At 42.4% G+C, this 288,358-nt stretch overlaps 4 protein-coding genes across 5 annotated transcripts in view; 1 reads left to right on the forward strand and 3 right to left on the reverse strand.

The window, feature by feature from the left end:
* LOC310859926 (uncharacterized protein) overlaps positions 1–29,064 on the reverse strand; it is a gene marked incomplete at both ends in the record, with an annotated part of 42,927 nt that extends 13,863 nt beyond the window's left edge. Inside the window, 16 exons of the mRNA XM_083766691.1 lie at positions 2,021–2,074; positions 2,746–2,853; positions 10,011–10,025; positions 10,245–10,298; positions 10,570–10,623; positions 11,151–11,258; positions 11,507–11,560; positions 12,890–12,934; positions 14,762–14,815; positions 16,186–16,239; positions 16,410–16,463; positions 18,266–18,335; positions 18,815–18,925; positions 25,633–25,763; positions 26,408–26,461; positions 28,957–29,064. Coding sequence (XP_083622817.1) covers positions 2,021–2,074; positions 2,746–2,853; positions 10,011–10,025; positions 10,245–10,298; positions 10,570–10,623; positions 11,151–11,258; positions 11,507–11,560; positions 12,890–12,934; positions 14,762–14,815; positions 16,186–16,239; positions 16,410–16,463; positions 18,266–18,335; positions 18,815–18,925; positions 25,633–25,763; positions 26,408–26,461; positions 28,957–29,064 — 1,128 coding nt within the window. The remainder of the gene's footprint in view (positions 1–2,020; positions 2,075–2,745; positions 2,854–10,010; positions 10,026–10,244; positions 10,299–10,569; positions 10,624–11,150; positions 11,259–11,506; positions 11,561–12,889; positions 12,935–14,761; positions 14,816–16,185; positions 16,240–16,409; positions 16,464–18,265; positions 18,336–18,814; positions 18,926–25,632; positions 25,764–26,407; positions 26,462–28,956) is intronic.
* A 23,021-nt stretch (positions 29,065–52,085) lies between these two features.
* cacna1ea (calcium channel, voltage-dependent, R type, alpha 1E subunit a) lies at positions 52,086–198,410 on the reverse strand (the record flags this gene model as incomplete). Its single annotated transcript, XM_083766471.1, has 47 exons — positions 52,086–53,193; positions 53,435–53,595; positions 54,646–54,799; positions 55,606–55,737; positions 57,037–57,190; positions 58,502–58,608; positions 58,917–59,017; positions 59,477–59,584; positions 60,501–60,606; positions 63,228–63,324; positions 64,633–64,760; positions 65,386–65,575; positions 67,392–67,483; positions 67,759–67,944; positions 68,238–68,321; positions 68,417–68,527; positions 69,562–69,726; positions 70,960–71,161; positions 74,198–74,335; positions 74,782–74,942; positions 78,743–78,839; positions 79,632–79,738; positions 80,271–80,330; positions 82,132–82,261; positions 83,265–83,376; positions 83,608–83,879; positions 85,452–86,318; positions 89,334–89,425; positions 89,868–89,935; positions 93,555–93,672; positions 94,998–95,067; positions 96,297–96,428; positions 97,934–98,046; positions 99,763–99,875; positions 108,372–108,581; positions 110,716–110,811; positions 112,762–112,803; positions 113,243–113,296; positions 113,775–113,890; positions 115,364–115,467; positions 116,979–117,169; positions 118,243–118,401; positions 119,915–120,018; positions 143,679–143,818; positions 144,230–144,327; positions 158,650–158,927; positions 197,902–198,410. 47 exons carry the CDS (start codon positions 198,408–198,410, stop codon positions 52,633–52,635), a joined length of 7,590 nt encoding a protein of 2,529 aa, XP_083622597.1. The 3' UTR covers positions 52,086–52,632.
* Positions 198,411–220,948: 22,538 nt separating this feature from the next.
* Positions 220,949–233,327, reverse strand: sass6 (SAS-6 centriolar assembly protein). The gene is made up of 16 exons (XM_083767814.1): positions 233,213–233,327; positions 231,654–231,714; positions 230,932–231,011; positions 230,706–230,810; positions 229,749–229,914; positions 228,819–228,884; positions 228,490–228,609; positions 227,480–227,671; positions 226,258–226,452; positions 225,805–225,873; positions 223,969–224,148; positions 223,350–223,431; positions 222,823–222,932; positions 222,197–222,300; positions 221,816–221,907; positions 220,949–221,469 (listed from the first exon to the last, which is right to left on the reverse strand). Exons 1-16 carry the CDS (start codon positions 233,272–233,274, stop codon positions 221,417–221,419), a joined length of 1,737 nt encoding a protein of 578 aa, XP_083623940.1. The 5' UTR covers positions 233,275–233,327; the 3' UTR covers positions 220,949–221,416.
* Positions 233,328–268,496: 35,169 nt separating this feature from the next.
* Positions 268,497–288,358, forward strand: part of LOC310859763 (uncharacterized protein) — a 137,952-nt gene continuing 118,090 nt past the window's right edge. For both annotated transcript variants that reach the window (XR_014569337.1, XM_083766472.1), the window contains exons 1-2: positions 268,497–269,058; positions 287,494–287,564. Coding sequence is in view for 1 of the 2 variants with exons in the window: in XM_083766472.1 (XP_083622598.1) it covers positions 269,003–269,058; positions 287,494–287,564 (127 nt within the window). In the remaining variant the exon portion in view is untranslated. The remainder of the gene's footprint in view (positions 269,059–287,493; positions 287,565–288,358) is intronic.

The raw sequence follows: 288,358 nt of genomic DNA on the forward strand, positions 1-288,358 counted from the left end.
CTCTTATCGGCTCTTTTCATCATACATCACCATGCATCATCCCATACTGGCCAATCAGAAGGCCTGTTGCCTGTGATTGGTTAATTCTGGCCAATCAGAATGCCTGTTGCCTGTGATTGGTTAATTCTGGCCAATCAGAATGCCTGTTGCCTGTGATTGGTTAGCTGATTTGCTCGTTTACATATGTCATACATTTTCCCTTCAATGTCAAATGGCGTTTAATGTTTTGATGTTTAATTGATCATAAAAAGACATCTGACGTCATTTCTCCGTTCACCGTCAATGGCAAAACTTGAGCAATTGAGACATTTAGCGGACATTTGACCGGAATTCTCTTACCGTGGTCAATGGCAAATCTTGAGACGTATGGGGACAAAAGCTGTTTATAGAAGGGGCTAGCACCGCTCAAAACACACACTTGTGTGAAGTGAGGGGCGCCCACTGAGGCTGACACATTCATTGCAGATTCACTGCCACTACATGGACGATGCACAGCCATAGATAGCTAACTTAAGCTATTAAGTTTTAAACCTCAGCATTGATTAGCTACAGTACACCTGGCCTTCTCCATGGATTTGTCTATACATTACGAGACATGAATGCAGTTATTATTGTATAAAACTAAATCAGTCACAAGAAGTATTTATATTGCCACATGACCTATGCCCAGCTTTGAGGGTCTGTGTGAACACAAACATTGGCTGATGGTTGGCTGATCACCCTATAGCGATGATTTCTTTATATATATATGTTTGTTTTCCATTTTAAAATACAAAACGAACACAAAGCGATGATTTGATTGGCTGAGCCAAGTTCATATTGAAGATAAAAGTGAGGGCAGAAAAGTGAAGACGCCAAAAGTGATTGGCCGGAATGACATTTGTGATGATTTGATTGGCTGAGCACGGAATGTGATGTATGATGATAAGACGCCCCTCACTTCAAACACGTTTGATTTCTCCTTCTTCCTTTTAAGTAGTCACAGAATATTTATCTCCAGTTCGATCGATCCCGCAGTCGTCGAGGCTTTCTCTGTGCTTCCGTGATTTTTTCCATTAAAAAAAGCATGTCTCGTCTCGCTAAAAATGCTGAGGAAATCCAGGACGGAAGCTTTTTTCCAATTGGAATAAACAGGAATGAACAGTAACTGAGATTTTGTGTGTGTGTTTAAGAACTAGGCAACATTAACCTCTTTTCCTGGTCGCAACACTGGACCTTGCAGACCTCGGTTGCCTCTATCTCCCAGAATTCCCTTTGCACCCTTTTCACCATAAGGTCCCATTTTCCCTTTGTCTCCCTGAAACACAGGCAATAATGTTGTGAAGTTTAGTTGAAAAGCTCTTTTCCTAATGGAATACATCGTCGCTGTCGGGAGGAAACCACCTAACTCCATTTTTGAAGTTTTAGATTTTTATTTCCACAAATCAATGTTATTGTTTAAAAATATAAGGTTTTCTTCATTTCCTGAAAATGTTACATTTTGGAGTTAGGTGGTTTCTTCCCGACAGCAGAGATATAATAGGGTGGAATTAAATTATATTCTGTGTGCTTCATCTGCAATGAGTCTCACATCAATCTCTGATATCTGTGCAAATCTAATTGTATCAACAGTGGAATGAGTAGAAAATATGTGTTTCATATGAAGCTACTCACAGATAGACCTTTTAGTCCAGGGGGTCCCTCAGGTCCCCTCAATCCAGGTAGGCCCTAAAGCAAAGCAACACCATGTGTGTGTGTTTCTGTTTGTGTTTTTTCTTTTTCAATGACAACACTACATTCAAATCTTTAGTCAATACATTCTAATCAATCTACCTCCTCACCATCGACACCAGCAACTCCCTCTTGCCCAAAGGGTCCCATGGATCCCTTCAAAGTAGAAAAGCAGATAGCAATTAGAGTCACATTATGTCACATACTTCTAGGGTATAGTAGTATGCCATCTTATCCATAAACAATACAGAATCATTGCCGTGTCATTTAGCTTCAGAGCATATTCAGATTAGGTCAACAGAAAATATACCTTGTCCACTTTGTCTCCAACTGCACCAATTGGTCCAGAAGGTCCATCTTTACCCTTGAAGAAGAGGGAAAGATTAAGTACAACATTACGTTTTACCATTCCTAATATCTGAAGGCAGATTCAGAGCAAAGTTTCTTTCCTTTTTTTGCTGGGCATAAAAGGGACACAGACAGATGGGTGGAACGGGTTCTCTGACACGGCTATAACAGGTATTGCATAGCCGGGTGGGGCATGGATTTCCAACTTCCATTGTTACCGACTAGTCTCTGGTCTAGTTCTAGTTCCAATAAAGGTTAATCATGCACAAACTGTAGGGCTTATAGTCCTGAGTCCTACTCTACTCACTCATGAACCACTTTGAATGGAATGGAGTGTAGTACCATTCCCCAAAAATCTACATTTACAGACACTTTCTAGGTGTTATTCAAATACCTTCGCTCACAAATATCTTCGAAGGTTTCGAAGAGGTTAACTATACATGCATCACTTGAACTACTGAACTAAAGAATAAACGTAAGTGGCCCGGACTTCTGCCGTGGCTGTCTGGGCACCTACTGTAGGCTGCTAATGCTGCCTGACAGCGTATTGCAGGTTCAACTCCCGATCCCGACGACCTTTGCTGCGTGTCACACACACTCCCCATCTCTCTCTCCCCCATTTCCTGTCAGTCTACTATCCCTAACAATAAAGGCAAATAATATAAAGAATAAACGTAAGTGACTTACTGGGTAGCCTGTGACCCCATGAAGGCCAACTGGTCCTCGGGGCCCCTGATCACCTGGAGGGCCTCGGAGCCCAATCTCACCCCATGAGCCAATGTTACCCTGATTACCCTGGAACATAACCCCCCACCAAAACCATGTAACATATTTTTACTTTAGTAGTAATAACATGCAGTGGTTACTGTAATAACTGAGCTTGGATTAGTACATTACTGCTAGTAAATGAACAAATAAAACATAAAATTACCACATGGAGGAAAGTATGGAATGAATGAATTTAATGAATGAATGAATGAATGAATGAACAAAGTAACATACAGGAGTTCCTTTGTATCCTCTTGTTCCAGGCATACCCATCTCGCCCTGGTTGAAAAACAAAGTTAGTTTGTTTTCCATTAATGCTGCTGAATAACTTGTACAAATATTCCAATATGTTAGTGTAGGGATGGAGCAATACAGCTAGAGCAAAGCAACTGCTTGAAAATGATGAACTTACTGCAGGGCCATGTTTTGCACTGGGTCCAACATCTCCCCTTTTCCCCTTCACAAGTACAAGCATAACAAAATACAGTATTAGTAACACTATACACAATATAATGTACATCCTGTGCAAGTGATGATAACTGTGCTCACTGAAGTCAAACATGATTAAAAAAATCACACCTGTGTGAACCGAGTGGTGCAACTCCCCTCTCTCCCCCCCTCCCCTCTCTCTCTCTCTCTCTCTCTCTCTCTGTCTCTCTCTCTCTCTCTCTCTCTCTCTCTCTCTCTCTGCTCCGTCAGATTAGCTTTATTATGGATATCAATCCGCGTCGCTGAGAACTATTTTTTCATTATTATTTTGGGTCGGCCTTTCCTTCTTTAGCATACCTAGACCGGATCGCGCATGCGAGCTGCCGTTCACGGGGGTCGGCCTTTCCTTCTTTAGCGTACCTAGACCGGATCGCGCATGCGAGCTGCCGTCCACCTCCCATTATACAGGCAGACTAAAAGCTTCAATAACTCCTAATCTACGGAGCTCTCCATGGTTTGGTCAATTAGCGCGATGTTCGGAGGTCTTTGCTGATTATCCGGTGGTCTAGATGGAAACATTGGTGCTTTCTAGAGCAAGGATGGCTATATTTTAGCTCGCTAGCATTGACGCTATTTATTTAGCACAAGATGTGAGGCACGCATTGTGCAGGCACGCGCATTGTACACACACGCGCGGATATTGCTGGCCATTGCTGGTTTCACGCATGCGCACACCACTCGTGCTCATGACTGATACATGATACATGATACATACGGACATTCCTGGTTGTAGGAGTGGTTGCACCACTCAAAAAAGAGTCACCATTTACTGTAAGTAGACACTGAATTGATCTACATACACAATGCATTTCTCAGTGTTCGCAGAATGTTTGCCAATTTATGCCAAAATGTTCACCTATAACACTAGGGTTGGAGGATCATACTGTGAATCAACATTTTGTGTGACAGAAAGTTTGATACCTTCAGGCCAATGTTCCCAGGCAGTCCCTTTGGGCCTTGTTTTTCCTTAACCCCCTGAAAGAAACGAACAAATGAGCAAACCTTTATTCTCAGCATGAGACTCAGTTATACTCAAAGATTCCAAAATGTGTTCTTCTCTTATAACCTCTTTTCTATTATCCCAACTTGTATGCCAACACACCGACCATAAGCATTTTAAGGAAACACTGTACAAACAACTGTAGCCTATACTAAAGGGTAAAAAGGTTTTTGACGAAAATGTTGCGACAGCGTTACTGACCATGGTGCTTCATGTAACACTTATTGCCACAGGTGTGGGTGGAGGTGGGGATTTTGAGCACCCACCAGCAGATGTCAACGATGAACCTATGCCCCAAATTTTCCAGAACGGCCAGTTATAGCACCACCAGGAGGAAGACTTTTGAAAAACACTCCCCCAGATTCTGTCCAAAAATCCCGCAAATTGTTACACACTATCTTTATAGTATGTGTTCAAGCTGGATCTGTCCGATATTTCATATTCCAGCCTAATTGGCTAACATTGGCTTTCAGTTTGCAGGATTGGCCCGCTTTGAACAAAAAGCCTCAAATCATGAACGCAACGTGCAATTTACGTGAAATATTACACATACTTTCCTACTAGGCTGAGGAATATATCCCACCCTTTCCACATTGGCCTGTTATAGCTCCACCAACAGGTGGATTTTAGCAAAACACATATTTGGAACAAAATGCCTCAAATCATCCATTGCAATCAATTGCAATCCAAGGTGTAAGAAGAAATAGCACCCTTTTCACATTGGCCTATTATAGCACCACCAGGAGGCCACAACCTGACCTGCCCTGGTGGAGACCTGTGCCCCGAGGAGCACTTTATCTAGTTTTCTCTTTTTGTCTCCACCAGGCCGAAGGCATGGGGGGAGAGTATGTTTTGCACTCCGTCCGTCCGTCCGTCTGTCCGTGTGTCCGTGTGTCCGTGAGCAGCTAATCTCCGGCACCGTTAACCCGGTCGATGCCAAATTTTGCACACACACTCCCTGGATGCCAACGATGAACCTCTGCCCCAAAATTTCCAGAACGGCCTGTTATAGCGCCACCAGGAGGCCGCTTTGTGCAAAACAAGTTTTTGCATGCCAAATTTTGCACACACACTCCCTGGATGCCAACGATGAACCTCTGCCCCAAAATTTCCAGAACGGCCTGTTATAGCGCCACCAGGAGGCCGCTTTGTGCAAAACAAGTTTTTGCATGCCAAATTTTGCACACACACTCCCTGGATGCCAACGATGAACATCTGCCCCAAAATTTCCAGAACGGCCTGTTATAGCGCCACCAGGAGGCCGCTTTGTGCAAAACAAGTTTTTGCATGCCAAATTTTGCACACACACTCCCTGGATGCCAACGATGAACCTCTGCCCCAAAATTTCCAGAACGGCCTGTTATAGCGCCACCAGGAGGCCGCTTTGTGCAAAACAAGTTTTTGTACAGTACACCTACAGATTTTGTCCAAACATCGCGCAAATTGGTACACAGTCTCTCTAGCCATTCAACGAAACAGGTCTTTCAGATTTCTGATTGGTTAAGATTGGCTTCCAAAGTTCACAGGAGTGCTCAGTTTCAAACAAAATGCTGCAAATCATGAACACATCGCGTAATTTCCGTGAAATTGTGCACGCACATTCCCACTAGGCCGAGGAAGAAATGCCACATGAACAATTTCAACTCAGCCTCAAGGTGGCGCTATAACTGGCCGAAAAGTGTTTTTACCTCTAATTTACTTTTGTTGCCCTTTTATCCAACCACCAGATGAAGGCAAGCTGCAATGTCCTACATTCCTATCCTGGTGGAGACCTGTGCCCAGAAGGGCACTTTTTCTAGTTCTATCTATGGTACTCTCACTTTAGTGTATGCGTGGACACAACTGCTCCTTTATGACGAGTGACATTAAGTAAAGTGTTGATGTTATAACCTACCCTGACTCCTGGCTGTCCTGGTTTCCCTGTCATTCCTCTTTCACCAGCATCTCCCTGTTAAATGTAAACAATAAACAGTCGAATTTGATTGCATTGTCAGTCATTTTATACTTAGACTGAACTGAACTGAACTGAACTGAACCAATCAAATGTAACTGAATTAATTTCATTTAACTCAGTTGAATTCACTGAATACAATTCTGTAATCTTTATTTGCATGGCAAGATCACTCTTGTACGGACTCGGAATCCCAGAATACTTGTGGGAACAACATTATACAGTATGTTGAGTGCCCAGCAGTTACTAATGTGTGGAAACAAGATTTATTGCGACTGCAGGTCACATTTACTATGAAATCGTGTATTTCCCGTCAGTCAGTCACCAGGGTTCATGTTGGCCCTTGGTTCACGTATACTGTAGGTGCGCTTTCAGAATAACATTTGACAGACTAATGGGAGTTCTTGACCAACTGGACTAATGGGCAGCCCCCTAAGTGAGTTTCTTTCATAATATTTATATATGATATGATATATTTCACTATATTATATGCATCAATCATTTCCAGAGCATGAATAAAAATCTTGTGGCCAGTACATACAGATCTTGTTACCACAAGTAATTAATTTGAGTGCAAATCGTATGGATATCGTGCCCACATCCTCAAGTCATGGCTGCAACATACAGATCTCATTTCCACACATTAGGTTGTGGGCACAAGATACATGATGTTCTCACAACAAAGCAGTAGTATAAAATACAAAACCAATACATCTGACCTTACAACAAAGAAGCAAATACTTGAATGCAAATAGTAAATGTACATGAAAATAAAACTCACACTCTTTCCAACTGGTCCTTGGATTCCTGGCGCTCCTGTCTTTCCAGGTATTCCCTTTGAAATATATTGATGCATCAACACATGAGTATGTATTTTTAAAAAACATCCAGGGAGTTGAAGATATAATAGGAGGGACCACTTAATTACCCTTTGCCCTGTAGGGCCAGAGTCCGCACCAATTCCATTTGGTCCAACTGGTCCCTGAGGAAACAATGTCATTGTACTTACACATGTATGGTAATTCACTTGACCATTGGTCATTAAAAAAATAAACATCACTCTTTTATACATAAATTATATATTTTTGAACATTGCTATGAATCAGTACACATGCACTGTACTGGGAAGTTGGTTTATTTGGAATAGTTAATGAAGTTAATGTAAATCAAATGTTGATAAATTGATTGTTTGTAGTTTAGATACATGTATTACCGGGGCACCATGGGAACCATCCTGTCCCCTATTTCCAATAAGACCTTGGGAACCCTAAGATAAGAAAGACATGCTATTAGACTAACATGGTTTTGTCCCCCCCCCCCTACTGTTATGTTGAGTGATGATAATATAAGAGAATAAATGTGTCAGGTGTGGTCACCTTCTGGCCTTTAGGTCCTGTAACTCCTGGCATACCAGCTCTTCCCTGTACAATAAACAAGAAAAAACTAAAACACATTGTTGCATGATCAAACTATGTATAAACAAGTCTTAAAGATACTATAGAGGGGCGCTGAGACCGGGAAAATAATTCCCAGTTAATTTTCCCCATAGGCTTCACTCACACCTACACAACAATGTTGCATGGAAGATGTGAGCAAGTTGCAAGTGTCATGGCCGTCCCCTCCCTAGATGCCTCCCTAGACGCCTCCGCTAGAGAGGAATGCGGAAACAACAGACCTATGTTTCTCTGCGTGTAGTCTTTTTGTGGAGTTGTGCTCAATGTAGGGCTGGGGCGGTATGGGATTTTTATTACCGCGGTTATTGCCGGCCCCCATACCGCCGGTATGGCGGTTATTACCGGTATGGCGGGGAATAATAAGAGGGCTAATAAAAGTTACAGGTATGGTGTGTGCGATATTAATTGTGAGATTACATAATGACGGTAATCATTAAAGGACCACTTTTGAACCTATCTTCATGATAAAATGGCACGTTTCTTTCTACTCGGTCTGTGTCACATAGGAGGCCTAATCTAATTGAATACCCCTGCCATAAAGCATTACACTTGTTTACAAGAGGGTCCACCATTTTCAATTCATCATATCATTTTGTACACTATGCACTTCTATAAAGCCAAAAACAGGAAATCATCATAAAGGAGGTAAAAAGGGGGGAAACGTATACAGTGAGGGGGGAAAGGGGTTGGTGGAGTCAAGGGATTTACATCTTAATGACAGTTGGTAGGGCGTTCCACATTTTTGTGGCATAGGAGTGAAATGAATTTAGGTGGACCCTCTTGTAAACAAGTGTCCACTCACAGTTAACAGTCTTTGTATTAATTTGAGTTGTGCTTGAAATGTAGTGTAATTCTGCAAACTGTTAATAAATATTTTAATCAATCAATCAATCAATCAATCAATCAATCCTTGTTTGTGCCGAATCTGGGTTGCACATGGTTTTTTCTCCCTCTGGTGTTGTTGTGTTGCTGGCATGATTAGACTGACTGAGCGTCACTGTTTATTATGATACACTTTTCATTAAAAAAAAAAATTAACCACGGTAATGAACCCGATACCGCGGTATGCGTTACATACCGGCGGTATGGCGGTATTGCGGTTATTGCACCCAGCCCTAGCTCAATGTGCTGGTAGACTCAGTCAGGAGACTACATGAAACTCCGCCCATTGGGATAAAAAACATCTCTTCTCTCCTATTGGTTGGTGGTTAAATCCATGTTGTGTGGATGTTGCGCCTACAAGCTGTTGTACGGCTTTCGGCTGTGTTTCGACTCCCCCTCATACAACACGTTTGTCTCCCATTGGAAATGAATTGCGAGCTTGCAACACGCACAAGACTCATGCATCAGCTATACAACATTCTGTTGTGTAGGTGTGAGTGAAGCCATAGACTTTTCAAAAAGTATTTATTTAAAGATGTTTACGCCGCGGACAAAGCCAACTCTTGTTGTGACAAATCATGACAATAAACACAATGTTTTGGGCCGAACAAATAATTAGAAAGAAGAAAAAAACACTTTTTTTGTAATTATTTGTTTGGCCCAAAATATTGTGTTTGTTGGCTTCGTACGACACTTAAAAGGTCTTTAAATAAATACTTTTTTAAATGTCTATGGGGAAAATGCATTGGGAATTATTTATTGGGCCTGGTGTCGTCATGAAAGGGGGCGGGAATTCCGCATGGCATTATAATTACTATCTCCACCAGGTCGGAACGGGTGGGAGCTATGTTATGTTATGTTTTTACCCCTGTCCGTCTGTGTGTGTGTCTGTTTGTAACATTTTATACTTCATATTCCATTCCGATTGGATGGCTTATATATTTTGCATGAGGGCCCTGTTTGGCAAACAATGCCATAAACCATGAACGCAGCACCACAAGCACTTTCAGTTCCATGCATGCTTATTTATTCTTCAATCTTACAGTAGCCTACTCTTAGCTGTATCTGTCCCATGTTTCATGTCTACTGCTGTGCTGCTATGACATCTGAAGTTCAAGTTTCCCACAGGATCAATGAAGATGTATCATTATTTTTGAAAACTGCCTGTAAATGAATAGCCTACATGTGGAACTGTTCCGAGTAGAGTAACCATGCATGACAGATTGGGAACATAGGAACCTTAATACCGGGTTCTCCTTCAAGCCCTCTTTCTCCAGATTTCCCCATTTCTCCCTGCAAGAATAGAACACACCTCAGTGCCATTACATGATTCTAAAAAAGGGTTGTATAGAATCTAGAATAAATCTCATGTACTTACAAGATGACCAGAAAATCCAGAAAAACCGACTTGACCTTCTCGACCCTTTGAGAGACAGATACATAAGCCATAAAATTATACATATCAAATCTATTTGAAGAGTCCACAATGTTTTTATAGTGCAGTTTCGACAAATTCATTTGGAATTAATTACATGGGCATCTTGTGGCAACATAGTTGCTTACTCTATATTTTCATTATTTTCCTTTGTTTGGACAAAATCTGGCAAGGCCAATAACTCAGTATTTACAGTATTTCTCCTACCTTGTCACCTCTAGGCCCAGGAACTCCATTTATACCAGTTGGCCCTCGGTCTCCCTACAAATAGCAAGCATGCACGCACGCACGCACGCACACACGCACACACACACACACACACACACACACACACACACACACACACACACACACACACACACACACACACACACACACACACACACACACACACACACACACACACACACACACACACACACACACACACACACACACACACACACACACACACACACACACACACAAATTCACTCCTGAATCTGAACTTTAAAAAGACAGCCATGATTTTAACAACTTTATTATGTCTCACTTTTGGTCCGTCTTGTCCTTGCTTCCCTTGTTCTCCAATGATTCCGTCAATACCCTACAGAGATAGAGATAAACAACATACCTACTGTAACATAGGTTGTACCTACAGAGATGAACATTATCATATGTTGTATTGTATCCTACAGTGACACAGATTAACATACAAAGACACATATTAAACATGATCATATGTTGTAGGTTGTACCAGTTTACAGTTCAGGCATTTAGCAGATGCTCTTATCTAGAGCCATTTACATGTGCCAATCAGAGTAAGAATGAACCCTAGTCAACAAATGACAGGATGAATAGTCACATACCATGTACAGTACAGGTACAGTACCATACAGAGACACAGATTAACGACATTACCTCATGTTGTATAGTCACATACCATGTACAGTACAGGTACAGTACCATACAGAGACACAGATTAACAACATTACCTCATGTTGTATCCTACAAAGATGCTGATTAACAACATTATCACAGGTTGTATACCCTACAGATACACAGATGAATAACTTTATCATATGTTTGTTTACAGAACTTTTCAATGAACACATTAAGGTTTATTTCACTCACATTAGGACCAGCAGGTCCCGGTGGTCCTATTGGTCCTGGAAGTCCCTCCAGTCCAGATGGCCCACTGTGACCTTTGAACCCCCGTTTACCTGGAGGTCCTGGGAAACCCTGCATATGAACACACAGAGCCAAGTGATTTAATAAAATATTGATTTCAATCATACCACTCAGTAAATCATTTACTGAGTGGTATGATTGGTGGATCAATACATAATAGTGATATAGGATGGATCAAATACTGCAGATCTGACTGACGGATAGGTTGATTTTTTTATTTCATTTTTATTACTGTTCATTATCATTTACGAGTAGTGAAACTCTGGTTTCTGTTTCTGTTGAAACAGGTTGAAACTCACTGGGTCACCCGTAACCCCTGGATCACCCTTTCCACCCCGTGAGGCTTTGATGCCCTGATGGAAGAAGCAAACACGCACACAAAACACGCACGGATGCACGCACGCACGCGCACACACACACACACACACACACACACACACACACACACACACACACACACACACACACACACACACACACACACACACACACACACACACACACACACACACACACACACACACACACACACACACACACAGTCACACACACACACACACACACACACACACACACAGGTATTAGTAGAAATATTGCAGTTATGTTATGCGCTTCAGACGGTAATATTTGTCAAACAGTATAGGTGTCTTAATCGACACCGGGGTATACTTTTCAAAATGTATGTGTAGAGGGAGACCACCTCCTACCACTGCTGGTTGTGTTAGTTGTATTGTATTAAGATACTCAGCCATTAAAAATAACGTTTTATTCATTTTAATTGACTAATTAAAAGAAATTGCTTTAAGTAATCTTACGGGATCACCTGAGGGTCCAGTCTTTCCTGGTTTCCCATTTGCTCCCTAAAACGAGAGCAAGAAAAATCAATAAGTAAAGAATCATAAGATGTTAGATACAGCAAATGGCAAATAGTCTGTCAGACTCATCATGGTAGATAATGATGGTTTCAGTTACAGTAAATATTTTACATTAAGTCCAGGCGGTCCAGGTTCACCGATAGACCCTTCATCTCCTGCATCACCCTGATAGAACACAGAGAGACAGTTGAATCATGGAATGAATCATGGAATTTTTTATTTTCCTAATAAAGTTGTTTACTCCCCTCCCCTGGCCTCCACACATTGGTAAATGGTAATTGTGAGGGCCCTCTGATTGACTCCTGTGCTCTTTACTATTGAATTAATGACAATTATCTGGATGAATGATATATTATTATTGTTATATTACCCAAGGTCCCAACAAATGGAGTAAAATATATTTCCCCCTACCAATATAAAATATATGCCATGGAGGGTTAACTTTAAGGTTGAGATAAAAAATCAAGGTCAAGTTGAAATAATCAGTCATTTCCCCTGTTTTCACTGTACTCACAGGATCCCCCTTTGCATGGCCTGGAGGTCCATCTGCTCCTGGCTTTCCCTGTAGGAAATAATATGTTCTGATAACATAAATTGAATGACATTAAAACAAACATTGTACAGTCCTGGTGTGTTCTTGACGTACCTGAGGTCCACGGACACCAGGAAAACCAACCACTCCATTAGGACCAGGCTCTCCCTTGAACATGAAATGTATCATACATTATAAGGTGAAACACTATGCAAATAATATAGGATATGCCACCATTATTTAGTTTCAATGAAGTATACTTTAAGCAATCATACACAAGGTCCTGGATGTCCTTTAAAGCCCAGTTCCCCTGGTTGACCCTGAAAGCATAAACATTGGTTATATGAAACAGCAAAAACATTGGCTGGATGATACGCATAAACATTGTGAAACAGCATAAACAGTGGTTGTATGATACTGCATACAGCATAACCAATGAAGCATGAAGCAAAAACATTGGTTGGATGATCATATAAACACCTATGATGATAAAAACGTGTATACGTGATTACGTGTATTTGTCTAATGTTATAGGCCCTCATTTATCAATTGAGTGTAAAATCTGCCCCACATTCGAGTGTAGGTTTCGTAGTACACCCACGTCGCCACAGCATTTATAAAGTGATCGCAAACAGCTGATCCTTCCTTAATTTCGTTCCGACATTAATAAATGTGACGGCTGAAATCTATCTGGCACGACCTATGAAATCAAACGTTCTGCAATACGATCGTGAAACCATGGTTACAGGGAAAAAAGTTTCGCTGGCTTGCCTTGCTGCCCCCTTTCTCATACACACACACAGACGCACGCACGCACACGCAACTTACAACTTGTTGTATCTTAAATAAATAAACCTGCATGAATTAAATAAAGCTGTCTGTTTCTCCTCTCGCTTCACTTCCCTTGCTGCCCGCCTCACCCCCCTGCACGCACGCACATATCGCAATTTGCAAGCAACTTTCACTGTGTGTTGTTAGTTGTAGGCTATATTAAATTATTAAAGTCTTTTTAATTTAATATACAACAAGATATATTAGTGAACGAAAACCTGAACCTGTGAACCATGAATTAAATAACAAATAGGCACACACACACTGCTGTTTTGCATAGGTGCTCCTCCTGTCTGTCTCTCTCTATCACTGTGGTCCATCCGTGACCAACTGACCATGCACGTTCGACAGTCTATTTAGATTGCCTCGCAGTCGCTATTCGCTGCAGTGGCTGGACTGTCAAGTTTCAACTGTCATTATATGAATGTGCAGCCGTATAGCCTCATGTGGCTGGCACTGGTGGGAGTGGTGGGCTGGCTGGGTAGCCTACCTATCTCCGATGCGGTTCCCACTTGCGCTGGCACGGTACATTTGGCATTCGAGCGACGCGTCGGGTTTATTAAACGAGGAGGAGGTTGCACATACCGTAACTCCAGAAAGACATCGGCCTGCTGTAGATTAGGCTACAGTAGGCTACCCACGTTGGGACTCTCCACAACTGCAGCACTGCACTATAGGCTACTCTCCAACGTCCCGTCATGGAAATATTTCAGCACAGACAGCCCAAATCCTCGCATGTATGCGCTCATGCAAAACACTGTTTAAATGGCTTAAGCATCTAACTTGCAACATTGTTTTTAATTGCGTGATTTTATCTCCTACTAATTTCATATGACACAAAGAAACATCGTTGATGTATTCCTTTACTTTTTTTTTTGTTTGTAGCCCATACATACCTATACAGTTTTATATAAACATTTTAGGAGTGAATACATATGTTTAGATGCCTGTGACAGCCTGTCAGCTGGTCAAACAATGCTGCTCCGCTGTTCTACGACAGAAAAACAAGTGAGGACAAAGCGTACGACAGCTCCCGACCAGACGTGACTTTTGAACTTTGTCAAGTTCAATTTCAAGCTTTGGCGGAAATGGTAAATGCCGAAAATGTCGGTAATTTCGGCGTGCACCCATATTTTGGCATACGCACGGTTGATAAATGAGGGCCATAGAGTGTAAATTTGTCAATAAGATAGAGAGAGAGTCCCAAAACTACAAAACAGTAATTTAGATTTGTTGTAGAAGTTTGAATCAGAATCCAGCAGGGAACCAAACCTCTCATTATGTGTAATTTCACCAAAATATCATAGTGTTCTTACTGGAGGGCCATTGACTCCTGGTACACCTTTTGCTCCTCTGGGTCCCATTTTACCCTGTGGAAAAGAAAACAAACAGACAGATGTGCTCGCAGGTCATTTAATGAGCTGATTATAATTGATATCGACTTCATGGGTGATGAGTGATGTCACTGACCGGTGGTCCTGGCGATCCAGTAAAACCTTGAGCGCCGATCTCACCCTGGAACATATAATCACATTTTATTTACTCCCCACACACATGTCTGTGTGTTGTCACCAGTAGTACCATACTGGCTCATATGCCAGTGAGGGCCTGAGACTGGGAGGTCGGGGTACAATCCCCGGCCGGGTCATACCAAAGACTCTAAAAATGGGACCCAGTGCCTCCCTGCTTGACACTCAGCATCAAGGTTTGGATTCGGGGTAAATCCCTGCGATATACTAGTGTCATGTCCAGGGGGTGTACTTGTACATCAAGCTGCCTCCCGCTACAGAAACAGGAGATAGGCTCCTGCCCTATGGGCCTCATGGCTCGGCAAGGCTACTTACTATGTGAAAAACATACTCTCAGAAGCTCCAATACTAAGGGGGGCACGATGGCACAGTTGGTAGTGCTGTCGCCTCACAGCTAGAAGGTCCTGGGTTCGATTCCCGCTCGGGACGCTGTGGGTGCTGGCGGCGTGTATCCTCCTCAGTGCCCATACCCGAAGGCGGGGTTGGCGAAAGGGCCTTTCTGTGTGGAGTTTGCATGTTCTCCCTGTGTCCCCTAGGGTAGGTAGGTACCCTCACAAAAAACATGCAGTAATCCTGGTCACTAAACTGCCTCCCTTACCTTAAATATATTTCTGGCTAATTACTGTACAGTATGTACATTTGTTACCAGGGAGCTATGTGGCACTAACCATAGGTCCTGATGTTCCTGGAATGCCAGTTGGACCCCTGGCTCCTGGTAAACCCTAGAAACAAATGAAAGATCTGTGTATTTCTTCTTGCTAGATAAAAAAGCTGAATATTATGAACTATGTATGCAATCCGTTCATGAACACAAGGTATAGCATATTGTATAATATATGTAACTTACAGTACATCACACCATCTTAGCTTTAAAGGAAAGGAAAACTTTATATCGATACGCTAGTTGAGTAAACCGAGTTTAGATGGCTCTTTACGGTCCTTGCGACATCCATACCATGTGATGATATCCAGTGCAGTGTTTTACTACTCACTCTGTAGCCAGTGATTCCAGTGAGGCCTCGGTTTCCTTTATTTCCCTAATAAAAGAAAAGATGGAAAAGTATGATACCAGTATTCATTCATGATGCTCATTCATGAGCAGATAGGTAACTCTGTGTGGGTGTGGGTGTGTGCATGTGCGAGTGTGTGCGACGTGTGCGTCCATGCATGTGTGCGCACTGCATACATGACAGTGTGTTTCAGATGCTGACCTTGTCACCTTTGTGTCCTCTGTTTCCCTGTGGCCCTGGCTCCCCGTGATAGCCCTGAGAGAACAGAGGACAGAATCAAAATATAGTACAAAGTAGAAACTTACAAATGGAGATTCTATTTATTACCATACAGTAGGCTATATTAATGTGCAATAGTACTTTGTAATTATGAAATTAAGGGACATGGAAAAGGTGATTTATGTGAAATTGCTAGTCATTCTTACCCATTCACCCAGCTCCCCTTTGCTGCCCTTATCTCCTATGTAGCCTTTAGGACCCTGGTAAGACAAACAGAAAGACATGCAGGTAAAATAAATTACTTATCATTATTGATAAATTACAGAGTTATTCTGCTCTACAATTTGTAGATATTATTTGGTCAACCCTGAATAAGAAATAGACATAACAGCAAATAAGAAATGGACATACGTAGGCCTACCACTTTGTTAGCAAATATTCAGTCAGTCGCCTTGACCTGTCTGCTAAGAAACTCACAGAATGGCTTTCGCCCTGAGTGTGCAATCGGACAAATAGTGGCTCCAAGGAGGATACTGGAAGGTGTCAGGGAGAGGAACCTGGCAGCAGTTATCACCTTTACACTTACCAGGGCCTGGTGTATGTAAATCATTAACATTCTCCGGGCCTATGGTATTCCTGAAAAGATGGCCTCAACTTAAGCTCAATGCCAAGCAAACTAAAGTAATGGCATTTAACAGAACCAGGACGGAACCATTGCTCCCGCCAGCGGGACGAAGCTCGAGATAGTCAACAGGCACAGGTCCTGGGCCTGGTGAGACGTAGGAGGGGCCCGGACAGGAGTCAACCCACAGAGCCTAGTCCTTCCACACGCCAGAATCTGCATGAGGGGCGAGCTCCAAAAGTGGTCTTTGGCATAACACTAAGTGGCATACCACTTTTAAAAGTTTTCAAAATGGTATGCCATTTTCCAAAGTGGTATGGCGCTTTTCAAAGCGGCGTTCCGCTTTGTAATTAACCGAATGGACCTGCAGCGTGCCGTTTTTTTTGTTTTTGTTTTACATTATTATCCCACGATTTTGTAACCCAGTTTTTCTTTTCACCCAGTGCCAATTATCTAATGTAATCCTGGGCGCTACACTTCCTCTGCCAACCTGGGGGGGCAGCGGACTGACCTCATGCCTCCTTCTATGCATGAGGAGTCCAAGCTGCTTCTTTTCACCTGACAGAGGGGAATTTCCCCGGCCGGACGTAGCGTGTGGAAGGGACACGTTATTCCGACCAGTTCCTTTCCCCTCCATCAGGCTTTTAAAGCATTATAATCCACCACTCCTGAATGAAGTGCCTGGTGCTGGGAGTCTGGTGCAACGCACAGGTCATGGGCCTGGTGAGAGCAGGAGTGGACCTGGTGAGACGTAGGAGGGGCCCGGACAGGAGTCAACCAACAGAGCCTAGTCCTTCCATGCGCCAGAATCTGGTTCTCCCAGTCCTGGCAGAGTAGTTCCGGAGCAACGGATTGTGTGGCCTTGGTCTTGCCCTAGTGGGACTGATCAAGGGTAACTACTGGGACATAAGTCGGGACTTGATCACCCCGGCTGGATTACCTGAGTGAGGGGTATGATGTTCGACAGACCCGAAACCCCGATGACCTCGGGATACATCACTGAGGATACCTCCCAGGTGTATCCATGCGATGTTTTTTAATAACAACTTCAATTTCAACAGAACAGGATCTGAAAGGGACTTTGGATTGTCTGGTATGGGATGAGGATAGTGTGGCAATCAGACATGGGAGATTACCTAAATGGATTTGTGGATAGGATCAGTACAAGATATGGAAACTCACAGTACAATGCTATGAATGGCACTTAATGTCCCATGGGTGGACTACATCAGAGGTCAAGAGGTGCATGACCATGCACCAATTGAAAATTGACGGCCATCGTACAGGACAGGTATCATACCTGACAAAGGCCGGTTAGGCCGAAACGTTGTATTTTTTGTCCGTTCTGTTGTCAATAAATTATTTTGGAAGGGAAAGATGCACACCACCTACTTAAACACAGTGTGACAGTGGAGCTAGCAACACTGCAGAGATCCGGACCCTGATGCTGGATAGGAGGGTGTACTGTGGAGGCCAGCGATCCAGGAATCTCTTGTTTGTGTCGGCTAGTCTGCACTCTCGCATAGCATCGATAGCATTAATTGTCTCCACCAGGCCGAAGGCATGGGGGGAGAGTATGTTTTGCACTCCGTCCGTCCGTGTGTCCGTCCGTCCGTGTGTGTGTGTGTCCGTGAGCAGCTCATCTCCGGCACCGTTAACCCGGTCGATGCCAAATTTTGCACACACACTCCCTGGATGCCAACGATGAACCTCTGCTCCAGAACTGTGCAAAACAAGTTTTTGCACAGTAGCCTACACCTACAGATTTTGTCCAAACATCGCGCAAATTGGTACACAGTCTCTCTAGAGCCATTCAACGAAACGGGTCTTTCAGATTTTTTACTTTTGTTGCCCTTTTATCCAACCACCAGATGAAGGCAAGCTGCAATGTCCTACATTCCTATCCTGGTGGAGACCTGTGCCCAGAAGGGCACTTTTTCTAGTTTAATATAGTTTCAACATCTGCATGTCTATTTTATATATCCACACCTGTTCCCCAGGAGGATAGCCCGGAGGTCCTGGGCCATCATCCATCCCAGGGGTTCCGTCTGCTCCGGGTCGGCCTTCAGGACCCGGGGTACCGCGTGGCCCAGGACTACCCTGGAACACAAGACAATTATGTTGATGTTATTGTGTTCCACTATCTTCAAATGTTGTGTTATGCTATTGATGTTGTCATGACAGCAGTGCAAGCCTCTCCTAATCATCTGGTTCCACTTTGTGTCAAACACATATCAGTTGTTGTGTGAGTACAGGCAGGCCGACGTTGTACTTTAGACATAATATCACTTCACTGCCTATAATGTTCCTGTGTCAATAAACATTTAATCTTGCAGCAGCTGTCCACCCAAATGCATCATATGTAGCTCAGTGGTTTTCAAACATTTGTCCCAAAGAATTTCAAGGCACACCTGTATTCATAGCGAAAATAGGTGCTGTGTTGAGCTTGAGGATTTAATTTAGACATTTTTGAAAACGGCATAATTAAATATAATGAATGACATTCCCAAAGTAGGGATGCAAAGTTGAAAGTAGCAATACATATATTTCAGTAAGGACATTAAAGACATTTTGATTGCTGCCCCCATGTTAAATTTGAACATCTTATCTAACTATAAATGCACCACGTCTGTGTGTGTGTGTGTGTGTGTGTGTGTGTGTGTGTGTGTGTGTGTGTGTGTGTGTGTGTGTGTGTGTGTGTATGTACACGTCTGTACGTCTGTAATCCACGTAAATCGAGAACCGTTCGCCCCACCGACTTCAAATTCGACACACACGTTCCACACCCCCAGGGAGTCCAGTGCCCGGTGTCGAGTTGGTCGGACCCACAGTTGTCAAGAACCGCCACAAAAGGCCTCTGCCCGGGCTCTGGACAGGGCCCCTGCCCAGTATCCATATATGGAGCTGGCCTGTTCTGACATCATTCTGATGTCTGCATAGAATCCATGTTTGGGCATGCCTGACAAATAACTCCATATATGGGCATAAAAGAGACACAGACATAATATCTGGGTGGGGCATGCATTTCCAACTTGCATCGTTCCAAGTAGGCCAGTGCCCAATGGGCACCGATGTAGAGGCTCCAACGGGCACCGCTCTAGTATCTATAAATGCACCAAGTCTCTGGGAACGTACGTCTGTAATCCACGAAACTCAAGAACTGTTTGTCCCACCGACTTCTAATTTGACACACGTGTTCCACATCCCCACAAGGAGTGCAGTTCCGAGTTCTTCAGATAGTTGGTTGTCCAGAACCAGCACAAAAGCCTCTGCCCGGGATCTGGAACTGATCACCCATTCACCCCTACTGTATATCTCCATACAAGGAGCTGGCCTGTTCTGACATCTGCATAGACTCCAAATTTGGGCATGCCTGACAAAGAACTCCATATATGGGCATAAAAGGGACACAGACATAATAACTGGGTGAGGCATGCATTTCCAACTTGCATTGTTCCATGTAGGCCTGCAGTGCCCAATGGGCACCACTCTAGTTAATTAAATAGAGTTGTAAAAAAGTATAGCCTATATTTTATGTAGAATTTGCCTCTGTATTGGGAAATGAACCAATAGTCCAATACACAAGCAATAGTAAATAAAAAATATGCATGTTGTAGTTTTTGCATTTATTACGTTTATACATCCACATAATGTGTGGTTGTCTCAAAGTCCCAATAATAGGAACACCTGGACTTGTCGCTACCTAGTGGTGAAGGCGCAACCACATATATGCTCTACTGCAGCTTGACAGCGTGTCACAGGTTTGATTCCCAAGCCCGATGACCTTTACTGCTCTCTCCCTGTTTCCTGTCACTCTCCACTATACTAGCCAAATAAAGACAGAAAACCCCCAAAAATAGTCTCAACAAATTATAATAATTAACCACTGATATATACAGTACTAATAGCTGAATGCTGGTTTCTTCTTAGTGTCAGTAAATTGAATACATCAGTAACATTTTGTCTTTGTCTGTGGTACAGGGTCAGAAGTCTGCTTGTGTCACTGTAGGCATGTGAAATCTGACGGTACTTTGCCAGTGCTGAGTTTAACATATATCTGATTATTTTGTATCCTACAGTGCTACAAATCTGTGTTAGGTTACGATATATTCACTTTGACAAATAAAAAAGTTGATTTTAAAATACAAAGGACGACATTCCTCTTTGCAGCATGGAGCCATGTGCATTGAATACTCATAATAGTCTCATAAAGTACAATGCAAGGTTGTGATGGAGGGTCTGGTGTCTAGTGGGTGTTAATTGCTATGATACTCTGCTCTTCAGAAAGGTACCGGTCAGTGGGAGTGAGGATGCTTGTGTAATACAGCATTGTCATCTTGTTTTTGCAAGCTGCTTGAAAAGCTGCTGTTCACCTGCGTACTGTATATCTATTCTACGTCTGAGCATAGACATGGTAACGCCCCGCCTGCCTCTGATTGGCCTACCGACACTGCTGGCCTTACCAGACTTTTCTCCGAGGTGGATAGCTATATGCTGGATAGTCTGCTGCGAGGTTACTCCATGGTGGGAAATAAATAAAGAATACAAGTACGATATAATACAAGAGAATGACAGCTTGGCACGCGCGACAGTAACTTTTATGTTTTGTAGAAGAGGCAAACTAATATATTGTTTATGCCTTTTATTTGACATGTGTACAGTGTAAACTTGAAACATTATTGTATTATCTTTTTTAGTATAATAGTATTAGTTTACTATTAATACACGATAATCAACACTAACACTTTAATTTAGATCACACCCAAATCAAATCATACAAATACATGTTCAATCAATCATTCAATCAAAGCAAACGGAATAAACAATATTAGTTTGCCTCTACTACAAAAATAAAAGTTACAATTTACTGTCGCGTGTGCAAAGTGCAAAGCGTATTATTTCCCACCATGGAGTAACCTTGCGTCTCGGAGGACAGTCTGGTGAGACCATTGGGGCAAGACGGGCAGTGTCGGTAGGCCAATCAGAGGCAGGTGTTACCATGTCTATACTGCATGTCACTCCCCCATCTCTCTCCCCCCTTTCCTGACAACCTACTGTCTATCCCTCTGTACAAAATAAAAAAATAAAGGCGAAAGCCGCAAAAAAAGAACATGGAAAAAAACATCTTTACTTTACTATAGACTTTACTATACTTTACTCTACTTGGTCTGCTCCTTTTTCCCCTCTATACCAAATCTCTCCACTGAAAATAGCAGATCTACATACACTGTGGGGCCTCGCTAGCGATCCCCTGACATGGTAAGTGCGTTGCCAGGGCAACCAGACAGAAGACGGCTTTGACAGCCAGGCCCGCCCTCGGCCTCGTAGCAGAGCACATCTACATCCCGAATCTCCTCCTCCGCCAGGCCGAAATGATGGAGCGACCGCACCCAAATCAACAATCAGCCGCAGCCGCGGCTACTCCGCTCTCAGTATAAAAGACGTGTCTGACAGCGGCTGGTTCACTTCACACAGGCTCACAGAGGCATGCATCGCTAATACCTGTCGGGGGTAAGAACACATACACCTCCTCCACACCTCCTCTACTACACTACAGTACAGTAAACAGCCAAATCTGGAGTGTTAATTTAACTGTGATAAGTATTGAGCTTGAAACATGTGCTGAACTTGAAATGCATAGTGGACAGTATCTGCATGTTCAATTTGCAGCCATATGTCCATCACTTCCTCTATAGGTGCAAATATTGAGTTATGTGCTTTTGTTTCATCATTTGCAAGCAAGAAGCTTCCAATCTCTTTAATTTGTACTCGATATACACAGTAAAATCCAGTGTTCATCTATCCAATGGTAAAGGTTTTGCACACTGTGTCCGTATTTTTCATCTGAAATAGTAATTTCACATAAAAAATAAAATAAACACAACCTCACGTTGTGTCAGTCACGTTAACACACCAACTCCGAAACTGTCATCCCACCTCGTCATCTTGTCTGTATGTTGCAGTATTTTGTACCCTGAAGAGTGTAGCCTACAGTATATGTGCATGGATTCAGGAAAGGTTTGTTGCCTAGCACCCCCCCATTTAACAGACATAATAGTATGCACATTCTGAAACAATGAACCTATAGCATCCATCTAAATAACATGCTATCTAAATCACATTTTTAACATTTGTGGTATGTATGAAACAAAAGACATGAGAACGAGGAACAAAGATAGTAGCCATATCTTGGTCACTATAGCTAGCAATGCATCAATTGGTGCATGGCAAGAACTTAAGAAGACAATTGTAGGTGAGCCTGCTGTTCTGAGTCTGACTGCAATGCAGAGTTTATTCCACAGTTCCACAGAGGGAGAAGATTCTAGGATGTGTGGTCCAAGGTGTTTTTTACTCCATCTTCATATTGGACCATTAGTGCAGGCATTTTTTGGCAAAAAAAGGGCTAAACCTAAAAGAAATTGCAACAGAAACTACTAGGTGATGGTACCATTAACAACCTATAAGAAAATGTTGCCTTAGCCACTTGTGATGACGGCAATGGTAGTTTTTAGCCCAAGGAGTGTATTTCGTGCAAAACAAATGCTTGCAATGGATTTAGAATCATACTGTAAAAAACCTTAGTTTGACACATCACATACTACTTAAAGCAGAATGAAATTTGGACTTATAGTAGGTTGTTAATGGTACCATCACCTATTTTAGCATTTTTCAATATGTTCCACCACTATGTTGTTACTAACATACAGTATTTATGAAACAAAAACTGTTGAAAGCATTTCTGTTGCAATTTGTTCGAGACCACCGCTACCGTAGTCAAGTTTGAAAAAAAGGATGAAGAAAGGTGAAACAGTTTTCTCAGTGCTTCAGCAATTTGTTTGAGGAAATGTATCAAAATGCCTGCACTACACTACCAACCAAACTACATTTGTTAGACTCACATTTGTACACTCTCCGAGTTACAAATGTGATAATGACCCATCGTGGTTCAACCTTCCCCTGCAGAAGAACGATAGACTTGGCCTGTCCTTCGTGCCAGTAAGTAGCCATGAGGTTCTACAAAGAAGCACGTGGTCACTCTGTTCAGCCCTTCTAATCTGATCTCACTCACTGACACCCATAAACTGTGGTGCTTTTTTGATCTTGTCTGTACTGTATTGTCTGTAGATAGATAGTACTGATTGGTTAGTTTTTGTCTGACAATTCTGTAATTATATTGATTGATAATGTTCCTTTTATTGCTGTACTGCCATTGGCAACTGAATTTTCCCCACAGGATCATTCTGTCATTCTGAGTGTAAACATGGACCCATGTATAGGAATACCTCAATGTAGACTCTGATCAGGTCTGAAACAGATACCTACGATTTTCCCGTGTTCTCCTTTTCGTCCTTGCTTGCCAGTAATTCCAGGTGGCCCCTGGAATACAAGATCAGCATTTGGAGTCAGTTCATAAAACACACAATACTCTTGTCTCCAAAATAGACTAAGGGAACAATGTTGTTGTTAAATACAAATCTTGATGTGCTTACAATCGGTCCAGGGTCCCCAGGGGGCCCAAGAGGTCCTGGCGGACCCTTCCGTTTCTGCAGATGAAAAATCCAATCAGTTGATCCTCAGACGCTACACTCCTGATAGTACAGTACAGAGGTACAGTAGGAAAACTGTGCTGTGCTAAATGACAGCAACATTTATTTTTAGTTAAAAATCAATAAAACATACCGGCCAAGATGAAACCAGCTTTTTGTAGATTTTGTTTGTCTGAAAAGAACAGAGTTCGTTAATACTAGGTTGTGTTTCTCTAACACATTTCTCTTTCATTTCGCCCTTGGTAGCAGGGGTACCATAGAATATTTTAAAGCAAAAGGCCGATGCACACCTCAAAAGGCTGGTGACAGGTGCGTAGGGAAATAGAGCATATAATGAAAAGGATATCTTTGAAACACAATGAAGAGGTCCCGCACACTGTGACGTTTCAGTCGCTTAGACCTTCCTCAGGACAGACAGTCTGTCAGACATTGTCTCTCCTGATGAAGGTCTAAGCGACCGAAACGTCGACCTAATAAAGAGCAACATTATTTTTTTGTTTGTCTGACAGTGTGCGGGACCACTTCTTTGTCTTTCAAAGATACCCTTTTCATACCATAGAATATTAAAATCACTTCAATCTGCTGTATCTATTGTACAGTTTCTATATATGCTTATAAATGCTACGTATGCTAGAATCGAACAGTGAACACATACGTCAAATGTATACAGGGAAATCTGTCTGCTCTAGAATATAGCACTGCACAGTATATTATGTTTTATTCTGTGAATATACATATTGCTATAAATGTCATTCATGTTGTGTCATCAAATGCATGTATAATTCAAGCCAGAATTAATTGTGTTGACTAAGATTTTGATATTTAGTTGACTAGACTAAGACTAAACAATTTCAGATGACTAAAACAGGACAAAAACTAAATGGTGTGTTATTCTAAAAACTAAGACCAAATCAGTATCAGACTAAGCCTAAAAGACTAAGATTTTGATATTTAGTCGACTAAGACTAGATTAAGACTAAACAATTTCAGATGACTAAAATAGGACAAAAAAACTAAATGGTGTAACACAGAATTTGCTGTCAAAATGTAATTAACACTGCTTCAAGGTTAAAAACAGCTGGCTTGCGCACATCCAGTCCCTCACTGGTGCTGGACACAAGGTTTGCATACAGGAAAAGAAGAAGTCCACACACAGCCTTAGCTCCAACAGTGTTTATTATATTAAAACACTTACGTTCTAGTCAATAGACGTTTCGGCTGTGAGTGGCCTTCACCAGGTGACAGTGAACGACAACCAACCAAGGTACCTTTACAAAAGTCTCCCACTCCTCCTCAGAATTCTTGAACACAACAATGGCAGGCATGCCTGGAGGACCAATGGGTCCACGATATCCTGTCCGCCCAGTTCTGCCCATAACACCTGCATAGCCCTAACAACGAAGATAATATAATGCAAAAAAAATGTGAAATCTGCAGCAATATAGGGGCAGTGATTTATATATAGAATCAGGTGAAAGAGGCTTAAAGAAGGAGTGCCATCCTTTTTTTCCACCCTAAAACATGATCATCAGGTATTATTACAATATAAGGGGGAAGAACTTTTTCCAAGAAGTGTACAGTAGTTAAAATCATGCTTTTATGTGGACCAGTTCATTAAGTATGCCTGGTTTGCCTGGTGAATGGTGATGGGTGGTGATCTGAACTGAAGCCGCACCCACAGCTGTAGTTGTATGATAAAGGGGGAGGGGTTAGGGGAGGGGCTGATAGTGTGGTGTCACTATACTGTTTACTTCATTGGCCCGTTTGACTGTCAAGGGTTCAGCCTCCAGGAAGAAACCCTAAATACAAAGTTAATACACCATTGCACATAAAAACAACTCCAGGGTGTCTAATGAAGTACTGTCACCTCATAGACACATGAAAAACTGGAAAAATAAAACAATTGTGGCACTCCATCTTTAAACACTGGAAGAACACTGGAATGAACTATAGCCTGGAACCTGAACATAGCAGGACCATAATGTACATTAACTAATTATGTATAATTGATTGTGGTTTAATATAGAACACAGACCTTATCTCCTTTAGGTCCAGGAGGCCCTGTTAAGCCAGGTGGACCCTGAAGCCCCTACAGAAAGAAAGACAGAGAAGACCTGTACCAAGATCGTCATATGATCCTCCTTGTCATAAGCTGTCTTCTGAAATCTATAGGGCTGCAATAGTTAATCCAACTAATCAATTTAATCAATACTAAAATCGATTGAATTAGCATTTTTGTCTTTTTAAATCACTCGTCACATCACTACACAAAAATAAAATGAAATGAAATGAAAATGCTTCTACATTATTTGATAAAACAATTAATGAATAGAATAATCGCTAAGATTGTGGAACCCACTTGAAACCTACAGTACAGGGTCTAGAGATCATACATACTGTAGGCATCTGACAGCCTCCACCTTCACTTAATGCGGCCCCCAGAATACTGATATATTATTGATTATTGGGCTGTTCCAATTCCAAACATGCAAACATGATCCACTTAATACAGTCTATATTGGTACTAGTTTAATGACTAGTATTAAAAAACTAATATTTGTATTTAAGTTCATAAAGTTAACATAAGTATATAACTGATCATATGCATTTGGAATTAAATAATTTTTTAACTTTCTGTGATTCCAATTTAAAAATAGCAAAACAATAGCAGATAAGCACAAAACATGTCACGATGCAACACATTTTGTGCTTATAGATCTGCTATTTTTGCTACTTTTGTGTGACATAATAGAATAATGAAGTAGAAGTTTTCTGCCTGACCAGCAATGCAATGTGGCCCTCTGGAGTGAGTGTGGAAATATAGTGGCCCACACCTGATCTATGATTGAATAGGTCAACGTTTTCAAACCTCTGGTCAGTTTCCATTGTTCATCAGAGAAATAAACTGCAAAATTAAAGCTGCACTATGTAACTTCTGTAACTTCATTTTATACCCTGGATTTGAAGCCTGAAATTCTGTGCTGAAATTCTTACCATCCTTCTACCCTAATAGAAAGGGGGTACACAAGCACATGGCCGTTTATCCGTGCTCCTTCTTCTACCAAACCACTCCGTTAGCACTCATCTCTCCATGCACAAAGAATCCTGCACGCCACCCGAATCCATATGCACTAGTACATCGCTTCCCCACAACTGCCAAATATTACTTTTGTCAGACACACTGTTATTGCGCAACATTTCGCTGTGATGCAAATTACATCACAACTTCCTCATTCCCGGCACCTCTCCTTTTCACTGCACACACATACACACACGCACGTGCGCACACACATACACAGGGCACAGCAGCATGATACAGCACAGTACAGTACAGTATGGAACAGTACAGTAGCATACAGAACGGTACAGTATGGGACAGTATTGTACAGTACAGTATTGTACACTACTGTATAGTACAGTATGGCACAGTTCAGTATGATACAGTACGGTCCAGTATGCTACAATACGGTACATTATGGTACTGAACCTTATTGTTTTTCTCCATGTAGTGCATAAGCAGTGGCAAACATGACAAAGAACAATCACATCAAACATAAATTAAAGAAGCAGAAAGACCTATGTTCAAGGTGAGATCCAGATCCAGTCCACAATACCACATTTGAACCAGAGGGGGGCGCAAGAGCATCTTATTACAAGACACGCTGCTCATTTTTATGCTTACATGACGCTTACTCCTACTGTCCTCATAATAATTCCTCTCCTACAGACACATGCATATTACAATATATATGAGTATGCATACACATACACATAATACATTCTCGCTCGCTCGCTCGCTCGCTCACACACACACACACACACACACACACACACACACACACACACACACACACAAACACACACACACACACACACACACACACACACACACACACACACACACACACACACACACACACACACACACACACACACAGGGTATATCACATTTATAATGTAATACCATACTACCATCTCTGCAATCAAATCACGTCCACAGTCCACACTGACTTAATCTCAGCTCAAGATCTTCACTTTCACTGGGATCAAAATAAAACAACGTGATGAAAATATCCTATTGCAGTATGTCTGCTTTTAGAAAACAATCAATTCTCTCAATTTGTCTGTAGAATGATAGAAAGGAAGACACATAACACACACGACACACCTTATTAAATCATTTAAGTAAGGTATTGTTATGATGATTTTATATTATGAAATATTACACTATATGAATGTACTGTAATATATCTGTCAGGAAGAAACCACCCAACTCCAAAATGTTCATTTTTCAGGAAATGAAAAATATATTTTTTTCAGAAATAGAAGAAAACCTTATATATTTTTTTAAACAAAGCAATACTGCTTCATCAAAGTTGGTATTCTGACTTTATATACTGTATTGTCAATTGCTTGCATGAGAGGGGGAGAGGTGGTGGAGGTCCAATGGAGTTATGAGGTTTGGTCCAAAAAAAGTGTTTTTTTTACTACTTTTCATCAAAAATCTCAAAAATGGAGTTGGAAGGTTTCCTCCCGACAGCAACGTACGTTATAATATATTTGAATATATAATCCATGTCTTACCCGTTGGCCTCTGGTCCCAGACCGTAGCCTTGCCACTTGATGTTCGGCTATGTGCATAAGAGGTGGTTTGTGCTTGGATCCGTTCTCTGTTTGGATGGCGGTGTCCATAGCTCCCCCAGGTTCTGTATAGTCCCCAGTGACATCAATTATTGACTGCATACTGTCTCTTTCCAAATCCTCCTCCTTCTCTATCTCCATTGCATGTTCAGCTCTCTCACCTGTGCCTGCGTCTGTCTCACTTTCTAGTTCTTCAACAGGAAGTTGCTGAGTGGGTGTTTCTTCCATAGGTGACACGCTATCTAAACTGTTCTCCATTTCCACCCCTGCTTCTACAGGTATCCTGGGGTCTGAGATCCTACCTGTTTCAGATACCTCGCCTTTCTGACCTTGAGGTCTTTCAGCTATTGACGTGGGAGTGATGTTTGTCATATTCGGCGACAGAACTCCTCTGTGAGGTGCAGTAGAGTTTTCTATTGCTGGCGTCTCTGCACCAGTAGAATCAGTCTGTACTAGTAAAGGACTCTGGATAACTGTAGCTGTGTAATTTACCTCCTGAACTGAAATGGAGATGTTCTCTGGTTGGGAAGATGGAGGCAGAGGAGTCGCCTGTAAAGCCTTGTGCTTTCTGACTCCCTGCACCTCCTCAGGCAAGGTGAGATTTATGGACTCTGATTCTGTGGTGGGGCCAGAGATGAGTGTGGGTCTAGCGGAGACCTGAAAGCCCTCTGGCCCAACAGATGAGGGATTTACTGGGCCTGAAGATTCAATATCTTCCCCACTCTTTCCATTAAGGAGGCCTGATGCTGTGGGATTGTCCACTTCAATGACTGGGCTCAAAATGGCTGTCTCAACATCTTCAAAGAGAGATACGTCTAGAATCGCAGACACATCCTTATCTGTGTTTGAGGAATTATTACTTTGGCTCATGTCATGAAACATCTCAGATATGTTTGGGGATATAGTCCTGTTTGTGATACCTTCCATACTCCATTGCTCAGCCTGTTTTACTGATTCAGGGTGCTCATTGGGGTCTGGAGAATGGTGCGACTCTGATGACTGGACCAAAAGGGAAGTGTTTTTTATTCCATCCTGACTGGTTACTGTGTGGTCTTTAGGTCCGGTACCGAGGGCTGTGCTCCCAGAGGGTCCAGATGAAGCTCCAGGCTTGACTGTCACTTCACCAAAGACCCCAATGTCCTGGAAAAAGTGGAGGAACAACATTAAACTAATATTCTCTAGGCTACTGTGTGCTGCATTGCAAAGTAGTCTGCAGAGTTTGTTATAATACATGCTTCTACATCCAAGCATAGACATGGTAACGCCCCACCTGCCTCTGATTGGCCTACCGACACTGCCCGTCTTGCCCCAATGGTCTTACCAGCTGTCCTCCGAGACACAAGGTTACTCCGGTTAAATAATACAAGTACAAGAGAATGACAGCTTGGCACGCGCGGCAGAAACTGTAAACTTTATTTATATATATATATATATATATATATATATATATATATATATATATATATATAGTATACTCATTTTGCAGAATTCGTCACTCCATTGTTTTCCCTCTGCTTTCTCTCTACTGCCTATCTGCCTCTATTCTATTCCTTTCTGGTCATTTACTGTTCATTTCCTGTTCTATAGTTTCTCTCTCTTTCTGTCACTGTCTATTTCATTCCTTTGTTCTCTCATTCTCCCGCTGCTCTGTTTCGTGAGTTTGTTGTTTGTTTTTACGTCGGGAAATTGCAAAACCAAGGGGGCCTACCCAACTTCTAGAGAATCTAGATTTTCTAGAGCGAGTGGAGCGAGTCTCGATGACCACCGTTTTGGTGAAACAGAGAGAAGGGGAAAGCAGTGGTCACCTTATCACCTAAACGGGAGTATGAATAGCCCTTAAGTATGCATAGGGCTGAAGTGGTTAAAGGACAACTTTAGCTTTTTTCAACCAAGGTTCATGTTTAGGTTGTTATTAGAGAAAGTAAAGATGAGTGATGAGAGTTTTTTTCATTTGCTGCTTTCTTTTGTTTTAGCGATGTTAGCTATTTTTGATAGGCGATTTATTTTTTTAATATTTACTATAGTCCTACTAGACCCCAAGAAATTACATCTGGCCACAAAAGAGCCCAGGATCTACTGAATGTGAAGGTAGCCTACTGGGGGGAAGCCACACTGTGTCAAAGGCTAAACATGTCAGTTTGACGCATTCAGTAGATCCCGTGATCTTTTGTGGTCAAATATAATTTCTTGGGGTCTAGTAGGACTATAGTAAATAACTAGAAAATTCGCAATTTTAAAAAATTGCAGAGTGTGGTTGCCGCAGTGGCTTACATATGCCCCTCCCACTAGTATTGCCAGCCAATTACAATTTCAAGTCACGCCTTAGATCATGCATAAGTAATTCGGAGGGGATTTAACCCCCGAAATTCATGTTTTTGCGACAAACGGTTACATTTCTCGCATTTGCGGCGCCCCCTATGGATGAAAATGGAATTGCTTTTAGAACTTGGTTGATTGAACCACCCCGGACATGTGATTGAAATTTGGGATGGATTGGACATTCCGTTCGTGATTTATGGCATTTTTTGTGATATAGGCCCCTCCTACTAACTTCGGAAGACGATTGCGGCCGAACGATACGCACTTTCAAAATTCTGCGGCTCAGTTTTAATTGGATGGGTCCAGAGATCACGTGTGCCGATTTCTGTGAGATTTGGACAAAATCTGTAGGAGGAAAAGCAAAAAGTGTGTTTTGGACAAAATTCAAAATGGCGGAAAATCTATCATGGCGGAAATGGGCGTGGCCTATATGGGGAGATGCGTCATGACCCAAGGAATCCAGGGAAAACATTTTTTTGATTTTACGACCTACGGTTCAAGAGTTATAAGCCAAAAGGTAAAGTGGGCTGTTATAGCGCCACCATGAGGCCGACCGATAAAAATTTATTGTTAAATAATTTTAGGGATAATGTTGAATTATCCCTAAAAGTTTTGTAACTGTAGTGATTACAGTCTCCGAGGAACAAATACTTGAATGTGAATTTTTGCCTTTTCCCATTCATGTCAATGGGGAAATTTTATTCACTAATAAATTCATATCAATTAAACTTTACAACATTTCTCTTAACAAAATACAAGCACACGATTCCCGATTTTTCCGGTCAATTTGACATATGGCTCAAGTGCGTACAGCGTACAGTGTGGGAGGTATAAAGCGTCAAAATAAAGACTACTAATAAAGACCACACTAACAAATAACACTAGAAAATTCGCAATTTAAAAAAATTGCAGAGTGTGGTTGCCGCAGTGGCTTACATATGCCCCTCCCACTAGTATTGCCAGCCAATTACAATTTCAAGTCACGCCTTAGATCATGCGTAAGTAATTCGGAGGGGATTTAACCCCCGAAATTCATGTTTTTGCGACAAACGGTTACATTTCTCGCATTTGCGGCGCCCCCTATGGATGAAAATGGAATTGCTTTTAGAACTTGGTTGATTGAACCACCCCGGACATGTGATTGAAATTTGGGATGGATTGGACATTCCGTTCGTGATTTATGGCATTTTTGTGATATAGGCCCCTCCTACTAACTTCGGAAGACGATTACGGCCGAACGATACGGACTACCAAAATTCTGCATTTGGTGTTTTAATCGGATATGTCCAGAGATCATGTGTGCCGATTTCTGTGAGATTTGGACAAAATATGTAGGAGGAAAAGCAAAAAGTTTGTTTTGGACAAAATTCAAAATGGCGGAAAATCCATCATGGCGGAAATGGGCGTGGCCTATATGGGGAGATGCGTCATGACCCAAGGAATCCAGGGAAAAAATAATTTTGATTTTACGACCTACGGTTCAAGAGTTATAAGCCAAAAGGTAAAGTGGGCTGTTATAGCGCCACCATGAGGCCGACCTATAAAATTATAATTTTAATTAATTTTAGTGATAAATAAGAAATATCCCTAAAAGTTTTGTAACTATAGTGATTACAGTCTCCGAGGAACAAATACTTGAATGTGAATTTTTGCCTTTTCCCATTCATGTCAATGGGGAAATTTAATTCACTAATAAATTCATATCAATTAAACTATACAACATTTCTCTTAACAAAATACAAGCACACGATTCCCGATTTTTCCGGTCAATTTGACATATGGCTCAAGTGCGTACAGCGAACAGTGTGGGAGGTATAAAGCGTCAAAATAAAGACTACTAATAAAGACCACACTAACAAATAACACTAGAAAATTCGCAATTTTAAAAAATTGCAGAGTGTGGTTGCCGCAGTGGCTTACATATGCCCCTCCCACTAATATTGCCAGCCAATTACAATTTCAAGTCACGCCTTAGATCATGCGTAAGTAATTCGGAGGGGATTTAACCCCCGAAATTCATGTTTTTGCGACAAACTGTTACATTTCTCGCATTTGCGGCGCCCCCTATGGATGAAAATGGAATTGCTTTTAGAACTTGGTTGATTGAACCACCCCGGACATGTGATTCAAATTTGGGATGGATTGGACATTCCGTTCGTGATTTATGGCATTTTTGTGATATAGGCCCCTCCTACTAACTTCGGAAGACGATTACGGCCGAACGATACGCACTACCAAAATTCTGCATCTGGTGTTTTAATCGGATATGTCCAGAGATCATGTGTGCCGATTTCTGTGAGATTTGGACAAAATATGTAGGAGGAAAAGCAAAAAGTTTGTTTTGGACAAAATTCAAAATGGCGGAAAATCCATCATGGCGGAAATGGGCGTGGCCTATATGGGGAGATGCGTCATGACCCAAGGAATCCAGGGAAAAAATAATTTTGATTTTACGACCTACGGTTCAAGAGTTATAAGCCAAAAGGTAAAGTGGGCTGTTATAGCGCCACCATGAGGCCGACCTATAAAATTATAATTTTAATTAATTTTAGTCATAATTAAGAAATATCCCTAAAAGTTTTGTAACTATAGTGATTACAGTCTCCGAGGAAAAAATACTTGAATGTGATTTTTTGCCTTTTCCCATTCATGTCAATGGGGAAATTTAATTCACTAATAAATTCATATCAATTAAACTTTACAACATTTCTCTTAACAAAATACAAGCACACGATTCCCGATTTTTCCGGTCAATTTGACATATGGCTCAAGTGCGTACAGCGTACAGTGTGGGAGGTATAAAGCGACAAAAAAAAGACTACTGTGAAATAATAATAAAAATAATAATAATAATAATAAAGTGTTACAATTACTAGAGTCTGGTTGCCCCTTTTGGGGCAACCACACTAACTAGAAAATTCGCAATTTTAAAAAATTGCAGAGTGTGGTTGCCACAGTGGCTTACATATGCCCCTCCCACTAGTATTGCCAGCCAATTGCAATTTCAAGTCACGCCTTAGATCATGCGTAAGTAATTCGGAGGGGATTTAACCCCCGAAATTCATGTTTTTGCGACAAACGGTTACATTTCTCGCATTTGCGGCGCCCCCTATGGATGAAAATGGAATTGCTTTTAGAACTTGGTTGATTGAACCACCCCGGACATGTGATTGAAATTTGGGATGGATTGGACATTCCGTTCGTGGTTTATGGCATTTTTTGTGATATAGGCCCCTCCTACTAACTTCGGAAGGCGATTACGGCCGAACGATACGCACTTTCAAAATTCTGCGGCTCAGTTTTAATTGGATGGGTCCAGAGATCACGTGTGCCGATTTCTGTGAGATTTGGACGAAATCTGTAGGAGGAAAAGCAAAAAGTGTGTTTTGGACAAAATTCTAAATGGCGGAAAATCTATCATGGCGGAAATGGGCGTGGCCTATATGGGGAGATGCGTCATGACCCAAGGAATACAGGGAAAAAATAATTTTGATTTTACGACCTACGGTTCAAGAGTTATAAGCCAAAAGGTAAAGTGGGCTGTTATAGCGCCACCATGAGGCCGACCGATAAAATTTTAGGGTTAAATAATTTTAGGGATAATGTTGAATTATCCCTAAAAGTTTTGTAACTATAGTGATTACAGTCTCCGAGGAACAAATACTTGAATGTGAATTTTTGCCTTTTCCCATTCATGTCAATGGGGAAATTTAATTCACTAATAAATTCATATCAATTAAACTATACAACATTTCTCTTAACAAAATACAAGCACACGATTCCCAATTTTTCCGGTCAATTTGACATATGGCTCAAGTGCGTACAGCGTACAGTGTGGGAGGTATAAAGCGTCAAAATAAAGACTACTAATAAAGACTACACTAACAAATAACACTAGAAAATTCGCAATTTTAAAAAATTGCAGAGTGTGGTTGCCGCAGTGGCTTACATATGCCCCTCCCACTAGTATTGCCAGCCAATTACAATTTCAAGTCACGCCTTAGATCATGCGTAAGTCATTCGGAGGGGATTTAACCCCCGAAATTCATGTTTTTGCGACAAACGGTTACATTTCTCGCTTCTGCGGTGCCCCCTATGGATGAAAATGGAATTGCTTTTAGAACTTGGTTGATTGAACCACCCCGGACATGTGATTGAAATTTGGGATGGATTGGACATTCCGTTCGTGATTTATGGCATTTTTTGTGATATAGGCCCCTCCTACTAACTTCGGAAGACGATTGCGGCCGAACGATACGCACTTTCAAAATTCTGCGGCTCAGTTTTAATTGGATGGGTCCAGAGATCACGTGTGCCGATTTCTGTGAGATTTGGACAAAATCTGTAGGAGGAAAAGCAAAAAGTGTGTTTTGGACAGAATTCAAAATGGCGGAAAATCTATCATGGCGGAAATGGGCGTGGCCTATATGGGGAGATGCGTCATGACCCAAGGAATCCAGGGAAAAAATAATTTTGATTTTACGACCTACGGTTCAAGAGTTATAAGCCAAAAGGTAAAGTGGGCTGTTATAGCGCCACCATGAGGCCGACCGATAAAATTTTAGGGTTAAATAATTTTAGTGATAATGTTGAAATATCCCTAAAAGTTTTGTAACTATAGTGATTACAGTCTCCGAGGAACAAATACTTTTATGTGAATTTTTGCCTTTTCCCATTCATGTCAATGGGGAAATTTAATTCACTAATAAATTCATATCAATTAAACTATACAACATTTCTCTTAACAAAATACAAGCACACGATTCCCGATTTTTCCGGTCAATTTGACATATGGCTCAAGTGCGTACAGCGTACAGTGTGGGAGGTATAAAGCGTCAAAATAAAGACTACTCCAGTGAGAAAATAATAATAAAGTGTCACAGTTACAAGAGTCTGGTTGCCCATTCGGGCAACCACACTAATAAAAAAAGAAATCGCTATAAAAATTTGCAAAAAAAATACATATTTAGCCCCATGTTCTAATGCTTCCGCCCCCTGTCAAAAACTCCATAAAACAAAAGAAAGCGGCAAATTAAAAATAATTAACACTCATCTTTTACTTTCTCTAATAACAAACTATAACATGAACCTTGGTTGAAAAAAACTAAAGTTGTCCTTTAATGTATGTTTTGCAACAAATCAAAATATATAAAACACCAATAACCAAAGCTGTCAAATAATTGTAATGCAGTAAAAAGTGCAATAGGAAACAAACAAATTGGAAACACTCCAGTAAAGTAACAATTCCTCAAAAGTGTACTTTAGTGCAGTCTTAAGTACAGTAAATGTACTTAGTTACGGTACAACAATGATAATTATATTACAAGTCAATATAATTACAAGTTAGATCATATAACAGTGTAAAAGTGGAGGGAATAGAATAAGTACTGTACATCATTGGCATAATATATTAATTAAAATTGGTATTGCAATGTTAAATAGTGTACTAAATATAAATGTAAACAATATAAACCACAGTGTGTTTACAAAAGGTGGTAATAAATTCGGAGTTGGAAACAGCTCCAGGAAAAGACTCCACAGTGTGCTCACACACAAACATGGCAGAGATGACCATGTGCTTTCCATGTCCAAAACAAATTTGATGATGTCAAACCAGGCGGTTTCAGACAGACACTGACTGTCGGCTCCACATGCGGTTCCCAGCAGACCGAAAGATCAACTTATGAACAGTGTTTTATTTGCTGTCCTTTCAGACACTAAAAGCCTGATTTATACTTTGTCGTATGATAGTGTTGCTCGGCAAAAATAGCCAAACTACAAGTTCACAAGTAGGCACTAAGCAGTGGTGGTAAGTAACATACAGTATATTAACCACTTATTTGATTTACAAGTTCGCGTGTCACGTCATGTGACGTGTTGTGAGCTTGTACTGTAGATGAGCTGATTCAAAATATGTTTATATATTTGGGACATTCTGCATAAAACATACTTTTTCTTTTTGTATTATAATATACTGGTGTACTTTGATGCCAATACTTTTACTCAAGTACATTTTGAATATCTGAAAATACTATTTCTACATTGCAGTATTGAATTGATACTTTTATTTAAGTAAAAAATGCAAGTAATTTTACCACCACTGCAAGTAACAGAGTGATGTAATTTTAATGCACTGTTTAATGTTGGGAAACCCATTCAATAAAGAAGAGAACTATAGTTGCTGACAGCACCTGAGTGTCTGTTTCAGATGCACATGTGGAGTTGTAGTCGTCACAGTGGCGTCTGGCGGCTGTGCGATCCCCAGAGACAAAGATCATGTGCTGGATGGTGCCCTGCATTGAGAAACCATACAGGAGAGACAGGAGACCATCAAGAACTAACCTCAAGTTTGAACAGTCCAAACATGGAATAATATAAACAATGTCAGAAACAAATTAAAAATGAAAAATTATAATAAATAATAATAATGCCATTATATGTTCAGAATTGGCATCATGCTGTATGTCACATTCAATAGCTCATAGAATATTCAAGAAGAGCGGGGATTCCATTTTTCAATTTCTTTGAATGGGAGAACGCTGTAGACTACTGTACTGTACCTCATCTTCCTACAAAACTTAATTTAGATAATTTAAACTTGTCCAAATTGTTATTACTATAAATGAGTTACCACCATTGCTATCACAGAGTCATAGCAATAATGTAAATGTTTTACTATTTTAAATCATTGTTATTATTTTGGATCATAATTACCCAAATAAAACAGAGACAGTTTGCTATATCAGAGAATGTGTGATATAGACTGTCATTGGTATTCATTGCAGCTATAACCAAACATTGTGCCTAAGTAAAACAACCTTACCATGATTAAATATATTTGTTCCAAGCGGACAAAATGCTATACGATAATATTATGCTATAAATCTACTGGGGCTACAACACCCCAGTAGAATGGGTGAATATATCTGGGAGAGAGCTTTATGATTCATGAGGCTTTAGTGCAGTCACGTCACAGAAATAATTAATTTCAATGACTGAAGCAACTGAACTGTAATAAACTGTAATAAATCTAGACAAAAATGAGGTGAGAATAGTTGACCATAAAATGCACACAAAAGAATGTCACAGAACTATATCTTGTTTCAGTGATCTCATACAATGAATCTAGTGTTTGTCCTGTGCCAAGTAGTGCAGAAGTGATCAAATGGTGGTACTTGCTGAAATAAAAAGGACTTCAGACTTTATTTATAGCTGTCTAAAATCAGACACTGCATTATTCCTCTCTGGGTAGACAACAATATCACATAATTTCTACAAAGAGTTAACAGTTAACAGATTTTCAGTTCCTGTGCAAATGATGTTTCATGGGGCTGGACCAGACCATGATGACAAGGTAATGCTGGCCTTCTTAGTTGGCACCAGATAATGGCCTTCTCTCTCAAAAATGTGACTGTGCAGTGAATGTCATATCTGCCTATAAAAACAGATAAAGCCTTAGAGAAAATCATGCCATACAATATCTCTGGTTAATTTACTCTAAAATGTCACCTTATAGTATTTAAGTGTCCGGTAGAATTTTAGAAACAAGAATCAATATCAGGTGAATCACAACAGAGCCCTAAGGCAAGAGATCAGAGACAGGGTATGCTTGTTATAATAATTTGTATCCCTATCAGGCATCCTAGTCACTCCCAGTTTGCCAGCTGAGGTGGAAATGTCATGGTCAAGGTCCCATATATCTAATGTTTACCACATGAGAGATAGAGAGAGAAGCATTTTTCCCCCGACAGTTTATGAGATTTGCCTCAGTGATGTGAAAATCTTTTACTGTCAACTCATCCACTCGCATCCGCTTGTAAAAAAAGGCCCACAGTCCTGATCCAGGTGCATTTGAGCCACTAGTGAGTAGTGAATGATGCAGATGCACTATGTCAAAATGACAGATGCTTAGGCACAGCTGTTACTACTAATACTTAGATTTACACAAAACCACTTAAAACCGCATGAAATATCTCTGTGCCCATATTGCATGAAGGTAGAAGACTGAAATGGCAAACGTGAAGGTTATCAGATTCTATTCTTGACATTATAGCAAGCAATGTATGTATTTCAAAGAGGACAAATGCTCCTGCATAGCATCCTTTACACAACACCAGATATATCACAAAACATTGACAAAGATAATGAACTCGAGTTATACTTACATCATGCAAAATAGAGGATTTAAACAGTCTTAAACAAGTTTGTACTTCATTCACATAAATGCTTACATTCAACTGTACAGACAGTCAGACACATCACACCTTCCTGCCCAAAATTATACTGCAAGCTATTAATTTTAGAAGCAAATGCATAAACAATACAGTTGAGCAGATGAAAAACAAAACTAAGACTTACGCAGCTGAGAAGCAGAAACACCACAATGGAGCCCTGCATGGCTTCAGGGAGAGCTGACTTCAGAACTCTCCTGACTGCTGATGGATAGTAATGGCAGTACAGTACAGTGCACACACAACACATACACACACTAGAAGAACACACCTCTCTTAGTCTGGACCGCTATAGACCCAGAGCTGGTCTGGCTGCCCAAGCGCTAACAGCTCATAGCAACGGGTGACGGAAAACTAGACACCCAAACTCACCGCTAGGCCGCTGTCTCATGCAAATGCATCGTTTTGCGGTGTGACAAAACAGACACACATTCATGCACACACACGCACAAATATTTATCCACTGGGTGATTCTGCCTCCTGTGTCCGCACAGTGCCAGGCAGTTTGGTCAGGTAGTATCCAACACTCTGCCTACCGCAGGCCATACAGTGCCTATCATCCAACAGCACTGTATTACCTAAATCCTCTAAAGATTGTCAGCTGTGTTGTCTAGTGGACTTTGCCCAAGACAAGTTTCCCCTCATGGGACAATAAAGTATATCTCATCTCATCTCATCTCTCTCTCATAATGGGTCTGATGTTAGTGTGAGTCCTACAGTCTTCCATACGCCAAGACACTCAGGGCAGAGTGGAGGGTGAAGGTGAGGCTTTATAGAGGAGCAGCCTCATCAGTTATGGGTCCTGTCATGACGTTGGTCTGACTCTGAGGTGAAGGACAACTTGTTCACTAGCCCTATAAGCTCCTTTCCTTTGCCCCCATTCCTCAGTCATCCATCACAGCCTCAGTACACATCAGTCATCCATCACGGCCTCAGTTCACATCAGTCATCCATCACGGTAAATCAGTTCACAGGTAAGTCAGTACTGACAGTACCAGTGCTACTGTAAGGGACACTGTACAAGTTATTGGTCCAGTGAGACCATTCTTAAACAGTTCCACCAGCACTAACATAAATCTATCAAGTACACAGAACACTTCACAGAGGGTTGGAAAAAACTATTTTGATATAATAAAGTAATTAAGGTTGCATTATACAATAAATTAAAAAAATGTTCACTTTAATTTAAGTTATCACATAATATGTGATAACTTAAATTAATGTGATAACTTAAAATATATCCAGATAATATTATTATCTGGATATATTTTTTATTTACCGAATTTGGGGTTGTTTTGCACAAACTATGACTATCCACGTGATTTACTGTTTAACTTCAAATTGATCGCTCCTTCCGCAGCGCGAGAAGGAGGCGGGGGTGCACTGGGGCCCGGGTGAGGAATGTGGCACCAGGGTCAGAAGAGCGAGACGCTGGTGCCTGGAGGAGGGGTGTGTGGAGAGGTGAGGCAGGCGGGGGTCTTACGGTAAAGGGGATGTGGTGGGGTCGCGATGTTCCTCCCAGCAGTGTCAGTCCCAAGGTGGTGACCTGCAGTCTTGGGCCCCGCCTCCAGGGGATGCTCTCCTGCAGGCAGCAGTCCACGTAGAGCTCCAGCGTCCACAGAGACACAGACAGCGACAGGCTGTGCCACGCCCCGTCCCACAGAGGACCAGAATGGAAACTGGACAGAGACGGTTCATAGTTAACAAAGACTAGAGGCACCAAGGTCCTTACACACCAGGGGTGTTTTTGCATGCGGTTAATTTGCCTGAAGATATATTTTATGGAACTGTTTGTGTTGTGAATACATTCAACCATAAAGCGTAACGATTATTATTCAGAATGAGAAGACCTTTGGTGAAATTGGTGTAAAGACATTCCTTTACTTTGTACTCACAACAATATACCTGTTATTGACTTCTGTGATTGCATGTAAAGTAGGCTATGTGTAATGTAACATGTATAGTATGTACCTAATGTATGTTTATGAATATTTCTGGCTGGAATGGTGAGCCAGCACGACAGTCGGTCATGTCTTTGAGTGAAGGACTGACTTATGAGTGATAAAGGCTGATTGGACTACTAGCCCATCACAGATCAATCATCCCTCTAGTCTAGGCTGTGGAATATAGTGAATGGATTACAAATCACCCTGCAGTGAACGTGCAGCGTGGTTGTCAACCTAGAGCACAGCATTGTATCCATTGGCTAAAGTTTTACATTGTCTAAATATTATCCTTTTCTGATGTTTTCACCCTATTATAGTTTCCACTTTATCTTCCCAAATCTTATGGTTGTGTATCTCTCTCCTGTTCAAATGGCCAAAATAAATGAAATCCCAGTGTATTTGTGTCTACTCTACTCTGTGTGTATGTAAAGTATATGTGAGCTATTGAGCATGTGTGTGTGTGTGTGTTTACTCACTCATAATATTGTTGCCAGGTGCTGATGACAGTGAAGAACCTTGGCCCCACCCTCAGCTGCAAAAGTTCCTCCCCCTCCTCCCCCAGGACAGCCAATAGTGTGCGGTCCTCTGACCAGGAGTCTCGCAGACGCAGGCGCATGAGAACACTCCACTCAGCTGGAAACCTGACAATAAATGGACACACACACATGTTCACACGTGTACATGCAGTCATCTACACATATGCATGCACGCATGCCAAATGTATACATGCATGACATATGTACACGTGGCTGTGGGTACCCCCACACACAATACGCGTGCGCACGCACACACACGCACACACACACACACACACACACACACACACACACACACACACACACACACACACACACACACACACACACACACACACACACGGGGGCGGATGACGAGTGAGGACAGTATACTGTATACACATAGAGTGTCAGACAGGCTGGCTTCATAGACAGCAGTTTCACGAGCCTATGTAAACTTTACCACAAAGCTGACAGATTCAGCAATTCTAACACCAAAGGTATATGGAAATCCCCACCTCATGGAAAGGCAATCCACCCTAGGCAAATACAACATGTACGGGAGCATGCAATTCGCAGGGCTTAATTTAAATGTGTGTCCTACAGTATATGATTGTCCAATACTACTACTCTGACCAGGGATGTTTCCCAAATTAATTATATATTGTATTAATCGCGACCGTAGGTTGCAGATTACTATGAAAAACCCGTCCGTCAGTCGGTCGATCACAGCTCCATATATGGTTATCAGAACATCACGCCCTCGTGACATCACGCCTCGTGACATCACAAGGTTCAAGGTTTATTTATTTTGTCTCCCAAAGGAGAAATTTGTCTTAGACCCCAAGGACCCGCCCTGCAGCATACAGATACAATACAATACACAATAATACACACAACAAAGGCACACAGTGACCCGTACAACATTGAAAAACCACACACCAACATACCTAGTGCAAAAGAGGAAAAACATCATCTAATAACACATGGACCTCGTACCTCCTACCTGATGGCATTAGCCGATACTCAGGGTATAGTACATGGGAGGGGTCAGACACAATTTTCTTAACCTGTCCAATGGTGGCCTGCTCAAAGATGACCTGGGGGGTGATCGGAGGTGTAGACATACCCATGATCTTGGCTAATCTAAGGATCTCAGATTTGTATTTTACAGTTAGGTTTCCAAATCAACTGGTGATACCATACCTTAGAATTGACTCTATACTATATAGAAGATCAGCATTATGTTTCTACTTACACCAAAGAGTCTGAACCGGAGAAAATGAAGGCGTTGGTGTACTTTTACACACATACTTGTCACATGGGAGTGCCAGCTTATATCACAATTCATGTGCACTCCTTAGGAGGCACTTATAGGAGGTGACCTGTTTGATGTCATGACCATGTATGGTGATCGTGGTGTGGTCACTTATAGAACTGGGATCCACTACAATCTCGTCAGTTTTCCTTACATTAACTTGTAAGTGATGTTCATCACACCAGGTTACAAACCTGTCCACTCCAGTTGTATGGCTACTGGTGTTACCTTCACTTGTGAGTAAACTAAGGATAACAGTGTCGTCAGAGAACTTGACTACACACTGATTGGGCAATGGGCTGTGAGCTGACACAGTCATTTGTGTATAGGGTAAATAAAAGATAAGAACTAACTGTCCCCTGGGGGGCCCCTGTACTGCTTACTGGCCTATCAGAGAGTGCCAAATTAAATATCACCTGTTGTGGCCTGTTAGATAGAAAGGAGAAATACCATCTAATCAGAACTGGATTCACCTTCATCTCAGATAACTGACTATGTGTGTATGTCTGTATGTCCCTATACGTCTGTCTGAGCAGGGACAGCTGCAATACCGCTGGGTGACCTAAAGTGGCACTGTTGAGCAGTGTGGCCGTGTGTGTCTCTATGTCTCTATGTATGTCCCTACATTGATGGCGGTGGCTCAGGGGTATAGTGGCCGGACAGTTCGAACCTGGGCTACCCCAGAGTTAGTGTCGAAGTGTCCTTGAGCAAGACTCTGAACCCCTAATTGCTCCTGATGAGCAGGTTGGTGCCTTGCATGGTTTCCGCCGCCATTGGTGTATGAATGTGTGCGTGAATGTAATGCACAATCTATGTAAAGCGCCTTGGATAAAGGCACTACAGTATATCATACTATAATTCAGTCAATGCCTGTCTGTCTGAATGTGTGTCTGTCTGTCAGAAACACCGCCGTATCTCCTCACCGCCTGCACCAATCGCTCCCACTTTTCACAAAGGCATTGACCATAATAATATGGAGGTCTTAACAAAGCCCTTTTTCCAATTTAACAAATTATAAATGAATAATGAATTTATTAGTGAATAAAAAATGCGAAAACGCACTCAGGGCACAGTACCCCCTGCGGCCACAAGGGGGGTAAGGGTTAGTACTGTAAATGCACCATTTACCCATGTATGTATGGCAGCACACACACACACACACACACACACACACACGCACGCACTCACGCGCGCACACTCTGCACGGCTCAGTTCACATGGTGTGGTATTTTCACACTCCTCCAGCTCCTCTGCAGTTTTCTCTACCAAGTCAAAGAGGGAAAGGGGGAGCATATAAGGCCACAAGACCACCTTGGTTCCAAGATAGATATCTTCTTCAGTCTTCTCCCATGCTGAGAGCTGGCAGAGATATTCGTCTTCTTTCGGCCAATCCCCATCAGGGTTGCCACAGCGGATCGTCTTTTCCTTTTTTGGTTCTGTTTTCTGTGTCTTCCTCGGTGACTCCTGCCACTTGCAGGTCCGCTCTCTTCATCAACCTTCCCTCACTGTACCCCCTCATCCACACCTGTCCAAACCATCTCAAGATAGACTTCTTCCGTATTGTATGAAGTATGAATATACCAAACTTGTCAAATTATGACAAACCTCTTAATCAATTCCTCAATTCCTTTATTGTCTCCACCAGGCCGAAGGCATGTGGGGAGAGTATGTTTTGCACTCCGTCCGTCCGTGTGTCCGTCCGTCCGTGTGTGTGTCCGTGTGTGTGTCCGTGTGTGTGTCCGTGAACAGCTAATCTCGGCCACCGTTAACCCGGTCGATGCCATATTTTGCACACACACTCCCTGGATGCCAACGATGAACCTCTGCCCCAAACTTTCCAGAACGGCCTGTTATAGCGCCACCAGGAGGCCGCTTTGTGCAAAACAAGTTTTTGCACAGTACACCTACAGATTTTGTCCAAACATCACGCAAATTGGTACACAGTCTCTCTAGAGCCATTCAACGAAACGGGTCTTTCAGATTTATCAGACTCCATCCTGATTGGTTAAGATTGGCTTCCAAAGTTCACAGGAGTGCTCAGTTTCAAACAAAATGCTGCAAATCATGAACACATCGCGTGATTTCCGTGAAATTGTGCACCCACATTCCCACTAGGCCGAGGACGAAATGCCACATGAACAATTTCAACTCAGCCTCAAGGTGGCGCTATAACTGGCCGAAAAGTGTTTTTACCTCTAACTGCACGGATCTGTGGATAACCTGGTGGAGACCTGTGCCCGGAAGGGCACTTTTTCTAGTTTTAATTGTGATTAATCGCATGATTTATCTAGTTAATCACACGATAAATCACACATAAGTCATCCGTTTTTATCTGTTCACAATGTACCCTAGAGGGATATTTTTCAGATCTTTTATACCCCTATTAACATGGGAGTGGAAGAAAATGCTGGCTTTAAGTGAAAGTATGTTCACTTTTGTATTGGAAATGTATTAAAAACCCAAAAGAAACCATAATGGTACTGCATGGCTGCAGCAGTTGGGTATAATTGTCACTTTATGTATACTGTATGTTGGTTTGTTTACTGTAGTGTAGAGAGGGAAAACCTGTACAAAGAGCTGAGATATTCTACTAGGCTACAATGGTAGAAGTTGAGAAGCAGCAGGCAGATGGAAGATGACCCTCATTTATTTGCACAGAGAGAGATAGCTCTGATCCATAGCTCTAATGCCGTCGGCAAGAGTAGTAAGGTTATGGACCAGAGCTAAGAGAGAGAGTACAATTCTCCATATGCAGGCCGCAGCCATGTTTCCATCAGAGTTTGGAAGCACTCGTTTTCAGAAAAGCAATGTCCTGCTGCCTGCCTCCTGCATTATGTGCTAATTCAAAACAGGTGGTACACAGGGGCCAGGGCAGACTGCAGTTGAGTGATATCTAACGAGCACTTCCAAACTCCAGCACTTAGAAAAAGAATCACCTGCAAGGACACAAAGTAGCTCATAACATGTCTACAGTGGATTTTTATGAAACAAAGAAAATAATTCAAGCTTTCCGTACAGCTGCAATGTTGGTGTGTTTGACGTTGTTTAATACAATCAGATAGGACTTTTCTGTTTGGATGAATGGGCTGCCATTGGAAGTTGCACCCAGGTAGCACCTTACCATTAACTTATGGTAAGATGGCCGCGGTCTGCATATGGAGAATGGCAGCCGCTCCCGCAGCCCTTTAGCCCACGGGAGCAACATGACAAGTACATTTACTTCAACATAAAGGTGAGTTAATCGCAATTAAATGAGTTAACTCGGACAGCACTAATACATAAAGTTTGGCCCAGTTAACCTTGACTTCGTCAGGTACTGTATATGCTCTGTATCCGCTCTGTTATTAAATTATTTTGGGAGCTTTTAAGATGGTGTTTGGATGTGCGTGCACCTCTAACCAACAGTATCCTGTGTAAATAAAGCATAATCTTTAATATAAAATAAGATTAATTTAATTATGTTAAATATGACTTATTTTATTCACATCATTATTTGTATTGTGAGAAACAATTGGACAATTTTACAATCAACAACACCAATTACTATTTGTGGCAATTAGAATTTCAGTAGTCAAAAAACAATCAGCTTTTTTCCTCTCATCTGCTATTATTCTAAGATCATTTTGGGGACTCCACCACTGATCTATACTTTTAATAGTGATCTATACACTTACTGAGGGCCAAAGGCTGTGACTGTAGGTAGGAACAGTGTAGCATACTGTCCTATCTCGTATGCTGGACAGCCACGCTCATCCTCCGTTATGGTGACATTGTAATGATTGACTGATTCCACACTCAACAGCTTCATCAGATCCACTTCTGGGGGGAAATGAAATAAAATAGCCATTAACAGCATGCATTTCATGAATTGAACATAAGTATTTTTTTGTCAATAATTAAAAAAAAAAAAATCATCTAATGTGATCCTGGGCTCTACACACCCTCCGCCAACCTGGGGAGAGCAACGGACTTAACTCATGCTTCCTTCATGCTTGAGTGTCCAAGTTGCTCCTTTACACCTGACAGGGGGGAGTTTCCCTGGTTGGACGTAGCGCGTGGAAGGAACACGTTATTCCAACCAGTTCCTTTCCCCTCCATCAGGCGCCCCAGCTGGCCAGGGGCAGGCAGTTTAGAGACCAGGATTACTGCATGTTTTTGTGAGGGTACCTACCCTAGGGGACACGGGGAGAACATGCAAACTCCACACAGAAAGGCCCTTTCACCAACCCCGCCTTCGGGTATGGGCACTGATGACGCGGAGTTGAAAACACGCCGCCAGCACCCACAGCGCCCCGAGCGGGAATCGAACCCAGGACCTTCTAGTTGTGAGGCGACAGCACTACCAACTGTGCCACCGTGCCTTTTGTCAATAATTTAGAAGCAATCTATAACCAGATTTGCAATATCAGAAGATTTAGGCTTCTATAGAGATACAGTACCATACATGAAGCAAACTTCATACAAGCTGTAATAATATGAACTGGATCAAAATAGGTATAATGCTGCAGGAATCAGGGCCTATAGATGAGGAAAAACAAGCTTCATGTTTTCATGTTCTCCCACATCTGTGTGGCCAGTGATGTGCTGCCAAAGCAAAACTGTTCCAGTTCTGGAACCTGACTTGTTGTTGGATCAGCTTAGTCCACCTATGGAGGGCAAGCTTGGCTGCTATCAGCTGGAGAAGATTAAAGGCGTGGAGCCGAGGCTTGTCCATTTACTTAACCTGTGGAATGTTGAACGGGAGTCATCCCAACAACGAGGATGTCAGCGTGTGCACAAGGCTTTTTCTACAAATCTACACTGGACATCTGGAAGCATGGCTGGTAATAATTGCATGCTGATTTAGCAGGTGGTAGACAATAAGAATTGTAAACCATATCAACCTGATTATGGTTGATTGGCAGAAGTTCACAATAGGCTATGCTTTGTAAGAAATATGCGATGAGAGTACATCCATACTACTGTACTACTACTAGGTTAAGTAAGCCAATATATTACAGTACATCCAAGCATTTCTAATTAATTTGTATACTATCCACACACTGTTGGAAAGAGTAGGCTACTTGTGTATGCTGCAGATGCGATTGAGATAATCATTACAAGATCAATCACGGTTCCAAATGCACTGAATTCAAAACTATTAATGGTTTCAATACCGAATCTGAATAGGAGTTCTGGAACTTCACCTAATGAGGAGGTTAAGAAAACTGGAGTGAAATACTCCAGTGACACTGACTGGATAGTGTTTTATAGAACAACTTTATTGTAGGCTATGCAGAAACATGTCTACAACTAGAAAAAGTGCCCTTCTGGGCACAGGTCTCCACCAGGTTATCCACAGATCCGTGCAGTTAGAGGTAAAAACACTTTTCGGCCAGTTATAGCGCCACCTTGAGGCTGAGTTGAAATTGTTCATGTGGCATTTTGTCCTCGGCCTAGTGGGAATGTGGGTGCACAATTTCACGGAAATCATGCGATGTGTTCATGATTTGCAGCATTTTGTTTGAAACTGAGCACTCCTGTGAACTTTGGAAGCCAATCTTAACCAATCAGTATGGAGTCTGAGAAATCTGAAAGACCGGTTTGGTTGAATGGCTCTAGAGAGACTGTGTACCAATTTGCGTGATGTTTGGACAAAATCTGTAGGTGTGCTGTGCAAAAACTTGTTTTGCACAAAGCGGCCTCCTGGTGGCGCTATAACAGGCCGTTCTGGAAAGTTTGGGGCAGAGGTTAATCGTTGGCATCCAGGGAGTGTGTGTGCAAAATTTGGCATCGACCGGGTTAACGGTGGCCGAGATTAGCTGCTCACGGACGGACGGACACACACACACACACACACACACGGACGGACGGACACACGGACGGACGGAGTGCAAAACATACTCTCCCCCCATGCCTTCGGCCTGGTGGAGACAATGAAGTTGTTTTCTACAACATGGAAGTGTTGTAGAGAACTGTAACTAGAGTGCTGGAATATTTAACCACTTCTGATAATTGCCAAAAATAGCTGATCTACAATAGCCGATCTAGAGGGTTTAAGTGGCTCAATTCAATGTAACATCTTTACCATACCATGCCATAAAATAAGGATGTGAAAGGTTCCTTACCTCTCACTCTTGGCCATTGAGCATTTCCTCTGTTCCTCCCTTCCTGCTCCTCTGCTTCAGGACGAACACCACATGACCACGGCATGATCGCTAGAGACAAGCAGGATTCCACCCACAGAACCAGCAGCAGCATGGCATATAATAGCATCACAGTCTTTGTTGAAGACATCACATGAAACAATACTGTGCAAGGCATGGAGCCTGTCCTGTCCAAACAGGGCACACTAGAAATGGTAGTGCCAAAAAAAGGGCTCCTCATCATGAGCTCCTCACCGGACCGGCAGAGATGGACTGATGCTGGCAAGACATTGTTGGAGACAAGATGCTGCTGAGGACCAGAGGGTTGGGCCTTACTGGCATCCTGGTCTTCCTTCCTCACATGTACCTCTCTCTCTCTCACACACACACACACACACACACACACACACACACACACACACACACACACACACACACACACACACACACACACACACACACACACACACACACACACACACACACACACACGCACGCACGCACGCACGCACACACACACACACACACACACACACACACACACACACACAATGCACGCTGCTCAGATACAGATCGTTCACAAACAACCTAGACATCTCACCTACTTCTCTGCTGGGTTTCTCGCCTGCTGAACCTTTCTCACCTGGTTATTTTGGGTCGGTACACATAGGTACGTAATCACTCTCTCTCTCACACTCGCATGCACGGATGGACGCTTGCACGCACACAAACACCTGGAGAGTGGATTCAGCCAAAACCATGACATTTCACAGTATCATAAAAGACATCTGAAGCAGTGCTCTGTGATTTATCTTACATAGGAACGTTGGCTATTCTTCTATTTTGTTCATAGCTGGCAACTGGATCAAAAATACCTAAATGGAGCTTATATTTAAAGTATTCAATTGTGACTGTATCAACTCACCAAAAAGGGGTGTGTGTTATTCAACAAAGACAAGTTAACTTTCTTTAATGGTCCTTTAACACATATGCAAACACTTTGTCAAAGTTAGGGACAAGATTGAAATACAATATAAACAGTGCAATAAATTAGACATGGATTTATCTATACAGAGTATCCTACATATTTACCAGAAAGCTTCTCTATCCAGGCTCAAAAGGGAACTCTTTGGGTAGGTTTCCCCAGGCACAGGTTAGGTACAAATTCAGATTAGGTTTAGTTTTAGGCCCTAGGCTGCACTGTACATGTTAAGCACAACCGTTGAGAGTGCAGGGTAAAGCCTAACCCTAACTTTTATGTTGTATGCATTAAGCACACTGTACAAGTGGGAACAACCCCCTGGCCTTTGAAACCATGGTCCTATATTCACATTTCAGAAACATGTCAAACTCAACATATTACAACACAGCAGCACATGATATGATATAAATATACATACATTGTCTTCTTTTCTCTAAGGGGGAACAATCTGTTTGAAACTAAGCTAGAATATCTAAACGTGTTGATGATAAACACTGGGATTGCAAAGCAAAAGTCTAGACGCTACTAGGATGAATAATTCCAATGCTGGTCTCTGTCAGTGCATGGCTCACATTCATCATCACTGAATATATAATGTAACACATAGAGGCAAAACAAGACAAAGTGAGGCATCCTTGAGATAGGCACGTCTTTCACCATCACCACCACCATCATCAATATCATCAGGGGAATGGCTAGGAATTTGGTCCCAAAATGTGACGTCTCCCATTAAAAACACATTAACTGATGACGCAGCTGATCAAAGTACTAACCCTTTTAAACTCACAAGTGGTTCCCCTGACCACTAACTTCAGCATCATCGTCGTCACCATGTTGGGATGTTTGCTACAGCTTGGAGCTGGAACAGCATCGCCAAATGTCCAAAAAGACCACCATGAGAGCAATATGGCTGTTAACATAAACAGTAGACATACCAGGCTGCGCCTGTGAGTTTTCTTCTTAAAAACATCCACATCATTGAAACAACTTACTGTACATCACATACAGGACAGTTCTTTTTTGTCATCGTCATCGTCAAGAAGGCAACACATCCTGAAGAAGACACATCCTCGGTTCTATATATACAGGGAGAAAAAAGAATCATGGCTTCAGTCGACTCTCTTAACGCGACACCCAGGTGGCACACAACATCGACAGTGGTTATCCAGCATGGGAACATTGTTAACAAATGCAGACGCACACGTCTAGTCCCATTGGCAGTCATACCTGATGCTAATAACTGATGTGTTACGTTTTCCACTGGGCGAGGCCTTCTGGCGCTCTAGTGGATGGATATCATGCTTATTGTAGTCCAGTGCAGAGCAACAAGTGCGAAGAGACTAATTTGGTCCTGTAGATTATCACAGATCTTTGTTTTCAATCCACGGGAGTCCATACTGTAGGATGCTGTGAAGAGACTGTAATCCTGCCTATATATTACTGCTGTCTATGTCAAGAGGAAATCATGCAGTAGTATCCACTACAAATCATTGTTCAGTGTCCTGGATAGTGCTGATCTGTACCTGTACTGTGCTACTTTAGATGAATCCTGTTCACATTGTCACGAGGGGTTTAGTTATAGTTTGGTTCATGTAGAAGTGATGTGAAAGTCCACACCCTCCATACTGTACTGTAATGCCCACAGACCTTGTGGATGCTTCCTTGTTTTAAACAGCGTCATTCATTAGAGATATCTAATGACAAGTCATATGCTTAGAATCAACCTTTGGTTCATTCATACTAGTCATATCATTATGCACAGTAACTTCTCAAGTGACCACAGCTTAGAATGCATTCTTCATATGACAGTTTTACATGGTACTTGTACGTTCACCGAAATGCAGTTAGGCCTACATCAGTTTCTCTGGTCCATGTGATCACCTATGACACCTTTGTTTTTGTCATATTTAGTTCAAGTAACTTGTGTGGGAACATTTGGCACTGTGTGTCTGCCTTGAGATACAATATTTGTTGGCTTTATTTGGCCAGCATTGAAAACACAGGCATAGAGTACATTATCTAAAGCCACACATGCACAAATGTACCCACGCAGAATTACAGTATATGTCCACACACACGCACACACAGACAAATATCTATGTTCCTTTTTACTTCAAGTGATGGAGTGTGTTTAATGTGATGGGGATTCTGTCACTTCACTTCCTTGGCCTGCTTTCTGTGTCCTAGCATCTGTCGTCCTCATCTGTGTCACTCAGCAGCTCGCCGGCACCTCCCGAGCTCGCCTGACCGAGCTGATTCCGGAAATGCCCGTTTGGAACCTGCCAGGAGTGTCTGAGCTGAGGTGCCGAGCTTATAGCGTTGGCCCGCCCCAAACTGGACGCCATGGCGGCCTCAAAAGTCAGCGTCTCCTGCTTGTCACCCGCCTCGCCACTCTGGAAGTCAGCATGGAAGGGGAGGTAGGGTTCTGATATGTAGCGGTGAGGAGACGGGTGGCTCACGACTGAACCTCCCTGACTGCCAGAGGATCCCTGAACTGCAGCCAACGGCCCGCCCTCCCTCTCAGACCTCCATGGGGTGGTATCTGTCAAGCCCCCAGGGCCGTCCTGAGGCTGGGTCTGGCCCACCGACGTGACTTCCTGTGGGGGAGAGGGGTGGGCGCGGCAGACGAGGGGGGAGTAAGTTATGTGTGGCCGTGGCCGAGAGGGGGTCTGGGGCAGCTGGCGCCGACCACGAGGTGTACTGGAATCTGAGGCAGAGTGGCCGGGGCTCCCTGATGTGTTACCCTGCAGGCACGACACGTGCACCAACACATACACACAGAAATCACACACAAAAAGTTAGAATGACAGAGAATGAAACTGTGCTGTCTACTACTCTAATTCCAAGTGACAGTACAGTAGCGTAAAGCCTAATTTAAACATTGAAATATGATGGTGTACCATGCCAAAAATAGCTGATCTACAAGCTCACACGTTTCGAGATGCGAGATTGGCGATGTGCAATTGTCTTCTACTGTAAACCTACCTGTCTCTGTAAGGCATGTGTACGGCTCTCGCTGGGCGATCGGGACTGTCTCCTTTCACATGATTGGTCCTGGCTGCGTTCCTCAGAATTGCAGCGCGACACATCCGGAGACAACAGGTGACGCCTCTCCTTAGAGCGACCCCTTTCATGAGCCCCCCCTGCTGAGATGCAGGGCACATTTCACTACACAGCAGGATCCATTCAATTAATTTAACTTTGAAGGTAATCTCAACTTTTGGCCTTGGCGTTCTGAAATTGATAGTCAAGGTCAACGTAACCTTTATTGCCACAATATTTGGCTTGTGCTTTCACCAATGCTACTACAGTAAAAGACAAACATCCCTATAGTAAGACGCCTAAGGGCGAGGTTGTGTGCATGCATTCGCCTCGTTGACTGCAGACTGCTGAGCGAGCGCTGGCGCTCCTTGTTAGATCAACAAGGAATGAATTCTATACTGGCCATATACTGTAAGGAGCATGTCTTGAGTGTACAGGGTTTGATGAGGTCAGATCAACATATGGAATGTCAGAACAGATCAGCTCCATAGTCCATACATGGAGATCTAAGGGTGGTAGCAGGGACATTCTCTTGAGTGTAAAGGGTTTGATGAGGGCTCAGGTAGGGCCCTTAATTTTCGGGCCTGTTGAGAACTCTAGTTTTCGCCGGCTGCTGGGCACGGCTGCACTAATTACTTTGGGGCAGGCCCGTCTAAAGTTTGAATGGACAGGTATCAGTCAAAAGGGAGACATCGAAGAGGAAGGATGGATGGGGAACGATCAACATCTGTAATGTCAGAACAGGTTCTGACATATATCCATATACAGTATGGAGATCTAAGGGTTTGAGGTCTCAGATCTAGAGTTGCTGGCCAATTTTGATGACATCAGGGATCTCCATATATGGGCTTAATTGAGACAGCAGGTCGCATTTACTATGACACCAGGGGTCTCCATCACTGATGATCACGTGATGTCACGAGACCTGGGTGTATATGGGGGCATCCCCATGTATGGGGATAATGAGTGACTGACGGGAAATTAACGATTTCATAGTAAGACAACATACAAAGATGTTAAAACATAAAAACATACAACAAGGTTCCAAAAGCAAATAAAACAACACACAACAACATCCACACAATCCTCTTAATAAAAACACTTTGAATAAAGCATGTATGTTTCAATTGAGTGGATGGAGTAGGTTAACTGACCCCTGTAGCTCCTCTGACGTGGTCGATACGTGTGGTGGTCAGGACTGATTTTCTCCAGGGAATGCTCCTCCTGCCACAGGCCGTTCACACACTGGTCTCCAATTGTGGAGAAAGAGCGCTTCATCAGCTTACTCTCTTCTGCCAATGTCCCTGACTACATACATACAGTACATTACTGTACTACATACATACATAAATTGCATACATTGTTCTGCCCTGGCAATTGCATAGTACAAGGCTTAGACAGACCGCTAACGAAATGAAGATCCAGTAAAACCGTTTTTCTCAGATTATGGCTTTAGGTTCATCAATTTAGTAAAACTGGAAAACAAACAGAGTATATTTATTTTACCAAACAGCCTAAGTCATGCCATTTTAACATTCATGGCACTTTTGGTTTTGGACATAGAAAAACTTCATTCACATAGCCCTAGACTGGTTGTGATACATTTTCAAGTAAATCCCATTGATCTGATCATATATACGGTAGGCCTACAGTGTGGGAAAAAGTACCCTAGTCTTCTGTGCATTTCTCTTGCGAAATGCACAAGTATACGGCAGTGACATAAAACATTGTTTTGTGTCGAGGAATACACAAAAGGCATAGGGTATTTTCCCCTATACATTATACTGTATTTCTCCTGTTGTTCTCCTTACATCACGATTTAGGTTAAAAATGTTCTCCCCGTGTCCCCTAGGGTAGGTACAAAAAACACACACATGCTACGTCCCGCCGGGGGAACAACCCCCTGTCAGGTGAAAAGAAGCAGCTTGGACTCCTCCTCATGAATAGAAGGAAGCATGAGGTCAGTCCGCTGCCCCCCCCCAGGTCGGCAGAGTTAGTGTAGCGCCCAGGATTACATTAGATAATTGACACTGGGTGAAAAAATGGTTTACAAAAGTTTTGTATGAGTGAAAAGATAAAGGACAAAGAGCTGGACTAATGTTGCTGTTCATTACCTGTGCATCAACAGCCAGCCTGGGCATGGAGGAGGCTCTGATAGACGCTGTCCTACCAGGCGATTTAACAGCCACTGCTTCCTGTCTGGCTGCTTGGCAAATCACCCTGTTATAGTCCACTACCTCTGGCACCTGCACACAAATGCAACAGAGATTATACTCCACTATTTCCGGTACTTGCACACAAATGCAACAGAGATTACTAAATTACTTATTTTCTATTGATCACACACATGTCACATTCCTAAGCCAATAATTTGATGACCAGCAGTGGTTCCGTTTCCGCCTCCCATGTAAAGCATCTTTGGGTAATCAGAAAAGAGTTGTATAAATTGGAGATATTATTATTCATTATTATCCAATTTACTGCCCGGTTGAGTTCTCTCCTTGCCACGTCTTTTCAAAGCAAGCTCGAATTTTGAAGACCTAAAACGTGAAGCGAAGTAAAAACGGCTATGTAAAGTGTGCCACGATCTTATTTTAATTCACCCCAAGCATACATTTCTTAACCACGACCAGCGATGCTTTAGTTATGAGCCGTGATTTCATGTAGTCATAGCACTTTATAGTACACATGTATATTGTATAATATATAATATAGTATAGTATGTATAGTTGACATAGATACTCCACTTTTACGTTCTTAGTTTATACATGATTCATGATAACTACTTTTGATATATGTGATGTATGCCATGCTTTTTGTTTTTGCTTAAATGTATGCCATGCTTTTGTTTTTGCTTAAATGTAAGTCGCTCTGGATCAAGAGCGTCTGCTAAATGCCTAAATTGTAAATTGCAGCAAATAAAGGAAATGAAGCAAAAAATGTGGCGGGTGAGGAGCTAAACACAGTTGGAGACCGGATGTCCCGTTACCGTGGATAGATAGACGTGGTCGAATGAGAAGACCGAAGCCCATGGTCGAAATGAGGACCATGGGAGAAACACATAAAAACACTGCAGTGTAGCCTCCAGAATATTCTGCCTGTCTGTCTGTGCGTGCCGTAAACATGGAGTGCTGTCACTGTGTGGGGACTAAGGCCAGGGACTTTTTTTGTCTGTGCTCTGTGCGTCTATGCCCAAAGGAACAGTGTGTGCGGAGGGGGGAGAGAGAGAGAGAGAGAGAGAGAGAGAGAGGTCCAGTCCCAGACGGCACGAAACATGCACGTTATAATTTACGAGTATAATTTTAACACCATAGATTTCACTGTGTAGACTATAGTTTATGAATTGAACACATTGATACAATTCCCTGCTGCGTTTCCTTGCTGCGCTTGACACAGCCAGTGTGAAGGCAAACCGCAGCAAATTAAATATGCAAGAATCCCAACTTCCCTGCCCATTCGCATCGAGTCTACCGAAGTATTAGGTGAGAATGTGACCTAAGTTAGGTGTGCAGATGCTCTGGTCTTTGGTCAGATTGGCTCCTTACCAATGTGTGTAGGTGGTGCTGGCGGTGGTGGAGTTGATAATGATGGTAAGGTAGATGGTAGTCCACCTCCTCCTCCTCCTTCTCCATTCTGTGAGCCAGGGGCTGCAGGAACATATCCTGAGGAGAGATGGGGCTCAACGCCATGAAGCCTCCTCTGGTGGATGAGCATGAAGAGAAATTCAGAGAAAGCATTGTGATCATGAGCGAGGCATACAGACACAGAGCCGCCATGCATTATATTTTCAGTGTGCGACACTGGCTATCAAACATATTTACAGTAGTATACTAAGTTCTACCAACACCGCAATTAAAGCTTCAATCCACAACTTATATGTCCTACAGCAGTGGTTCCCAAACCTTTTCATGTCAAGGACCCCCAAATTGACACTAAATAGCCCACGATATATATAAGTTATGCCATAAGAGAAGATTTTTACGGTTCTAGCAGTGATTCTCAACCCGTTTAATTTCAAGGACCCTCAGTTTGACATGCATGTTAGTCTACAGACCCCCAATTTAATATTGTAAAATCAATATTAATTTAACTCTGACTGTACAAATGGAAGAAAATGGACCCGTCCATTTGGTTCCATTTGTACACTCTGAAAACAGACCCATGTAACTCTGAGAACCAAATGGACCATGTACAGGTCCATTTGGTTGCAAACTATCATTTAGCTGGAACTCCCTCAAGGACCCCTGGGGGTCCCTGGACCCCACTTTGGGAACGACTGTCCTACAGTACCTGGTAGGTTTAAAACCTGGGTCGTTTACATTCATCCAAACAGAACTCACCAACATTGCAGCTGTACGAAAAGCTTGAATTATCGTCTTACTATCTGCAATGTGTTTGTTTAATAAAAATCCACCGTAGACATGTTATGAGCTACTTCCTGTCAAGAAATTCCTTGCAGGTGATTATTTATTATTATTATTTACGTATTTTATAAGTGTGAGAGTTTGGAAGTAAAGCAATCAGCAATCAGTAAAGCAACATCCTGCTGCCTCCTGCATTATGTGCAAATTATAAACAGGTGGTACACAAACTACACATGGACTGTTGAGTGATAGTCAACAAGCACTATCAAACTCCAGCACTTAGAAAAAAAATCATCTGCAAGGAATTTCTTGACAGGAAGTAGCTCATAACATGTCTACAGTGGATTTTTATTAAACAAACACATTGTAGATAGAAAGAGGATAATTCAAGCTTTCTGTACAGCTGCAATGTTCGTGAGTTTGACGTTATTTAATACAATTAGATAGGACTGTTCTGTTTAGATGAATGGGCTGTCTATGGGAAGCAGCAATCATCAATGGAAGACTACTGCAGAGTACCGCAGAGGTATTATGTATATTATATTAAAATAGTCTACAGATTGGTTAAAATAATTTAAAATGTATGAAAAAAACATGTTCTGGATTTCAGCTTGGAGAAATGAAATGAAAAGGTCTTGGGAGTTACAAAGCAGATCCAGCACTGTGCGTCAGGAAGGGAAGGGCTTTGGCGCTGCACAAGATGTCCTGAGGCAGAGAAGATGCATCCATACGCTGGAACATAGGAGCATGTTTCTAAAGAGAAGACATGACATACAACAGCTTAACAAGACATGTATTAGAACGTCAAGCATGTCACTTTATATGCAATGATGATATAGGACATCAGAGACCTCCACAGAGACCTCCACATCAAACCACATTTGACTGAATTTGACTGAATCCGATCCAATTCATAACATGCCAACAACAAATCTGTCACAATTTACACAAAAACAAAGGACATAACAAAATAAAATAATTTTATGCAAAATATAAATAAACACAATTGTCAGAGCAGAAATCAAAGGAAGAGTTGAATCCAGATGAGTGCAGTACAGTACCTGTTCTTCTAGCTGCTGTCGGAGCTTCTTGGCCTTGCTCTGTTTGTAGTAGTCCATGATCATCATGGCTGCATAGATCTTCCCTATGGTCATATCACTGGCTGGAAGAGAGAGAGAGAGAGAGAGAGAGAGAGAGAGAGAGAGAGATTAAAGAGAGAAAGAGACACTAAAACCCTGAGTGTAAATGTATGTAGGGCCTTATATGTTTCAATCGTTTCAATTGAAACGGGCCTTGAGCCTCCAGGAGCCTCACAATTGTAAATTATTATTTGTAGTACTAGTATTAGTAGTAGTAGTATTGAATTGCATCGCAGCCTTCCAATGAGCCTATTATTCAGCCTCATCCTGGATGTTCACTTACCACTAGTTGGCTCTGAGATGTAGTGGAGTAGAAGTAAAAGTACTGGAAATTTGAAATACTCAAGTAAAGTAAGTAAAAGTACTTACCGGTAGTTACTTTCCACCACTGGTTACAACACTGAGTATTATAATCTGAAGGAGTAAAACTATAGAGCAAAGTCTTGCTGTGAGTTTAAAAATGTATGTAATGCTAATGACACCTTTATGAATGGGTACCAGGAGGTCCAGAGTCTTCTGAGAGAGATGAGGCCAGATGATACTGATCTCCTTCTGCAGGTCAATGTCCATCTGACCTCGGTCCTCCCCTCCTGGATCACACACACACACACACACACACACACACACACACACACACACACACACACACACACACACACACCTGGTGAAAAGGGCATTCAGATGCACTCAAATCATAAAAAAAATCATTAATTATAATTTTTTGTTTTTCTTTTAGGTTTTATGACCTAAATTACACCCAAACAACCTGAACTTTGAACATTCAGTGGTTTTTATGTGGTCTGGGGTTTTCTCTGTGTGTTCTGAAGCCTTTTGAGCTGCAGTGAAAACAGGCAAAAGCCCTCAACAGTGACATCTGCTGGCAAATTGTCATATATGGGATTTGTAGACTGTTACATCCATAGACATATAAACGTAGACGCCCTTTCCGGCTCTGGAGCGTATGTGCTCAATTTTCCCGAGATTCGTTGTGAAGCACCGCGGAAGCATGAGCGTGCATCACAGAGCACATGTGCAGGTCTGATAAGTCCCGGAAAAGATCCGCTGTGATTGGCCAGTAATCACTTGAGTGGCAGCGTGACGTAGCGTGCTTTCCACACTTCCGGCATGCTTCCTCTCCCAGTGAAAATTCTTCTGCCCCTCCGTCAACACACATGGCTCCAACAAACTGCAGCGGCCAATGAGGCATCTATTTTTAATAGTATTTTTAATATCTATGGTTACATCACTGTCCACAGGCAAATCAGAGCACTTGTTTGAGTCTAATTATTCAGAAAACCCCAGACCACAGAAAATCTACTGAATGTTCATAGTTTTTTGGGTGCAATTGAGCTCGGAAAACCTAAAAAAATAAGAAAACTTACAAAAACTCACCAGACCTTTAATGTACATCAATTATTTTCAAATACTACGATTTAATCCCTTTATAAACACAATCCACACAAGCACAGTGCACTAGTATACATTTTTACAGCACATCTGTCTAACCTCTGGCGATCTTGACCTCCAGGGCGGTGCGGATGAGGGCCATGAGCGTGGAGGTAAAGTGAACTGACATCCCCTCGTCTACAGGCATGTTCATCAGCACCAACCTCTGATAGCATGAAGGACAGGAGATACCATCAGTCACCACTGCCACTGTACACCATGAAAATCTAACACTCCAGATTCTACTCTGTACAAGTAAAGATAATAGGGTACAAATTTGTATAGAGCGTTGCAGTCCCGCCCCCTTTCATGAAGACGACAGGCCCAGGAAATAATTCCCCATTAATTTTTCCCATAGACATTTTAAAAAGTATTTATTTAAAGAACTGTAAGCCTTGAACAAAGCCAACGTAGAGGTCGACAGTACTTGCGTGCTCTGCTTGCGCACTAGTAGGCCTACGGTGGAGATGGAGCGGTGGCACCGCTCAAAAAGGGCAAGTTACAACACTTTTTTGTTGTTTTTCTTCTTTGTAATTATTTCTTCTGCCCAAAATATTGTGTTTGTTGTGTTGTTGATTTGTCACGATCCGACTTGGCTTTGTTCGAGGCTTACAGATCTTTAAATAAATACTTTTAGAAAATACATGGGGAATTATTTCCCTGTCGTCGTCATGAAAGGGGGCGGGACTGTGACGCTCTATAATTCATTGATAAAGCTATTTGTTAAACAAAATAACATCAATACTGTTGATAATTTATCTCTATGAAGTGTTTAGTTCATTTGAGATACAATATGCTTTCTGAAGCTTTTATGCATTTATTTGTGTAAAAATAATGAAACAGCAATAAAGACTCACATTGCATGCAGACTGTTCATCTCTGTTATGAAACCAACTGCACATGCAACTGGGATTCATGCACTCAGACACACAAACACACATGCAGATGAACAAAATACTCTACATGCACACACACATAAGAAACATGGAGGCACATGCAGATGCAAAGGAAGAAACAAAAATGAAAGGCAATGTCAACATTAGACAGAAAACGTTCTCTAATGGCAAGTCTTAGCTTCCGCAATTTACTTCAGGTGTATACTGTCTGCTTTACAGTTACATAAGCCACCAACAGCCTCTTTTCCTTCAGCAAATAATATTAACCCATTCTGACCTGAGATCAGATTCATACGAGGTTTCCGCCGGACACACACTGGTCCTGATGAACCCATTCTGACCTGAGATCAGATTCTAAAAATGTCAGTCGTTCTTTGATTTTTCAAAAATGGCAGACCTACAAGCTCGTATCGCGCCACTCGGTGGCGCGATATGAGCTTGTAGATCTGCTATTTTTAAATAGCTAAAGCATAACATGATGCTGACACCAAAATGGGTGCCCGGTCAGAATGGGTTAATAACAACATAAACAACAACAACATACTGTACATGGACATCCGAGTTCTTTGCCAAAATGAAAAACCATACAAAAACTACCAAAACAATGGCTACAGCGCTCAACAGAAAATAATTGGAATATGCGACTATTTAAAAAGGCAATACTAATATCTATGTAATGTATAAACAATTACTAAAGAAAAGCCTTTGCGCATCCAATGTATGTCACACAAAATGATGTTTAGAGAGCTTATCGTCACTGACTGAATGAGGATGGCAGCGACTGCCTGTCTATCTCCACCATTTGATCTACCTTATAGGCCAACTTGGAAGGGCATTTCTTGCCAAGGCCAAGAGGTGGCGACATGTTGGTCAACATCTCATACATTTCAGTGTAATGGATACGGCCACTGGGGGCGCCAGGGAGCCATGAAAATGAGGACAAGGAAAGGAGGAAGGATGTGCAAGATGAGTAGAGGAGGGGGAGGAAGAACAGAGGGGCAGGGGGCAGGGGGTGGAGAAGGAGGATAAATTGAATAATATCATAAGTGTGTGTGTGTGTGTGTGTGTGTGTGTGTGTGTGTGTGTGTGTGTGTGTGTGTGTGTGTGTGTGTGTGTGTGTGTGTGTGTGTGTGTTTGGGAGGGTATGCGAAGGGGGGGGGGGGCGGACATGAGAGAAGGAAGACAGATGTAAATAGAGGGAGGAGATAAAAGAGAAAGGATTATTTTATGTCAGACAAAAGATGGGTAAGTATTCTTTCTATGCTGCCAGCAGGGCATAGAAATCTAGGAGGAGAAAAACCTGGGACATGATGATAAAAAGGAATGACAGTCTCACTGGATCTTGTACATTAACACTTACCTGCTAGTTGTGTGTGTGTGTGTGTGTGTGTGTGTGTGTGTGTGTGTGCGCGCGTGCATGTGCATGTGTGTGTGTGTTGGGGTGGGGCTTGGAGGGGGGCAGGGTGTGTATTTGTGTGTGTGAGTATGTGTGAGAGTATGTGCGTGTGAATATTAAATAACAGCCGCAAGCCAGATCCAACAGGTAGAAAGACACAGGCAAATTAGACAATTTCAAATTGTAACATCAATCCCATCAAAGAAACATTGCATATGGTTTTTGACTGCCTAGGGCGCTTTGACAAAACGTAACATTTGTTCATCCGTGAGGATGCATTTTTTGATTCCCTTGTGCCTTAGTACCACGAGACTGTAACACTGCCATTCTTTGAGGGTAGAGCTGAATACCACCGCCAAATTATCTAAAAGGGTGGTGATAGCTGGGGAGGAAGAGTGGGGGAGGAAGGAGAACGGATAGGAGGAAGACAGGAAGGAAGGGTCCCACAGGGAAATGGGCAGAAGAGGCATCTGGTGACATGAGAAGGGGGCAAACCTTGCATGCCACCCTGTGGGGGCAGTTCTTTCCAAATCCCAGGGGAGGTGAGATAGTGCGTACAACTTTGTACATCTCCTTATAGTGGATCCTACCACTGGGGAAGAACATACACGGCTTTAGTTTTCAATCAGAGTTTAACTTAGCTGTGTGCCGATGTCAGGGCGACATGGCATTCATGCAACCAAGCATAAATCAGCCGTTAGAATGAAATATGTGGCTGGATGAGCCCTGAATGGAGGCTGTGCTCCCTGTGAGAAACCTCAAAAAGTTCGTTTTAGTATGCATAACGGTTGCATTAAGATAAATAGAACTTAGATAAAACAATTAGTGGTGGGCACAGAAAAGACTGATATGTGTGTGCATAGGAATGATGGAAATGTTATTTCTAACTAGTGAATTTAAGTATAAGTCCTTGTTCACCAGGAGCATTTGTTAATTTCTTGTGATTAATTCACATTAATTTAAACTGCTATTTGGTGTCATGTGTATCTACATGAAATACGTAATTACAATATTTACAAATACAACAAGCATGAAGCATTTCAGCATGAATAAAATGATCAACCTGTATGAATGAGGCATCACCAAATTAATAGTTTACTCCCTCTGTAGATTGTAATAGTTAATTAACTATGCAAATATTCTTATAATTAGGGATAATAGATAAACGTATATTTCAAGGCGCTAAATGAGACCCTATGCTGACAGATAAAAAGTATGAAATATTATCTATTCTTTAATTGTCAGTTGTTTCATTCAAGATAAAATATACTATATGAACATTATATGAATCAAAAGAATGATCCACCTTCTACCTGGCATTTATTTTGTCTATATTATAACAACATGCCCAAAATCATCTCATTATAGGCAAAAGTCTAACAAACTTTTCAAGAATGTTTTTTCCTTTTCTTTTTTCAAAAATAGCACATCTACAGAATAAGTTCAGGGGCTAAGTGGGTAATTTATCATATCCAGCAGTTTAATTTGTGACCGAATGCAGCAATGAGATAATATATATTTTTTCATTTTATATGAAAGTAGTAGATCAGAGGAACAAAATGCTATACCACTTAGATTGCCCCAATGGTTTTGGAAGTACAACTTGTAGATAATGTGTTTCTGAAACAGTCATAAGCACACAGCACACAAACAAAAATATAAGATGGCCCTGAGCAATAGGATCTGTTTGGCTGGCTTTGTTGGATAATGCTGTGTGTTAAGGGTGCATCATTGTTCTACCTTACTGGGTCAATGCATGTGTTCCATTACCATTACACAATATTGGTATCCCAATTATCACTCCTCTCTAACACGATTTACGTACGTTACAGTATATTTGCATGACTCAATGCATGACCCGCTTTTGAAAAACAGTAAAGAGAGACTGAGAGACACTGACCAGGCGGCGCGGTCATACTCTCCCCAGATGCGGACAAACTCATCCAGGTGATGAGGGCCCAGGATGGAGGAGTCCCTCGTCAGGTACTCAAAGTTATCCATGATCACTGCCACAAACAGGTTCAACATCTACAGCACAGTGGGAACAGAGTTATCCATGATCACTGCCACAAGCAGGTTCAACATCTACAGCACAGTGGGAACAGAGTTATCCATGATCACTGCCACAAACAGGTTCAACATCTACAGCACAGTGGGAACAGAGTTATCCATGATCACTGCCACAAGCAGGTTCAACATCTACAGCACAGTGGGAACAGAGTGGACTCATAGGCCACCTGCTATACAGCAACTGTGATTCTGGGTGCAGATGAAGACTTTTAAAAACGGCATTCTTATTACCAGATTTGTGCATCAGTAGGCCTAACAAATAAAATAAATGTTACATCTTCGATAAGTTGTATATGTTTTACATATAACTATTACTTTTATTCGTTCTTGACACTTTTGAAAGCTTCCCCAGAAAACACTGACTGCATCTGCAGCCTTACATGGTTCTTCTTATAATCACATTTATACAGAATTATAAAAAAGAAAAAGAAAATAGACTAAAAATATCCGATTATGTTGCAAATACCGATTTTACAAAAATTGCATTTTTAAGATACTGATACGATGAACAATATGGTGCATCACTGTGTGCTGTAGTTATCTGTTCCATAAATGGGAGTTAATAGAGTTCTGTCTCTCTTACCAAGAAGGAACTGAAAAAGATGAAGGACACAAAGTAGAAATAGGCGAACTCTGACCCACAGCTCCCCTCGTGGTCAGAGGTCAGGGGGTCAGAGGTCCAAGGGGCAGGGGGAAGAGATGGGTCCCCCTCACACTGCTGTCCCCCCAGACACGACAGCATGATCTCCTGCCACGACTCTCCTGTCGCACTCCTGGACAGACAGACAGACAGACAGACAGACAGACGTGGAAGTCAATCGGTCATTATGTGCAGTTCATTTTCATCAATCCTGACTCCTCCTTGCCAAATAACCACTGGAAATTTAGGCTACAGTACATGATAGTTATATCAGGGTAATAGCTTGCACGACTCCAGTTGCTTTTAAACACCAGCACTCACGGTTTTCATGAGGAGGGGGGATTATCCCCCCAAATAAATACCGTGGCAGCATGTGTTTTACTGTGTTGGCAGTGTTTTGCCATGAAATCAGTAATTATGAGCAAAAGTGGCCCCCCCTCCTCATGAAATATTTCGCACGCACATTGTGCGCACAGATAGCCCCCAAATATGTCCCCCCCAGTTATGAAATGCTATCTGCGCCCCTGCGCAGAGCAGCAGTACAACGAACGCGTTTCGGCGTTCAAGCCTTCATCAGCGTTGTCTATCTGCTGGAGACACCGGAAGTGCCACATTGTATATAGTCTCCCTATAGGAGAGACAGTACCTCTGACCCATGCAGACATCAATGAGTTCACAGCCAACTTGTACCAAAAGTGCAAACATAACAATTCAGACAACAACTTTATAATAGACGTCAGAGTCCTTAAATACCTATATATACACATCTAAATTATGTTGACATATCAGAGTCCTTTTGTCCCATATGAAAGTCCCAGAAATAAGGTTCACAACATACAACATACACCAAGGCACATCTGACTGAGTCACATCTGACATTCTGGACGGGAACCCCTTTTGGTGTTTTAACTAAGCATTATGTTATACTTTAGCTATTGAAAAATAGCAGATCTACAAAATCTACAAAAATAGCAGACCTACAAGCTCATAGCTCGAGCTTGTAGGTCTGCTATTTTTGAAAAATCGTGAAAATGCGGCACAAATCTTTGAATATAATCTTTCAGAAGATTTTTTATTTTATTTCGAAGTCAGGCCTGATGTTTCAAGCATTATGTTATATAATATTGAGCACCACTGATATAGAAACACAGTTATTTCAGAAAACTGGATTTAGAAGAAACATTTTAAATTTCAATTAACGTCAGGTCGAAATGGGTTAAAGAGAAGGGTTGTTTTAGGGGACTTGATAATATAGAGCTAGATAATATAAGCACAATATGAAAAACATTTGAGTTAAGGGTTCCTTCGTGAGGTCTGAAAAAAATCATTAACATGGTGAATCTGGTGAATGGTGAATCATCTTGATGATGTCATCAAGATGTACTTCACAATGTTAATGATTTTTGTGTTTCCTAGAACCTCCGGTTCTAGGAAACACAGAATGGGGGGGGGACTTTTTTATTATTTCCACACAACAGCTCTAAGGTACATTAATGGAATAGTAAAATGTTGAAAATGAGTGGAATTCCTCCATTTTACTACAGCTCAACATTGCAACCAATGGTATCCAGGGCACATACTGTATCAGAATGGAACTTGGTTACTTTGAAATGCATGTGGTTCTGAAATGTTACCAAATCTGTCTGTTGGCAATCTGGATGTCTTTCATCTTTCACCTCGCTCCTGCTGGGTAGCTGGATGCTGTTGAGGCATGTGCCTAGTACATTTTAGCTGAAATCCGTCCTCTCTGCATTTACTCATCCTAAGTGACTACTTTAAGATGTTCAAGCTAAATCTGTATTCTATCCACCACCCTAACACTTACAAGGTGAGCGTTCAGCCTGAGAACAAGAGTAGAAATTGGTGTATGTGTTTGCCGGTGACACCACAAATTGGTTGGTCTGTTAGAAATGTGTTTCTAATAGCATTACATGGAAAGAACACCTTACCTGAAGAGCAGCATCAGAGCACCGAGGAAACTCTTGAAGTTGTTGTGTTTGTTGATATGAGTCTCTTCATCCAGCTTAATGTTCCCAAACACCTGATTCAAAGATAGAGGTGCAAAGACATTCACATAATATACACTGCACATACACAGCACATACAGTAATACTAATAACCAAAAACAATGGGTAGCCAAACATTTTATTCAGGCCAAACATACTGTACAGTACGGAGAGAGACTGGATTTATTTAAGGAGAAATCACATTACGTTTTAAAATAAAGTTTTAAAAACAGGCAGCAGTGCAATTCAAAAGCAGGGAAGAGGGAAACAACACAATGAATCACACGCGTCAGCCAATGCGCCTCCTGACCTGCATGCCTATGATGGCATAGATGAAGAACAGCATGGCAATGAGCAGGCAGACATAAGGCAGGGCTTTGAAGGATTGTACGAAGGTCCACAGAAGGATGCGGATGGTGTAACCCTGTCTCAGCAGCTTGATCAGACGGGCTGCTCGGAACAACTTCAGGAAACTCATGTTGAACGTGTCAACAGACTGGGAGCAGGATGGACATACAGTAGATCACAGAAAATAGAGCATAGGACATAGAGCATCGCACTTATTATTTCTTGAGCAGCAACCGTGTTTTGCATGGATGCTGCTTGGACTTTTATCATACATAATATTTAACGTGTATGTAATATGTATGAGAGAAAGTAGAGTAGAGATCAAAAAGTAGAGAGAATGAAAAGAAAAGAAAAAACAAGAGCATATATTTCATATTAGAGACCTGTCTATTGTAAAAAAAAGAATACTGTCAAAGTTTAACTTAGTAATCCTATAATTACCTGCAAATCCACCACCACGATTTCAGTAATGCTGCCCAACACAGTGATGAAGTCAAAAATGTTCCATGTGTCTCGAAAGTAGTTCTGCAGAAAGAGGGGAGGTGTGATTGATGACCACACAAGGTCACGCTAGGAAATAGATTTTGGCTGAAGATTGAGTCTGAGCCCGTTCCTCTCACCAGAAAGCCAAAGGCCGCGATCTTGAGGACACACTCGACCGAGAAGAGAACAGTGAAGGCTGTGTTCAAGTGCTTCAGTACAGCCTCATAAGCTGGTGGGGCAGAGTAATACTGGAAACATAACGGGAAGAAGAGATTAAACTGCAAACAACAGACACTATTAGGAGTGAAGAACTTTCCTGATTTTTTCATAATGTTTTGTTAATGATTAAAATGCCACTTAGAAATCACTCCATCCTTCTCCTTAGCTCCTGTAGATGCTATTTCTTGTTCAGGCATTGATATGATGAATCTACCACCACTGAAGCACAATGCTAGCCTGGTTGAAACTCCCTCTTGAAAACATCCCATTCCATGGAATGGAATGAAATGTTTTCAAGGTTAACCAGGCTAACAAAATGCTACCTGCCTGTGTCGTCTTGCGACCAGAGCGCCCTGATCACAAAGTCAGCACTCAGGTTGATGGAAGATTCCTTTAGGTCCATAAATAGCCTCAGACCGTCTAATCTGTGTCACTATAAAGGGAGCCATTCCTCTGGGGGGTTGGGGGCAGCAGTCATAGTTAATGAGGTCAATGCTAAATAGCTGGCCCCTGGATATTATATTTCAATATTTAATACAGGCTGAGTCACCCTGTGTCCGTCTGTCTGCCTGTCCATCTGTAGGTCTGGCTGTATAACTAGCAGAGGTGAGAAAACGGCTATGTCCACGAATAAACATGAGTAAAAGAGCAATGGAGAAAAAAGATGTGCCCAACGGAAAACACATATGCACACATCATAGCTCATGGGAGGTGGTCCCACAGGCACAGAGATGAAAGTGTGAAGTAATTAGTGGCAACATCTTAACTTAGTGTACTAGACCAGATGCTATATTTTGAGTGCTTTATAAGCACATTTTGTAGGTTAAGCACAAACTTTTTGGTTCAAAGAGTAACTACTCAAGTTTTCCAGACACCTTGAAGGGATTTTACTACTGATATATATCTTCCTTCAATAAGCAATATGTTAAAACGCAAAGGGTAACTACTCAAGTACTAGAGCATACTGGACGCAGTGGGCGGGTTCCGTCTTCCCAGTCTGAGAGTTAGATAGATATAGAGAAAGTATCTGCAGGTTTTATCAACAATTGTACAGCATACTCACCTTCATCATTAGAACAATAGTGTTGAGAGCAATCATTGCCAGGACAGTGTACTCAAATGAGGGCGACACCACAAAGTGCCACAGACGATACTGGAAAGTGTGTCGGTTCTGGGGCATGTAACGGGTCAGAGGCTTGGCACTGATGGCAAAGTCTATGCAAGCCCTCTGCAAGTAGAGAGAGAACAGGACAGAAAGAATAACACACGTAAAGCCCGAGTTATACTTTCAGTCGCAGCACAATGTGTTGTAAGTTTGTACATCGCCTATTTTCTATGCGTGACACAGCATGCAACCCAGGATAAATCAAGCCGAGCAGTCAATGCCATTGTGGATTTAGGAGAAAAATAGAAAAACGCATACACTATGGCAGTGTCAGTATCTCTTCTATTGTAGTGTTTGTCCTGATAAGGTTATTTTTTTCTATTTGAGCTTGCAAACAGATCCGGGGTACAAGTCATCTGTTCTGCCTGCACAATACTTGTAGACAGCGATTTCAGCTGCAAAAAAAAGATAAATAAAGGACAGACAGCGATAGAAGAGAGAAATGTTGTATGAAGTAACTCATTAGTAATTATAGACACAAGAATGTGCTTCATCCTTGAAGTGGGGTGAAGTAGGTCTGATCCTACCGCATTACCGTCAGCATTATTAGAGGAATCTCACAGTGTGCTATGTTTCTTTTACAAGGATTTCTGTCTGTATGTTACATGTGATTTTCTTTCTGCCTGTTAAACTGAAGTTTCCATAAGACTCATTACAGAAACTGCCGTCAGCAGTTGTCAGTCCTGGGAGAGCAGAGTTAGCCATGATTCAGACAGTCAGGGTCACTGTGATGTGTGTGTTACATTCCACCTAGGTGACATGATGATAGCTAACACATATACTATAACTACTACTATCGGTCTGTTGTGGCTTACCGCCCAAGTGTTTGAAGTTTTGAAATGAGAAAGAAAACGTTAGCATTTCTTTTTAAAGAACCACAACAAGCCTACTGTATGCTAGAAACATCATCATCATCATACAAATATTCTGTGTGGTCGGTACTCTGTCTACACATTTGTCCACCAGAGGGTGCTAAGAATTGGGCAAAGTTGGTCTGAAGCCCAGCGATATGACTCAACTGGGCAATGTTCTGCAGACAATCCGCCGCTGGGTCTTTGCTTTGTGAACACGTGAGGTGACATGACATAGAGATACAGCAAGAGCAGTGCAATGACTACTCTCATAGGAGCCAACCAATTATATCGACACTCAAGGAAGACTTTGTCAGTCCTTCAAAACGCCACTGAGCAACTTCCATTGAAATGAATAGCGGGGGCGGGGCTGTCGCTTCTCGTCCACTCTCTAGATATGCTAGAACTCTGGGTTGACCTCCTCTGCTCTATCCCCATGCATCACCTCATTCTTCTCCAGGCTGCACTCCTCCATCATCTTATCCCCCTGCTCCTGGAACGTGATGATGATGAGGGCCACAAAGATGTTGACGAAGAAGAACGGGAAGACAACAAAGTAGATGACATAGAAGATAGACATCTCCATCCTGTTGCCACGGCTGGGACCTCTGTCCTCCTCGGTCACGTCCACAGAGTGCTGCAGGACCCTGGACAAGCAAAGGAACAGAAGGCTAAGAATAATAACATAGAATGACAAAGAGGTTTGAGCAGATTTTACATCACAAAAGTTAAAAAAAACAATGCTGTAACATGGAGGAAAACAATCAAAAGAAACATCTCGCACAGCTGGGGGCTAACAGAAGACCAAGCGCTGTGACAGCAAACAGAAAAATACAGTATGTATGTGTAAAGAAGTAGTGCTGCTTGGCTTGAAGGTCCGCTCTACACCTTGGGAGTCTCTAAGCTAGAGGTTCTCAAACGTTTTTGGCTCAGGTCACTCCTGTAAATAACTTTTTCATCCACGGCACCAATGAAATTACATTGATTCTAGCATCTTACATTCATATTACAATATGTAAATAATATGTAAATCTTTCCCCCTGATTTACAGTATGTAACAACAAGGAAAACTTGAGAGAGTATCACAGATTGAATATAACTTTATACTTTAAAAAACCACTTGAACCCCATTATCCCTACTCTGGGGGGGAAATTCACCAAAGAAAGCAGATGTACAAGGTCACAACGCATCATGTTGTGAGCTTGTAGATCGGCTATTTTTGGCGTAGAAATTTAGTGTACATTTAAAAAAAGAACACTCCAAAGAAAGTGCAACTTGATGTATTCCCATGCTTTTTTGTTCTTGCTTAATGTAAATCGCTCTGGATTAAGAGTGTCTGCTAAATGCCTAAATTGTAAATTGTAATCTCATGGGTTGACCAGATGGCAGGCAGATATCTGAGTAGATAGACAATGTCACATTGGGCCAATTTCAAACATGACGCAGCAGATCTCATCAACAAGCCAGTGTTGCTTTTGTCGACTACTCTTTTTCACTGACGAAAACGAAATGGAAACTAAATGAAAACTAAGCTAGGATGACTAAAACTAATACTAAATGTATTGACAATTTTGTCAACAGATAAAAACTAGACTAAAATGTTAGGAAGGGACTAGTGGACAAGAGATCCAGTATAAGTCATTTTAGACTTGGTCGCGACTAAAACTAAATGAAAACTATTTAAGAGACTGAAACTAAAATCTAAATTTTCTGCCAAAAAACACTGCTCTAAACATGACATCAGTCTGACAATGTTATCTCATGGGTTGACCAGATGGCAGGCAGATATCTGAGTAGATAGACAATGTCACATTGGGCCAATTTCAAACACGTCAAACACGCCACAGCAGATCTCATCAACAAGCGCGTGTCCAACAGCTGCTGCTGGCAGTGCAAACTACCATCAATCGTGTTCAGGTCTTGTCCAAACTACTGAGGTTCAGAAGTGTTGTTTATCTGTTTGGGATGGGTTCCTTCCAGTACCAATCTGGCATTCAGAGGACTTCGTATTATATTCCTCTGCATACAGTACATACCGGTACATCATTTAACTATATGCTGCACTCATGTAAATGTTGATTGTGTGTGTGCTTTTGCCTGTGTCTGTGTGTGTGCCAAACATTTCATTTATGCAACCAGTAGGCTTAGCAGTTTTTTTAATCACCCTCATGATGATGGCATTATACCAGCCCGCTTTATGTTTTGGTCTCTCTTGAACAGTAGGTCGTACAATAACATTTTCCCCATGATTCCTTGGAACACGATGGGAGGGGGGGGGGAGGGGGGGTATGGGCTATGTAAGCAGCTACCGAATGCAACCGACCACGTTAAGGCTGTACCCTAGCCCTGTTTTTAGGATTCGAGCTTCGGCAGGGATTTTCGAGCGGATCGTTTTAATGAAAAAAAGAAAGAAAAAAAAACTTCCGAGTGCTTTTTTTGTATGTTTTTTCGTGACAGTAGGCTGACAGGAAATGGGGAGAGAGACGGGGGGAAGACATGCAGTAAAGGCCGTCGGGATCGAGAGTCGAACCCGCGGCACACTGCCAGGCTGGATTGCCAGGACCACTGAGATATGGCCCAGGCCCTTCCGAGTGCTTTTAACCAAGCTGCAATTCATTATATATCATTTTGGGGGGGGATAGTCTATCCGTGAAAAAAGGGTGAAGTTTAGTTTCACAGCACAACGCGTCGCCACTCACCGCCAATTGATTAATAAATAAATACATACCAATAAATACATGTAACATGTAGCTAGCCTAAAGCGTCTTTGAGGAGGCCTACTTAGAAAAGCTATATAAATACCAGATATTATTATAATTAGCAAGAGCCGGCCTCCCTGGAACAGATAGTCAACAGCATGGTATGTGCCACCGTCTTTTTTAAATTTATTTATTTGCAAACTGTTAAATAATAATTCACATCGTCAGACAAATCGCTCTCTCTGGCCAATAATAGCCACGCTACGAGAAAAAATTATAATTGATATTATTATTATTAGCCTATATCATTTACTTACATTACATTTATTTAAGACGTATTTTTTTATAATGTGCGCAGCACAAGGCTCTTGCACAAGGCGATACTTTTAGCGTTGGGTGCCGCCAGCTCTTACTTAAATTTTTTAGATGAGCACCTATATTTGTTGTGCTACGCAGAATGCGTTAATTTGAAGTGTTTCCACACTGGACACTGGTGATTTCTTCCCACTTGTTGCTGTTGCTACTAACTACAATGATTGAGTCCTCCTCCTCACCTCGTCATCATTGAACTGTGTCACGCACACACAGTTCAATGATGACGAGGTGAGGAGGAGGAGTCAATCATGAATCCAGTGTCGAGTGTGTCTGTGTCTTGTCCATGTGTGACTTTCAAATGATTGTAAACACAACATGAACATAGTACTACTGTGATTCTGATATATATTTTTGGGTTAAAACAAAACAAAAAAAACAGGCTCAAACCCATGCATTCCACAGAGTGAGAGATACTGTATATTTTTGTTTGCTTGTTTTGTTTTCACCCTCATTGTCTCAGAAAATACACAGCTGAACATTCAAACGTTTGTAAATTAATACTAATGAACCTTCAAAGCTTGAAAGGGGACGTTCAGTTTGGCCAATACAACTGTATTTTGTCATCCAGATGAAATTATAATTGATCCAGTGGTGTGCCTATTACTCACTGAGGCCATCCCTCTCCGGTGGACACAGTAAAGAGAGTGAGCAGAGCCCAGACGACGTTGTCATAGTGGAACTCGTGTATCTTCCAGTCTCTCCTCTTCACCTCCTTCTTGTCCTTCCCGTAGTCGATGTAGTAACCCCTGAAGAAGCAAAAGTAAGGAGTAGAACATTGAGACAATGGCTTTTAGACTGCGGTAAGCTCACAATAAGCTAACAACACTGAGCTTGTACTGTAGATTGTAGACTGTTATTTTCAAAACTATTGAAGAATTAAATTTGAGAAAAATGAGGAAATAAAGAACATTCGACCCAAAAAGGGCCAGGGTTAATGGGGTTAACATACATACTGTGAATTTCATATCTATATATATATACTGTGATATCAAACATATCATACACTGCAGTGTACATTTCCCAAAAGGTTGCATTTATTTGAGTCTGACCAGAAGCAGGAATAAAATATATCCCCACCAGAAGAATGAATGATCAGAGGGGGGTGATATCAAAAGCAGAGGCATTGATCCCCTCCATCTCCCCAGCAAATCGAACCCTGGGTGGAATGACAGACAGGTAAGTGTGCACTCACTGACAATCCTTTTCTGTATCCTTTGAGCCATCCGTGCAATAGAAAAACTTCCCCTTGAAGAGCTGCACTGCGATGACGGCAAAGATGAACATGAAGAGTTTGTAAACTATCAGGATATTGAAGACGTTCTTCAAAGACGTGACGACACAGTCAAACACCGCCTGCATGAAAAGAGAGGGCACCAATTGATTGATTGCTAACAAGGTGGGTAAGATCTAAAAAACCATGCCAGGCAAAATTACATCACAATACATACACCAAATTAGCCGTCCCCCAAAACGCCGTCTCCGTGTGGCAAAAAGGGCAGATCGGCTAAATACTTGCCCAGGTAACTCAAAATACGTCCTCGTATATGGCTCCTCAAAGGACCACAAGAATGTTGCTCAGTATTGGATTCCTTATTCTTCAAGTTTGTCTGTTACCTGTTTAAACTACTATGCAATTTACTATGCCAAGGTGCTGTAGAAAGATCTGAAAGAAAGTACATCAAATCTTAAAGGCCAAAGTTTTGTACTATTCTCCTGCGTGATTTACATTCAGTGGCTCTGAAACGTCTATCTTGCTTGCTTGACATGCACCTGTTATCACATTCCCTCACACGTCTTCTCTTTTATAAGCCCATTTAATTTCCTGCCACACTGACAGCTGCACCTCTCTCCTTTTATCCATTGCTATTATTCTTTGTCCTTTCTAATCCTCCTCTCCATTCATGTCAACTTATCCTCTCCTCTCCTCTCTCTCTCCTCTCCCGAGAGGCACACTTCATGCTCCGCTAGTCTGCTTACCTGTTGTAGAAGCCATCCGCACTGATTTGTATGTCTATTTATTGTTATTATTATCACACTTGTTGTAGTTATTATTGGGCATTGGTTTGATGGGTTGTGTCACTGTTTGGACACCAAGGGCAAGCCTCCCCAGGCCTAATTGATTGATTGAGAGAGCATATGTAGGCCTGGGTGATTGGGGAGCGGCATGCACCTGGTGGACAAACCAGTTTTACCAGACAGATAGACAGACAGATAGACAGACAGACAGACAACACAGAAGAGACAAATGCTTGTAATGTACCATCACTGCACTTTAAAGGAAAGTAAATACAAACTACAATGATATTGAACCTGTGGACAATCTACTTCTTATATCTGCGTACATCCATAATCCCTAGGTGCATCAGTGGGTTTGTTGGCTATAAGGTTGAAATGTTTGGAACCAACAAAGAGCCACAACATAGTAAAACTGAGTCCTGTTGGATTTAGATGTGTTGGTTTTTCAAAGTAACAAGGAGGACTCGAACCAGGAATTGGAACAAACATAAGGGAATTAACTAACTGGACGCGCAGCTCAAAGCCACAAAGACTCATCAATTAGGAGCCTGGTATGTAGTGGACACTGGAAACCGAATTTAAAAGCTGTATAGGAAAACGGCAATAACTATTGGAGTTATTTTATTTTCGTGTTTTTCCACTGCTTAACTTTTATTGGTGACTTGTTTGCTGGCCATTTGATGCACTGCCGTCCGTTATTATTCTTGTTTTTGTCACTGCCGGACTTTTACTAGTGACACACCTGTTGTTTTGCACTGCCTTTATTTATTTGGGCATTTGCATTTGCGCTGCTGCACTTTCTTGGAAGTTTACACTGCACTGCACTTTTACGTGTGGCAAAAAGGAAATTACAATGTCTGACTCAGATGCCACGAGAGCAGTGAGCGAGGTTGCTCTACAACCTGCAGATGAAGAAGACTGGTGGGAAGACCCTCCAGAGCTCAGTCGAAGGGAGATTGAGATTATCGTGCAGGAGTGGATGGCACGAGAGATGGAGAGGGAGCAGAGGGAGAGCATTTTGGCCACATATGGCGTGGTGGAGGAAGACGCACCCCCGGGAGAGGATGGCAGAGAGACATGGCAGGAAGGAGAGGACAGTATCTCCGAGCCGAAGATCCCTCAGGAGGAGAACATTCTGCAGCTGAAGGATTTCCAGCGGAAGCAGCTGACTGACCCTGCAGAAGAGGACGGAGCGGAGGACGGTGAGATGGCTGTGGAGACGGGCGGCTCCTCAGCTCTCGGCGTCACATCTGAAGCTGGAGATCACTATGGACAGATGCGTGAGGGAGATGAAAACGGCAAGCAGGATGCCATGATCAACAACGCTAGCTGGGTTGAGTCAGCTGACACAAAGAGGCTGAACAGAGTGGTGAGGGATCCACTCAGTGGAGAGAGGCATCCTTCCCCATCACGGAGGGCCAGTGGTGGAGGGGACCATGGCACCATGGACGGCATGGAGAGGGCTACATCTGACCATGACCAACAAGGTGGTAAGAAAGAGCTGCCTCTGAAGAAGGAAAGAAGCTGGCATAGGAACCGAAAGGAGGACAAAGGGCCTGTCCAGGAGAAGAGAGAGCAGAAGGAGAACGAGGAGGGTGACGTGCCGGAGGAAAGGGACAACCACCTGCTCCGCTTCCTGTGGTGGCTTGAGGGCTACATCAAGCCTTCTCCAGACCACTGAGAGCTTTAACTTTTCTTTTCTCCATCTTTCCCTTTCTTTCTTTTTTGCAGTTTCGATCAAAGAAGATTCAGTCAAGCCTAATTACAACACACATACCACATACCTTTGAATAATGTTTTTTGTGTTTGGCTTCTTTGAAATGTATTTTGTAATTGTGTCCATATACTGTGCACAATTAGGGGGGAGTGTAGAAGCCATCCGCACTGATTTGTATGTCTATTTATTGTTATTATTATCACACTTGTTGTAGTTATTATTGGGCATTGGTTTGATGGGTTGTGTCACTGTTTGGACACCAAGGGCAAGCCTCCCCAGGCCTAATTGATTGATTGAGAGAGCATATGTAGGCCTGGGTGATTGGGGAGCGGCATGCACCTGGTGGACAAACCAGTTTTACCAGACAGATAGACAGACAGATAGATAGACAGACAGACAACACAGAAGAGACAAATGCTTGTAATGTACCATCACTGCACTTTAAAGGAAAGTAAATACAAACTACAATGACATTGAACCTGTGGACAATCTACTTCTTATATCTGCGTACATCAATAATCCCTAGGTGCATCAGTGGGTTTGTTGGCTATAAGGTTGAAATGTTTGGAACCAACAAAGAGCCACAACACCTGTTACATCATGTAAGTCCCCCGTCTCATACCATATTTATAAAATCTGCTTTAGAATAGAGGTGAGTGAATTGGTGTGTGTGTGTGTGAACGTCTGTCCTAGTGAATACCAACAGCCTGTGGTAAATGGTAAATGGTGCATTTATATAGCGCCTTTATCCAAGGCGCTTTACAGAGATTGTGCATTACATTCACCCATTCACACACACATTCATACACCGATGGCAGCGGAAACCATGCAAGGCACCAACTAGCACATCGGGAGCAATTAGGGGTTCAGTGTCTTGCTCAAGGACACTTCGACAGTAACTCTGGGGGAGGCCGGGTTCGAACTGGCAACCTTACGGAACTGGCAACCTTACGGTTACCATCCAGGCACTCTACCCCTGAGCCACCGCCACCCCCCTGTGATGATCAAATGTATGATAAACCACACAGTAACATTCCTATGAGCACACAGTGTTAATGTATGTGTGCTCATAGACAGAATATTGAGTGTGTGTATGTGTATGCATGTGTTTGTAAATACACCTGTATACCAACAGATCAAATGCATGATAAACCACACAGTAACATTCCTCAGTGTTAATTTATCCATTTGTGACTCTGGGAGTGGCACAAATGTAACCAAATGGATTTGTGCATTCCCAGAACTAACACAGAGGATTTTACTGTGCACACTTAAAGTGGAGACTTGTGTCTACTCTACATCATCACATTAGGTACAGTAGGGCACAGTCATAATGCAGGAATAAGGTTTCTATAAATTACAAAAAACTTAGGAAAGCTAACAGAAGAGATTGCTGTAATGGACATGGGACTTCACTGACCTTGAGTTTGGGAAGTCTCTTAATAGTCTTCAGAGGTCTGAGAACACGCAGAACTCGAAGAGATTTGATAGTCTTAATGTCCCGTCCCTTGTTGTTACTGTGAAGGAAACGCATACAGTACACAGTTAGAATCATACAATTTCACAGCTGTTATTATACTGTAGTTGCATTTCCCAAGACAGTGGACGCCCTTTTATTTCACTATGTATTTTATATGTTTCTATAGTTCATCTTAACTGTTTAAGTGCACAAACACTACTGTGTTTAGTACTCAGTAATCATATTATCACACTGAGTCAACGCAGATTATATATTACTTTGATATTTTGGAGTATTATTGTGTGCATACTGTTACTGTACAGCACTTTTCCATCGCTTAATTTGTTTGACATTGTACTGTATGACAGAATGCTACAGTATCTCTTTGTTTGATGTTTGATGTCCATATTAATGAGGAAGGTAGATTTCTTGTGTTTTTACCCCATCACATTGCTGCCAGTCATTCCCACAGGACCACCATCCACAGTAGACAAAAAGGCAGAGAGAAGGACACGCATATCAACAGTTATAAATATGTCAACACAAAGGAAGGAATTGCACCCTTTACTGCACTAAAATGATTTGACAACTTTACTTACATATTAGAATATTATTAGAAAACCTATTTTATACTTTGGCTTTAGGAAAATAGCAGATCTACAAGATCACAATGCATCACGATAACAATAGTTGTGTGCGGCTTGACTTAATGTTTGGTATTGTAAGTACATTTGAATGGATGCCAAAACATTTTTACTTTTACTCAAGTAAAAGTTTTAATACAGGCCTTTACTTGTTATTTTCATGTTGGCTTATGAATAATAATTTTTAACCAAGCAATGTGACTGACGTGAGAGCAAAGGCCACCAGTGCTCCAATCACCACGATGAAATCTAGAACGTTCCACAGGTCTCTGAAGTAGGAGCCATCATGGAGGATCAACCCCTGGTCAATCATCTGTGGACGATAAAGTAAGATGCAATGAATACTTGGAGGCTCTTTGCGAGAGCCTGGACGATTTATCGTCCATATATTTGACTTTTTTGAGGACGTCTGCAGCCGATTTCTAAACACTTTCAACCTGCCATCACGATTCCAGGCATAATCTCACGACGTGCCTCGAGGCTTCAGTTGTTAAATAACATAGGCTAAAGTTCAGTTCATGTGTGGATTTTACATGTTTAAAAGTACGGAGTCATATTTCTTTGTTAAAATAACTGATTCTGATAGTAATCATTGCTATAGTCTCCTTGTCAATATATATATATATATATATATATATATTATTTTTTTATTAGAACAAATTGCTCTTTTTAAATATCAGTCACAACATTGATAATCGGTGGGCTATGCTAGGGTTTGTCGGGCTCAAGTCTTGTGTATAGAATACATACACAATATTATATCAGAGGAACTGAGTTCAGAACTGTTATACTGCAGTTATTTATGTATGTAATTAAGAAATAATAATGAATGAATAATTACTCACTTTTATTATCATTTCAAAGGTGAAGACTCCAGTGAACACGTAATCAAAATACCGTAGAACCTGTTAAATCAGAGAGTGAAACAGCATGAAACAGAGAATGAAAGTGAGCAAGTAAGAGCTCGCTCTTTGTTTTAGTTCAATTATCATATCTGTGTGACCTTCGTTTATTTCACTGTTTTGCTGCTGGTGGCAATGACAAATCTCCTCCGTTGATGAGAACATGGAAAAAGCATGATTAGATGTGTTCTGTTTACCCAGACTTATTGTATCCCTAACTTCCTTTTTCTCAATCCCCATCATTGTAATAGTCATCAATTCAGTCACATCAGGAGTCCTCAACAAAGCAATTTAAGGAAATGTATTCACTTTTCAACTACTTTATCTACACAGCGGGAGGTACAGTATGGGAAAGAACCCCAGGGTTCAGATTGATAGTGATTATATTTCTACCACGGGGGATCATGTACGAATCAAAAACAGTAGGGGAACTCTAGATACAGTCATTAATATTATCTGTCGTCATCCATGTATTGAGGGATACATGCATTCAAGTGCACATGTACACACATGTTCAAGGCAAGCACATAGAAATGCATCCATGTTAATTTTTAACCATAGACACACACACACACACACACACACACACACACACACACACACACACACACTAAGGCTGTACCCTAGCCCTTATTTTAGGACTCGAACTTTGTCAGGAATTTCCGAGTGAACATTCGGACCATTTGTTTCTTAATAAAAAAAATAACCGTCTCGATCAGAGTGCACAGCGCGTCTCCCCCGCTCTTTATCAATCTCTCTCGTCTCCCAACACACACACACACACACACACACTACACACACACACACACACACACACACACGGTGACCAGATGTCCCGATTTGTGCGTGATTGTCCCGCATTTCAATGACTTTTCATGCGTCCCGCAAATTGAGACGTTGTCCCGCATTATGATAGACAGGCTCCAGTTTTCAAACGTGCGCTTTATCTGTGGGTCTGTCAGCAGAGGAGCTGCGTAGGCTGTCATGACAGGGCCAGGGGGCGGGCCGTGACAGAGAGGGGGAAATGGGGCGTGTTCGGAAATACCACACCGGAGCGCACTCGCCGATTAGTTTGCATTGCACAGTGGGCTCAGTGCGCTATTTCCGAACGCGCCCCAAATCAATGCGCCGCGGACAGTTTAGTGAACACCCACCAAAACAAAACAATGCACGAAACATAGTACAACGAGGAGAAAGGGGAAGAAAATGAAGTGCAGTTACTACAACAAGCACAGGGAAACTATTTATCCGTGGGTGAAGAAGCCATGCAGTGCAAGGCATATTGAAAGAGTCTTCTGTGACATTTGTAGTTAGAGTCGTTTCTTAATGACACGGAGGAGGTGAATAACGACGTGAAGCAACGTGTTGATCAAAAGGAGGCTTCACGGTGCATGGACACGTTTGTACTAAAACGTGTGTGTGTGTGTGTGTGTGTGTGTGTGTGTTTGTTGCTGATTGGCTGCAGGCCCATCACCAAATTAATGTGCACATTTTGGAGAGGGACAGCAGAGATAGACATAACTTCTGACAGGAATGCACTAGAAACTTACTTTTTTGCTCATATCACATTCTCGCCGAGATATATTTTCGAGTTAATAAAAAAGGAAAAAAAATAATCAAACATTAATTAAGATTCGAGTGCCAACCCTAACGAGCGAACATTCGAACCTTGAATGTTTGGGGACAGCCTTAACACACACACACACACACACACACACACACACACACACACACACACACACACACACACACACACACACACACACACACACACACACACACACACACACACACACACACACACCTTGTTCCAGTAGGAGGTGGTGGCTACAGGGTCCTCAGCAGCGAGGGCCATGCTACTGGCAGCAATGACCATCAGGATGCACATCTCGAAGTACCTGAGGTTCACCACATAGTGACAGGCCCGGCGAACCCTGGAGGAGTGGGAAAGATGCACATGCCAGGGGGAGTTCAGTCAGACAACTCAAGGAGGATGTAATATATATATTTATTATTTATTGAATATAAGATAATCAATGCAATATATTTATTATGGTGGTAGCTGGGGTGGAGGTGGGTGAGCACTTGTATACAGCAACACGGGTATACAGTATAGCAGCAGCAGCAGCAGAATTGAGCTCAGGATGTATGACAGCAGCACGCTGATACAACAGCAGTAAGCAAGCAGAATTGAGCGCAGGTTGTATGACAGCAGCACGCTGATACAACAGCAGTAAGCAAGCAAGAAGGCAGAGGAATGCAAACCTCTGGTTCAAGTAGCCGGTATGAGATGGGGTGAGCGTGTGATTGGCTGAGTGAATCATGTGGATGAGAGCCTGATGCTGCGGTGGCCCAATTAACGGCCGGCGCGCTGACTGAGGTTCCCTGACTGAACTTGCTCTGCGCATGTCTACGACAGGCACAAATGCTCATTTATCTTACTGACACTGCGTGACACAATCTGTCCTTTGTGTTTATTACACGTCACACTGTGTGAAGTGGTGAACAAACTGACCAGATAATACATTACTGTATGATTTGTGTTCAGGTAGCTCAGTCGGTAGAGCACTCGCCATTGGACCATAAGGTTTCATGGGTTTGATCCTGGGCACTGCCAACTCAGTGTATGAGTAGCGCCACTTGGGTAACTAAGACATATGTTTAGGTACTGAGAGCTGATGGTAGATGGCACTCCACCTCAGCAAGCCATCTCCCAGATGTCTAGTGCATTGCCAATGTTCTCGGCCGATACATATGACCATCCATCCATCCATCCATCCATCAATCCATGCATCCATCCTTCTATAAATCACTTTATCTCTGTCTCTCTGTGTGTGTGTGTGTGTGTGTGTGTGTGTGTGTGTGTGTGTGTGTGTGTGTGCGTGCGTGCGTGCGTGCGTGCGTGCATGCGTGCGTGCATGTGTGACAGCTACTTACGGGTTGTCAGGTTTAAAAATGAACATGCTGTCTGGGGTCTCGGTGTTAACAGCCTTCGTTTCCTCTGCGTCCTCCTTCGCTGACTTACAGGCCTCAGGGTCGTTGCTGTTGACTGAGGAGGACAGGAGAGGAGGAAGAGGCGTGGAACAGCAGGGAACAGAGACAAAGACAGGAGGATCAAGGTGTGATGGACGCAGGTGAATGAGTAAGAATGAGTTAGGGAGGGATGGAGGTGAGTGATCGAATGAGAGAAACGACAGGCAAAACAGTGTTCAGTGTACTGTTTTCAGCTGACCGAACATCACTGATGACTGAATGATCACTTCAGTCTATCAAGAGGTACCTGAGAGAGTGGAGAGCTCCATAGATGACTGTACATTGGGCACGTCAATGATAACGCTGCTGCTGAGCGGAGACTTATCCCGCTCTAGACAAACTGCAGCACTGTGGTCGGTCTCCTTGTCTATCTTAACGTCTTCTGGGACACCGGGGTGTGAGGTCTGCTGGCGGCCTGCCTGCTGTGGGGGCTCTTTCTGGTTCTGAGGACAGGGGGTGCTAGCCTGAGTCTTGGTGCCTTTTAGGTGTGGCTCCTCATCCTGTGTTTGGCTACTCAGTCTGCATGTACACAGAGAGAGAAATACAAGGTACAACAACAACAACAATATAATTAATTGTATACGTGCAGATATGCATGCACCTATAAAGGCTCGGACGTTCACATGGAGAATGCATGGGAATCCTTAACAATAAACCTGGTACCGTCCATCCTCCCACCTGGTAACGGTACCGTCCAAACTCCCACTGTCCCACTTGCTCTTGCTGACTATTGCTGCTCTCGTCTGTAGCTTCTTTCAATAAAGGTATAACACGACACTTAAATTTACATTATATTCATGATGACCGATTAATTTAGAGCCAATTTAACACAAGTTGAGCGTACTCTTAAATTGTAACTAAGAGAACCATGCGACAGATTGATTTTCTTTAATGTATGGCTCTAGTTAGTAGTTACTCATACGACATTAGTCACAGACGTTGAGTCATTGTCGTTCTAATAACAGGAACGAACACCATAAACAGCAGTTGTACAAGCCTAGCAGTGAAAAGGACATTTCAAGCTGCACAGTTACTAGTTGTTAGTAGCTAGTAGTTAGTATATTTTCTAATGTTAGTAGGCTAGCCTAAAGAAAGAGAACCGTGAACCGGCCGCAGACTCAATGGATTTTCGGATACTCCACACAACATATTGACTAGACCTGTAGATCATGTGTTTCTGTTTGGAGAGATTACCTTAAAATCAACATGCTTCCACCTTTACACAAAAGGATTGCATTGCATTCCATGCACTTTGCAAACCTTTTTCCACTCTCGTAAGGTCCAACCACACTTTTGTGGATTTTTGTCTGTTCGATACTGCTGTGATGAACGAGGCTAATGCTGCTGTGTTTACGCTACACTCGCCGTCATCTCGCTCGAATGACGGCGACTGAGCTGATCCTAGATCTGTGGGCATGTCCAGTCCACCCCACTCTTTGTTTTTTTTTAAAGATTTATTTATTGATAATGCAGATATCATTTACAACAATGAATTACAGAATCATGATTTTTTTTTTTTTTTTAATCAAGACAAGACAAATTCAAATAGGAAAAGACAAAAAACGTCCACCCCACTCTTTGACATGCACAAAGCTGAGCCAAATCAGAGGTGTGAACGCAGATGAGAAAGGAATCGTTTGCAGAACCGTAAATGCAAATACGATGGAGGAAACAGCCTACCTAAAATAACTACCTGTCAGTGGGGAGTGACAGGCAATTCCTGTTGTCAAAATATGACCCCCCCCAGTCAAAAAACACTTTGTTTGAAATAGACACTCATGCTTTCCAAGGTGTGATTTGGGGTCCTAAGGATTAATACAAAATTAATATCAACATCTTGAAACCAAAATGTTGAATTGTGTGTTTGAGCTCACACCTCACATGCCCTTTTGATGTAAATGTAGCCATCCATTTACTGTATGATTGTACTCATTTTACCTCACTGATACAACAGAGTCCTGTCTATAAGATAAGACTTAAGCCAATTAACATCACTACCTTCAGTTGTCAAAATGTCTGCTGTGAAAAGAAAAACAAGAAAGGTGCAGTAAAAAATGATGGGTTTGATTAGTAGGTGACGATTTCACTGACCTGCACTCTTCAGTTTGACATGTTTGTCCCTCCTTCTGTTCTGCCTTATCCTTCTCCTCGTCACCTTGTTCCCCTGGACTTCTCTTACTCTCCCTGCTGTCAGAGCGACTGGTCGAACGACTCCCGTCCCCCTGATGACAGTTTGCCCTGACTCCACCATTTCCTCGTGTCTCTGGGGTCAGGGTGTTGCCATTGACAGGCGGTCTGATCTTCTTAATCGCCCTGTACCGTCGTTCACCATTCAACCTGGGGCTGCGGCGGTTGTTGAGTGGGTTGGGGCTCTGTTTGACGCCTACTTTCTCGACCTCTGATGTGGTCTCTGAATCAGCAAATTTTTGGATTGACAATGGCGGTTCAGGCAGGGACAGATCTGAGGGATCTGATGACGTTGGCCGTAACATTGACATTGGGGGCACAGGCATGTCACCTGGAAGGCTGGCATCCAGGGCTGTATCGATGGCCGTGGTAGAGGCTGGAGGCTGAGGCGTGGCTGGCGAGCCCAAGGGCTCTGCCAGACGTTTGAGGCTACTCGAGGGGCTGCACTGGGGACCCTTGTTGTTCACTGACAGTGGGTTTACGGACTGGGCTGATGTGGGAGGTCCGTCCTTCTCCTCACTGCTGCTGAAAAGGACCTCTCGGCTGGACATCTGGCGCTGTCTCCGCAGCTGGCTTGTCCTCTGCTCCCACACGGACATGGTCATCCTTTTTCTCCTTTCCCTCCTGGACATGAAACAGTTAGAGGGGTTGAGAGGCGGGCAGGCCTCCCTGATGCTGCCCTGGGCTTCCTCCAGTGAGTAGGAGTAGGCCGGCCTGCCGCGGTGGATGGCTCTTTTCCTGTACAGGTAGGGCCGCCTCCTCCGGCTTCCGCTGGGGAGAGAGGAAGACAATACACAATATAAGCCAAATGGAACATGTACAGTAGTTATTAGAAGCATGTAACATTATTATATATATAATATTGATGATTAAGGTTCTCATCTTGGTGTTATGATTTTAATCTAATCACTACAGTGGTCTGGCTGGACCATTGACTACGATTCACGCCACGGTAAAACATGAACCTTGGTTGAAAAAACCCAAGTTGTCCTTTAACAAGCAACTTCAACAAACAAGTTACTGGATCAATGAAGATGTTATGACAAATAAACCAAACCAGGAGAAGTTGTCAACCATAATACAAGACGTGAGATATGCTGAATGAAATCAGTGGTGTATTATATATACAGAAATGCAGAATCAAAAAGACCTTTCAGAGTTTGGGAAGCACATGAAGGAAACATGAAGGTAAACAAACACAAAAGATGAGTCTAGGACATTTACTCAGTTAAGAAATTCAGCAGGTGGTTGAGTGAGATAGAGAGAGAGAGAGAGAGAGAGAGAGAGAGAGAGAGATGAACAGTTACTTACTGGTGTGTGGACTCTTGTGTGGTCCGTGTTATCAATGATCGATTGGTTGAAAACAAGACATTAGTGCTTTTGTGAGCAGAGACAAAACAGGCCCAGAGACACACAGCAAAACAGTCAGCTGGACTATAAAAGAGCCCATTTCTAAGCAGAAATTAACCTTTTCAAATAATGACATAGATTCGATGAATGTATGCATGAATCTGTCTGCTACTACATGGTCTACAGCAGTTCAGTTGATAGAATATTTCTATTATTATCATATGACTTTTACTTTATTTACTTGATACGTGATTTGAAAATTACACAATTCTATACTTTTTACACTTTGGTGTGTGTCTCCAGAGGAGCCAAGTGGCACACTGACAAACAAGATGGCTGCAGCATTAGAACAATCCAAACAACAGTTATAACATCAACGATAAGCACAACACTAACAAGAAGAATATTCCCAGATAGACTGAGGGGTTTCAGACAGTCAGAGCAACAGTATGGAACAGGTATAAAACACAGAGATGGGCTCCATCCGAAGACACAGGAAAAGATTACAGTACACATTTAGATACCCTTTGAACAAAGCAACCATATTGGGATGCATATCACTGAGCACCAGTGCCAACTCAAAGTTGTGACATACAGTATTAGCATTCTGCTTGATCATGCTAGTCGCTGAGTGACGAGATTTGCGTGCTGAGCCTCAGACTGTTCAGAGATTAAAGAAAGCGGGGTATTGTAGTGAAAGGTGAGAAACAATATGCACATTGGAAGAAAAACACTCCACTCACTGAAAACATGTTCACATTCTAAAAGCATTGTCAGTGAGTGCATCTGTGTTGATAGTTTTTCTTCTTTTGATCATGCTGGCGAGGGACATGCGTTCCAAGTTTAATTTACTGACAGTCTCCAACATGCTCCCTCTCACACTGAGCAAACAGAACCATGCAACTTTCTTCCAAAGTCAGTGGAGGTAGATTCTCTCAGGGAGAAACACAGATAAGTTCAGACTACAGTATCCTTTCTGAATACCCAGGAGACCCTGTGGTATTCGACTCTGCTTTACGGCTGGCAACAGTATTATGGAATACAGTAGAAAGGATTTTAACAACAGACATCCCCCATTACCACCATCACCCAGCCATGGAAATACAAATGCCATTCTGACACTTATGCATGCAACAAACAAATCCTCTTCTTGCATGGATGCCCTACTAGTACAGACAGATGGACTACATGGGAGATCAGTAACCTGGGGTAGGGTATACATTTAAAATAATGTATTCATGACTGGGTCCCATTGGCGACAAGGCTGCCTTATTTGTTATTTTTATTTGCCTAAGTTGCCGTATTGTAACATGTACCGCAACGGTCGATGTTGTAGTATACAACATGCTGTGTACTTGTACAAGTTACTTGTACGTGAATATACAATGTACTTGATATGTATTGTGTGACGACCCGGTTGAGACGAGGGTCCAATACTTAGAATAGTATCATAACAATATTCACGTACAAGTACCTTGTACAAGTACACAGCTGCATGTTGTATACTACAACAGTCGACACATGACTAATGTTTTTTTAACGGAGGAGAACCACAGGCTACTACTGCTCCACACAGGAGGGTAAGCAGTTCAAACTCTCCAGGCTTCACACACCTCCTATTACAGTACTCCCGCAACTTCATTCATACTGATTCCCGCTTTCTAGGTAAGGTGCTGGGCGTCTCCAGCACGGCCAACCAGAGCCACCTTACTGGCAGACAGTGTGTGTGTGTGTTGTTGCGTGCGTGCGTGGGTTAACGTGAGCTGTCGGTGGATAAAAAGTCTGTTAGTTTTTGGCTGATCGCCACAAGATAATCTTCAGGGTATGGTACACTGCCCTGGTCCCTAAATCCTTTAGGAAAAAGAAGAGTGTCTTCTAAGCACAGCTGAGTTAGGAGGAGAATAAGCACACTACATTAATTTGGAAACTATAAGTAACCCTGTCTCCATGACAACAAACAGTAAGCACCCCCACCCCAACTGGAAGTAAGGCTGCCAGTAACCATGGAGACACAGAGTTCAATTTAGAGCAAATTATAGAGCGAGGAGCAGAGTCAGACAAGATAGTAGACATGTTAGGGAGGATGTATCAATAGTAGGGCGCCCCCGATAATGACGATCTCAACTGGCATTTATCAACCCTTAAGATAGATCATTCCAATCCTGATCCCACCAAGCAACCACCATAGCATCACAACTTTAAGCGCTACTGCACATGAATGTCCCCTATCTTCTCTGTCCATTACAACTCTGCATGCTGTCAATTCAGTCGTTGAGCCAAACTATGCACTGCACGTTAGCTGGAGGCTTTGATGACTCCTGCTGGTCGTTTGTACCATTAGAGGTAGACAAGACATCCCCCAGGGGAGGGAGTTAGCGAGGAGGAAAAATGGAGGGAGGGGAGAAGGTCAGGCAAGTGGCTGCATACAGCACTTACTCTGAAGACATGATAGAAGACATGGGTCCGACCTCCTTAGCTTTCTGGAGAGCATGCTTCTGGTTGAATGCAGCCTCGGCCTCCTCTTCATCCTTATCAGTGAACATTAGAAGAGAGAGGAGAGGAGAGAAATCATAGCATAGCATGACAATAAATCAACATCATGTACAGTAACTTAAACATTACAGATCACATTGTCAGGATATATACAATATATATTGTTAGAATGCCATTTAACCCATTCTGACCGGGCACCCATTTTGGTGTTGGCATCATGTTATGCTTTAGCTATTTAAAAATAGCAGATCTACAAGCTCATATCGCGCCACCGAGTGGCGCGATACGAGCTTGTAGGTCTGCTATTTTTGAAAAATCAAAGAGCGACTGACATTTTTTAGAATCTGATCTCAGGTCAGAATGGGTTCATCAGACCAGTGTGTGTCCGGCGGAAACCTTGTATGAATCTGATCTCAGGTCAGAATGGGTTAACAAAACAAAATAACCAAATCAATAAATATATTTTGTATTTGTTACCTTGGTCAGCTCTTGTGCATTAGCAAGATTATCCACAGCGATGGCCAAGAAGACATTCAGTAGTGTGTCTGATCCCAGTATTGTTAAGGACATGATTAATCTACATCAAAACGAATAATTCCTCCTCTCCAAGAAACTTTATATACAGTGTAACAATATATTTACTTAATTCCTTAGTTAGCATCACTTAATGAACTCTGAAATTCAATGAACAATGAAACTGTACAAAACTGCTGGCACACAATAACCCCTAAATGGAACACATTCACAATAATGTTATTACCTTCAGCTGTGTTTTCTTATTTAATATATTTTTTATCCCACAATTTTGTAACCCATTTTTCACCTGTGATCCTGGGCTCTACACACCCTCCGCCAACCTAGTCCCCATATATGGGGGACAAGGGGAGAGCAACAGACTTAACTCATGCTTGATTGTCCAAGTTGCTCCTTTACACCTGACAGGGGGGAGTTTCCCTGGTTGGACGTAGCGCGTGGAAGGAACACGTTATTCCAACCAGTTCCTTTCCCCTCCATCAGGCGCCCCGGCTGGCCAGGGGGAGGCAGTTTAGAGACCAGGATTACTGCATGTTTTTGTGAGGGTACCTACCCTAGGGGACACGGGGAGAACATGCAAACTCCACACAGAAAGGCCCTTTCGCCAACCCCGCCTTCGGGTATGGGCACTGATGACGCGGAGGAGGAAACACGCCGCCAGCACCCACAGCGCCCCGAGCGGGAATCGAACCCAGGACCTTCTAGCTGTGAGGCGACAGCACTACCAACTGTGCCACCGTGCCCCTCAGCTGTGTTTTCTTATCAGAACGGCTGCTATGAAAATAGTCTATTGTACCAGGGTGGGATACCACGGCATACACGCCAACCCTTCCCTTTTCCTGGAGTTCTCGTGTACGTCACCCTCGATCAACTTGTTGATAGTGTCACATGCTCATTTCAAAATACGCTAGACTCTGTTGCTCCCCTGAAAAGGAAGGTAGTAAAGCAACAAAGGCTAGCCCCATGGTACAACTCGGAAACTAGAAACCTCAAGCGAACGTCTCGCAAACTAGAAAAAAAATGGCGCTCAACCAAACAGAAAGAATCATGTATAGTCTGGCAGAATAGCCTCAAAATATACAAAAAGGCTCTCGACACGGCCAGAGCCACCTATTATTCATCCCTAATAGAGGAAAACAAAAGTAACCCAAAGTTTCTTTTTGATACTTTGGCAAAACTGACAAAAAGCCGCGATTCCACTGATCCACGTATTCCTACAACTCTCAATAGTAGCGATTTCATGAGGTTCTTCAGTGGCAAAATAGAAACTATCAGAGATCAAATTGATCTACAACTACTCTCGGCTCCCACTGGACTGCCTCCAAATATGGTGGTCTCAGAGATGGCCGCACACCCAAATATATATATGGATAGTTTCTCTCCAATCGAGCTCTCTGATTTCACTTCAATGATATCTTGCTCAAAATCAACGACATGTACCCTGGATCCAGTTCCGACTAGATTACTCAAAGAGGTCCTGCCTCCGGTTGGTACATGCCTACTCAATATGATCAATATGTCCTTGGTGACAGGCTACGTGCCACAATCTTTTAAGGTAGCGGTAATCAAACCTCTACTCAAAAAGCCTACTCTTGATGCAGGCATTCTAGCTAACTATAGACCTATATCGAACCTACCATTTCTCTCCAAAATTCTCGAGAAAGCAGTCGCCAAACAGTTATGTGACTTTCTACATAACAACAATTTATTAGAAGGCTTTCAGTCAGGCTTCAGAGCTAACCATAGCACTGAGACGGCACTGCTGAGAGTTACAAATGACCTCCTGACTGCAGCAGATAATAACCTCCTCTCCGTACTGGTGTTGCTGGACCTTAGTGCTGCATTTGACACTATTGACCACCACATTCTGCTACAGAGACTGGAGCATCTGGTTGGCATCAGGGGTGCCGCACTGAAATGGTTCGAGTCCTATCTGTCTGATCGATTTCAGTTTGTAGATGTCAATGATGGCTCCTCAACACGTGAAAAGGTCAAATACGGAGTCCCACAAGGCTCTGTGCTTGGACCAATACTTTTCTCCTTATATATGCTCCCTCTGGGCAACATCATCAGGGAACACTCTATACATTTCCATTGTTACGCGGACGACACTCAATTATATCTATCGATGAAACCGAACGAAACGGATCAATTAGTCAAACTTCAAGCTTGTCTTAAAGACATAAAGAGTTGGATGAGCCGTAATTACCTACTCCTCAACTCTGACAAAACGGAAATTATCGTGATCGGCCCTAAGCCCCTAAGAGACAAGCTAGCCGATGAGAACTTTTCTCTAGATGGCATTACCTTGGCCTCCAAGGCCACTGTAAAGAATCTGGGAGTTACCTTTGATCAAGATATGTCTTTCAAATCGCACATCAAACAAATCTCAAAGACTGCCTTTTTTCACCTGCGAAATATTGCAAAGGTTAGGCACATCCTATCCAAAATAGACGCAGAAAAACTTGTCCACGCATTTGTTACCTCAAGGCTGGACTACTGCAACTCGCTATTATCAGGCTGCCCAGGTAAGTCTCTGAAAAGCCTACAGCTAGTTCAAAATGCTGCGGCGCGTGTGCTGACAGGTACCAGAAGAAGAGACCATATCACTCCTTCACTGGCCTCTCTACACTGGCTCCCTGTCAAACACAGAATAGAGTTCAAAATTCTTCTTCTTACCTACAAAGCTCTCAATGGTCAGGCACCACAATATCTCAAAGATCTCATTGATCCTTACAAACCAAATAGAACACCAGTGCGTCTACAGTATGCAAAAATGCTTACTGTTCCAAAAATATCAAAAGTTACAATAGGAGGCAGGGCGTTTAGGTCCCAGGCACCTCAGCTGTGGAACCTTCTCCCGGCTTCGGTCCGTGGGGCTGACACGCTCTGCACATTCAAGACTAGGTTGAAAACCTTTCTCTACGACAAAGCCTATAGCTAGAGTTGTCTCCAAGTCTGGCTGGATACCATGGTCGTACATTGTTGTGTGGGTCTGTCTCCCAGCAGTACTTGTAATATACACTATATAGGCTCCAGTAAGGCCTGCCACTAATCCAACATCCGGGGAATCTCTCCCCGGAGTCTCTTTTCGTCCTCCCCGTCGCAGTTCTGTGGACCTCTAATACTAACCCCCAACTGACTGAATGAGCGTGACCGTGGATCAGGCCTCTTCATGGAGCCCACCAGAAGTGTGACCTGGACCCGGCCTCACAGAGCTCGACCAGATGTGGACCAGACCCCTCCACGGAGCCCACCTGTCTATTTCTGTCTATTTCTCTCTGTCTATCTCTCTCTCTCTCCCTCTACCCCCCCCCCCCCCCCGACACGGTCGAGGCAGATGGCCGCCCACCCCAGAGTCTGGTTCTGCCTGACGTTCTTTTCTCCTCTCCTAAAAGGGGAGTTTTTCGTTGCCACTGTCGCAAATTCGCAATATTGCTTGCTCTGGGTGGATCTTTGTTGGTTGTAAAGTGTCTTGAGACAACTCGTTGTGATTTGACACTATAATAAAATTGAATTGAATTGAATTGAACCCTTCTATTTAATTTGAGCGTTTCTTCATTGTACTGTTAATTTAAAAAGTCTCTTCAAAGTAAAGTATAGCTTTCAGTGGGAGGTATGACAGGATGCAGTTTCCAAACAGGGTGAGCACTATGAAGTAGATGGAAGACCACATGCCAGACTTGACTCCTCCCTGAGAACGAATCCCATTGTACATTACTTCGTTCCAGTCCTCCCCTGTCAAGATCTGTAATGTCACATTTACAGGCGCACCCCCCCACGCGTTCGCACGCACACACACACACACACACACACACACACACACACACACACACACACACACACACACACACACACACACACACGTATACTTTGTATTATTCCCACAGCTCTAAGGTATATTAATGACAAAATAAATGTTGAAAATGAGTGGAATTCCCCTTTAACCCTGTTCTAATGAAAATGATATGATTATATAAATGCTATTTTACCTGTACATGCCATGGCAACAAAAAAACAACCCTGTGGCACATTATTTGCAGAGATGTGATAAAACACTGACATTGAACACATGTAGGAAGGCAGGTGCTGAATCCCAATTTAAAAAAATACTGTATATTAAAATACATACACATGACAAGCCAACACAAATTCCTTGTTAATACCTTTTTTTTTACCTTCTTTACTTCACTGTAACAAAGAGTGGCAGTCCAGCAAAAAGTGTGTGTCAAAATACTATTTGGCCTAAAATCTGTACTATGAAACTGACCGGTAAATGTTACATAATAACTTTTTGCTATGATTGCAAGATTTTACATTTTGGGATTCTGTTCCTGGAAATGGCTTAGGCAGAGCTCTTGGTTCTAGAGCCATAGAGTAAATGGCTTAGGCAGAGCTCTTGGTTCTAGAGCCATAGAGTAAATGGCTTAGGCAGAGCTCTTGGTTCTAGAGCCATAGAGTAAATGGCTTAGGCAGAGCTCTTGGTTCTAGAGCCATAGAGTAAATGGCTTAGGCAGAGCTCTTGGTTCTAGAGCCATAGAGTAAATGGCTTAGGCAGAGCTCTTGGTTCTAGAGCCATAGAGTAAATGGCTTAGGCAGAGCTCTTGGTTCTAGAGCCATAGAGTAAATGGCTTAGGCAGAGCTCTTGGTTCTAGAGCCATAGAGTAAATGGCTTAGGCAGAGCTCTTGGTTCTAGAGCCATAGAGTAAATGGCTTAGGCAGAGCTCTTGGTTCTAGAGCCATAGAGTAAATGGCTTAGGCAGAGCTCTTGGTTCTAGAGCCATAGAGTAAATGGCTTAGGCAGAGCTCTTGGTTCTAGAGCCATAGAGTAAATGGCTTAGGCAGAGCTCTTGGTTCTAGAGCCATAGAGTAAGGCAGAGATACGACAACCCCGTTCACTTCATGGGGCCAGTGACAGCCTCCATTCACTTCACGGACCGGAGACAATCCGCTACGCGTCGTGTCTCACTAGGCCTCTCAGCCATTATAAAATACCCGGTAACCTGAGTGAGACCTCTTGTAGCTTATTGCTGTAATTTATACCTCATACAAATATGTTTGTTTGTACCAGACCTGAAAGACAGTCATGATGGCAGCAGGAAAGGTGTCGAAATTAGTTGGAGTGTAGTCTTCAAAGATGAACCTAAGACAGATAAAGACATGATACAACAGTAAGACACCTGAGGGCGAGAAGCGACCTCACGTGCACGCATCCACCTGGGTGACAGCAGACTGCTGGGCGAGCGCTGGCGCTTTGGAATGGGGTGTAAGATCAACATATCTGCGTGACTGACAGCAGACTGCTTGCTGGGCGAGCGCTGGCACTTTGGCATGGGGGGTAAGATCTTAATTTTCAGGCCTGTTAAGAACTCAAATGTTTGCCGGCTGCCGGGCGTGGCTGCACTAATAACTTTGGGGCGGGCCCGTCTAGAGTTTAAATGTACAGGTATCAGTCAAAAGGGAGACATCGAAGAGGAAGGATGGATGGGGAAGGAACAACATATGGAATGCCAGAACAGGTCAGCTCCATACGTATATGGAGATCTAAGGGTTTGAGGTTTGAGGTCAGATGTACTGTAGAGTTGCTGGCCAATATTGATGACATCAGGGATCTCCATATATGGGCTTAATATTGAGGACATCAGGGATCTCCATCCCTAATGATGTCACGTGATGTCACGTGCGCCATCCCTGATGATGTCACGTGCTCTCTCACCCCGACCAACCTACACACACACTGACAGTAAATGCACGATTCCATAGTTAATCAAAGTTATTGCCTATAATATTTGCAAGTTGCAACACAAGAGGTAGATTATGCCTTGATTGCCTGCCTCACACAGTAAAAAAGAGTGTTAATTTTAACTCTCCAGCATTTTTGACTGCCTGGACTAGTGTATAACTATAGCCTTGTAGAGGACAGAACTAACTCTCTCCGGGAGAAGTTTAATTGTCTATATTTTCCCGTAAGCTGCTCTAAATCTATTTCAAGTTTGGATCATATCGTTCTTACCTCCCAGCTCACTAATACTTCATATTAGTGCATAAAGTTGCTGTTTTTAATGTGAAATATGCCCAGAGTAAAATCATACTACAGCAATCACGATCTTCTGCCTACATGAGGAAAAAAAATGCATACAACTACTGTTCCAAATAGAAATGTACATACACACCCCACACACACACACACACACACACACACACACACACACACACACACACACACACACACACACACACAATCTTCCTCTCACTCTCTTATAGATTGTACACACTCTTGCTTTCCCTCTCTCTCACTTACAGTATAGACTGCTAACCTCATTCAGAGCCACACAATAATTTATTCCTTCACGTATTCCTCTGTTGTGTTACCTGCCACCAAACAGCTGCATGCCGAGTAGTGCAAAGACGACGATGAAGAGGAAGAGGAGGAAGATCAGGGAGATGATGGATTTCATGGAGTTCATCAAAGAGACGACAAGATTCCTCAGAGACGCCCAGTACCTGACAAGTTACAATAGGACACTAGACTATAAATCAGGGGCCTTCATCGTTTGAATTTCAGGCGGACCCGGGACCCCCACTACATATTGCATAAAATTGTGTTGCAGATTAAACTTTTCCATAGATTTCATAGATAGCTTCATAGAGTTGTTTGACAGACATTATCATCAGTGTATGTTGGATTCATGTTAAGTGCTTTCAGACATTTAACCACTTAGAGCTGCAGCCTGTCGAGTGCCTACCTCCGTGCCGAAAACAGCTGATATACAAGCTCACAAAGCATCGCACTGCAAGGCTTTTGAGCTTGTAGATCTGCTATTTTCGGCTAAAGTTCTCCTCAGGATAGGGTGCTAGGGTTGAAGTGGTTAATGTAAAAAGTGAGTGGTGAAACTCTGTGTGGGGGTCCCCGGGGGGTCCCCGGAAGTTACAGACCCATAGGAACCCGGTGGGTCTGGCGAGCTGCCCCGCGTCCGAAACGGTTGAGAAATGATGTACTGTACTGTCACTGTACTGTACTGTCACACCCAAAGTGTGTGTGTCTGTCTGTGTCTGTGTGTTAGGCTGCACAGACTTGGTGGTGTGTTAGGCTGTGCAACAGTGACACTTGGTGGTGACAATATGATATTTCCGTGCTCAGACCCAGGGACACAGCCAGGGACACACATAGCTGTCTATGGACCGATTCCGTAGCGGGTCTCATGGTCGCAGCCTACGTATTTCCTGTAGGCGGAGACGACACATCTGCGGTTTCCCCGCACCACGCTTCTACTACAGTGAATGGAAAAGTGACTGATGTTAGTCTGCTTCAAACGTTACTCTTTTATCTGCTTTTTACTAACACTAACATTACAAAGATGCCCAGAACATCGGGATGAACCTGTGTAGTTTATGGCTGCTCCAACAGTAGTGGCAACATAAAAAATAAAATAAAACGGAATGTCAAAATATCTACCGCGGTGGCTGAAACCAGAGCCATATAGTAATGGTTGAGACAAAGCTGTGAAAGGTCCTGAAAGATACATAACGTCAGTCTTACCCAATACCCAATCTTTCTGTTTTAGGAATACAAGGCTGCTGTACTTTATACCTCATGCTTTAATGCTGTTGGAGCAGCCATAAACTACACAGGTTCATCCCGATGTTCTGGGCATCTTTGTAATGTTAGTGTTAGTAAAAAGCAAGTAAAAGAGTAACGTTTGAGACTAACATCAGTCACTTTTCCATTCACTGTAGTAGAAGCTTGGTGTGGGGAAACCGCAGATGTGTCGTCTCCGCCTACAGGAAATACGTAGGCTGCGACCATGAGACCCGTTACGGAATCGGTCCATAGGAGAGGTTGCACCACAAAAAAGAGCTCCTACCACATAAAGATTTGGCACCCCTGTAGTACCTCTGATGAGCCCCTAGGGTTCTCAGACCCCGCGTTGAAGACAGCGTCTTCCTTGTCCTTTACAAAACACTCATCGTCATTGAGGACACAAAATGAGAAAGGCGGCAGCACTAACTTGGTGATCTTGAATATCCTCAGCAGACGGAGGGCTCGCAGAACACTGATGCCAAATGAAGTGCCAGGCCTGAAGAAGCCCCATAGCACCTCAAAGATGCTGCCAACAATAACCTACATGTATGATACAGAAAATATATATCAACCTCAATGAGAACTCATACCATCACTTACTGTATGACAAAAGATGAAAAGACATACTGTTGAGTAGGGAATTGATACTACAGATGCTACAAATTCACACAGATACGGTCGCACACACGCATGCGAGCGAAAAGACAAAATAAAGTGATAATTAATCATGTTGCAAAGTAAAAACTGTTAGTAAAAGAGAGAGACAGAAAGAGAGATGCAGAATATTTCTGCAGATAAATACTGGTGTATATAATTATGTTAATTCCTTGTGATTGATGTTACCAATGAATGATACTAAATAAGGCTCTGTTCCATTTGGGTCAAACACAGTCAAGGTGCTCCTATTGTCTTTATTCAGATCGCAGCCATCTTGCCACCAAGGTGCTACCTAGGTGCTACTTCCCATAGACAGCCCATTCATCCAAACAGAAAAGTCCTATCTAATTATATTCAACAACGTCAAACTCACCAACATTGCAGCTGTAGGGAAAGCTTGAATTATCCTCTTTCAATCTGTAAAGTGTTTGTTTGATAAAAATCCACCGTAGACATGTTATGCTACTTCCTTGCAGATGATTATTTTCTAAGTATCAGAGTATGGAAGCGCTTGTTATCAGTAAAGCAACCTCCTGCTGCCTGCTGCACTATGTTCAAATTCAAAACAGGTGGTACGCATGCGCCGTTGAGTGATATTCAACGTACGAGCACTTCCAAACTCCAAAACTTTGAAAACAATCACACCCATGTGAAGTAAGTGGTGCAACTCCGTGTGGGGCTGTGGGCGTCCCCAAACGGTTGAGAAATGACAGAGTTACCGTGTGGGGGTCCCTCTACTGTACTGTACTGTACTGTACTGTACTGTACTGTACTGTACTGTACTGTACTGTACTGTACTGTACTGTACTGTACTGTACCACCCGAAATCATCATATACAGTTAATGTGTGTGTGTGTGTGTGTGTGTGTGTGTGTGTGTGTGTGTGTGTGTGTGTGTGTCTGTGTGTGTGTGTGTTAGGCTGCGAAACAAACACTTTTCTGTTTGGATGAATGGGCTGTCTATGGGAAGTAGCACCTAGGTAGCACCTTGCTGGCAAGATGGCTACGGCCTGAATAAAGACAATTGTATACTGTATGTTGGAAAAGCTCTGCTACACTAAATGGAACAGTGCCTTGACACTTAGACTGCGGGCATGTGGCCACAAGTTAGAGATTACTACTCAAGTACTTCCGTTTTCCCCGCTCGCAGACCTCCATTTTAAGAAAAGGCTAATGTTAGCATAAATCTTTCACGAGAAAGATTTATCGCGATTTTTCATCATGATGCGATGAAAAATCAGAAAGCAGATCCGAACCTTGGATGTCTGATCAGCACAGCAGACAGCGATGTAGTTTTCGAGAAAAGAGCCAGAGAAGTAATTATAACAGTAGTCTACGCATGCGTGAGTAAGTTCCATGTGTGCAGGGTTGAGCAAGGCGTTACCTAGCAACCGGTTCAGGACTAAAAGTTGTTTTTTAAGGGTGCCATTTCCAATCCATATAAAGTGATATAAAACGTATACATACACGTCAATTGCAGACAATAGATGGATATTAAAAAACGTATATGTCAACAGCAGACAATGTGTTTAATTAATACGTATCATTGGTAACACCTCAATATTGACTGTCGTGAAAGAGGTCTAGAAAAAGGACTTGCGCTGCAATCGAAGCGGTTGAAGGAGGAGTGGAAGTAGAGGCGTGGTCCCAGGCTGTACATCTTGAGGAACATCTCAGTCAGGAACAGAGCCAGGAACAGAAACTCTGCATAGTCTGCAGCAACAATAACAACAACAAATTAGAAAGCTCCCTTTCAAGGACCCCCATAACTCTGAGATTGTAAAATGGAACCACATTTTGTACACTCAGAGTTACACACCCATTTTCAACCTACTCAAGGAAGGGTACCTGGACCTGGGCTTTCCTTGATATAATGCAATGCGTATGGTGTCAGACACTACAAGCTCAATTTAGTATAATCAAGCTTTACTGGAGTTGCAGCATACAGCATGGATATAAAGTATAGACCGATTCCGTAGCTGGTCTCATGGTCGCAGCCTACGCATTTCCTGTAGGCGGACTCGACGTAGCTGCGGGGATAAAACCCTCACCAGGCGCACCTCTTCCACTACAGTGAACGGCAGAGTGACTGATGTTAGTTTGCCTCAAACTTTACTCCTTTACCTGCTTTTTTACTAACACTAACATTACAAAGATGCCCAGAACATCGAGATGAACCTGTGTAGTTTATGGCTGCTCCAACAACAGTGGCAACATAAAAAATAAAATAAAACGGAATGTCTAATATCCACCGCGGTGGCTGAGACCAGAGCTATTGAGTAATGGTTGAGACGAAGCAGTGAAAGATACATAACGCCAGTGTACTTTATACCTCATACTTTAAATGCTTAGTATGAGCCTATGAGGTATAAAATACAGCAGCCTTGTGTTCATAAAACAGAAATATTTGGTATTGGGTAAGACTGGCGATATGTATCTTTCCCTGCTTCGTCTCAACCATTACTCAATGGCTCTGGTCTCAGCCACCGCGGTGGATATTAGACATTCCGTTTTATTTTATTTTTTATGTTGCCACTACTGTTGGAGCAGCCATAAATTACACAGGTTCATCTCGATGTTCGGGGCATCTTTGTAATGTTAGTGTTAGTAAAAAAGCAGGTAAAGGAGTAAAGTTTGAGGCAAACTAACATCAGTCACTCTGCCGTTCACTGTAGTGGAAGAGGTGCGCCTGGTGAGGGTTTTATCCCCGCAGCTACGTCGAGTCCGCCTACAGGAAATACGTAGGCTGCGACCATGAAACCGCTACGGAATCGGTCTATACACAGAGGGCAATCAATCTATGTAGTGTCCTGCAAACGTTCTGTGGTGGAGAAATTGACTAAATTCTATTTTGGATGCAAACGCTAGCTGTGAGCTCAAATGACACCCCTGCAGCCTGAAGGAAAAAAATAAATGTCTCCTGTGAGCAAGCAGGCAGGCTCCATTAGTTCAGAGGTAAAACAAAAATCAGCTCTTTGCCACGGGTGCAGTACTTAGTTTAGACCGTTTTTGGTTTAGAGTCATTGGTTAAACCAGTCATTAGTCCTACAACTACAACCTATCTCAAACCCTCACCCTAAACCTAACCTCTCACGGGGCAGCACACCTAAACCCATGTCTAACCAATGACTCGTCTAAACTATGCACCCCTATACTCCCACGGGGCGGGAGGTGGACGCTTTTCAGACAGGGCATTAGTCCGACATTCATCCGCATGTCGGACTAGCGTCTGCTCCCGTGCTTGCGGTTATGGTTAGGTTAGGAGATGAGGTGGGTTGTCATTTGTCGGACCAATGACTTGTCTGAACTATGTACTGCACCCCCACGGGGCAGCACACCTAAACCAACCTTAACCCATGTCTAACCAATGACTAGTCTAGTATGCAGCCCCCCAGATTTGAATCCGGGGTAGAACATGAAAGTTTCGGAGTGCAGCTTTTTTTTTAATATATTTTTTGATTTTGTAACCCATTTTTCTGTGTCAATTATGTATTATTATCTAACATTTCTACTGTTATTTCAAATAGAGTGTCCAACACAAGGAGTGGTCTGGAGAGAGAATGCTGTTTGGTTACTGTACCTCACAGGCATCACAGCCCCCAAAAATGTGATAACAAGCTTAACCTTGCCTTGTTTAACATCAGGTCACTAACAAATAAGTCCTCCTCTGTAAATGATATAATCTGTAAAGAGAAGCTAGATATAATCTTTCTAACAGAGACATGGTTTGGCTCAGATGGAGCTGTTCTCCTAGCGCCAGCCTGTCCCGCAAACTACAGTTTCATTCACTCTGTTCGCGAGGCTAAGAAAGGAGGTGGACTGGCAATTATTTTTTCAGACATGTTAAAATTCAAGGCTCTGACCCTTGGCAGCTTTACATCCTTTGAATACCAGGCCACTATACTACATGGTCAAGCCTCTATGCCAATGATTAGCATTTATCGCCCGCCAAAATGCAGTAAAGCAATATTTCTAACAGAAATATCAGAACTTTTATCTATCTGCTCCACTAACTATGACAGAACTCTTATCTCAGGTGATCTTAATCTTCACCTGGATGATGCTACAGATGCTATGGCCATGGGTTTCTTAGAGTTATTGCACTCCTTTGAATTTATCCAACATGTTGTTGGGCCTACACATAAACATGGGCACACTCTGGACCTGGTGATTTCTAGAGGGCTGAACATCACTGTGGAAAGGACTATTGAAAGGCCTGAGCTATCAGACCACTATCTGCTGTGTTTTAATAGGACTGTCTCTGATCTAGAGAAAAACATCACTGAATATACCATAAAAAAGCGTTTTTTTTAGCTCTTCTGCAGCCGACGAGTTCTCTCGTCACCTGGGCCCCCCCCTGCCCGATACTCCCCCAGTGAATGATATGGTTCAAATTTTTAATCTTAAACTAGAGTCAGCTCTTGATATAGTGGCTCCTTTGAAAACAAAAAAGAAACATAACACCAGAGTAACACCCTGGATAAATGAGCATTCACGCTCACTGAAGCAAGAATGTCGTAGAGCTGAGCGAGCTTGGAGAAAAAACAAACTCACCATCCACCTAGAGATTCTTAAAAAGTCAACAGTCGCCTATAACAAAGCCTTGCGTCTAGCAAGGCAGGCATATTTCTATGGCATTATTAATGAGAACAAGAAAAATGCCAGAGTCCTATTCTCTACCATTGAACGACTTTTAAACCCCCCCCAGTCCTACAAGCAGTCATTCCCGGCCTCTAAAGCTAAGTGTAATGAGTTTGCATGCTTTTTTGACAACAGCATTTTTAACATTAGAGCTGATATTATGAATGGTGCTGCTGCTAGCACAAACCTTCAAACAGCAGCTAATGGTCCCAGGGTAGATCTCTCCAGGGGGAGCCTATTATCGTTCTGCGCAATTGATGAAGACGAACTCCGCAAAACCATATCACAGATGACATCATCCTCCTGTTCATTGGATACAATTCCCACCACCTTTCTCAAAGAGGTCTTAGACAGTGTGATTGGAGATATCCTAAAAATTGTAAACAGCTCGCTACAATCAGGCGTCTTCCCAGACTCACTGAAGACTGCTGTAGTTAAGCCCCTTCTCAAGAAACACAATCTTGATCCCTCTGTTTTGGGTAACTATCGACCCATTTCAAATCTACCCTTTCTGGGCAAGGTTTTAGAAAAATGCATCTTTCATCAATTGGATGTGTTTCTACAGAACAATAATGTGCACAACAAATTCCAATCTGGCTTTAGGAAAGGTCACAGTACAGAAACAGCACTTGTAAAAGTAATGAATGATCTTAGGGTGTCTGCTGACAAGAAACATGTATCCGTTCGCTTACTTCTAGATCTAACGGCTGCATTTGACACGATTGATCATTCAATTTTAATACAGCGTCTGGAGCACTGGATAGGCCTGTCTGGTACGGCCCTGTCCTGGTTTTCCTCCTACCTATCAAATAGAAGTTACTTTGTCAATCTAGCCGAGTTTGACTCAGACAAACACGACATCAGTTCTGGTATTCCACAGGGCTCGATTCTTGGCCCTCTGCTTTTCTCCTTGTACATACTGCCATTGGGCGAACTCATTGCCAATCACGGAGTCAATTTTCATTTCTATGCTGATGATACCCAACTATATCTTTCTGTGGCTCCAGATGATCCCTGTGCTTTAGACCCGCTGGTTACCTGTCTGTCTAGCATCAAATGTTGGATGAGTGAGAACTTTCTCAAGCTAAATGAGGATAAGACAGAAGTTCTCATATTCGGTTCTAGTGAACAGAAAGAATCAATATTAAGCAGACTTGGCAACCTGACTGTAGAAAGTAACAGTACAGTAAAGAACCTGGGGGTTATTATTGATTCTGAATTGAATTTTAATTCACACATTAATCATGTTACCAAGATTGCCTTTTTTCACCTTAGAAATATTGCACGAATCAGAGCCTATGGCCCTCATTTATCAACCGTGCGTACGCCAAAATATGGGCGCACGCCGAAATTACCGACATTTTCGGCATTTAACATTTCCGGCAAAGCTTGAAATTGAACTTGAGTAGGACAAATAGTCACGTCTACTCTTCAGCTGGCGTACGCTGTTTTTCTGTTTTACACAAGCGGAGCAGCCTTGTCTGAACTGCTGAGAGGCTGTCACAGGCATCTAAACATATGTATTCACTCCTAAAATGTTTATATAAAAGGTATGTATAATGTATATGGGCTACATGTAAAAAATAAATAAATAAAAATGTTAAGGAATACATGTGTCATATGAAATTAGTAGGAGATAAAATCGCGCAATTAAAAACAATGTTGCAAGAGATGCTTAAGCCATTTAAACAGTGTTTTGCATGAGCGCATACATGCGAGGATTTGGGCTGTCTGTGCTGAAATATTTCCATGACGGGACGTTGGAGAGTATAGTGCAGCAGTCCCAACGTGGTATAGCCTACTGTAGCCTAATCTACAGCATGAAGGCCGATGTCTTTCTTGTGCAATATAATAAACCTGACGCGTCGCTCAATGCCAAATGTACCGTGCCAGGCTCCCAGCGCAAGTGGGAACTGCATCGGAGATATATAGGTATATTACCCAGCCAAGCAACCACCAGCCACATGAGGCTATATACGGTTTTTGCTGCACATTCATATAATGACAGTTGACAGCCCGGCCGGCGGCCACTGCAGTGACTAACGTCTGCGAGGCAATCTAAATAGACTGTCGAACGTCGGAACGTGCATGGTCAGTTGGTCACGGACGGACCACTGTGATAGAGAGAGACAGACAGACAGACAGACAGACAGACAGATACACTGGACAGGAGGAGCACCTGCAAAACAGCAGCGTGTGTGTGCCTATTTGTTATTTAATTATGGTTCACAGGTTCAGGTTTTTGTTCACTAATATATCTTGTTGTATATTAAATTAAAAATACTTTAATGATTTAATATACAACTAACAACACACAGTGAAACATTGCGAATTTGCGATATGTGTGCGGGGGGTGAGGCGGGCAGCAAGGGAAACGAAGCGAGAGGAGAAACAGACAGCTTTATTTAATGTGTCATGTAGGTGCGTGCGTGCGTGGACATGACAGCAAGGCAAGCGAGGTGAGAGGGAACAGACAGGGTAGGCCTACAACTTTATTTAATTCATGCAGGTGTTCGTTATTTATTTATTTAACAACACACCAGTTAGTTGGGCTTGCAAGTTGCGTGTGCGTGCAGCTTGTGTGCGTCTGTGTGTGTGTGTGTGTGTGTGTGTGTGTATGAGAGAGGGGGGTGAGGCGGGCAGAAAGGCACGGTAACCATGGTTTCCAGATCGTATAGCAGTGGTTCAGGTCGCAAAAACGAGGGCGAGGCTTGATTTCTTAGGGCGTGCCAGATCAAATTCAGCCGTGACATTTATTAACGTGAGAACGAAATTAAGGAAGGATCAGCTGTTTGCGAGATTTTACACTCGATTGATAAATGAGGGCCTATGTGTCCTTGGACGATGCAAAAACGCTAATCCACGCCTTTGTTTTTTCTCGGCTTGATTACTGCAATGCACTTTTTTCAGGACTGCCTAAGAAAACAACTGACAGATTACAACTTGTCCAAAATGCAGCAGCCAGAGTTTTTTTTTTTTTTTTTTAATATATTTTTTTTGCGGCTTACGCCTTTTTTATTTGATTTTTTAAGGGATAGACAGTAGGCTGACAGGAAACGGGAGAGAGATGGGGGGATGACATGCGGTAAAGGCCGTGTCGGGTCCGGGAGTCGAACCCGCGGCACACCGCGACTGGATCACCAGTCCGGTGCCCAGACCGTTACGCCACGGCCTGGGCTCAGCCAGAGTTTTAACTAGAACTAAGATGAGAGAACATATTACTCCAGTTTTGGCATCACTGCACTGGCTTCCGGTTGTTTTTAGGATTGATTTTAAAATTATTTTACTTGTCTATAAAGCTCTCAATGGTCTCGCACCTTCCTACCTACATAACTGCCTGCCTAAATATGTCCCAAACCTCCCCCTAAGGTCTTCCACTGCTGGCCTGCTCGCTTTGCCTAAAAAAATGGCAACTAAAAAATACGGGGAAGCAGCTTTTTGCTTCTACGGGCCGTCGGCATGGAACAAGCTCCCACTGTACCTTCGTCAGGCAGCCTCTGTAGACATTTTTAAAGCTCAGCTCAAGACCCACTTCTACAACATTGCTTTTAATTGATCTTTTATTTTATTTTTATTTTTTGTTATTCATGTCCTCACTGTATTGCATTACTGCTTGTTTTTTGTCGTTGCCTTGCTTTTCTTTTATTCTCCATTGTTCTGTAAAGCACTTTGAGCTGCATTTCATGTCATGAAAGGTGCTATACAAATAAAGTTTTATTATTATTATTATTATTATTTATTATTATTATTATTATTAATGTGATCCTGGGCTCTACACACCCTCCGCCAACCTAGACCCCATATAGACCGATTCCGTACCGGTTTCATGGTTGCAGCCTACGTATTTCCTGTAGGCGGACTCGACATAGCTGCGGGAGTAAAACCCTCACCAGGCGCACCTCTTCCACTACAGTGAACGGCAGAGTGACTGATGTTAGTTTGCCTCAAACTTTACTCCTTTACCTGCTTTTTTACTAACACTAACATTACAAAAATGCCCAGAACATCGAGACCTGTGTAGTTTATGGCTGCTCCAACAGTAGTGGCAACATAAAAAATAAAATAAAAAACGGAATGTCTAATATCCACCTCGGTGGCGGAGACCAGAGCCATTGAGTAATGGTTGAGACAAAGCAGTGAAGGGTCCTGAAAGATACGTAATTTCCCAATACCCAATCTTTCTGTTTTATGAACACAAGGCTGCTGTATTTTATACCTCATACTAAGCATTTAAAGTATGAGGTATAAAGTACAGCAGCCTTGTGTTAATAAACAGAAAGATTTGGTATTGGGTAAGACTTGCGTTATGTATCTTTCACTGCTTTGTCTCAACCATTACTCAATGGCTCTGGTCTCCGCCACAGCGGTGGATATTAGACATTCCGTTTTTTTTTTTTTTTTATGTTGCCACTACTGTTGGAGCAGCCATAAACTACACAGGTTCATCTCGATGTTCTGGGCATCTTTGTAATGTTAGTGTTAGTAAAAAAGCAGGTAAAGGAGTAAAGTTTGAGGCAAACTAACATCAGTCACTCTGCCGTTCACTGTAGTGGAAGAGGTGCGCCTGGTGAGGGTTTTACTCCCGCAGCTATGTCGAGTCCGCCTACAGGAAATACGTAGGCTGCGACCATGAAACCGGTACGGAATCGGTCTATATGGGGGACATGGGGAGAGCAACGGACTTGAACTCATGCTTCCTTCATGCCTGAGTGTCCAAGTTGCTCATTTACACCTGAGAGGGGGGAGTTTCCCTAGTTGGACCAGTTCCTTTCCTCTCCATCAGGCGCCAGGGGGAGGCAGTTTAGAGACCAGGATTACTGCATATTTTTTGTGAGTACCTACCCTAGGGGACACGGGAAGAACATGCAAACTCCACACAGAAAGGCCCTTTCGCCAACCCCGCCTCGGGTATGGGCACTGATGATGCGGAGGAGGAAGAACGCCGCCAGCACCCACAGGCCACAGTGTCTCGAGCGGGAATCGAACCCAGGACCTTCTAGCTGTGAGGCGACAGCACTACCAACTGTGCCACCGTGCCACAAGGGCCTGGTGCGCTAAAGGCTTCCAAGAGAAGTATGTTAGTCATGGTGTGCCTGATTACTAGGGATGGAGCTCGTTAATTTTTATTGATAACGATCACCTTATCGAGCAGGCTTATCGAGCCGGGTCCTTATCGAGCCCACTATCGAGCATTTGCTATTATTTTGTGGAAAGATGGGAGACAATTATTTCTGAACAGAACCTTCTTTTTATTGGCCAGTTGTGATAGTTTGTATGCCAATAAAGAGTTCTAAGGTGTACACACACACACACACACACACACACACACACACACACACACACACACACACACACACACTTAGAAGCAGAATATGCATATTTTGTATCTTATCTTGCACTACATTTTACTAGGGCCTTATACAGTACACCTTACACCCGGCGATGAGCCAATTCTCAGTGTTATTTAGAGCAATGTGTTCATATGAGTGGTTCTTGCACGAGGCCCATAAAAGTTGATCAAAGGAGCACAATATTACAAGATAGACTAGACTAGAATGGAGGACTCACAGAGGAAGTGGGACAGCCAGTTGGGCTGATTGTGGTGAACGATGGCCACGCAGAGCGTGTTCAGGGCCACCAGGCCCAGCACAGTCCAGTAGAACATCTGGGTCTTGACCATGCGTCGGATGGAGATACGCAGCAAACGCTCCTTGCGGCGTAAATACGCAGCAGGGCCTCGCTTTGCACTCCTGATGCTGGCTCTGGCCATGGGGACGCCTTGAAGTGATGGGGGAGACGGAGATGAAGAGACAATAAGAGTGGGGTAGAAGGAGAAAATGATGGAGAGGACACAGCGTGACAGAGGGACAGATGTTGAGTATGAAATAGAGCAAGATATGAGAGAAACAGAGAGACACGTTGCTTTTTGTCCATAATATTTGTCCAGGCATCCTTGCTCAGTGCTGTATAATCCTACCCGGGAACAGGCCCAACTAATGGTTCAGTAGACTTACTGGATTCAACAATGCATGATTCATTTTCAAATCAATTTCCCCTGTACCCCGCTGTTTGAGCCGCCCCCACTCACCTACAGAGGAGATGTCACCATACTGTGCCTCCTCCGATGTGGAGAACCCCCACTCACCTACAGAGGAGATGTCTCCATACTGTGCCTCCTCCGATGTGGAGAACCCCCATTCACCTACAGAGGAGATGTCTCCATACTGTGCCTCCTCCGATGTGGAGAACCCCCACTCACCTACAGAGGAGATGTCTCCATACTGTGCCTCCTCCGATGTGGAGAACCCCCACTCACCTACAGAGGAGATGTCACCATACTGTGCCTCCTCCGATGTGGAGAACCCCCACTCACCTACAGAGGAGATGTCTCCATACTGTGCCTCCTCCGATGTGGAGAACCCCCACTCACCTACAGAGGAGATGTCTCCATACTGTGCCTCCTCTGATGTGGAGAACCCCCACTCACCTACAGAGGAGATGTCTCCATACTGTGCCTCCTCTGATGTGGAGAACCCCCACTCACCTACAGAGGAGATGTCTCCATACTGTGCCTCCTCCGATGTGGAGAACCCCCACTCACCTACAGAGGAGATGTCACCATACTGTTCCTCCTCCGATGTGGAGAACCCCCATTCACCTACAGAGGAGATGTCACCATACTGTGCCTCCTCCGATGTGGAGAACCCCCACTCACCTACAGAGGAGATGTCACCATACTGTTCCTCCTCCGATGTGGAGAACCCCCATTCACCTACAGAGGAGATGTCTCCATACTGTTCCTCCTCCGATGTGGAGAACCCCCACTCACCTACAGAGGAGATGTCTCCATACTGTTCCTCCTCCGATGTGGAGAACCCCCATTCACCTACAGAGGAGATGTCACCATACTGTGCCTCCTCCGATGTGGAGAACCCCCACTCACCTACAGAGGAGATGTCACCATACTGTGCCTCCTCCGATGTGGAGAACCCCCACTCACCTACAGAGGAGATGTCACCATACTGTTCCTCCTCCGATGTGGAGAACCCCCACTCACCTACAGAGGAGATGTCACCATACTGTTCCTCCTCCGATGTGGAGAACCCCCATTCACCTACAGAGGAGATGTCACCATACTGTTCCTCCTCCGATGTGGAGAACCCCCACTCACCTACAGAGGAGATGTCTCCATACTGTTCCTCCTCCGATGTGGAGAACCCCCATTCACCTACAGAGGAGATGTCACCATACTGTTCCTCCTCCGATGTGGAGAACCCCCACTCACCTACAGAGGAGATGTCTCCATACTGTTCCTCCTCCGATGTGGAGAACCCCCATTCACCTACAGAGGAGATGTCTCCATACTGTTCCTCCTCCGATGTGGAGAACCCCCACTCACCTACAGAGGAGATGTCACCATACTGTTCCTCCTCCGATGTGGAGAACCCCCACTCACCTACAGAGGAGATGTCACCATACTGTGCCTCCTCCGATGTGGAGAACCCCCACTCACCTACAGAGGAGATGTCACCATACTGTTCCTCCTCCGATGTGGAGAACCCCCACTCACCTACAGAGGAGATGTCTCCATACTGTTCCTCCTCCGATGTGGAGAACCCCCACTCACCTACAGAGGAGATGTCTCCATACTGTTCCTCCTCCGATGTGGAGAACCCCCACTCACCTACAGAGGAGATGTCTCCATACTGTTCCTCCTCCGATGTGGAGAACCCCCACTCACCTACAGAGGAGATGTCTCCATACTGTGCCTCCTCCGATGTGGAGAACCCCCACTCACCTACAGAGGAGATGTCTCCATACTGTTCCTCCTCCGATGTGGAGAACCCCCATTCACCTACAGAGGAGATGTCTCCATACTGTTCCTCCTCCGATGTGGAGAACCCCCACTCACCTACAGAGGAGATGTCACCATACTGTTCCTCCTCCGATGGCCCTCGATGGCCCACGTCCATCCCTCTCCTCTTGATAGTAGTGGCTCTCTTCAGCACTGCATGCGGACACAGAGGGTCAATCACACTGGTCCCAAAACATCATGTACACAGTCTCCAGTGTCAATTCAACCCCCGGGAGTGTACAAATGTAACCAACATTTACAAAATGTAACCAATAGTTACATTTGTACACTCTCTGAGTTACTTACAAATGGATAAATGAACACTGAGGATTTTACTGTCTACAGCCTATAGAGCTTAATATCCCATACTGCAGTGATGAACAGGGCAACCTTCTGGGCAACGGTGTCCAAGGAGATGCCTCAATATTGGTGCTTTGCAGGATTCTCTTGTTGCTAGGAAACATTGGAACCAAATATATGTCTGACCTTTATGCCACCTGCTTGCCCGTTACATTGCCCGTTACATTACCACACTATGCCTATAGGCAGTGGTGGAAAGTAACATGCAGTTAATTTCATTTACTCAAGAAGTGTACTTAATTATGAGGTACTTTTACTTTACTATATATATACTGTATATATATATATATATATATATATATATATATATATATATATATATATATATATATATATATAATTATTTGGCAGCTTTAGAACTAGTCACCTTGCAGATTTAGATTACTAATACAACACTGATAAATGATGATGTATTAAGCAACCCAAGAGCACATTACATAATTAAAATCAGCCCCACCCTTACCAGCTGCAACATTGCAGTGATGCATTACGTAAAACGTAAAATTATTCCTTACTTTTACATTTTGTACTGTACTGCACTGCACCCATACTTTTTGGACTTATATATTTCTACAGTGTAGTATTGCTTTTACTTAAGTAAGAATCTTCCACCACTGCTATTAGGATACCCATAAGTAAAAGCAGGCAATGAAATTCATTCGTGAAATCAAAAGAAGTAATGGCAATATAATGAAAAAGCAAATCATAAAGATCATAGTAAAAGCCATTTCAATGGACAAGCTAAGCCGAGAAGACTGCAATGCTCAAATGCTGTAGCCAGAGGGTAAGGTTATGCTCATTAGCGCCACGGTTTAATGAGGTTAAAATGATCATTTAATGTCATTAGAAGTATCCCGTAACAATGAAAACAGTGCTGCTATTTCAGAATGGCTCAGTCAACCCATGCTCGGAGGCAGTTAGCTCCACAAGCCATGCTTTATTTAGAATTTCAAACCATGTTGATCAGTCACGCCGGGTCACATACAGTGCAGTGCAAACATGCCATAATTTTAGATAATATGCCATGTGCGCTTATGATTTATGATGTCCCTTCACCCATGTAGCCATCCATCCCCCAAACGCTTTTTGATTTTAGACTTGAAGTCAATATTTACTTGTGCAATTTCTCACAAAGTCACTTATCAAACACACACACACACACACTCGCAGGCAGCCATACACACAAAGAAAGCCGGAACACTGCATCCTGGCTGTCAACACCAAACTCGCACATGCAACATACGCACGTGCGTGCGTGTACATCTGCACTCTCGCACACGTGTGCCGATGCACACGTGTGCCGATGCACACGCACAGTTTCAGCCCAGTGGTTGCTAAGGCAACAGTAGTGTGCCACCTCTCTTTTTAATCGAAGCTATTAGGATGTCTGTGTTTATTTCCATCACAGCAGCTGGACCTGAAACCATGGTTCTGCTACACAGTAAAATCCATTTGTAACTTGTAACTTTGTAACCAAAATAATGTACAAATGTATATCAGATCCATTTGGCTACATTCTTTGGACAATTACATATCTCGGGTATACACATGTGCAGACAGAGATAAATAACACTGAGGATTTTACTGTGTACACTGTACAGCTTTGTGTTATGCAGTACAGGAGCCCACTTTCATTTTAGCCAGAGAGAAACAAAGAGAGAGAGAGAGAGAGAGAGAGAGAGAGAGAGAGAGAGAGAGAGAGAGAGAGAGACAGCGAGTCGGACAGAGAGAGATAGGTCTCACCATAGTTACCACTTGTACTCCACTCTGGGAGCATCCTGAGAGCTGCCAATCAATCAATCAATCAATCAATCAATCAATCAATCAATCAATCAATCAACATTTCATAAAAGAAATAACCTTATTGGTTCAGTCACACTGCACTCATCAAAGATAGTTTGCTCTGTGTGGGCTATTAAAGACAACTAAATCTAGATAAAAACAAAAAAACAAAAACAAAACACATTTTAGTTACAAATAAAAAATCAAAGAAGGCTTTATAAATAATGATAATAAATAATGAAACTATACTGTGTTCACAAAACTAAAACAAACGGAAATGTCCTTAGTTATTCTTCTTTGGTCTCCACATCAAACATACCTGTAATAAACAATAAAATAATTTAAAAAAACTAAAACTAACAATAACACTAACAAAAGCAAATCTAAAACCAAGCCTTTAAAAAAAAAGCACAACCAGCTAAAAAGTCCTCTCCTGTCTTACCATCAAGAGCGGAGGGTCCTGAGTTCTTATTCTCCTCAGCAAGCATCACTTCCTCTGGAAAGCAACAGTTTATACTTAGTGAACACATTATGACCAGTATTAGACTGACATTGAATGTTATAGGAAAGGAAAGGGGAATATTACAGGGACACTTTGGGGTGGTGACCACCATTCGACATCTACAAACTAAGCTATTTTCAGTGAATAGACAAGTATATGTAGAGGGAAAAAAGGAGTATAGTATAGTATAGTATAGAGCCCTTGCAACTCCTGTCAACAAAGTATATTATAGGGTTCAAGTGGCTTAAGTACTTCATGCCAGATTTGTCCCACACGAGCCGGGAACCTATCTACAACCACTTTGAAAAGTGGTTGTTTGGAGGAGAATGTGGCGAACAAGATTAGCGCTGCAGTCCATGATGGACGTGTTAGTGTCAGTGTCAAGGCTTCTGGTGAAACAAACTCCATTTCTCACTAAGACCCACATCTGTAGCAATCCCCTGGATTGCTCACTGATTGAGACTAATGCCACCTGCTCTGTCGATCCATGCTCGGTAGCCATTCAGCTCTCTCTCAATTTGCTGCTGCCGTCTCAGCTTCATGAAGGCTCTGCGGTTCTCAACCCTCTCTCGCTCCTTGGCAAACTCCCTGTGTGCACACACGCACACGCACACACACACACACACACACACACACACACACACACACACACACACACACACACACACACACACACACACACACACACACACACACACACAGTGTTGTTTATTTACCCTGCTTGCTCACAATCTCATTGGTATTCATAACAGTGTTCTTATTTAGATTATAAATCAGTTTTACAGTCACCAGGGAGAGAGCTATAGTTGAACTGACCTCTCCTCATCACTCAACCACAGGATGTGGAGGAGAGGAGAGGTGGAGAAAGAAGCCAAGGGGAGGTGAGAAGAAATGTTTGAGGGGAGATGAGACAAGACAAAAGTCAACATCAGAAGAAAAGGGGTCTTCTATCTATCTCAAGTGGAGATAATGACAGTGAATTGCCCATTAACCTTTCACTCAGTAACTCATGTCATACCATATAAAAACAATCATCCAAATGGATCCGCTCATTACATGTTGTGGTGTCGAAACACAAACACCTTTAGGCTACTGGGAAAGTTTGTGTGCATCACAGTGCATGTGTGGACGTCTGGACGATAACGCACGGTGGAGGAGGGGGGCGGACAGTGTGGTGGCAAAGCAGCGCATGTGTTCACGTTAGCGCACGTAACGTTGGCTGCAAATTCCCCCGTCCAACGTTGCGGCTGCTAAACCCCCCGTCCCGAGCGGATTGGGTGTCGAAAAACCCTGTTTGTATTTGTCTGGCAGTGGAGGAGGAGGCGGGGATGCTTTCGCTGTGTCAGTGCAGGTTTTCAGCTGCCTGTCTGCCACGCACCTAATGCTGTCTAATTCCTAAAGGGGAGGTGCGGTGGAGAAGGCAAGGGACTGTTGCACAGAAAAGTGTGACCCCTACATTAATCTGTGTCACTCCCAACATGCATTTCACTTGTGACACGTGTTCTGCGTGATGATGGCGGGGCTAGGAGTTGTTTTTGACGAAAATGAAGTAAATTAAGATAGTGGCAGGCATTTTTTGGCGCTTCTAAGCATTTCACATTGAAGCGAGAGCACAGGGCCATCTGGCGATAGATGCGTGTAGGTTCTGTCAAGATTTGAGCGAGTTATGACTATATTTGTTTGAGCTGCCATAGAACATATTGTACTGTAGCCCCTCAGCAAGATGGCCGCCGGGTGAACTATGTCAGAGACTCCGCCTTGAGCCATCTAAATATGTCTATGGTTCTATAATTTAACATGGATACGGAACCCCACTAAGCCAGCCAGCACATTATGCCAGCCAGCATGCCATCTCACTGCCTGTCAATTTGTTTTAGTGATCAAAGAAAACTTCTTCTAAATGGAAATGTTCCAGTTGTAGTTCTGCAATATACTGTACAGCAACACTTTTTTGGTCTGTCAACAGTTGGTCTGCTGACATTGTATCCATTTGTAATTCAGAGTGTACAAATGTGAACCAGAGTCACTCTCAGGATATTACAGTGTGGTTTATGAACATACCCAGACAGAACTCCCAGAACCAGGTTAAGGACAAAGAAGGAGCCGATGATGATGAGAGGGATGAAGTAGAGCCAGTTCCAGGTGGAGCCCAAAGCATCGTTGGCCTGTAGGAGAAATGCAAGAACACTGAAAAAAAGACCACTGCAATAATATTATAATTATGATGAAGTACAAAAAAAAGTGATCAGCTTGCCGGTTATTGTGCTGACAACACACCGCAAAGCAAAACATCAAGCAGTGTGTTAAGGTTTTGGTACCAACTACCAGCATAGTGAAATAGGCTCTCTGTCTCCCTCTCCAGGTTATTGCGTGGGTGAAATATGCATGGGCATATTTGGAGACTGAGAGCCGATTCATCCGAGTATGGGCATTAAGCCGTTTGCCTAAGAATGCCGATTTGCCCTGATGACAGGGATCTCCATATGGGTATGATATGGTCAAACACCCATAGGTTTGTGACTTGCAGATTTACACCGTCGGATATGTTCATAACTTTGGCTGATAACAGCCTGGCTGTCGTTGCTGGGGCTTATTCCGTTGACAACGTGTCTCAGATACTTGAATGAGAGGGGGAGAGGGGGTGGAGTTAGCTGCTTTAGCAGACAGTTTGAGGGTCCAATGGAGTTAGCTGGTTTTGTCAGAAGCACCTTTTAATACTTTTCATTGGTTGTAAACCGTAATCAATTTATATTAAAATAGGCGAAAAAGGCAACCTCGGCGGTAAATAAGTTAATGAAGGCAGCCACTTTCTGCCATTTAGACCTGAGACCAATTCTAAAAAAGAATCTTCGAAATCCTAAAAGTTTTCTTTCTATGTCAGTGGTGCTCAACCTTTTTCATGACAAGGACCGCCAGAATTATCTGTATGGCCACCGACCCCCATGTGAAAATATGCTGTTCCAGGGACCCCCCAGAAGCAAAGATTTTAGTTAAAAACGTTCGCTCTGAAAGATTATATATTCAAAGATTTGTGCCACATTTTCACGATTTCTCAAAAATAGCAGATCTACAAGCTTGTTCGAGCTTGTAGATCTGCTATTTTTCAATAGCTAAAGTAGGCCTATAACATAATCCTTAAAAACACCAAAAGGGGTTTGTAGGATATAAATGAAGGGGTGACAGTCGAGCTGAGAGTCCCACAGTACAGAGCCTGCTGGAATCCATACATCGCTCTGCCGTGTGGACACTCAGTCACCTCTCATACTGTTTGGCTAAATCCAATTCTGCATCACGAAGCAGAGCGTCTGAGAGTGCAGGAGGGTGCGATTTGAAGCATCCAAATCTGCACACATCAGTGGGTGGGACACCAATGAATCCTAAAAAGGTCATTAAGCCAGGGTAATGTTGGGGCCCGTATACTAATGCAACACTGTTACACCTCATCTATTTGCAGAGAACCAGTGAGAGAGATTGTGAGTCACACTGATGAGAATGTGAAGTTCTAACTTAAGGATGTCTCTTGGGTTTTGGCTACTTGACAGCTTACTGTGAAGGAGATTATAGTAATGCAAGGTCTGATTTATAGATGTTCACACGGTGTGTGTATGTGTATGCGTGCGCTTGTGCATGTGTGCTTATGTGAGTGTATGCGTGCGTGCGTGCGTGTGAATCTTACATTGTAGAGGACAGTGGTCCATCCCTCCATGGTGATACACTGGAAGACAGTGAGCAGGGCAAACAAGATGTTGTCAAACTGGGTGATGCCGTCATTAGGGCCGATCCAGGTGCCGCTACATATGTACTTAGCCGGACATTGACGTACGCCACACGGGAACTCCGACTCAGACGAGTCCACTGTCTCGTTTTCTGAGCGGTCAGGGTGATTCATGGATGGAAAGAAAGAAGCACTGATGAACAGACAGCATGTGTGGGGCAACGTGAAGCTGGATTCATACTTAGTTGAGGTCCGGTGTCGTGCGCTCAAAATAGCGGATTCTACAAGCTCACAATGCGAAATGGAAGAAAGTAAAAACAAAATACATTGCATTTATTTTTGCTCTATATTTTCTATATTTCTATATTATATCTATATTTTTGGGTACACAGCCGACGTACACAGCTGAGTACACAGCTGACGTCATTGTCATCACTTCTACTAACAGATAAATACTTTCCCTTCAGTCCATCTATCTGTGTTGGCAATGGCTCGGAGGTTACTGTGAATGTACTGTACAATGAGCCATTGTAGCGTGCTGCATTACTGGCTTTAATTACATAGGAGGAAGCTGGTTTTGAATTCTGTTGGTGTGCCTGGTTGTGTGTGCGTGCGTGCGTGTGCAAGTGAGCATACAAGCTTATTATTTGTGTGCAGAACATACAAATGACAACAATAGCAACAATCCAAGCCTCCTGTCTTGCTAGCTAGCTTTTATGTGTGTATGAGTGTATTGCCTGTCTATGATCGAGCATACTGTATTATTGACTTTGCTGGAATAAAAAAGCATAATAATCTAGGGCTGACCTCAATTAGTCGAATAGTCGACTAATCGATCGGAACGGGTCTCAGTCGACTGACCACCTCTTAGTCGACTGAGCAAAAAAAAAATATATATATATATATATATATATATTTATTTATTTTTGCCCCAAAAAATTGTATATAAAAATACAATATTTACAAAAATATTGTATTATTCCACTAGGTCTGTGGGGGACATAAACACATTTGAACATTCTGACTGTTCAAATCTCCAATGTGCATGTGGAGTGTGTCTGCTTGTGTGGCAATGTGCCACTGCCTGTGACTTGAATCGCACAGTGCGCTGGCCACATTGTAGTTCTTCATCCCCGCCTTTTCCATTCTTTTACAGTATTTTCCAAGGTTTTATGGGTGGTGTGAGTAAATATCCCTTTTTTACAGTGTAGAGGTGAACTTATACCCAGGATGCCAGGCGTGGGTGTGCAGCTGTGGTGAAGCTTGCCGCTGTAGAATTCCAGACCAATGATGGCGAACATGAGGATGGCGAAGAACAGGAGCAGGCCGATCTGCAGCAGAGGGACCATGGCCTTCATGATGGACTTGAGGACGATCTGCAGACCTTGGGAACATCACAACAGAAGTGTTTCTGAGAAGTCTGGCCCTCGTCACTAACTAACTGTAAATGTAAAAATGTTCCTTTAACTCGACGATTGCTTGCGCACTTGGCCATCAACTACTCCACTGGTTCTCAACATGAATTAAATAAATAAATAAAGTTTGAGAATGACCAAACTACTCCAACAAAATCTCCCATCAGCACTGACTCTTAAATATTGGGAGTCAAAACAGTCTGGATGTGGATGTGTCAGCATTGGCAATATTCCACTGACAAGTTTGTTACTAGAGCACTGAAGTCTGACGTCAATATCGCTAGAGGGTGTCCACAGGTTTGTGTATTTATTTATTTGTACTTAGGTCACCTCATATAAGAAAAACAACAAATCATCAGTTGGATATGAAGAATCAACTGAGAAAACGCTAAAGTTACTGCTGCTGAATTAGTTACATTTTAGCTAGAAACAGACTGTATCAAATATGAGTGACTGACTGTATTAAACGATAGAGACACCCGACAATATCGCACACAATTCTTATGTTAACATGTCATTGGTTCGACCTCCCGTTAGATCTACCATTACTAAGCCTATCTCTAACTCTAACCTAAACATAACCGCAAGCACGGGAGAAACGCATCCCCCCCCAACCTTAATCCGGACGAACTAACGGGAGGTCGAACCCATAGAGTATATATATCTATAGAGTAGACACCCGAGTTCTCCTCCCATCCACTTGCATTGAGTTGCTCAAAAGCGCATGAGGCGGATTCACTCCTCCTTCCGGGTAGGAACAGAGTGCATTCTGGGACGGATTGCAATGGTGAGTGGCCCCAAACACATGAACGCGCTGCCGTTGAACGCGCACGAGCGTCGTCCGTCGTGAACGTGTACAATGATAGTCAACGGACAGCGCGTTCATGTGTTTTGGGCCAGGCTGCAATACCTTCATTCGGCCACTATGTCCATTTCGCCTCGAGATTTCCTCTGGGTGCCTTCTCTATAAATATATATACTCTAAGGTCGAACCTTAAGGACTCATACCTGTTGTGTGTGCATCGATGCACACAGGGCAAGTCAAGCCCACACACACACACACTAAGAGATAGCCTCTATCATGACAGCAATTCCATCTGCTCCGGCTTGTAAAGTAGCCTCTCTCTAGTCTACAATGTGCTTGAACATCTACAGTACTTGACTGCGTCCCTGGTCGCCGTCTTTCTACACTGGTGCCCGAACAGGGACACAATCAAACACATTTATTGTAGAAAGAGGGCAAGATGTTACAAGCCAGAGCAGAGGGAATTGCTGTCTCTAAGTGGATGACTATTTTGTCCTGTGTGCATGATTCACAACAGGATGACTGATTTATCCTGTGGTATTCACAGCAGGTGTGCACTGTGCAGTCACACCCAGCTCAGAGTCCAATTAATTTGGATTTAGGCCAGGTGTGACAGCTTAAACGAGCCATCACCCATGCACATACATGTAGACATGTTATTCATTTGTAGTACTCACTGGGGATTCCTGAGACTAGTTTTAAGGGCCGCAGAACTCGCACCGCCCTGAGAGTCCTTAGGTCTACAGGGATGTTCATGTGTGCCCCTGCTGTGGCCAGGATCCTGAACGCACGCACACACACACACACACACACACACACACACACACACACACACACACACACACACACACACACACACACACACACACACACACACACACACACACACACACACACACACACACACACACACACACACACACACACACACACACACACACACACACACACACACTTTGTTATTGTCTTTCTTAGGGATTCATATGAACATACTGATGTGTCCAAGAATGTGATTCTGTTAATTTTGGTAAAAAAATATATACCTCAAACTAACATGCACAGGTGCACACACACACACACACACACACACAGGAGACAGGAGACACTCGAGGCACACAACAAACAGATGCTGAGACGTGCACGTCACGAGTATACTGTATACATCCGCACAACCACTCTTCTCTCGGTCAGAGGTACACATGTTCTTGTCACATACACTTTTGTGTGTGTGGCAGTGTTAACCTACATCCATAAACACTTTTTTTGTCTGTTTTTCTACTTTTCAAACTTCAACACACCTTTGTGGCCATACTGACGACCACCCTCGTTCTCTCTCTCTCTCTCTAGTTCCCTGTTAATTAGCCCTTCCATCTTCTCCTGCTGTCCTCCCAGCTCCCTTCATTGTGATTTGCAACACACCTCTACCCTGAATTTCTCCCATTCTCCCTGGACCGGCACTTCTCTCACACTCTGCCTGCCATCTCTCACAGTTTCTCTGAATGCACATTTATCTCCTTTGAGCAGGATGCCTCCAGAGTGAAAGATGAAGATGGAGTGATGAGGTGAAAACAAAGAAGGGATAAGCTATGGAATTACATTCCCCATCAGTCAGGACTTCAGACACTCTCCCCATTTTACACCGCAAACTGAAAACTCACCTTTTTAGAATCTATTTCACCCTCTAGCACTGCTCTATCCTTGTATAATTGATGTACAATATGGTGGGTACTTGTTGTTCAAACTTCATATATGCTACAGTATGTAGTACTATGTACTGTACAGTATACTTCAATAGACAAGTTTGCTTGATCACGTCTGCTAAGACTGTTATTTAGAGAAAGCATGTTGTTTAGGCTAGGTTAACGCAAGTTATTTGCACACTATTTTCTTGACCAATTTGTGAAGCAGAGCCACACTGCCAAATACAATGTAATATTATTGCAATAAATTTAGTTTGACAAAATAGTAGAGAAGGGGGCATGCATGCAACTCATTTCAGTTTCAATCTGGCTTTCATCCAAAGCACAGCACTGAAGCGGCACTCCTCAGGTTCTCAAATTACATCTTGATGCATGCAGACTCTGGGGAGTGTTCGGTTCTGCCGCTGCTGGACTTAAGTATAGCCTTTGACACGACAGATCACACCATTCTGATCAGTAGACTAGAACAATGGGTAGGACTACGGGGGACTGCACTACAGTGGTTTGCCTTCTCCACCTCTGCACGTGTCCCAAGGTTCAATTCTCAGTCCTATTTTATTCTCTTTATACATGCTTACACTTGGTGTTTTAATCAATCAGTTTTAATCACATGTCCTCTGACAGACATTTTTCTTCAATTAAATCCTTATCATAGGTCCTGAAGGCATATGATGAAATAAAGCAGTCCATGGGTCCTTCATCAGCACACTTTGCAAAAGTTTCAAAGAACCGAGGATTTTTATTTGACCATCAAATGAACCACATATTTAAAAAAAAAGTGGTTCAAACCTGTTTCTTTCAACTAAGAAACACTGCCAAAATTAAGTCACTATAAACCCCCTTGAGATTCCTCCCAGCTTAATTAATATACTTTACTTACTTTAATCTTAGTCGCTCCTCAATACACCGCCTCCAGCTGGTGCAGAACGCGGCTACCAGACTTTTAACGAATAATTTTAGAAGGTCTCATATAACTCCAGTGCTTGCCGATTTACATTGGTTCCAATCGACTGCATAATTGTTTTTAAAAATGTGTTAATCACTTTTAAAGCTCTCCATGGGCTGTCTCCTTAACTGAATTACTGTCCGCCAAGGTTAATGTGAGAATACTTACTGTAGGTCTTCAGGTAAAGGCCTTCTCAATGTATCTAAAACTAAGGACAAAAGGCGATAGAGCTTTTGCGTTCGTAGCCCCTACCTTATGGAATGAACTAAGAGACTAAGAGAGTTCAACTAAAGAGGGCAGAGTTTGTCGATGCCTTTAAAAAGCTGATAAAAACCCCTTTGTTTCGTAAGCATTTTGGTTTGTAATGTATTATATAGTACTGTGTATTTATATGTATTTTACTGCCCTACTGTAACTCATTGCATTGTTTTTTTTTTTATTGTTGATCTATGTGATGCTCTTGTTTTACTTAATTTTATTTATTGTACAGCACCTTGTAACATTTGTGTTGAAAGGCGCTTTATAAATGCATGTACCTTACCCTACCTTCCACCAGGATTGTGAGGATTGTGAGAATTTGGCACATCCCTAGTGCCAGGACATGTGGGACTGGTTTAATTAAGAGAAAAGATAGCTCACAGTCATGTACAGATGTATAAATGAACATGTCCCATCCGAGGGCCTCATATAGCATCACACCTCTCTCTCTTTATGCAGCGCCTCTCCCTCCTCACTTTTCCTTCCCCTCATCTTTAGCTTTTCTCTCATTTCTTGTTCACACTTCTTTCAGTCATCTCCATCTCTCCCTCTTTCTCCAAATCATTAGTGTGTCTCTGTTGTGTTTTAGTTGTTATGGAGACCAGGGGATGGGGTCTAAAAATGGTCTGCTCGTCTGCCAGTGGACATCCTGGCATGCCCCCCTCTCTTAATGTATTACAGTACAAGGAGTTAAGAGGTTTGTACCGAAAGTTTGCTCTCTCAATTCAATAAGGACCACCTCACTCCATTCCACATGCAGACAATAGTGATCTAAAGCACCAGCATCACAAATAGTCATCCAAAGCTACAACCATAGTATAGACCAATTATTAGTTTACAAACATTGAGCCTGGTGACTGGTGACTGTCATCATAGATGACTGTGATCATAGAGCGCTCCCTCTGGTCGGATGACAGCGTCTCTAGGTGTGGTTTTGAGGACAACTGCTTTGAACTGCTAATATTGTTTACACACAACAAAAACCAAGGAATCAAGGATTATATATTTCAAGGGCAAGAGATCACAATATAAATCATAAGCATTCTTCATCCACACTGGGAAAAAAATAGAATCTGAAAATGTGTTTTTCAGATGTGCATTTTTACACGCAAGTGCATTGATCACTCTTCCATTGCATCTTATGAGTGATTGGGCTCATGTGCTGTACGTAGCCTGCGAGCACATACTGGTGCTTATCAGTGTGACGTCGTCTGTTAAGGCGTCTATTAGACAAGTCAATCTTTAAATCACCAGGAGCGCTGTCAAGTTATTATATCGTAATATCACCACAGGAGCTGTACAGTCTCTTTCACATGACCGTCAACACCTCTTTCTGTCTGTCTCTATCTCTCAGCCGAAACAGCCACCACAGTGAGCTCAGCTTGTCCCCTTGTCAGTTGTCAGGTTTGATAACTGTGGCACAGTGACATAACCTGTAATGACAGGTCCCTGACGTGTGTTGTATCTGTCATCATGACAAGCATCACACCATGATAGCAATAACATTGACTTATGCCCCGTGTCATTGTCACGGAGCACATTCAATATGATATGAGCCCACATTGTCCATAGCATTTAGAACATGGTTAACTAATATGTACTTTTATCTTATCTTTAAGTGGGACGCCTAATTTATGTTTGCCGACATAGTATTGTGTGACAATTTGTAATGATAATGATAATGGAAGCTTTCATCAACTGCAATGTGTTCAAATTCCGTTCAGTTCTGCATTTTCAAAATAAAAAGTTTAACAAATCTAAAGCTAGAAATGGATACATTATTACTTATCTTTGAGGGGCACTAGCCCCTCCTATATACAGGTTTAATGTTTTTAGTACAATGTTTGTTTTAATAACGCCATTGACAATGAAGGGAAAATGTATGTTTGTTTTGTCACCGTTAGTTTTACATCACCATTACATCACCTAATCATAGCAACATGAGTTAGACTTTAATATATTAGCGCCTCTCACTTCACACAGGTGTGATTTTTGTATGATATTTCTTTCTGTAGACTGTATGGCATTGCTTTTTCTGTTTTATCTATAGAGTTAACATTACTCTAATCGACCTCCAGGTGTGGTTAGAATATTGAAAATCTTCCCAAGTTCCCTGAGTATTTTTGGTTTATCAAAAGGCCCAATCGAAATGACAGTGATATAGTGACATCACAAAATCACCCCCTCCCCTAACCCCTCCCCCTTTATCATACACAACAGCTGTGGATGCGGCTTCAGTTCAGGTGGGTCACCACCCACCAGGAAAACCAGGCATACTTAATGAACTGGTGGGTGTGGTCACATAAAAACATAAATTGAACACGTTCTGTACACTTTTTGGAGAAAAATAATTCTCCTAGTATAATCATAGTACCCGATGATCATGTTTTGGGGGGGAGGGGGGATCACGGCACTCCCTCTTTGATAGTGGTGATTCATGGAACTTCAGTAAGTTCTGATGCTGTTCTAAGTTGTCCTTCTAATTGTTCTGTGTACAGAAAATGTAGATTTATTTGACAATGCTGAAATGCAGAGGAGTGCGTGTGCGTGTGCGTGTGTGTGTGTGTGTGTGTGTGTGTGTGTGTGTGCGTGTAAACAGTGATTGTCTTGACCAAGTGAGGAATTGTACTGAAGCACTCCCACACTGTTCTTCTCTCTGGTTGGTTTAGTTGAAATAAGCTTCTCCACCCACAGTGTCCTCCTCCCTCTATCTGCATCTTTCTCTCTCTTTCTCTATGTATCTCTCTGCCTCGTTCTCTCTCTATCACTCTGTGGTCTCTTTTTCTCCTTCTCTTTCTGTCCAAATGTGCACGCACGCACGCACGCACGCACACGCGCGCGCGCACACACACGCACACACACACACACACACACTGAAGAAGCAGAGGACAATGAAGATATTGGCTAGAGAACATACCTTGAAATTAACATTACATGTATTGTATGTATCACTCTGCTAAGTGTATACGTGTTACATGCAAAAGTTTCACAAAAACAACTCAACCAAATGGACCCGCAAAGATAGAAAAAAGTTTAAAAAAAAAACGCAATCATAGTTAACACTTTTTTTTTGCCAAATAAAATGTTTGCTCTTTGGGCAGGGTGAATAATTAACCTAAGCAAATTATTTATTAGCCTTCCATTGGAGAGAGTGGGGGGGGTGGGTTGTGGGTGTGTGTGTGTGTTTGCACAGCCATCTATACTGGAATGAGATTCCTATGATGTCAATTAGTGGCCAATTTAGTGGGAGCATCCACAAATGCCACCCCACCAGATGATGACACCAGTGAGGTAGTCTCCGGTGATTTGACCAATCCGCCTCCCGAAGAGCTGAAGGTCAGGACCTGGTACATATACAGTACTTACTACAGTATATAGATGCCTCACTGTCATTTATGGGTCACAGGATTTAGTGCTAAATGCCATGAGGATGAGAAATATAGATAACTTCTTTGACCTGCTTTGAAGCTCCAATGCCGAGACCTTCAGAAAATAACCCTCTGTTCTTTAGAAACAATACCTCTGCCGTTGGGTAGAAAAAAATCTCTAAAATGTTCATTTTTCAGGAAATTAAAAATATTCTTTTAGGAAATGAAGTAAATAAACGTATATTTTTAAAACAAAGCAATACTGTTTCATCGAAGTTGATATTATGACTTTATATATTCTCAGATACTTGCATGAGAGGGGGAGTGAGAGAGGGTGGAGTTATGTGCTTTAGCAGAAAGTATGAGGGTCCAATGTTTAGCTGGTTTTGTCAGAAGAACCTTTGAATACATTTCATTGGTTCAATATTTTTTAACCAACAGAGACGTAAAGGGTGTTCAATAGCATTGATTCATGAAAACAAAAACAAAGAAACGGTTGGCTGGTTTCTGCCGGACAGCGACGAATATATATATATTTTAAATCAGGCACATCTCATGCAGATACAGAAAAATGTTGTCGTGTTGTCAGTGCCAGTTCCGTAGCAGTTGATTGTTTCCCAATAGTAGTTTCAACTACTGGCTACTTCTATTTCCAGTAGTACAATGTGTAGAATGATTAAAAAACACTGCGCACCATTTTGAGAGGAAACCGATTTCAATTGAGGACCCTTGACGACCGGATATAAATTTATACAAGAGTGAGTCAAGACTAACCAGACTTCAATTAACTATGGTGCGGACTGTTTTTGAGTGGTGCAACCACTCCCTTACGGAGCTACAGTATGTGTGTGGCTGGGTGCCTGCCTGCCTGGGTATGAGCACGAAAATAGCTAGCATGGTTGTTTTTAACCACCTGTGAGCAACCTAAAACACACACAAACACACACGCACATATTAACTGTATTATGATGATTTCGGGTGTGCCAGTACAGTACAGTACAGTACAGTACAGTACAGTACAGTACAGTACAGTACAGTACAGTACAGTACAGTACAGTACAGTACAGTACAGTACAGTACAGTACAGTACAGTAGAGGGACCCCCACACGTTAACTCTGTCATTTCTCAACCGTTTCGGACGTGGGGCGGCTCGCCAGAATCGGCCCAGCCCCCTGGGCGCGTTCCTGGGGGTCTGGATGTTCCGGGGACCCCCGTAGACCCCCACATGGTAAATCTCTCATTTCTCTACCATTTCAGACGTGGCCGTGGTCTTGTGGGTCTGGAACTTCCAGTGACCCCCCGGAGACCCCCACACGGACTTGCACCACTCACTTAACACGGGTGTGATTTTTAGTTATTGTTTGCTGTACAGCACTCCTGAGTAAATAAAGGTAGAGGGGAAAAAAACTATCTTCATATCTCCCTCTCCCTCTCTCTCCCCCTCCCTCCCTAACTAGTCAAGGTAGATGTCAGCCACCTTAGAGCAGTGTTCTGTTTGATATTAAAAGAAGATTTTTTCCTTGCCACTATCATCAAATACAATAGGATTCAGGTTAGATCCACACGTTATCTTATTAGCATAAGATACTACTTCAACACAAACACCTTGGAATACCGTCACCATCTTTTTGCCTCAAAAAACTGTAAATGTAGTTATAATGTGAGGCAGGTGCAATCCAGCTTGTGTAGGGTTCAGTCTATTCCACTGATTGATGAATCACAGGTCTTTATCCCTCTGTGGTCAACATGATAACATCACGGGGAGGAGGCAGCCAATGCAGGCACCTCTACAAAGATAATTTCACTCTGAACGCTATGCACAATTACTATACCACCGTCAACACAACTATTATCTAGTCACAGCTTTGGCCACACAATGTCACAGCATGATTGGAAAACCAGTCCGATTGAAAAAGGCGCACTCTGTTTCACCATCAGAGGGGCGCCGTCTTAAGGTGACTTGAGCCACGAGAGGCACCGCCGAGCAAGCTCTCCTCCGGTTTTATCTGAAACGTTTTCACATAAGAATTGAAGCAAAGTGGAAAGAAGATGACATGAAATGGGCTTTTCATGGGTCACAGGGTTTGTTCACCCTATTCAGTGACTAATGCCATTATTTTCCCCTAAAATGGTTTCTGCACTGCAGTTTAACAAAGACACTCTTGTCGTTGAGATATAAACCATTTATCACTGTCACAGTCTGTCTCTCTCCCATCACTCCTACCTTGCTTCCACCTCACCTCGTTCCATGTACACATCTATTCCTACTCCTATTCCTACTAGACATGAACGGCATTCTAAAAAAATGAAAATAAATCCTAACAGTTTTCTGAAAAACCTATGTTTCTATGTCAGTGTTGCTCAACCTTTTTCACGTCAAGAATTATCTGTATTTGGCTGTCGACCCCCATCTGTAAATATGTTGTTCCAGGGTCCCACCAGAAGCAAGGATATGAGTTAAAAACGTTCCTGATTAAAAAATATATATGCAGATCTACAAGCTCTGCACTGAGTGCCGCGCTACGAGCTTGTGGATCTGCTATTTTTCAATAGCTAAAGTATAACATAATGTTTAAAACACCAAAAGGGGTTCCCGTTCTGAATGGGTTAAACAACATTTTATATGTAGTTGAAGTACTGTATGACCTAGTTTGTAACCCACAGTCCCTCTAGTACTGGATCAAAGTGGATTAATTGGACTCCTTCGTATAGGACGAAGCATAAATTAGGCATTACTCTCGCTACCCGTTTGTGTGGATAGATAGGGACGTTGAGAACACACCGATTGTCCCTGCTGAGCGCAACCAAATTGGTGCTGACTATATGCGCCCACGTGCACGCCCCAACCCGTCTTGTTTTGTCAATCGTTTAGGCCAGGGGTGCCCACACTTTTTTGACTCGAGAACTACTTACCTGAGATCAAATTCTAAAAATGTCTTCTACATCCTGACAGTTTTCAGAAAAAGCTATGTTTCTCTGTCAGTGGTTCTTCGATTTTTCAAAAATAGCAGACCTACAAGCTCGTAGCACGCCACTCGGTGGCACGCTATGAGCTTGTAGATCTGCTATTTTTCAATAGCTAAAGCATAACATAATGCTAACACCAAAAGGGGTTCCCGCCCCAAAATGGGTTAACTGCAACTCAACAAGATCTACCCACCCCCAAAAATATTATCCCATTGCTGAAAATAGTTTTAAACAGTTACCTGAGGCGTTAGATATAAGACAAACACACTTAGAATGGGGCAAAATGGAATTGGTAGGTTTTTTAAATATATTATAACTGTAGTTTGTAATGTTTGTCTGCAACGCTCTTGATAACAAAGTATTGCTTTGTGGGTTTGAGCTGACAGGTCCTTTTTATGACAATTAATCAAGTGGCAGATGCCATTCTTTTAAAATTATATTATATATTTTAGGAGCATGTCATGTGGTCTACTTGCACAGCCTACTGGCACCCCTGGTTTAGGAGCTCTTTTAAAAAACATCTCTTGTTAAGAGCATTTCAGTGACACCATTATTATACAATTTGTTTCCTCAAATCACAGATATAATGCAACTTCTACTTTGTTAAGGTCGTCGCAGTATTGAATGTCACTATAACCGCCTGCACTGTCCCCTTTTCACCTTCCCGTGAATATGCTTATTATGCATATTCATGTATTACTGTGTGTACCCAACACTGTTTACCGGAACAGAAGCTTGTTAAACAAATGAGGCACTTAAAAAGCCTCTCCAACTTCATCGCATGCACGTGTTCTCTCTCTCTCTCAAGTCTCACGCACGCACACGCACGCACGCACGCGCACGCACACGCACACGCACACGCACACACACACACACACACACACACACACACACACACACACACACACACACACACACACACACACACACACACACACACACACCCTGCTTTCATCTTTCTCTCTAGTGCTGCTGTTTCAAACATTCAAACTACTGTACTACTAGACTAATATCAAGACCAGCATTAATGAGTCTGACTCATTACTATAGATATTGATGGTGAAACCTCATTCTCCATATTTCAACTTTTTATGTACAAAAGATCTACGAGCTTACAGCACACCGCGATGTGACATGTGAGTTTGTACGCCAGCTATTTTCACTATTTCTAAAATAATAAAAAAGGAAGGGTTTTCCACCCGACATGACGATATTAGACATTAGATATTGATCAGGGGGAAGCAGCTGGGCTGGAGCCAGTGACCTAGGGTGGGGGTGCTCCGTCACCACGGTAACCGCTCAGGGGGACACGTTCACGCTGCCGTGTCCATGCTCATCAATCAATCTAAGAACAGATGGATAACCACACGGATACTGGGTGTGTGCATGTGTGTGTGTACTAGGGCTGACCTTCCATTACGTTTTTGATGATCGACGCTTCGATATAAATTTGTTTAGATCGTCGACGCTTCGAAACACAACGGGGGGGGGGGGTGCGATGCGAGGTGCGCGATGCGAGGCGTGCACCTTAAACAATAGCGGAGAGAAAGGCATGCTTGGATTGGTCTCATTTATTTAAAACGCATTGAAGCAACAACTGTTGCAGCCTTCATGAAAGCAGTGACGCACAAATAATTAGGCTTAATAAAAACAAGGCTTAACAAGTCAACTGCCTGACACAGGCATTACCTCTCAAAAAAAAATATATATAGCCTATAATCCAGAAAATGTAGGGATTTAGCTTCTCTTCCGATTGAAACTCAGATGTGAAAACACCAAAAAAAGCACCAGTCCTGGAGCTCCAGGCGCGCTAATTTGCGCCGCGGTCTACGCCGCTCTAAGACCCTTCCGACGAGGCTCTTTCTTGGGGTAGAAAAGTGTCGATGACCGCGGCTCAAATTAGCGCGCCTGGAAGTCCCTCGGAGCCCAGGAGGTCAGGGGCTTTTTCCCCTGTCCCATGCGTGAAATTTTGCCGCGGATTTTTTGCCCCACTTGGGCCAACCCGTATGTGATACGCCAATTTCTTGTCACATAGTTGACACTGTACACCACTTGTTCTTTGTTCTCCTTGCATATTCTAAAATGCAACCACACTTTAGATTTCTTTTGTGGCGGCATGACTGCAGGCTGCTGTGTTGACTTCCTTCCTTGTTGTTACCACCACGAGTGAGGGGGAGAGGGGAGGAGGCGTTGCGGTGTTGCGAGGCGCGAGCATGGCTCGCGGACCAAATGGGGCCGTCTCGCGGACCAAAAGCGGACGCTTTTTTTTAATGACTATTCGATTCAAAATTTTAAAATCGATTCCCGTGCGTATCGATTGAACATCGATTAATCAATTTTTTTGGGTCAGCCCTAGTGTGTACCCTACATGTGCATGTATTCTAGATTGCATACATCTGTAACTGTGACTATAACCACGCGTGTGTGTGTACGTGCGTGCGTGCGTGTGTGCGTGCGTGCATGCACATGTGCATGCTTCTTTGCCATACTGGTGTGTTCATGTTACAGTAATGAGCAGACAGTCCTAACAGGTACAGTATAAGCTGCCAAATGGACAGAAGTTGTTATAGTATCGGCTGGCACTAGCACTGACAGACATACAATAGTGGCACATTGGGTTCACACAAACACAAATGCATCCCCAAATATGCATGCACACACATATACGTTATACGCGCAGAAACACACAAGCATGCACGTAGGCAGGCACACGCACGCACATTAATATTACAGTGAGTCAGGTATAGCATGGAGACAGCATGGAGTGCTGTCACTGTGTGGGGACTAGTGGGGAGTAGGAACTTTCATCTCAATAAACGTGTAAACATTTTGCGCTGCTGTCTGTTATATCAGTGCGCTCAGTTCTGTGCCTCCATGCCCAAAAGAACAGTGTGTGGCTGCGTGCGTATAGTGAGAGAGCGAGAGAGAGTGGGGGGTCCAGTCCCAGACGGCACGACACATGCACGTTATGAGTATAACTTTATCACCATAGATTTCACTGTGTAGGCTAGTTTATGAATGGAACACATTGATAAAGGTCCCCCTGCTGCGTTTCCAATTGCTGCGGATGACAGCTGTGTGAAGGCAAACCGCAGCAAATTAAATATGCAAGAATCCCAAATTCTCCGCCCATACGCATTGAGTCTACCGAAGTATTAGGTGAGAATGTGTGCAGTGTTGACTTCCTTCCTTGTTGTTACCACCACGAGTGAGGGGGAGAGGGGAGGAGGCGTTGCGGTGCTGCGAGGCGTGAGCATGGCTCGCGGACCAAATGGGGCCGTCTCGTGGACCAAAAGCGGACGCTTTTTTTTTATGACTATTCGATTCAAAATTTAAAAATCGATTCCCGTGCGTATCGATTGAACATCGATTAATCGATTTTTTGGGGTCAGCCCTAGTGTGTACCCTACATGTGCATGTATTCTAGATTGCATACATCTGTAACTGTGACTATAACCACGCGTGTGTGTGTACGTGCGTGTGTGCGTGCGTGCATGCACATGTGCGTGCTTCTTTGCCATACTGGTGTTCATGTTACAGTAATGAGCAGACAGTCCTAACAGGTACAGTATAAGCTGCCAAATGGACAGAAGTTGTTATAGTATCGGCTGGCACTAGCACTGACAGACATACAATAGTGGCACATTGGGTTCACACAAACACAAATGCATCCCCAAATATGCATGCACACACATATACGTTATACGCGCACAAACACACAAGCATGCACGTAGGCAGGCACACGCACGCACATTAATATTACAGTGAGTCGGCCCAGGCCGTAGCGTAACGGTCTGGGCACCGGACTGGTAATCCAGTCGCAGTGTGCCGCGGGTTCGACTCCCGGACCCGACACGGCCTTTACTGCATGTCATCCCCCCATCTCTCTCCCGTTTCCTGTCAGTCTACTGTCTGTCCCTTCAAAAATCAATAAAAGGCGTAAGCCGCAAAAAAAATATCTTTAAAAAAAATATATATATATTACAGTGAGTCAGGTATAGCATGTTTGAGTCAGGCAGCATGACAGAACGTCACACCCTGACACCATCCCTTAGATAATTATAGTGCACAGGACAGATCAGCAGCAGCAACACTAGCACAACCATGACATGGCTGTAGAAGAGAAGAGAAGAGAAGAGAAGAGAAGAGAAGAGAAGAGAAGAGAAGAGAAGAGAAGAGAAGAGAAGAGAAGAGAAGAGAAGAGAAGAGAAGAGAAACGATGCGTTAACACAGGCAGACGCAAAGAGGAATGGGAGAATCATTTGGAGCACCTACTGTACATGAATCATTGTGTCTTTGCATTGCCATGTCGCTGGCTTCCATTGACAATGAATGGTAGACTGCGTCTTTGCGTTTGCCCGTGTGAACGCAACATTAGACTGTGTCACAGGATGCCTAGAACTATATCGAGATAACTGACAATCACAGATATAGATATATTTAAGTCTAACATCATAGACTTATATTTTGGGGCGTGACACAAATGGGATGACACAAGAACCTTAGCCAACGATATAAAAGGCAAGGGAATCTCTGAGCTCTAAGAGCAGGTGCAACGATGACTCCCAGCGATGATCCTCAAACCTCTCCCTGAGAGTTTACCATGTACTAGCCATGGTATATCTGGCCTTTACAGCCCACATACTCTGGCAACTACAGAGCCCTTCCCACATCCTCAAATCTCTCCCCGAGAGCTTGTACTAGCCAGGGTATCTGGCCTTACCCAGATACTCTGGTGAGTGACTAAGGAGAACTTCACACCAGAAAGCTTTACTGCGATTAAAACGAATCCTGCTGCACATTGTCAGAAAGTGCGCTTCGTTTGGCAGGTGTGAAGCATCATTCGAATCCTAATGCGCATCAAAGAACTGCATTCTACTCCGACCAAAAACGGGGGTTTCGCTTCGCTTCCAATCGCACTAGATTACGATTCGGTGCAGGTGTGAATGCAATCCGCAGCAAATAATGAAATGAAGCAAACAATGTGGCCCTGGTCGAAATGAGGACACTTGAGGAAACGCATAAAAACACTGCAGTGTAGCCTACAGAATAGCCTATTCTGTCTGTCTGTCTGTCTGTGCGTAAACATGGAGCGCTGTCACTGTGTGGGGACTGGGGAGTAGGGACTTTCATCTCGATAAACTTTCATCTCGATAGACTGCTGTCTGTTCTCAGTGCGCTCAGCGCTGTGCCTCCATGCCCAAAAGAACAGTGCGCAGTGTGAAGGCAAACCACAGCAAATTAAATATGCAAGAATCCCAACCTCTCTGCCCAATCGCATCGAGTCTACCGAAGTATTAGGTGAGAATGTGACCTAAATATCCCTTCCCACTGATTCTCTTTCACCCTCTAATACAGTAATACTACTTCACCTTGTGAACCACAGTTTAAGTCCTGCTTGGACCATTGCAGCGGGTCATGCTTCAGGTTTAGATAACCAGTCGAGCCTTTGGTCTTTTATACTGTGAATCACAGTATATTCTGTGATTCTTTTTTGCTACTTTTTTGTACGCTCCTTGTGTGCCCTTGTGTTTCTCTCACCCCCTGGGTGCGTTCGTATATAGGCACATATCCAAACGCACCCCCGTGTCTTCTATATTCTCCTGTCATGTGTGGCATGGTGTGGCTTCGCCTTCCACTGAAGTCCCAGGCTAAGTGTGCTCAACTGACAGTAGTAGTAATGACAGGTGCAGACAAAATAGTTGTTTTCCTTTTTTTGAGCCGACATGTTTCGGCTCCTCGGGCCTTCATCAGTGTTTGGCTTCCACTCTTTTCATCAAACAGTTTCGGTGAGTTCGGAAATAATCTCGGAGAATGTGGTCCAATTTCATTGTCATTTAATTATTAAACAAATATATAATTCTCCCAATTTAGTGGGCCATTAATTTCTACTCTATTGGCTCACCTACCAGTGAGGAGTCCCCACCAGGAGGACACTCCTCCTGTTCAACATTCCCTGCTGACATGTGCTTCCCCAGTTCGGGGGAGTACACGCAGTGACATACAGTTGATCATCCTCCCTGCTCCGTTTACTACACTAAAGGACCACTTCAACCCTTTTGCAACCAGATCTTATTTTAATGACTAGACCTGTACGTGCCCGTCGGCTACTGGCCTACTTGAGAACGATGCAACTTGGGAACAACTTGCGTAAACATGGACTGCTGTCACTGTGTGGGGACTAGTGGGGAGTAGGAACTTTCATCTCAATAAACGTGTAAACATTTTGCGCTGCTGTCTGTTATATCAGTGCGCTCAGTGCTGTGCCTCCATGCCCAAAAGAACAGTGTGTGGCTGCGTGCGTATAGTGAGAGAGCGAGAGAGAGTGGGGGGTCCAGTCCCAGACGGCACGACACATGCACGTTATGAGTATAACTTTATCACCATAGATTTCACTGTGTAGGCTAGTTTATGAATGGAACACATTGATAAAGGTCCCCTTGCTGCGTTTCCAATTGCTGCGGATGACAGCTGTGTGAAGGCAAACCGCAGCAAATTAAATATGCAAGAATCCCAAATTCTCCGCCCATACGCATTGAGTCTACCGAAGTATTAGGTGAGAATGTGACCTTAGTCATCTTTTTGACTGCAAGCCTTCAAATTAGTATCCTAGTCACTCACACACATGGGTTTTTGAAAAGTTTTCCAATTAATTGTCTCCACCAGGCCGAAGGCATGTGGAGAGAGTATGTTTTGCACTGTCCGTCCGTATACAGCTAATCTCCGGCACCGTTAACCCGGTCAATGCCAAATTTTGCACACACTCTCCCTGGATGCCAACGATGAACCTCTGCCCCAAACTTTTGAAAAACATTTTTGTTTAGATTACTCCAGATTCTGTCCAAAAATACCGCAAATCGTTACACTCTATCTCTATAGTGATGTGTTCAAGCCGGATCTGTCCGATATTTCATATTCCATCCTAATTGGCTAACATTGGCTTCTAAAGTTTGCAGGATTGGCCCGTTTTGAACAAAAAGCCTCAAATCAAGAACGCAGAGTGCAATTTACGTGAAGTTTACGTGAAATCTTTCACAGACTTTCCTACTATGTATAGTGTATAGTTTCATGTTTCAAAGTGGACCACAATGGAAACAAGCGAAGGCTTTTTTGTGTCTAAGTCCATTTGGCGTTTTAAAAAAATGTAATTTTCTTAAACTGCCAATAAAGTATTCTATCTATCTATCTATCTACTAGGCTGAGGGATATATCCCACCCTTTTCACATTGGCCTGTTATAGCGCCAACAGGTGGATTTTTGCAAAACACATTTTTGGTACAAAATGCCTCAAATCATCCAATTGCCATCCAAGGCATAAGAAGAAATGGCACCCTTTTCACATCGGCCTATTATAGCACAACCAGGAGGCCACAACCTGACCTGCCTGGTGGAGACACATGTGCCCCGAGGGGCACATTATCTAGTTTGAATTGCTATTCTGTAATGTGTTTAAGTATTCTTAATGACAATTTAAACGGAATCCTACTTGATGCGACGTGCATTGTAAACTGAGTTTGAAAAGTCGCCACGTTCAAAAATGTATCCAGCAAACAAACTCCTCAGCAAAAAGTTATAGTATCCCATGAAAGTAGATGGGATCAACACTTAAGTTGCAGGCATAACATTTTGAATCCATTTAAGGGTAAAACCACAACATAAACCGGAGTTTCACTTCACTAAGTGACATGAGGTATTTCTGAGTATTCTCAGATCTAAACCACATCATTTAGAGTTCTGGTCGGATTTCACAGAAAACTGTATCCGATCACAACCTAGTAGGGCCAGACTTCATCTGCCTTTGCGATAGGGGTGTTCGATTTGGTGATAAATATCGTCGGGACGATACAATGTCTCCACGATACGGCTTTTTAGAGTTATCGTTTCCATCACGATAAATGTGCTGCATCAGATGCAGTGAATGCACATTCTATGATGTGTAATTTATACTTCTGCAGTACGACGGTTTCGTTCACCAAATATAACAAATCTACAAGCTAACAAGACGTCACTACTGCACCGCAATGCAAGGCATTGTTTGCCTATATATCGGTTGTGTTCTGAGCACTCGCAAAGTCCCCGCCCCTTTTCTTCTGGGCAGAGGGAAACAGTAGTTTGTCTACACACGCACGTCGCACACTCACTGCGCTCTGCAGTGCACAGAATAATATGTAAAGAAAGACTAAATAAATGGACAGTCAATTATACTCAGATGTCGAGCGAGTAGAGGGCTAGTTCCCCAAAAGAACTATTTCGGATTCTCGGTAATAAGGGACAAGGAACATTCTTTTCAAACTCTACAGTTTCGCCGATGGCGACTTCATCCTTTCAAAGACACACGCTGTGTGTGTGTGTGTGTGTGTGTGTGTACTGCGCTGCACACTGTCCGTCAGTGTTCTCCTCCCTTACTGTAGCCTACATTAATCTGCTCCGCCAAAATTCAAGAAACTTTCATAATGACAATTTAAACTGAATCCTACTTGATGCGACGTGCATCCATTGATGGTAGCATACTCCTTGTAAACTGAGTTTGAAAAGTCGCCACGTTCAAAAATGTATCCAGCAAACAAACTCCTCAGCGAAAAGTTATAGTATCCCATGAAAGCAGATGGGATCAACACTTAAGTTGCAGGCATAACATTTTGAATCCATTTAAGGGTAAAACCACAACATAAACCGGAGTTTCACTTCACTAAGTGACATGAGGTATTTCTGAGTATTCTCAGATCTAAACCACATCATTTAGAGTTCTGGTCGGATTTCACAGAAAACTGTATCCGATCACAACCTAGTAGGGCCAGACTTCATCTGCCTTTGCGATAGGGGTGTTCGATTTGGTGATAAATATCGTCGGGACGATACAATGTCTCCACGATACGGCTTTTTAGAGTTATCGTTTCCATCACGATAAATGTGCTGCATCAGATGCAGTGAATGCACATTCTATGATGTGTAATTTATACTTCTGCAGTACGACGGTTTCGTTCACCAAATATAACAAATCTACAAGCTAACAAGACGTCACTACTGCACCGCAATGCAAGGCATTGTTTGCCTATATATCGGTTGTGTTCTGAGCACTCGCAAAGTCCCCGCCCCTTTTCTTCTGGGCAGAGGGAAACAGTAGTTTGTCTACACACGCACGTCGCACACTCACTGCGCTCTGCAGTGCACAGAATAATATGTAAAGAAAGACTAAATAAATGGACAGTCAATTATACTCAGATGTCGAGCGAGTAGAGGGCTAGTTCCCCAAAAGAACTATTTCGGATTCTCTGTAATAAGGGACAAGGAACATTCTTTTCAAACTCTACAGTTTCGCCGATGGCGACTTCATCCTTTCAAAGACACACGCTGTGTGTGTGTGTGTGTGTGTGTGTGTACTGCGCTGCACACTGTCCGTCAGTGTTCTCCTCCCTTACTGTAGCCTACATTAATCTGCTCCGCCAAAATTCAAGAAACTTTCATAATGACAATTTAAACTGAATCCTACTTGATGCGACGTGCATCCATTGATGGTAGCATACTCCTTGTAAACTGAGTTTGAAAAGTCGCCACGTTCAAAAATGTATCCAGCAAACAAACTCCTCAGCGAAAAGTTATAGTATCCCATGAAAGCAGATGGGATCAACACTTAAGTTGCAGGCATAACATTTTGAATCCATTTAAGGGTAAAACCACAACATAAACCGGAGTTTCACTTCACTAAGTGACATGAGGTATTTTCTTTTGCCTCTACAAGCTCTTTTGTGTGAGCTTGTAGATCGGCTATTTTCTAATAGCCAATGTGTATGATTAAAGTGGTTAAATAGATATTTATGATATTCATACATTTAGCTGGGGACCCTCTGGAACTGCTGGACCCCATTTTGACAGCCAATACCATAGAGTGTGAGTTAATCACTTTAAAAAAGTGGTTATATTATACATCATATTTGAACTTTAGCAAATTCCCACAATTTTGCCACATAAATTCACATAAAACCCTGTATATTCCATCGCATAATCAAGGATTTTTGCCCGCGTATTTCTGTTACGTTAAGTACTGTTAGGTACTGTTAAGTAACTTGAAAAATAACCATAAAATACGTGCGCGAAAATATCGTGATAATATCGTGTATCGTGATAAGCTTGAAATAATATTGTGATAAAACTTTTGTCCATATCCCCACCCCTACTTTGCGATGCATATTGCCCCAGGCAGATTAAGTTTGGCCCCTCTCAATTGTGGGAGGACTTCACGGCTGAAATGGTGACGAGCCAACCAGTTTCATCTGGAACCAGGCTAAACCAACCAGGGCCCAATATGCAAGTATGGGGCGGGACATTGCAGAAAATAATCTAACACTCAGATGGACGTGACTAATATTCACAGAGTGATATTAGTATTGCTATACGCGAGGCTAAGACAAATCTGCACTAAAACTGTATCCAAGACTGAAGGACTATGTTTAGCCATTAGTTGAGTTTCCCAAAGGGAACATGCGTAGTGAGTGGGCGTGTGGTTCTTAGGGGCAGTCTTCCACAACACGTCCCTTTCACTGTGAGATAGATATTCCGTGCATAGATGTGCCACGCAACTTTCCTTATAAGGCGCTGAAATGAAGTGCGGCCTGGTAGGCCTCGTTGGCCTACCTATACATTGTATACGCACACACACACACACACACACACACACACACATATATATATATATATATATGCCATATATATATGGCAATTTAATTTCTTTGATGCTGAAGTAGGCCTAAACATGTTTAATTTCGAAGTTTTTATATTTAAATTAGATGAAGACAGTCACCATTTGTCACCATGACTGCCTTGTTGAGAATGTTGACATATATGTCGCATTCACAACATAATGCTTTACTGCGATTAAAACGAATCCTGCTGCGTATCGTTTGGCAGGTGTGAACTTAACTGTGAATGCTCATTCGAACTCTAATGCGGATCAAATAATCACATTCTAGTGCACCTGACTTTTCATTCACTGCAGGTGTGAATGCAATCCGGTGAATCCGCATCAAAGGAAATTAAGCGAAACAATGTGGCAGTCTGGCAGATGAATGAGGAGTAAACACAGTTGGAGAAGGAGAAGGCATATTTTACGCAGCGCAGATGTCCCGATAGATGTGGTCAAATAAGGAGACTGAAGCCCTCATCGAAATATGAGCCACAGGTCGACAGGTGTGTGTTCTAAAAGGCTTTAGAAAAACGTGTTCGCTTCTAAATTCATTCATGCAGGCCTTATGTGTGCAATGGGGACACGTAATGCTGTGCTCTAGTCTAGGTCTATTTCTATGTTGTCGTGTTTGACGGTGTTTCCCAAAAAAGGACATAGTGTCTGATTGGCTGCCATGCAGCCAAATAGGCAGCACACAGGCTTCTAGAGGGCATGTGCACATACGCTGCACTCATGTTCAAGCTACGTGCGACCCAAAATCTCTTTGAGAAACCCAGCCATTATTTATAGAAGAAGAAACAGTATCAGCTGGACTAAAGTGTAGGACTGCCTTTCAACATCTAATCCTTCTTTCTTTTCTTGTTTCCTTCGGATCCCGGCTCCCTTGTCTCCTCTCTCTCAACGGTCTCTTCTCCTCGTCTCTAACTAGGGCTAATTAGATGATCGAAGATCAGCTATTTTCACTACTTCTTAATTATTATTTGTATTCATGGAATTTCTTAATTTGTTTGTTTTAATTCTTTCTCTGCGAACTGCGAACATATTCGTACCCCCCTTATTCGTAAATCTGCTTTTAACATTGGTCCGGTTGCTAAGCAACGCCTCCGTCACGTCCAGCACCAGGATCGTTGCACATGGCCCCATAGACTTCTGTTCAAAGTAGGATTTTCAGCGTCTTATAACTCTGGAAATACGGGCGCTGTCCATGGTAATCGCCATCCATCCAAAGTTCTGTGATTTTATCTCGCATCTCTCCCGACATGTAAACGTTTCTGGCGTGAGCTAATGCTAATGATAGCAGATCATTACAATGGTGGTCTGGGGGCTGCTCAACAAGCTGTGATAAATCACTGGATCGGCTGGCAAAGGTTAGCTACACTTTGCTGCCTAGTGTCACAATAACAACATTTAAATGTATCCTTTTTAAAAACAAATATTTTAATACTTTTTTCATATTCTTTTTAAATGTAAGAAAAAAATAAATGGGTTTTATTTTTTTATTCGACTCATGACCCGTACAAATTCATCCGTGACCCACAAATCGGTCCCGGGCTCCCGGCCCACTGTATGGGAAACCAAACAGTGGGCCATACACCCCCTTTGTGCTGGCACAGAGCAGTGACACCATTGCTACATGGGAGTTGCCCTCTGCCATGTGTTGCCAGTCTAATGGAGGGTCTTGCCGTCTAAGAGAACAGCCACGGTGCCAATTAGTACCATTTACACATGGAGGCACCCTTCTCATTTCCTCCTCCCCCTCTCTGTCTCTCTCTCTCTCTCTCTGTTTCTGTCTCTCTCTCTCTCTGTTTTACACCTCCCCACTTCTTTTGTGCAGCTTAAAGCCTGACTTCACACTTAGCCCGCTAGCATTTATTGAAGAATTAGGATATAATTCACGCCAGCATTTTTCCCAGCTCTTATTTTGAAAAGCCACATTTCCAGACTTCCGGAAGTAGACATATCCTAGTAAGTTTAACGGGTCTCGTTCAACAAGATCTATGCTGGGGCACTAGAGGCCTCCACAGAGTCGGCTCTGTGCCATCAAAGAAACGTTGTTTTGACCAAAAATGCCATCTGGGACAAGGAATAGAAGATACAGGCGAATGAAAGAAACAGATAGAATGGATTATTATGGTGAGGACAATCTAAGATGGGCAATCCATTGTCATGACAACGCAAGTAGCATTTTGGCTTGATCGATCGAAAACGCTATAAAAGCGCAATTGCCATTGATCAAGGGCAATGGCGGTAAGTGTAGTGAGCTACTGCTAACACAAGCCGTTTCTTACAATGGAGGCAGTGACTGCTTTATATATGTTTCCCCCATCAGGGGCCTCCCGATTTTGTAATTATTAATTATTATTTTTAGTAGTATTAGTATTAGTAGTAGTAGTAGTAATATTGCATTGCATCCTTCCAATCAGCCTTGCCAATTATTCAGCCTAATCCTGTACGTCCACTTACCACTAGTTGGCAGCAGCTAATAATCACTGAAGGTACTTGACCTGTCATGTCACGTTGACCTGTGTTGTTAACTTGTTTGTTTGTAATTGTTCCCACTTCCCAGTGTGTGCACTCACTGCACTAGCAGCGCTGAGTTACGATTGTATCATTGTATAGCCTGTGCTGCTTCCCAGTTATGCCTTACAGTAATTTCAAGACAAAGTAAAATAAGTGGAGAAAAAGAAAAACTAACCAGGTGCTCGACAGAGATATAAACAGGTAATGATGATAAAAAGGTGCTCACACGGATCAAACGGGATCAAGGCATAAAGAAAAATAGATGATCCGGGCACTCAAGGTTAAAAAGAGGAGGAAAGCCTTTATTACATTTTTTTTGGGAGGGGGGTATAATATGAATTATAAGGAGGTGATCCTACCTGAGGTGATGCTAGTCTACCAGCTATTCATAAAAGTCTCATCTCTTTTGTCATCTCTAACAAAACTTTCAAAGGTGAGTGAGTGCCCTTCTGATTTTTAATGGCTGTCAATGTAGCAATATGCTGAAAGTGATCCAAATGCTATCGTTTATTAGTTGTCGCTATAGTTGTGGTTTCACCATACAAGCACACACACCATGCGCACACACACCATGCGCGCACACACACACACACACACACACACACACACACACACACACACACACACACACACACACACACACACACACACACACACACACACACACACACACACACACACACACACACACACACACACACACACACAGGTATTACACATCAGATGTGAGTATACAATTCTGTCTAATCTAACACAAAGAGGTTGTCTCTCTGCCTGCCTCCTTCTCCCCTTCCCTCTCTCTCCTCCTCTTCAGATAAGTTCTAAGACTCTGCTCATCAATAATGGAACAGCCAGAATCATGTAAAATTCTCTAAGAACCCTGTCTGCCACCCTTTGTACTTTTGTGCAATGAATTATTAATATTTCACGCGTGTGTGAGAGAGAGAGAGAGTAAGTGTACAGTATGAGAGTATGTGAATGAATCAATGAGGTGATCATGAATAATTTTAATAGACAAAACTATCTTCCTGTGTGTCCAATCCAATTTCAGTGAAGATATTTGGTGTAGGGGGAAAATAGAGGAAGCCAAGTATAGACTATAAGTATGTGTGTAGTATAGACAACACATTCGATAAGGTTTAAGTGGTTATGCCTCATTTATACTTCTGTTATAAATCAGTTATGTTCGCCAAACAACACGTCGGACACGTGAAAAGTATAAATTTGCACTTAGCCATCATAGGAGATGTACTGGAACTTCCTGGAAGTAATCAGAATAAGATGCTGGATTGCCATTACATTTACAAAGTATAACAAATCAAGCTTTCACTCTTTCTTTATTGCTCATCTCTGTTACTGGGATTTTATTATCAGATCACATTGTGAACAGAGTAGAGGTATTTTGCTGTAAAACACCTTGTGGCGGCATTCATTCAGCACCATGGACAGCGATTAGTCTTTCACATTGCATTCTGACTCATATTGCATTCTGACTCTTTCTTTATTGCTCATCTCTGTTACTGGGATTTTATTATCAGAGCACATTGTGAACAGAGGTATTTTGCTGTAAAACCTTGCGGCTGCATTCATTCAGCACCATGGACAGCGACTAGACTCTGTCTGTCGGGGAGACTGTAAGCTACACACGCACACACACAAACAAACACACACACACACACACACACACACACACACACACACACACACACACACACACGTACACGCAAACACACACACACACACACACACACACACACACACACACACACACACGTTTATTTATATCCACATAAACAGTACAAGAATGAATGCCTTGTACAAAGGACATAGACACTGTAGGAAAACAGACAGTTACACAGAGTGCACAGACGGCAGAACATTGTTACATACAATATAGTTGACACACTTGTCATGCAACCAACCCCCCCCCCCCCCTCCCCCCCCCCCCCCCCCCACACACACACACACACACACACCCCCACACACACACACACACTCACCCGCTGAGGACCACTATGAAGTCCATGACGTTCCATCCGTTCCTCAGGTAGGATCCTTTATGGAACACGAAGCCCAGAGCGATGACCTTGATCCCTGCTTCCAAGCAGAACATGCCGATGAAGTAGGGCTCTGTCTTCTCCTGTTGGAGGAAATCACACCCTGAATGACAAACAGCCCTCTCTCTCTGTACTGGACTGGACTGTGTCTGTGTAGGGGTGTTCATTCACACCCTGAATGACAAACAGCCCTCTCTCTGTACTGGACTTTGTCTGTGTAGGGGTGTTCATTGAATCAGGGTGACTCTGATGAAGGCATTGTTGCCACAACGCGTAGGTGTATATTGTTACATTGAGAAATGTGATTCTGGAGTAAACAAGTTATCCATTCCATAGTATAATACTATCACTAAGAAGATAATGTACTCACTGTGTGTGTGTGTGTGTGTGTGTGTGTGTGTGTGTGTGTGTGTGTGTGTGTGTGTGTGTGTGTGTGTGTGTGTGTGTGTGTGTGTGCGCGTGTGCGTGTGTGTGTGTGCGTGCGTCTCTCTCACCAGTCTCTTAGACATGGGGGTCTTGTCTTCCCCAGGGAGGTGCTGCTCCAGAGCCAGGACGATACAGTTGGCGATGATGGTGGCCAGGATCATGTATTCAAACAGAGTGGAATGCCAGGGTTAAGGAGCTCACCCAACATTTGAGAACTGATCATTTCGTTGACGTTCTGACAACATTTACTCATTTGCACTACATATACCAACTGGTTTAGCCAGAGCGGAGTCAGAGCGGAGTCTTGATACCTGCTATAGATACAAATCGTATCAAATGGGCCCTTGAAATTAAAAAGGTTGAGAATCACGGAATAATCTGTCTGTGAAAGCTAAGTCTGAGTGACCGTAGTCTTGCATAGCCTGACTTTCAGAGGTCTGATTTCTGAGGTGGAGCTAGCTATCGAAACGTCTGATTTTGCTAGACTAGAGTGACCATTACACAAGTGAACTATTCATTTTGATAATTTTTATAACTCACAGATATCTTAAATTAAATAACTTGTGCCATTGACAAGCTGTGTGGATGCATTTTCAGTGCTATGTAACTACATGTACTACTATAAGTACAGAGAAGTCTATATCCTCTTGTATGGGGCTACAAATATACACAGTACACACTTTCCTTAATATTTTCTTAGATAAAAGAAGAAAGAAAAAAAGTTATAAACAATGTAACAATTGGCATAGTTCTATATAGTTGGCATGTACTACTACTAATCATACTGAAAACAATATATTACATGTACTGTACATTGCTAGGATCCCATACATGTCACATACAGTAGTGCTAGCATCCCATGGTGGGTATAGTAGATTAAAGCAAGGCCACCAGCAGCAAAATGTAATTACAGTGCAACCCGACATCAACTTCTTCATGTGGAAAAGCATAGATTTTATAATGTAAAGCCACAGACTAACGTAAGCCCTGAAGCCACAGAAGCCATGATAGAACGCCTGTCTTATCCACATCAGAGCTGAAGGAACATTCATTTTCAGATCTAGATGTTTTCAAAAGTTTTGTGCACAAGGCACACCAATGGATAAGTCAAACTCACAAGACACTGCTCTATTCAAAGTGAAAATAACAGATCAACAAGCTCAGATGCATGACGTGTTGTAGTAGTAGTATGCAATCACAAAATACTGATACTGTAAACCAATACTTTCGTATAGTTGTATTCAGTATATTGCTATAATGTGCAAATGCTGCAAGATTCCAAGGCACACATTGCAACAATGCTGGTTAACAAACTGCCCTCCCACTCTGGGCGTTTTGGTGTAGAGCACATCAAAGCCTTCTACAAAAACCTAGGTGTTTGTAAAGATGATTTTAAAATGGCAATGGTAACAACTGAGGAGGTACTTAAAAAACTGAGTGCCCTCCAACCCCACAAGGCCACTGGCCATGACAATATACCCTCCAAATTTCTCAGAGACTCAGCCATTTCCATTGCTCCCGTCATCACCCACATAGTAAACCTCTCCATCAAACAGGGACAGGTCCCCCAAGATTTTAAACTGGCCAAAGTAACCCCCCTGTACAAAAAAGGGAGTAAATTAGAACCCGGCAACTACCGCCCTATTTCTATTCTAAGCTCCATCTCGAAAGTGATGGAAAAAATAGTCTATGAACAGGTTGAAAAGTATCTTGCCACTAATAAATTGCTGTACGAGTTCCAATCTGGGTTCAGAACATCCCACTCCACTGACACATGCCTCCTCTATTTGAGCGACCACATCAAACACGAGGTGGACGCTGGAAAATACTGCGGCATGGTCATGCTGGACCTCCAAAAGGCTTTTGACACCGTGAACCACTCCATACAGGTTAACAAGCTTAAAGCTATTGGTTTTGATAGCACATCAGTGAGCTGGATGCAATCCTACCTGGAGGGGAGAGAACAGATGGTGGAGGTGAACGGAACACTGTCCCCTCCCCTCCCAGTGAGCTGTGGCGTCCCACAAGGAAGCATACTAGGGCCTTTACTGTTCCTTATATATGTCAACGACATGACTTCAGCTTGTGACTGCAACTTGTTCCTGTTCGCAGACGACTCAGCACTGCTGGTCTCGGACAGGAACAAACTGCAGGTTGAAAAGACCCTCAGCTCTGAACTCGGTAGAATCTGCACCTGGCTCGCTGATAACTAACTATCCTTACACCTGGGAAAAACTGAATCCATCCTCTTCGGATCAAATAGTAATCTCAGCAAGGCAGATGGCTTCTTGGTTAGAGTGGGTGACAATATTATCACACGAAAAGATCAAATTACCTACCTAGGTTCCATCCTGGAGGCCAATCTTTCCGGTGATAAAATGGCCACCAACGTAATCAAAAAAGTCAATCAAAGAACAAGATTCCTTTACAGGATCTCCTCACTGGTCAGCAAAAACACCTTGAAGACCTTAACAGGAGCCCTCGTACAAGGTTTCTTTGACTATGCATCCACCTCTTGGTACCACAGCACCTCAAAGGCCCTTAAAACAAGGCTCCAGACCTCCCAAAACAAACTGGTCAGGCTCCTACTTGGCCTCACCCCCCGAACCCACCTCACCCCTGCCCACTTTGACAGGCTGGGATGGCTTAGGGTCGACGACAGAGTACAGCATCTTGCAATGGGTCTGGTCCACAAGATTCGATACACCACCAAGATACCCATGTACCTGTCTAAATACTTCCTTAATGTAAACAAAGTCCACACCCACAACACCAGAGGGAGTGCAACAAACCATGTACAACCCAGATTCGGCAGATACGCCCTACCAACAGTCATTAAGACATGTGAATCCCTTGACTCCTTCAAAACCGCTCTCAAAGGGCACCTACGGATGGCTGCAATTCGAAACTGGCCTCTGTAAAATCTGAATCCCCCCCACCCCCCCACCCCATTTTCCCTCACTGTATAATGTATATTTTCCCTTTTTTGCTTCCTATAATATAGGAAGCAAAAAATTCATCATATTATGATGAATTCCTGTTCTGTTCTTTAGCTACATAGAAATGTCTATTTGTATGTCTCTAAATGTTTGTATGTCTCTAAATGTTTTGATGAATTGAACAATGTGGACCCTGTTGTAAACAAGTGTAATGCTTAATTGGGTCGTCCACTCACAGTTAAGAGTCTTTGTATTGAGTTTGTGCTTAAAATGTACTGTAAATTCTACAAACTGTTAATAAATATTTCAATCAATCAAAAAACACCTGTGTGCCTCGATCCACCATTTGGGAACTGCTGATCCATTAAATGGGAGAGTGGGTTGACCAGACAACTGTTACTATAAATGGCTCAGTCTTGCTACAAGCCAGGTAATATACACCCTGTAGCCAAGAGACCTCTGCTGGTTGCTGGTTTAACTTCTGCTGCTCTGGGGTTGAGGTATGCCAGGGATGTGGATCTTACTAATGGTGCGTGGGCACACATCTTGTTCCTGGCTGTGAGCGGGAAGAGAGAGAGAGAGAGAGACAGAGAGAGAGAGAGAGAGAGAGAGAGAGAGAGAGAGAGAGAGAGAGAGAGAGAGAGAGAGAGAGAGAGAGAGGGCTGAATTTATACTCAATTGAGTGCCAGTGTCATACATTGAAAATAGCAGATCTACAAGCTCACCACATGTCACATTTGTGCTTGTAGATCATCTGCGTGTGTGTTGTGTGCAACAATTACACACACACCGAAAGCAAAATCATGGCAAAATGGATTGCTATTTAGCTCTAAACAGAGAATACACAGTAGCAGGAAAATTGAGCACAGTAACTGACCCAAAACTAAGGAAAACATTAACTCGATATAGACTCAGTAAACACAGTCTTGCGATTGAGAAACCTGGCTCCCAAGAGAAGACAGACTGTGCACCCACTGCACACAAAACGAGGTAGAGACTGAGCTACATTTCCTAACCATCTGCCCACTGTACCAAGACATCAGAGACATATACTTTCCACGGATTACAATCACCCAAGGAGAGTTTGAAAACATGACTAATGACAAAAGAACTCCCATATCTGTTGGGTGAAGTACAACAATGTACAAACACAGCAGCGAGATTTGTGAGCTGCTGTGACAGGAGAAGGATGTCAAATGGAATACAAGCACCTTAAGGAATACAAACCATTGTGTGTTATCAAAAGTATAAAGCTAACGTCTCCTATATGGATGTATATTGTATATCGTATATTGTAACTATCTCTGACAGAAAATGCACAACCTTTTTATAGTTCCACAAGATAGTATTACCCAAAGTGTTAATGTAACACAGCTCTGTTTAAACCTTTATTTTCCTATTTATATCCAATATTTATTTGTAAATACATTGTTTTATTTTGATTGTCTTGTTCCACTTCTGCTTTGGCAATGTAAACGTACGTTTTCTCATGCCAATAAAGCTCCTTTGAATTGAATTGAATTGAATTGAATTGAGAGAGAGATCAGGAGGGAAGGCATAGAGTGTGATCAATAATGCACTAGGAAAACCATTCTAAAGAAGCACTGGGAGCTTGGAAACAGGTGGGATGTAAAGAGGCAAATAAGTTACATAGATATAGCAAAGAGAGACAAATGGAGGGATATAAGGATTGACGGGCCAATCAATGTGCTGCCTGTAGACGACCTCAGCAGGGTTACCCAGGGACATGAGAGCCATATGGGAAGACACGAAAACATAGCAAACGTAATCTGACTCCCATCAGCCTGCAGGGATTCCAACCCAGGCAAATTGGCCAACCACTCAATTGTTCAGAGAGAGAGACAGAGAGAAAGACAGAGGAGGGAGTGCGGAGAGAGAGGGCGAGGGAGAGAGAGGGCGAGAGGGCGAGGGAGAGAGAGACAGAGAGAGAGAGAAGACAATGTTATAGACCAGGAGAAAGTGAGAGATGTTGAGGTGCACTTACAACTTAAGCTTCCAATAAACGCGGTGCTTGGGTAATAATTTACTGAGGTGACTGACTGACTAGTTAACATCCACATCCGAGTTCAGAGCGTGCAGCATCGTTCTGAGCGTGCAGCATCATTCAGAGCGCGCAGCATCGTATCGTTCAGAGCGTGCAGCATCGTATCATTCAGAGCGTGCAGCATCGTTGAGCTTTTATACTTGATGAAGTATAAAGGCTTTATTAGAGACAGGAAGGGAGGGAGGGGGGAGAAAGAAAACAAGAGAGGACATGAAGACATAAGTAGGCTGGAGAGAGGTATCCACGGCAACGGGCTTCACTCCCATGTGCAGCCAAAAGCCAATGTTACAAGATGGTTACTGGGCAGCTGAACAAACACTGGATCCTACACATAACTGCCCCCGCACACACACACACACACACACGCACACACACACACAAACACTGACGCACGCACGCACACATGCACGTAGGCCTACCCCTTAAATAAAATTGCTCTTTCACTTTGTGATCATGTGAAACACGGCCAAAACAATAACACTGATTTAGACACCCACATATTTCTTCTATGCCTATACTGTATAAGCTAACTGCCTGTCATAATTTCACCCAGTCATAATTTCACCCCCCTCCTTATCTAGACTAATTATTGGACAGTATTAGGATGTTGATATTCATTTTGATCATCCTTAGGGCCCCAAATCACGCCTTAGAAAGCATTAGTATCTATTTCAACACAAAGGGGTTGTTATATATTTTGACAGCAGCAACTGCCTGTCATAATTTCACCCCCCTCCCTATCAAAGTATTGGACAGTATTAAGATGTTGATATTGATTTTGTAATCATCTTTAGGGCCCCAAATCATACCCTAGGAAGCACTAGTGTCTATTTAAAACACAGAGGTTTTTTGAGAGTATATTTGGTCATACAGAGTCATATTTGGACAGCAGAAACTGCGTGTCATAATTTGCAACAAGGCAACTCGTTAGTGTGAGTGTGTCTCTAGTCTCTGTGCCTAACACAAGTGATTGAGTTCAACCTGTGCAATACATTATGGGTTTCTGCATACTTTGCATGTGTGCATTTTCACTACCAGCTAGCCTAAGCCTACCAATTTTGTTTATTTTACAGCATTTTTTACTTGAATGTATTGTTCTGGTAACTGAGTGAGAAAAAGTAACTGAGTGTCAGACTCAGTCAGAAGTTAAAACGTTTTGTACAATAAGCTGTTTTAAGAAATGTACTCTGCTTTCATGCCACAAGACTGGAGTACCGGTAGATCATGATGAAATCCTACTGTATGTATTGAATCGAGAATCATTTTGAATCTGGAAAAAAAAATGCCTTTGGATTGAGAATCGAGTTGAATCGAATCGTGACCCCAAGAATCGGAATCGAATTGTGGGACACCCAAAGATTCACAGCCCTAATAATAAAGTTTATAATGTGTTATGATTAAGCTTTTAAAGTATAATGATTATTTATCATCGTTTATATATAATTATACATGTTTATGAAAAGATTATAATATCTTATAAGTGCGTGCGTGCGTGCGTGCCACGGTGGCGTCTGTGACTCACAGTGACGACGGCGTGCTGCCTCACTCCTCAAACACCCGTGTAAAAATAGACACAGAGATGGGAGTGTGATACGCTGTGCATCTGTGAGCGTGTCAGGGCCCAGATTAGACTCAAGCCCCTGTGATTATTATTACACCGGGTGAAGATACAAGTTAATCACAAGGCATCTGGGACCTGGTTTGGTTGTGAATCTGTGAAGCGTATGCACGTGTCTGGATACGCGTGCGTGTGTCTGGCTGTCTGCATACGTGTACGACTGTGCGTTTGCGTGAGAGTGTCTGCGTGAACAGGAGGGAGGGTAGGTGGTGGGTCAGGTGAGAGTGTGAATCTACAAAGGGTGGGACTATACACAAACATAAATGAAAGCCAGTAGGCTCCAGCTGGACATGTGTTAAAAACACATGTTGTTTGAAAATATCCGAACTACAAGCTCACAACACATTGCACAACACAATGAGTTCATAGATGTGCTACTTTTAATACTTGTTAGAAAAATCTTAAAAATGTTCGCCTAGGTAGAAAGTGGTTAAGCCTGGAGTAAGATTCATGCATCCATAGATGCATTTCTGTGTTAGTGAAATAATTAACAGAGAAAGGGGTAAATGCAAAGTATCAATGAATCTCAGAAGATGAGTATTACAAAAGGAGTCTGGCAGAGTAAGGTGTGAAAATTACTTCACATCAGCAGGTGTGTGCACTGTACTGAATTCACTTACAAGCATACAAGCTGTCTGTTGAAGCACAGGACATGACTGGCTCAGTCCTTCCCACCTCCACAGCTGACCTGCCAGCCTGAGACATCGACTCAAATATTATATGTTTGATGTTTGACATCAAACATTATGGATATGTAGAGAAACTGGAGATGTGTTCAGGGTTCACTCAGGCCTGCTGATATGTAGTAGCAGTGGTAGCATGGCATTGGTACGACCTCCCATTAGTTTGACCATTACTAACCTTACTAACCCTATCTCTAACCCTAACCCAGGGGTCGGCAACCCAAGATGTTGAATGAGCCATTTTCGACCAAAAACAATTATTCAAAATCTACCTGGAGACGCAAAAAAAAATTAAGCCTTAAAATGCTTATATAATGAAGACAACAGGGCTGCAAGTAGATATTTGCGAACGCAGTGAGCCACTTACTATGACAGCAAGGGCTGAATGTCTGTGTGTGTGTGTGTCCCGCTGTTACACCACCCGCCCGCCACCAGAGGGCGCAGCTGTAGCACACACACACACACACACACACACACACACACACACACACACACACACACAAGCTGCGTTCGCTTCCCGCGTTTGCGCATCTTACTTGTAGCCTATCTATCAAAATAAAAAGTGCGCTATGGTTTAAGCCCGTTCGGAAATAGCGCACTGAGCGCACTGTGCAATGCAAACTAATAGGCGAGTGCGCTCCCGCGGTGCGCATTTCCGAACGCAGTCAACGCACCCTCCATTATTATGCCATGTTCTTTGCATTGTGTTCTTATACCCGTTTAATGTGATTTCTGTGTGTGGACATCGCTGGAGAGCTTCTCAACATTGGGCACGTAAAATGTCACTTTAATCTTCACACACGATTGCAAGCTCTCATCGGTGAGGCGTGTGCGGTATTTGGATTTAATGTAGTTCATGTTTGAGAATATCTGCTCACAAAAGTACGTTGATCCAAAGATGGATAATACTCCAAATGCGAGTTTCTTCATGTTCACATAATTGTCTGGAAGAGCATTCCATGTTTTCCACACAAGTGTGTGGGAAGGCAGAAGGGAGCAAACTTTTAAGAAGTGGATCGCAGCTTTAAACTCCACCACTGCTGGCTGCTGCTTTGCTGTTTCGTTGCAACCCGGGAGATAATAAAACGTCTATATGACTCCTTCATATAGTCACCGTCTGTGAACGGCTTGCCACGTTTTATTTATTGTTTGATAGTTTGTCACTGCAGATTTAGCCATGGTGCGTCATGCAACTGCACCCTGTTTTACGCAATCGCTACATTTACATTGTAAACGTGTACATAAACATTCAGATTCCAAATATAAAGTACTCGCCACATGTGCCACGGGTGTTAGAATGTTGCTGGTACAGCGATTAGCATTGCTGCATCCCGCGTTGTTTAATAAAAAGCATTTTTATCCGAGCTGTTATTTTGCCATTGGCTTTCAACTACGCGCCCCCACCCGGTGTGCAACTGTTTCCCAACCCCGTTTGAGAAAAGGGTGCTCGGATAAAAATGCTTTTTATTAAACAACGCGGGATGCAGCAATGCTAATCGCTGTACCAGCAAATTTCTAACTCCCGTGGCACATGTGTCGAGGACTTTATATTTTAAATCGGAATGTTTATGGACTGCGATTGCGTAAAACAGGCTGCTGTTGCGTCATGACTGACAGTCATGTTTCAGGGCTATAGCCTACTGCAGATTAAGCATACAGGCAATCCATCATAATATTTATTCTACACATTTTTACAAAATTGGGAAACTTAAGAATGTTTCTGTCACGTTTGGCCTCCTACAGAAACCTTAATTAAAAATAAAAATGTGAAAAAATAAACATTATACATTTTCATAGATTTTTTTGTAATGCTACAGGGAGCCACTAGGGGAGTGCTCAAGAGCCGCAAGCGGCTCTTGAGCCGCCGGTTGCCGACCCCTGCCCTAACCTAAACCGCAAGCACGTGAGCAGCGCATGTTCGCCAACCTAAATGCATGTTCGCCAACCTTAGTGTGTGTTTGCCAACCACAATTTTTGCTAAGGACGTGTATACACGTCTTTTCTAATCAAACCGCAGGAGGCCTTGCACGTGTGTACAGTACACGTCATTAGGGCTTTTTTATTGATATAAAACCAAAAATAAAAAAATTATATATCGAATATAAACGCTTCTATCGAGAGACTTTAGCGTGACCAGTGTGAGGTAAAAATGGAAGATTATGCCTCCCGGTATTTGGGGGGAACGGAATGGGGGGACCTTTCAGAGTAAAATCTGCCATATCTGCTGGCACTCTAGCACCTACGTATATTTTGAAATATGCTGGCGGATCCGTTTTAACAGGGCATTGTTGGCTAAGCGCCATATATCCTCTCACAAGAGAAATACATAGAAATGATGTGACTAAAACAAACCTTCCAACATGTGCGTGGAATGGTTAACACAAACAATGCAATAATCAATTATTCAGAGGTGTACCTGCCAAGTGGGAAGCTTCCTGCTGCAGCGGTCCCCCCTAGTGGGGATCAAACCGCAGAAGCAGCTGCCAGCCCTCCACAGGCCCACCACACTCAGCCTGAGTTGTGTGCTTCATTAGCCCTGCCTTTTGCCTTCCAGCCCCCGGCCAGCCTTCCCTCGACTATCACCACAGGTAGGCAGGCAGGCAGGCAGACTCACACACTTATGCACGTGTGTGCTTGCACACAATAGCTTGCACACACCCACAGATATACACATGCATATCGTCGCTGACTTGCTGTTGGGCAGAAAGTAGAAACCCATCCAAAACTGTACATTTTCAGGAAATAACCTGTGTTTCTTCCAATGGATCCAATGTTCAAGTTCAAGCAGTTAATACTTCTCATTGGTTCAATATTTATAATATCCACAGACAGACTTTAGTCATTTCGTCGCTCCTATATTGAGCATGTCATCGCAAAATGAATGTATGGAAAAATAATAATAATATATATAATAATTAAAGAACAATATGGAGATACAATTTTTGCACAAATATACTGTAAAATCCTGATTATTAACTCTCAGGGTCACAAATGGATAAATGAACACTGAGAAAGTTTTACTGTGTATGCAAATATCTCACAACTAGTCAGGTTAAACTTTAGCCTAGCATGGCCAGACACTGCGTAGACTTTACAGTAGTCTACGCAGATATTGTGGAACATGCATTTCCAAGAGGCAAAAAATGCCTGCCCAATATTTGCATACTGAGCCCTGATTGGTGCCCCACAACTTCGGGGGCCAGGGAAATCCAATCACAACCGAGCAGCACCAGACTAAATCTGCTATGGGCTATTTGGTCTGGCAGATTGGTGACAGTACTTCATTAGACACCCTAGGGTCGTTTTTATGTGCAATGGTGTATTAACTTTGTATTTAGGGTTTCTTCCTGGAGGCTGAACCCTTGACAGGGTGATTTTAACAAATACTCCTTATATTATAATAATACCTGATGATCATGTTTTAGGGTTGAAAAAAATCAAGGCACTCCATCTTTAAAATGTAATAATTGAGTGCACACACAAAATCCTCCCCACACATACAGCTACAGTACATTACACTGCATGAATAAAGCTAGAAGGTCCTGGGTTCAATTCCCGCTGGGGACACTGTGGGCGCTGGGGGACTGCCGAAAGTATAATTATAACTCAATGGCTCGAACGAGCGGAAGTTTAGCCTAGCCTAGCCCCGGACCTCAAAATGCACGTGACGTCATGAACGTCCGTCCACTTCCATTAAAGTGCTGCAATTCCACATTTCGCCAGTAGGTAGTGGCATCTTCAACATTGGATAGCCTTACTGGGGGCTTGGCCCAACCACCTGCTAAGGAACACTCCTCTCAAAACCATAATGGGAAACAATATGAAATAAAGTCTGTGTGTGACTTATGACTTGATATGATGCCATGTGACACACCAATCGGACGTCATTGTTTATCATGCCTGTTAATGACTGTTAATCGGATACAGTTGAGCTCATTAGACGTAATAGGACACTCCCTCCAGAACAACACATTAACCTGGGGTTATCTAGTTTGGCTACTTTCCTTCTGGTGACCCACAAGAAAATTCACTCGGACAGCCTTCAGTTTACTGATGTCCATCCAACAGAATCAGAAGAAAATCACAATCGAACTATAAATGCAACAAGTCTCCACGTAATCCATGTAACTCGAGAACCGTTCGCCCCACTGACTTCAAATTCGACACACGCGTTCCACACCCCCACAAGGAAGGGCAGTGTGCCCGATGTCGAGTCGGTCGGACCCACGGTTGTCCAGAACTGCCACAAAAGGCCTGGACAGGGCCCCTGCCCAGTGTCCATATATGGAGCTGGACTGTTCTGACATAATTCTGACTAGAGATATGGAGAATAGACTCCATTTTTGGGCATGCCTGACAAAGAACTCAATATATGGGCATAAACTGGACACAGACTATCTGGGTAGGGCATTCATTTCCAACTTGCATCGTTCCAAGTAGGCCAGTGCCCAACAGGCAACGCTGTAGAAGCTCCAATGGGCACCGCCGCACCGCTCTAGTCAACAGTAATCATTCCAAAAATGTCTTACTGGAATGAATATATTGTCCTTTTAACCAATCTGTATTGTAGAGTATGTTAATACAATACATCTAGCTACTTTTCCAATGAGAAATTTCAATCCTGGAGTTGGGTAGGACACTGACTGGTAAACAATGTCAATAAAGCAGAAAGCGCACTATATGGGATACTAGATGCACCACCATCTTTAGTTTGTAATTCAGAATTTTTTGCAATTACCTCCTTCCATCAGTAGGGGGAGTATGAATTTCAATTTAATCAAAGTAATAATGAATTGGGGAGAATGGGGAGACATTCACTTTTCAGTGCATGGACTTATGGATTTCAGTCATGGACTTACAGAACTCCATAATGCAAGATTACATTACAGAAAATATGAATAATGATAAGGGGAAAAATGTGTAAGGTCTCTAATTTCATTAGGACAATATCAGTCACCAGAAGCAGGGACTTGTGAATTCCCCTTCAAGCTCTTTTGTGGTCTGATTTAACCACACACTGTATTTTATCAATACATTTTCCACACAATTATGTTATTTGTTTCTTACCCAAATTGTGATTATGTCTTAGCAATATTACTGGAAATGATTCAACCTTCTCTAGAGACTAAATAACACTAATAATCTGGAAAACTACACCTCAACACAAACGCACTGAAACTCCTTTTCTATCTAACTGGCAATTGAGATTAAATGAATGAACAAAGACTAGGAAAACAACAACAATAGACACTGACAGATAATAGAGGCAGATAAATTCTGTTTGCAGAAGGCCAGTCACTCGGAAAGACACTGAATGGAGCAGAACAATGGCAGAGAAGAGACCACACCTGGATAGCACCTGGTGAGCTGCACTACAAGAACACATAGACTAGACTTATGGACATTGTGTGTGTATGTGTGTGTGTGTGTGTGTGTGTGTGTGTGTGTGTGTGTGTGTGTTTATGTGTGTTTATGTGTGTGTGTGTGTGTGTGTGTGTGTGTGTGTGTGTGTGTGTGTGTGTGTGTGTGTGTGTGTGTGTGTTTATGTGTGTGTGTGTGTGTGTGTGTGTGTGTGTGTGTGTGTGTGTGTGTGTGTGTGTGTGTGTGTGTGCGTGCGTGCGTGCGTGCGTGCGTGCGTGCGTGCGTGCGTGCGTGCGTGCGTGCGTGCGTGCATGAGTGTGTGTGTGGGTGGTTGTCCTTAGCAAGATACGTGATTGGAAAATGTTTTTCACTTTCAACGTCTTCAAAAAAGTCCTTACATATTGGCATGGGGCCAATGCGTGTAAGTGAAAAGAAAAAGATGCCATTGTTGTATTAAATGGGGTTTGATTTCAAATCCATTGACAGAGCTTGGGAAAGTAAGGGCACACAGAGGTTAGACACGATATTGTAAATGCAGGAATTAATCAGTCTACACGTTGAAACACATGTCCCGATAGTTTTAGGATTAGGAAAAGTGCCCCTCACTTCACATGAGTGTGTTTTTTTTTTTTACAGCATGACACCGAAGGGTTCAACCGCCCCAAATATGGAGTTCCACTGAGCTCTGCACTGACCTCCAAATACTGAATACACATGAAAGTCACCATAATTAGACCCTGTCTTGTTATTGCTCAGTTTTGAGGTTGCTGTAGAATTTCAGTGTTGTTAACTATAGATTCTACACATCATCACTGCTGCTGGTACAGAGTAGGCTATTCTTTCTGTACCAGTGGCAGTCCTATACTTTTCTGTGTAGGCCATACACAGACAGACAAATCCTCACTGTTTGTGTATGTATTTGCAACTGATCTGTAAAATCTCGTAATTAGATACTCAGAACTTAGGACTTTATGTGGTACAAAGTGTACAGTACCTTGTCCAACAGGTCCTGCTCACTTCCAACACAATTCAATTCAAGCTAAATGTGTAAGAAAATTTTAAAAGGCCAACATCAGAAATTGTCACTCCAGCGATAAAATGTGTGTGTGTGTGTGTGTGTGTGTGTGTGTGTGTGTGTGTGTGTGTGTGTGTGTGTGTGTGTGTGTGTGTGTGTGTGTGTGTGTGTGCGCGCTATCCATGGTGCTGAATTGATCCTTTGGCACTACAACTAAAGCATTTCAAAGAGCAACTGCAAGTAAAAACTGACTGGAAAGGACAATTTGCCTGCTTAAACATATTACACAACTTGTCTACCGACATGTAATCTCTCAAGACAGATTCAGTTCAGCAGCTAGACATGCGTTCCTAGATTGGCTAAGGTAGTTCTCAACAGGGGTCCCGATACCCCCATGCAGGGGTAGCCTAATTGTTGGACTCCCAGGGGGTCCTCAGCAAAATGGTTAGGGACTCATTATTAGAAAGGTGTTAGGAACCATTATGGACCCTTGCAGGTGACCCAGTAACTGAGTGTAGTGTACCAATGGAACCAATAGGACCCCGTGTCCATTTGGTTCCCTTTTGTACACTCCCAAGAGTTGCATTAACACTAAAGGATTAGGATTTTACAGTGTAAATTGAGAGATTTAAAAAACTAAAACTAAAAAGTCTCAAATGGGTGTCTGTGCCCTAAATGCATAATGAATTGAACGGGGTTCCTTGAAATAATTTAAATGGTTGAGAACCAGAGCCATAAAGGATCAAGCTTTATTGTGTGTCATCTTACCCATTATTGCCACTTTACAGTAGTATGACCAGCCCAAACGAAAAGGATATGGCCACTCCGTAATTTTCTTAGCGTACTTCCTGATCACGTTGTCCTCCCCGAAGATGAAGAGGGACCTGTTGACGGTGAAACAGTTCTGTCTGACGGGGATGGGGTTGTACAGGGCCATGGTGCGGGCACGCTGCGCTTTGGTCTGCTTGAAGGCTGGGGAGATGCCACCTGTGGACACCGCTGCTCCATCGCGGTTCCGGTTGCGCTCAGAACCCCCATCCGTGGAGCCGAGCATGGCCGGAACGTCCTCTCCGAACCGAGCCATTCTGCCCAAAAGCAAACGAAAAGGGATGGAGGAAGAGAGAGAGAGAGAGAGAGAGAGAGAGAGAGAGAAGGGGCGCAGTTAGGTCCTATAGCAGGGCGCGGCACGTGCTCGGTTTGTTGTTTGACATCAATTTGGGGAAATCCTGTCTTAACTGAATCATTCGTACATTTTGTTAAAACAATGGCTGTGTCCAGTTGTTTCACTCTGTAGCTGTGTCCAGCGTTTCGCGTCCTCAACGAGGAGCGAAGACTACACGTCGCACGGGTTCCCTCCAAGTGCGTTGTGCGTAAACCAAGACGCGAAAAACAATTACGTTTCGTAGCCTACAATTTAATACTCCAGACAGTCTTAAATGAAACCCAACGACCGTGAGATCAGAATCGATTTGTATGATCCATCGCGCAGCGCTGCATTGTATCCATCCATTCTACTTGTAACATCCGCAACAGGTCAATGTCTTCAGAACAGTTGTTCCCTCTCCCGACCCCGAGCCGTAGAATACTCACTCGTTCTAAAATATCTGGGCACTTCACTTCTACCGATCCTTTCTCTTCTTTTCCTTAGTTTGATCCCTGCAGAGAGCAGACAACACAGCGATCAGTATATTCAGTAGTAGGCTACGTACCGCGTGAACGGAACGCACGAGGAAAAACTTTTCGCCTTTTCAACAATTGTTTTCTTCCTTTCTTTCTTTCGTAGGCCTAATTCTCAAATCAATGATGAACATTAAACCGGTTGTTCACTAAAATCACACGGGCGAAAAGAACAGCTGCGGAGGAGCGAAGCATCTCTCTCTCCTCCGCTAAACTAAATTGACTAACTAAATGCATCCCCCAGCAATGCAGTGCCCACTGCACAGAACCATGGATTACGATTACGGAATGGAACGCCTCTCACCACGCATCCTTTAATTTTAGTTTTGGGGACCAACCAAACAACAAAAAACAGGGAGGAAGTGGAAAAAAAAGGAATCACATTAATCTTATTCGTGAGTTTGAAATGTAATCCTACACCTGCCATGTGAGGAACAACACAGGTGTTTCAATTTGTCTGATTGGCATACAAATTGAAACAGCTGTGTTTCACTTCACGGCTGGTGTAGGACCACATATGAAAGACATGAATTGTTTAGTGAATCGAACCCGAGTTGTTCTGTACTTGGATAGCTGTTTTGTTATGAGCTTGTAGATCTGCATATTTTTGGCTAATGTTCCCCTCCGGATTTGGATGCTGGGGTTCAAGTGGTTAATAACCTGAAATTCTAACTGAAAGTTAATATAGCATGTATATTGACCAATTATGCGCCAAGCCACATCCCCCAAGTGGGATATAAATAGAATAATCAATTAGCATCAAGGGGGAACCTTTTTAAATTGAGGCAGCTGCAGTCTGACATTTCCATGCCAACTTGTATCCAGCCCTGTCATATTTGGGGGCGAGCTACGTATTCAATTGTCACCAATGAAAATAGGGAAATAGTGTTTGCACAAAGCCACTAGAGAACAGAGAACTAGCCTAAAATGTAAGCAAATAATAGCTAATAATTGCAATGTTATTAAGTTTAGGTTCTGCTTTAATGGCAGGTGAAATTTCCAGGGGAAAGCTAACCAACCAAATAATACATTAGAAAAGCTGAAGTTAACAAATTCCTCATCATCAGAAATGTGAGAAAGCATCAAACAATAACTAGCCCTGTCTCAATTACATATTGTAATCATGCAGCTGATCTTAATTATTTGAGATAATCACAATTATTTTTGCATCATCATCATCATCATAATCGGTTCCATGTTGAAAGATGTTCATACATTTTCATTAAAAACTAAATATAGTTGAAATAGGCAAGCTTGAAAGTAGGCTATAACATTTTTAAATATATATATATACTGTATGTATTTGTTAACGAAGCCTAAAAGCCAAATATAATTTTTAATTTAATTTGTTCCAATCAATGTTCAATGTCAAAAACACAATTGAATTAATAATCCCAATTATTTTTATGACAATTATTCGTCAGCTATAATTTCATGATCGTGACACAAAAACTACAAAAGAATTCTCCAACACAATCCTAGAATTTCTTCATGAGAGTACACATTGGGGACACTGGCAGCACTGTTGAAGCACTATTCCGAGACTGATGGGTACTTAATGATGGTAGTAGTTATGATGGAGGCAGTGATCAACGGCGTGTGACATCAAACACATTAAAGCTCCGACAAAACGTCTGTATGGATGGTAAAAAATAGTACACAGAGAAGAAATCAATCAGGCGACAATATATATTTGAGATACCACAAACGTATTCAACAGTCAGCCTAATTAGAATCATAATTGGTATAAAAGAAAATCACAATTATGACACTTGTTTTGTGTTCTTCTATTCACAGATCAATGTGATAAAGAATATAACAGCTCTGTCGGGTGGAAACCTCATATGTCCAAAACTGTTACTTTTCAGGATCCAAATATAGCAAAAGTATCAGATCAGCAAATGTGGCGCCGAAGTGATGCTTTTGTGTGACACGTATAGGGTGTTCATTTTATGAGAAAACAAAATATGGAGATACAGTAAGAGGTTTCTGCCCGACAGCAACAATAATCTCAGCAACTACAAGTAGGTGATATCATGACTTTGAGGGAGGAATCGGAGGATAGCACAGCAGTCTTTTACTGGCTCAGATAAGACTTATTATTCAATGTAATTAACAGGGGGTGATTAGATAGCAACACAATGACAATCAAACAATAACTAGGCTCTTAGAAGTCGGATGCCTGATTTATACTTGCCGGTGTCTCACACTACAAATAGCAGATGTACTAAGATCGGCTATTTTCGGTGCAAGACATCGATGCACAACCAAGTACACCGTAAATCAGACTTGAGTCTGAGAAGCCTATTGGGTGCCTAAGTGGGCTCTTCTGATTTTGGAAAAATTTTTTGACAGCGAGAATTCAAATAATATGTTTTACATTGTGGATCTATGAGCAGCAGTGGCCTCCAGAGGCTCAAGAAGCCAGGTCTTTTGACATGCTTCTCACTCATCTCCTTACCATACCAGTCCTATACCATTTGCTGTATGCAAGATTTGTTCTCCGCATGTGACCCATCTGTGCTGTGCTTGGGAATCATTTGTAGTTGATCTAACACCCCAATCCAGCCATGGGTGGCAAACCTCGCACCGGAAGTTTGATGAAATGCATGGCAGTGAATGGAGCCGGCTGGACCAGCTCATGAAGAAACGCTATGAAAGCTTGCGACCTTTGTCATATAATAGGTTCAGAAATATAAAAGAATATATTTGGTTGACAGACAGGAAACGATGGACAGTCTTGCAATATACTTCAGATTTTGTGCTCTATAAAATTACACAGTGTACACATCAAAAAGCAACACAGCAGAAAACAATGTGTGTCGTGTGATATGTATTTTATTTTCCTGAGCCGAGTATTTTATAAAGGTCTCAATCGTTCAGAAATAGTGTTGGTACATAAGCTAAAGAAATGGCTCTCATAGACTCCAATGTTATTTCACCAAACTTCCGGTGTGAGTTAGACACCCCAGTGCAACGAATCTGGGGTGAACTGGATTTGTGGATCCGGATCCAGATCTTCAAATAATAAAATCAATAGGAAGTTAACATTTTTTTGGTGATGTTCTATAATCTATATTGTCTGAATCAACTTTGTTTGTGTTTATTTATGTAATAAAAGAGTGACTTTGAGAGCTGTTTCAGCGTAGGCTATAATGTAAGTCAATGAGGAGCATATTTTGAAAATTCTAATCACTGCAGCAATAATTTTTGATTTGTTGTCCACATTTGGAGTTATATCATTGCAAGGTAACTATACAACCCAAACCTTTACCAAAGTGGTCTTGCACTTTAATTATACTGTGATGGTTTTACAAGGATTGCGCTGCACGATGGCACTTTTAAACTGTGCAAGTAACTCAAATGAAGTACACATCATACACGTTGGGTTTTAAATGTTACTATAGCTATAGCCAAGAAACATCCCCAACTAAGATTACCAGACTCAACTCCCCATGCTATAAAGATAAAAATAGAATGTCTCAATGGGTCTACCTGACAAGCTTGTCTCTAAAACCTGGTCATTATCATACCCTGCTGTTTGGAGTTCTGGGGCTGAACGAACTTCTCTCAAATCTTTCCCACATTATAGTGTAGTGTGTTGCCACATGAACTTAATATCAATGACAGCTACTTTGTTTTCCCTAAAAGGGGATCTCGTTATTATTGGAAAGCAATATTATGGCCATACAACCCTGAATACGTCTGATCTCGTCCAGCCCAGGAAGCCACACAGGGTCAGGCCTGGATAGTATTTGGATGGGAGACCACATGGGATTACGCTTAAGGGCAGCTGTGGAGAAAGTCCCTTTGGTCCCCCCCTGACAGTCTATTACTATGAATATTATGTGTTGAAATGTCCATGAGCAAGACCCCTAACTGCTCCCCGGGTGCTGTATTAATAACGTGCGTGTGTGTCGTCCTATTTTTCCTAAAAGTCGTCCTATTTTTTCCTAAAAGTCGTCCTATTTTTTCCTAAAAGTCGTCCTATATTTTTCAACGCTCCATACGTCCCAGACTCTTCTCCCTTCTCTAAAACACCCTATTTTTCTCTAAAAGTCGTTCTATTTTTCCTAAAAAGTCGTCCTATTTTTCCTAAAAAGTCGTCCTATTTTTCCTAAAAGTCGTCCTATTTTTCATAAAAAGTCGTCCTATTTTTCATAAAAGTCATCCTATTTTTCCTAAAAGTCGTCCTATTTTTCCTAAAAATGCGTCCTATGCGCATGTGTGTGTGTGTCTCTGAAATCCACGTGCACTGCCCGGTGTCGAGTCAATCGGACCTACGGTCCAGAACCACCACAAAAGGCCTCTGCTCGGGCCAGACTCCATATTTGGGCATGCCTAACAAAGAACTCAATATATGGGCAGAAAAGGGGACACAGCTGACATCTCTTCTGACATCACGATGACTTGACTAGCTCAACAGAATGATACATTGGCTTCCCTGTCCAACTCAAATGATCTCTAGGTTTGGCGCCTACAAAATTAATTTCACTAAGTCTGAAGCCATGCCACTTGGTTCTCTCACATCCATACCAGACCTGTCCGAACCCTTCCCTTTTAAATGGTCACCTGCTGGTTTTGTTTATTTGGGAGTGACTATAACACCTGCTTATGAAGTCATGATACACTGTTCAAGGCCAACTTCCCTCCTCTTTTAGATAAAGGCAGACTTAGATCGTTGAGCCCCCTTACCCCTCTCTTGGCTAGGTAGGATAGCTCTTATCAAAATGAATATTCTCCCCAGAATACTTTATCCATTGCAAATGATTCCTGTATTGTTGACAAACAAGGTTATCAAGGTACTAGAAGGCTGGTTAAGTACTTTCATTTGGAATGGGAAGAAGCCTCGGCTGAAATTGGCCAAACTTCAAATGGATGGCGCAGATGGTGGTTTAGACCTGCCCAATATAAGGCATTACCAACTGGCCGGGCACCTCAGGGTGCTTACGAATTGGCTTAAATCGGATCCTTCCTCGATTTGGCTTGATATTGAATCTTCACAGTCCAAATGCCCTCTTTGGAATCTATTATTCATAAAGGACCTTAAGTCTATTAGGAAATTTTGTTCTAACCCCATCACTCTATGTTCAGTCAAAGCCTGGAGGTCTGTGCGTAATATTGAAGGCCGTGCTAAATTGACATCTCCCCTTACTCCAGTGGTAGGCAACCCTGACTTTAGGCCGGGACACTCAGATGCAGGCTTTAGGACCTGGCATGAGAAGGGCATTACCAAACTTGGAGACCTTTTTGATGGCCAGACCTTGAGGTCTTTCACACAATTGCAGCAGCGTCATGGGTTGCCAAAATCTGAATTCTTCAGATATTTACAAATTAGACATTTTATTACTGAGGACACTTCACTTTTAGCCAATAGTCCCGCTTCACAGGTAGAACGAGCCCTCTCTTTGCAATTATCTAAGAAACAAATTTCAATTTTGCTTTAAGTGCAAGTCAGAGATTGGTAATTACGTTCACTGTCTTTGGTCCTGTGTGAAGCTTCAGAACTATTGGTATGACATTGTATCAGAACTCTGTTATTTTTGGTGTCTCGATCGATTTAGATCTGTTGTGTCTTTTACTTGGTCTCCCGGATGATCATGTCATTGATGTCAAACATAAGAGGTTGTTCAACTTATTAACGTTTGCTGCTAGGAAGAATATTCTTTTGTTTTGGATCAAGGATGTTGCTCCATCAAAGAAATCATGGCATAACATTATAAGGACTGTATTCCTTGTGAATACATTACATGCATGTTGCATTCTAAATTGGACACTTTCTACAAAATTTGGGACCCTTATTTGAATCATAATTGGAACCACACTGTCTGCCACGATACTTGGAGGTTTTCCGTACCAACCTTAGATATCTTATATGCCAGCATTCTTCCCTAGTGGTTGCTCTGCTTTGGGGTGGGGGCTTGTCTGCCCTTTGGGTATGGGGGGGTGGTCGCCCGGGCAGGGGTCTCGATGCGTTGCGTCGGGGCCGCTTCTTGGGGCGGTGGCTCTGCCGCCTGGAGGGGGGTTGCCGCCTTTGAGTGGAGCATGCATGGGTCTGCTCTCGTTGTAATGATTTGGTGCCTATGATAACTATTGTCTGCCTTTTTAATATATGTATTTATGTACTGTATGGATGTATTTCCTGATTGGGAGTCTATCAAAATTCGAAAGCCACTTGTCATTATGGTTCATTGTCCTTGTCATGTCTTTGTATATTCAATCTTTTTATTTATAATAGTGTTGTGCCTGAGCTGTTTTTCTTTTCTTTTATTTTCTTTTATTTGTTATGATGTTCTTGTTGTATAATGTCTGTTTGTCTTTAAAAAACCAATAAATATACTTTATAAAAAAAAAGAATGATACATTGGCTAATAGATGCAGATCTATTTCATTTACAGATCACCTTTGTACAGGCCAATATGCCCAAAGCACGAGATGCACTCCTATAGCTTCGGATAACGCCGGCATGCCTAACAAAGAACTCCATATATGAACATAAAAGGGACACATACATAATAACTGGGTGGGGCATGCATTTCCAACTTGCATCGTTCCAAGTAGGCCAGTGCCCACGGGCACCGCTCTAGTTAAGAACATGGCTTGTGAACATGTTTTAGAGACAAGAAAAGTCAACTCACTCTTGCCACTCAGAGTGTGAGTACTTTTATTAGAGCATATCACAGTGACACCAGAGGAGTCAGAGTGCGGTGGTAACAAAAAGTTAAGTTTGTGAAATCATGGATGTCAAGTGAGGACAGTAATTTATAGCTTCACTGAAGAGGACCAATTCTGATAAGGCTTAACAACGGAACTTAAACAGATCACTGTAACCTGTGCAGTGCAGCACAAAGGCACTGACATCAGCTGGGAGGATGTGTGATGCTTGCTTGCCTAACTACAGCATAATATTTTTTTTCCTACCAGTCATCTTCACGCTAGTTTCCATGGCGACAAGACAACCACAAAGGTCTGATGCTGTCCTCCTGCGTAAGATACCTCATGCACTTTCTCTGCATGAACTGCACTGGCCTCTAGAAGTCAAGGATCTCATCCACAACAGTAATAGAACAATCAATCTCCACACCCTTAACCCTCAGAGTCATGAATTTAGATAGGCAACAAATTAAATAAATAGATAAATAGCCTCGAGTGGCAATTAATAAGGTCAATGCACAGAAGAAGAGAAGACTATAAGAAGATGATTAAGAGGAATATGATGAAGAAGATAAAGATGATAACATTCGGAAGAAGAAGAAAATTATGAAAAAATAATTTGATTCTGAGTGAGAACTTGCAACCTTACACACGATGGAGTGTCACATCTGTTGCAATATCACAAAATATCTAAAAGGGGTAGTTCACTCAAGAAATACTTATTTTCTCTCAATTACACAGAACAGAATACACACCCCATGAAGCCTTGAATTCATGGAGATGTGTTTTTGTTGCATTCCTATGGTCTTAATGTTCAAGAAAAACTTTTGCCATTAAATTATCTTTGACAGAAGCCTTGATCTATAAGATTACTATGCGTTGCAGTACGATACATGGTGAGCTTGTAGATCCACTGTTTTGGGGGCACAACACAGGTGTGCAACTAAATATAAATCAGGTAGGACTATAACTCCAACCATAATCCTGAACCTAATTTAACAATTTCTAATCTCTATGAGATTTTGTAAAAACTGTGTTTATGCTGGTGTTTATGCTGGTTGTTTTCCTTCTGGTCCCAGTCAGAGATCATCAAACAATAACTAGTCACACTCAGAGGCGTGAAAGACACCTATTATGAAAACAAAGGAAATACAACCCCCGCTATATGGCATAGGTGTCTGTAGGACTCTCTCTGAATGAGAGAGATACTCTTTAAGAGTTTTAACTTGACTTCAGTTCTATAAACTGTAGAACTGTATATAAGCCTACATCATTATTTTTGCTATGATTCCATTTTCTGTTTATTTGTAAAAAATCCAAATAAAGTACTGATCATAAAAAAGAAACACACTGACAGTCATTCTTCTAAAAGTATAGTCACATTTTGCCTTTCAATAATTGAAAGGCAACACAACAGACTACACTAGAGTGACACACACACACACACACACACACACACACACACACACACACACACACACACACACACACACACACACACACACACACACACACACACACACACACACACACATACACAAACACACACACGGCCTCGTGGAGAAAAAACATATTTGTACAGAATGTTAGGTACACACTTGACTATATATAATAATAATAATAATAATAATAATAATAACAACACATAAAAACATATAATGCATTATATTATTATATTATTATGAATCATTATATTTATAAAGCACTTTACATTCTTAATTTCTTTCGAATCAGAGTGCTACAGGGTTTAAAAGCATGGCATAAGAACAGCATATAGGCAACAAACAATGTAAATTACAGGACACAATTCTAGGCTAAACTAAAGGGTCAAGTTAACAAAAAAAATAGGTAAAGAAATGTAAGAGAATGCTTTGTTAAAAGACCATTTTATAAGCATCAGTGGACTGTGGTGCTCTCAGGTGTACGGGGAGGGAATTCCACAGACACAGGCCTGTCTAGCAGAAGGCCCTGTCGCCCATGGTGTGGAGCTTGGTGTTGGGGACAGGGAGAATATTCTATTCTCTTCTATTCTATTCTACATAATAACTCCACACCAGCCATGGACATGGAGCCTGTGGTAGCATTAAAGAAAGACACTTCAAAAAGACCCAGATAAACATCATGCTGGGTCAATGTACCACTGGGCAGGCTGGAGATTATTATTAAAATGTGAAATAAAAAGCAAAGTGTAAACACAGAAGGCTGGGGAATTAGGACGTAGAAACACACAAAGATCATCCAAGCTATTGATGTAGGGAGATGAAGGGGCTAGGCGAGGGGAATGCTCTATTTTTAGCTTCATTGAGATGGTAATGGATGCCACACGAGGAGTTGGCATGTGTGCACATACTGTATGTCCATCTGTGTTTGTATATTTGTCTTTGTGTGTTCTGTGCCTGTGCTTCTATGTCTGTGTTCCAAATATGTTTAGTACTGTACTGTACTGTATACCTAGCACAATAAAGTTAGTTTGAAGAGGCAGTAGAGATGCAGTATCATTATAATGAATATAGATAACACTGCTGTCATATGATTATGTGGCCTTGCTCACTGACCGCAGTAAACATTATGAGACTCACTCATTCACTCTTCAAAACAAAAGAAAAAAGAAAGGTAACTACTGTAGCAGACAGCAACCTTAATATAATTTAATTACATTGTCTGTCTGTCTGTCTGTCTGTCTGTCTGTCTGTCTGTCTGTCTGTCTGTCTGTCTGTCTCTCACTCTACCCACCCCCCCCCCCCCCCCCCACATCTCTCTCTCTCTGCCCAACCCAGATTCCTGTCTTGCACTGCGTTGTCTTCCTCACATTTGTTTCCTAGCAACCAAACTGGCATGGCCCCTATATATTCTCAGCCCCACAAAGCTGTCACCATAACCCTAGATTTTATGGAATAACCTATATAAATCATCACTCCCCACTGGGAGATGAATTATGTCTGGTGTCTATAGACAAATAACATGTTCTACCAGCAAGTTCCGCCATGTTACAGTATGGGATATAAAGAATAATATTAGATTGGTCAAAGCAACAGGTCATCACTTACAATCATCGTCCAAATAGAACACAACAAGACAAAACAAGACATGTTCCTCATCTTACCCAATATATTTTAGTGTGTTCAGCGTGAAGACAAATGCAATAATCTTATCTGAGAGGTTTTTTTCTCACAATTTTTCAATAACAGAAGTGACTCTGATCACTGTGGTGTGTGGTCAGTCTTGGATTACCGCTTTGAAATTGTGATCAAATAGACAAGCACCTAATATTTATTCAAACATGGTTCAAGTACGTAATTTTTTTGTAGTGTAATATTCTGTGGTGCTGCTCACTGCTCATCCGATTGCTAGATTATATAATTATTAATAGTTTGTAATGTACTGTATGTGTACACCATCATGTATTCAAACATGTCACATTGCAAACCCACTTTTTGTATTGTGCTGCTGTTTTTCTTGAGCAGTGTGAATGTAGCTTAATAGCCTATTTACAAAATCACTAGCATAATTATTTAGAGACTGTCTCCCTCTTGTGGCAAACAGAACATACTACAACGGTAATCTGCTGTTACCGGTATGTCTTTATTGAGTCAAAACTCAAAACACTACCCCAAAACAGAATTGTATCAGGATGACCAGGGGTTTTCAAAGAGTAAACCATGCCTCCCTGGTTGAGGCACCAAAGAAGATAGTTTAGCAGGAAAAGTTGTATAACCTATTTTAATCATTTAAACCATGGGCTAAACCTTTTTGTCTTAATCTTCAGTTACAAATCAAAAATAAGTTTAATTATGAAAGAATAATGCAGTTTATTTAATATAGTAGATTTAACATTTATTTCTGTATGTGGTCAAAGCATCTGTTTTGTACCCATAAAAAAGGGTTGTATCATGGCTACGAGCAGTGCAGCCTCTTTCTTTCTTTAGGTACTGTATGTCGTATGTGGGCCCTGATCACCACATACCCAGATGGGCCTTAAGTTTAATACAGAACATTGGGAACCCCTGATTTACACAACAGCGATGATAGCTAGGTCAGCTGCAGCACCCCTTGGTGGAAACCCATAGTCATTTACAAGAAAAATATGTGGAATACTTCCAAGCTAGTCTTAAATATAAGGCACTGTCAAAAGACATTGATGACGCAATTAGCTTGGTGGGCTAGCTTTAAAGGGCTCTTATGAAGTTGCATTTGGCCTTCTCAATATATGTACGTATACGTGTATTTGGCCTACCCCTGATTTAAACCTTATATATTTTATTAACCTGGATCCCCCCTCTTTGGTGAAGAGCCACATAATGCTTGCCGTACTGTGTGACGCATTGTGCTATTTAATAGGCAAATTTTCATATTTGCCTATTAAGATATGCCCAAACAAGGGATGCTAAGATTCATGGGGTTAAGGACCCTTACATCTAGTTCAATACTGTAAATGTAATGTTGCCACAGTCAACTACAACTACAACTATTCTCTTAATTCTTAATTAGTATATCAGAATCAGTATTTTAGCCCTTTAAAACTGGGAAAGTATCATTTGAAAACCTTTTAAAAATGTAGCATTTTCGACGATAACTGGGGGGAGGGATGGGGTGAGGGAGGAAAAAAAATGGTATGTTCAAACTGTACTAAATTGTTGAAAAACCTATTACCAATAAACATATAAAAAAATTAAAAAAGCATTTTCTTAACAAAAATCTTCTCTTCTGGGGGGTCCCTGGCACAAAACATTTTCAGATGATGGTCTGTGGCCAAATAGATATTTTGGGGGGTCCTTGCCACAAAAAAGTTTGAGAACTAATGATTTAGAAGGCATTTGTAGAAAGGGCCTCAGGTCTTTATAGGTTCATACTTCATATAAAGTGAAGTACATTTTTGACAGGAAGCCAAGCTATAGCTGCTGTCATACCTTGCCATACACAATTTATGCCCCTGCGAAAAGACCAAAGTAAACAGAGCTTGCTGATGTAAAAGAGGAAAAAAAGGGAAAAGGGAGGAATAATCAAAAATGTCATGAATAACGAATTGTGGTGAGTTACGCATTGCTCACTACAGTTGTTCAGCACCAGTGGAGCTGCCATTTACTTTTTAAATTAAACCATCCATCTGTGCATATCTATCTGAGTCAATATTAATGTGAAAATGAAAGGAACATTAATCCTGGCATTGCCACAGATCATTAACTTGCAGAGTGAGTACCCAGTCCACAGAACTTGTAGAGTGGACTGTACATTTACCACAGCACTGGCAGGCAATTCACCTGCAGATGTTTGGTACTGTACTGTGGCTGGTCTAACCATGGATGACCCTGAGGCCTGTATACAGGCAGATCCTCATGTGTACTCAAAGTTGAAGAAACACTCAGGATTTGACATGGCATCAGCTAGCACCATGCACCAGTTGTGAATGATGCACAGAGCAAGATGCAAACAAGGGTTGTGCTGTTTTAACAGCTGTTTCAACCCATTGTAGAGCCTTAATGAATTTGTGGTTGTGAGTCACCATCTTAACAACGGTGTCCACATGATGTGACCAGCTCAGGTCCTTGTCTTACCTCAATTGTAAATTGTACATACAGACTGTACAGTATATATACTACAGGTACAGAGATTCTTCATCCGAGTCTGCGTCAGTGAAGACTTTCAGTCTGATTATGTACGATGAGTTCCTCCAAAACTGGATGTGAGTGTATGGGCACAGAAGCACTCAACAATAATGCCTGTAATGATAGTCTGATAGATAATCTGTTATCCTGATAAGACCACATTCAATTTGTCTGCAAAAAGCCACAACAAAGCATACATCTTCTCTGCTGCCTTAGGTCTTTTGGGGACAGAGAAATTCTTGGTCAGAAGCATCACAGTATATTTCTGGGCAGTCCATCCGCCCGTCCCAACCTTGTGAACACGATAGCTCAAGAACGCCTTGAGTGAATTTTATGCCATTTGGCACAAACATCCAATTGGACTCAAGGATGAACTGTTTAGAAGTAATTATTATTATATTGATTTGCGGAGGTATACACCCGGATTTCTAGTTTACTGCTATGATTATGTTTTACAGTATTGCATATACTACATCGTGTTTGTCTACTACTTTAAACATTTAAACAGTATACTCAGTTGACCGGATTCCCAAAGGCTCTACCGTACAAGGCCCCCTCGTGTTTTCTCTATACTAAAATATCTTTGCTGAAAATAGCCAATCTACAAGCTCACAATGCATTGTATGTCTGCAATTTTTGTTGTAAGTAGCAATGGCCAATGTAACGAGGTGAAATACTAATAACCTCCACTACAATGATTGGGTTGCAGCCCAACGTTTATAGAGGAATGCTGTTTATTGCGACCATAGGTCGCATTTACTATAAAATCTCCCGTCCCGCCACGCCTCCATATATGGTCACGCCTCATGACATCACACCTCCATATATGGTCACACCTTGTGACATCATGGCTCCATATATGGTCACATCTCGTGACATCACGCCTGTTGTGACACGTCACTCCACCATATATGGCCCGTCTCCATATACAGTATAAAGATCATGACACTGACCTCATCAAACCCTGGATAGCTATATATGGAGAAGACTGGATCAGATTCATCACCTAGATCTGCATATATGGAGCCAACCAGCAACTCTACATCTGACCTCAAACCCTTATATACTGTATATGGAGCTGACCTGTTCTGACATTGCATATGTTGATCCAGTGCAGCCGCGCCCGGCAGCCAGCTGAGAACCCTGTACACTCAAGACATTGCCCCCTCTGCCACCCATATCTACATATATACATAGCTGACCTGTTCTGACATTCCATGTTGATTTGACCCCCCGCCAAAGCCCCAGCGCTCGCCCAGCAGTCTGCCGTTACCCAGGCGGATTTTCGCCCTCAGGCCCCTCAGGGCGTCTTACTGGTTATGTTTATTCTTTATGTTTGCACAGAAGCACAGCTAGCCTTTATTCTACCTGTAGTGCCTAAAGTTCTATACTTAGGTCACATTCTCACCTAATACTTCGGTAGACTCAGATCCGTATGGGCGGGGAATTGGGATTATTGCATTTTTAATTGGCTGGGGTTTGCCTTCACACTGTCATTCGCAGCAATTGGAAACGCAGCAGAGGGGACCTTTATCAATGTGTTCCATTCATAAACTATAGCCTACACAGTGAAATCTATGGTGATAAAATTACACTCATAACGTGCATGTGTCGTGCCGTCTGGGACCCCCCCCCCCCCCTCTCTCTCTCTCTCTCTCTCTCTCTCTACGCACGCAGCCGCCACACACTGTTCTTTTGGGCATGGAGGCACAGCGCTGCATGAGCGCACTGATATAACTCCCCAGTCCCACACAGTGACAGCACTCCATGTTTACGGCACGCACAGACAGACAGACAGAATATTATGTAGGGCTGTAGGCTATAATACACTGCAGTGTTTTTATGTGTTTTCTTAAGCAATTGATTAATGTACACGTCCTCATTTCGATCAGGGCTTCAGTCTCCTTATTCGACCACGTCTATCCACAGTAACGGGACATCTTTGCGCTGCGTAAAATATGCCTTAACCGTCTCCAACTGTGTTCAGCTCCTCACCCGCCACATTATGTTTGCTTAATTTCCTTTATTTACTGCGGATTGCATTCACACCTGCACCGAATCGTAGTCAAGTGCGATTCGAAGCGAAGCGAAACCCACGTTTTTGGGCGGAGTAAAATGCGGTTATTTGCTGCGCATTAGGATTCGAATGAGCCTTCACACCTGCCAAACGAAGCGCACTTTCTGACAATGCGCAGCAGGATTCGTTTTAATCGCAGCAAAGCTCTCTGGTATGAATGCGACCTTAATGTCACTACTGGTTGCCGACGGCCAGGTGGAAGCTCTTACGTGTGCCAGTACAAACTGATCTCCAAAACATGTCCGTTGAGTTTAACTTTGCTTTATTTTCCGCAGTCATTTTCCTATATAACATACAGATACAATAATCAGAAAGAAACACTAACAAACACAGGCGACCAGCCCTCCTGAACACAGTAGAAAACTGTTAGCCTCTGCCGTCTGCCACTGGCAACACCTGTACCTGATCAGGAGCCTGGTTAAGTACCTGGGCTGGCCCAGACACTGACCAAGCTGCAGTGCCACTGTCAATCAGCAAAACATTAGGTCATAATGGCACTACCATTAGCTACATTGTGTCTTGAGGACACAAACACAATGGCATTATAATTTAGGTTACTCTCATTTACATTGCAATTAATTTATCATTTAGAAATTCCAATTATATTAAACAAAACTAAACATCTGGTTGGTAGCTGTGTATAAACTGAATATATTTTATGGATGTCAAATCAACAATTCACTTGATATTTCACAGTTGTGATGTATTCTGGCACCAGTATAAAGTACCTGAGGGCTCTCTCTGTTTTGCAGCAAGGGCTCAATCCAGTTCTTGCGACCGACGGGGTCCTTGCGACCGACGCGGTACGTCACTGCCCTCTGTCGGCCGGTCTTTGTCACGTCGGCCGGCCGGTTTGATGGGTCGGTCGGTCGCTATGTGTGTCCGTCGTTGCTGCCCCCTGTCGGCCGGTCTTTGTCACGTCGGCCGGCCGGTTTGATGGGTCGGTCGGTCACTATGTGTGCCGTCGCAATTTTTTTAGGTCGGCCGGTCGGTCCAATGCAATTTTAGCGACCGACGTATGTCACGTCGGCCGGCCGGTTTGATGGGTCGGTCGGTCGCTATGTGTGTCCGTCGCAAATTTTTCAGGTCCGTCGGCCGCTATGTGTGTCGGTCGGCCGGTCGTTGATTTGGTCTTTCTTCATATTTTTTTTTTTCTGCTCTCGTTGGACTTAACTTTATAAGTCCAATGGAACACTTCTTTTTAACGTATGGCCGCTGTAGTGTAGCGGTCTGCGCGCTCGCCTCTCAATTTCTTTTTGCTGGGGACGCTGGTTCAATTCCCGCTCGCGGCAGACCAAAATTATTATATTTTAGACAGACACACAGACAGACAGACAGACAGACAGACTGCCTGTCTGCCTGCCGACAGGGGGCAGCAACGACAGACACACATAGCGACCGACCGACCCATCAAACCGGCCGGCCGACGTGACAAAGACCGGCCGACAGAGGGCAGTGACGTACCGCGTCGGTCGCAAGGACCCCGTCGGTCGCAAGAAATGGATTCTGCCCTCCCTCCTGTTTTGGGTAACTATCGACCCATTTCAAATCTACCCTTTCTGGGCAAGGTTTTAGAAAAATGCATCTCTCATCAATTGGATGTATTTCTACAGAACAATAATGTGCACAACAAATTCCAATCTGGCTTTAGGAAAAGTCACAGCACAGAAACAGCACTTGTAAAAGTAATGAATGATCTTAGGGTGTCTGCTGACAAGAAACATGTATCCGTTCTCTTACTTCTAGATTTAACGGCTGCATTTGACACGATTGATCATTCAATTTTAATACAGCGTCTGGAGGACTGGATAGGCCTGTCTGGTACGGCCCTGTCCTGGTTCTCCTCCTACCTTTCAAACAGAAGTTACTTTGTCAATCTAGCCGAGTTTGACTCAGACAAACACGTCATCAGTTCTGGTGTCCCACAAGGCTCGATTCTTGGTCCTCTACTGTTCTCCTTGTACATTCTGCCATTGGGTGAACTCATTACCAATCACGGAGTCAATTTTCATTTCTATGCTGATGATACCCAACTATATCTTTCTGTGGCCCCAGACGATCCCTGTGCTTTAGACCCGCTGTTGACCTGTCTGTCTAGCATCAAATGTTGGATGAGTGAGAACTTTCTCAAGCTAAATGAGGATAAGACAGAAGTTCTCATAATCGGTTCTAGCGAGCAAAAATAATCAATAATTAGCAGACTTGGCAACCTGACTGTAGAAAGTAACAGTACAGTAAAGAACCTGGGGGTTATTATTGATTCTGAATTGAATTTTAATTCACACATTAATCATTTTACCAAGATTGCCTTTTTTCACCTTAGAAATATTGCACGAATCAGAGCCTATTTGTCCTTGGAAGATGCAAAAACGCTAATCCACGCCTTTGTTTTTTCTCGGCTTGACTACTGCAATGCACTCTTTTCAGGACTCCCTAAGAAAACGACTGACAGATTACAACTTGTCCAAAATGCAGCAGCTAGAGTTTTAACTAGAACTAAGATGAGAGAACATATTACTCCAGTTTTGACATCACTGCACTGGCTTCCGGTTGTTTTTAGGATTGACTTTAAAATTCTGTTACTTGTCTATAAAGCTCTCAATGGTCTCGCACCTCCGTACCTCCGTGACTGCCTACCTAGATATGTCCCTAGCCGCCCCCTCAGGTCCTCCAATGCTGGCCTACTTGAAGTGCCTAAAAGAATGTGCACAAAAAAGTATGGTGAGGCAGCTTTTTGCTTCTATGGCCCAACAGCCTGGAATAAACTTCCATTCAAGCTCAGACACGCACCCTCTGTAGACATATTTTTTTTTATGTGTTTTTTTTTTTTTTTATGTTCTTATATTCGGTTTTGTTCTCTGCTATTGTTCTATCATTTTAACTACTTGTGTTTTATTGTATTTTGTGTCCTGCCCTGTGAAGCACTTTGAGCTGCATTTATGTATGAAAAGTGCTATACAAATAAAGTTTATTATTATTATTATTATTATTATTAGACACACAGCACGTTATAGTGTAACCAGTGTGTGTGTGTGTGTGTGTGTGTGTGTGTGTGTGTGTGTGTGTGTGTGTGTGTGCGTGCGTGCGTGTGTGCGTGCGTGCGTCGTTGGTGCATTGCACGCTGGTTGATAGCTTTACCAACAGTTGCATTGAACATAGAATTTTGATTTTGAGATTGAAAAGTAACATAGCCTTTTACGATTTGGACACGGCTCTGCAGAGTGCAACAAATTTACCAAGCATCTCTGAGTCACATATGAAGCACATAACCACTTTCAGAGTGGAGTAGGAGCTCTCTTTTGAGTATGAATTACATTAGTTTTACAACACCTCTCAGCCTCTCCCTCCTACGCTCTCTTTCTCTTTCTGAGTCCCTCATGTGTGTATGTCTACTGCTGATGCCTCTCACCTGCTGTTAACAGTCAAGAGTTTGCACTACTGCTCTGTGCATCATTCACAACTGGTGCACTGTAAATTATGATGAAAGCCCACGCTTTTTAACCTGACTCTGCCAGATGGTGGCAGTAGTGAGTTCCTCCTCCTGCTTCCCATCCCGTATTCCGACCCAGTGCTGATCGGAGCGATATGCGGCTGTATGTGGCCGCTAGAGGCGGGATCAACGCGAGACTGATTGAAGCTGTGCCACAGCGCAAATGTAAACACAACCTAACAAGACTACAACTTGAAATTATTATGGAGATATCAGATTTTTGTCCCGCTTCTTCGGGTTCATCGTTTCTGCTTGAGAGACCAGATGCAGGTAGGAGGAGTGAACTTGTGAACTCAATACTGCCGCAATCTGGCGGAGTCAGGTTAATGCAATTTTCCCTCTACACCAAATCTATAGTGGTGCTAGCTAGAGGAGAGGACATAAGCCGGGTCACAACAATCCTTAGGGTTCATCCTATTGAGATCATGAAGGCGTACATAATGGCGGAAATGGCCAGTACATCAGATACTGTATGTTGTTAAGAGACCAATGTGTTGGAGGGAAAGACAGATTTACCGACATTCGCTGAAAACTACTCCTAACAAAGGGGTGTCATAGTACTGTAGAGGTCCAAACCGCCCCACAGGATGATTTGATGACTTTTCATGTGTACAATCAGGGCAGGAATTTGAGTGAGGGGGGCACAGCGGCTATGGCCATGAAGGCAACATCAAGTGAAAAACACCATGCACATAGCCTGTGGTGGTTTTGAGCTCATCTCTGGTATGAACAGCTGGCACACTGGACTTTTTATGATGATAGTTTGACACAAATCTATCATCTCATCTTGTGAACTACTGTTCACAGCAAGTGTACAGGATGTACACAGCAAGTATTAGAGGCAGAACAAAAATGGGGAGCAGCTGGCTTCACCAATAAGAGGCCTCACATTCATCCATATACTGTATTGTCCCGAATATAAGACGACACTCATTAGACGAACCCCATTTTCAAGACTCATTTGTGGAAAAAGAACATTGAATGTCAAATAGTTTAGTCCCTGATTATAATACGTCCCATAAACGTAGTCTAGGTTATGTTCCATGGAACGCCAAGGCATTCACTGCAACTCTGTGACTGATTAGTGCAGGGCTGATTGTGTATGAACTTTTGACTCAGGAATCAGGTGTGACTCAAGCATTGGTAATTTGCAAATACCAATCAATACATTATTATTATAATATGTATTATAGCCCGCAGCACCACCTTCTCGCTCGGGTGGAGTCTGCGGAACCATTGCCCACCACTCCTGAATGAAATGTCTGGTGCTGGGACTCTGGTGCAATGCAGGTCCTGGGCCTGGTGAGAGCAGGAGTGGACCTGGTGAGACGTAGGAGGGGCCCGGACAGGAGTCAACCCACAGAGCCTAGTCCTTCCATGCACCAGAAGCGTACCTCCCGGCAGAGTTGTTCTGGAGTAGTTCCAACGGATTGTGTGGCCCTGGTTTTTCCCTAGTGGGACTGACTGAGGGTAGCTACTGGGACGTAAGTCGGGACTTGATCACCCCGCCTGGGTCACCTGATTGAGGGGTAAGATGTTCGAGAGACCCGAAACCCTGATGACCTTGGGATACATCACTGAGGATATGTCCCAGGTGCATCCATGCGATGTTTTTTTGTTATAGTTATGTTGTGAAATATACTACTACTTAATTTTAATTAAAAATTATTTCTGTGTTCTTTATTTGATGGCCCTGTCATTCTGCCTTTATAACTGACAACAACAAAGCCTTGATGGAATACCAGGCCTGGTGTACATATCGGACAGCACAGTAGGTAGAAAACACTAGAAACTAGAGATGACAGGTAACCACAGGCTGCGTTACAAATCTACAGAGACGACAGGTAACCCCTGGCTTTGTATAAAACAATAGAGAGACAACAGGCAACGATTGGCTACGTATAAAACAATACAAAGAAAACAGGTTTTGTGTAAGCAAGCCTCGATTGCGTCTTCAGACACAATAAATACATACATAACTCTGAAAAGTAACACCCGTTCGGGAAGAAGCTAAATTCACCAAGCTTGTCTATTGTCACTCAAAATGCTGCCCAAGAAATAAAAGTTACAACAAAAGTTGGATATTCAACATTAATTAACATGATTTAACATTATCATGGGTGAACCCCACGAAGACTAGCGACCCCAGGATGACTAAGTACCCAGGATGACTCAGCAAACACAGTAGTGTTACTGTTCACCAAAAGTCGAGAGACCCATGGTGCATCTGTCAAAGCCATAATAACATTAATCTTGGAAAGATCTTTATTTTCTTTCTTCAAACCCCTCATATTCCACAAGAGGCTGTGGCAAAAGATTTATACATTGTATGTGGAAAAATACAGCAAGTACCCAGGATGACTCAGCAAACACAGTAGTGTTCATCAAAAGTCGAGACTCATGGTGTAGCTGTCAAAGCTAGCTGTATTTTTGCAACCCATTTTTTCACCCAGTGTCAATTATCTAATCCTGGGCGCTACACTTCCTCTGCCAACCTGGGGGGGGGGGGGGGGGCAGTGGACCCTTTTCCAACTGTGCCATTCACAAGTTTACGAATTTTCATTAATAAGCATCAATCCAGCATTCAAAATAATATTTTAGATTTTAGTTTAGTTTTTTATTTGTTTTTACTCACATGGTAGAAACCATGTGACCTACATCCCAATCAGACGTGCACAGACTACATTATTTGTGGCCAAATTTGACTGAGGGACTGCCATTGGATTTCTTTGAATTTTCGTTTTTTCATGTCATTATGAAAGCAGGGAATCATAGCTTCAAATTGACATATTGGTTGTTCAGTTTGACCCACAAGTTTTGGAGATGTGGCTTATAGAGTAATGTCTTGAGAAAACAGGCTTGAAAGTTTTCACTTCTGGGGTACATTACACCTAGCTACATGTTTAAGCATTTATTTCATATTTACGATTTCAGCTCTGATATTTATTTCAGACCTGCTCTAGTATGTGAAGTGAAGAGTCTGCCATGTGCTATTAACTCATTTTCTATAAAAGTTTAATAAATTCAGTTTTTCTCCTCTGGTGAAAAGCTGGATGTTGCACGTTGGCAGGATCTGAGTCAAATCTGGTCACATTTTTTTTCTGTCACTATAAATAGAATACCTCAGAACGAAAATACATCGCTTGGATGTACCTGGGACGTATCCTCAGTGATGTATCCCAAGGTCATCAGGGTTTCGGGTCTCGCGAACATCATACCCCTCACTCGGGTGATCTAGCCGGGGTGATCAAGTCCCGACTTACGCCCCAGTAGCTACCCTCGATCAGACCCACTAGGGAAAGACCAGGGCCATGAATAGTTCTTTAGATAAGTTACAAATAGTATTTCTGTTTCCTTATTCCTGAATTTCACTCTTTTATCTTCTAAAGCAATAAGTAATTAGGCATGTTAGAAGACTACATGCATGTTAATTTAAAACAGAATCACATAAACAAATAAATAAATAATGAATTTATATCAGAGTATAGATCTATGCTTCCACCTTTGGATGGAAGTCCAGTGCTTCTCAGAATGTGACTTAAGTTTGTCGAAAGAGAAAATCTCTGAGCACATGGAACATTTTGTTTATTGAAGGTACAAATAAATTACCAGTCACATAACAGAGACTTTCTCAGATAAGATTGGGCATTAAATAAAAAAAACAGTTCTAATTACCTCCACTAGGGGTCAGTGGGATGATGCTATCAATAACATGATGTGGTGGGTTTTGGAAGAAAACGTACTTGCTAACAAAGTTGATTTGCTCTATTTATCAGAACAGCTATATATACTGTATTGTAACATTAGTCACTAGGTTGTAACATTTGGACACCTTCTGGTTTTGCAGCAAGCAGTGTGATAGACATCCACCCACACACTCACACAGACCACAGGCACAGATCATTTCACTCCCAGGCTAAATTCTGGATACATTGGCTGAATCTTAATGCTATATTCTGCATACATTGGCAGAATCTTAACGCTATATTCTGGATACATTGGCTGAATCTTAATGCCAATCATAAACCACAGGGCAATAATTCCATTGTTGAATGATAATGTAATAAATAAATAAAACGCAAATGGGCTAATTTGGATAGAATTTGGATAAAGCTAGGTATCCAGGCAGAAACCCATTGACTTGAAAGCCTCTATGCCTGAAAGGAATCACACTACAAAGGTATTATTTGCTCCAGCATGCCAGGAGCATTGAACCAGGGGAACAGCACAATCTGCTTTGAAATTGAAATGGGATGCATTGAATGTGCAGAAAGCAGAGGCCACGAGTCCAGGACAGAGTCCACAGTAAAATCCAGTGTTAATTTGAGAGCATACACATAGAACAAAAAGGAGCCGTGAGGGTCCTGGTCCAGAACATGGGTCCATAAGGGTCCATATTGTTCCATCTGTGCACGCTTTCAAGTTAAATCAATGCTGAGTGTGCATTGATCCTCTCCCGTGCATCAGTACATTTATGTCCAAAGTACAAAAGCGCAGCATAGCAAGTCAGCAGTTGGAGAGCACATGCTCATGTGGATCCTAGCTGCGCAAACATAAATACCAACTACAAGTACACCCATGGCCACAGCTGTAAAAATGCAAATTAAGTGTTTCATCGCAAAAAGATGAAACATGGTGAAGAGATATACAGCTCATGTGTGGGGTTGAAACTAACACATACCAAGTTATCCTTTGCTTAAACTGGTAGGCTACTAGTGTAGTGTGTGCATGCGCACATGTGTGGTGTGGTGTGGTGTGTGTGTGTGTGTGTGTGTGTGTGTGTGTGCAATAATTAATATTCCGGATTTAGAGGGTGAGAGCTGTCTGCTCTAATCGATGACGCTAGTATGACTCATGACTTTTTTTGTAACCATCGCACTCTGACGTGAATTTAAATTAATTTGTATTCTCTACATAACTGAATGGAGGGGGTGATCGTGAGGTGATCAGTGGTGATGATGTGCACATGCACATTGTTACCTCGCCTCCCTTGAAAAGAAACTGACGGGGGTTGGCGATAGGGCCTTTCTGTGTGGAGTTTGCATGTTCTCCCCGTGTCCCCTAGGGTAGATACCCTAAAAAAAACATGCCGTAATCCTGGTCTCTAAAACTTCCTCCCCCTGGCCAGCCGGGGCGCCTGATGGAGGGGAAAGGAACTGGTCGGAATAACGTGTCCCTTCCACGCGCTACGTCCGGCCGGGGAAATTCCCCTCTGTCAGGTGAAAAGAAGCTTGGACTCCTCATGCATAGAAGGAGGCATGAGGTCAGTCCGCTGCCCCCCCAGGTTGGCAGAGGAAGTGTAGCGCCCAGGATTACATTAGATAATTGGCACTGGGTGAAAAGAAAACTGGGTTACAAAATCGTGGGATAAAAATGTAAAAGAAAAAAAAAAAAAAAAAAGAAACATGGGCACGGGTATACAAGAACAGGCACATACGTATCATCAATACAGTTTAATGAGATTAACTTGAAACATACAACTTGAATGCATTTTAACGTTAAAGACATTAAATCAGATTAGATATATTATGCAACATTGCATTCTAGTTTACTTCAGAGCCATGCACAGCAATACATTTAGCTTCGCTGTCACCATGACTTGAGTTCACTTCTTAAGCCGACTCTTAACATTTTTAACTCAAATCTTTGCTTCTGGGAGGGTCCCTGAAACAACATATTCTCAGATGGGGGTCGGCGGGCAAATACATATATTTCTGGGGGTCATTGACATTAAAATGTTTTAGCAACAGTGACATAGAAACATAGGGTTTTTCAGAGAACTGTCAGGATTTAGAAGACATTTGTAGAATCGACCTCAGGTCTAAACGTTTTAACTTTAGAATCAGTTGAACGCTGAAGAAATGCCCTGGGCAACCAGCAGGAGGAGTCTCTAGTGTAGCAACCAGGACTACTGCCCTGCTGCCAGGACTTGACCCATGGGTCAGTGGTGCAGTGAGGCCTGACCTCGAAATTTAAAAACATTCTTCACACGTACTGATGAAGGCTAGATACTCGATAGCCATTATGTATAGAATAAAAAATGACCCAGTTCCTTTGATTTCGTTATATATGACTCAGACAGCTGAACTGTATCCCCACAATCTTGCTAGCTATTCCCCCCTCACTACCCCTACCCATTTTGGGCGGGAACCCCTTTTGGTGTTAGCATTATGTTATGCTTTATTGAAAAATAGCAGATCTACAAGCTCATAGCGCGCCACCGAGTGGCACGCTAAGAGCTTGTAGGTCTGCTATTTTTGAAAAATTGAAACCACTGACATAGAAACACAGCTTTTTCAGAAAACTGTCAGGATGTAGAAGACATTTTTGTCTCCACCAGGCCGAAGGCATGTGGGGAGAGTATGTTTTGCACTCCGTCCGTCCGCGTGTGTGTGTGTCCGTGTGTCCGTGAACAGCTAATCTCGGCCACCGTTAACCCGGTCGATGCCATATTTTGCACACACACTCCCTGGATGCCAACCATGAACCTCTGCCCCAAACTTTCCAGAACGGCCTGTTATAGCGCCACCAGGAGGCCGCTTTGTGCAAAACAAGTTTTTCAATGCCATATTTTGCACACACACTCCCTGGATGCCAACCATGAACCTCTGCCCCAAACTTTCCAGAACGGCCTGTTATAGCGCCACCAGGAGGCCGCTTTGTGCAAAACACGTTTTTGCACAGTACACCTACAGATTTTGTCCAAACATCACGCAAATTGGTACACAGTCTCTCTAGAGCCATTCAACGAAACGGGTCTTTCAGATTTATCAGACTCCATCCTGATTGGTTAAGATTGGCTTCCAAAGTTCACAGGAGTGCTCAGTTTCAAACAAAATGCTGCAAATCATGAACACATCGCGTGATTTCCGTGAAATTGTGCACCCACATTCCCACTAGGCCGAGGACGAAATGCCACATGAACAATTTCAACTCAGCCTCAAGGTGGCGCTATAAGTGGCCAAAAAGTGCTTTTACCTCTAACTGCACGGATCTGTGGATAACCTGGTGGAGACCTGTGCCCGGAAGGGCACAGGTCTAGTTTAAATCTAGTTTAAATCTAGTTTAAATCTGATCCATCTCTTAGTCCTGTATGCAAATTGAAAAGGGTCCAGGCAACACTTACACATCCTTAACACGTCTCTCAAATGACTTCATAATCATAAGGTTAAGGACACAGGGACAAGGGGCCTTGGCACTCACAATGGACCGCTTCCATAAAAGGTAACATTAGGGAGAGATGATGAGCCTAAAGGCTTGGAGGTTCAATATGTACCTTTATGTTCCCATTAAATATATATACATTTTCATCAAACACAGGGCTTGAAACCTTATTCCACGGTATTGCTGGTGGTAAGTGAGTTATCGGCAAATCTGTGTTCTTCAATAATTAAATTCTCACACTGCAACTTGTGGCGTGCCTGCATAATGTGTGTGTGTGTGTGTGTGTGTGTGTGTGCGCGCGACTGTGTGTGCATGCGTTTGTGCGTGTTCATTCACACTGTTGTCACGTGGTGTTGAATTGTAGTCCCACTGCCCACATTTCATGGCCTGGTCCCTGAGGAGATGTACGGCTCCAATTTCGTCGCAGCCTTTACCAATTCAGCCGCTGCGCCAAAATTCCTCTGTCCCTTAACGGTATTTTGGTCCAGTGTCACCCGCTATCCTTTTTGCAGACACCGGTATTTGTGCCTAGAGGTGTGGTCATGGGCGTGCTGGCACGCTTTCCCCTAAATTGCTATTGTGGTCACACACATTTGGGAAAGCGATAGTGGAGTTTAAAAGCACCCGTAACTTACAAGTTAGCCGTGCCAAATTAGTTTGGTAGAGCGGTGCGTGCCTCAATGGAGATGTCCAGGCACAGAGTCAGGCTGCGTCATCTCTCCAGATTATTCTCCTATTGCATCTCTTTCTAATTTTCCTATCCAGCAGAAGTGAGTGCCTGCCACTTCCTTGTGTCCATTGTGTTTATATAATTGTATAGTCAAAGAAGTTATTTGTGCCAGGCATTTGCTCGTTCACCCCATAGCAGCAAATGGGGTTTAAGGATTTTGTCGAACTTTCCTTTTAGCTTCATACCATTCCGTATAGACACGCACGATCTATACACCAAATGAAAGCCCTAATTTCGTAGTTTACACAGAACTTTGATGACTTTTGAATGAGTGAGATTTGAGCGAGTTGTGACTCAATGAAAAGACGAGTGTTCTTGGCTCTGTGGGGTGGGAGGGAAAAAAGAAAAACGGCACTTGGGGGGGGGGGGGGGGGGGGGCAGGGTGCATCAAGACTTCAAGGCAGCAACACATCGCTCTTCCATGGGCTATATAGACCATAAGGCTATGAAGCAATATAGAACTGGGCATAACGGGCAACGGATATGGGATCTCTTAAAGGCAATGGCATGTGGACTGGTGATTGGTCAATTATTGTAACGCCCAAACCACACCTATGCATAATATAACGGGTAACAGAGGTGTTTTAGGGATTTAGACAGGTAACCAAAATACCAACTTTAGTGGGGGAACACCCCTTCCCCACTGCTAAATCCCCAAACAGTGTATTTAGAAAGATGAGACGAAATTGGAGCCCGTAGGGTGTTGCTAGACTAGGCAATGGGCATGTCGTCCCAGAGATTCATGGTATTAACGTTTAGCAGTGGGGGGTGGGAAGAGATGGAAACACATGTCTGAATGCAAACATATAGGCAAGGCCTTGATGATGGCTCAGATATTATTCCACCACACGATCGTTACACTAAGAAAAAAGTCTTAATTCAAACACAAATGAATTCATAAGAACATTTCATGATGGAAATTATTTCCAATTATTGGAACAGGACACAGAGAACCACCTCCAGCATGTTAACGTGAAAAGGCCGCACAACTAGGAAATGCCTGGAAGTGAAACTCATGAAGAGTATGAAGGTTGGAGCACCAACTGATAAAGTATGCATGTAAAATAAAAAGTTTTTCAGTAAATGTCTTACACCAACATTGTTATTGTGAAGCACTTTTCTTAGGTCAATTATTTATCAATACAATTTGGATTTGGCAAAAGGAAACACCAGCCAGTTCATAATTGTGATTTGTGCAACTTCGTTCGCAAACTGCACACCAGAACTTACTATTGGAAGCAAAAAATTGGACAGTGTTATTAAATTCTATGCTTTGTTTCTCAACATCATATAATAATTTGAATTAAAATCATAAAAGTAATTGATTTTGAAGTCCAGGATTTTGTTTTTGTTTCATTCAAACTTTGTATTACATCACAAACTTGCATAGGCAAAGGTCCTGGCCACTGGGCATCTGTGTGTGTGTGTGTGTGTGTGTGTGTGTGTGTGTGTGTGTGTGTGTGTGTGTGTGTGTGTGTGTGTGTGTGTGTGTGTGTGTGTGTGTGTGTGTGTGTGTATGTATGTAGTGTATGTGATGGGGGTGTTCTGTGTGATAGGGATGGTGTTGCATCCTCCTTTAATGATTGAAGAACCAGGAAGACACACACGCACACACACACACACCCCACCACCATTATCATTTAACCCCCCTAGCCTGTCTCCGAGCAGCCATTGAACCCCTCAGCCCCGGGGCAGCCAAGCCTCTCCTGCTACTTATTGGATATCCTTCCATTTGTCCTGTGGCGTAAAAGATGAAAGCAGTCTTTCCTTGTTCACTGTTGATTCGTGGAGTTTTAAGTGTAATGTAAATCTGTGAGCGTGTCAGGAGTTGAGGCATTACTGTGTAAACACAGTCACAGAGAGGAGAGCTAACAGGAGGAATGAAGGAGGGTATAAGGAGAGGAGTGGGAGAGATTACAGGACAGATGGAGGAAGAGAGCGATGAAAAGAGAAGTACAGACAAAGGGCAGTATAAGACCATGTCTAAACTTACATACTGTACATAGACCCTCGACACAAATGTGTTGTGATACAAAAAAATACATGTCCGTTTGAATAGACGGAGGCATAGCTACAGAAGTATTGCATTTCTTCTATGACATCTAGACGCATCTCCCTGAAAGACACATGGTTTTGTGGTGCTGAAAATGGTTTTTCAGCATCTCGCCCATTAATAATTCAGTTATGACAAACAGCTCTGACATTTACACTGCTCTGGGTGTTTGTCTAATGCTTACTGTGAGACAGTAAAGGGGGGTGGTGCACACTAAGTGGAAGGGCAAAGATTCTCTCCCAGCTGTTTATTGATGCACTTTGAAAGGGTCAGGCCTAATAATGTGTTGCGCCTTTGGTACAAAAACATCTAAAGATGGCCTTTTCCAAAGACTATAACCATTGACCAATTGGTCCAGGGATTCTCATCATCATCAGCTAACGCTCCGGTTCGGTCTCTATCTTTTTATTACTCTATGGGAGTGACATGCAGCAAAGGTCGTCGGGATCAGGCTTCGAACCCTGGGACAATTATCTAAGTTTTGACCTCATATCTCTTTCCAATTCAACCTGTTCTCACACCAACTCATAACCGACATAACCGATTCCCACCAGCTCATGAAACGCCCGGGCAGGGCTCATGCCCGCTTTTATTTTTATTTATTTTTATCCCACGATTTTGTAACCCATTTTTCACCCCTGTGTCAATCATCTAATGTGATCCTGGGCTCTACACACCCTCCACCAACCTAGTCCCCATATATGGGGGACAAGGGGAGAGCAACGGACTTGAACTCATGCTTCCTTCATGCCTGAGTTTCCAAGTTGCTCCTTTACACCGACAGGGGGGAGTTTCCCTGGTTGGATGTAGCGCGTGGAAGGAACACATTATTCCAACCAGTTCCTTTCCCCTCCATCAGGCGCCCCGGCTGGCCAGGGGGAGGCAGTTTAGTGACCAGGATTACTGCATGTTTTTTGTGAGGGTACCTACCCTAGGGGACACGGGGAGAACATACAAACTCCACACAGAAAGGCCCTTTCGCCAACCCCGCCTTCGGGTATGGGCACTGATGACGCGGAGGAGGAAACACGCCGCCAGCACCCACAGCGTCCCGAGCGGGAATCGAACCCAGGACCTTCTAGCTGTGAGGCGACAGCACTACCAACTGTCCGCTCAAGCCTGCTTTTGACAGCACGACTGTCATCGTTTTCAATGTTTGTACTTTGTAACTTGGTTACGAGGCATCAGATTCTCCCCGCAAATGGTCTAATTTGAACACCTAATCTGTGAAATACGGCAGCTTGGACAAAGTCGCAGTGAGAATATGTTTACCAATTGCCGTGTGCTTCTGTTTGAAATGGCAGTCACACAGCCCTGCATCTTCTGCCTGACTGACAGCCAGGCTAATATAGAAGGTGGGAAATAACTTTCTGAATCCCTGATTCTGCCTGGTAGGCTGGCTGAATGTCTGACTCACAGCACAACAGGATAATAATAAAAGCCAACATCAGAGGGTCCAGTGAGGGGAGCCTTTCATTCAAGCTATGCTCTGTGGGCAGCCAAACACTGACAGTAGGAGACAGATTGAACCCAGAGGCAATTGTACTGCTGTTTTCCCTGATTCAGTAAACACCGCCTAGCCTGGAAACTGTCTGAGACAGAGGTATAGTATCACCAATGTCTGCAGTGAAACATTGAAGGCAAAAAAGCACGGTCACATTTAGTGCCCTAAAGAAACATGCCCTAAAGACTTGGCTGGCAAAGGATTTACGTCATAAATGCTCTAAACAAACGTTAAAAATCCCATAGACTTGGCTGCCATGGGGGAGGGAGACAGTTGACTGGCCTCAAGTAGCCTACCCGCTGCTATACTGTATAATTATGTCACAACATAATGTTATATCATTGTCATTGACCACATCATTGATCCTAGTGTTGCACGGTTATAGATTCACGGTCGGGAATACTTGGGATTCCCTTCTTGCGTACAAGTGGGACATGTCCCGCGTACCAGCACAGGTACACGTACCAGTGGTTGGGAACTAGACCACAGACAAATTAAAGACCAAGTCAGTCACATGAATATTTGTGACGAAATGCATGCGCACGCACACACACACACACACACACACACACGCACACACACACACACACACACACACACACACACACACACACACACACACACACACACACACACACACACACACACACACACACACACACACACACACACACACACACACACACACACACACACACACACACACACACACACACACACACACACACACACACACACACACACACACACACACACACACACACACACACACACACACACACACACACAGTGGCTACACTATAATGACGATGTGTGTCTGCGTCCATTTTTCTTCTGTGACGTTAAGCCCTCAGGTACTTATACTGGTGCCAGAATACATCACAACTGTGAAATATCAAGTGAATTGTTGATTTGACATCCATAAAATATACCGGTATTCAGTTTATGACTTGTGTATATATGTGAGACAGAGCACACTCTGTGTCATTAATGGAAAGCAAAGGAGCATAACAACAAAAAGTATCTTTGGTGAATCATGAATCATTCTTTCAGATGTATACATACAACACACATATACACATCTGTATAAACCTATAACTTTTATAAAGTAAGACATTTGTAAATAGAATAAGGTAAATAAATACTGTAGCGTCTGGCTACGGCAGCCAATAGGACAATACATGAAGTAGAAGCTAATAACCCCTGATATACTTCTTCCCCCATGCTGACCCCAAACATTAGCAACGGTCCATAAGCCCAGTTTGCCTTCTCAGGATCTTGGAGTGATTTCTGTTCCCAGGAAACTGCGGTTATTTTCAAGGTGGCTGGATGTAGGACAAATTTCTTCACTCATGGGCATTGGTGTAATAGGGCTCGTATATATACTCCTACTGTCTGGTCTGCATAAATATGGATTCTTCGGTTGTTGTGTGTAATATAGAGGCTATGCACGCATCATCATACGCGGAAGAACACCTAATGAGTGGCAATTTGTTTTAGAAACAGGTGGTACGTAGGACTGTTGAGTGATTTGCTCCGTGTCCTGGTGGAAAAGTGATTCATGAGCATACTCTACATACCGGAGGAAACTGGACAAAACCAGGCCAGAACGAGCAATAGTAATTTAGCTTCAAGAACAGTTGGTGTCAATTATTTTTAAGTTAAATATAACTCTTTATTATTATAGCACACGTCTTCACATGTCGCTGCTCCTCCCCAATCTCTAATTTAACTAGGCTATGGGGATTAGTCTGGTTTATTAACCAGGCTAATGGGGAGGCGGAGTAGTGCTCTCAGAAAACTGTGTTGTTTCATCAATCAAATAAAACAAGCTCATAGATTATTAAACCGCCTGATGAACATTTCCCTCTTTATACATAGTGCCAGCAGTTGTAATGCCATAGCCTGAGTAGACGTTCGCAGTGGAGTTTCTGAAAATCCCGAGGCCCCCCTGCAAGGATCCGGGTGGGGCCCTTTCACCACAGTATAACATCACAGAAGACTTACCATCTTCTCTGCGATTTGGAAAATATCGAATTGTGAACTCCGGTCACATCGAATTCTGTGACCGGAGTCTGAAGCTCTTACGTTCTAAGGGAAGCTCTTATGTTCAGAGGTATTGCGGAAACCTCAATGGCTTAAAGGACAGCCAATGATGAGAAAGTCATAAAAAGTCACTATTAGCGTGGCGTTAAAAAAAAGCTAAACTAAAAGGATAACACAAAAAGGAAGACTCAGTAAGAGAGAACCTGCTTGCTTTGATCATTTCTATATTTGGCACGTCAATAGTTTATAGCTTCTTGTCGTACAACAACAAAAAATCCTCTGTTACTTTCAATAGAGATGGTTCTGAGGCTGAGGCTTAATTTATACTCAAACGCACAACAAGAACAGATTATCACACTCAGTACATGACACATCACAAAATATATCATTAATCAGTTGTACTGATAATGGCCCGGTTTCCCAAAGGACACCATGGTGTAAGAAGTGGTGTTGCACATGCTCAGTTGCTCCTCTAGGCCGCACACAGAAGCCTGTGAACATAGACATTCCGTGCATAGATGTGCCACGTAATGGTCTGAAGCCTGGTATGGTATAGTCAGGTCTACCATTCTGAAATGTAATTTAATAATATTTGGACTGCTGGACAGCTGACAGTATAGGCTCTCTTTAATCTAAAAAAAAAATTGATTGTGTGTTATGCTTAGTGCTTGATAATGCAATGACATTGTGATTGTCTAAGCATAGAGCAGGTTACTGTATTGAGTGTACTATACTGTTGTATACTGTCATTTATTGCGGATGTTGTTTTTGTGATGCTGCTTTGTCTTTTGAGGGGCACTAGCCCCTCCTATGCCTAGCTTTCCGGGTTTGTGTGAACACAAATATTGGCTTGTGATTGGCTGATAACCCCATAGCGATTTGATTGGCTGAGCAACGTACAGTACAGAATGAAGATAAAAGTGAGGGCAGAAAAGTGAAGATGCCAAAAGTGATAGGCCGGAATGACATTTGTGATGATTTGATTGGTTGAGCATCGAATGTGATGTATGATGAATGATGTATGATAATAAGAGCACCCCTCACTTCACATGGGTGTGATCTTTTTACTCTTAGCTAGCTATTGTGTACCTATAGCTGTAGCTTAGCCACCACAGAGGCAAGGCCCAAGTGAGCTCTTGCCTGCCCCTGAAAGACTGGCCGGAGGGACTCAATCAAATGTCTCCTCACGTTTGATATTGGCTGCTGACCAATGTTGGGGACACATGCCTACATATTTTATCTGAGATTTGGGAACTATTTATTGATTCAGCATGAAGCCTTCTAAATAAATTTACGCAAGCGTATGCCTTCTATGCCATGGTGAGAGGTGGTGGAGGAATTTGCGGAATTTCCGACCAACCAACGTCACCGTCAAGTTCACGGAGATTTCATGAATTCCGATGAAATCCACGTAAATGCCTGTCCACTCACGTTAAGCTCACGTTACGTAACGTTATGAGCGTAAACGCTGTTGTGAATGAGGACCACACACTCCAGATTGCTCCAGTTGACTGATACAATACTTATTCTTTGTCATTCAGTAGAAGGATAAATCCCAGCTGTCTGATTACAGTCATTACTAACATGTTATGCCAATTCAAAGTACTATTATTACTATCAACAGGACCTTCCAAGAGGCTGCTTTTCCTGCAACACACATACTGTACAAAGCGTACATGGACAATACACAAACACACACAGCCACACAATACACACACACACACATGAATCACAGGCTATTTATTTAGCCTGTATTTAAGCAGGTAAATGGGACTTCGTTCTCATTTACAATAATGACCATGGCCATTTGTCGAAAACTAGACATTAGAAAAGAGAACAATACAACATAATAACATGAATACAATTCAAAATATAGCTGCAAGCAGCGATAAGATAGGGCCAAGCAAGAAGAAAAATCACACCTGTGTGAACCGAGCCGTGCAGGCTGCTCAACAATACCACTGGCCGGATGGATGGTTATAGTGCTCAGTGTGAATGTCCCTTTTAGGCTGCTCAACAGTGCCATTTTAGGTCACCCAGCGGTATTGCAGCTGTTCGTACCGTAAACAGACAGACAGACAGACAGACAGACAGACAGACAGACAGACAGACAGACAGACAGACAGACAGACAGACAGACAGATGAGGCATGAGTTATGCCTGTTCAAAGTGCCTGTTATCGCTGCTTGCAGCTATATTTTTTTAACAAGTGTTCACGTAAAAACTTCTCTTCAGCTGGGATTTCAGATAATGGTCCATAGATTGTGTGTAGAACATTTCACGCAAATTGCTCATACTTTGTTACAAATCTAATTTAAAAAGCAGGTGGCTTGCACACATCCAGTTCCTGGCTGGTGCTGGACTAAGGTAGATACATACTGTACAGTGAAGAACCTGATGAAGGCCGTTCATGGCCGAAACGTTGTGTAACTTATGGTGTTTTAAAATACCTGTGTGACTACTTTCTTCACTTTGTTACAAATTACCCGTGGCTCCCGCCATGTATTGCCGGGTTAGTGGTTACAAATCACCCATGATGCGGGTTACAAATCACCAGTGGTGATGCATGACCTGATGCATAAATGGCTAAATCTACAAAATAATGTGTGGTTCCCTCATGCATCTTTAAATACATCTCTAATGTTCTTACTATGAATGCACAAAGTCTTTGTACGTATGTCTGTAATCTCGAGAACCGACACAAAAGGCTCTGCCAGTAGACCCAATTAGCCTAAATCCCATCACCTGTAGAATTCCCAGCCTCTGCCTCAGCCAATTGATTGCCATGGCAACACCACACCAGAGCCATATAATTGATTACTTAAACAGTCCAATTTTCACAGTCAGTTTGCACTCTCAGACACAGGCAGACAGGCAGATACAGAAATCTCCATATGGGCCCAAAAGGGACACAGACAGACGGTTTAAACGGGTGCTATAACTGTAAACATTTTGCGCTGCTGTCTGTTATATCAGTGCGCTCAGCGCTGTGCCTCCATGCCCAAAAGAACTGTGCGTGGCTGCGTGCGTATAGTGAGAGAGAGGGGGGGGGGGGGGGGGGGTCCAGTCCCGTTATGAGTATAATTTTATCACCATAGATTTCACTGTGTAGGCTAGTTTATGAATGGAACACATTGATAAAGGTCCCCCTTGCTGCGTTTCCAATTGCTGCGGATGACAGTGTGAAGGCAAACCGCAGCAAATTAATCCCCAAAAGAATCCCAACTTCTCCGCCCATTCGGAACGAGTCTACCGAAGTATTAGGTGGGAATGTGACCTAATTCAGCAGCAGTAACATTAGTGTTTTCTCTCAGTCAGTTGATTCTTCATATATCCCTCTCCCCACACTGGAAGAACTACACAGAGACCGCTGTCATAAAAAAACTCTGAACATTATGAAAGACACTTCCCACCCCGCTCACTCACTGTTTGAACTGTTGCCATCAGGCAGACGGTACAGAGTGATCAAGTCCAAGACCAACAGATTCAGTAACAGCTTCTATCCCACAGCGGTAGTTGCACTTAATGCTGCTAAAAAATGATCAGTTGCTGCGACACTTTTAGTTTTTTTCTCTGCTATCTTAAGTACAATAAGGGTTTGTTGTGCGATAACAGCTGAAATTACATGTTTGTGCATTAGTGCTGCTGGGGTTGTGCAATAACAAGAAGTCATGTGTGTTTTGTTTTAGCTTGTACAGTATGTTGTTTTGTGATATGATGCACTGATTGGTTGGCACTTTTAATTTCGTTGTACACGTTGCAATGACAAATAAAGATCTATCTATCTATGTGATGATTTGTTTAACAGTTTTAACAGTTCTTATATGAGGCGATCTAATAAATAAATAAAAACCTTTGCAATGCAAATAAAAAAGTACATGAACCCATGGACTTATAGCACCCTCTATCGATATTGATGTCATATATAGGGAATACTGTCCGAAATCATCACTATTATAGTCCACTAAGTCTGGATCCCCATATGGGGAGTAGCCAGGGAACGACTATCAATTCGGACACAGACCATGTCTCTTATTCCCATTTTACACTCTCCCAACCCCCTAGTCACTCAACGTAATATGTGATATATGGTGCACACGGGTAAGGAAGGAGGGTGTCACAGAGGGTGGCAGCACCACCAGAGGTGACACCCCACAAGTTAGGAGCTTTAGCAGAGAAGGGAAGTGATGGTGTCACTTTTCTAATCAGCCAGAAACTCCACTGCACTGCAGGCAGACGATAAATACTCTTACCAGGCATGCATGCATAAACTTGCACGCACAAGCGCATGTTGACAGCACACCTGCAAGAGTGTGTGCGCGCGCTCGCGCGCGCATGCGCGCACGCACACGCACACGCGCGCACGCGCACACGCACACGCACACGCACACGCACACGCGCGCACACGCACACGCACACGCACACGCACACGCACACGCACACGCACACGCACACGCACACGCACACGCACACGCACACACACACACACACACACACACACACACACACACACACACACACACACACACACACACACACACAGGTCTGCTTCTATTGATCCTATTCCTATTGTAACATAACCAAAAGTTTAGCACAGCTGGACCTCAGGATTCAAGATACAGGTGTAGAGGAGTCACGTGATGCAGCATAGCTAGACAGACGCGGGGTCCCGGAGCTCCTAAACTTTTCCTGATTTAACTAAACTTTTGGGACGATAAATACAAACTGAGTGCAGATTTTTCTATCTAAAGGCACTGTTATGCAAACAAGATCTACTTCAACTAGAATAAGACAGAATAACGACGACATGGATGGACCCACTTTTTTCGCCGGGGGGAACTTCCCATCTGTGATGAATTGTGGATTGTGGATGAATTGTGGATAATTCATGTGGATTAGCTGAGACTGGAGCAGATTCACTCATACTTCGGGAGATTAGACGAGGTAATAAGATCCTATCTGACAAACTGGATGCTAAAACTGAAGAAATCAATCGCTCCATTTCTGGACTGAAGGGTTTAATCGATGGGGTGACCACACGCATCAACGAGGCGGAGGAACGCATCAGCACAGCTGAGGACAAACTTGCGGTGGTGGACATGGTCGTTCTCAAGCTGCATGGTGAAAATGGCTTTTTACTTGACAAGATTGATGAGCTCGAGAATTACAGCCGAAGTAACAACATTCGCATTACAGATTTGGCTGAGGGCAGCGATGGATTCTCTCCTGCATCCCGCTACGCTCAGGGTCGACATGCCAGATGGGAGAAAGATTCTTCAAAACGGCGGAAGAAGTGGCTGCTTTTCTCAAGGGTCTCCCAGGAGACGACAGCGCTAACGGGACCGGGTAAAACATTTGTTGTGTAGGTGTGTACGAAGTCTTAGGCTTCGTACACACCTACACAACAAATGTTCGGTCCGTGTGCGATGTCTGATTGCTGTTTGATTGCTGCTCCAATTCATTTTCAATGGGAGTCACATGGTTTGAACAAACATTTTTGTTTGATGAGGGGGGAGCAATCAGCAATCAAACACAAATGTTTGATCAAACCATGTGACTCCCATTGGAAAAGCATTGTGGTGGCCCAAAAACAAAATGACCAAACATTGCTTGATTGGTGTTTGGTACGTGTGAATGAGGCCTTAAGGAAACTTCACTGCAATCAGTGCAAATCTAGGAAGACACAAAATCAAATCTATAGAGGTTGCACTCGGGGTTGCTAGAAAATGTATTGCAATAACATGGAAGTCTGACTCCCCCCACCTATTGCAAGATGGTTCTCAGAAATGAACAGTTGTGTTCCTCTTGAGAAGATTACTTATATTTTGAGAAATTCGAAAGGGTTTGAAACATTTTTGAAGATTTGGCAACCTTATTTGAATTATATGGAAAATGTGTCCTTACCTGTATCAGAAATGTTATAGGTTAGTTATTTTCAGCTATCTCAGTCTGGATTGATTGCTCAAGATTTGTCTCTACTTGTTTTCTTTTTCTTTTCTTTTTTTACGTTTTTTGTATAATATTATTGTTATTATGCTTTAACTGTGCTGTCTTCTATGTATGTGGGTTTGTATGTGGGAAGGGGGGAGGGCTGTGGACGAGTGGTCTGTGTATTTTTATATAAAAAAAAAGAAAAAAGATTCAGGTGTAAACCTTTCATTAATTTGTTTCAGTAAACCCCTCGTGCATTACTGATTGTGATGAAAAATGTAATGAAATGAAAAGACTGATATGCGGTAATTTCAGTCAGTTTCTCTCATCCAACAACTAATCCTCCAGAGAAAGTAGCTAAACAGCAGGTGTCATGCACCTACAAGCTCACAATGAGTCAGAGTGTGCTGTGTGCGTTCATTGTATTGACCAGTATATTGGCACACAACCAAGTTTAAAACAGGCCATAGTGAAGTTTTAGGAGTTACAGTATCCAAAGTTGTGGACTGGATTGGAGTATTTTTTAAGGTAAGTAATTACATTGGAATTTCAGACTTTAGTCACTTAATTGGTCAGTGTAATCTTTTTATTTCTTTAAGTTTTAATCTGATTATTCAACTATTATTATTCACGTATGTGTGTGTGTGTGTGTGTGTGTGTGTGTGTGTGTGTGTGTGTGTGTGTGTGTGTGTGTGTGTGTGTGTGTGTGTGTGTGTGTGTGTGTGTGTGTGTGTGTGTGCGTGCGTGCGGAAGCACATATTGATTGACACTACATTGACCTGCCAATGATGGAGTTTGTACCCACACTGAATTTCACACACTTTCTTTTTCTTTTTACACCTGTAGATGTGACAATAAAGTTGAGTGGAGGTGAGTTATACAGTAGGTTGAATAAGGGTTCCAATCCAAAATCTAGCAGTGGTGCCAACTGTTAATGTAGCTATTTTGCCATTTCTATTGCGATTTGCTATAATTGACGCTAATGATCAAAATACATCCAGAACATTATAAGGGGATGGAAATTACTACTTTCTATGAAAAAATATATTTAATAAAAGTGGCGTTTAGGAAACCACCTGCAGCCCAAGCCCATTTGCGTTTGAGAGCAATATATCAGTGTTAATACTCACTCCCACTCCTTGCGTCGTGCCTGTGGTGTGCTCTGTATCTTGTGAGCCTCGTGAGCCTTCACAATGTCCCTCTGCTCAATCAGGCCTCCACGACGTCTCTTCATCACACCAGGACTTACTGCCAAGTCACCATCTACTCCCAGCAATCCGTCTCCACCTTCAAATGCTGAACACACATCCAGAGAAAGGCCTAGGTGGTGGTGCTGCTGTAGTGGTGGGGGATGTCCAGGCACATGTGGGAGGTACAGGGTGTCATAGCTGGTCGAGAGGCTCTGGGGCACCAGAAGGGAGCCGGACCCACCAGCCAATCCTCCACGGTGCTTCTGCCAGCTCTCACACTCCTCTTGGGGAGGGTGCACGAGGTAGTGCATGGGGGTGCTGCTACCACACACCAGCCCCATTCCCCCGGATGGAATAGCTGGCTCTCTCTGGCCCCTAGGCAGCTCCAAGGCATTGTTGTACCCCGTCAGAGGCTGAGAGCTGACCGAACAGGAGCCCAGTTCCAACATGGGTGGTGTGACGGCCAGATATCTCAGCATAGTGCTGTAGAGGAAAAGAGAGTGTAGAGAGGTTTATTTTACAGAAATAAAAGCGGTTTTGCTTCGTGGGCAAGGAAGATCTGGTTTGTGCAAAGTTTTTATCAGTAATTGATTATGGTGATATTATATACACTGTATGCATGAAAACGCATCCTCCTTGATAGATGTTACCACACGGCACTACGATATATCTCAAACTTAGGTTTTTGTACACATCAGACAACTAGGCAGTCATTAGCCAACAGCTCGCACCTGTGGACCTGGGTGGAGCCCAGTCTGTCAATCAAGGACTCACCAGGGAGAGGGAATAAGGGGCGAGCAGAGACTAGTGGTAGACCAGTCTCTGCTGCAGGCAGGGAACAGAGACTAGTGGTAGACCAGTCTCTGCTGCAGGCAGGGAACAGAGACTAGTGGTAGACCAGTCTCTGCTGCAGGCAGGGAACAGAGACTAGTGGTAGACCAGTCTCTGCTGCAGGCAGGGAACAGAGACTAGTGGTAGACCAGTCTCTGCTGCAGGCAGGGAACAGAGACTAGTGGTAGACCAGTCTCTGCTGCAGGCAGGGAACAGACCCAGGACGTGACACCACTAGTGCTTTTACTCTGAGATGATCAGTTGGATGGTTCATGTATGTTATTCCTTGAACACTCGTACACTCTTTGGTGAAACTACTTTTAATTAATTTGCATTCATTTTGGTTTGTGCATCTCTAATGTCCTAGCTGTTGCCTGAATGCCACTAATCAAATCTGTACATGTTTTATATTGAGTTTCATGTTGCTGTTTATTATAAATTTCATGTGAATCTTTTTGTGCTGCTGTTTTGGCCAGGACTCCCTTGCAAAATAACATTTGAATCTCAATGGGACTATTGCTGCTGGTAAAATAAAAGGTGAAAAAGCGTGCAGGATTGCATTATCTCACAATTACACTCTACCATACAAATATTTCCCAGCACTATAGTAGCCGAGGGATAATAATATGGTATAAGTTGTTTTTTTTCTTAAAAAAAATAAATAATATGGTATGAGTTGAGCTGAGCAAACTAACTGCCAAATAAATAGTAAATATTTACTGATAAGTAAATCATTCACAAGTACGACTTCAGATTGCCCCGGCGGACACAGTGAACAAACAGGACTTACTTTATGGCCTTGATATAGCTGTATGATTTCCACTTAGAGGTGGTGGTACTGAGTCATTCTAGTTTAGGTGTCAGATTATAGTTTAGTCATAAGGGATCCAACTTGTGTGAGCATGCATTTGTTCATCTCCAGAGGCTACTGAGACAGTGTGCCTATGGCCTACATTTGATTCAACCCTCTACTAGTTTATCACAGTGAGTTACAAGCCCCCCAGGCATGAAATTAAGCTATAATGCAGTTTTCAAAACAAATAACTGCTTTATATTGGCAGTGCTATGCCTGCTAACGGTCCATGAATTAATATCTTCATCTACTGGTACAATTTACAAGTACAATTAACTTAAGCCTCTTAAAGTGGTTTCAGGCATCTAAGAAAGATAATATGAGGATGCTGTACATTCTAGCAGATGATCTACATCGACACGTGAGCTTGTAGATTGGCTATTTGAACTAATCAAAAATGTTTTTCAAAATAGTAAAAAAGGTTTAGGAATAAGGGGTAATGCACTGGCGAAAATAGGGCCCTTACTCTCCAATATTGGGGTCAGCTGAACCAGATCTATGGGGACCACATCACACACCTGTCCTCCGTGAACTCCACTGGCTCCCAGTCAAGAATTGAATACTCATCATTACATACAAAGCCCTCAACAATCTATCACTGCCATCCTCCTGGAAACCCACAAGTCTAACAAACAAACTTGGGGTGACAGGGCCTTCTCAGTGGCCACCCCTTCACTGTGGAACTCAGTCTCACTCCCAACTCACATCAGAGCTGCCCGCAGCTCCACCTTCACCACGTTCAAAAGCCTTTTCAGTCTTGTAGAGTAATTTGTACGGTACACGTGCGCACACACGCACGCACATAGACGCACGCGCGCACGCATGCGAACACACACACACACACACACACACACACACACACACACACACACACACACACACACACACACACATACATTTACACACACACACACACATTAGACACACACATACACACACACACTAGACTTACATTTACACACACACACACACACACACACACACATACACACACACATTAGGCACACACACACACACACACACACACACACATTTACACACACACACACACACACACACACACACACACACACACACATACACACACACACACACACACACACACACACACACACGCACACATTAGACTTACATTCAAACACACACACACACACACACACACACACACACACACACACACACACACACACACACACACACACACACACACACACACACACACACAAGATATTTAGGCTTAGACTTACATCTATTTCACAAACTGTTGGTAATTGCTTAATTGCTTATAATGTTATGTTCTGTTATGCACCACACCCAGATATAAACCAGTAATTTTAAGGGCTCAATACTAGGGGACCAAAGTACGGGAATGTGATACGGGCCAGGGCCCAGGATGTAGTGATCAAAACTCGCCTTCAGTAAAGAGCTCTGTCCAGCATAACACACAAACACGCGCACACGCGCACACCACCCCACTCACAGTGTATATATGCACGCACTTAGACACACTTAGAGATAAACACACACACTGACTTGTGTAAGGCCCTGATAGGGCAAGGTAATTCCTGAGAAGTTAGAAATGAGATCATTGTACACCGTGGACCCTCACGATTGGCTGAAGCCCAAGCATGACTCCAGTATCCATGCGTGTGTATAAACTTCATATTCTATATGGAACATATATAAGGTTCTGAAACAAAGGAAAGTGGTCAGTACTGTAGTTTGTCTTGTTAGGTACTCACCTTGTTTTTATCCTCCCCATTTTCCCCCTCCCCCTCTTTTTTGAACATCCTGTGAACCTTTTTTATACTGAATTAATAAATATATCCAATGTTATAACTTTACAACCTGCTGCTCTGACTGCCTCATTTGATCGACGGCGTGTGTCCTCACCCGATGATTTATGACACTTTCCCTACATAAATCCCCACGCCGCCTTTTCGTTTGTTTACCCTTCCCTTCGTTTTTAGTTTTTAACCTTTTTAACTTTTTGACTACCAGTAGTTTCTTTTCCTAATACATTTTTTTGTATTCTATTTGTCCTGTAAAGCGACTTTGAGTACCTTGAAAAGCATTATTATTATATTACTATGCATCAGACCCAAAAATCTGGCATTGGTTGGGCTCTACTTGTAAGTGTTTTCCAATGATCATAGAAGAATAACTTGATGCACATTAAGTTGTTTTAAAAGAAATGTCAGAGAGCTGGAGGAAGAGACGTGGGAACTCTCTTTGAGGCGTATTCATACTACCTCTTTATGTCTTAGACATTGCCTAATTCAATTCAAAATAGTACATTGTTTGCATTTCTCGAGAGAAAAACGATCTAAAATCTATCCTGACATTGACTCTACTTGTATAAGATGTCATCTGGAGCCAGCCTCTGTTGGACATATGTTCTGGGGATGCACTTCCTTGAACCCATTTTGGAATAGTATTTTTGATGCTTTCTCAACCATCTGTCATATGCCAATTGCGCCCAACCCGATAACTGCTATATTTGGAGTTCCCAACGACGATGCACCAATTACCTCTCCCCAAGCCAATTTCATAGCTTTTGCTTCACTCATAGTGAGGAGACTTATTCTCCGCAATTGGAAATCTGATAAACCTCCAACATTTACAAGTTGGGTCAAGGATGTTCTATCCTTTATACCATTGGAGAAGCTCAGATACAACAGGTTCAAATCTCGCCAGAAATTTGTAAAGGCTTGGTCCCCTTTCCTTGAATTCACCCTTTCACTGTCTTCCGACTCACTGTCTTTTGATGATGTGTCCTATAAGTGTTTTTCCTACATGTAATTTGGTTCACTGTGTAGCCCCTTAATCTAGTAAAAGGCTAATTTTATTTTATTGTATTTATTTCATTTATTATTTATATCCTTTACTACCTGTTTATTTTATTGTTGTTTTTTTTTTTTGTTGTTGTTGTCTTGTTTTGTGATGGAACCGGGGAGGGTGGGGTATATGTGGGGTTGTTTGTCTACAAAAATTGAAAATCTTATAAATAAAGTTATAAAAAATAAATAAAAGAAATGTCAGATGTTTGTACACTGTCGATTGTAAATATACAATTAAATTACACTTTCAATTTTGAAAAGCTAAAGCATTTGAGGATCAGACTAGTCTTTATATAATTATAATTATATAATTACAGTTATTTCCAATTGCTCCAATATTTATTCGACCTATTTGGGATGGGCAATTAATATCAGTATTGGCCGATATTGGCCGTAGTTAAAATGCAATATCGGTATCGGGTCGGTTTTAGCAGATATTTTATTTTATAATAATTATGTTGATTTTCTTTTGTGTTTTTAAATAAAAAATACTACATTCAAGCTGTTTATGTTGGGATATGGACCAACATTTCAATAACGGTGCATCCCTAGTGTGGAATAAAGAGGCATTGCTTTTTTATAAGCCTTTTTTCAGAATGGACAACATTATTATTATTTTTGAGTGGTGCAGTCATTCCAATGACCAGCAATGTATGTCCCTATCTATGTCTGTATGTCGGATTATCGGATATCGATATTGGCCAAAAAGTCTCATTGTTACATCCCTACTACCTATATTCTGTCATGTAGTTGCAGAGTTGGGGTCCGTTACTCATAAAAGTAATGCACTACATATTACATATTACTTTTGAAAAAAGTAATGCCTTACATTACTTTATTACTCCCTGGAGAAAGTAACTAGTTACATTACTCGTTACATTACTTTTACGTTACTCCATAAAATCAACTGAGATGCATTGTCAAATAATTTTCACTGAATTGCCACACACTTAACAAATCTTTATTGGGTTAGGTAACCCAGAATGGAATTGTGGTTAAAATCTTATCCTACGACAACAACAATTATATTATATTATATTACAATAATATTTAGTTTGGGGTCTGTGAGGCCAAATCTCATCAAATGGTGGTCCATGGCTAAAATGCAGAATACATACTGGACCTTGATATGAAAATGGTTGAAAACCACTGTACCACGTGGTTCTAGGCAAATATTAACTTTCCCAATATATATTCAAATAAAATAATGAGACTGAGATGAATCAGTAGCCTATATGTTCACAGTGCTTTAGGATCCCTTTCTTTACTGCTCCATTGCTCATTAAATGTAGTTTTTCATTTCGGCATATTTGGTTTATTTATCTCTGCATTAACTAACTAGTGATTGTGAGAGCACACGTTCTACAACAAACAAACAGACCCTCCCACTGGCAGTGTTGCCAGGTTTTAGAAGAGAAACAAGCAGCCATGTCTATGAAAACAAGCCCAAAAGAAGCCTGACTGGTCTATTATAAAACAAGCCCAAAGTCGCTTATAATAAGCGGACATGGCAACACCCCAACGCCTGCTCTGTCTCTGTGACAGTGGGAGACTGGGAGCTTGCTGTGCAGCGGAAAAGTGCTGCGGAGATTTTAATACAGAGACGACGTAAATGACAGTTATGACACAAGCACTGTAGGCTATATCACAAAAAAACGGACAATGATGTGTCCGGCCAGGTTGAGTTACGAGTCCACGACAGTAACGAAAAATGCTGTGCTGCTGATGATCTGACACCGGTTTGACATGTTCTAGTCCGTACTGCGTACTGCGTTGCCAACGCACCATAGTGTTCATGTTCAACTCATCTCCGTTGTGTGCATTATTCTCCAAAGCAACACTGCTGAAAGCAGCCACATGACGCAAGTAACGAGGCGCTGCAGCGACCAGTAACTGTAGTGTGATTATCAAATTTGGAGGAGTAGTGACGTTATATTACTCGTTACCGACCAAAGTAGTGTCGTTACAGTAACGAGATTATCCGTTACTCGTTACACCCAACTCTGTGTAGTTGTATCTTATACATGAGTATGTATCTGTATATATTTATTCACATTTGTATTCATTTCTATGCTCTACAAAGAAATGGACCTTTGTTTCAGTTTATCTACTGTAATGTTACTTCCATGACACACCTGTTATTATTACATCTGAAACGTCTTTTAGATTATTGACCTGAAATACACTAAGTACAGGGCTACATGAAGTTCCGGTAGGCTGGACAAAGTGAACTTCCTGTACTTTAATACGGTTATACAATTTTGTCAGTAGTTCTATTGCAGGCTTCATCTCCTCGTAAGTTGGATATACATTTGGGAACGAGGTTAGAGCAGTGCTGTTTCAACATGAATTGATTAGCTTGCCCCCCTGGCTGTCACCTCTTACATCCTCCATTTACTCCCCTCTAGGAGGTTAATTATATAATATAGCGTTAGAGCCTATATTAAAGGCTAATGATGCTGTGGCACTCATGGAGCCTAGAGAGCGATGCTAACATGGCTAGAATGACCTTAATTACTACTGTTTAGTAATCCATGCAGGCCTTCAACTGATACAGTGAACCATCCACCTGATGCTGTTAAGCCCTACAGCAGGGTTCCCAAAAGGTAGATCGTGATCTACCTGTAGATCACAAAGGCTGTTCAGGTAGATCACATGACATGCCCCTAAAGAATATAAAATTTAAATATTAAAAAAAACTATTTTTGGCATGTGCCACATTAATTAAGGTGACTTTATTGGTTGACATCAAAAGGGCCTGCTGTGCACCAAAACACGTCTGTAGCATAAGCATAACAAATGTAATACAAATAAAATAATCTGCCCCTCTATTTCCCATTCCAAGTGCATTTGTCTTGTAACGCAAACTCCACTATTTCAAAGCCATCTCAGGTACATATTTAAACTATTTCCAGCAATGGGATAATATCTTTTTGGGTGGGTAGATCTTGGTCATATTGAAAGTAGCTCTCAAGTAAAAAAGAAAGTGTGGGTACAATTTACAATTTACAATTTAGGCATTTAGCAGACGCTCTTAATCCAGAGCGACTTACATTTAAGCAAGAACAAAAGCATGGGAATACATCACATAAAAGCATTTATCATGAAACATGCGTAAGCTAAGAAAGTAACAGTGGAATATCTATACAATGAAACTATACATACACTATACATATAAACTATACATATTTACTACTATGCTATACATATGTACTATGGCGTGCTATGACTATATACAATACAATTATAGTGCTGTCTACATAACATGCTAGCAGGTACCCCTGCCCTACAGCAAAAAAGTGTGCACAAAATCAAAGTGCATTTGTGAAACAATGGACTATTGAGGTTCCAGCCGTAAGAAACATAGGCTGGTGGGAGGCAGGACAGACTTCATTGATCCAACTCTTACTGAATCCATTTAGCAAATTACGTTTTCAAAGTGGCTCATGTGAGAAATAATGCCAACACAATTAACCGACAAGGCTAGAAGAATTCAGACCAGATGGGGAGAGGGGTATAGGGCACTCTACTGATGATTACATAGAATTCCTATTTTGTAATGTTGATTCCTCCATGGGAGTATAAAGGTAGTCATTTTTTTAATTAACATTCTTTTTGCCAAACCGCTGGACAGGCAAGTATTTATAGAATTGGGATACCGGTATCTGTGTGTGTGGAGGTTGAAATGTTGGCACAATGGCACATCCACATATATACGCAATATTACACATCAGAAACAGACGCATCCCGTTCCCTTCCAATGATGCGAGTGAAGCGGTGGAGCTTCATATTGTGGCACATTGATACAATGCTTGTTTGATTTTGGTGAACTTTGACTGGGGTAAACCAATAGATGTGTGTGATTGACACCACTTTTTCTCAGAATATCCCAGTGTAAAGCAATAGGGACAACTGGACTACTAATTTGGACTGTTTGTCAAGTGTGTGTTGTAGCTGCAAGTGCCATGTCATCCGTCAATCCAGCCATTAAATAACGAGCATCTGCCAGAAGCTTTATAGCTTCTTCATTGTACAGTGTTAGGTTCCAGAAATGGTTGATCTACAAGCTCACAACATGTTGAGGAAGCAAGTTAAGCAACGTTCGGTGCGTAACAGACAATGTGGAGATATACTATTTTTTAAACAATCCTATGACTAATATAGCCTAGTAGCCAAAAAATTAACCCGGACATGTTGAGTACACCAAGGTTTTACGTTAGAAATGTTTAGTATGGGTCCCCAGCATGTAGAAACTGACGGATGCTAACTTGCATATGTTGAGCAATTTTCATAATTGCCATAATATGTGACTATACCATTAACAACCTATAGAAGGCAAAGTATTCAAAATTTCATCATGCTTTATCTAGCATGTGACGTGTCAAACTAGGGGTTTTACATGATGCTGAATCCATTCCAAGCATTAGTTTTGCAAAGAATAACACTTAAAACGGCCATGCTGACATCATCAATTTGTGACGACGTCATTGGCCGTTTTTAGCCCAATGAGTGTTTTATATTTTGCCTTCTATAGGTTGTTAATGGTATGGTCACATATTATGCCAATTATGAAAATTGCTCAACATGCTGGGGACCCATACTAAACATTTCTAACATAAAACCTTGGTGTACTCAACATGTCCGGGTTCACAATGGGGCTCTATGGGCTGGCTACTAGACTAATAATATACAACCAATGGTCTTTACTTCACGCTTTTCATCTGTCACATTATTCTGATGCTGCTGAAAACATGAATGGACGTAGAAGGAAAGAGGAGGAATTATCTCCCATTGCATTATCAAGCAGAAGGCTGACATCTGTGAAACAACCATGTTATTGCACTCCCTTATCCAACCATTATCAAAGCTAACATTACTACTAGAACCACTGCACTAGGGGGACTATGTACCCTCATCAGAGGGATGTAAATAACAACTCTGACCAAATATGAAGACTTTATTGCACAGTGCCTCCACACCCCCAATGCGGCTAGTCGGCTACTCAAATTACAAAACATATTTATTTTGTGGAACAGTAAGTGCCAATTAAAATGTCTGTGGCTCAACATGATTGTCCTTGATTTTCAAATGGCCTATCGATGATTAGTTCTGGTCACTCAGCTTTCAAGCTGCTACAGGCATCAATTACGTATAAAAATCGAATTGGCTGCTGTTTTGCAACTGTGGGCTAACTTCCTGCCATTTTGAGTGTGGATGAAGACTGTGAGACCAAAGAAAATCTCAACTGAAGTATTCCATGGGATCAGATTGCTTTTACGCTGCCAGTGTGAAAGCCAGGGGTCTGTAGGCCCCATAATGAGGATTGAAGGAGAGTATCAGACAGGCAAGGAATATTATCACACACACCTGCTGCCCACGACAGCCCACACAACCGCCTGATTATACATCATGTTCCACTCCATCCTCTCCTCGGCCTGGATGTCACTGATTTGTCAGTGGCCAAACATTTGTCAGGAAGCATTATGCTTCCTCGAGCGTCTAATGTTTACTGAGAGATAAGCTCCAGGTTTCTTCGTTAACAAATCTAAACTCCACAGATCTCTATGTCCATTGGTATACATATATCAAAATATGCCATCGTCTTCTTTTTAAATTTAATTTAATTTTTACTTTCCTGCAATCATAAAATAACCCCATCTAAATGTCTGACTCGGCATATTGCAGTTATGTGAGGTGGAGAGTCAAGGCTAGTGCCAAAGTCTATGCCTGAAATTTACAACCTCAAATTATAGTCTGCATTGCATTCAATGAATGCAATGAGCTCAAAATGCAAATTTATGTTGTGAAAGAAAAGCAAAATATATATTCAGCCTAACCCCTTCGAGGTCCAGGAATTGCAACCAAACAAAAGATTACTGACATTTGCTGTTACATTATTGACATGAACAAGACAAGTTCACATTGAACAAAGCACATTGTCAACATCTACTATCTAGTGAAAGATATAATGTATATTATTTGCGGAGAAGATATACTTTTCATTAACACCTGAGTTAGCATGTGGGTGGTCTCACTGGTCTGCTAAGCATTTCAGTCATAATTTCCATAGATTTTGCTCTCCAGTTGGCTATTGTTATTTTGTGAATCAAAATGTATCTCTAGCCTATCCCTTCTCTACTTCCCAGACCAATAATTAACAATGGGTGCGACGTGTGATACATTTAATCCAACTGAGCAGGGCTTCCCACTGTTCCGTACAAGTATCTCCAGATAATCATACCTAGCTTCCAACTTATAGAAAAACAAACTAGTTAAATTCATTAATACATTATTACATCTCTCTAAATGTGATCTTGTGTGAAATTACATCTCACAGTGTGAATCAAGTAATCAAGTCATCAATTTAAGACAGTCTAGAGTTATACAGTATTCACTCTGAATACACTCTTGATATTTGGCATTTGCAGGTAGGTAGAGTCCTCACACTCAGTGCCATGATTAGCTCTGAAGTAACAACTGATTTCCTTTGTCCTGCATAATGCAAACTTTGTTGTAGGTGTGTAATGATTTTCTTTATTATTGTCTCCTTCAGGCCGAAAGTGTCGCAGAACCTCTGCCCCAACATTTTCACATTGGCCTGTTATAGTGTCACCAGGCAGACGATTTTTTTGCAACACTGAAATTGGTACAAATTAGCTCTGTCTATACTATAGTCATGTGATCAAGACAAATCTTTCTGATAGGCTAAGATTGGCATCCAAAGTTCGCAGAAGTGGTCCATTTTGAACAAAATGCCTGAAATCATGAACGCAGCGTGCCATTGCCGTGAAACTTTGCACTCAAATCAAATTCCACTAGGCTAAGAAAGAAGTGCCATCCTTTTCACATTGACCTGTTATAGTGACACCAGGAGGCAGATTTTCGCAAAACTTGTTGAGTGGTGCAACCACTCCCTTGCGGAGCTATGTGGGTAGCTTTGTAGCTGGCTGTGTCTGGGTATGAGCACGAAAACAACATGGTTGTTTTTCACCACCTGTGCGCAACCTAACGCACACACAAACCGGAAACCACCACACGGAGTTGCACCACTCAATTCACACAGGTGTGATTTTTTTTCAACGATTTCTTTTTGGCTTTTTTCTGCCTGTTGAAAGTAGACTGACAGGAAATGGGGAGAGAGATGGGGGGGGGGAATACACACGACAAAGACCGTCGGGATCGGGAGTCAGACCCACGGCACGCCGTCAGGCTGGCTCAGCAGCCTAGGTGGCCAGACGGTTGAGCTAACCGTCCGGGCCATTTTTTTTTAAATATACCTTGATTTGCCATGATTCTTAAATAATGTACAGCCACAGGTACTGTACAGCAGCCCCATGGCTCTTTCATGCACCCACAGTGTCATTCATATTCACTAGTTAATCATGCCTAGTACTGCTGGTGGGAAACCATATTTCTGTATGTGCTACGTTGCGAAAATGTTTTTCTTGTTGGTAGATACTTGAATTTGCACACACACACACACACACACACACACACACACACACACACACACACACACACACACACACACACACACACACACACACACACACACACACACACACACACACACACACACACACACACACACACACACACACACTCTAAATTGTTTGGACAGATGGTGATGTTTTTTAACTCCCTACTGTGGCCAGAAATGATGTCTAGCTACAGTAGGAAGAAGCAATCTGTAAGCATTAGGGTCCATTAGACACATTAAAGTTTCCTATTGCCATAATGCTTTTCCATTCAACAGTACTATAGCTTGCCCGTGCCAAGACCACAGATTAATAGAAGGAGTAACAATGAATCTTTCACTTAACTCCGCAATCCATTTCAATCTATAGTAGGCCTAATCCATGGTACTTTCTGTTAAAATGGCTATTGGAGTATGGAGTGTTAACAAGGTAAGATACATGGTGGTACCCTCTACCTGCTGTGTGCAATAGAGCGTCGCAGTCCCACCCCCTTTCAGAAAGACCCATTAGTTTCATTTATTGTCCACGTGTGGAAATTTGTCTTCGGTCTCAACAACAGTAAAAAACAGTTACAACAACAACAGCAACAACACTTACACAATAATTTTTTCATGGCAAAAAAGTGCAGGACAACAGTGAAAAATACATTGAAAAACAACAAATCTAGCAAGAAATTGTATCATTTAGTGCCTTAATGGCATTTGGGATGAAGGAATTTAAAAATATGTTATGGTTAGCTTTTGGTACTTTGTACCGTCTACCAGAGGGAAGTAGTTCGAACTCCCTGCAGAGTGGATGAGAGGGGTCATTTGCTATCTTGACAGCTCTAAAGGAGTTGAGCTTGCGTAGTAGGTGGAGGCGTTGGTTCAATTATTGAAAATATATTTTACACTGTAATACTCTAGTATGTATACAATGACGAGATTTAACGGTTATGCTTCTTATTTATTCTAAATTATCTTATTTCATTTATCAAGGAGAATATAATTGTGTGTCTTTGTCAGTAGGCTTGTGTATTCTGACATGCAAATGTATTGTGCTGGCGGAATATGTATGATAGGCCTACTTACTCTCTGCACCTGTGAGGATGACATTTCTAGCCTACTTAACCTTTTATCTCTTAACTTGATCCAAGCCGCTGTCCACTCACATCCGAAGCCCGGGATGTCAAAATGCACGCATGCTCCCAACTCATATATGACAGCAACAGAATGCACTTTATAGCCTACTGGTGTGCATTTGTGGCATTTCAGCACCATGGAGAGCACCAATGGCCAATGGCAAAGCACCTCTCTTTCTTTACATACATTCAATCTGTTTAAAGGTATATTCAGTGATTTCACTTAATTCAAATATCACTTATTTTTTTGTTTTGTTGTGATAATCCTCCCTACTATAGAGTGTGCTGGCCATATAAGGAGTTCCTCCCTGTCCCCAGTTAACCCCTGGGGGTCAAAAAACCTTAGGTTTCGTTTTTGACTCTCTATCCTGATTGGACGAAAGGCTGGGTCCCACAGCCAAAAACGAAACCTACGGTTTTTTGAGTGAAATCACTGAATATACCTTTAACTGACATTAATCACAGCTTATTATGCTGTCCTGTGTATGTGTATGGTGAATTTATTTTAGACCGGTTATTGTTAGTGTCCTGCATATTGCACTCACACAGTGCTCAAGGAGCATGAGCTAGCACTGCACCAGGCTTAGCATCACTTTGTCTGATGGTTGATACTAGCCGGACCATATAGCTATCTGACAAGGACTTTGGCTACCATGGACAGCAGAAAGGCCATGGCGTTGTGTATACTAGGCCCCGTCCCACCCACACATTCTTATGGCAATTACAGACAAAAGGAATATTTTCACAACATTACTCACAAGACCATTTGTGAGTAATGGTGGTGTAAAAACAACTGACTGATTAATTATGTGTTTTGAAGAAAACACAAAATGGCTGATAATCTAGATGGGTGGAAATGTGTGTGGCCTATAGTTTATCATGCACACCTGAATGCTGCTCCCGTCGTGGGTTTTATCTTTATTGGTGGTAACGTTTCGAGCCGGGAGGCTCCTCGTAGTGGATTTGAATGTCATCAATGCATTGAAAGGGACAAAATCACGTTTAATCAGAGCATTGAATGCTCTCGGTAGCCGTCTACTGATCTACCACAACCGAATCCAGCACAAAACATTATATTGTGACGTTTTGGAGAAATTAAATAGGCTGCATTCTGTGCGTTGATCACGGCTACTGTTTTGACAGCTGCGACGCTCGTCGTCGATATCATAACAGTAGCTGACTATCAGCCTATCTTGGTAGGTCAGTAGACGGCTACTGAGAGCATTCAATGTTCTGATTGAATGTGATTTTGTTCAATGTATTGATGGCATTCGAAACGGGTGCTCTTCCTCAAACCTTACTGAGAAAGTGCAGGCACAGACAGCATTATTCAGTGTGGGATGAGCCCTACACTTGTGGCCTTTCAGCCAATCAATCAGTTCTGACACCATGTTGCTTTGCCCAGCATTTCTTTACACGGACATTAGGGACCATACAGTATAAAAAAGGGCTCAGTAAGGCGACAGGTGTGAAATATATGCTGCCTGTGCCTGCACTATTCTCATTAAGGTCTGAGGGAGAGCCTCCCGGCCCAAAACGTTACCAACGTTACCAACAAATAATAAAGAAAACCTCCACGGTGGGACAGCATTCCGGTGTGCAGATTGTTTTTGTTATTTCATGTTGAATTTTTGATCCAGCACCCAGCCCAGCAGGACAGGATGTGTGGGCCTTTTGTCACTTTGTGACACTTTCCTATTTGAGTTTCATCATGTACAGTACCAAGAAATCCAGGGGGGAAAAACATTTTGAAGAGTTATAGGCCAAAATGTGAAGCAGTGCCTCAATGAGGGAGATATGAAATGTGGGGTAGAGGTTCTTTAGCCTACATTTAACACCATTCGATCCAGTGGTGACTGAAATTAGCTATACACACTACCCAGACCAGACCAGACCAGACCTGACCGACCGGACGGACGGACAAAACGCAAAAACATAATCTCCACCTCACTTTTCAGCCTGGTGGGGAGATAAAAAGGCCAAATCATTGTCATTTCACAAAAAGGACATCTGCATTTACTAAATTCCCTAGCTGCTGATCTGGCTTTTAATGCTTATTCATGAGATGAGCATGACTGCTGGATAAGAACAGGGCAGCTGGAGTTCAGAGAGGAGAAATATGGAGTAGTAAAGTAAAATGACAGCTAACATGATTCTGGCTTCAGGAGTCTGTCTGCTAAAATATTAACAAAGTTGTTCATATTTACTGCTTAAAGCAAACAATATGCCATATGACGTCACAAGAGGGGTCTATTTTTGGGGGGGGGGGCATGCTTAAAGACAAACATTAAAAGTTCATAGACTTGGCTGCCACATGACGTCATTTCGGAAAATAAAATATCAGACAGATCCGTCTTGATGTGATATTTGGATCAAATCTGAAACGCCAATATTAAAAAAATCACACCTGTGTGAAGTGAGGGGTGCTCTTACCATCGTACATCATCATACATCATCTCATTCCGGCCAATCACAATTTTTGTCCTCACCTTCGTCTTCAATGGTTGTGTTACGCAATGTTTTTTTAGATAGATTTGACAAATGCAGTCCAGATGTTAATTTCCTTGGCATCTAGGGAGTGTGGATACAAAGTTTTATGCGATCGTGCAGTTATAGACCGATTCCGTACCGGTTTCATGGTCGCAGCCTACGTATTTCCTGTAGGCGGACTCGACGTAGCTGCGGGGGTAAAACCCTCACCAGACGCACCTCTTCCACTACAGTGAACGGCAGAGTGACTGATGTTAGTTTGCCTCAAACTTTACTCCTTTACCTGCTTTTTTACTAACACTAACATTACAAAGATGCCCAGAACATCGAGATGAACCTGTGTAGTTTATGGCTGCTCCAACAGTAGTGGCAACATAACAAATAAAATAAAACGGAATGTCTAATATCCACCGCGATGGCTGAGACCAGAGCCATTGAGTAATGGTTGAGACAAAGCAGTGAAAGATACATAACGCCAGTCTTACCCAATACCAAATATTTCTGTTTTATTAACACAAGGCTGCTGTACTTTATACCTCATACTTTAAATGCTTAGTATGAGGTATAAAATACAGCAGCCTTGTGTTCATAAAACAGAAAGATTGGGTATTGGGTAAGACTGAAATTATGTATCTTGCAGGATTCTTCGCTGCTTTGTCTCAACCATTACTCAATGGCTCTGGTCTCAGCCATCGCGGTGGATATTAGACATTCCGTTTTATTTTATTTGTTATGTTGCCACTACTGTTGGAGCAGCCATAAACTACACAGGTTCATCTCGATGTTCTGGGCATCTTTGTAATGTTAGTGTTAGTAAAAAAGCAGGTAAAGGAGTAAAGTTTGAGGCAAACTAACATCAGTCACTCTGCCGTTCACTGTAGTGGAAGATGTGCGCCTGGTGAGGGTTTTACCCCCGCAGCTACGTCGAGTCCGCCTACAGGAAATACGTAGGCTGCGACCATGAAACCGGTACGGAATCGGTCTATAGGTAACGACGAGACTCGGCCTGTTATAGAGCAACCATGGGGCTGATTTCAAAATGTGGCATTACTTCTTCAGCCTAGTGGGAATGTGCGTGCACAGTTTCACCGCACTCGGATGCTGCGTTCATGATTTGAGCATTTTGTTCAAAACAGGCGACTTCTGCAAACTTTAGCCTAGATCTTAGCCAATCAGGATGGAATATGATAAATCAAACAGATCCGTCTTGATCACATGACTATAGCACCCATTTGCTTGGAGTAATATCAAACAATGTGCTTTACATAAGTCGGCCTCCTGGTGGCGCTATAAAGAGCAGATGTGAAAATTGCAGGGTAAAGGTTTTTCATTGGCCTCGCCCTCTAGGGAGTGTGCATAAAGTTTTACACAGATCCGTGAAGATTTGGTAAAAACATGAATTGGCCTGCTAGAGCCACCATCAGGCTGATTTGTAAAATTTCAAGTGGCATTTCTTCCTCTGCCTAGTGGGAATGTGCGTGCAAAATATCACGGAAATCGCACATAGGCCTAGAGATACTGTGTACCAATTTGCGTGATGTTTAGACAAAAATGTGTATTGTCAAATATAGGGCCATGTGAAAATCAAAGGTTTTATGGTTGATTCAGCAGAATCCTGAAATTGGATGGCTTGATTCTTTAGGCTTAAAATAATCAATATAAATATATTTTTAAATCTCTATGAAAAGAATGAATGGGCGATTTTTGAGTGGCACCTGCAGGAACCACGCCCAATACATTGAAAATGGAAAAATTACATAATCAGGCCAAGCTTGAGTATCAGACATATTTATAGGCATATTAATTAAGTAACTTAATGTGTTCATAATGATGAGAGTATAGCATAGGCCTATCTTATCTTTACATCGACTGCAGCATAATTGACTCAATGTTAATTCATCTAATATGTCTTCATTTTAGGTGCAATGGATGACTTTCCCCACCTCTATGGATTTGTCTTCCCAGTAAGGTTAAATTACAATCCAATCAGGGTCTGCTTGATAATTAACAGAATCTAATTACAGTCTGCCATAATGGCAGCTGCGATGCTAAACTGTAATTTTATGTATGTAAATAGCTTCTTCTTTTTTTAATCAGGAAGCCTACTCAGTCACTCACAAGACAGAACCATGAGCTATAGCCTAATAGGCTGCTCTATGAAAATTTGCAGCAGGTGAGGTGATGATCGAGTCATGACCCTCGATCCACTCAACTGTCCAAATCCTACATCATTTGACGACAGATTGTCAACCCATGATAGCTACAGCAAACTTATAAAGGGGCCGGGGCCGGCCTGGTCTACAATTCGCTATACACCCATGTAAGCTACCTGTCAAAATACTTCCATAATGTTGAATGTTATGAAAGTCGATCCACGATCACAACACGAGGGAGTTCCGCAAACCATGCACGTTCAACCCAGATTCGGCTCAAACAAGGGATTAAATTATTTTCGCTCTATGCCACTAAGATATGTGGAACGCATGCACTCAGCAGTTAAGAAATGTGTTGTGAATCCCTAGCCCCTTTCGGGACCCTACGTAAAACTTTTTTGATATTTTGTTGAGTTTTACGTTGGGTCCCTGCTCGCTACTGTACTTTCGTATGGAAATTCCTATATGCGGATATGGAGATTCTCTCTAAAATAGGACCCGCGGCATGTGACGCCATTATTTTCCTTGAGTTATTCTGAATTCGGTAACTTTAAGTAGCTATACATCCAGCTGCGAATATCTCCTGTGGCGCGGAAGCCGTTAAGTATTTTTAATCTTTGTTTGACCGATTTGGTCGCTTTATTTCTTCTTGTTTGTTTACCGTTTATTGTACCGCCTCCCGGTGTGCGGTTGGCTTGTGAGGCTACGTCCCTGCCTCTGATCTGCTGTGTCATAGCTATAGCGCCACTAGCTAGCCAGATAGGCGGTACAATGAGGTGTCAATAAACAAGGAAGGAAAAGAAGAATCCAAGCTTCCAAATCGGGCAAACATATATTAAAAATACTTAACGGCTTCCGCGCCACAGGAGATATTCGCAAAGGTATGTATGTGTACTTATACTTTACATATTCAGAAAGCCTCATACTGAAGAATATCGTCAAAGAGCGCGGAGAGGCGTTTTAACATGTAAACATGAGCCAGTAAATGTTTTAATCAGGTGGCATGGACGACGTGGAACAGGACCCAATGCACTGGGTCGAACAAATGTCAGAAACTTCAGTAGCATTTGGGTTCTGCTTGGAGGGCTAGTGAATCCCTAGACTAGACTCCTTCAAAACCACTCTCAAAGAGCACTTCTGGCCCCTGTAAAATAAAAAGTAAAACCCTCCTATAATTATAATGTAGGCCGACACGCGTTTTTGCATAGCAGTGTATATCTGTAGCCTACATGTATTAAATGTTTTGATTAATTGAAAATGGAGGACAAATGTTTTATCCTCTCTGCAAACTGTTAAATACACATTTTAATCAATTTCAGCCTGCCCTACAGATCTCATCTTCCTAATATTGATTTCCCAAATAAACAAAGAAGTCGTATACGATAAGTGTCAGTATGCGTGGAAATTTGTATTCAGTGTGAGTGAAAATAGAAGTTCCTTACCTAAAAGCATGTTCTTTCCATTTTGTTCACCATTCTTAAATCTCAACGAGACGGCAGACCGTTAACATACGGACAGCTCACAGCATATTAGGATTAGTATTTCCTTGCTGCAGCTGATAGAGTAGCCGCCTGTAGCTGTAGCGACTCCCGAGCTCAAGGAGTGCGGAGAAGAGAGAGAGAGAGAGAGAGAGAGAGAGAGAGAGAGAGAGAGAGAGAGAGAGAGAGAGAGAGGGGGGGGGGGGGAGGGGGGGATCACAGAGAGGGGTGCATAGAGTGTGTGGTGGATCGAGAGGTGGAGAGAGACAGACAGACAGACAGACAGACAGACAGACAGACAGACAGACAGACAGACAGACAGACAGACAGACAGACACTGTTCAGTTTCAAGATATGTTCAGGACTTCAGGTTATTTCACCTCAGGATTTGAAGGAACAAATATGGATGGCGTATACCGAGCACACTCAGCACAGTAATATAAAATGTAGGCCTGTTGCCTATCGACACGACAAATATGGTTTTCTACCATATTGAACTTTATGTCAACACTATAGGCTTACCGCAGCCGCTATATGGCTTTCCCCGCCTTTGTCAATGTCCAAGGCAGCTGCCAATTACTGTACCTCCATACTGTACACATGCAACTACACAATACAAGCTGTTTATTTTTATGACTCACCTGTGTGAGCTTATCGCCTTTGACCAAACATTCTTTTTCTCAGTGCATGCTGGCTATTTGTTGCCATGGGCACCAATAAAGTGTTATAGCAAATAGGCCCAGGGTTAGGATGAACACTGTCCAATGAAAAGTCCAATGTAATGAAAATCAGCACAGCTTGTTCACTGGTTTTGAATGTGGATGATGCATGTCTGGTCAATTAAAATCAAATCAAATAATATAAAAATAAAAGAGAATGTGTGTATAGCACTGACAGAGGAATTAGAGAGGAAAATGGAGGACCCTGGTGTAAACAAGTCTTATTGCTTTTTCTGTTTTATCCTCTTAGCAGTTGTTGTATTGACCCGTATCTTCCTTGAACTGTACCCATTCTGCATTCTAAAATGTTCAATCAATCAAGGACGTGCTGTCAGTGCTGACTGCCCCATGTTGCTCCCACTCAGTGATCTTGATGCTGGCAGCTACAAAGATACTGTCTACCATTCTTTTTCAATGGAAGCCAGCGACATGACGATACAAAGATAAAAAAAATGCTGTGTAGCTTTATATTTTTGTGTATGTTTTGTGGATACTAGTTCAACTGATAAAGACACGGCCAAAGCATTTCCGGGGGTCCCCAGCCAAAAACGTTGAGAACCCCTGCTGTACAGTATAGGACATTAGATAGCTGAGAGGGATGGCATAGAAGGAGAAATACCAAACGACTTGCCCCTTTTCCATCTCGCCCCCAACCGTGAAGAACGGTTGCCCCTACCGTCCGGTACGGTCGCCCCAAAGCCCGGCGAAGTTGCCCTAAAATCTCTGGCAAAGTTGCCCCCAAAAAGCCGGACAGAGAGAGAGAGTAGAGAGAGATGAGATTTTTACCTGTACTTTTGAACAGAGATGTTTACGGTACCTGTACTTTGAGATTTCTACCTGTACTTTTAAACAGAGAGAGAGAGCAGATAGAGATTTTTTACCTGTGCTTTTGGAGGCTATGGAGAGGGGGGTGGTCTCTAGCTATAGTAAGAGTGGAGAGGTCCCAAGGGGGTCATTAGCCCCCATAATCCACATTTTGTTTGAGTGTGGCAGGTCGTTACAACAACAGATCAACTGTAGGAATGTAACCATTTATTTGAGTGTAAAAATGAACAGGTCAAGTTAAAGTTAATATAGGCCTATATACGCTATACTAGAAGAAAAAAAAGGTTCAGTGTCCTATAGTGGTTTTGTCCATTCCAAAGTCCAGCAAAAAAAGTAATAGAAATTATCTTCAGTGTCACGTAGTGGTCACTGGGACATGCAGTTTTGTTGCCTTCCTCAACAACTGTGAAACGGTTTCATAGATCCATAAGATAAATCTGCTAGTTTTATTAAACTCCACAAACTGTATACTTTCTTTTCTTTTTTACCATTGTATTTGCAATGTCCTGCATATTTTAACCTTGAATGGGGGATGGACTTTTCAATGGTACAGAAACAGCAGTGCAATCACCCACTGTTTTATTTCTATATGCACATAATCACTTTTCCACCCGAGACACGCAAATGTCAGTGACCCGCCTATAATGGAGTTTTATAGCACTCGAGTCACATGTATCACTGGCAAAATGCAATATTGGACAGATTATTTCTCAACATTTAGAGCATTAGCATACTTCACTTATAACATACTTATGTTACAAAATAATGTAATTCGCTTATTCCTCCAAATTCATTCTGTTGATATTAAAGGACCACTTCACCACTTATTTCAACCTATCTTCATGTAATTGGTCCTCACTAATGTTCATGATAAAACAGCACAATTTCTTTCTACTTGGTCTGTGTTTAGGCAGATTTTTTTAAATAGATTTGTATTATCGTGAGAATGATGGCTTCCATTCCCGCATTGCAACTTTTCAGGAATAGAAAGCCTGCATTTTCCATTAGCTTGGATTCCCCATCGATGTAAATGGTGGATGGGTTTCTGAACAGCCCACAGCCGTCTTATGATACGCAGACAGAGTAGAAAGAAATTGTGCCATCTTATCATAATCATTAGTGAGGACCAAGTATATGAAGATAGGTTGAAAAGTGGTGAAGTGTTCCTTTAAAGGTGGAGTGACATTTTCTTGTTTAAAAGGTAAATTGCTCTATATCTCACACACACACACACAAACAATTGCTATACATGGAGTGTTCAATAATTTCTATAATTCTATATATATTCTATAATATATAATAATTTCTCTAGCTCTTTTAACAGAAAATACTTTCAGGTCAGGATACAAAATGGAATCCAATCAGGAGGGAACTCATACTGTAGATAACAGGTGAAATTGAAAGTGATGAAACAAATAGGCCTACATGAGTAGACATTTTGAACTATATGTAAGCCAATACCTCTTGATAGCAATGATTATATTATCAGAAAAAAGCATCTGCAATTTATTGAGCACACACGCACATATTGGTGATATAGAATGTCTGCTTTCCTTTATAAATACCACCCAATGAGCAAACTCGCTCTGCTTTATTGTAGTGTGCTCTCCAGCAGGAGCACAATTAAACCTATCATTTAACTATGGCACTTCTCCCATTAGTCACCCCCGATCTCCATTCACAGCAGTCTAATTGTGTGAGTTTACAGAAATGCTAAGGGCTTACTGTAATTGAGATTAAAAATAAATATTTGATGCATGCTGATGCTAATGTGTCAGCATGGAGCAGCATTGCATGCTGGTAGTGTAATTCTATGAATGCACTTGTACCAGTACATTTTGATCCGACTTCTTATCTACAAGTCTGATTTTGACAGTGAAAGCCTGCACAAATATGCGACTTCACTTTACCCCAAATTGGAGCTTTACTTGTTGCTAGTTGCAGTTCCAAGTCTACTCTGCACACTCTAGTTTGGGAGTGCCAATCACCTAGCTTGGCATTGCCAGACTGGTCATGTAGTATCACTCACAAAATTCCGATATTGTGGGGAACTTTTGAGTGATCTCACATGATCAGCCTGGCAATGTCAGCTACGTTACCAATCCCAGCTATGGACCAGTAGTAACATAACATAAATGCACACAACACATTCCCATAGTAAAAAGAAAACACAATCACACAACAATAAAATACAAATATATGTAGGCATGAGACAACCTGTCAAATTGATATTTTATTGTTTTTACTCTTTATTAAATTTAACAAAAACAAAAAAACAATTGCCAAACCACTCACTCATACAAGCTCAGGCCTCAAACTGAGGGAATTAAAAAAAGAAAAAGAAAGGGAGGGGAATTGTTTTAATTTTATATTAATAAATACACATTTTAAAAACAAGGGAATTATGAAGCCTTTAGATAATGATTATTTCTCTAAAATGGATCAATAGACTTTTGGAATGTAACTGATTGACCTAATCATCTGTTCTGAAAATGGGATTGGGAGTCAACCTGTAAATTTATAAACTGTTATGATGAACTAACTGTATACTGAAACAAGCCCAGCTGTACTACTTCCTACTTTACAGTAGACATGAAATGATCTAACAAGAGCAATTCGTCCAGCCCGTGTTGAGACTCAACCTTTGAGCCAATATATCTGAAGCATTTTATCCAGTAAAGAACGCTGAAGATGTGTGATTGGAAGGCCGCTGAGGTAATTCTGAAAAGTAAATAAATAAAACATTTGAGCATATGTCAATAGATGACACCCACGCACCAAGGACTTTAGTCTAATCCAAAATTAATTTCAAAATATACCAAGCGTTTAAAGAAAGAAATATCTCATTCACAAATTGTGTATGAGATCACAAACACAAAAACATCACCTGTATATTGCACTTATGGCTGTGCACTGTTAAAAGGCTAATTTTTATAGTCACATCTAGTGACCAGTAATACTTTAGTTCTTCATAATTTTCCTATAAAGTATTTATTTGTTATATCAATAAGCCAATTTTTATGCCAAGTTGGCAACACTCTATAAACAGATTATTTCCAATTGGTACCTCGGTTCTGTAGATTAGGCAACAGACCATGGAGTGGAATGCTATCATCTCTCCTCTCAAAGTATTTGGAATCCAAACCTACAGGTTCTCCACTTAGGAAAGAAGAGAAAACAAATGTTCACTGTACTGTCGACTAACTGGGCAACCACTGTGACTGTCAAAGTAGTTGCCCAGTCTCAGTCGACGGTACACTTTTACAGTGTTACTTAGACCACCAGGTTTAGTTACACAAACCTGGCCTAAGTAACACTGTAAAATAGACAGCTGAAAAGTTTAAGGATTAGGCTATGCCAAACACATTGTTCTAACACCCTGGTTATTTGCTAGCAGTTAGTTATGCAGCTTATATAACATAAATCAAATACAAAACAATGAATTCACCTTTGTTTATTCGCTATATGTATGGGATTCTGTTCAATAGGGATGACATTTATGGCCTCCATAGGAGACATACCAGGTTTCCCACTCATTGGATAAAAATGGGCCTGTAAAAAAACAAATTGATATCACGAGGAGACAATAGAGTAAGAAAAAGGGCAATGCCATACTCAACTGAGCTTCAACAAGCAAGCAGATACTAAAAGTCGGTGTATACAGCTGTATGAAAACTACATTATGATTGATCGTCAATAATAAAACTGCAGAATTAATTAAGTGTTTTGCAGTCTCTCTCTCTCTCTCTCTAATTACAAATGTCATCAATACGGCCATTCGCTCAATGTAAATACACTGTACAATTACTAAGTTGGTTCATTCACAGTGACACGTTTCGGCTCAATTTGACATCACACGACTTAACTCATGGCAGAGTACCTTTCTTTGCATATGAGGTGCTACTAAGTCAGACATTGGTTAATGTCTAGATTACTTCCAGGTTACAGTGCATCTGGGAATGAGGCTTATGTGCGGTCTCAATGGAGTTTGCAGAAAAATCACAAATTGAACAGTGGAAGATGCCGATTAGTTGCTCGAAAATAAAATCAATCAATCATTTCCACTTAGCGTACCCTCAATCCTGCTGCTGTAGGCAAAACCGAAGGAGTCTCAAATGATTCAGGAGATGGTTGCTTTCTGGGCAGCAGTTTTTCATTTAGTTGTTTGTTCAGCCAATTTATAACTGTGGTAAAAGGGCAAAACAGAAAATATCAAAGGGCGATATGCATGCATTACATTTCAGTACGTTATGACGATCAACTTCATGAGATAGATAATTGAACACAGTGAATTTTACATTGCTTTAAATCTTTGACAAGGAACATACATTATTTTTGCGTGGTAATGCAGTCGAAGGTATAGATTAATTTGTAAATGATATCTCATAAAAGTCCACAGTGAAAATATTGTTGTTAAATGTCCATGAAACGTCTTTGGTAGTGATATGAATATCAGACAGAGAAACAGATAAAGCTATGGTGGGTTTGAATAAATAAATTTGTTAGCAGTAAAATCGACTTTGGTCAGTCATGCACATGCCTATCCTTCAAATGCAGCACTTAAAACCTAAAAGAAATTCCAAAGAAAATACATTCCTTACCATTTTCGTTAGTTTTTAGCACCTCTTTGCTTTCATTTAACTTCTGCATTGTTGTCTCCAACTGCTCTTTCAATTTTGAAACCTGAAGATGTAGAGATTTCTTTGAGTAATAAAAAGACAACTTCGACAGTCTTTTCTGTATGCCTCATTACTGCCTTAATCATAGACAATCAGAAACTATGGTGGCGGAAACCATGCAAGCCACCAACCAGCACATCAAGAGCAATTAGGGGTTCAGTGTCTTGCTCAAGGACACTTCGACACTAACTCTGGGGGAGCCTGGGTTTGAACTGATCCAGCCACTCTACCCCTGACCCACCGCCGCTCAGGGTAGAGTCAAAACTATTGCTTCCTTAAAATAAAAGACACGTGTTTGCCCCGTAATAACTTGTAGTCTTTACTGCACCAGGAACAAAGGAAATAAAGAGGTGCTGTTCCACACGCAGAGGGACCACATTGTGTAGAATCTACATCTACATCTGCTAAGTTTAAATGTTTTGCCTGAAATAGGGATGCCAGGGTTAATGTGACTAAAACACTCATGTAAACACATTTTTCCACACCAAATTTGAAAGATACCATGATATGATACAGTATATAGTACATGACAGTCACATACCTGTTCATCTTTGTGCTTGAGCTGTTGCTGGGCGTTTTCAAGGTTCTTTGTGAACTTGAGCAGTTCTTCCTCGGTTTTCAAGAGTGCCTTCTCTTGTTCCACAGTAACTATGTTTTTCATCTTGTTTTTGTTGGACAATTTTTGATTCTCCCCCATAATCTTCTTAATGATCTCGTTGGCCTTGGTGAAGAACAATAACAAGTACGTTTAGTATCGGGCCTTGACACTAAGGTCTCAGTCCAGTTCATTTTCTACTTTCCCAAAACCCTAAATTGCGATAGGTGAAATCTGAATTACTGTTAATTAAAAAAGGGGGGGAAAAATTAAATAACAGTACTTGCGAATTCTGGGGCTAAATAAACTGTATAATACATCATCAACTGTGCTCTCCTATTTTCACTGACAGTGTTGTGTTTATAACAAACTAAAGACAGTTGGGTCCCCACTCAAACGCACTTGCCTATCAAGCAACCTGAAAGCAAACTCCCACCTGCCCGAACGTTTTATTTACTTGCCAAGGGCAGTCAGGCAACCGTTAAGTGTGTGCACCTGTAGTATAATACAATTTTGTTACTTAAAAAATATGGGTGATGTAAGTCATATGATATTCCAACAACAAAAATGCTATTGAGTGTTTGTTCAGTAACAGGGGGCTCCCCCTGTCTGTTTTGTAAACAGAAAATAAATGTTCAGGTCGAGCCGTCGAGGTATTCAATCAAGAGAGAAAATTACAATAGAGCACGCACATCCACTAACTAAACGCCAGGTGCCGGGCTTAGATAATAATAGAAAAAATCACACACGTGTGAACTGAGTGGTGCAATTCACCCCCCCCCCTCTCTCTCTCTCTCTCTCATTAGAGACACAGCACCTACCCTCTCTCTGTTTCTGGCACCCCCTACTGGTATAAATAAGTCACATACTCGTGCTCATAGTTACAGGTACACAGGTACACAGGTACACAGGTACACAGGTAGACTGACATTGCAAGCTGGATGTAGGAGTGGTTGCACCACTCAAAAAGATAAGGTCTACTCTGCACACTGAAATAAGCTCCAAAGCTTAAAATACTTATTAATGTTTCTTACACATAGTGGACAACTGGACATAATGTCCACGGCTCTTCATCAGACGAAGAGCCGTGAGGCTTGAAACGTCATGTCCACTATGATGTATGGTGTGTAAGGAACCTTAACACTTCGGAACCCGTCAGATGACGGGTTAAGATTTAACCCCGAAGGTCGCCATACCTGTCATATGGTGGGTAAATGCACCATTTACCATTTTAAGGTTTATATCAATTCCAAGCAGCCGAAGCTCAACACTAACCTTCCGTGCTGCCCAGGCTGCTAGACAGCGCCTACGTTCTTCCCATCATGAGGATCAATGCTCTCGCCTCCCATAACTAATTGTAGTTTCTTTGCCGCTTGTTTTCTCAGAAAAATACTCCAAAGTTGTTTTTGTCCAATCCGCCCGACGTTCAGAAGTAAATAGTGATTTTTGATCACATCGCACCCGCCATATTATCGCTTGTGGTGAAAACTAAGACATGTTGGCTGCTGCTCATACAACCTTTTGCTCCTCCTCTCGCTGTATTGGGCTGTGTGCCCCAGAAGTAGTTGGCGCGAATTCACAGATATTGCCTGGCTGCCTGCGGTAATTTCACATGAACACCAGGGGGCGATGCAAGTGTTAATATTTTAAGCTTTGGAGCTGATTTCAGTGTGCAGACCTTAACTTTTTTTCTTTTTTCATTCAATAAAGAGAGCTCATACATGACACAAGTGAAACGGAAGAAAAGGTAGGTCTTAATAATAATCATTCAAATTCACCAACCTTTATTATGTCTGCAGAGAGTAATTTGACAGTTTCTTCCAGTTTTCCAGCATTTCCATCAATAGAGTCCTTAAGAAGCAAAACATATACCCCAAATTTGATATACAGAAAGACTGGTGTAAAACAAAACTATAGCAAGGTGTTGATAAACCACTGTAAAATATGAACAATCAAGTAAATGGATAAAGATATGCAATTAATTATGCTCAAAGTTACTGTTACGGTACATTCCAATTCAGACACCATACTTACACTAAAATATAATATAATATAATATAATATATAAACATAAAACACAAAATTTGCTTTCAGCGTGACTAAAGATGACAGGGAGCAAATTAAGACAAAGACCCAGGGTAAGTGAGACAGACCAAGTACCGTACTGCCATAATGCAAAATTTGAGTTTGAGACCAGTGCACAAATGTATCCACAGACACCCGTTTACATCTCACCTTTTGCTGTTGAGTGGCTTCAAGCAGCTCTTTTGTACGACACATTAGCTGATCCTTGTCTTTGACTTCTTGCTCCAGAACAGCTGTACGCATCTGAAGCTGGCTGACCAAGCGCTCCTTTTCATGGCACTCCGTGTCCAATGTCCCATTCTCCCTCCTCAGAGACAATACCTGCTGCTTTGCTCGCTGAGCCTCCTATTTGAAAGAGAGAAGAGAGTGTAAAAGATTTACAAATTGATTTAACAATTATAATATATGAGTAATATATGATATATACCTGTGAGCTAATATAGCTCAAAGTGGGGAACACCAGCTGTTGCCATTTGGAACAGAGTAAAATGGATGGATTGATGGCTTAGCCAAAACTATTTTGTCTGTGCACCTCCTGTTAAATCCATTTAAATGTTTTACAGAGAGGCTGAGATTTGAAAGTTCGTAGCGGTCGACAGTACTTGCGTGCTCTGCTTGCACACTAGTAGGCCTACTTGTGTGCAACGCGCAAGTAGGCACTCGACAGAGTGCAGTTCTAGTTGTAATTGGCAGAACATTTTAATATAGGTACTGTATACATAATACATATAACATAACTAACTTTTAAACATTGTTTTTTACCATTGCTGTGCCTCTGAGCTACATGTTTATGGCAAAACTGTTATTTAAATTAAAACATATTTGTATTTATTGTCTCTATCTGCCTCAATGTAAACAGATTAAAAGCTCAACGGTTAAGGATTAACCTGTGATTTCATGACATACTTTTTATTGACATACTTGACATTTTCAGTCTTTTCAGTGGTTTATGATAGGTCGCACTCTTCGCCAAGACGCCAACGTATGAATGGTTCTAGGTTGCTATGCGACAGATAAAACCAGAAATTAACCGGAAGTAAAAACTCTGTCTCTATCTGCCTCAATGTAAACAGATTAAAAGCTCAACGGTTAAGGATTAACCTGTGATGTCATGACATACTTTTTATTTGTGTTTTTTTCAATTAATTTGGTCATTAAGGTCCACAGAATACAAAAGAAAATACAAAAAAAAAATATGTCATGACATATCTCCCCAGCTACTATCTTTTGTCAAAACGAGCTTTATTCAATGGCCTTATTCAATACTTTCTAAAAAGTTAATTCCCTTAAGAACTCTTTTGATTCCATTGTCATTTTATAAGATTAGGCAATGGAGTTGACTGTGCTCTTGTACTGCAATGCACTAACTTACCTCCTCTGCACCCACTAGTTTAATTTGCAGGTCCCTGATGGTCGATTCACTCTTGTATTTCCTCTCCGTCAGTTCTCTGTTGGAGTTTTCCAACTCAGCTAGTCTGGTCTGAAGCTGATGGGTAGTACTTTTGTGAGCACTCTCCAGATCTTGGCGTAGGTCTTCATTCTGTTTCTGAAGCCTGGTTTGTATCTGCAAGAGTACATGCATTGATATTAATGGCTGTGAACAGTTTTAGCATTGCAGACTCTGCAATCGCCTGGTAAAGTTGAGTTTTGATTCTTTGAACAGTCAAAACAAGTCATAAAATTACCACAGACACTTTCAAAAGAGAGGGCAAGATAGATGGAGTAAAGGTGGAATTGGAACCACAAACACACACTGAGTGAGTGAAGTTGCATGCCGGTGAAAGGAATACCAAGACAACAGTAATCATAAAGATAGACACATGCCCACGTTAACTTTACCACTTGAATTGAAAAATTAAGAGACTATTTAATCAACTTTCCCGAATCCCGAAGCTGTCCCATTCATCACACTGAGCCACAGACAGCAGGCACAACTATATGTGAGTAGCAGCCTACACCCTACAGTATTTGATTAGCTTCGTTAGGTATGGTTTATGGATATTTCGACATGTAACGTGATTTTCGATATGCAACCTGTGAGCCTACATTATGTATATGCCTCAGGTATGCTGCAACTGAGCCACGTTGAGGGTTTTAGTCTGAAGATGGGAACATTGCATGTACAGTACATTCTGGTTGTGTCCAATTGGAAATGGCATAAAATAATTTACACATCCAATACAAAAGCCTCCCCTTACACCCCCCCCCCCCCACCCTTTTGGTGGCTTTTATCATGATGATGGTGTATGATGCCACATGTTGGAGCGGTACCAAAAGGTTATGGTTGGAATTATGGGGTGATGCATGAATAAAAAGTCCATAGACCTGCCACATGATATCATGTTTGAAAGCCACATGTGCAGCCCTCAACAAGAAGCTTACCTCTAAAGCCTTCTCTCTCTCGGATACAAGATCCTGAGAGTAGTGACTGGATATTGTTTTTTCTTGACTTGACCATTCTGCACGAAGTTTGTCCAACTCTCTTGTCTTGTCTGACAGTTTCTGTAAGAAATTATGCATAGGGGTTAAAATAACTCAAATTCTGGAATAACTGTGCATTGATGTGTAACAGCAAGATAACGGTTATGGTTAAGTCCTACTACGAATTAAACAGAATGAGCGATTTAGTTAAAAACATACTTTACTCAAAAAGGTAATCAATAGAATAATCACCAAGAACATAATCGACAGTTGCAGCCCTGATCATATACCTGTAGAGCATAACCTAGTTCATCTTCAGTCTTCTTAAGCTTCTCCTCAAAGGAATGCTTCTCCTCCTGAAATATTCAAAAGATATTGTTGGTATAAATTATGGCTGTCAAAAAATAATTGAGTGCATGATTGGTGGATGATCCACCCCATACATCTAGCCCTATCTGGATGGGGGGAAACGACTGTTCACTAACTGTACTGTATAGTTGAGGAATGGCACGTCTGCATGTTAATAGATGGGTCGTAATTCAATGATTGCCTAGAATACAAGAAGGTTCGCCCCATAACACGCTCTGCCCAGGTCTAATCCAGCAACCTTGGGTAGCCACCACATATTCCTAAACGTAACCTCAGTAAAACTATGCTTAAAATTAACCTCGTTCCTAAATATAACTACTTCACAGGTGGTGGGAGTGATCGTACGCAGCAGTGCACACTGCACACATGACAGATGGATGTCCAGTCTGGGTGTATTTATTGACAGAGTTGTACAGATGAGATGACCATGATACCAGTGATAAAATGTATGTAGCAATTGTCCTGTTCTTTTAAATGAGAAAAAGAGGTTGCGCATCAGCAATGGCTTTCAGTGGAGTGCGAACGTTCTTGTATTCTAGTCAATCATTGAATTACGACCCATCTATAAACATGCAGATGTGCTATTCCTCAACTATACAGTACAGTTTGTGAACAGTTAGCGTGGTAGAACTGTCAGTTTGTCGTAATAAAATAAAATAAAATGCGCCAAACTTTTGATTGAAACATAAATCCAAGTGGCAGGTCTTCGTGCAAGTATGCCATTGTAGTATTTAGCTTATCTTGTAGTATACAGCTGTTATTGGCTTTAGACTAACCATGTTTGCTTAGAACAGAGATGTTTTGATTACAAGTGGGAAATATGACCATTTTCAATTAATGTAGGCATTTACCTTCATTGACGAGAGGCACACTGCTAGATGTTTTTTAATGTCCGTGTCAGAGCCTTGAAGTAGCCTTAATGTGAGGTGGTTGAGACGTTTGAAGGCATTTGTCTCAACAACACTGAAGTCAGCAGAGCTGTCAAGCACTGGGGACTGACTTAACTGCAGCAGAAATCTGTAAAGCAGTAATTTTAGTACAGTGTTTCCTGCAGGAAAAGGCCTTGGCATGGTGCTGGGTGCGGGGGGAATTTTGATTAATTAATTAATTAATTTGATTAATAAATTAAGATGAATTTGTATTATTGCTCTTGTATTGCTATTGGAGACACTGGGGGACACTGGGGAGGCACTGCAGGGGCACTGGGGAGGCACTGGGGGGACACTGGGGGGACACTGGGGAAGCACTAGGGAGGCACTGGGGAGACATGGGGAGGCACTGGGGAGACACTGGGGGATACTGGGCAGGCACTGGGCAGGCACTGGGGAGGCCTTGGGAAGACACTGGGGAGGCACTGCAGGGGCACTGGGGAGGCACTGGGGAACATGGGGAGGCACTGGGGAGACATGGGGAGGCACTGGGGGGACACTGGGGGGGACACTGGGCAGGCACTGGGGAGGCATTGGGAAGACACTGGGGAGACACTGGGGAGGCACTGGGGAGGCACTGGGGAGGCACTGGGCAGGCACTGGGGAGGCACTGGGGAGGCATTGGGAAGACACTGGGGAGGCACTTGGCGGAAACTGGGCAGACACTGGGGGAGGCACTGGACATTTCATATCACACACACTATGATTCACTATCCCCCCTCAAAAAAAGAAGAATATATATATATATATATATATATATATATTTCAAGCATGGCGCAGCGCCATGCCAACAACATTGTGCAGGAAACCCTGTAGTACAATTGCAGTATATGGAGCAAAAGCTTTTCAAATTAGATAAGATTGTCAAAGTGTTTGTACCTTGGGTTATCAGAGTCTGACTCCTGTTTGCAGAGATTCAAGAGGTCAATGAATTTCTGAGGAAATTCATTGAAGGTTATCAGCAACCCCTGCTGAACTTTCAAACTAATGACAAATAAATTAAATTTCAGTGAGGAAAGGGTCAGAGTTAGGACATTCATAGAACACTATTCAAAATTCACAACAGCATTGCAGTGAGCAGCTGTATGAGGTGCCAAGTGCTTACCTTTGGAAGTCCTCCTCTGATATGGAGAGGCTGAACAAGAAATATGGGTCAGCATCATCTGTTAGTCTTAAAAGAAGCTCCTAACATGAAAAAAGAACAAGAAAACAATAGGTTAGTCAGCGATAAGTATGAAATCCTATATTTTCTACAAGTTGCAACATAGATCATCAGGGATATTTAGGGTCAGAAATGCACAGCCTGGAGTGATTGTCACTAGTACAAAATAACTGCAAAAGCAGAAAAAACCCACAGCACTTGAGATTAGATACATATGGGCTGTATTTTGCGTGTCTTAAGTACCAGGTCTTATTCCCTAACTTGAGTAAACTAAAGACCTGGAGGCGTGATCAATGCTCTTTGGCCACTCAGAATAGCCAAATGGAATTGATCACGCCTCCAGGTCTTTCGTTTACTCAAGTTAGGGAATAAGACCTGGTACTTAAGACACGCAAAATACAGCCAATAGTCTTTTAGGTGCAAGGCTCAATAATGCTTTAGGATAGGAATGAAGTAGCCAGCACACAATGAACGTCCTTTTCACATGATTTACCTCTGATAGACAGACGGACATGCCCAATGGGTCTTCCTCAGCATTGTGTACTAAATTACCAATCCAATATCAATCCTAGTCAGTAGGCCTACTAGGCCGTCACACTAGGGCCACAATTTATATAACCATTAACATTAACAACCTTCACATTTTTGCACAAATGCACACTTACCGTTTTGTGAACAGAACTTGTTGTCTGTTGCAGCACAATGGTAACTATGATATTTGCTTTCCTGTAAGGGCAGAAATGGAACTGTAAATCGTCAGGTGAGTGACAAATCTAAGATCAAAGTTGTGATCTATTCTACACCAATAGCAGCAATGATATGTATAACCAAATATCCATCTAATGATTAGATTGATAGTTTTATCTTACAATCGACTCACGTCCCTATACCTTCAAAAATAAATATAGAGCTGAACAGAGTACAGTAACATAATTCTACTAGCAATATCCACCTGTTTTGTTGTTTATTAAGCAACAAATAAATGATGGCATATTAGCCATATCATTAGCCCCTCTCGGAACCCTCCATAAAGCTTTTCTGAAATGTTGATGTCGCTTTATTGTAGGGTCCCTGTTCATAACTATATTTTCGTATGGGAATTTTGGAACGCGGACATAAATATGCTCACTAACATCGTATCTGCGGCGTTTGACGGCCTTTTTTAGTTTAAGTTATTCTGAATTCGTGAACTATAAGTACCTATACAAACCGCTGCGAATATCTCCTGTGGCGCGGAAGCCGTTAAGTATTTTTAATCTTTGTTTGACCGATTTGGTCGCTTTATTTCTTCTTGTTTGTTTACCGTTTATTGTACCGCCTCCCGGTGTGCGGTTGGCTTGTGCGGCTACGTCCCTGCCTCTGATCTGCTCTGTCATAGCTATAGCGCCACTAGCTAGCCAGATAGGCGGTACAATGAGGTGTCAATAAACAAGGAAGGAAGAGAAGAATCAAAGCGACCAAATCGGTCAAACAAAGATTAAAAATACTTAACGGCTTCCACGCCACAGGAGATATTCGCAGCGGCATGTATAGGTACTTATACTTCACATATTCAGAAGCCCTCACACGAAAGAATGTCGTCAAAGAGCGCAGACAGGCCGTAAACACTGTGTTTATGTTTTATTATGTCCGCATACCAGGTGGCAGGATACTGCTGGAACAGGACCCCATGGTCTGTGTTGTCAAAAATGTCAGAAACTTCAGTACCATTGGGTTCTGCTTGGAGGGCTACCATATCATGTGAACCATTACCATATGACTAGGCATATAAATAGTCGGTCCAGCTGGGTTTAATTTTAAGAATGTACAAGCATATATGAATGATATATCATTTGAGTTGTAAGTTGTTATAACTTATACACAGAAAGTTACTGCATGGATCATTCAGCGTTGTACTGTAGATAGGATAAAGACGGAGGTGATAACATGAATATAAGTGTAGGCGCCGATATGGAAAACACACACACACACACACACACACACACACACACACACACACACACACACACACACACACACACACACACACACACACACACACACACACACACACACACACACACACACACACACACACACACACACACACCAGTCATTGGCTTCAGCTGTTTACATGACATGAAAGATATCGTATCGAAAATGACGCCCGTGCATGCATGGTTTGCGTTGTCTAGTTAGCTAACTTTTAGCTTGCTAATGTAACACGTAAACAAGCAGACATTACCTGTCCTCGCAATCCTTGCACCTCATATTCACTTGCAACGGTTTGTTGAACAACTTCTCCATGATTGTTTCTCTGTGGTTTAGTTTGTTGACTGTTGTTAGGGGAACGATAACTGCTATAAACTGCTATAAACTAGTTTATAATATTGAAAACAACAGGGCGATTCCGTTGTTGTGTTTGTGTTTGGCGCTTTGCACCCGCGCAACGACGCTCGGTTGAAGAACGGAAGTTCGGAACAACAAGTAGAGAGATCAGTAATAAAGGCGAGATGTGCCACTCTGGTCTCACAGCGCTGCAGTCTGTTCTGTGCGTTCACTACTACGGGCACGCCGGAAAAGCCATGACGTCATCAATATTATGTGGGGAAATTATGCCGAAAAGGCGGGCCCATAATATGGAAGTAAAAACATGACATTATTCGGCACAAATACCATCATTTGTCACGTGTATTTTAGGTCTCCTCACTTGTGCTTTAAACCTCGCAAACCACACGGGTCAACAATACAAATGACGTTAGTTTTGTGGATTAATTTACTTTTAATGCGTGGCCCCCTGTGCCCCCCACAAAATGACCGGAACTACTTAAGTGTTTACTCATACATGATAATGGATAAACATTAAACAATTAAGTGAAATTGGAAGTGATTAAACAAAGAAATGAGCCGACAAAACTGGAACTCAACTGGTCTAAAGCTATCGTCTACTCTAAAGCTACGGCACGCCGTACTCCGTTAACCTTCTCCTTGTCTCAGACCATGCAGGTGAGTGTTCTGTAACTTCTGTTCCGTGGATGAAATTGGCTACTCAATCAAACAGTAGCCTACAGCCCCTGAGCCCCAAAGACACGATGCCAGCAGCCCTGCACTATTTTGAATTGAACCTAACCTAATATTTAGACTCTCGTAGATGTGTAGGCCTATTTTTCGATTCTGACATTTTCAATCTTCAGAATCGATAAATACTTCTACGAGTCTAAATCTTAGGCTAATTTGAACCCATTGATTCTCAAAACAGAACTTGGGATGGGGCTTTATTTGGTTATTATCCTGGCAGATATTTCCCTGCCAAGACAATGCCCTCCGCCTCCCATAAAATTAAGTCCAGCGACTACGATGTCACATGTCAGCAATTATTTGTTGATTCATAAACAGCAAAACAGGTGGATATTGCTATAGTAGTCTACTACTAATCGCCAATGCAAACGATTCAATGTTTTTGATGAGGCCACTAGAGTGCAGTATAGTCTTACAAATAGGCCTACACAAAAGTTTCTGGTGTTTCATATAATGTAGGCTACTGTCAATCCAACCTACAATCATAACATATTCACCTCGGTCGGGGTCAGAGTTTTGTAAACATTTCTGTCAACTATATATGACAGTTCTCAGTGTTTAAGTAAGTGTTTTTCCCACTTACAATCAGGTTTTGTTTTGTCTAGTTTTTGTTTTCCATTATTTTGATGGAAGCTCACATGGATTCTCTTGTCTTCATGCATCACTTGGACCATCCTTTAATATAATAAAAGGTTTCAAATAACCTCTGCAGCTGGACACATCAGATCAACTACAGATGAAAAACAGATTAGAAAATATAAATATTCCAGGCATGCTCTTATAGCTTTCTTTTATAATCCAGCTAGACTAAGAGGGGCCAGCCATTATCCAAGTGCACAGGTCAAACATCAGTTTAGGCATGCATGACATATGCATGGAGACGTAAATCTGCCTGATATACTGCCCACAATGCATACTCTTTAGCTTCAGACTTGCCAATTGCCATCACCATAGGTTGCAACTTGCTCCTGCTCACTAACAACCGACACACTATCAATTTACCCACATTCCAAATCGATATTTACTGGTAGGCCTATTTCAACAAAACTTAATGTGGAAGATCCTAGCCTACAGTGGTTCCCAAATGTTTTCATGTGGACCACACACATTAATTCACCCTTTGTCAATTCCCGCCCGTGGCCCCTGCCACATACTAGTGTCATGTCCAGGGGGTCCTTGTACATCAAGCCACCTCAAACTACAGAAACAGGAGATACAGTAGGCTCCTACCCTACAGGCCACATGGCTTGGTTCCCAAGGATACTTTATTATACATTCACACTTGATACCTCTTTCATTCTTAGCCATGGCTGTCTTCAACTGATCTCTCAAACATGCCTAAATTCTTATACGAATTTGGTCATTTTGTATGGCAATGTTTTATGGCATTTGTCATGTGAAACTTTTTGTACCTTCATATCCCTCAACATGCTTTATTTATTTGTTACAAGCGGGAAATGGAACAACGTGCCAATTAGAAAAGAGCTATATAAATTTGAGAAACTATTAGTATAATAAATAAGCTCTCTATCGCTCTCCCTCCCTCACTTATTTTCTCATTTGGTTTTTGAAATTACATCATATGGCAGCCAAGTCTATGGACTTTTAAAGGGCCACTTCACCACTTTTGCAACCAGATCTTATTACTTGCGCAAGCAGAGCGCGCAAGTAATGTTTTCGCCCGGTCTCCTTCGTCGTGACAGCTGTTCCGCCATTCGATGCTTACGCAGAAAAACATCAAATCTGTGCCTGTGTTGCTGGACCAAATGACCAAATGACCATATCTCTTACGTCATCATTTAGAGCTAGTCATACGTATACTATATACATAATCAGTAAAAATAAAATAGCAAATTGTGCCTGATCTGCTGGGACCAGAGTACGTGGTGTGTATGTGTATGACTAGCTCTTAATGATGACGTAAGAAATATGGTCATTTGTGGTCATTTGGTCCAGCAACACAGGCACAGATTTGATGTTTTTCTGCGTAAGCATCAAATGGCGGAACAGCTGTCACGGTTTTTGGCGCAAAGTAACCACAGTATACCGCTAATCAACTTACAACTACACACTTTATACAGTATAGAGTATAGAGTATATATGTATACGTATATAGTATATGCCTATATACTATATATATACTATATATATTTCTTACGTCATCATTTAGAGCTAGTCATACGTATACTATATACATAATCAGTAAAAAATAAAATAGCAAATTGTGCCTGATCTGCTGGGACCAGAGTACGTGGTGTGTATGTGTATGACTAGCTCTTAATGATGACGTAAGAAATATGGTCATTTGTGGTCATTTGGTCCAGCAACACAGGCACAGATTTGATGTTTTTCTGCGTAAGCATCAAATGGCGGAACAGCTGTCACGGTTTTTGGCGCAAAGTAACCACAGTATACCGCTAATCAACTTACAACTACACACTTTATACAGTATAGAGTATAGAGTATATATGTATACGTATATAGTATATGCCTATATACTATATATATACTATATATATTTCTTACGTCATCATTTAGAGCTAGTCATACGTATACTATATACATAATCAGTAAAAAATAAAATAGCAAATTGTGCCTGATCTGCTGGGACCAGAGTACGTGGTGTGTATGTGTATGACTAGCTCTTAATGATGACGTAAGAAATATGGTCATTTGTGGTCATTTGGTCCAGCAACACAGGCACAGATTTGATGTTTTTCTGCGTAAGCATCAAATGGCGGAACAGCTGTCACGGTTTTTGGCGCAAAGTAACCACAGTATACCGCTAATCAACTTACAACTACACACTTTATACAGTATAGAGTATAGAGTATATATGTATACGTATATAGTATATGCCTATATACTATATATATTTCTTACGTCATCATTTAGAGCTAGTCATACGTATACTATATACATAATCAGTAAAAATAAAATAGCAAATTGTGCCTGATCTGCTGGGACCAGAGTACGTGGTGTGTATGTGTATGACTAGCTCTTAATGATGACGTAAGAAATATGGTCATTTGTGGTCATTTGGTCCAGCAAACCAGGCACAGATTTGCTGTTTTCTTGCATAAACATCAAATGGCGGAACAGCTGTCACGGTTTTTGGCGCAAAGTAACCACAGTATACCGCTAATCAATTTACAACTACACACTTTATACAGTATAGAGTATAGAGTATATGTATACGTATATAGTATATGCCTATATATATACTATATATATTACTTACGTCATCATTTAGAGCTAGTCATACATATACACACCACGTACTCTGGTCCCAGCAGATCAGGCACAATTTGCTATTTAATTTTTACTGATTATATATATAGTATACGTATGACGTAAGAAATATGGTCATTTGTGGTCATTTGGTCCCAGCAAACCAGGCACAGATTTGCTGTTTTCTTGCATAAACATCAAATGGCGGAACAGCTGTCACGGTTTTTGGCGCAAAGTAACCACAGTATACCGCTAATCAATTTGCAACTACACACTTTATACAGTATAGAGTATAGAGTATAGCAAATTGTGCCTGATCTGCTGAGACCAGCTAGTCATACATATACACAACACGTACTCTGGTCCCAGAGTTATTGTATAACTGCTCTCAATGATGACGTAAGTAATACAACATTATGTTTCTGGAATGTATAAAAGTCACAAAGTGTAACGATACATCTTAACGTTAGTGTAGTGTGCAAAATTAAGTATATATCTAAGTATATAATTATATATGCAAAAACTAAGTAAAAATTTCTAGAGAGTCTCAGCCATCTCAACACGCCTTGGCCTCATTATCCACAGAGAAAAGACGGAGATACTGTAACGAGGACTATTGAAGATTGAATTGAAGATTGAAGACTAGAAAGAGTCAAACAGTCTCAGCCATCTTATTATCCACAGAGAAAAGACGGAGATACTGTAACGAGGACTATTGAAGATTGAATTGAAGATTGAAGACTAGAAAGAGTCAAACAGTCTCAGCCGATAAAACAGTATTTCTTATAGATAGAAACTTGAATCATACTTAAAATACTAGATGTTTATATGTATAAAGTAGGTAGCAAATAGTTACATCTAAACATTAATCATTTAAAACGTTCCTTCACAGAGATACTGAGATTTGACAGTTTACAGCGGTCGAAAGGACTTGCGCGCTCTGCTTGCGCACTAGTTGGCCATTTATGGCCTACTAGTGTGCAACAAGCAAGTATGCACTCGACAGAGTGCAGTTCTAGTTTTAATTATGTTTGGGAGACAAGAAACACTTTCCTGGGGGTTTTATGTGGGTAATAGGCCTATGTGTTTTTAGATATTTTAGTATTTCAAAGTGTATGTGTCTGTAATGTCATGGACACTGGTCTCACTACTGGATTAGTACAATCCTACTAGAAATGCGCCACGTCTGTCTGTCCGCGTGCGTGCGTGTGTGTGTGTGTGTACTGTTGTAATGCACGTAACTCATCGGACCTACAGAATGAGCGTAGGGACTGAGGGAACATATCATGTATAAATAATATTATGTCAAACATCAGTTTAGGCATGCATGACATATGCATGGAGACGTAAATCTGCCTGATATACTGCCCACAATGCATACTCTTTAGCTTCAGACTTGCCAATTGCCATCACCATAGGTTGCAACTTGCTCCTGCTCACTAACGACTGACACACTATCAATTCACCCACATTCCAAATCGATATTTACTGGTAGGCCTATTTCAACAGAACTTAATGTGGAAGATCCTAGCCTACAGTCGTTCCCAAATGTTTTCATGTGGACCACACACATTAATTCACTCTTTGTCAAGTCCCGCCCGTGGTTGTGCAAGAAATGGTCGCAACTTTAGAAACTTGTCCCAATAACGTATATAAACATAAATATATGAACATGGTCTTAACTGTATTTTAATAACCTACTTCATAATTTGTTATTGACTTCTTAAGGGCTCTGGTGTTGCCTTTTTCAGTAGAGTTAGTTGGCAGCATGAATACCTTTGGCTTGTAGCCTTGTACTCAAACTTCAACCAATAGGCTACCTAAAGTCATAAGTAGTTTAACAATAGCTTGTTTGGACATAGTTATAGTCATTTGTAAGTGTAACTCATCAACTACCAACTACCAGTTTGTAAATAATGTATTAGCTACTGTATCTATATGGCATAGTTATACATCCTTTACAAACTATTAACATACATTTAACAAGTTATGAATTAACACTTTGAATGGTCTATTAACTAAGATATTCTAAACTGTTGTGTTACGGCTTTATTACTGTATATCCCTTCCTTTCATTGCCCTATGTGTTTTTCATAATCACACACAAAGACAGATGGAGAGGTAGACAGTGAATGTGTATGAGACAAAGAGGAAAGAAGACAGACGACGGATGTACAACTGTAATCACATGCTATACTACTCTTTCATGGCTATAGGTAGACATTCCACGGAATACATCTCTGTTATTATTAGGCCATGCCTCCTGTTGGAGATTTGTGTTCTACTAGGTGCACCTTTCTAGTTATTATTATGTCAGGAACACTCATGTCATAATTATATTTAACCATTCATTGCAATAAACGGAATACAGAAACTTGCTGTTGATGGTGCAGCTCTTAAGATTCTTCCTCATTTGAGCTAAGCAGCCATGCAAAACCCCTCACAGGTATACAAAAGTGGGCCTAAGCAGTACATTGAACAGGTTAACTTGCTGCTCACTAGCAGCCTTTCCCACTGTGAAGCCGAAAATAAACAAAACGACATAACTACTCACCGATACAAAGCCTGCTAGACCTTGGTAAAAGTCTATTCTCGAAGCTGGGAAGCGTCTCAGGTCCCCAGCTTCTCTCTAAAATGCATTATTTTAGTCATAAAATAAAATGAATCCAACCAGATCGGCGCTGGCAAAACCCGGAAATGCCGTAGCAGAAGAAATGACTGTCGGGTACATTGCTGTATTAAAATGTCACAAAGTGCATTTTAGAGAGAAGCTGGGGACCTGAGACGCTTCCCAGCTTCGAGAATTGACATTTACAAGGTCAGGCTTGTGTCGGTGAGTAGTTACATCGTTTTGTTTATTTTCGGGGAATTGTAAACCCTCGCACGCAGTGGGAGAAGCTTCTAGTGAGCAGTGGATGGGTAGGGCGTCAGTGAGAGAGACTCGCTGTAAGCACTGGACCAGGGCCAATTATATACCAACCTGTGATCTAAAAAAGGGGGGTGGAGGGGGCAAAGCATGAAGCATATTTAAAGGGATCATCCGGGTGAGTGTGAGCTGTGTAGTAGTAGTAGGAGTGTAGAAAACTGTCTGATTTGGTTGGTACTAACAACCAGCAGAGCTGTGATTGGTGAGTAGAAAAATGCATGGCTGATTGTAAAAAATCAGCAGACAGCTGACAACTGCTTACAGCTGAATCACATTGTATTTTTATTGTTGGTTAGTAACCTTTACAATGAGGAATAACACACCCCTCATCCCACCCAAAAAAAAGAAAATAATATGCAATATGCTTCTGTTAGTAATCACTCTCATTTTGAGCAACCTGCCATGTACCTGAGTATTGGTAATGCAACTTTGTTGAGTTTGTGTGTGCTCCAGGCAACACTGTCACTGCCCCCCATGGAAAGCCCCCCATGGAAAGATACCATCATACCAAGTTCTGTGAGACTGGTGAACTCAAAGACGGACCATAAAGTTGGTTCCATCCTCACTCTTGCTTCACTGAGGAACCATACGCTTTCTTCCAGATATTTACGGTAGAGACAGATGTCAAAGTTTAACCTACCACAAACCCTAACAACCTAACCGCAAGCACGGAGCATGTTCGACCGCATGTTCGACCGTTGTTTCTGCATGTCGGTCTGTTGGTGTGTCTATCTGCGTGTGCATCCCTGCTCAGGTGCCAGTCACAGGTACAGGTTTTTTGTATATTGTTTATTTGGGGGGGGGGGGGGGGGGTTATTATTATTATTAGTAGTAGTAGTAGTAGTAGTTGCGAACACAAAAAAAATCTTAAAAACAAACAAAACTAATCTTTTAAAAAAATGGGCCAATAAGGGCTTGTGTGGGGGCCAATAAGGGCTTATGTGGAGGGCCAATAAGGGCTTGTGTGGGGGCCCAATAAGGGCTTGTGTGGGGGCAAATAAGGGCTTATGTGGAGGGCCAATAAGGGCTTGTGTGGAGGGAAAATAATGGCTTATGTGGGGGGGCAATAAGTGCCATTGGCCCTTCAAGACGAACAAACAAAGTAATGATAATTCCACTATCGTAATGAATTATCTTTTAATGCGCTGGCTGCCATCAGTCAGTTTTAGTTTCAGACTAATGAAAACATATTGCTTATTTTACTGTCCAATGACATGAAATGGCACAAGGGAAGGACCCCACAAAAAGACCACCAACAAAGATCGGCGCGCGCCCACACATGTGCCCTTTTCTGGAGTTTGAGCCCCTGCCCCCCCCCCAGTGCTCTCTGCACGGCCCTGAGTATAGTAGTAGCAGTAGCAGTAGCGGTAGTAGTTTTTTTTAGATAAGCTGACCAACCGAATAACCTCGAGCTTGGTGTGTGAAGCTTTGCATCACATTTGTGCCGCTTAAGGCGAGTCCATGTTCTTTCCCAGCCTCCTAACTTTTCTTTCGGAAAGGGAGGACAGGCAAATAAGGTGTTAAGTAAGTAGCCTTTTTCTGAATTTCTTTGGTGTGTGATAGCAGCACATTACAGGTCTAGTTAATTTCCATATTCCCCTAACATAATGGAGAATAGATAATTATTGTTTAAAAATAAACCTCTCTCTGCTCTTTCTTTCTACACATTTTTAGCTTATCTACATTGTCCCTTCTCTGTTGGAAAAATTGCTTTGGCAAGGCCCCACAATTTACTACCTACTTTTCCAATTATTTCCTGTAAAGTTTCTGGATTAGTCCATACTAGAGATTTGCCAACACACACTGGCTGCACTTTTGCCATAGTGTCAAGTTTGCTGTGCTTCTTCTCTTCTTTGTGGGGGTCACATAAACAACAGTTTACTATCATGTGTATAGTCAACTTCATTTTGTCTTTAATTTGAATTTTGAGGCAGATGGAAAAGTATAATCCAAATACTTGATTCCATATAGTGATTTAGAGCTGAGGTGTCATATTGGGCTTAAGCTCACTCTCGCAGCAACTAACTAACTAACTAACTAACTAACTAAACCAGTACCTCATATGAGTTTATATTATGTTTATAATTGCATTAATTGTATTAGAGGAGTAAGTTGGTGAATATTCAACTCAGGGAGTGATGTATGTCCTTGGTAGATCCTTCACGGTATAATCCTCAGTGTTAATTTAATGTGTGTACAAATGGGACCAAATGGACCCAGAAAGGTATTTTTTGTTCAGATTTTACTCTCTTCTGAGTTCAATTAACACAAAGTATTTCACTGTGTTCCTTTGCCTCATTTCTTGCCCTAGAGCTCAGAGCCTGGTTATGATTGTGAGAAATTCCTCATGGAGGCCCAAAGCCACACCTCTCTATGTCTGTTTAATCTTGCCATACAATATTTCTTGAATGTCTTCATTTCATCCATACTTTAGTTAGCACAGGCCAGGGCACATCTGAAATAGTCAACAACTGTAGTGGGCGTTCGTTCAAATTTATCAATGGGAATTTTCAGTTTTCCCACATATATACTGTCCCTAAAATGTTTCACTTATTTGTTGTACTATAACATGATGAATTGGAGGGTAATGGATTCTCTTTGTTTTATGTATGCTCACCACGGCCTGGAAACTTAACAAAGTGATACGTTACGAAAGGCAAGGCATGTTTATTTCGTATAACACATTTCAGCAAGGCAATATTATCCACATAATGTGCTATATCAACACAGTTTACGTTTACACGTATTTTAACAGTTCTTGTTATATGCATTGTGATCGCTTCAAATTTTAACCACACACCATGCAAACAACTATCCTTTTACTAATAATTCATGGTGATTCCGTACACATGTGCAGATGCTTAAAATGACTAACAAAGGCTTGCAGGTTATATGGATTGCATTTACACCTGAATGTCTGAATATCACAATGCATGCCAGACTGCAGTAACTCCAGATGGGGTCTGTCAGATCTGATTACATCTTGATCACGAAGTGCCCCGAGCCTGGCATTAGCATTCATTCAATTCTATCTAGATCATGATAAGTGGTTACACATCATGGGCCAGATTCACAACGCCCGTTTACGTTCACATTTTAAGCGTACAGACATTTACAAGCATTCCCCCGTTACGTGTGGAATTCATCATTTGAACTTGGTCGTAAAATCCGCTCATTTCCAAGTCAGCTCGGAGGTACGTGCCATACCAGTGATCAAGGCATGCGTACTGTATATGTATTTAGAATGCTTTAGGTGACATTCACACCAGAAAGCTTTACTGCGATTAAAACTAATCCTGCTGTGCATTGTCCGAAAGTTCGCTTCGTTTGATAGGTGTGAAGGCTCATTCGAATCCTAATGCTCAGCAAAGAACCGCATTCTACCCAAAAACGGGGGTTTCGCTTGGCTTCCAATCGCACTTGATTTTGATTCGGTGCAGGTGGGAATGCAATCCGCAGAAAATAAAGGAAATGAAGCAAACGATGTGGCGGGTGAGGAGCTGAACACAGTTGGAGACGGAGAAGGCATATTTTATGCAGCGCAAAGATGTCCCGTTACCGTGGATAGACGTGGTCGAATGAGGAGACTTTAGCCCTGATCGAAATGAGGACGAGTACATTAATCAATTGCTTAAGGAAACACATAAAAACACTGCAGTGTATAGCCTACAGAATATTCTGTCTGTCTGTCTGTCTGTCTGTCTGTCTGTCTGTCTGTCTGTCTGTGCGTGCCGTAAACATGGAGTGCTGTCACTGTGTGGGGACTGGGGAATATAGGGACTTTCATCTCGATAAACTTGTAAACATGTTGTGCTGCTGTCTGTTATATCAGTGCGCTCAGCGCTGTGCCTCCAAAAGAACAGTGACAGTGTGAAGGCAAACCGCAGCAAATTAAATATGCAAAAATCCCAATTTCTCCGCCCATTCGCATTGAGTCTACCGAAGTATTAGTTGGGAATGTGACTTTAGTCTTCATGATGAATCAATTAATAGTCCCCAAACATAAAAAAAGATATGTATGTGCCCAGTATTTGTCAACACACATGAAAAAAATGTGTCAACTGCTTATGCAAATTCCACTGGTTTGTATTTGTATTTATTTTGTAGGCTATGTAGACGTATAGAACAATGATCCAAAAACTATGAACGCTCAGTAAAAAAAACAACTGTGTCCTGTGTCCATGTCCATTATACATTTGCTTTTCAAATCTGACGACAGTGCAGGGCAGGGAATCAATCACCTCAGTAAGTCATAAATAATGCTCTGCTGAAAATTATCAGATTTAATTTTACCTCTGCAAAGGTGCTGGATTAATGCACTATTCATTATGCACTTCATTTACATCTGGTCGTAAATTTCAATCGTCAATCTGGCCCCATTTGTTAAAGGAATAGATGATGTTGGAGCTCAATCACCTTATCACGCATTATCCTACTATAAATGCGCCACGTGCGTACGTTTGTGTACGGTTGTAATGCACGTAACTCGAGAACCGTTTGACCCAACGGCCAACTCCTTTCACCTGGGCCAGGCTCTGCCAGTGGGCCTAATGAGGCCAACTCCTTTCACTTGTGCAATTTCCAGCCTCTGCCTCAGCCAATTGAAAGTTGCATCGTTCCCAAGTAGGCCGGTGGCCGACTGCGACGGGCACGTACAGGTCTAGTACAGATACATTTGAGAAAGACAGACAGACAAAGATGTTTCAATTCAAATTCAATTCATGAGATTATTGTGTCAGTCTAACCACTTTCACAATGCTCACAACTAATGCTCATACCAATTATTAATTTCAATTCATACCACATCCTTCAATTCTTCCGATGAGCATTGATATGAGTCTGTCATCTCCCTCCTTCCATATTCAGTGATGGTACTTATACACACTGACGAGGTGAAAGTAACATGCCCTGTCATGGCCAGTTTATTCCCCCTCTTTTCTCAAAGAATGATTCCTCCCAGCAAGAAAAAAATAAAATAAAAAGTTTGACACCAGCCATTTGACACAATTTTACTTTTGAGTGGTGCCTCCGCTCCGATACGCAGCTATGTCATGTGTGTATGTTTTCTAAGTTTCTCTCTCTACTTCCTATCTCTCTTTGTGTCCTGAATTCTCCTTCCCAACCTTTTGTTTCACATGGTACATATTTCTCTCTTCTATTCTTTCTCACATGCTGTAAAGGTCAACACCTGTATACAACTACCCTCCCCTAAACTAACTACAGTACACTCACCTAAACAAATCAGTAAGAACACTTACATGCAATTTAAAACCAGAGAGGTGGCATTCTTGGGCTCATTACATAAACTAAAGGCTGGATTTTTCTGCGTTGGCCTGTCGGGGCTCGCGGCTGCAGCCTGGAATGGGATCCAACTGATGTGGCAAGATAGAAACTAAAGAGAGAAGAGGAGAGATGAGGGGGAAGAGAGACGGGTCAAAAGGACACTTTCAGGGTAGGGGGTGGGTTAACAGAGTGATCATCCGCATCACATGGTCCATGGTGTCCTGCAGTGTGGATGGCTGAGGGCTGAGCATACACAGCACCCTCAACCCAATGCCCTTCCTGGTGCTTTGATATGCCCCCCCCCCCCCCCCCCCCATCCACATGCACACACAGGCACACGCCACACGCACATAGGCGCATACACACTTCTACAACTTCCTCTCCTCAACTCTGACTGAGGAAGTCCTTTTGATGAGCAGTGCTGGTAAGTGAGAGCTAGTCAGTATGATAGTAAAGAGAGTAAAGAGTTTATCTTTTGATTATTGATCAAATTGTTTGTCTCCATGCAAAAGCCACTGTTGGTAATGGCTAAAAATGTAATATTAATATTAAACATTCCCAAAAGGATAAAACAAAACATATTTGGTGCTGATTAGACCAGGGAGTGGTTTGCGAGATTAGCTCCAGACATACTGTACAGACTCAATCTCTTAGACGGCTCACCTAGTCATACCGTAAAAAGTACAACTTCATTACATAATTACCATCGGCTACTTTCTCTGACTTACATTACATATTCTTAGCTGGTCTCTTATTGGTTCTCCACTGGGGCAATGTACCATTCTCAACAGTAGTATTCAAATGATGGAACACGTTAATTTTCTTCAGAAAATCTGCTATTTTCGGTGAGCGACTCCATCATGCATAAATTACACTTCAAGACAAGACCCAAGGCAGCCTGCAAAACACATCTGTCACTGGTAAGCAGACCAGGCCTGCTTCTCTGTATGTTCTGCACATTTCATGGAAGAATGCTCTGATCCAGTGCCAGCAACATCTACATACTGAATGCCTAATTCAAGTTGTCCCATTCACTTCTGTCTGCCAATCATCTCTCCAAAAATGAAGGAGGTGTCTTCAAGATTCTTATACTTCTACCCCATGGAGTGATTGTAGCCTTTGGCGTCCACTGCTGGAATCCATACTATTGCAGATTTGTCTGGATTTCAGTTTCAGCTGAAATTGTCAATGTTATTCTTCTTATCATCCAAGCTTAGCTGGCAATAGTGTGGTACAGTATAGGATAATCAAACCAATCTAGTTGTTAAGACAAGCTACTGAGTAGTGCAAGATACAAAGACTATAATATTTTATTTAGCTTACCTTCATTGGAAAGTGGAAGGTTTAATTTGGCAAAGAACATTGTGCTCACATACAGTACATGGAATTTGTCCTCTGTGTTGTATCCTTATTAGTAGCAGTAGTGGTGTATTGACCAAGAATCAACTCAAAGTTGAGATTGAACCCAGAACCTTCAAGGGTGAACTTCCCACATCACCACTCTCTCCTGAGTGGTTGATGATCAAATGTCTCTCTGTTGTTTCTATCTTTGAGAAGGTTCTGTAGTCATGATGGAACTGGCCTGAGAACTCACAGAAATAACACTTGTAATAGGTCCTGTTGGGTGAAAGCAAGCAGGTGACTGTGTCGGTTCAGGTCAATGCTCTCTGGCTTCACCAGTCACTTGTGCTTTGTCCAGAAGATAATTCCTTGTCTCTTTTAATTTAGATAGCATGTTATGTAGACAGATGCCAGGTTCATTTGTAGACCTGGCATTCTATATGTGTTTCAAATTCAATGTATAGATTTATCTCATAATAAACCAACTAAATGGAAAAAGCGGCACTCCAAAATAAAAGATGCAAGACTGGCTCAGATGCCGTTCGCAAATAAACATGATAAATTGCATGTGAGCCAGTCTTTCATCTTTTATTGTCTCCACCGAAGGCGTGGGGAGAGAGTATGTTTTGCACTCCGTCCGTCCGTGTGTGTGTGTGTATCCGTCCGTCCGTTCGTCCGTCCGTCTGTGTACAGCTAATCTCCGGCACCATTAACCCGGTTAATATATCTCTATAGTCATGTTTTCAAGCCGGTTCTGTCCGATATTTCATATTCCATCCTTATTGGCTAACATTGGCTTTCAAAGTTTGCAGGATTGGCCCGCTTTGAACAAAAAGCCTCAAATCATGAACGCACCGTGCAATTTACGTGAAATCTTTCACAGACTTTCCTACTAGGCTGAGAAATATATCTCACCCTTTTCACATTGGCCTGTTATAGTGGCACCAACAGGTGGATTTTTGCAAAACACATTTTTGGAATAAAATGCCTCAAGTCATCCAATTGCCATCCAAGGCGTAAGAAGAAATGGCACCCTTTTCACATTGGCCTAACTCTGGTTAAGGCCTCGGGTAACTTTTGCCCTTGAATAAGGTACCTTACTAATATAGCGACTGAAATATAATGGTGGCAGTCCATGTGTATTTACTGTACACTCCTACCCCCTGAGGTCAGAAGTCTTCTGAGTACGGTAAGCTGCGTTGCTGGCCTTGATTAGTATCTATCCTGTGTCCATCCTGTATTAATAATGCATCACCTTTTTCAAATATAAAGTCAAACTGCATGTGCATATTGTAACATGAACCGTGTGTCTCTTAATCACCTGTTTGCCAGATCACTGCCTCCAGCTGAAAAGAGAACAAAACTTTTGGAAACTTTAAATCTCAAGGGCATAACGATGGTGCAACTCAATCTGGCTGTTGTGTCGCATGCCTTGCAGTACACACACACACAGTGCAAAGAGGAACTGCCACATCTGGAGCTGGTGTCAATCAGAAGGTAGTAGTTAAATATTATACACCCCATTCATGGACATTTTTTGGTCACATTCCTGAGCCAATAATTTGATGACCGGGTCATTGGTCAGTAGACTCAGTACTAGACTCTTTTAGGCTCAAGTAATCAAATTATTGGCTTAGGAATGCGACGAAAACTAAAGAATCTCAATCAATTCAAGGCTTCATGGAGTGTGTAATTCATAGAAAATTATAAATGTTTTGGATGAACTACTCCTTTAATGCTTGATTTAGACAGGCACCTGAAAATAGAAGATCTACAAGGTTGCGACCATTCATTAATTGTGAGCTTGTAGATCGGCTATTTTGGGCAACAGACTATAAAGCTAATCATAGCCACCTGAGCAGCCATCAACTAAGAGCAATTTTTCTCTCCACCGGGGACCAGAAAGTACTCCCCCCAGGTTTCTGTATACAGCCCGTTTCTTTGCCATGTTCTCCTGCTGCTGTAGGTCTGCTGGGTGATGTGCTGTGTAGGAAAGGGATTGGGGGCACATTTAACACCTCCGGGGCAGCTTGGTGGGGGGTTGGCAAAAACGAGATGAACAGTGAGTGCACCTGGCTGGGAGGAGAGGTCCCCCAGCTGCCCTGGTATGGACATGGTTTACAGATCAAAGGGGTAATCCCTGTCTCATCCACTCGGCCTCCTGTGCCTTCCTCCCCCTGCCCAGTTTCACATACAGAACATTAGAAAGCAAGCACACTCGTCTTTAATTTAGACGTTGTGCTTACGGTACTTAATTAAATCTGTGCAGTGCCCACTGAGACATACACCTCAGCCTTGATTGTGCTACCCATTTCACCCTTGATGCCCATGGTGAACCCTCCAGGCCCGGGTTGTAGGATTTTCTGACTCATTAGGTATGTGCAGTCAAGTGGAAAAGGATTCAGATTCCTTCCAGCCAAGTTCACCAGTCCAAGCTAGCAGCTCCAGCTGGGAGGTGATTGGGTAGAAGGAGATTTAGCTATTGACCCCCTGATGTGACTTTGTTTAGTGTGAAATGAGATGAGGAGGAGGAGGGCAGAAGATGGATGCTAATCAAACCAAGATATTTGGTTTTGATGGTAGACGGACACAGGCTGCAGGGTAGCATCATGCCTTTATGCAGCCCACCGTATCTAACACAGCTTAACAGTGTAGTTAACGCCTGTCAGTTACATGGCTACTCTGCCTGGCAAAAGATGTCTTTTTGACCCAGGGTCTAAAATGAATATATTGGCCTTGCTATTGACATGAAGAGAGGAAAAGCAGATTATTATTATTATTATTATTTTGTACTTGTACTTGTGTGCAGATTCTTCTCTTAATTTCAGGAGGCATTTTTTGCATCTGTTTAGTTTTGAGATGTGCATGTCTGTTTTATCATTGTAAAAATCACACCAATCACTTTTGGCGTCTTCACTTTTCTGCCCTCACATGTACTTTGCTCAGCCAATCAATCAAATCATCGCTATGGGGTGATCAGCCAATCACAAGCAAATGTTTTTGTTCACACAAATCTGGAAAGCTGGGCATAGGCAAAAATAGGATCCTTTTCCCTTACCGTACATCTCATGCTCTTCCGCAGACAGTGTTGCAACAATATGGGTCATAGAAAGGAGTTTTATGTACATTATTTTACTAATTTACCTCCAAGGCAACAGCTTTAGAGCCATATGTATGACGATCTGCTTTAAACATGTGGGAGGGGAGGGTTATTTCACACTGGTCTATTTCTGGCCAGGTGATTCACAAAGTGAAAGGGTCCCTCTGTTGGACAGTTACGGGAAAAGACCACCAAGCCGTTTGTTTAAAGCTTTCTGTTACGGGAAGAGTGGGTCCAGCACCCATGTTACAGTACTCATAGCTCAAACAAAGCTACCGCACAGTACTTATAGGTTTGGCGGGTGCTGAGGCAAGCATTGGAGCTGCAGTATTAGATTCCACATGCATTCCATGATTCAACAACATGACTTTGCCAGTGGAGCTCTCCTGCTGTCTGTTTGACCAGGGAAGCCCTGCGCCGCTGTAACTGCATTCAGATCAGGACTTGAATAGAGGGACTGTTGGAAGAATTGTGTCAGTATGATGGAAGGATGAAATCTCTTTCTTTGATTTTCTTCCCTTGTTTCCACATGACTCTTCTCTGGGGCCATTGTTTGTCTTGGAATGAGTGAACAGTAGAGGGGGGGGGGGGTGTACAGATATAGCATTGTAAGCGAAACGAGATCAAGTGTCCTATCTCTGTGCTGTAAATATACCAGTAATTGTAGAGGAGTTATGGGAACTATAAAGTGTCCAGAGAGTCTATGGACATGGTTATAAATTAAAAATCACACCCGTGTAAAGTGAGGGGAGCTCTTATCATCGTACATCATCATGGATCATCTCATACTGGCCAATCAGAATGCCTGTTGCATGTTGCCACAAATATACGTCATATTTGGCGGACATTTTACCTAATTTCTCCTTTCATTGTCTATAGCAAATATGATACGTGTGGGGACAAGATGACGTAAAGTTTCCCTTCATTGTCAATGGTTTGTGTTGCAGACATTTTGTGAGGACAAAAGCTGTATATAGGAGGGGCTAGCGGCCCTCAAAAATCACACCCGTGTAAAGTGAGGGGCGCTCTTATCATTATACATCATACATCATCTCATGAACAACTGAATTTATGTGTTTGGTTAGCCGATTTGCTCGTCTACATATGACATACATTTTGTCAATGCCATTTAATGTTTGTGTTGCCACAAATTTATGTCATATTTGAGACACATATGACCTAATTTCTCTTTTCATTGTCAATGGCAAATATGAGACGTGAGGGGACAAAAGCTGTATATAGGAGGGGCTAGCGCCCCTCAAAAATAAATCACACCTGTGTGAAGTGAGGGGCACTCTTATCGTACATCATCATGACGTAAAATAGACAATATGCCTATTTGCTCAGACACTATGACTATTAATTCTCCATTCATTGTCAATGAGAATTTAATGTTTGTTTAAGACGAAGTTTGTGGACGGTAACCAAAAGCTGGAAGTAGAAGGGGATAGCGCCCCTCAAAAAAGAAGATGAAAGAAAATCCAGCTGAAAGTATCACCATCTACACAAGACACACACAGGGAATGTTCTGTACCATCTGTTAGGGAACAGGCAATGATTAAAGTGGTATTTCTTCCGATGAGTCATCAATTGTGCATTCTCTACACATGCTGTCTAATCCCCATGCAGAGGTGACATATTCACCATTAGACACTTCACAGAGCTTGGTGGGCACATAATAGCACGATAGCCTGTTTCCACATGCCACAGGGTACTTGTTTTAACGGAAATTGTTCACAGATCTCTCAATTCACTGTAAAGTCCAGCATGGGGCTATTTTGTTCTTTGCAGTCTCAGTATCTCAATATTATGCACACTGTTTGCAAGTTAACCCTGGGCATTGAGATACCTCCAGTACTTTCCATTTTACATCACATCCAGTTTAGTTTTGCCTTTGCCTCGACAGCAACTCGCAGATCTGGAAAGTGCTATTTCCATATAGAGATGACCCCTATCAGGATACTATGGGTTGGGATTTCAGAACCTTGTCTGAGACCTTGGAATATCTCAGCTGCCTGGGGTGGTAGAGGCATTTACTTGCCTTATTTGCCACAAACTCCAGTCTGTGTGCATTCTCCAAGTCAATTCCTCAGTGATGTGTGCCCGGGGTATTTGAAGCTGTCCATCCTTTCCACTGGTGTGCTAGACTGTTGAACAGGAGGGGCATGTAGGGCCTCTGCCTATGCTACAGAAGACCATATACGTAGCTGACCTAACCACTGTCTTCATTGTCATGCACATGCAAAAAACATGTTTTTTATGTGGATGTCGACATGTACACTACAGTGAGTGAGCCAGAAGAACCTAAACAATTACAGGTAATCTTGAATCCCAAGTCTCTGATAAAGTAATTTGGGATTCATAAAGAATTGCACTTCACCTACTGACATGCAAATGCTTTTTCTTCTTCAGAACCTTTCCCAGCATATCGTAACAAGCTCAGTGCATTGTTGTGATTGGGGACAGTATGAAATTCAGACGCACTGCCATTCCATATGTGGCTTCCATGTGCGGTTGGAGTTAGGGACAGCCACAGCCAGGGTTAGTAATGCGTTGTGTCGGAATGGTAATACGTCAGAAATAGCATGCTTCGGAATACTTGTGCGTAACCGTTGTGACAAGTTATGACTTATGAGCTTGTTTTATCTACTTTTGTGCAACACTGTCAAAGTGACAAATTATTAAATAGAGCATATATTTATGAAAGAACAAACAAAAAGATGAAATATGGAGGTACAACATTTCTGACCAACTTTGTTCTCATGCTTATGCTACCTTGATGATCCGCTGCAACTTCAAAATCAAATCTCTTCTGTCTCTCCCACAGACATATGAGGTAAAGAACTAAAGATGAGGACACTTATTTGTCAGCCAGCCACAGAATAAACCCTGGTAAGCCTTGGGGAGACGAGGGCACTGGAGTGTCACTCTTTTTCAGTGGTTTCTCCTTGTTTGGGGCCGTTGATCTGGAATAGTGAGACATATATGTCAGTTGTCTGTGTATGTGTGCAATGTTGCTAAGGAAGGAGACAGGATTCTTTAACCTGTGTTCTGGTTGACAGGTGGCAGGCGACAACCTAATGGCCAGCAGGGCAGTAGGGCAGCAGACCTGGGCTATTTTTGCCTTGATGGCACAGGCCAGTGACACGAGACAGCTGATGGATGGACGAGCATCAGAGCCTAAACAGGGGTGACGTAAAGGAAGGAAAGATTTGAAGGATAATATAATATTATAATTAAAGGTATATTCAGTGATTTCACTCAAAAAACCTTAGGTTTAGTTTTTGGCTGTGGGACCCAGCCTTTCGTCCAATCAGGATAGAGAGTCAAAAACGAAACCTAAGGTTTTTTGACCCCCAGGGGTTAACTGGGGACAGGGAGGAACTCCTTATATGGCCAGCACACTCTATAGTAGGGAGGACTATCACAACAAAACAAAAAAATAAGTGATATTTGAATTAAGTGAAATCACTGAATATACCTTTAATATAAAATCTATAATATATGTTCTCAATCTCAAGGTATTTTTAATTTAAAACCTTGAAAAATGAGATCTCATTGTGATACTGAACTTAGAGTATACTATGTCCCTAGGTCCCTTTATCCAAGCCATTCATCCATTTATCCAAGCTGGAATACTTCACACCACGATGGCTGCCGTGTTACGTGGTGTTAAGTGGTCAGTGAACAAATTCTTTGGATTTTCAAGTGGGCGCAGATCCAGAAAAGGTTGGGAAAAACTGGTCTAGCCCCTGTCCTCCTGGAAAGACATGTATAACTTCAAGGTCTGAGTGTAAATCCTCTGTAAAACACAATCCACCTCTGATTCTTGTGATGTTAAACTAATCTTGCAGCGTGTATATGAAAGATTTCCACTTTAGTGTTTATAAACTGAGTGGTGCAACTCCGTGTGGTGGGCCCCCGGAACTTCCAGGCCCAGGGTGCCAGCCCGGTTCTGGCCCCGCGTCCAAAACGATCGAGAAATGACAGAGTTACCGTGTGGTAAGCAGACAGTGAGACACCTCTCCCTCCCTTTCCCTCTCTTTCTCTCTCTCTCTCTCTCTCTCTCTCTCTCTCTCTGTAATTAGCAGGCAACAGTGCAACACTATCTCTCTCTCTGTTTCTAGCACAACAGTGCCATTTTTGCCCCTACTGGTACTCTAAACATAGGGACGGACATAGGGACAGGTACGTGGACATAGGGACAGGTACGTGGACATAGGGACAGGTACGTGGACATTGCTGTTCCTTGGAGTGTTGCACCACTCAAAAATATAGCCCTACAAGTATGTCGTAAATAACATAGGCCTGTGGCTTTCAAATATACAAGCTCACAACCTGTCGCATTGTGGCGCATGTGAGCTTGTAGAACTGCTATCTTTGGCAAAGACATTTGGTGTAGAGGGGTAAAATAAAGGGGCCAAGAATAGACCCCTGGGAGACCCCAGTAAACAAAGTATAATATGGTTTAAGATGGGTGTTTCTGTCAACGTTTGGTAACTAGCCCAGCATTTCATGGATACTTCCAAAACGTAGGAAAACTTTAGACGGCGGTACGTCACACACTGTAAACCATTCACTGTTCGGAGACAGATTTTTACGGTTTGTGTCATTTTTGCAGATGCCGAATACATAATCTGCTGTTTGTGTGTGTGGCTGAAATATTTTTCCTCTTTTGTCTCTGCTCCTGGGGGTTGTCCTGGAAACCAGAGAGCAGCACAGCAGGTCTTCTCTCTAGCACCAGTGAATGTATGTGTTTTTCCCACTGAGACTGGGAACAATTTTCTGTTGCAGTTGTTTCTAATCTTCACTGGAACACATTGTTTTTGTGTTTATTCTCCAGTGGAATAAAAAAAAAGCCCAGGTCTGCTTTTCATTGCTTTTGTTTGAAGTTTAGAGTGTCTCACACAGAGCATGGCTGTGGTGCTTCTTACAGGTAGGGAGCAGTTAAGTGAAGCAGGCCGTTTTCCTCCCACGGACGATCCAAAGGGACGTATGAAGCACCAAAACATTCACACATGTCAAAACCATAAGATTCTTTCATAGCATAAACACCAGGATGTTTCTCCATATCACCTCCTCCTTATAATTTTGCATTAGATGGCTTGGAGTCCCATATGCGAGCGTTGTTTACTGCAATTCAAACCTGTGTCAAGTATTTTATTGTTGATCGTTAAAGAAGGTGGGCTGGGGGCACGGTGGCACAGTCGGTAGTGCTGTCGCCTCACAGCTAGAAGGTCCGGGGCTCAATTCCCGCTGGGGACGCTGTGGGCGCTGGGGGTGTGTTCTCTCCTCCGCGTCATCAGTGCCCATACCCGAGGCGGGGTTGGCGAAAGGGCCTTTCTGTGTGGAGTTTGCATGTTCTCCTTGTGTCCCCTAGGGCTAGGGTAGGTACCATCACAAAAACATGCAGTAATCCTGGTCTCTAAACTACCTCCCCGTGGACACCCGGGGCGCCTGATGGAGAGGAAAGGAACTGATCGGAATAACGTGTTCCTTCCACGCGCTACGTCCGGCCGGGGAAATTCTCCCCTGTCAGGTGAAAAGAAGCAGCTTGGACTCCTTGTGCATAGAAGGAAGCATGAGGTCAGTCCGCTGCCCCCCAGGTTGGCAGAGGAAGTGTAGCACCCAGGATTACATTTGATAATTGACACTGGGTGAAAAAATGGGTTGCAAAATCGTGGGATAAAAATTAATAAAAAAATAGGTGGCCTTTGGATTCTTTCTTGTACTCTGAATTTCCCAGCAATTGTGGCATTGTTCTATATATGTGTGACATATAGACACATAATGTGTCCCATCCCACTGAACTTATGTACGTACGTATATGTTAAAACAAAACACATTTGTAAATGCTATCTGACCCAGTCCTGTGTGTGTCTGTGTATATCAGTGGTTCTCAAACATTTCATGTCAAGGAGAAGGACCCCCAAATTGAGGGGGTATTCTATCACAGACCTCTATCCGAAAATACTTTGTGCCAGTGATGCCCAAAAGAGAACATTTGCGTTGTTAAATATCTTCAAAATTCTTACAAATTCCTCCATACCAGATCTACAAGCTGTATATTACTTGTACAGTAGGCTATTTTCAAAAGGTATGAAATAGGGTTCAAGTGGTTAAAGATTTAACCACTGGAGAGTCCACTTTGAGAACCACTGATGTTGTACAGTAGTGTACAGTACTGAGTGTGGGGGGGATAGTGACCTTAAAGGTAAAGTGTGCCTGCGGTCATTGCAGACTTGTGAAATATTTCTGCCGCTCTTAAAGTGCAGGAGAGGCAGCAGAGAGCTAGTGTGAAGTCTCTGCTGTGGGGGGGGACACTTCCGCCCATGAAGGAGAGGCGTGTGCTTCCATTAACTCCACCAATGCCGCAGTGGTTCCCAACCTTCTTTCCTTGTGGCCTTCTCTTCTTACTTTGTGTGGGAGGGGGCTGAGCCACACACACACACACACACACACACACACACACACACACACACACACACACACACACGTGCACGCACGCACTCTTGTATTTTTCAGACTTGTTATTGTTAACCATTTCTTCCCTATATACTTAGCCGACCTACAAGGTCACCCATAGATTGGCTATTTTCATTGATTTTAAATTGTTCTAGGGGTCCGCTTATGAACATTGTTTAAAATGCAGGACTACCTCCAAACAGACCGCACTGTGATCCCCCCCTCCCGGAATCCGGGGCCCGGACAAAGACTGCCGCTGAGGTCAATGTACTGCGGAACTTCACACCTGTCGCATGTCGTCTCTCCCACACCTGTGGGATCTGTCTTGACTGACAATTCTATTGTCTCTGAAATGGAGGGATACAGCATCAGACCTCATCTTTCCTGCAAGCACTGGTGGACAAAGTACTCAACCCCTGTACTTGAGTCAAAGTTACAAAAGTAGCAGAATGTGGCGGCACTGGCCCAGGAGGTGGAGAATTCGCTTGGGAACCAGAAGGGTCCCGTTTCGAGCCCCGGTAAATTTATTTCCCGGGGTTCTCTTCCTAGAAATATTGTGGACTGAAAGTCACACGCTTCCAAAAGATACTCAAAATCATTTACTTAAGTACAATGAAAGAAAATGTACAATGAAAGAAAATGTACTGTCCATCACTGTCTGAATCAATGTACCTCAGTCGAGTGAATAAATCATACTGCCCCATGTATCCTTACCATTAAGTATGTCTCTTCCAACTCAAAACAGATTGACATAGTTAAGGACTGTCTGGTTGGAGGAAGTATTCCCACAGTCATAAACCCATTTTGCCATGCTGAGAACCTTTACCACTGGGCCCAGTCGGCACCTGTGTTAACATGATCCCCTGTGCAGCTTGTGTATCAAAATCAAATCTCTCTTGACAGCCATACTGAACTTGTACAGTTTATATACCACAAGCTCCTCTTGTTTCAAATGTACCCAACAAGGATTTTATGTCAATCGTAATTCCTATGGCATATACCTCTATGCAGTTTTCTTTTATAGATAGAGTGAAACTATTGCAGAGAGTGTGAATGGTGTGGAAAAAATAACTACAGGTTCTTTGCCATAGCCCGCTGAGCTAACAGGCCACCCAACTTAACAATGATTTTCTTTGTGAATTGTTCAATGTCTATCACGATTGCTCAACACATTATCCTTGTTTAATGATTATCCTCTGGGTACTGGCTGCACTTCACACAGAACATGTGAAGGTTCTAGGCATCAATTACTAGCAGCCTAATAGTATCACTGGAGATAAGAAAGAACATGCCTTTCAAGCCATTCTCTCATCCCTCTCATGAAATGAAATGGGATTTTACTCAAGGAGCATTCTAGTTAGGAAGCATAAAGCTTCTCTCTGTTCCACAGCCAGCTCCTCAGAGAATTTACGCCAGACAGAGGATCAGCCACAAAGATGAAAGCAAGGTCAGGCCAACTTCTTCTCTTCCCTAACTCAGCAGCTTCTAGTCTGGCAAGTGGCAACTCCTCCACTATTCTTGTCTTTTCTCTTCCTCCTCTCCTCTCCACTCCTCTCCACTCCTCTCTTCTCCTCTCTTCTAGCTCTTCTCCTCTCGTCTCCTCTCTTCCTATACCAGAGCTGCGTCCTACTACACAGCACAGAGTTCTTCACACTTGTGTGAAGTGAGTGGTGCAATTCCGTGTGGGGATCCCTGGGGGTCCCGAAAGTTCCAGACCCACAGGAAACGCGCCCAGGGGGGCGGCCCGGTTCCAGCGAGCCACCCCGTGTCTGAAATGGTTGAGAAATGACAGTTACCGTGTAGGGGTCCCCAGGGGGTCACTGTACTGTACTGTACTGTACTGTACTGTACTGTACTGTACTGTACTGTACTGTACTGTACTGTACTGTACTGTACTGTACTGTACTGTGTCCATCCGCTGTCGGAACAACAGTGGGTGGATTTTGGGCCCATGGGATTAGCCACGCTACCGGGAACGATATGACACCGGGCGGCAATGCAGGAGTGGACTGGGAAATTGTTTCCTCTGGTGGTCCAGCCTGAGACATATTGAGACACAACCTGGACTGGTTGTTGTTGGCCGGGGGAGGATGCATGCCTACACTACTTGTACCCATGGAATGCTGGGTGACATGACATTCTTATTGTATCGCGACATATTCCTTGATTTTGTGGATGTAACTTTGCTGCACCTGAACTATATATGTCCTTGTATGCAATGTCCTCTGTGTGGACATAAATACATTGTTAAAGTGTGTGTGTGTGGTGTGTGTGTGTGTGTGTGTGTGTGTGTGTGTGTGTGTGTGTGTGTGTGTGTGTGTGTGTGTGTGTGTGTGTGTGTGTGTGTGTGTGTGTGTGTGTGCACTGTTGTGCGCGCGCGCGCGCGCGCACAACAGTGACACTTGGTGGTGAAAACCAACAAAACGCTATTTTCGTGCTCGGACCAGGGGGGCAGTCAGCCAGATATTTCGTGAAGCCTCATTTGAAATCGGTAGTTCATAATAATGGCCTGTTGTGGCGCTGGACTGGACCCAAAAAGCCCCATAGCTCCATAGAGGCCCATGTATTTTGGCCCAACTTCACCTAGACTGTATTACCTTAATAAACATGGTCATGAATACTTTCTTCTTCCAGTCACTAGTTTAAAGTCTCATTTCTAATGTCATAATATTCTTTTTGGAAAATTATGGTCCCATTAATTAAAAAAATGACCATAAAGAAAAAAAAACATCGCGTATGTTCTGAGGGGCGTGGCTACCGTTACAGTCTATGATCGGGATTCCCCTCCCACTCGAGTCAAAATAAAAACCAACGGAGAAGAAGGGGGGAAGTCCCGCCTCGTTGTCTGGGCAGCCAATGGCCAGCTGGTCCAAAACGGAGCCAGCCAATGGCCAGCTGGTACCAAACGGATCTAGAAAGATGGCGACTTACAGTGCAGGAATAACAGGCTTCATTTTACGTCCATGTTAGACCCGGCGAACGCTTTGTCCATATTTTTTACAGTCTATGGCTCGGACACAGCCAGGGCCACAGACAGCCAGGGACACAGCCAGGGACACACATAGCTGTCTATAGGAGTGGTTGCACCACTCAAAAAATTGCAAGCTGTGTTGTGTTGGCTATTTTTTTAATAGCCAACACAACATTTACAATAACAGACACTTTAAAAAAATGTCATTGTTTTTGATGGGTTAAACTGGGCCAGCTTGTCTCAATAAACTAATAATACAAATAATTCTAGAGATCCATAAATCTGAACACTTCACTGTGATAGTGGTTCCTATGTCCTGCAAAGAAAGCAGCATGTTGCCAAGATGTGGGACAACTGGGACTTATGTATATGTACCCCATTATGGTACCCCATCATAGCACAACAAAATGACAGCAGTGGGACCTTTTTTTCTTTATGGAACTATAGATATAGTATACGTCTCTGTTATGTCAGTTTTGTAACACTGGTTTTCTCAAGGAAGAATGTTGCTCATGAATTAAAGATCCTTATTTGCAAACATTTGTAGACCTAAGTGTATGGCAAGCCGTTTAAACATTTAAGCCAACCATACTAATATCTGGATCTTTTAATGTGTGCGGTAACTACCACAATTTTTGTGGCTGCTTTTATCTAATCCTGGCTGTCTGGAGTCTCCTGCGAGCATTGTTTACTGCAATTCAAACTTTTTTGACGTTTTGTCTTTTTCTGGTCACAGTGGAAGGATTATTGTTTTTAAAGATATTGTTTGGCCTTTTAGCCTTTATTGATAGATGTATAGTAGGTAGACAGGAAACGGGAGAGAGATGGGGGGAGACACACAGTAAAGTTCGTCGGGATCGGGACTCGAACCCGCAAAGCAAAGCAAAGCAAAGTTACCATGTTTACCCAGGGTAACTGGACTAAGTTCAAGAACTTGTTTACAGCCAGGCCCTGCTCATAGAACATTTCATGGTAGGGGTTCAATGCCTTGCTCAGGGGCACTTCAACGGTGGTAATTTTAACGTGCCGATCCGGGGATACGAACTAGCGACCTTCCGATATCAAGACCGCTCCGCAAACCGTTCGGCCACCGCTGCCCCGCAACATACTGTCATGCTGGATCAGTGTCACTGAACCACTAAACCGGCCCAGGCCTTGAAGGATTATTGTTTATTGTTGCGGATTCAGTACACTACTAACGGCATCGTCACATATTCGCTGCTCTGCTCTCGACTGCTCCCAATTAGTAGAAGAAGGCCAAGTTTAATTCAGAAGTTAATAATGGTTTGCAGATGGATGCAGTGACTAGGAAGAGAAAGTAAAACAAGCAAGTAGACCGAGCCTGTATGGGAATGCTCTTTCTGGTTGGTTTAAAAACCATTGTGTATGTAGTTGAAAGTCAATATTCCATTCATTTGGTGGACTGTTGAGGCCCCTGCCCATAGAACTGTTGTGCTCTGGCATTTCAAAGGACAAACTTAATGACCTTTTCTTCAACGCTTGACTGATTTATTTTCTAAAAAGCACTCAGTGATGATTTACTGTACCCATGCACTAGAAGATTACCTCTGGCTCTATAACTCTGTCTACCCATCTATCTTACAAGGTCAACATGTCTGCTAGAAAAAGACATATCTATGTCTGAAAACAGGTGTTAGCATTGTAAACACGTTAAGGTAACGATGGCATCTCATATTTTAATTTTTTGTCACAAAGATAAACAAATACTTATTTCCAGCTTCATATTTTCTGCTTTTAGTGTTCTGATCACTTGACATCACGTCATGGCACAAGAGAAATGTTCTGATTCACGTTTTGAAGGTGATAATTAGCTAAGCTGATTGTTCATTGTTACAATCTAAATGGCATGGAAAAATAATAAGTTATAATATGTACTGTAACCTCTACAGGGACCATTGTCATTGAGCTTGACATTTGATTTTCTTCTTTCCTGTTTAGCAACAGAAAAGGGAAAGCCATCAGCATGTTTAACGCCAGGCCACGACAGATCCATTTGGGAGAAACAGTGGAGGAAGAGCAAAGTGGGATATTAATTTCCAACAGGCTTTCCTTACCAGGTACATATTTTCCTTCCCTTTCTTTATTTTCCTCCCACCTCCCTAACATTTTGTTAGGTACTGCATAGTTAAGTACAATCACAGACACACCGCAAACTGCTTATTGAGGATGTTACGGAAACTATTTCATGCTTTGTCAGGTTGAGTAATTTATTTGTGCCAAGTTGGGATCTTGGCAGGCCTTAGATGCCATTGGCTTGTTTTGTTGGTTTGGTTTGGTTGACTTTTTGTCAACTTGTGCGAAACTAATTATTCACAAAAAGAAAGGAAATATCCACCTCTGCTGGATAATCTTTTCTTCCATGTCCTGTTGAAGAGCTCTAGATAGATTAAACTACATTAGAACAGATGTGTGAGTATCATTATCGTGCTTATGAACTGTACATGTCTTTGCCTCATTCAAAATACAACATAAGTTACATTTTGAAACGTAACATTTACAGAACTGAAAATGAAGACATACCAAAACAACAAGCCATCTAGCCACTGCTTTCAATCACAAACGCACAGTCCATTCAGAGTGTGTAAACTGTACGCTGTTTCAAAAGAAATATAATTAACACACATGCGCCCTCTTCTCCCAGCACTGTGTGTTTATTTCTTGGGGGAACACTGGCAACTTCCATCGTTCACCAGTCCTTCTCCACCCCTGAGGGGCTGTCACTTTCACTACACACTCCCAGACTTCCTCCAGGCCCAAACACCCCCTTGTCCCTGGACTCCCCTGGCCCCCTCTCTCCCTCCTTTCCCATGGTCCCTGTAGCTCCGCGAACCACCCCAACACACACACAGCCTTCCATGGAGGATTGTTTTGGGCTACGTGCGTCGACCCCTTCTTTGCTCCGCCATCTGTTAAGCACTCCCCCAGCTGTTGCCCACTCTCTCCCCCACTCGGCAAAATAACAGCCCTACTAGTCTGTGACATGCACGGAGGATCGAAATTACACAGGGGCTTGGCTGTTAATTAGAGAGGGAGGGAGGTTTTAGTGTCCAGGCAGTCTGCAGGTAGACCTTTAGCCATGTAGTTGGCCACAGACACATGCCAAACCCGTCCACTGCCTCCCCCACAATTGTCAGCTTCATGGCAGGCGCTGACCGATGCGCTGTTTACCATTCATCAGAATGAAACCTGCATCATTATCCTCTAAAGAATCCACCTTGGCTTAGCCATATGAAACCTATAGCATCCCTATTCTGGGGGTGAACAATTGGATAAAATAGCTGATCTACAAGCTCAAAACATGTCGCAACACATTGTGAGCTTGTAGATAAAAGAGAGTTGCTTGTAGAAAAGCTTGGGTCCCTGGACCCGTGGGGGACTACGGTCAACTACGGTAAGTATCTAGTCTTTAATAGTTCAACGCAAAGATACACTAAAAAAAGAAAAAAAGCCTGAATTTGCACTTGAGTTTTTTACCATGTGTATTAGCCATAGGTATTGGCCTACATTCTGTGTCCTCCAATAGCTTCCCCCTTGTTCTGTTTAGTCAGTCAAGGTTGACTTTGGCTTCAGTCTGTTCTTTTAAGGCTGAGACTTTCCATGCACCCTGCATTTACAAGCTGTTACTGTACAATGAATTGTGCAGCTGAAAGACAATATGGTCCTCAAGTGCCACATGGTGTTTGGATCCAGCACTTCCAGAAGGATGTAGCAGTTCCCTGGTGTTGAGATTACATGATGCATGTGATAATACACCCTTAGTCCCTGAGACTATGGGTGCCCAAACTGGGTGCTCAAACTGCCATTATTCACTGACATATTAAGAACAAATGTTTCCTTGTATATTTTCTAATAAAAATATATTATACCATCACGGTTAACCACTTAAACCCAATATAGGCCTACTTAATGGACTGGAGTCCACCAGGGGTTTATACTAGGCCTCCTCCTTTCTTACCTCAATGTCTTTGTGGAAAAACAAGCTCAGCTCACAACATGCTGTGAGCTGGTAGATCAGCTATTTTCACCTGAATCTTTGCCACAGAACAAGGATGCTAAGGTTGATGTAATGGTTAAAATTGAGACTTGACAGCCTTCAACACCTAATTAAACAAAGCAGGGGGTTTAGTTTAGTAATACTACAGATTTGAAAGGTGATGTGGGAATCTGGGATTTGTCGGTTATGTAACATTTGATCTTCTGGCAGGCAATTGTCCCTGACCACATGTTACTCAGATCAAGAATCCCTCCTAGGCTACATGTTCTTCCAGATCTTCTTAGTCATTGTCCAGGAACACTGGTCCATTGATACGCATAGTGGATCTGGCTGAGGTTCCGCAAATGTATTGGTCTTTGAATCTGAATGGATTAGAAATGAAACAGTGAGGGGGAACTCTGTGTGTTCAGATGGGGGCCGGGTCAGTGGACAAGTAGACTCGTTGCTGCCTATTCCTCTGATAGTAATCATTGCTTTATAGACTGTTTGTTCAGTGTGTTCAACAGGGGTCTCCCCGTCTCTCCATCCTGCCACACTAATTGATGAAAGCGCACCGGCTGTCTGTTCAGCCTACTACAACCACACTGGACTGCAGAAGCCTCCACACTACGCAGAAATATATCCTGGGGAAATGTTATAGACTACATTCCATGCTTTCCAATGTCATATTTACCGTACAGTGCATTTTTATGAGAATATATTATTGCACACTTGGCCTTCCCAAACACCTTCTTTGCTTTGACGAAGAATACGCCACAGTTTTGTAAACAGATCTACAAGCGAGTCACTACTTGACTCGTTGTTAGCTTGAAGATCTGTTATTTTTCCTCATGCACTCTTCCAATGGCCCCTCCCTTTTTTAGTAATTTGATCTTACTGCTTGTTCTAGGATCAAAGCAGTAAGATCGTAGGATTCGATTAGTCACACACGTTACCGCAGTGAAATTTGTTCTCTGCATTTGACCCATCTCTTGGAGCGGTGAGCCGCAGCATGCGCTGTGCTCGGGAATCATTAGTTGATTTGACCCCCAATCCAACCCATTGATGCTGAGTGCCAAGCAGGGAGGCATTGGGTCCCATTTTTACAGTCTTTTGTATGACCCGGCCGGGGATAGAACCCCGACCTCCCAGTTTCAGGGTGGACAATCTAACCACAAGGCCACAGCGCCACTGTCTGGTGCATAACCTGACTCCGCCAGATGGAAGAGACGCTTGCTTCACAATAACATTTGTTTCACAACGTACTTCCATTTGGGATCTCTGTAGCCCAATTGCTGAAGAAAGCCGTTCCTTTTTTCAAGCTACTTGGCAGGTGATTGGATGTAGACAGGTCAATATGATTGACAGACGGTCCTGTCAATCATATTGACCTGTCTACATGACATATGGTAGCTGCACCAGCAGGAAATTAAACAACCTCCCCGAACGACAAAAGTATTAACGAACGCTTGATAGCATTAGGTTCAACACAAAACCCTCACTCAGTGTCGGATGTGAAGGTCATGTTTTCATTTGCTTTCAAGAATAGAAGACGATTTTCCAATTTGAAGGCGCTAGGGTTAGCTGCCACTGATTGGTTCGTCTCGGGCACAAGATGGTTCAATGCAATCCCTGAGCGATCCCAGATGGAGGCTGTATTGTCTCAATAACGCCGCCACCTGGCGGAGTCAGGTTAGTTCCAGCACTCACTGAACAGACAAGAGACAGAAAAGTCCCAACAACAACACAACACAGGGACGCGGACAGCCTTTCACATGATCGCTTCAATGGCAGTTTATTGTCTAATGTGCAAACATATGGTGGACATGGACACACAACGTCATGGACACAACTTCAAAGTGTCATAGATATAATGGAAAACATTTTCTTCATTTCTTTTCATCGTGTGTGTGTGTGTGCGTGCGTGTGTGTGTGCTTGCGTGCACGATACCTGACTCAACTATATTATTAACTCTATGCTCTTGCTCTGTCGGCAGGTTTGCAGACAACGTGCAAGACACACACACACACACACACAAGCACATGCATGCACACACACACACACACACACACACACACACACACACACACACACACACACACACACACACACACACACGCACACACTACAGAGAAGAGAGCAGACAGGGGACGCACGCTTAAAATTGTTTACAATGTGTGCACTGTGCAGAATGTATTATACTCTGTCTTACACCGCACGCAATTCTGTCATTCGAATTCTCTCTCTTTAATTTAAGTCTGATTATTCATTCCTTGTGCCAGTTGTTATCATCCGTCAATAATCCGATTGTACGACTTCAAAATAGTAGCTATTCGGGCCACAGGCCCAACCTCTAGCTGTGAGGGCAGCGAAGCTACCCGAACCTCTAGTCTTTTTAATGAACAAAAGAAAATGTATTTTCAGGTATATATTCTAGTTTAAAATGTGTCTGCTAATTTCTTTGTCATCACTTGCACTTGCACTTCCACTTCCAATTTTTTCTTGTATCCTGTATTATGTATAGAATTAGAATCCTGAAAATGCGTATTTTTGTGAAAATAAGTGTATATTATGTATATTCTGATAGAAACCATTGTTATAGAATGTTTGTTGGGGGTTTGTTGGGGTTTTTGAATCAAAAACTTTTAAAGAGTGAAAATAGTTTATCTACAAGCCGTGAGCTTAAAGACAAACTATTGTCTTGTTATTTTCACATCTCACAGGGGAATGCATACCACAACCACAGTCAGACTTGGTTACGGTATGTGGATTTGGATATTTGCTTGCGGTCAACTGTGGCAGTTTTGCCACATATATTCTGAATGCTTGGATTAAAATGTGGGTCTCCCATGTGGAAATCAAAACATTACTTCCTGAAAAGTTTTGGACATACAAGGTTTCCACTGGACGTTGACGAAAAGCAGGGTCATGCTGCTGCAGTACATAACTGATCTGCGATCAGCGTTGCTGCTGGGCGGCCAACATTTCATCCTTTCTGTTCCTGCAAGAGGAGGAAAACATCTGGCTGCAGGCACAGCTGTCCTGAGAGGCTGGCTGATGAAAAAGACAGAATACCTCCCAGCGGCACGTGCTTCTTCCTCTGAGACAACTGTGTTTGATGAAGAGAGGAAGAACGCTTGACCCACCATGACAGACAGACCGACAGACGGACGGACGGACGGACGGACGGACGGACGGACGGACGGACGGTGCCACAGATCTCTTGTTTTTATTCACCATGAAGTGAATGCTGCATTACTAACCATCCCTCGTCATTACCAACTTCCTTGTTTATTGTGGCTGGCACTGGCTTGTTCCCAGCCAAATACACATCCTCAAGTCTCTAAAAGTCCTTTGACCCCCCCCCCCTTCCTCCCCCATCTCATTCCATGGGTGTTATATCCCTTTTTCTGTATATATATATTTTTTTTTAATTTCAAATTTGTGGCTATGGGACCCGACATGCTCCACCTGGGATTAGAGGAAGGAACTGCTGCGTCTGCTACAGTCCCCCAGTTCCCTAAACTGCAAACCATATGGACTCCCCCTCTCTCTTGTCTGTGTTGAGGGAGGCTGAGGACGTCTGGCGGAGGATGCTGGTGTGTGTGTGTGTGTGTGTGTGTGTGTGGGGGGGGGGGGAGTGGAGGTGAGGGAAGGGAAGGGAAGGGAAGGGAAGGGGAGGGTGAGTCTTGGGGCAGCCCAGCCACAGAGCTCTGTTTGTTCTAGGTTAATGGGTCAACCTGAGCGGGGCACGGTGGAAGCAAGTTGGAGTCTGTTTGTTTGGAGAAATCGGCGGTCATGATAAATAAAAGAAACACAATTGTTTTCAAAGGGAAAAACACAGTGGCACTGTTTCAAGAAGCAAGAAACGGTAATCGGAGAAAGATGCACTGTGATCCTATAGCAGTGGTTCTGAAAATGTCTCATGTCATGGACCTCCAAATTGATATGTGATTTTGAGGCTGGGGATCCCCATAAGAGAAGATTTGTGAACATTTGCAACTTATATTTTTTCAAGAGCAGATCTAGTATAGCTTCTGTATCATGCTGGATTGTGAACTTAGAGATGGACTATTTTCAAATAGAATTTGTTGGTAACCCCCTGGAACCCCCAAAGGACCCCTGGGGATCAGAGTTAGAAAATGCTACTGTGATTAAATGGCATTCGTTAAACACAAATCAAATAAAAATACCACTCTGCATTACTGGACTGAACTATTCTCATGTATGTGATGCAGCAATGAGCATGCAGTCTATAGTGGCTTGCCGCTTGGCTGTATCATAATTGTTTGTTATTAGGATTTCATGTCAGGGATGGTTGTTGATAGGAGGAGGCCCTAGTTGATGATTGTGCTATTTTGGCTGCCGGCCAAAGACAATAAAGGTTACAGTAAGGTTGTTTTTCATATAATCCTGTCCTGGGATGGTGATTTACTGCAGTGCATGGTTCTCAAAGCGGGGTTCGGGGACCCCCAGTGGTCCTATTTCATACTATTCTACAAGCTCACAATGTGGTGAGAGATGCTTGTAGAATAGTGTTATGAGCTTGTAGATTGGCTTTCTGTTCTCTTTTGGTGGCCCTGGTACAGTGGTACAACAGATTTTAAGATCAGGGTCCTTATATACTATCCATCTTCAACCACTTATCTGTAGTCGGGTCGCGGGGGCAACAGCTCCACTAGAGAGCTCCAGACTTCCCTCTCCAGACCAACATTAGTGACATCCTCCTGGGGGGAGTTTAAGAACCAGATTCAGAATGTAATCTGAATGTCCAGCTCTTCTGTCGTTTTAGCATTGACCATTTGACCCTTGACATAATTATGCCATTAGGGGCTGCAACATATCCATGCACAATGCACATTTTGGCTGTTGTCTTCCAGCTTAATTATAATAGCACAAATAAAAAAATTGTCCATTGTAATAGGCTACAGTGTCAGTCTGTCTATCTACTGCCGTTTACGATCAGATTCAGTCATCATTCATACCCAGACAGTAGTAAGCCTCATTGACCTCAATCTAAAACCATACGCTTGCGTGATGTCACAACTAGTCACTTATAATTGGTGAAATCTTACACCAGCTAGTAGGAGTTGTTGGGTGAATAGTGAATACAGCTCCCCTTGCATCAGTGCAAGTCAAGGCACATTACAGAAACCACCGCCTGGAGGTAAAGCTGCGCAGAGTTGGATCTGCATGTGTACTGTTCTGTTCCATCCGTTCTGTTGCAGACTCGCTGTCTCAAGCGCGCGTTCTCTGATTCTTTAGATGCTGCTTGTTTTTTGTATCTTCTATATCTAGGTAAATCACTGGTATCGCTCGGCGTACTGATCTGTTGGCTACTTGGTATACATTCACTGATTTTCCATGCAGCTGTTGAGCGCCTCCAGTTTGGATAGGTCGAGAGAGAAAATAGCCTAATCACCACCGTGCGCCGCAAACCGCAAAGGAGCTGAGTGGTAGAAGTTGGAAAGAGTGGGAGAGATCTCTCCTCTGGACTGCATACAATGAGGAAATTCTGAGGTGGCAGTCCTCTTTCAGTTTACGTTTCCTTTGGCTGTAACCAAGGGTTAGCCCATGAACCGGTATCCTCTTGTGTGGATTTCTGTTTTCACCTAGAACTCTGCTGCCTGGACAAATGCATACAAATGCATTTAGGAGCCCAAAGGACAAGGAGTGGACACGTTTCTCCTGCGGCAGCAACGTAAGTTAATATTGATTGTGGATAAAGACGTGTGCTGTCTGCTGTGCATCATCTGCGCGCGTTTTGGCTAAGAGTGTTTCCAAAACATAGCCAATTTGCAGAGCCTAGCTTAGCTAGTGAGCGCTTGCATCTTTTTTGTGGAGTCGTTTTGCAAAAATAATTATATTTTATTATTATTTATATATATCTTAGGTTTTATATCATATTTAGCTAGTGAGCGCAACATGAGCAGAAGCCACACGGGTCTTGACTTTGACCTCGACTTGCGCGCACTCACTTGTCTAATGTCTAACCTACGGACCTGCGGCATTAAGAATATAATTTGGAGGTCCGTTCAATTCTCCCGTCTTTCATGTTTCTCCCTCCCCTCGTCCACAAAGCAACGACAAGACAATAGGCTGTAGTAGGAGGAGGACGGCGTCCAAAAGAAAGAGTATGCTTTTTGGAACGATCGATAATCTATGCCATGTTTAATTCTGCATGTAACCTATTGTTAAAAGTTTAAGTATATAGGCTCATACGTATCATCCACATCTGTCCAATGAATTAGCTTAGCTCACTCAAAGATTTCAGACTTAACTTGATTGAAGGAAATAATTGCTGTCGCGCACACATTCCTCATGGTAGTGCATTATTGACAACAACAGGCATGCGTTTTTTGCTGTCCTGTTACATTTGTCTGGACTGCCGAGCTTTGGAAATGTGCACGCTTTGAAACAGCTATTTAACAGGGGAAATGGTGCTATCAGAAGTGAAGCCAAGATTTCTGTAATCCTTTGAGTTCCTCCAGAATCCCTCCTCCAGATATGATCCAAAAGAGCTGTGCTCACAGTCACAGTGTGTGTGTTGCTTTTTGCTTATAGTGATTGTTCTATGGAAAATAATGTATAGCCAAGAAGTGAAATCCTCAGGGATCTAGCTAGTGTGTGCTTTGTTTCCTTGAGAGCAAAAATAAGAGCCTTTACATGGAACTTGGACAACTGCGAACAAATGTGAGCTCCTATGAATTCACTGAGAGAGTTAGTGTGTACGCATCACTGGCTAAGTGACATGCCCCTTGAGTGGCTCCTGAGCGCTAGACAATCACCCACTGTTACAGGCATTGCTGCTCCATAGCTGGCACTGGATTGGACTGTGGCTGCACAGACATACACTTGACTGAGAGCTGCTGCCTCGGAGTGCCTCCTCAGCACTGCCAACACTGTCTAGTAGTAACTAGACAGTGTTGGCAGTGCTGACTCTAGTTGCTCTTGGAGGAAATACTGCAAGGTTATGCAGGATGTTGGAGGCTAGTTCAGTGTTGCTTTGAGCAAGCATGTGTAGGAATGAAGGTGGTAGGACTAGGATGCAGGTCAAATCAAAGCTGGTATTAGGAATGAGGTGTAATGAGAGGTTTGTTTGCAGTATGAATATGAGGCTGGACAAAATGTCAGCAGGAAATGTGTGTTATTATGTATTGACATTGGGATGTTTCCAACACTTTGTTGAATTCATGCCAAAAATAATTCAGGATGTTCACGATGTTAAAGGGGGTCCTAGTGTCTGGTACTATACAGTGGTCACTGATTGCATAATTGTCTCATGCATGCAGCATCAGCCAAATGGACCTGTGCATTGCTGTGCTCAGCCTCAACTTCCATGTTATGACATACACCTCATTCTGACATCCTGTGCTGCATATACTTTCCCTACTGTACTCTTTCGACTGTAAGCCAATGTGAGTGAAAGCCAGAGTGATTCCTAGAAAACACAATATGGTCACCATCACTCAAGTAGGCCTACATTATTTATCAGAGGGAACACCACAACGGTACGATAGATGCACAATATGTACAATAAATAAAAGGCAAGCTTTTCTCAGAACATGAACATATATATACCGTGTAGCAGAGTGGCTCACACAACCTCAGCCTGATGACCTAAAAAGTGTAATATCTGCCCCGAGCTAAAGGGAATTCCCTTTTGCTTAATGGTTAAGATGTTCTCTTTCAACACGGGAGACCCGGGTTCGAAGCCCGGGTGTTACATTAGGTCCGTGACCCGGAGTAGGGCTTCCCCGTGGGAGGTCAAAAGTGGGGTGAGTGTAACTGATTGGCTCACAACCTCAGCCTGATGACCTTAAAAGTCTAACATCCCCCTCGAGCTAAAGGGAATTCCCTTTGGCTTAGTGGTTAAGATGTTAGACTGTAAGTTCCATGGCATCACAAAGAACAAGATTGTCCAAGTAAGATGTCATTGTAGAATAGGTATAGGGTCGTGTGCACCAAGAATGCATTTTCAAAGGATTTATTCTCTACATCACAAGTAAGATGTCACCACACAATTTGACAGGGCATTCTACTTCCATCTCAGCGTCTTTGTTCATTTCAACGTTACGTACATCAATAATATTCCATCTTGGCTTCGTTGTTTCAACGTACATCACTGAAGATGTAACGTCTCTTAAGAATACACACACATGGTCCGGGCTTAGCTGGTGTAGCGGTCTGGTTCAAATCCCGATCCCGACAACCTTTGCTCTGTGTCACTCCCCATCTCTCTATTTCCTGTCATTCTACTGTCTATGAATACACACACATATTAGGCTACTAGTATGAAATGTTGGATCCCATTCCCAATTGATTCGAATAAAAAGTCATATCATGTGCCATCTGTGATGGATATTTTCTTTGGTATTTTATGTTCACATCTTATTACTATGTTAAAAAAGACCTTGTATCTGGTGTACAGGACTGCCCTGTCACCCAGTGATGTTATATCAATATTTGCATTGTATTAATTCTATTATCAGCTGTCGCCCACTCCAGATAGAAAAATGGAGTACGACCTGACAAACAACTTTGCCCTAAAGATGAGGATAAAAACACCCTCTCACCCCGTGAGATAAAGAGTCAACAACAGAATCCTAATCACGGGACGTGATTAAAGTCAAAAACAGGATTCAGACTATCGGACACTCAGACTGCCGCATGACACTGTACTCTGATAACCACCTCTCGACCTATTGCAATGTGACAGCTGAATTCTGTATCTATGACATGTTTTCCAGTATATATGTTTGTGCAAAATGATGTAACTGGGTTCAGAACACTTACAGTACAGAGAATTCTCTCTCCTACTTCCTTGAAATTCTTGTAACAACGCTTGAACCTGAAGACTTCACTAAAGATCTGATTGCTTTACATGGTGTCCTGTGTGAAAATTCTTTTAAGGTCTTTTCCTCTCTGGTTTTCACTAGAGAGAATACTTTGGGTGAATACTTTTGGGTGGTCTTGATTGATTGAGGTTTCTCACGGTTCAAAGGAAGAATAGATAAGGTGGAGTTGCAAATAATCCAACAATCTGTCATTACCTACTGTATGTACTTAACAGTGCACCCTGTGGGTCCCCGGAACTTCCAGACCCACAGAAACGTGCCCAGATTGACAGCCCGGTTCCGGCTTGTGATTAGCTGATCACCCCAAAGCGATGATTTGATTGGCTGAGCAAAGTACATATTGAAGCTAAAAGTGAAGGCAGAAAAGTGAAGACCGAAAAGTGAGAACGCAAATTGTGATTGGCCAGAATGTGATGATGTATGATGATAAGAGCACCCCTCACTTCACACAGGTGTGTGTGTGTGTATTCTCACCTGTTATAAGATCGCAGTACACAGATCTGCCGTCACCAGTATGCTGTCTGTCTATCTGTCTGTCTGTCTGTCTGACTGTCTTGACTGACTGACTGACTGACTGACTGTCTGTCTGTCTGTCTGTCTGTCTGTCTGTCTGTCTGTCTGTCTGTCTGTCTGTCTGTCTGTCTGTCTGTCTGTCTGTCTGTCTGTCTGTCTGTCTGTCTGTCTGTCTGTCTGTCTGTCTGTCTGTCTGTCTGTGTGTGTGTGTGTGTGTGTGTGTGTGTGTGTGTGTCTGTGTGTGTGTGTGTGTGTGTGTCTGTGTGTGTGTGTCTGTGTCTGTGTCTGTGTGTGTGTGTGTGTGTGTGTGTGTGTGTGTGTGTGTGTGTGTGTTTAGCATCTGCAGGTTCCCCCATGACAGGAAAAGGGCAAACCAATAAAGGCCAGTGGAAGTTTACTCACAGCCCTTTGTCTGCTAGCTGTCTTGTGGACTGAGTCAATCTTTACTCTGGTCTGCATTGACCTCTTGACTCCTGTGACCAATCTGAGTGTTTTGGGAGCAAAAAGGCCAGAGGGCCTGACAGACAAGTGGCAGACTTGGCCCTGTGCTGTGTTGCAAATGAAGTATCTTCTTCATTCTTACTCTTGCACAAGGTTTTGCCCAACCGCACTGCAATTCTCACTCTTTACTTTAGTTTAACAAAAAGTTACCCTTAAGGTTAAGTGTGTACACCCAGAGAGTTAAACTAACAGTCATAATAGGTATACAGGACATATTGACCCAGTGTCAGACTTGCCCAAAGGTGAGCAGGTTTTAATCAATTGTAACCCCACTGTTGACCAACACAACCTGAATGTTAGGCTATCTATTTATAAGGTCACAATGCGACCAGCCGGGGCGCCTGATGGAGGGGAAAGGAACTGGTTGGAATAACGTGTTCCTTCCACGCGCTACGTCCAACCAGGGAAACTCCCCCCTGTCAGGTGTAAAGGAGCAACTTGGACACTCAAGCACGAAGGAAGCATGAGTTAAGTCCGTTGCTCTCCCCAGGTTGGCGGAGGGTGTGTATAGCCCAGGATCACATTAGATGATTGACACAGGGGTGAAAAATGGGTTACAAATCGTGGGATAAAAAACATATATATAAAAAAACAATGCGACATGTTGCAAGTTTGCAACGCGGTATAACCTTGTAGATCAGCTGTTTTTGACACATTTATTTTTCACACCAGAATAGAGATGCTAGAGATCAAGTGGTTAATTAGTCCAGTCTTTAGTGTGGTTCCAGCCATAGAGCAATTAACAGTTTCCGTGCTTTGAATGGATTACTCCAGGTTAATGTCGCTGCCATATCGGACATACGCGACTTTTGTTTTATGTGTTTAATCCGCCGCAATGTAATAATTAAAAAGAAAATCCGTCTTCGCCGCGGAGAAAGAGAGTAGGTGCATCTGTTTAGATGAGGAAAACGGAAATCGTCACATGCTGTGGGCTGCTAGGGCTTCTGGGAAATTGAGGCCAATGCAAACAAATGGGGTTCAACGCCTCATGGAGGAGGGTCCTGTGCTGCGTCTTCCGGGTGTACCAAGATGGCGGGTGGTCCGGCCGTTCATAACAAACGGGGGAAGCTTTTTTCACTCGATTTTCGCGGATTAAAAGCCCAAATAATTCAGCGTATGCTCTAAAGGTAACAATCTCGGCAGTGAAGGGGGGTTGATTAAAAGTCTGGTAAATCGTTTTCCGCAGTCAAACTGTTAATTAACCATATTTACAAAGGAAAAACTAAATGCCCGTTATTTTGGTCAGTGAGTGTGGTGGGGAGCAAGCACTGCAAAACCTGGAAAGTGTTAACATTCTAATTATTGCTACTGGCAATTTTGGACGTGTGAAGAGGATGAATCAACTCAATGATTTCATAATGAAGTCATAAATTTGAACCAGATACAGGTGCTGAGGCTTTAACGTTGCCAATAGGAACAGACATTGGCCCATGATCAATGACTCATTCATGTTAAAGAATGTTATGGTTAGAGATAGCGGAGGTGAGCATGAGGGAACACAGAGTCTGATTTGCAAGGAACTCAGACACTTTCATTCAGAGAACTTTCTGAGGGAAATTCAATAATTTGGTCATTGGCAACAAAATATGGTGAATTGCAACAATGTAGCCTATGAGTCTTTCTCCTAGCCAGAACCTGATAGTGTGTGTTTGGGGGGAAATCGGTAACAGTCTAACAGGGTGCCGCCATCTTTCTCTCAATGAACACACAGCACAGCCTGGGCAGATTGTAAGGGAAGTGAAAACACACTCCGCTAGCTTAGCCACTGCTAAGCTGCCGCGATAGGTTACAAAACACACCCGCGATTACTAGTTGCAATATAATTTGTTGGCAACAAATGCATTACTGTGGCGGTCGACGGTCAGTCCTGCCTATGTTCCAGATTTGATTTACTTCTGTACATCTTTAGAGCAGCTCACTTCATGTGAGTGCTGTTTTGACTTGGGCTGGTCAGAACCACAGAGCTGCCAAGGTGTCAAGAGTCTGTCAAAGCCTCCCAGGTCAAGTCTCATAAAATCCAAGTGTGAAAAATTATATTGTTAAGGCTGCACATAGACACATGCTGTGAATGTACTTTATTCTGTACAGTAACAACTAGAAATGCACTCTCTCGAGATGCCAACTTGCACAAGTAGACCTGTCATGTATGGCCTACTTGTGCGCAAGCAGAGTGTGCCATGAGGTGCGCTCACAACTCCTAGGGCACTAATAACTAACTAATGTCTAATAAAACTGCTGTTCTAAATCCGTTTAGACCCTTACCGTACCTTAGTTACATGACCAAGAATCGTGGTCCCTTATTGGCTGTTGATGGTGACGTAATCTTAAACAAGAGAGGACACGTCATACATACCCAGACATACATACAGTACAGACAGACATACATACAGTACAGACAGACAGACAGACATACAGTACAGACAGACAGACAGACAGACAGACATACAGTACAGACAGACAGACAGACAGACATACAGACAGACAGACATACAGTACAGACAGACAGACAGACAGACAGACAGACAGACAGACAGACAGACATACATTACAGACAGACAGACAGACAGACAGACAGACAGAAAGAACATACATAACCAGCTGATCGCAGTACTTGCACGCTCTGCTTGCGCAAATAAAATATAACTATGATAATAATCATCCCAAATACATTTCAATGAAAGGTAAAGCTCAGTCCTCAGCCATTTTGGTTTGATATTCCGACAATATGTTGTCTGCCACAAGTAAAACTATGTAAAACATTGTACCCTGTCTGTCTGTATCCAATGTATGTTCCGTGTCAGGCATGCCCAATTCCAAATAGTCTAGGCCAGTCTATGACATCATAGATCATATTGATACCATACTCCATATGGGGGTTGCATATTTCTTTATAGTGTATATTTATTTAGACTGATCTGGTCGACTTCCCTCTTAGGGCGCATCACATATACATGTGATGTGTATAACAAAAGCTCTATCACCTTCTGTTATGAGCCTTGCCGTGGTGGTCACCTTGAGGAGCAGCTGGTCTCCCGATCTGAGTTTGCAGGTAGGCACATAGTGGGGGACCTATATGAATATATATATGTTGCTCAAAAGCGCATGAGGTGATTTCACTCCTCCTTCCGGGTAGGAACAGAGTGCATTCTGGGATTCATTGACTGTCATTGCACTGAAACAGCGTTCACGTGTCATCATGAACATGTGCAATGATAGTCAACGGACCAGCGCGTTCATGTGTTTGGCCCAGTGCTGCAATACCAAATTCGGCCACTATGTCAATTTCGCCACAGGGTTTCCTCCGGGTGCCGTCTCTATATAGACTGGGTAAACCCACTCCCCCTGCTGGACAACATTTCATTCTGCCAGGAGGGGTGAGTCTGGCTAAATGGTAATACAAAGTCCTTAAGATTGTATCAGCTTTGGTACGAGCCAATCCGCGACCGAGCTCAGGGCTCTGTGATTGACAGCGCACGTTGGCCAATCAGGAACGATTTGAGCAATTGATGACGTGTGAACTCCTCGACTCATTCACAACAACAAACATGGGAATGAGGAAGTAGGAACGGAACGCTTAGATGACGCCTCTTGTTTTGATATACGCTGATTGGCTGAAGGGGTTGTCCGTCAACGCTACTCTCCCGCCCCACGGCTAAACAGCCACACAGGCGATTATGCCAGACTCACCCCTCCTGGCAGAATGAAATGTTGTCCAGCAGGGGGAGTGGGTTTACCCAGGCTAGTCTCTATATACTCTAAGGTTGTGCATGGTCGTGCGTGTAGGAGAGCTACCATCCCATCGCCTGAAGGGATGCGACGCTCTTGATTGGTTCAGAAACTCAGAGCCTTCGTTTCAGGTTGAAACTTCAAAAAGACAAATTGCGGTAAAAATGTTATGGATAAATAGAGTGAATAGAATGAAATTCCAATATAATCTTTATTTATTTTGTCTTTATCCACAAGTAATGGGGATACGTTATTTATTTTATTTATAAATCGACCAAGAACTGTTTCATTGCCCATTGCTTTTGTTAACCACGTTAAGTTAACATTTCAGAGTTGTTCTTGTGGATTAACAGCTTCACATGGTTTGTTGCCTGTTGCCAGTAATTGATTTGGTAAGTGACTTGCCAAATTAGCCATATAAACAATATACAAACAATGCCACTACTTGAAAAATCACACCCTGACAGTTGACAATGATAAACTTAAGAAAATGGTTTCCCTTTCCTTATGAAAATTGTAAACAATACTTAAGTGTACCTTGTTTGGCTTTTGGTTGCCAAGTGAAATTATCCAAGTGAAATTTTCCTCTCAGCCTTTCCTCATCTGAATGAACCATTGTTAAAGATCCAACCATTTTTTAAGGGAGGAAAGTTAGATTTCCTCAGTGGTGGATTAATGTTTTGAAGCAGGGAGTTTTAAGTAGTGATTATTTATAGTCTTGACATGGCACCCACTCCTCACATAGTGGTATTTCCCTTAGTCAACAGAGCAGTGTTTGGGGAGCTTTGTTTTGCCTTCACCAGTCATTCCCATAAACCACTGAGAGTGTCCTGTCATTGAGAGAGGGATTTTCTCAGGATTTATAAAGAAATGAAGAGACACATACAGGGACAAGGACAGTGGCGTGAAAATAGCTGATCTACAACCTCTCAACAGCATTTTGAGCTTGTAGTTTTGCTATTTCTCCAGAATGTTCACCCATTATGCCCAGAATAGGGATACGTGGTTAAGAAGGTCAAGGGCACTGCCCACTTTGAATCGGGTTAACAGTTACAAGATGCTACAAAGTTCATCGTCCAGCAGTGGGAGGGACACCTGACAATTGCTGACGTATTGGAAGATTCACCATACACTTCGTCGTCGTTAATTGTGGGTATGGTGACAGGGACCAGACAGACAGACAGACAGACAGACAGGCAGGCAGACAGACAGACAGACAGACAGGCAGGCAGGCAGGCAGGCAGGCAGGCAGGCAGGCAGGCAGGAGGCAGGCAGGCAGGCAGACAGACAGACAGACAGACAGACAGGCAGACAGACAGACAGACAGACAGACAGACAGACAGACAGACAGACAGACAGACAGACAGACAGACAGACAGACAGACAGACAGACAGACAGACAGGACTGACCGAAGATGGCCTTGCTTCTCCAAATGGGGATGTTATGTCTAACGTGTTATATTTAGTTTATGACTTCTTCTTCTTTTGCCTACCTTTAAACACTGCCAAGTTTTAAGCTGAACCAGCTACTCTATTGCTTTATAGGCCTAAATGTCATTTTCCCACTCCCTCAACAGATGAATGATTGAATTCATACACTCCCTGCCCCCTCTCTTATTCCTTTTCCCTGTTGTGAAGGGGTGGGTGGGTGGGGTGGGGGGGGGGTCTGTGTTCCCGGCCATGGAATGTCACACTGCTTTCTCGATGGGTAACAGGTGACAGGGCTCGTGTTGTTTCTCCTTATAGTCTCTCTCCCTCCCCGCCTACCCCACCCCCTCCCTTTCCTCTTACCCATCTCTCTCCGTCTGTTTGTCTGTCTGTCCGTCCGTCCATCCGTCTGTCTGTCCGTCTTTTTCCAAGCTGGATGGCCTACTGCTCTGGGAAAACAAACATGGCTGCCTCGCCTGTTTTGCTTGCTTGAATAGCAAGTACCAATTCTCAACTTTCAATTTCACAGTTATACATGGGAGAAAAAACGTGTCGGCATCATCCATTCTGTATGACCAACACACTGGCTCTGGTCAGAGACATTTAGTTTTAGTATAATGTCAGCTTGTGATTGATAGTGCCCTTAGGTAAGCTTATGTCATTAGTTACTATGTATCCTCACTCCTCAGTTCTTTTGGACTGCCGCCATACTCTTTTTTTAACCCTTTTTTACTCTTCATTTCAATTGCCAGAAGCCTCTGATTCAAGTTATGGCAGCTGCTGTTACTGTACATGTACTGTGTGGTAGCTATCTAATTATGTCATTGTGATTGATTTGGTTTTGAACGTATGGGTATCTCGACTCTTTCAGTATATAAATCTTGGTGTACTCGGCAGCATAAACATAAAAAGGTAGATGCCTCTTCCGGCTCTGGGGCACGTGTCTTTGTTGAAGGTAAAATCTTCCCGAGATTCCCAGTTCTAGGCTATACAGTGGGGGGGAGGGGGGGATTCTTTATTATTTCCACACAATAACTAAGGTATACCAGTAAGACGCCTGAGGGCGAGAAGCCTGAGGGCTGAAACAACAGTTTCTTAATACGGCACAGTTGAGAAGCAGGAGTTATACTATTAATCTGGTGTCAGTGAGGTCAGAGCGTTTTTATATTGGTTTTATATAGGTTTTGTATAGTTGTTTAAGTATGAATAACATTGTGTGTGGCCATGTGAGCTTGCTCTGTGGAATACAGCACAACACAGTAATAATGCAAAGATTTATTGTGTTTTCTGTACTGTATACGGCTCGCGACGGTGTCCGCCATGAGACTGGCGGTGGTGCTGCTGGCATTCTCTGACCAGACGGTGCCGCCGCTCGTCGGCAGTCTCCTCCATCAGAGTGTGGAGGTCGTTCTGCTGGGGCAGATCGGTGTGTGCACGCATCCGCCTGGGTGACGGCAGACTGCTGGGCGAGTGCTGTCGCTTTGGCATGGGATGAACTTTGACCAAAAAATGCACAATGAATATCGTGTCTTGAGTGTAGAGGGTTTGATGATGTCAGACAGTCTGACATCATATATGATCACGTATATGTCAGTCTGACTCAGACTGACATATACGTGATCATATATGGAGACATGATGTCACGATGCGTGACCATATATGGAGACGTGGGTGACTACTGACTAGACATGATGTCACGATGCGTGACCATATATGGAGGCGTGGTGTGACTGACGGACTGACGGGAAAGTTTTCATAGTAAATGTGACTTGCGGTCGCAATAATGACATAATTCAATGTTGAAAATAGGTGGTATTCCCCTTTAAGTGTGTTTTATTTAATTTATTTAAAAGCTTAGCCTGTAATTGGATTTTCTTTTCTTTTATTAAAGTTCTAGCAACAGCCATAGGCTATATGCTTCCATTTACAAATGTTTCCAACAAAAAAAAAGTTCCCCCGTAAAATCGAGCCCTATAAAAAAGTTTGAGAACCCCTGATCTGCAAGTGCAGTGAAGGTGTAATTGAGCTGACAGGGGTCAGCAACCTTAAATGTCAAAAGTGCCATTTTTACCCAAAACATTAATACAAAATCAAATGTGTTCAATGTGTGTTCAAAGTGTGTAGAACTTGCATGTTGTTGCTGTCAGACTAGTCTCGAGTTTCAAAGGAAAAGAGGGCGCTGTTTTTCCTTTCTTTTTTGATGGGTTCTCAGATTGCTGTCTTCGTCACACAATTGTGTCACACAAAAGTAGCAAACATACCGTAGCCGATTTACAAGTTCACAACGCGTTGCAACATGTCATGTGACTCAGAGTCATATTATTGTTAGTTTGTAGATCTGCTATTTGTGCTACTGCGGCCACTGCTGCAGAGCTGACAGGTAGTATGCTGTCGTTCCCTGATGTCATTGCTAGGGACACATGCATCAGTAAGCAGGAACTGGGAATGGCAATGAAGTACCGGAAAGTCTGGCGTGGCATTGTGAAATCCATGATCTCGACCGCGGTCGAAAAATGATGATGATGATTTGTGCTACAGTAAGCTTGATGTTTTATTTTAAGTGAAAGTGGAATTGTTGTTTAAATGTGGGTTTTATAAACATTGAACCAATGAGCGTGTGCTGTGAGCCTGTGACTAAATAATAACTACATGGATCCACTGGAACACAGGTTCTTCTTTCTATTACAGACAGACGTACAAGGTTTCCACCCGACAGCGACTATGTGTAGCACAGCGCAAAGCTCCTGTGACAGCCATTCACTTGTTATTGTCATCCTCTTGACACTAATTAGCCCGTGGACCCCCTTTAAAAAAAATATGCCCATAAGAGAAGATTTTTACGGCTCTAGCAGTGATTCTCAATCTCAACCCGTTTAATTTCAAGGACCCCCAGTTTGACATACATATTAGTCTACAGACCCCCATTTCTATCTCTGGGACCCCCAATTTATATTGCAAAATCAATGTTAATTTAACTCGAGTGTACAAATTGAACCAAAATGGAACCGAGTACAGACCCATAAGGGTCCATTTGGTTCCAAACTATCATTTAGCTGGGGACCCCCTGGAACTCCCTCAATGAACCCTGGGGGTCCCCGGACCCCACTTTGGGAACCACTGCTCTAAAGGAGCTGTCTCCTTGTGATTGTAACACTGTCTGCAGTCTTTGTGTTGGACATGGTGGGCAGTGCCACCTAGAGGCGGGGTCAGTGGGGGTCAAATACCTTGGGTGCTGAAGTTTCAGGTGTCCTTCCTTTCCCACAGATCACCTTCTAAAATATAAAATGTAAATAGTAAATGTAATAGGCAAGTCAAATTACTATAATTTTGTCACATTTCAGAGACAACCTAACACAGTAAAATTGAGTGTTAGTTTAACTCTGAATGTGTAAACTGACCCATATGTCCTTAAAGCAGTGGTTCTCAAACATCTTTCTCTAAGGTTACCCCTTTAAATAACCATTTTCATCCATGTCACCCCTGAGTTACTTTATAAAACCTTACAACTATGTCGTATTATGCTACATAAACATGTAAATCTTACCCCACTAACATACAGTGTGTCATGAGGAAAACTTGTTGTGAGCGTGTAGATCAGATAGTTTTGATGAAGAGATTTGGTGTAGACTGAATTGAACGCACCAAGTAGAGTGCAGTTCAACTCAGGTCTGTTTTACAAAGTCAAATATTATCAAAGGATTTTGCGGTACCCCTGGTCTTGCGTCACGGCACCCTAGGGTGACATGGCACCCTGCCCTAAAGGCCAAATTCCATAGTTGATTTCTAGCCTTCCTTATGAGAGCCTTGTTAATGTGACCCCAAGGAAAGCTAATTTTGAACTTCTTTTGAAAACAGTTACAAAGCACTTCTTCACACAGCATCAAAGAAAAACAAAACATATTAGCATGAAAAGATAAGAACACAAAAACGGCAGTAAGTACAAGTCTATAAAAGTGTGTTTTAAGTGATTTAAATGACACCACTAAATTTGCTAGCCTGCTCCCCCCCAGACAGGTCATTTTGAATGTCCAGGGGCCTTCGGTGGAAAAAGGACCCATCACCTTTTGTCTTGGGGGTGGAGAGGGGGCACCAAAGATCACAGGGGTGAGGCCTTGTTGTCTGTTTGGAGAGAATGTCCAAAAACATACATGTTGCACAAAAGAACTTGCAGAGTTGGTGTGCACGTGCGTGTGTGAGGGGTATCAGCTTTTGGGAAGCTCCAAGGAAAAAAGGTTCTAGAGTAGACCAGAGTGACCTTGCCTGAGGATCTCAGTCTGCGCTTCTGCTCATAGGGTCAAACGTTCTGTGTAGGAAGGGGCTGAACTGAGCCGTGTCTTAAAGGTAATGAATCAATAAATAAGATGAATAGGTAACCAAAGAAAGTAGGCTAAAATTGTGTAATGAGTTCTGAGTCTGCTCTTCTGATTTTAGTTAACAGCCTGGCTGCTGCGTTCACAACTAATTTAATGTGGCATAGGTTTTCCTTTTAGAGGAAGTTAGCTCTTTAACTCTATCATTGGTTAGGTACACTTATGATGACACACGTATGACTGAAACTAAACCGCTTGGAACCTTTTTTGGATAAATTGTAATTTAAACACTTCAATGACTGAGTCCCCCAGGGCTTTATACTTGATCTGCTCCTTTTGTCCCCCAATCCAAATATCTTACCGTAAGTGGAAATTTAGCGATCTACAGTATAAGCTCACAATGTGTTGCACTGGGACTTATTGTGAGCTTGTAGATCTGCTATTTTCACTCTATGTTAGACCCTATGTTAGGGATGTTAGACTCTATGTTCAGTGATTGTAGGATTCATGTGGTTAATTTAGTGTGAGTGCCTAGCAGAGAATGCACATGCTTCTGTTGTTTGTAGAACATGCTGCAGGACCTCGCACACGCACACACAAACACACGCACAGTCGCACACGCACACACACGCGCGCGCACACACGCGCGCGCACACACGCGCACACACACACACACACACAGTCACACACACACACACACACACACACACACACACACACACACACACACACACACACACACACACACACACACACACACGAGACAGACGTAATCACTTTTTTGCTTAAAAGATTGCAAAAATATAAAAGCTCACAAAGCTCACAAAGCTTAAAAACAATGTTGTGAGCTTCTGATTTTGCTATTGACACTGTAGGGCATTCATTTATAAAACAAAAAGTAAAAACATACAAAGTATAAATTACGGAGAGACAAGGTTTCTGCCTGACAGTAACAATTTGCTGGAGCTATGTGCTGCATTCAGTTATTATGTAACAGCCACTTCTGCTTTGTGTTTTTATCGTCTTGGGACAATAAAAACATGACACAAAAATGTGCCATGTGACATTTTTATGTTTTAAAATACGCCCAGCATTGAAAATACACAGATGCGGATGCCTCACTGAACATAGACAAATGTCCACACAGGATGACATTTCTGAAGACGTCTCAGTTTTCCCTGTTTCATTGCTGTAAACAGCTGACTGTGTAATGAAATCTTCCAAAAGGTGGGGGCTTAGGGCAAGATTAACTTGGTCACTAACAGCAGGCACAGCTGGATCACAAGCTGCTACCAGTCCTTTTACCATGGCCTAGCGAGGGACATTAGAAGGAACATTCAGGTGAAGCAGGCAGGAAAGTAGGGAGGCAGTAAGTAGTCTGGCCTATATATGTAACAGAGCTTGTTGTAAATAAACTGAAGAAAGTAAGCCTGCATGTAATGTTGCATTGACATTAAGCATCAATTTACAATTTAGGCATTTAGCAGACGGTCTTAATCCAGAGCGACTTACATTAAGCAAGAACAAAAAAAGCATGGGAATACATCACATACATCACATAAAAACATTTATCATGAAACATGCGTAAGCTAAGAAAGTAACAGTGGAATATCTATATAATGAAACTATACATATAAACTATACATATATACTACTATGCTATACATATGTACTATGACGTGCTATGACAACATACAATGCAATTATAGTGCAAGTGCTGTCTACATAACATGCTATAAGTCTGTATCAAATGCTATCTACAGTAAGTCTACAGAAATGCTATCTAAGGGGGGTGGGGTAAGTGCTATGGGCCATGATGGAGTCTGAAAAGGTGGGTTTTCAGACTACGGCGGAAGATTGGGAGTGATGCTGCAGTTCTGACTGCAATGGGAAGTGCATTCCACAGTTTTGGAGCCAGAAGGGAGAAGAGTTTGGTACGTGTGGAGCGTTGTCCCGGCATTTTTAGTGAGGGTACTTCCAGCTTCCCTGCGTTGGCTGATCTGAGTGCGCGGGAGGGTTTGTAGGGTTCGATCATACTTGCAAGATATGGGGGAGCCATACCTTTGGTTGCTTTGAATGCCAGCATCAGAGTTTTGTATTCTGTGCGGGCAGCGGCCGGGAGCCAGTGGAGGGAGCGGGGGGTGACATGTGAGAATTTTGGCTGGTTGAAGACCAAGCGAGCTGCAGCATCTCACTGTTATTGTTTTTAACTGACTATGCACTATATGCATGGGGGCGGCAGTGTCTCGGGTAGAGTGGCTGGTACAGAGGCTGGATGGGAACTGTGAGGTTCCCAATTCGATCCTGGGCTCCCCCAGAGTTAGTGTCGAAGTGACCTTGAGCAAGACGCTGAACCCCTAATTGCCCCGATGTGCCTTGGTTTCCTCTGCCATCTTAAAATATTTAGTGCCAGAGAATAGATTTGTGTTGTTAAAACAAGCTCACAACGCGTTTTTCAAATAGCCAATTTTATATACTGTAGGGTTAAACAGATTTTCATGCTTTTTTAACTACTTTTGCTCAAGGACCCCTGGGGGTCTCCAGATCCCACTTTGAGAGCCACTGCAGTAGGTAACATGAAAGGACTCGGATGGTGATAAATAACTGATAACCCCTAAGGGCTGATAAGTGATAATAACTAATAAACCAATCAGTCAGTGCTTGGAAATACGTTGGCAAATAATGGTTACATCCTCACCTCAGAGCTCTAAACATGTCAAACAAACATAGATTACATTTGTCCACCAAACACAATTTCTGCGGATAGTGTGATTGAATTCATGGCTGAGGGGAGAAATTATACTGTCTCTCCTTGTCTTTGTGCCTAAATCAGGCTATTATGTGAATGCATGTATTCCCTCATCTTTAAATTTGTCAGCTGATTGGACTGACTAGACTTTATTAAAGCGCAGATAACATGCATTTTAAAACTGCTTTTAATATTTAATATCATATTGTCTATGTCCCTCAAAGTTATTTCTAATGGTTTGAGCCTCAATCACCTCTCTGATATAACCAGTCCTTGTCATTTCTTTCTGGACTTTGAAAGCAGTTTTAGATGCAGTACCACAATGTCCTGAGGTGGTGGGGGTGCTGATATGCAGATTATTTAATATTTGAGTCATTATAATACTGATGCTAGATAAAACCAGGCTTGTTTCCATTACATGCCAACTTGGGAAATCAACAATGGCGGACATTGTAAACAAAGTGGAAATGCACATTTGGAACTGAAGACTGAATAAGAGGAGGAATTATACAAAGTAGGGTGACATTGATGACATCACGATGAGGCCAAAATCAGTTGAGCTGTTCCAGAGAGAAATTTCCATTAAAGCACCTGTATGATATGAAAGCCTGATTGTTCAAAATTGGTTATTTGTGGGGATAGAAAACACATATGGGAGCCCCAAAAACACAAAAGAAATGGAAAAAGTTGAATTTTATGTTATAGGTCCTTTAAGACAATGTCTATGGTGCTGAAATACACAATGCTTGGTTGGCTTATGTCACTACATCATTTGTCATCATATGTCCCCCATAACTCTCAGAGTTATACAGACCTGTAAGGGTATAGCCTATGGTAAAATATATTTTCAGTGAGAGTTACCTGCAGTAACACTGATTGTGTTATTCAAGTCAGCAGGATACTGTCAGTTGTACTACAATTTACTACTGCCAATTTACTACACAATTATTTGGCCACGGTTGAGGTAAAACTGTTTCATTCCAAACAGTGGTGTTGGAGAGCGCATAACGTGTAATTTATTATTAATGAACATTTGTGAAATAGTCCATGATGTTTGAAATTAAGCAACGGAAAAAATGGAAAGTGACTGGCCAAGCTACTGTCCCTAACAGTTTACTACTTGCCCTGGCAATCATTATTTGTAGAGAATCATGGCTGACAATACAACAGCTGTTCATTGAATTAGTTGTGTTTTGTTTTTTGTTATGTTTTGTAGAGCCACAAAGTGATGCAAAGCCATTATCATGAAACTGTGTGTGTGTGTGTGTGTGTGTGTGTGTGTGTGTGTGTGTGTGTGTGTGTGTGTGTGTGTGTGTGTGTGTGTGTGTGTGTGTGTGTGTGTGTGTGTGTGTGTGTGTGCGTGCGTGCGTGCGTGCGTGCACTGTGTGTGTTCACCAGTGGGTGCTGGAGGCGTGGTGAGCTTGTAGATTAGATTAGATGGACCTTTGACGTCACAATCATGTAACCATGACTCAGCCTTTTTTTAAGAGTTTTATTTTTGCTGTTTCTGCCTTTATTGAGAGAGATGGGGCGAAGGCACGCGGGAAAGGCCGTCAGGATCGGGAGCCGTACCCGCGGCACGGGTCCCTGTCAGACGGTTGAGCTAACCGCCCGGGCCATGACTCAGCCATAACCATAGAATGAGTTACCAATGCAGCTATGCCCAAATATGGATTGTGTTGTCTAACCTCAATGTATCAGGCGCAAACAAATCAGCCAGATCCATATATGGGCACAAAAGGGGCATGCCCATATATGGCCATATACTGAATTACTGATGACACCAGAGATCTCCATATATGGCCATATCAGTCCGATGCGTGGTAACTCTCGCCTTGAGTCTGTCACACAAGCAGTCAGTCTCATAGTGCAGCTGTAGCTTCACAGCTTGGTTTGTGTGGCTTCATTGACAATCTGCTGGGATAGTAACTTGACTAAATATTAGGTCAGGGAGACAGGGCCATGCTGTTGTTGGCCACTCTGTTTTCTTCCTAAACAATATGAAGTACATACACTGTAACACTGTGTTGTGTGTGTATGTGTCCTTCTAGGTGGAACTTCCTCCTGCTCCTGTCACTATGCTCTGCAGTGCTATCTGCAGAAGAAGACTACCTAACACAAGGTGAGCAACAGATACCCTGGCTTACAGTGACAACTATTTATAAATTCACAAATGTGTGTGTGTGTGTGTGTGTGTGTGTGTGTGTGTGTGTGTGTGTGTGTGTGTGTGTGTGTGTGTGTGTGTATATATATTTTAACTTTTTTCTTCTTTTCCCTCTGTGTGTTAAAGGACAACTTTAGTTTTTTTCAACCAAGGTTCATGTTTTAGGATGTCATTAAAGAAAGTAAAAGATGAGTGTTAATTTTCTTTCATTTGCTGCTTTCTTTCGTTTTAGGGATTTTAGCTCTTTTTGACAGGGGGGCAGGGGCATTCGAGCATGGGGCTAAATATGTATTTCTTTACCAAATTTTATGGTGATTTATTTTATTATTATTTACTATAGTCCTAATAAACCCCAGGAAATTACATCTGGCCACAGAAGATCACAGGATCTACTGAATGTGAAGGTAGCCTACTGGGGAAGGCTTATACTGTGTGTATAGACGGTTCACAGAGGGGTGCCCTGGGCACGGCCATTACTGAGGTGTAATCCATGGAGCAGGTGCTCCGTAGGCCAGGTGTAGCTAATCAGTGCTGCTGCACTCAATGGTACACCTCAGTAATGGCCGCACCCAGGAAACCCTCTGTGAATCGGTCTATAGGCTCAATATGTCAGTTTGTCACATTCAATTGATCCTGTGATATTTTGTGGCCAGATGTAATTTCTTGGGGTTTATTAGGACTATAGTAAATAATAAAATAATAAATCGCCATAATATTTTGTAAAAAAATACATATTTAGCCCCATGCTCGAA

This window comes from Protomyctophum parallelum, assembly GCF_964188405.1.
Source record: "Protomyctophum parallelum genome assembly, chromosome: 6".
NCBI lineage: Eukaryota > Metazoa > Chordata > Actinopteri > Myctophiformes > Myctophidae > Protomyctophum > Protomyctophum parallelum.

Bases quoted from the DNA above. Each gene is read 5' to 3' on its own strand.
- sass6 (XM_083767814.1), bottom strand. From the start codon at position 233,274: ATGGAGAAGTTGTTCAACAAACCGTTGCAAGTGAATATGAGGTGCAAG. The intron at 228,885-229,748 runs GTAAATGCCTAC...TGAATATTTCAG, and splicing joins TGTGCCTCTCGTCAATGAAG to GAGGAGAAGCATTCCTTTGA. The intron at 224,149-225,804 runs GTTGGTGAATTT...TTCTTCACCAAG, and splicing joins TCTCTGCAGACATAATAAAG to GCCAACGAGATCATTAAGAA.